The following is a 288,358-nucleotide window of genomic DNA, read 5'->3' on the forward strand; positions in this document are numbered from 1 at the left end:
GGGACCTGACTTAAATTTCAGCAGGTCTAATATTCTTACCTCCGTTTTTTAGCAATGTTTTAATGTTGAAAACATTTCTTAGCACACAAAGTAGAGGGGGGGGGGGGGCAGAGTACGAAAAAAGTAAAATTAAGCAATTTCCTCAATCGTGCCGAAAGTTGAAGGGCTAAAAGGCCCGGAAAAGTTTCAAATTGTGCATCTCTATCAAACTTAAAAAAAAAGGAAAAATCGAAAAAATCACTCCCGGCCTAAATTCAATTCCGGAAATACATCAAAAAATCGCTTGTTTCTTTACTCGTTTTCTTTTTTATTCAAATCCTAGCCAAATCACCTTATTTACATAATTCTTTCTGTAATGTGTTCATTTTTTCAATGCCCTCAGGCGTTTTTTGAGTTTTTGAAAAATGTCCACACTGAAAGTAGTTATAAGGGCTTAAGTGAAACTCTGCATTGACTCACATTAGCGCTGGTAGTGGTGCTTAAGTGAAACAATGCAATGACTCACATTAGCGCTCTTAGTGGTCCTTAAGTGAAACAATGCAATGACTCATATTAGCGCTCGTAGTGGTGCTTAAGTGAAACAATGCAATGACTCATATTAGCGCTCGTAGTGGTGCTTAAGTGAAACAATGCAATGACTCATATTAGCGCTCGTAGTGGTGCTTAAGTGAAACAATGCAATGACTCATATTAGCACTCGTAGTGGTGCTTAAGTGAAACAATGCAATGACTCACATTAGCGCTTGTAGTGGTGCTTAAGTGAAACAATGCAATGACTCACATTAGCGCTTGTAGTGGTGCTTAAGTGAAACAATGCAATGACTCATATTAGCGCTGGTATTGGTGCTTAAGTGAAACAATGCAATGACTCGTATTAGCGCTCGTAGTGGTGCTTAAGTGAAACAATGCAATGACTTATATTAGCGCTCGTAATGGTGCTTAAGTGAAACAATGCAATGACTCATATTAGCACTCGTAGTGGTGCTTAAGTGAAACAATGCAATGACTCATATTAGCACTCGTAGTGGTGCTTAAGTGAAACAATGCAATGACTCGTATTAGCGCTCGTAGTGGTGCTTAAGTGAAACAATGCAATGACTCGTATTAGCGCTCGTAGTGGTGCTTAAGTGAAACAATGCAATGACTCGTATTAGCACTCGTAGTGGTGCTTAAGTGAAACAATGCAATGACTCATATTAGCACTCGTAGTGGTGCTTAAGTGAAACAATGCAATGACTCACATTAGCGCTTGTAGTGGTGCTTAAGTGAAACAATGCAATGACTCATATTAGCGCTGGTATTGGTGCTTAAGTGAAACAATGCAATGACTCGTATTAGCGCTCGTAGTGGTGCTTAAGTGAAACAATGCAATGACTTATATTAGCGCTCGTAATGGTGCTTAAGTGAAACAATGCAATGACTCATATTAGCACTCGTAGTGGTGCTTAAGTGAAACAATGCAATGACTCATATTAGCACTCGTAGTGGTGCTTAAGTGAAACAATGCAATGACTCACATTAGCGCTTGTAGTGGTGCTTAAGTGAAACAATGCAATGACTCATATTAGCGCTCGTAGTGGTGCTTAAGTGAAACAATGCAATGACTCATATTAGCGCTGGTATTGGTGCTTAAGTGAAACAATGCAATGACTCATATTAGCGCTCGTAGTGGTGCTTAAGTGAAACGATGCAATGACTCATATTAGCGCTGGTATTGGTGCTTAAGTGAAACAATGCAATGACTCATATTAGCGCTGGTATTGGTGCTTAAGTGAAACAATGCAATGACTCATATTAGCGCTGGTATTGGTGCTTAAGTGAAACAATGCAATGACTCATATTAGCGCTGGTATTGGTGCTTAAGTGAAACAATGCAATGACTCATATTAGCGCTGGTATTGGTGCTTAAGTGAAACAATGCAATGACTCATGTTAGCGCTCGTATTGGTGCTTAAGTGAAACAATGCAATGACTCATATTAGTGCCCTTAGTGTTATAAAAAGGCAAACTGCTAATCTAATAGATCGGATAACGATGATTAAGGAATGTAATATTTAGGAATGAATAAATAATATATTATCAGACATTATTTTATTTACCTAAAATTCGTAGCTCATAACCCTAGCATGTTTTCAACACTTAGTTACTGCCTGAAGGGCTAGAACTGTGAATTATTCTTCTATATATGAGGCTATTTCTTAACTTTGGATAGAGAAATCGGTGAAGCATCTTGCAACATATCAGCTCTGCTTTACGCAGTACGACACCACTAGCAATTGTTATGGGGAAATGCAACAATAATGAAGAAACATTTGATAATATGTTTTGTTACAATAAAATTTAAAGAAAAATCACTGCATCACATCAGACACTGCCAAGATTTTATGGTAAATACAGTCATATGACTTCACTTTCGTGAATGTCATGGTGCGATTTGGAGAATGCTCTGTTTGGTCCTCATTTGTTTACATCCGAGGTTGCAATTTGTCCTGTTTTATTCCAAGTGTACTTCTCAAATGCCATTTCTGATGTGCTTTTGTCTCTTTCGAACCCAAACACTTTCAGACACGGTAAGATGGGTAGCAAAAGGACAAAATAGCGTATACATCTCATTTTCTACCAAAGTTGGAAATAGTTCGTTCTCGAACTAGTATCCTCGGTTACTTCACTCCTAACCGGGTAAAAACCAAGTAAGACATTTTTTACAGTTTTTTTTAATTTTTGCAGTAACCTACTAAGGTTAATGCTCTCTATCCTTTGACACTAACAAGATACGTCATTTCATCAAAATACTGAAGAAATAACCAAATTGTACTTTCAGATTATTCAAGAATAGAAAACAGTCCCCGGTAGGAACCAGATAAGCTGAGTCATCTTGTTAATATTCTGAATATTTCTAATAAAAGTGGCTTCAACCAGATAAGTCAGTTTGTCTTGTGTGCAGTATATTTTCTGTTGTTACTGTGAATGTGGTCATTATCATCTTGTAAATAAATTATTGGTAGTGAATTTACACAGCTGCCTTTGATAAAGAGAACTGTTAAATCTTACTCGCTAACAATACACAAATGTGACTTACACCACTTTGGTTTTGACTGGTCCACATGAGAAAATAATGCCTGGTGAATATAGAACAAGTCACTTTCGTTCACGATCCGAAGCAGATACTTCATTCATATTTTCAAGTAAACAAAATCAAACCAAAACCATTATTTAAAATGCTGTTTCTTTTAACGCAGAATGGTTTGACAATATTTGGTGAATCGGTGATTTCGTATTGTTTAAAAATAAAAAAAGTCTTCCTCTGAGAACTTTAATTTTTTGACTTATCTTGTTATTCCCAGGGATGCGTGATTTAGCAGGTTTAATCAAATATTCAAACATTTTTTCCTGTAGTAAAGACAATCGGATCTCTTGTCATTTTCAATGACAGAAAGTATGGCAATGCACGTAAAGTTTACAGTTGTATACAGCGCTGTAGCCCCAAAATTATCATAGGGTATACTCTAAGACAGGGCATGACAAATCCCGGACTGAAGAGCACCCTGACGTTTGAAATTAGTGGGTTAAGCTAGTTATAAATAGAGACGAGAATTATAGGCACTAAAACGGTTAAAATAGGCAGGCATACAGGCTCTTAAATTAGCCAAAATAGGCACTAACGTGTAAAATAGGCAAAAAATAGGCATGAAAAATTACTTATAAGTTAATAACACACTCAATTACTATAAAAGGAATTTACAAGCGACATTTTTTCTGGTAACAGTCTTGTTCTCCTTCCATGCATAATGTTTTTGTACTGAGAGAAAGATCTCTCAACATCACTTGAAGTGATTGAACAAAACTTCAATGAAGTCACTTCAGCTGGTTTTATTTCGCTGACAGCGGCTGCCTTCCCAAAGGTTCGGTCAAAACTTGCCTGACTTCTTCCACAATCCTAAATGACTCCACCAGGGGCATGCCACTCTTCTCCAACTTGGTGATTGCTCCCGGCAGCTTGTTGAAATTTGAAAATGCTCCGGTTTATGCAGGGGGAAATTAGCTCCCAACATTGCAGTGCATAGGTCTGAAGAAAATGGTTGTCGGTCGCTGCCCAAAGTGGACTGGTAGAAAGGTTGCGTTGATACAGATTTCTGTACTCGTATCAGATGCATCGCAGTATTCCAAAGTTGATCTTTGTGGTATTTTTCTCACATTTGATCTGAAAAATAATAAAATAGACATAAATTACATTGTCCCTATATCTTGAATTTCTACAGTTGGGCTAATTGGCACTAATGCTTAGTATATATCATGCATTTGTTTCACAAAAAAAAGACTATTAGGCATGATGTTTCTACAAGAACAAAACTTTAAAGTAGGAACAAGGGAATTAGTAATTTACATGGAAACATGTCCTCCATGATTTTTTTTTTTTTTTTGCTAGTTGCTTTACATCGCACCGACACAGATAGGTCTTATGGCGACGATGGGACAGGGAAGGGCTAGGAGTGGAAAGGAAGTGGCCGTGGCCTTAATTAAGGTACAGCCCCTCCCTGGTGTGAAAGTGGGAAACCACGGAAAACCATCTTCAGGGCTGCCGACAGTGGGGTTCGAACCTACTATCTCCCGAATACTGGATACTGGCCGCACTTAAACGACTGCAGCTATCGAGCTCGGTTCAATTCATTCTGTGACAAGAGACCACCGGCGTTCTAACTCCTCGTTCAGTAATTTAATGATTTGTTATTTTTAATTTGGCATTATCGTGTCAAGTTCACCGGGTGAAAAATATAATTAAAAAAGACGCGAAACGATATCGGAGTAGTGTAGAAGAGAGATCCGTCCTTTATTGCTTGCCAAGGACCCACCAAGCTGGACCTTGCAGTACTCTTACTTATATAGAAGAATGAAAACGGAGGCTATTTTTGCTATTTGTTTTACGTCGCACCGACACAGATATGTCTTATGGCGACGATGGGACCGGAAAGGCCTAGGAATGGGATGGAAGCGTCCGTTGCCTTAGTTAAGGTACAGCCCCAGCATTTGCCTAGTGTGAAAATGGGAAACCACAGAAAACCACGGAAAACGGAGGCACTATAAATCTCAGATTTGTGAACATTTTATTTGTTTCTATTCGCCGGCTTTGGTCAGCCGGATCAGCTGTCATGAACTTCTGTTGCCTGCAATAGATCCTGCATCATGTGTGCCCACAAGGCCGCCACCCTCGTTGAAAATTAAAAACTGCGTAATTTGAAATTGTCGTGACATGCGCGCATAAGTTTATTTTTGTCACAATTTAACAAGACTCTAGAGGGGATGCTAAAGGCTTGTTAACCTGGGAGCTTACGCCCCTCAGACTCTCTTCTTCCCCATCCCCCCCGCCCCGCTTCCCAAAGCACAACGGTTACTAACCGGACCTCACCAATCCAGACCCATTGTCTTTTCGCTGGCCTGGTCTTGTAAAGATAGTCTTGGCAACCTTGTAAAACACACTGTGGAATCGTCCTAGCCGGACTTCATTGAATCTGCAACCTGTGTTTCGCGAAGGCTTAACGGAAGTGTAATAGAATTCATGATTTTTAAAGGGAGTTTTAAAAATTGCATTTCAGATGTAAATCTCCATTTTCGTAGAAAATGAATCACAGTTAAATATACCGATTTAATTTTTCATCCATTCTGTGACAAGAGACCACCGGCGTTCTAACTCCTCGTTCAGTAATTTAATGATTATTTACATTTTAGCAATATAAATATTATTTAAAGTTCACGAGTAATACAGAATTTCAACAAAACAACTTGCCACACTACATAAATTAATAGGCCTATATATGCTACAATGAAATGCGATCTTAGTTCTCAATCTCAAAAAAGATAAAAGGAACAAGCGAACTTACCTCCTTACAGCAAGCTTGACGGACTACCCTTCCATCCGTAGTGAAATTGGGATCTCCTGTGATCCACTGCCTCAGCCAGTATGACTTCAACGATTTTTCTTTGGGCATTGCCGCAAACACACTTCTACTTCTTCCACTTCACCATAAATCACAACACGTTCTGAACATAAAGCGTATGCGTACAACAGTTCATATCGAAACGGAGGTACAGGGCGTGTGGGTTGTGCGACATATTTCGACGTTGACTGGTTCTCTCATATGTCTTAGGAGGTTGGAAGGGTTGAATGCTTCGAGGTGAAATCGTTCCTTGTTTCTCCTGATGGAAATTTCCCTAGAACTATTTCTAGTGACTTCTGATAATTTCCATTTTTGTTTGGGATAAACAGATTATTGAGACAAGAGAAGATAATTCTGTGGAGCACATTAGCTACTCGTACAATATAATGCACTGGAAGAAAATCGGCTTTTAAAAAAAAGTCAAAAGGCATCAAATAAGCAATTATACTCCAAATAGGCACAAACACCTGAAATAGGCATTTATAGGCACAATAAAACCAATGAAATGTAGCTAAAAATACCCTAAAACGGATTTATATCTCACAAGCCTACGTTTCTGAACACATGAATAAAATAGGCAAATAGGCAAATTCCCGTCTCTAGTTATAAAACAAACATCCCTCAATTTGGCATATAGAAGACATTTTATGATGGAAAAGAAGAAACCCACACTTGAATGCACTAGTTTGAAAATCTTCATTTGCTTATGCAGTAGTTCTCTACTGGACCTACTTCCAGTTATTTACTTAAAAAACAATCCAAGGTACCTCCTTTCGTTTGCAGTCACACTAATCACTGGAACAAACTCTTCAATTGGTGTATGTTGAAGTACGGTCGTTTTGCAGCCACGTCATTATATATTTCTCAGGCTTAAATCGGTCAACTGGTGAGGCATTTGAATGGATGAACATAAGACTGGAGAAGTAAGCAACAAACAGTGGTGACCTTAAATAAGTGATGGCTGATAATGTTATTCATTAAGTTGAACGTTCAATGTTCACGATTACGAGCGTAGCTGGAGAGTTAAAAATCAGTGACAGAATAGCGAAATTATAAAGAAAAGAAGCCAATGTAGAAGGTACACGCAAGAAATCAGACGGCATACCCTCATGAGCGGAGTTAACCAGACCAGAGTTAACTACGTACATCCACGTATGCCTTGGACTACAGCCCTCTACTACTTTCTGAACAAAGAGAGATTTAAAAGTATGTGGCTATAACTTGAGTATGGGTGGCTATATTTCTGGAAAATAGATCTCAGGGAATTACAGTAGGCGAAGCTTTATCTGACCCTGTAATAATTAAGAGGGGAATTCCTCAAATCAGTATAATTGGACCTATATGTTTTCTTATATACAGTATGTAAATTATATGAGTAAAGAAGTGGAATCAGAGATAACGCTTTTTTGCGGATGATGTTATTTTGTAACAAATAAGACTAACAAATAAGTTACAAGATTGTGAGCAACTGCAAAATGACTTCGAAAATGTTGTGAGATGGACAGTAGGCTATGGTATGATGATAAACGGGGTTAAAAGTCAGGTTGTGAGTTTCACAAATAGGAAAAGTCCTCCCAATTTTAATTACTATGTTGATGATGTAAAAGTTTCTTATGAGAATGATTGTAAGTACCTAGGTGTTAATATGAGGAAAGATCTTCATTGGAGTAATCACATAAATGGGATTGTAAATAAAGGGTACAGATCTCTGCAGATGACTGTGAGCGTGTTTAGGTGTTGTAGTAAGGATGTGAAGGGGAGGGCATATAAGTTTCTGGTAAGACCCGAACTAGAGTATGGTTCCAGTGTATGGGACCCTCACCAGGATTACTTAATTCGAGAACTGGAAATATCCAAAGAAAAGCAGCTCGATTTGTTCTGAGTGATTTCCGACAAAAGTATAGCGTTACAAAAAATGTTGCAAAGTTTGGGCTGGGAAGACTTGGGAGAAAGGAAACGAGCTGCTCGACCAAGCGGTATGTTCCGAGCTGTCTGTGGAGAGATGGCGTGGAATGACATTAATAGACGAATAACTTTGAGTGGTGTTTTTAAAAGTAGGAAAGATCACAATATGAAGATAAAGTTGGAATTCAAGAGGACAAATTGGGGCTAATATTCGTTTACAGGAAGGGGAGTTAGGGACTGGAATAACTTACCAAGGGAGATGTTCAATAAACTTCCAATTTCTTTGCAAACATTTAAGAAAAGACTAGGAAAACAACAGATAGGGAATATACCACCTGGGCGACTTCCCTAAATGCAGATCAGTAGTGACTGATTGATAGTGGTGGGTTTTTATTAGCGTGCGGCCTCTAAATAGACCTGGTTCAGGTCTTTAGAGTTGACATCATATAGACGTTCTGCGCATCTATGAGGATGGAGGCCTACTTATGATGAATTCTAATTATGAAGACGCACACATACCCAGCCCCCGAGCCATCGAAATTTACCAATGAAGGTTAAAATCCCAGACTCGTCCGGGAATTCAACCCGGGGCCCCCTGGGACAAAGGCCAGCACGCTAACCATTTAGACATGGAGCCGGACATAGTAGTGGTGATAACCGTTTTAAGAGGAACTAGGCATTCAACTAGGCAACCATCCTCTAGTAACGCTAGTAAGAGGAAAGAATGGTAGAGGTCCGACTCATTGATGAATGGCAAAGAACAAAAGGGAAAGCTCACGAAGAGCGTGTGATTGGAAGACTCCTTAAGCCTCGCATACCTAATCCCATCGGGGTGGGAAGAAAACAAGAACTGACCAAAGGAAACCGAATAGGAAGGGTGAAATTGATGAGCCTAGCACAAGTAAGTAGAAACCGTACCGAGCTCAGCTAAAAGCCTCGTGGTCGCCAACCCACGCTCCCAAATTCAGAGCTCTCGGGGCCCCATTTTAGTCTCCTCTTGCGACAGGTACGGGATACTGTCAATGTATTCTTCCACCCACAGCCTACTGAGTCTTGTAATTCTTGCAATTTTAATCCGATATTCACCATATTTTCTGAGTTCATTTATGTTACCTAAATTAAGATTATCCTAAAACTTGGATAAGTTCGGTAACCTAGTTTCAGATTTATAAGATGATAGGCCTATATGAAAATCATTTCAATAATTTCAAAACATCCCGGGCGTGCCACTTTTTGAGTTTTACTTTGAAACATTTTTTGGTAATCCTTAGGGGTATGTGAATAATTATTGATATTATTATTTTAAAAATTACATTACTGATGTTATTGAAGTATTTTTCTCACTTTTTGCACTCATTTTTAGAAATTTCCTAATTTTGATATTTAACTCAAGATAGGCCTATCTCTGCCAGATATAATTATTTTTCAAAATGGATAAGAACTTTTATGCATCTCCCATAACAGTATAGACATGCCAACTTTGAAGACAATCGGACAAACACTGTTGCATTAACGTCATTTTGAATGCTGAAAAATGCTTTGAGACAAAGCGAATTTTGCATCAGGAACTCTCTGAACCACATACTGCACATCTCCTTCCTTGGCCTTTTCTCTCTCCTCAACCACAGTTGTTAACGTTTTACTTTTATTATTAAGCCTTTATAGATTAAAATACGCACCTCTGGTCAGTAATGATCGATCACTGAATGTGAAAGTTTCGAATAATAATCACTAAAAGTTGTTTATATATTCCATTATGGTAAGCCCAATCACTTGCGAGTGTTAAGGTATTAGCTACAATTAGGAATTATTGGAAAATAGTCTTCTTCTTCTGCTTCATAACCCGCTATCTCCCGACACCCTTCCTCCACCTTGTTATTGTGAGACTTTTGATGAGATCTGGATCGTCGTTATAAGACCTATATGTGTCGGTGCGACGTAAAGCAATTAGCAAATTTAAAAAAATGATGGTTAAGTTACTGGGAATCGGTCCTCAATAGCAATTTGAATGTTTTCTTAAATTAATCTTTTCTAGTCATTGTTAATAGTAGGTTTGTCCGAAGACCTAGACGAAGCTTCTTTACATGGTATTGGTGTGATATAGGCTAGCCCATAGACCAGCCCTACTAGCCCCAATTTTTTTTGATCTGCTGCATGACTACAATTTCAGAAACATTAGTCATTACTGCTTAACTCTATTTAGTTAATAATGTTTACTAAATTTATGCTACCGTATCATGTATGTGACGTCACCTTCAAAAGAGCACTTACTTCAACAGATACAAAACATCTGAAAAATATTCAGTATGGTGAAACAATAGAAATCACATTTTATGTTACACTGCGTCAGAGCTAGTTTTGCCACTAGCTACCAACGGCTCCTCTGTATCTTGTTTATTCCAGAGTAACAATGTCACGTTATTCCCACAAAACTACAACACCCATCAAAACGATAGCGTCCCCTAGCCCATATTTAGACCCTAGCCGGTATTTGGACCTCTCCTTCTACCAATCCAACATTGTCTTGGAAGAAATAAAATGACAAATTTATTTTGCAACAATAAATTTAATGAAAATATGAAAATCCACAGCCTGTTTACAGTTCCAACTGGGCCAGGAATGGAATGAAGCCCCATCTAGCGGTGAGGATAGGAATTGTGCCAGCTGCTGAAACCTGTCGCACTTCTCTGGGGCAATGATTAATGACTGACAGATGAAATGATATTGGAGAGTGTTTCTGGAATGAAAGATGACGGGGAAAAACCGAAGAAAAACCTGTCCCGCATCCGCTTTCTCCAGCACAAATCTCACATGGAGTGGCCGGGATTTAAACCAGCGCTGCCGTCTGAGCCACGGAGGCTCTAATAAAGTGATTAACAATAACAATAATAATAATAATAATAATAATAATAATAATAATAATAATAATAATAATAATAATAATAATAATAATAATAATAATAATAATAATAATAATAATAATTTCCAAAACACAGAAACAGTTACAGAATAAACAGGGACATAATTGCCCATACTACATGGCCCTAATAGTGAAAAGAAAAGGGTTGCACATAACCGGCCATAAACAAAAGGCAAGGAGGCGAAACACCAGTACTCCTTATAGACAAGACTAGAAACCTAAGTGAGCTTACGGCCCAAAGATACAGAGACTAATCCCGTACTAAAAGGGGGTGGCTAAAGAAGGAATATTTGAAGCCAAGACAAGATTTACAAAATTTTGAGGTTGAAAACTTTAGTCACCCAGTGCAGGGATGAATGGGAATTGACAGAGGGTCACCACTCTTCGTTCCCTTACATTACATATTTCCCAGTAGGGTATAGAAACAGGGTCCTCAGACTTCGCCAAGAATCCTACATTTAAACCATCAGTTTACAGAATTATATTAAAAGAAAACGGCTGAAACCTTTCCCTCAAACTACCTGCAGGCTCTATTACATGTTTAGGTCAATTGTGCCATTACCTTTTTATCGTTGGATGTTCTTCAAGCGGGCCGCACCCCTACTTCCTTGGCCTCCGTCAAGTCACACGACCAAGCACTGGAGCAATTCAGACCAGACGGCTCTAAAGTGCCCTCTTTTTATAGTTCCGTAAGGGGAAGCTTCCAGAACACTTGGCTGATAGGCTAAATTCCTGTACACACCCCCAGTTTTGACTGGCCAGAGAACATATTATCCAGCATCTGATCGATAAATTACAATAGAGGAAGAACCAGCTGAAGTTCGACAACTTCAGTGCATTAAAAAAGCAATCCTCAGAAAAAGGTTTACCAACTCCCAAAATAAATATTACTCTATCAAGTAGTTAGATTTTAGACCGGGAGAGTGAGCTAACAAATCGATGGTAGAGCCATCTAACTGTAGAAGACGTAATTCTTTGGGATTTTACAAGTTCAAGTCCGTTGCCATAGATGGCCGTAGAGAAGGCGCGCAGTTTAAATTGACGGGGAAGTTGTACCTTTGGTACAACAATAACAATAATAATAATAATAATAATAATAATAACTCTGCTCTACCGCATGCATGCCACCTACGAGTGATATTCAGGCTTCCCAATTTATTGTATACGGTATCTTAAAAATGTTGGTGGCATTGATTACGAAGGCAAACTTTGCTTTCACAGTAACGCGAATCGTCTTAATTAGTATTAGAGAAAAACAAAATGATATCGTGTGGTAGCAATTATTTGATAAGATAACATGAATCTTATCTCTTGCGTCCTTGTAACATTCTGAGTTTTTATTTTCTATAACAACGTGCGTATTTCGTTAAATATTCCATTAATTTTAGAGTTTGTTCATATCTGCAAATTTCAGTCCTAATTCTTTTCTTGGCTGAAACTTGGACTTTTGTAAAAGAATTTCAAAGGAAATAGCGCTAAACAAACGAAAACACGCGGAAACAGGTACACCACCGCGTTGAATTTCATCGCATTTTCCATAAACTTATTGTCAATGCAATGAAAATGTTCCTACAACTCCGGCATAACAATGACATAGTTAAAATCCGTTGAAAGTACGCAAGTAAATATTTATCATCCAAACTGCAAAACTGCAGCCTACGTACCTGGATGGTTATCTGACAGTCGTAGTACTCCATGCCATTTCGACAAACAACCATTGCTTGAAATAAAGGTGATGTTTGAAGGCATTTACATCGGAAGCACTTATGCTCCGCCGTAGGCAGGATTACAGCTAATAATAATACACTCATCCCAGGGAATACAAGATAAGCCAAAAAAGTATTCAGGGAAAGAAATTTGTTGTTTTTAAATAATACACAAATGCTGTCAAACCATTCTGCGTTATACGGTATGAAATAGTTTTCATAAATAAAGGTTTTGGTTTGATTTTGCTTAGTTCAAACTATTCTTCTTCTTCTTCTTCTTCTTCTTAATCAGCTTATGCTAAAGGGTTGGTTTTCCCTCGGACACAGCGAGGGATCCCACCTCTACCGCCTCAAGGGCAATATCTTGGAGCGTGAGACTTCTGTCGGGGATACAACTGGCGAAGAGAACCAGTACGTCGCCCAGGTGACCTCACCTTTATGCTGAACAGGAGCCTTGTGGGCGATGGAAAGATTGGAAGGGACAGGCAAAGAACACGGGAAGAAGCGGTCGCGGCCCTAAGTTAGATACTATCCCGGCAATTGCGTGGAGGAGAAGTGGGAAACAACGCAAAACCACTTCGAGGATGACTCGGGTGGGAATCGAACCCACCTCTGTTCAGTTGACTTCCCGAGGCTGAGTGGAACCCATTCGTGGCCTCGTACCACTTTTCAAATTTCGTGGCATAGTCGGAAATCGAACCCGGGCCTCCAGGCGTGGCAGCTAATCCCACTAACCATTACACCATAGAGGCGGGTAATTCAAAATATTAATATAATAATTTCTTAATATTCAGAATATTAACCGCCCTTGTAAGGCATACCCTCCGACGAGGGTGGGCGGCATCTGCCATGTATAGGAACTGCTTGATTTTGTAGTGGAGGAAAGTGCTGTACGTTGTGTGCGAGTTGCAGGGGAAATAACCATTTAATGTTTAATTCTCCAACACGGCCGAGAATCGAACCCGAGGTCCTCTGAACCGAAGGTGACTACGGTGCCCATTCAGCCAGGAAGCCGGACAAAATATTAATGACGTGTCTGCTTTGGATCTTGACCATGCATCACTTTCTGATGTGGACCAGTAAAAACCTAAGTGGCGTAACTCACATTTGTACACTGACTGACAGAGCAAATGCAACACCAAGAGGGAGTGGTCAGAACTTTATGCCAATTGCAGGGTAGACTGACGTCACTGAGGTATGCTCATGATGTGAAATGCGCCGCTGTGCTGCGCACGTAGCGAACGATAAATGGGACACGGCGTTGGCGAATGGCCCACTTCGTACCGTGATTTCTCAGCCGACAGTCATTGTAGAACGTGTTGTCGTGTGCCACAGGACACGTGTATAGCTAAGAATGCCAGGCCGCCGTCAACGGAGGCATTTCCAGCAGACAGACGACTTTACGAGGGGTATGGTGATCGGGCTGAGAAGGGCACGTTGGTCGCTTCGTCAAATCGCAGCCGATACCCATAGGGATGTGTCCACGGTGCAGCGCCTGTGGCGAAGATGGTTGGCGCAGGGACATGTGGCACGTGCGAGGGGTCCAGGCGCAGCCCGAGAGACGTCAGCACGCGAGGATCGGCGCATCCGCCGCCAAGCGGTGGCAGCCCCGCACGCCACGTCAACCGCCATTCTTCAGCATGTGCAAGACACCCTGGCTATTCCAATATCGACCAGAACAATTTCCCGTCGATTGGTTGAAGGAGGCCTGCACTCCCGGCGTCCGCTCAGAAGACTACCATTGACTCCACAGCATAGACGTGCACGCCTGGCATGGTGCCGGGCTAGAGCGACTTGGATGAGGGAATGGTGGAACGTCGTGTTCTCCGATGAGTCACGCTTCTGTTCTGTCAGTGATAGTCACCGCAGACGAGTGTGGCGTCGGCGTGGAGGAAGGTCAAATCCGGCAGTAACTGTGGAGCGCCCTACCGCTAGACAACGCGGCATCATGGTTTGGGGCGCTATTGCGTATGATTCCACGTCACCTCTAGTGCGTATTCAAGGCACGTTAAATGCCCACCGCTACGTGCAGCATGTGCTGCGGCCGGTGGCACTCCCGTACCTTCAGGGGCTGCCCAATGCTCTGTTTCAGCAGGATAATGCCCGCCCACACACTGCTCGCATCTCCCAACAGGCTCTACGAGGTGTACAGATGCTTCCGTGGCCAGCGTACTCTCCGGATCTCTCACCAATCGAACACGTGTGGGATCTCATTGGACGCCGTTTGCAAACTCTGCCCCAGCCTCGTACGGACGACCAACTGTGGCAAATGGTTGACAGAGAATGGAGAACCATCCCTCAGGACACCATCCGCACTCTTATTGACTCTGTACCTCGACGTGTTTCTGCGTGCATCGCCGCTCGCGGTGGTCCTACATCCTACTGAGTCGATGCCGTGCGCATTGTGTAACCTGCATATCGGTTTGAAATAAACATCAATTATTCGTCCGTGCCGTCTCTGTTTTTTCCCCAACTTTCATCCCTTTTGAACCACTCCTTCTTGGTGTTGCATTTGCTCTGTCAGTCAGTGTATATTGCTAGCAGTAAGATTTGACTGTTCTCTTCAACAAAGACAGCTGTGTAAATCCATTACCAATAATTCATTTACAAGATGATCCATGTCCACAATACCAACAGAAAATACACTACACACAAGACAAACTGACTTATCTTGTTAGTATCAAATGATAGATAGCACTGACCTTAGTAGGTTACTGCAAAAGAAAATTAAAAACTGGAAAAAAATGTATCTGGTTTTCCCCGGGATGAGTATAATAATAATAATAATAATAATAATAATAATAATAATAATAATAATAATAATAATAATAATAATAATAATAATAATATCCGCCTCTGTGGTGTAGTGGTTAGTGTGATTAGCTGCCACCCGCGGAGGCCCGAGTTCGATTCCCGACTCTGGCATGAAATTTGAAAAGTGGTACGAGGGCTGGAACGGGGTCCACTCAGCATCGGGAGGTCAACTGAGTAGAGTGGGGGGGGGGGTTCGTTTCCCTCCTCAGCCATCTTCAAAGTGGTTTTCCGTAATTTACCACTTTTCCAAGCAAATGGCGAAATGGTACCTAACTTAAGGCCACGGCCACTTCCTTCCTCCTTCCTTGTCCATCCCTTACGATGTAACACATCTCCCAACAAGGCCCTAGTTCAGCATAGCAGGTGAGGCCGCCTCGGCGAGGTACTGGTTCTTCTCCCCAGTTTTATCATCCTGACCCAAAATCTCAAGCTCCAAGACACTGCCCTTGATGCGTTAGAGGTGGGATCCCTCGCTGAGTCCGAGGGGAAGAAACAACCCTGGAGGGTAAATGGAGTACGAAAGTAAGAAAGAAAGAAAGAAAGAAAGACAATAATAAACATCATCATCATCATCATCATCCTATCCGGCCCCTTGGGTAAATGGTCAACTTACTCGCCTTCGGTTCAGAGGGCTGCGGATTCGGTTCCCGACCTCAACGAGGATTTTAATCGCGGATTGTTAATTAATGTGGCTCGGGAACTGGGTGTTTGTGTTCGCCTTAATATATTTCTAATAATAATGTTATTGGTTTTACGTACCACAGACTACGTTTACGGTTTTCGAAGACGTACGGGTGCTTGAATTTAGTCCCGCTGGAATTCATTTATGACACGAGGCTGACGTAGTTCAGCACCTTCAAATGCCACCGAAGTGAGCCAGGATCGAACCTGCCAAGTTGGCGTGAGAAGGCCAGCGCCTCAACCGTCTGAGCCACTCAGCGTAGCTAACAGAGGTCGGGAAAAATAAAAGCGGCCCGGAAAATATTTATAAGACTGACGCGGAACTGATCCTTGTTACTGAATAGGAGAAACGCCCATCACAGGAAATGCTGGAAATCGCGATTTCGATGCACCAATCGGTTGCTGTAATATGTCTGCGCGTGCTCATCTCCCGAGTACGTCGCTGTGTCATTACGTGTGAGTGAGTGAGTGAGTGAGTGAGTGAGTGAGTGAGAGAAGTAGACGTGGTTAGTGACCAGTTGGATGCAACACAAAATGGTGCTCACGATGAAGCGGCGAGTGTTCATTGTCGAATGTCAAGCACAATTCGTGGAAAAACTGTACGACCGGGCGAGTTGGCCATGCGGTTAGGGTGCGCAGCTGTGAGCTTGCATCCGGGAGATAGTGGGTTCGAACCCCACTGTCGGCAGCCCTCGGAAAGGTTTTTCGTGGTTTCCCATTTTCACACGAGGCAAATGCTGGGGCTGTACCTTAATTAAGGCAACGACCGCTTCCTTCCCACTCCTAAGCCTTTCCTATCCATTCGTCGCCATAAGACCTATCTGTGTCAGTGCGACGTAAAGCAAATAGAAGAAAACCTATACGGAACTGTTTGCACTGTGTCACCTTACAAGCAGTGCGGTGATGAATCACCCACCACCACATCTGTTGCAGCGAGTGGGATCCGAACAAGCTGCAGCAGAATGGTTTAGCTTCAGGCAATTAAAGTTTAGTGTCACTAAACTCTCTATCATTGACAAGTTTACGCTACGTAAACAATACTGTACATATATAAGCTTGTCTTTAAGTGATTTGATAGAATCTGAGGATGTTCTTGTAGAACGAAACATGTCATTCTTTGTATGTTAGTGTGTATTTTACAGGTATGTTTATAGTGTTATAATTTACATTGTATTTGCTGTGTGTTTGACAGACTGAAAAGCCTTTGTTACATTTAACTAGGTCAACACTGGAAAACATGGCTTCATTCTTAACAAACTAACAAATCAAAAAGTGACAACCCTAGCACCGCATATTTTTCTAAGGCCAGTATTTTCGTACACCTTTGCTATGTATAGAGTACATAGTACACCCTTACTAACGAGGGAACTGGCCGTACTTGTTAACGCGCTACGTCTATGGATAGAGCTCCGCTCGATAGCTGCAGTCGCTTAAGTGCGGCCAGTATCCAGTAATCGGGAGATAGTGGGTTCGAGCCCCACTGTCGGCAGCCCTGAAGATGGTTTTCCGTGGTTTCCCATTTTCACACCAGGCAAATGCCGGGGCTGTACCTTAATTAAGGCCACGGCCGCTTCCTTCCAATTCCTAGGTCTTTCCTATCCCATCGTCGCCACAAGACATATCTGCGTCGGTGCGACATAAAACAAATAGCAAATAGATAGAGCTCCGCACGGATGCGGATATCCGCGAAGTTAGTGTCTTGGCGCATGCAAACTGCATGACAGTGCGGATAATTTTGCTGATAATTTCCAAATAATTATTTTTATTGATTTTTCACTCAGGTATACGCTAGAAATTTCGACAAATGAGTCTTTCATACATTTCATGCAGTTATTTTTGCTTGTGGTGATATGGGAAAACAGTGATATATAAAGAGTATTGAGTGCATAAAGCCGTAAATCTGACCTAGGGGAATGCCGGGAGGTATCGGACAGTTTAACTTTTCTGCCATAATTTCTTAATGGAATAGGAAAAATTCATATAATGCATTTTATAAGCATCTATATTCTTATATCAACGTACTCACTAGAATATATTTAATCATAATTAAAAACACGGACAATATTAACAAATGAAGGAGGTCATTACACTTTCGTAGGTTTGAAAAATGGAGGGTGGTATCGGACGGTCAATCTTTTTTAACAAAAAGATATTTTTTTCACATTCAAAATACAAACAAATTAACGTTTAGCCATTCTGCAAATATCACACTCATTAGCGTTGAAGATTGTTGATGGACTAAACAAATATTTAGTCATAAGATCATTTAATTTATCAAAAATATGTCCACATGCTCCTTGTTGAAGCCTACTGCTCGCTACAAGCTGATAGACTCGGCCGTCCTCAAACGGAGGTCTTAATGCCTCTTCATAAAATCATAAAAAGGGTCTTTCCTGCCACCATTTTAGTTTTATTAAACCTATGTTCAGCTCCCAATTCCTCAGCAATTTGATACACAAGTTTTAAAAATTCTAATTTGATGAGTGGCATGAGCTGACTGTTGGGGCCTTGATATGCATATACAGGTCATTCTCTTCTTCATCTGAGAATGTTCTATGGTAGGTCTCACTGTTCGCCGTACACGCTCTTATTGGAATCTCTTTACCAGCTTCAAGAGCTTTAATTCTATCATCTAACGTGCTTTTGTGGAACAGAGGAACATTGACTGTCCTCTCAAATAGTCATTCTATTGTCCCTGACACTATTCACGGCTAATATTATATTGCTTTCTTCCCATTATCCTCGTATCTTCTGCATGCTTACCTAAAACAAAGGATAGTACTATCAATAACCCGGACGGAACCGCAAACTATGTGTCCGATACCGCACGCCAGTTTCGTGTCCGATACCGCCCGAATGACTCCCTTAAGAAACAACTGGCCCCTGTCAGAAATTAGCGGAAGAACGGAACAAAGGTTCCAAAAGAGAACCGCTTAATACGTCGGTTGTTGTCGCAAGAGGAAATCCCTCGTAAACGTGTGACTGTAGCGGTTGTTGCCTGGTATCAAGCCTATCGTATTATGCTAACAGATCTATCCGTTTCAATACCTTGGGTGAATATAGTCAAATATATATTTTTTTTTTGCTATTGGCTTTACGTCGCACCGACACAAATAGGTCTTATGGCGACGATGGGAAAGGAAAGGGCTAGGACTGGGAAGGAAGCGGCCGTGGCCTTAATTAAGGTACAGCCCCAGCATTTGCCTGGTGTGAAAATGGAAAACCACGGAAAACCTTTTTCAGGGCTGCCGACAGTGGGGTTCGAACCACCTATCTCCCGAATACTGGATACTGGCCGCACTTAAGCGACTGCAGCTATCGAGCTCGGTAATATATAGTAATATATAGTAATATATAGTCAAATAGTTGCAATATTCGCGGATATTCATTCACGGATGTGGATGGAGTAAGTACGGATGCGGATGCGGATAATATGTTGTATATCCACGCAGGGCTGTAGCCATGGCGCCAGGCTCTGAATTCGGGAGACGGGTGGGTTCGAACCCAACCGTCGGTTGATCTGACTGATTTTTTGTGGTTTCCCATTTCCTGGTCATCCATATGTACACCTATCTCCGGTGGTATGTGCGGTACCGATGCCGGTTCGCCCATTGGCGCTCTTCTGCCGGTCTCCTTGTGCGTGTTTTCTGTGTGAGGTTGGATAATAGTTTAAGGTAGAATTTTGTTGTGTTTTACAGTTTACGTGTTGTCGTGTGCCAGGGAACTCGCTATTCGGTTGTGATGTGGCTGACACAGTAAGATTAGTGTTACGGTGTGGTAGTGTACCGGATGGTGACCCATCCAGGTACTGACCACGCCTGATGTTGCTTTAGGAGATGCAACGGCAGCACCCTATCAATTTGCGCGAATCATTAATTACGAGTTATTGCGGGTGTAATTTGAAAGCAGGGTATTTATTGGCAGTTCTTGAGGCGCTCCGCCTCGGCTGTACTCGACCTTCGAGACCTTCGGTGGCTTTGGCTGTTTGAGGAAGTGAGAACATAAGGGTTATTTTTTGGTGTGGATAGTCTTGCTTTGTTGGCGGAGGGAGGTGTCTAATTAGGCTTGTCGGTTGGGGTATTGGTTTGATAGGGATGGTGGTGGCCTCCGTTGGGTCAAGAGTAGGTTAAGAAATAGTGCGTGGAGGAGGTTGGTTGTATCTTGACGGGGGTGGGGGAGGAGGTGGTAAGGTTCCTGGGTTCGAAGGTGGAGTGACTGGGAGGCTTAACTGAGGGGGGAGTTGTCTACTAGTGCGTTTGAGATGGTTTAGTGTGTCTTAATTACCTTTTTAATGAATGGACAGCCAGGAACTGAAGCAGCATGGCTGCCTTGGCAGTTAGCGCACTTCGCCTGGTCCCGAGGCACCTTACAAGCAGTGCGGTGGTGAATCACGCACCACCACATCTGTTGCAGCGGGTGGGATCCGAACAAGCTGCAGCAGAATGGTTTAGCTTCAGGCAATTAAAGCACTGCGTCACTAGGGATGGGCGTGGGTAGTCTCTATATTAGTTTCATGTGTTGGCTGTTTCTGGGACTTCGGAGCAGATGTTTCACGCCTGTTCCTAGTCTGTGTAGCTGTGTTATGTGTTTCCGGATTTGAGACCGTTACAGTCCCTGTCCCGGGTTCGGTTTGTGTTTTTGGGTGGGGATGGGGGCAGCGGGGGGGGGGGGGTAGGGTGTTGGCTGATGTGTGGGTGGTTGGGGAGTGGTCTGTTTCTGTGTAGGAGTCTGTGGTGGGTAGTAGGGTTTCTATGGCTTGATCATGGGTTTGCTTTTGTTTTGATGTGGTTGTTTGAGTATATTTTGTGAATTTAAGTGGCGGGTCATTGGTTTGAGTTCCTGTGTGTTGATTTTGTGTTTGGTTTGTGTGCATGTGTCTATGGTAGTTGTTTGTGTGGGTGAATCATGACTTACTAGGTACGGGATGTTGTGTCTTGCTAGGGATGCTGTGATGTCTTCTGGGTCTGTGCCTTCTTCTGGGAATAGGGAAGTGTAGTCACTGGGTAGTTCATGTATATAGTTGATTGAGTAGATAATGCACGCAGGGAATAAATGAGCAACTTACGGTGGTCGTGTAATTCGAGCTTGTAATCAACTATGGGGGCATCGTCATCTCAACAATGTGGATTATAATGCGGGTTGTTTTAAAACCGCAGGCATCTGCTGGTGTGGGTTTGACTCGGAGTCGTTGGTGGTAGGATGATTGCGGGTCTTGGTAGGTAAGATGCATAGTGGGAGAGTGTAGTTGAGAGTTGGACTGTAGTGAGTAGATATTTGCCGATGTCCTGGCTACTCAGTACACCAGGGTGGACCAGGCTACTGGTGGGGTAACTGGTTGAAAACGAGGGGGATCTGGAGTGCTTGGAAGCACTGGAACGGTCAAACTCGACAGAGGACCTGCTTCGATTTGGTGCTACTCAGTGGGAACAGTCGTATCATATATAGTTTCCGAATTTCGCCGTGACAAGATACGAACTTGTTACGGCACTGAAAGCTGGCAAATTTGCTTTCTTGGCGTGGCGTGGCGTGGCGTGGACCTGCCCGGTAATTAGATGACAGGTCTGGGGCGGGCTGTGCTCGTGATTGTAGACTAATTGGTGCACCTGTGCGCTCCGGGTGACTGGGTGACTGGGTTCGGTACTAAGGTTGTACCGAAGGTCTGGTAATTGACGGTGACTAGTCTAGCGTTCTGGTTGCAAGTATCTTGGCTGGCGTACATGGTTCTCTGTAATCTGTTCTAATCGAGTGCCGGGCTGAAAATGCAGTTTTCTATTTCCACTTCCAGTGACTCCTCTTATTTTCAACCGATTTCTTCCTCCTTCTTACACAAATTCATTCACCATCATTCATTTTATTTTCATTAGCTCCTCAACAGAGTTGGAAGTCAGAAAGGGCATCCGGCCATAAAACATGTCATGTTATTTCATCTCCCTTTATCCGCGACCCCGTATCAAGAACCGGAACTAAGGGATAGACATACATACATACATACATACATACATACATATATACATACATACATACATACATACATACATACATACATACATACATACATACATACATACATACATACATACTTAAATACATACAAGCACTCTTACTGCCTGTGTTCGAATTTAACTCAACCAGCTCCCAAGCGTGATGCGGTCGTAGCTTTCGTTTAAGAGAGTAAACAAAAGAGGAAATATTAATATCATAATCAAGTATATTTAACTGTCATTGGTCGTCCTGATTATTATTGCCTAGTCTAACATTTGTTATCACAGAAATAATCGTCGTGCCAAGATTCCTTTTTGTTTTTTGTTTTTCAATTTGCTTTATGTCGCTCCGACACAGACAGGTCTTATGGCTATGATGGGATAAGGAAGGGCTAGGAGTGGGAAGGAAGCGACCGTAGCCTTAATTAAGGTGCAGCTCCAGCATTTGCCCCACCATTTGCCTGGTGTGAAACTGGGAAACCACGGAAAACCAATTCTGGGCTGCCGACGGTGGAGTTCGAATCCACTATCTCCCGAAAGCAAGCTGACAGCTACGTGACCCAAATCGCGCGGCCATTTCCTCAGTGTGTGAGGTTCCAAGCTTTAATTTCATCTATTTTCAAAACTACATATTAGAATGTTTTATTAAGGTTCGTTAGGCTAAAATGGTGTACGGTACATTAAGTTACGACCACCCTGTACAATGAGGCAAAAGAAAGGCGCAGCGTTATCTTGTAACTGTAACATCGAGGAAGCAAATAGCTTCTTTCAGGTGCATTAGGTAAAAGTAGGTGTTTCATCACTTCTTCGCGTTTCAGTGAATTCCCTATAGTTATCGTGACAATGACAATCCTACCATACTTGGTAGTCATTCGTAAACCTCGTCCTGATCCATTGAAAAAGACAGCTAATGACCGAAACTAATTGACATCTCTCGGTTCAGAGATACGCGATTAACGGCGGTAAATTTCTCTACTGCCAGTTAAAAGTTACATCACACTTTCACTGGACAGTAAAACGGCCGAGTGAATAGGGCGGTGAACCTTTGTCTTCCAGTTCAGTTACATAAGCACTGTTCAGCTTCAATGTGCCGATCTGGTGCTCTTGAAAAGTCTGTAAAAGTAATACCAATCCAAAGGTAAGCAACACGGTTTGTTCTGAGTGATTTCCGATGAAAGAGCAGCTTTACGAAAATGTTACAAACTTTGGGTTGGGAAGACTTGGGAGTAAGGAGACAAGCTGCTTGACTAATCGTTATGTTGTGAGCTGTAAGCGGAGAAATGACGTGGAATGACATTTAGTTGAATAAGCTTGAGTGGAGCTTCTGAAGATAGGAAAGATCATCATATGAAGATAAAGTTGCCATTCAAGAGGTGAAATTAGGAAATGGAATAATTTATCGAGGGAAATGTTTAATTTAAAAACTTTTTGAAATCACTGAAGAGAAGACTACGTAAACATTTGATAGGGAATCTGCCACTAGGTATAATAATAATAATAATAATAATAATAATAATAATAATAATAATAATAATAATAATAATAATAATAATAATAATAATAATTGTTACGGGGTTATCCGTGGAGCAGAAAGAGGTTAAAGAAGGTGCCGGGGTGAATAGGTCTATCTACAATATCAAAATTAATTTAAAACTTGAATTGAAGATTATATTTCTTTTAGAACTTCAAACTTAACCATTTTTCACTAGGTGAACATAACAACATATTAGGTACAAAAGCAATCTTGAAGCAAGGCTAGGAAAATTCAAAAATAGTGAACTTTACAGATTCTGGGCTTCAGGCCCGTAGTTTTGCAATTCCAGATATACCGGATCTAGTTTACAGAACTTCAATTAAAAATAAGGAAACCTTTAGTCAAGGACAGAAATCCCCTCATTCAAGAGCACTTGCTCCCAAAATACAATATCTAGCCTTCCAGAGACACACGTTACTTTTACAAACTTTGGAAAAAGAGCCAACAGGCTCTCAGTTTCTTACAGCCCACTCAAGGCAACATCAAAATTTACAATTTTGGCCTCTCAAGGCACTACTTACAAATTGAAAATAATTTTGTACAGGGGTATCCAGTACCCAACCTACAGGGCCTTTGCGAAAAAGAACAGATTAAGTAAACGGCCCGAAACACAAACTGAATGGAGGCGTACAATGCACTCCCAGATAATGAAAATTAAAACCTACAGGGCTCTAGGCCAATGAAACAGGGGCTAATCCCAAGCTACTTGAGGTGGCTCGCATGGAAATAACGGTAATACATTACAGGAAAAAAGGTTGCTAAATCGCAGACACCTCAAACCAAGATGAAGGGGAGATCGAGAGGGTAACTAACTCTCTATCCTCAATTTACAATTAAAGATTTTATGAAAGTTTTACATTAGCCAAAAGAAAAGTTACATTTTAGAAAAGTGGGTTACATAACAAAGATTCGGACCTTCCCTCGGAATAATTTGCGGAGGTAGCAAGAAAGAATGACGTTATGTGGCCATTACCTTATAGATGTACTGCTGCCGACGAAAGAGGCCGCCCGCCTCCTGCTTAAACACACACACTTAGAAAGACGACGATCAATTGGCAAGGAAACGTGAAAAGCCGAAGTTTATAAACCCTCAGGGAAGGTTCGGGATCATTCAAGACTAATCAGGACACACCCTCTTAATTTTTATTGGTTAACACAAAGTGAACAAGAAATGCGGGATTGGTTGAAAATTAATTACAAAAATTACTTATTGGCTAGATTCAAAACTGGAGGAAAGAAAAAGAAGTATTGCCGACCAAAAATAAATGAACATAGATCAGTTATGGAAAACCTAGGAATACAAAACTTCTTTAAATTATAAGTTCTTTCACTTTGCACCAGAGTTCATGATCATAATTTTTAGTGGTGTCATCTGTAGAAAAATGTCCAAACTTCTTGATGTATAGTAAAACAAAACAAGGAGAAACTTCACAATAACAAAATTACTTAATATTTCAGTGGTGACATCTTCTGATTAAAGTTCCATCTTGTTGTGTTATCAGTTTCACTGTTTGACCAATAGAGAAGTTCATCTAGGCGCTAATTTTGAATGCGCGGCGTTGAGGTGTACCTCCCGGTACAATAATAATAATAATAATAATAATAATAATAATAATAATAATAATAATAATAATAATAATAATGATAATAATAATTTTATTGGCGACTCATACAACACGCTCTTGTAGACAATGTTTACGTCCTCTCATCGGGTACAGACCAACACCTCCACAAAGGAGTAATATGCAAATCCGCCGTCCTAACGAAGCACAAGCAGAAACACCGCCGAGAAAGGAATATGAGTTGGTGCAGGTAAAAACTCCAGACCTGGAATATGCCAATTTTCCGGAGCAAGTTGCCATCAAATCAAGTAGAAAGCAATACGCAGTGGTAAGCACAGGTCCAAGAGTTGAAGAATTGCAAGCGGCAAAGAAGAAAGCTTGGCTCTTTATGGGGCGTTTGAGCCCGCACACAACCTCCGATGTCATAAAGAAATACCTAGAAAACAGAGGAATCAAAGACGACGTTACGTGTGAAGAAATAATAACCAATTACGACACGAAAGCTTTCAAAGTGGGGATTCCATTTGATCTAATGAACAGGGTATATGAAGAGGAATTCTGGCCGAAAGGGATTACTATCAAACGTTTTCAATTTCGATCCTTTCGCCCCATACGAGACAATGGACGCTCCTTCGAATAATTCGGAAAAGAAAATAGTTGAAAGAAGGAACCAAAACTTAAAAGACGCTTCAAGAAGTCTAAGAATCATGATGTGGAATATAGAAGGGCTAAAAGGTGCAATGAATATGAGCCCGGAAAACTTTATATTAGGGTACGATATAGCAATTTTATTGGAAACATTCGTCACTGACGACTGGCAACACCCAGACTCCTATGGTTTTCATCTTACAGCTAGACAGGGAGAAAAAGGAAGACCTTCTGGGGGGATAACTATCCTCATAAAACCACACCTAACCCCAATATTATCAAAAAGGCAACAGAACCATACCCTACTACTGAGAATAGGCGGCCTCGTAATTATAGCCGCTTACTTCCAACCGAACATAACAGCAATCGACATAATGGACGAGCTAGGCCAAATGATCACTCAGAGCAAGCAAGATAAACCAATAATTATAGCAGGTGACCTTAACTGCAGACTGGACATTCCGAATTACAAAGCAAAGCTAGTCCTCGAGAAACTGGAAGAAGAAGGCTTCATCCTGCTAAACAACCCCACTATCCCTACATACATCTCACATAATGGAAAGAGCACAATAGATATTGCACTTACGAAAGGACCAATAACAGGCATCATGACTACAATATGGACAACAAACCAAGCCATGATTAGGAAACACCAATTGAAATACGTATCCAAGGGGAGTGGGAAAAACTACAGAAAAAGACAATTCACCCCCTTTCAAGGAAAATAGATGTTGAGAAAGTTAAAGATATGCTAGATTCAACTACACATCTAGACACATTAATAGATAATTCAAGATTGGATGATGCAACAGGAATAATAGAAGAAATCCTACAAAAGGCCGCCATTCCGCGGGCCACAAGAAGAAGAAAGATATGGTTTGATAGTGAGTGCTATAGGCTGAGGAGGGAGACCCTAGATAAATTGCAACAGTTAAGGCAGAACATGAATAATCAAAGTCTAATATACATATACAATGAGAAGAGGAAATTCTACAAACGAACACTGAAAGAAAAGAAACGCGCCTACTTAGAATCGGAGAGCAAGAAGCTAGCAGAGGAAGCCAAGAAAAATCCGTTCATAGCCCTACACCCAAAGAAACAACAACAGACGCACTACATAGACATGGAAATCTGGGAATCACACTTTAGTAAGATTCTCAACATCGAAGGTCCAGCGCACCCCAGAAATGATCTACATACCACTACTCCACATACACAATTAGACTGGGTGCCCCTGACCATAGAGGAAACTAGAACCGCTATAGACAGCACCAAAAACATGAAAGCCGCAGGTCCGGACGGGATCTATAATGAATATGTAAAAGACACTGCACACCTGCTAGCCCCTATATGGACAAAATTATATAACAAATGTATAGAAACTGCTTCCATTCCCGACCAGTGGAGAAAGTCAATTGTAAAAGTTCTATATAAAGGCAAAGGAGACCCAAGAGATCCCAATAAGTACAGAGGCATAGCACTGGAAAACTGCCCCTTCAAAATATTCACCAAAATTATAACAGGAAAAATAAATGAGGAAATAAATGAGCATCTGCCAGAGAACCAATTTGGTTTTAGGAAGGGACGATCTACCCTAAACGCTATTGAACTCCTGCTAAACCAAATCTGGGATGCCTTAGAAGACAACGGAAAATATTACACCATCTTCATAGATTTTACTAAAGCTTTTGACCTGATAAACAGGAAGCTAGTGATAGACAAGCTTAAGGAGATGCTAGGCACGAACAACATAATGGACCTATCTCATCACATCAATACTGCAATGGAACGAAGTACGAGTTTCGGATAACCTCACTCTATCAGATCCAATAGCTCAATCAAACGGGGTCCTACAGGGTGACCCACTGAGTCCTTTGCTGTTTATAGTTGCAACCGCAGATATCCTAAGAATTACCCAAAAGGAGGGAGTATTTTCTTGCGCGTATGCCGATGATATTGTAATTGGCTCAAGAGACATAACAAAATTACAGGAAACTGTAAATGACGTCCAAAACTGGTGCTCCGAAAACAAGCTGTTCATAAACATCTCAAAAACAGACACCATGGTGCTCAGGAAAGGAGGGAGAGTACCCGCCTCAGCAGAGACCTTCATTCGGAATAAAAAATTAAAGATAGTATCAGACTTCAAATATTTAGGAATCACCCTGCAATCGAGCGCATATCGTTTCACAAAACATGTCACAGAAAAGGCAACTTAAGCAATGATGGCAATGCATGAAATAAAAGACATTAGATCACTTAGTCTAGAGACAGCAATGTTGCTATTCAGAGTAAAAATTCTTCCAATAATGACTTATGGCATTGAAATTATCTGGACACATTTAACAACGAGGAACTTATCAACCTTGGAAAAGGTGAAAGCGAACTATATAAAGAAGGTGATAGGTGTATCAAAAACGACACGATCTAGACTTGTATATCTCCTCGCAAGGGAATCATTTCTCATAGAAGATCCCAGGACAAGTATGCCACTACCGAACACCGGTGCATCAAAGAAACTGCTAGCAAATCTGACGGAGAAGAGAGAAGAAGTCCAACCAGACTTCTATGGCACAGGGGCAATGATAGATCGCTCGTGGACAAAAGCTAATTTTGAATTAAGACATGCCATTACAAGATTAGCAGTTCACGGTTTTCATCACCTACTCCGCAAATCAAAACACTTCCATGACCCAAGTAGAGACTGTGAGTGCAAACTATGTGGAAAAACGTGTGAACAGTACCACATTGAATTCTGTACAAGAAGAACAATGTCTATAAGTGATTATGCAAATATGTAATCCATCAATGTAACCTATATTCTCTGGTATGGCTATTTGGCTGCATTAAATATATTAATTAATTAAATATATAGGTTATGCCCACTCGACACTCGAATAATTAAACAATTGTAAGGAGGAAGATAGAAGGAGCAAGAAGAAACAATGGGGAAAGAAGAAGCCATACAAAAGATGAAGAGCGGTAAAGCAGCAGGAGTGGATGAGGTAACTATGGAAATGCTAAAAGCAGCAGGACCAATAGGGCTACAGTGGCTGTATAGATTATTTAGAATAATCTTGAGGAAGAATGAGATCCCAGAAGAGTGGGGAAAGGATTTAATTATCGCGATATTTTAAAATGCTGATAAAAAGGAATGTAATAACTACAGAGGGATCGCCCTTATTGCCCACGTGTATGTATGTTGGGTATTCAGCCCGAAGCCTGGTTTGATCCTCTACAGCTCCGTCAACAGCTGTCATAAATAGCCTAGGTGTCACTGAAGAGGGGTACTAGGGAAATGAGGAGTGAAGTAGTTTCCCGTTGCTTTCCTCACCAAGCCAGCCGTTGCTATTACATATCAGTCTGCCAAGCTCAATGAAATGCATGCACCAACCGACCCTATGAGCGATATTTTCACACCATTCATAACAGGGACTGGCTGCATAAGCAATGGTATTACTATAATAGCATCACTCATACAACAGTCACTTTCATATTGTCAAAGCCAAGGATGAGACTGAGACAGGTCAATAAAAGTAACAAATTTGATATAGCCCATGCCAGAAGACATAGTGCACTGTAAACACTACATCTCGCCAGCAAACTGTAGCTAAGATATTTGAGAGAGTCTTGGAAGGAAGCCTGAGGAGGAAGCTAGAAGGAGAAATGGGAAAAGAACAGTATGGTTTTAGGAAAGACAGATCAGCGTTTGACCTGATCTTTACATTAAGACATATGATGGAGAAAAGATGGGAGTTTGGACAAGACATAGTGATGACATTTATTGACATTGAGAAGGCTTATGACTGTGTGCCCAGACAGTTGGTAGAGGACACATTAAGGAAAAAACAAGTTAACAGAGTGGAAGTGCAAATGATAAAAGCTATGTACAAAAATTGTGTTAGTAGTGTGAAGACTGGTATAGGAAAAACAAAATGGTTCAAAACTGAAACTGGTCTCCGACAGGGAAGTGTACTATCCCCCATACTATTCATTATAGTCATGGATGAAATTCATAAGAACATTAAACAGAGTTTGGGAAGACAGGCAACAAAAGCCATGTTGTTTGCAGATGGTATAGTGATATGGGGTGATGATGAAACGGAAGTGTAAAAAACAAGTAGATGTGTGGAATCAAGAGATAGAAAAATTTGGGATGAAATTAAGCACAGAGAAAAGTAAAACAATAGTGATGGCAAGGGGAAGGAACGAAGGAAGGAAGGAAGGAAGGAAGGAAGGAAGGAAGGAAGGAAGGAAGGAAGAAAAAAGATAAAACTGAATGGTAAAATTCTGGAAGTGGTTAAAAGTTTCAAGTACTTGGGAAGTGTGATCACAGAAGATGGAAAGATTACCGAGGAAATTGGAAAATGAATACAACAAGCAAACAGCTTCTACCAGAGTATAAGGGGTATTTTGTGGAACCAAGATGTCCCAAAAAAATGTAAGAAAGTATTATATTCAACCTGTTATGAACCCATACTAACCCTATGCAGCTGGATCGTGGACTACAACAAAACGAGAGGAGATTAGAATACAGGCAGCGGAGATGAAATTCCTAAGAGGTATCGAGGGCAAGACCAGAAAGGATAGAATTAGAAATGAAGAAATAAGGAAAAGGACAGGAATCTTCAAACTTCAAGGCAGGATAGAAACAACAAAGCTAAAGTGGTATGGTCATATGATAAGAATGGGAGAAGAGAGAGTGCCAAAGAAAGCTTTTTCAGAGAAGTTAACAGGAAAGAGACCACGAGGAAGACCCCGAAAGAGGTGGACAGATTCAATGTGGCAGTGCATAGAGAAGAGGGGAGGAAAACCAGAAGATGTACTTAAAAAAAGGAGAAGAGTGATGGAGAGACAGGCAGCGATAGAGGCCCTTGATTCACAGCCCGACCCGGGAAGCTGGAAATAGGAAATGAAGATGATGATGATGATGTCCCACGAACTACTTTTACGGATTTCGGAGACGTCGAGGTGCCAGAATTTAGTCCCGCAGGAGTTCTTTTACATCCCAGTAAATCGACCGACAGGAGACTGACGTATAGGCCTGCGTGTGTCTCTGATAAACTCAGACCGAGCGCACGGTGTTTGTACTTTGTGCTACAGCAGCTGCCACAGGCCGCCCTGCTTTAATCGTGTATACAATCTTATATGAAAACTAACATTATAAAAGATGTTGGAAGTGGCATTCTTCATAATGAGGGACTTCATAAACACCGTTAGGATTATCTGCGCACATGACTGTTCACACGACCATTAAGATGAAACCAGGCCTCATCCGAACAGAACACAAGCTGTGGGTCGAATAAACGATCATTCAATGATCTCACTCTTGTGGCTGGATCAGCAGGTTTTAAACAATGGGCCCATGTAAACGTGAACGGTTTGATGTGTAACAGCTTTGTAGCTCTGTGTGCAGAAGAAACCGAAACTCCGACTTGTTGTGCTAATTTGTGAGTGATTTATTCGGTGACCGTTCGAGATACACACCAATGTCATCTAGCTTTTCCTCAGTTAAAACTGTTCGTGTGCGCGCATTTTTTGTTTTAATTTTTATTGAGCACTGAGCTAGTAGTTTCAAATGTATTTACAATTACGTGAATCTTTTTTTTTTTTTTGCTAGGGGCTTTACGTCGCACCGACACAGATAGGTCTTATGGCGACGATGGGATAGGAAAGACCTAGGAGTTGGAAGGAAGTGGCTGTGGCCTTAATTAAGGTACAGCCCCAGCATTTGCCTGGTGTGAAAATGGGAAACCACGGAAAACCATTTTCAGGGCTGCCGATAGTGGGATTCGAACCTACTATCTCCCGGATGCAAGCTCACAACCGCGCGCCTCTACGCGCACGGCCAACTCGCCCGGTAATTACGTGAATCTGTGCTCGTCGAGGTGACACTTCATCAGGAAATTGCCCGACTCGTTGGCTGAATGATCAGCGTACTGACCTTCGGTTCAGAGGGTCCCGAGGTCGATTCCCGGCCGGGTCGCGGAATTTAACCTTCATTGGTTAACTCCAACGGCCCGGGGGCTGGGTGTTTGTGCTATCCCCAACATCCCTGCAACTCACACACCACACATAAAACTATCCTCCACCACAATAACACGCAGTTACCTACACATGGCAGATGCCGCTCACCCTCATCGGAGGGTCTGCCTTACAAGGGCTGCACTCGGCTAGATATAGCCACATGAAATGAATTAGCAGAAATTGCTGAACAAATGAATCGCGTACCCATCGATCGGACTCGTACTTAAAATAACTTTTACATACGAAAATACGGTGTTGCAATGATAACTGTCTCACCATGTTAACAGCTGAGATTCAGACTGGCGACTGATGCACGCTCCTTGCAAGGTCAAGAAACATGCGCGCGCCTCCCGTACAGCAGCTTAGGTCTCGGAGAGTAGAAACGCCACTGGACGGTCTGGGTTTATAAGAGACCCTATATGAACACCTTCAAATACTACCCAACTGATAGATAGATAGATAGATAGATAGATAGATAGATAGATAGATAGATAGATAGATAGATAGCCTGACTGAGTGGCTGAGGTTGAGGCGCTGTCCTTCTGACAACAACCTGGCAGGTTCGATCCTGGCTCAGTCCGGTGGCATTTGAAGGTGCTCAAATACGTCAGCCTCGTGTCGATAGATATCAATCAATCAATCAATCAATCAATCAATCAATCAATCAATCAATCAATCAATCAATCAATCAATCAATCAATCAATCAATCAATCAATCAATCAATCAATCAATCAATCAATACTGATCTGCATTTAGGGCAGTCGCCCAGGTGGCAGATTCCCTATCTGTTGCTTTCCTAGCCTTTTCCGAAATGATTTCAAAGAAATTGGAAATTTATTGAACATCTCCCTTGGTAAGTTATTCCAATCCCTAACTCCCCTTCCTATAAATGAATATTTGCCCCAGTTTGTCCTCTTGAATTTCAACTTTATCTTCATATTGTGATCTTTCCTACTTACTAGCATGAAAAGGAACTCCTGCGGGACTAAATTCCGGCACCTTGGCGTCTCCGAAAACCGTAAAAGTAGTTAGTGAAACGTAAAGCCGATAACATTATTATTATTGTACCGGGCGGTACACCTCCACGCCGCGAATTCTAATATTGCGCCAGTTGAAACTTCTTTACAGGAGAAACCCTGAACTTTAACAAACTGTATTAAATCAAAGGTTTCTTGGAAGATGTCGCTACTGTAAATTTTGAAGTGTTCTGAACTATGTCTATTTCGATTTATGTTTGCTTGCTCTGTAGCAAGAAGTGTGGACATTCTCTTCTAGATGTCACTACTTAAAAACTATAACCGTGCACCCTGGTGCGAAGTGAACGAACTGTTTTTGAAGAAATGTTGTATCTATAAGTTTGTTCTTTGTTAAATTTCTTTCTTTCATTTTTGGGTTGGCAATATTGATCTCTGTTTCCGCCAGTTTTAAATTTAGCCAATCCTAAATTTTCTAAATTAATTTTCCACCAATCCTAGATTTCTTCTTCAGTTTTGACTTGTAATCTTTAGCCGACCAATAAAAGTTTGTGGGCGGGTTGTTATCATTCATGAAAGGTCTCGAATGTTCCACGAGGGTATATAAACTGCTGATTTTCTGGTCTCGGGGCCACTTCAGTAACATCTTTCTCTGTGTGTGAATATATAGCAGGGGGCGGGAAGCGCCTCTTTCTCCAAGCAGCAGTTCATCTACTAGGTAATGGCCTGTTAACATCTTCATTTCTTGCTAGCTCAGCAGTTTAACTCTCGGGGAGGGTTCGAAACCTTTAGTATGTAACCTACCCTTTTAAAATGTAAATTCTTTTCTGTCTATCTACAAATTACAAATCTGTAAAGCGGCGATAGAGTGTGCTTCACCCTCTCGAACTCCCCTTCATTTTGAATTTGAGGTGACTATGTTTTCGTAACCGTTTTTCTCTTCCTTCTTAAAGTCTGTATCATCGACCTAGCGCCACATAGGTTTTAGACAAAAACTTTGTGTAGGAGTGCAAGTTATCGCCTCCATTCAATCTTGTATTATGGGCCAATAATTTAACCCGATGTTTTGTTTTCCTCATGTAAAGGCCCCGTAGGTGGGGTATCAAATACCCCTATGGGCGCCCGCGAAGGGGGGGGGCAAGGGGGCACTCGCCCCCCCTGGAATTCTAAAGATGTTGATGTTCAATTGTTGAATATCATACCAGATTATTTCATAAACTAAAATTACTGACAGTCATCTAGCATATGTTATAACTGGAAGTTTCTGTAAACAATTAATGTTGCTGACGTTATATTGGTTTTTGTATTCAAGAACATCTTTTATGTGCCCCCCCCCCCTGGAAAAGATCCTGCGGGCGCCCATGAATACCCCTGTTTCTTAGTGTGCCTTGAGGGCAGTCTGAAATGAAGGTTGTAGCCTTTGATAGGCTGGTAATATTGAGAGCGGTTCTGCTCTTTTCTTTAACATTGTAATTAGGAGCAAGTGCTCCTTGTACTTAGGGGTTTTCTGCCCTGTAGCTTTTGTGATTGTGAGCTGAGAGCTCAAGAGTTAATGAATTCGGGCCGTAGCCCAATACATGTAAAAATCACTTAACTGGTTTTGGTACAGCGGCTGTATACCTGATTGTCTTTGTTATTTCCCCTAGTGGGAACTGGTCAAATATTCTCTAAATTGTGTACCTGATTTAACTTGTTGTTATTTGGTGTATACTCAAAATTCTATGCTACCATTGTTAAGTTTTGAAAATATAACCTTGTTAAAATTTTAATTCATCTTTCGTGCTTCTGTAGTTGAGACCTTTTCCAACCCGCACCTTCTTTCACCTCTGCTATTCCACAGTACCCTCGGAACAATTATTATGATTGATTGATTGATTGATTGATTGATTGATTGATTGATTGATTGATTGATTGATTGATTGATTGATTGATTGATTGATTGATTGATTGATTCTCGCTTCTAAAGAACTAACTCAACTGCATTCAGCTAAAATCTCCGGAATGTCTCAGCATTTTATTTGGGAGTTACTTGCTTGGTCGGGAGAAACAGAATGGAATAGAGTGGAAAAGGGAGAGAGAGCCACTGCTATTATCTCCAATAGGAGCCATTCGGCAACATGCATTACTAGGTACCCGAGTTCGATCCTCGAACGGGTCAGGGATTTTAACTCCGTAACTTACAGTCAATTCCTCTGGCTTGGAGACTGGGTATTTGTCTTCATCTTAATACACCTACATACAACATACACTCCACCGACCACAATATAAACACACAATAGTGAAGACATCCCACCATATAGGTTTGAGGTCAGGGAGGGCATCTGGCCGTAAAATTGGGGCAAATCCAAATAAATTGCCAACCCCAATAAAAAGAGAAAAAGAACAGGAAGAAAAGATTCCTATCTAAAGAGACATACATACATACATACATACATACATACATACATACATACATACATACATACATACATACATACATACATACATACATAGGCCTACGTACGAACATACATCTCCATTATACACTCTTACACCTTTCAGCGTTCAGTCTGCAAGACTTTGCGAACTAAGTCCTCCACAATCCTCTATTTCAGGGGTTCCCAAATATTTAGACGGGCGTACCACTAAACCAACATGCATACCTTCGCCGCACCACCAAGTAGTATTACGGCGTTTTCAATCCTAAAAAGAAATTCTCATTATTTTATCGCCTGTCTGGGTCCATGGCTAAATGTTCAGCGTGCTAGCCTTTGGTCCAGAGGGTCACGAGTTCAATTCCCGGCCAGGACGGGGATTTTAACTGTCATTGGTTAATTCCGATGGCTTGGTAACTGAGTGTGTGTGCCGTCTTCATCATTAGAATTCCTCATAGACGCGCAGGTCGCCTATACGACGTCAACTTCAAAGATCTGCACCAGGCCTCTTCGGAGGCCACACGCCATTATTATTATATTTTTATTATTATTATTACTAATATTATTATTACCTAATACCGGTATATTAGTAACTAGTGATTATGCAATAAATTACTAAAATGGTAATTAGATTATATTTTAGTGGCATTAAAGTAATAAATAACATTCTGATAATGAATTAATAATGTGTACACACAATTATTTCGGGAAAAGTTACAACTTGCAGAGATGAATTATTCCTAAATGGGAAAGGTTCTTTTTTATTATTATTCCAGGAGTACAATAAGTTAAACACACTAACTTGACTTGTTAATGTGAGGGGAGGGTCTGCCTAACCAACCACAGCTTTCTTATGTCCGGTTCAATGTGTGCTACTTTAAAGCGTAAGTTTGAATCAATACTTAACTTATTCTTGTATTTGTTTTTATGTCCGCTGGTACAAACAGGTGGAGACTATGGAAGGAGGATACTCGGAATGAGGAGATAAAAGCTGGGTTGGGATTGAACTCGACGGATGAAGGTGTACACATAAACCAGCTTCGGCGGTGGGGCTATGTGTGGCGAATAGAGTAGGAGTTACCTAGGAGAATAATGACCTCGATCATGGAGGATAAGGAAAGTAGGGCGAAACGAAGCAGATGATGGTTAGACTTAGTTCTTATGATTTAAAGAAAGATATGTGGATCCAAGTCAGGCCACAGAGCTAGTTACAAATAGAGTAGGGGTTCCCAAACTGTGGTAGGCGTACCAATACTGGCACGCAAGTTTTCGGTGGTACGCACGACTGGTAGAACTAAATGTATAATCCACCGTATTTACAAATCCGTATTTCTGTATTTTTCTTTCTTACTTCAAAATTGACAACCACTTTCTTCTTCTTCTTCTTCTTCTTCTTCTTCTTCTTCTTGTCCCCTTTCCTGAAGACAGGAACTACATACATATGTAGTGGGAAACCATGGAAAACCACTTCGAGGATGGCTGGGGTGGGAATCGAACCCACCCTCTGCTCAGTTGGCCTCCTGAGGCTGAATGGAACATTCAATAACGTTTTAAGTCAATATATAGCATTTTGAAGAATTTTTACATCGATTTAAAATGTTTTCCTTATTGTCAGACTGATAAAAGTCAACAAGTGACAACATTAAAATATTATACATTTTTATTATATATGGTCAAATTTGCTAAATTTCGCGGTGAAATGTTTTAAGTCACAGGGGTCCCGGGTTCGATTCCCAGCAGGTTCGGGAATTTTAACTATAATTGGTTAGTTACGCTAACATGGGGGCTGTGTGTATGTGCCGTCCTTAACATAATTTCATCCACATCACGACGCACAGGTCGTCAAACAAAGACCTGCACCGCTTCAGTGGCTCTCTGCAAGAAAAATACCAAAACAGAAAACCATCACGAAATATATTTTTCTTAATCAACTAGTGAATGAATTTGGAAAAGACGTGTTCACAACAGATGAGCGTTTTTATTTTGTCAGTGACGCAATGAGTGCGGAAAGGAGGTTTGTTGATGCTTGATGATGATGCTTGTTGTTTAAGGGGCCTAACATCTAAGGTCATCGGCCCCAAGGAGGTTTGTTGTATAACAGCATAATACACGAGAAAAACATCTAAAAGCTACAACGAGGGTGAAGAACAACAAATGTTCCCAAATGTTCCAGCAAATCATTATGCCCGTATCAAATATAATTCCAAGTAAACTAGGGGATAATTATTTCTGTAAAAGCAAGACCTGAGAGCAGGGATATATTACTGTAATTGTAAAACGTCCGGCTCCATGGTTAAATGGTTAGCGTGCTGCCGTTTGGCCACGGGGGTACCGGGTTCGATTCCCGGCAGGATCCGGAATTTGAACCTTATTTGGTTAGTTCCGCTAGCACGGGAGCTGGATGTATGTGTCGTCTTTAACATCATTTCATCCACATCGCTAAGCGCAGGTCGTCAAAAAAAGACCTGCACCTGGCGAGCAGAACTTGTCCTCGGACACTCCCGACACTAAAGTCCCCACGCCTTTTCATTACTTGTAAAAACATTCTTACACGGTCACCGGTTTGTGAAACGAACTTTTTAAACACTTATTTTATAGCATTTTCCACATTTTTAAGGCCATTTTACTGATCACTTTTCAGTGACTTTTAGGTCATCAACTTCCGCCCCCTATTCATCACTAGGGAGGGTGTTTCTGTGAATAGACATATCTTCGGTTTACCCTCCTTTCTCATGACTGTTGAGGGGCGGATGCTGCCTAAACCAGCCGTGTGAAAGTGGAGGGGAATGGAGGGGAATGCATCCTCGTCTGGCTCGCCCGTGGTTGTATATTGGGTCTGTCCGTATCCAGGAAGCAGCAGCCCAAAGTAAGTGGAACAATGGCTCTCACCAATGAATGTAGCCTACGGTAGGCTTCTTTAGCAAGAGCTAAGAAAACTGACACGGCCAATGGCAGGTTGTTACTAGGGACATCGTTGTCCACAGACTAGTATACTTAGTGCGTCTGTGTGTGGTATCACTGGCGTAGTCCGGCTCCATGGCTAAATGGTTAGCGTGCTGGCCTTTGATCACAGGGATTCCGAGTTCGATTCCCGGCAGGGCCGGGAATTTTAACCATAACTGGTTAATTCCGCTGGTGCGGGAGCTGGGTATATGTGTTGTCTTAATCATCATTTCACCCTCATCACGAAGCGCAGGTCGCCTACGGAGTCAACTCAAAAGACCTGCAACTGGTGAGCCGAACTTGTCTTCGGACACTCCCGGCACTAAAAGCCATACGCCATTTCATTTCATCACTGGCGTAGCCAGGGAGGGGAGGGGGGTGCAGGGGGCCCGCCCCATCAAAGAAAATGTTTCCTGAAACTAGAGCGAGGATCAGTCGTTGTTTTACGTACGGTACGAACAACTTGAAAACTTACGCCGAAATGTTAAATTAACGTAGCGACAAAGAATGTACTAACAAGGCTCAGTAGGGCCATACCGGTGGCGTGCGATGGTTTAGAATAGTAGGTATGCTGCCTAAAGTAGAACGTACTAATTACCGGACATAGGAAGTAAAATTTAACGTACATCATTATATAAAAGAATGTAACCAAGCTGTAACCATATACACTTAAGTGTAATCTTATTAAAATTGAAGGACTTCTAATCAGAGCGTACGTTATCATGTCAGATCCTTGGCTTTTCACGAAACACAAAATACCTGGTGACATCACATCTGTAGATTTAAAATTTGATATAATTTTTAAAGCTGCAATTAACTTATTGAGATGCATAGAAATCGTTTATTTATTCCCAATGACAGTGCATAATCCGTTAAAAAAAAAGGAAGACAAGCGTGTCATTGTTGCGTCTTTTGTCTGAAAATTGTTATTTTGTTCAGTTTCCTACATCAAAGTGCATAGATTCGTAGAAATCGCGTATATTTCATGAATTAGCCGTCACTATTCTGTTAAAAAAACTCCTTTATCTCTTATGTATGTATCAGAAAACTCTCTGTCCTGTTACATTGTTCACTCTTCAGCCTGGCAGCCGACTTGAAATACCTCTGACAGTGCCCCAGGGGCTCTGAACTTTGGAGCATGGGTTGCAACCATGGGGCCCTTAGCTGAGTCCTGGCATTGCTTCCACTTACTTATGCCAGGCTCCTCACTTTCATCTATCCTATCCGACCTCTCTTAGTCAACTCTTTTTTCTTTTCCGACACCGACGCTATTAGGTTTGCGAGGGCTAGGGAGTCTTTCACGCCCTTCATGGCCCTTGTCTTCCTTTGGCCGATACCTTCATTTTTCGAAGTGTCGGGCCCCTTCCATTTTCCCCTCTGATTAGTGTTATATAGAGGATGGTTGCCTAGTTGTACTTCCTCTTAAAACAATAATCGCCACCACCACCACCTCTGACACTGATGCAACAGCATCATGCATATTACATTGTATACATAGGCCTATCACAAAATTCATAATAACTTACTTGCTACGTTTTTGTCAAAAGTTCTTCTATTGTCCACTGTATGCTCCGCTACTAAAAAAAACTATGCATTAAGTTCCTCCACAAGATTTTTGGTTGCTTTGAGTCTACTCGAAGGCCAAATCTAGTCGTCTCTCTTGTTTTGTGAATGTTGTGATGAGATTATCATAAAATGTGTCTGTGCTCTTCAGTTGGTGCAGAACTTCCTTTTCTATGGACAGAAATGCCAAGCCTAAAAGTCGCTCTTGACTCTGCGGTGACCTCTGACAAGTCTTAATCCTCCTGAGAGCTGAAAACGATCTTTCAACGGACGCTGTTGTGCTTGGAACAGTTACTATAAGTACGCCCAATTTATACACTTCAGGAAGGGCTGTATCTAATTGTTTGCTTTTCAAGGAACACACTAACTGATGAGGTGTTGACCATAAAATTCGTCAAACGAATACAGGACGGTAAGTTCATTCTTCAATCGGATAAAATCAAACAATTCTTTATAGGGCAGTTTAAGATTTTCAAAAGCAGAACTAGGAAAAGTAGCTTGTACGCTTCATACTTCAGAGGATCCAACAAGGAAAAAAACTGTACTTGGTTTAATGACCCAAATCGTTCGTCTAATTGTATACTAATGTTGCCAAAAATAGAGTGATAAAGTCATTTCCTTGAAATTATTGGATCTTCTTCCCGACATTGTCGTTTAGTTGGTAGAGTCTTAGACACCATGATAGACCAAAGTCTCGGCCCAAATTACGTCGCACATATTTCTGAGGTTTAGTATCTCTCTTTTGATTTCCTGAACTTTCTGGGAGCAATATAGGACGTTCAAATGCTTCGATTGCAGGATATCGAAAAGGATATCAGTGAAGGTAAAAATGTTGCTAAAAATCAGCAACAAAAAGGAATTTTCAATGCTAGTAGCAAATTTTATGAAACCTTGTGCCGCTACTACTATTTCACTGTCCCAAAAGAATTCAAGGAATGAAGTGCGATGTTCCTTCACTGTGTGAACAAGACGAAATGAAAAATACCACCGTGTTTGGAGCATTTCTAGGCATTCTCTTTGCTGTTAATTCTTTCAGTTCGTGAGATCGTTTAGAGGACTTGCGAAAAAATTATCCTAATCCCGTTAAGGTCTGAAAAATATTCTACATTGCTCGATACAGGAAATTGACTGAGACAAAATCAGATTAAGTTTGTGACTAAAGCAATGGATAAATAAGGCCTTCAGAAAAAGTTCTTGTACTTTGGTTCTTAATCCACTTGTGTGGCCGGTCATCACACCTGCTCCGTCGAACGTTTGTGCAACCTACCTGTAGTTTCAGTCTAACTCAGTAACAATGTTTTTCACATGTTCAAGCAAACTACTGGTTGTTCCATCTGCGCTGACATCAGTGAAGGAAAGGAATCTTTCGTGAACTTTACCACTTTCAGAATCAACGTATCTCAGAGTAGTTATAGTTGAGACACATTCATAATGTCTGAAGTAGAGGTCTGCATTATCTCTGATTTTTACCGGCGAGTACCGCTCGCCTCTCTGACTCTCGGGATTATGCGGCCGAGCGTCCTGTGCAGCCGGTTGCAGGCTACCGATAATCAGCGACTGGCCGAGCGCGCCAAACGCTCGGTCGGTCGCCAGTAACCGGCGGGCTCAGTGCTAGCCAGCCAGCGAGCTGCGCTTCGCCGGACTCGAGATCATAGGCCACTACTTTACATTAATCCTCACCTATTTATTTTACAAATGTCTTTCGTACTATCAGTTCTATAACCTAAATTGTATATGTTACATTTGAAATGTGTTAATATGTTGCAGACTATTGGATTTTCGTCTTTGAGGTGATAATGTATCTAATAATTGTAACGTTATGAACCGTAATGTCTTCATATAGTATTTTATTCCGTTCGCTAGATAAACGGGGACACAGTAATAGTGGGCTATGTGTAGCCTATCTCCAGACTCGGCCACATATACATTGTACTAGTATCAAATGCAGGATTGTTTTTAAACAAATACTCATCAATTTTCTTTTTACAAGCGTTCATTTATAAACAAATTATGACCTGTAAATAAAGTTATATGTGAATCATAAATATACAATTCGTTTTTCGTCATTGGTGCTGCCTGATGCACAGGATTCATTTGTGTTCCTGGAGCTACTACTACAGCTGGCGGTTTGCACTTCTTCCTGTGAAGTAAATGAAAGTAGAATCATACATTCATAGCGTTTGAAGAATGTTTTCTTTCTTGTGATTACGTGGTATGTTCAGAATACTTACGAAATTGTGATGGATCAATAAGAGATCATCTACCTTGTCTGATTCCAAGCACGATCATTTGCTGGACAGCAGGTGACCGGCCTGGCTAAAATTTCTCTCGCTGGCAGCACTAGTGGCAGGAGTGCAGAGAACTTTTCTGACTACTACTGACAGCCTTGGAAATAACTCTACATGCGTTTTCCACCACTTCAAAATGTGGCATTCGGCACAGCTACAGTCGGATTTGGAGAGCGAAAGGTACCTGTCGAGATCATTAGTAGTATTTTTGTGCCCATCTTCGTCGTCCTCATCCGAACTCCAGTCCACCTTGGACTTTTTCATGGGAAGAACTAGGTCACTGTTTGCTTGAATGGGCTCTAAAAATGAACAAAACATCCGTAATGCATTCATGTCACCTTTAAATATGTATAAAAGTTAGGATACTGGTTACTAAAAGCTATATTTCCAGTGAATTCCTTTATATATCGCAAAAATTACATCAAAACGCATTGTGGAATATTTAGTTTGCGAAACACTTCCCAAATATTGTACATTTTAGACGGCATAATTGCTGATCTAACGAAAGTTGGAAGATTAGACAAACAAACATTCGTTTTGTTGTCATTAATGATTTTCTGGGCCGTACTTAAAGACATGATACTGTACAGGCTTTTGGGCTTATGCCTTATTTTCTTGACACGGCATAAGCCCAAAAGCCTATACAGAAACATTCGTTTACTATCTTCTTTCAGTGATTCGACCTTACCATTTACAGGCACATTTACGAGCACAATCGTCGAACTTCAGCATACGCGACGTGCTTTTCTTCTGCTGTGACTTTCTTCAAATGACGTCGTGATGGCCATAGAACCGTGGCTTTGTAACGGATAGCCTCTGCTGAAATATGCTGCTCTCGTTTTTATTTTCGTCATGCACTGAAAATGATAAACAATATACACATAATTAAATTCCGATAATTCAGCAGGTTTATAAACGATCGTAACTTATAAAAATATTTCTTACTTCGCTGTCACTCTCTTCTGGTTCACAATGATGTAACAGACGCGTGTACCAAGGCAGCACACGTTCCAGCCTTGTTACACTTTCCAAATCCAAACTCGCTTCTTTAAAAGGGGTTAGAAAAGCGATAACTTCTAGTATGCACACTTCATGGAAAGTTTCTAAGAGTTTCGATTGCCCGCGGGATTCTAATAGATCTCGAATATCGTCAATTAAACTTATGATGTAATTGAGCATTAACAGTATACTGTTCCACCGCGTTACAGCTTCTTGCTTCACAGAGTGCTGCAGACGCCCCGAGTGACCCGATCTCTTCAAATAGCCTACTATAGCTCTTGCTGATAGCAGACACGACAGGATTTCAGGAGCTTCATCTTCTAAAAACGTCTCTTAACATGTGTGACGAAGCGCAGTCATCAGGCAGTGATCAAAGCAAGGCAAACGGTCGTAAGATTCAAGTGTCTTCTTCATATTAGCTCCTTGGTCGGTGACAAAGTAGCATTTTGTAAGATCATTCTTGTTAAATGCTAACTCAAGCAACCGCTCTTCGATTTCGTGCCGAATGTTCTCTCCTGTCTTAGGTATGTCCGGAAACTCAGTTGTTAGCAAAACAAGCGTTTCTACCTGCCACTCATCGTTAACATAATGCGATGTCAGAGTCGAAAAAGTTCTCTTCTTGTAGTTATCAGACTACAGATCAGCGTCTAAAGCATACATTTTGTTCTTTGTGGCACATATTAGCTTCGGCACCATTGTCGCCCGTATTTTTTCGGCCTTTTTTTAATATGCCGTGATACAGTGGTAGGGTGCGTAAGAACATCTTCTATTATTGACTTTGCCATAAGTGGCGCCAACATTGATGAGCTCCTGCGAATAATTCTTGAAGCCAATCTTACTACAAGTATTTAACGGTAGCAAATCTATTCCACTCATATCGACCAACTTATCAACACCAACTTTCTTTATGCTGCTTGGTACTGCACGTGTTCGGTGGAATTCTGATCCTCAGTTATTTTTTCAGCGCCAAATCATACCTGTTTTGCTTGGCTGGTAAGAAAGTACAGTATCACATGTGGCACACTGCACGAACCCAGAAGAAGCCTTCGTTTCTTGAATGCAGCGTTTACGACTTATACTTGGTTGATCCATAACGCTGTCTACACTGCTCAAAGCCCAGTCACCAACTGGTTTTACACGCGATGTCTAATGCATTCCGCACTGTAGAGCGCGCGGCGGTTTTACTGTCACCGACAGGGATTATGATTACGCTCGAGCGCCCGGCAGTGCTCGAGCGTTCCACTGATCACCGAGAGGTGAAGGACGGCCGGCCACATGGTGTAGTAGACGGCCACAGCCTTATCGCAGCGTGGGCTTTTCCCAGCCGTCGAGCAGCGGCACGAAGTGGGCAATGCTCGAGCGGTTGTTTTCCTCCAAATGCAGAGCTCTAGTCTGAAGTATCTTAAAAAAGAAGGCCAACAAAATTAGCGTGTTTTGTTTCCGACTTCACTTTTTCCAAAACTACATTACTGACAGCCCTTATTAAGTCATTTTGTATCTGGTTTGAAGTTCCGCGAAACACAGTTGATGTTTCTAGGTGTGTACATAACCTCGCATCGTAAGTGGAGAGTAAGTTCAATGCACCCAAATAAGCAACCCTCTTCAAAGAATCTTCACTCTCAGAATGTCCATGGAGTGGTAATTCGTGCGTAGCTAACACACAACATTAATAAATCGCTTGATCCCCTCTATGTTTTTTCGAACGGTCTAATTATATTGAACAGTGCTTGCACGCAATCGAGTATCAAGCTCAATATCAGTTCTAGATTTTCCAAACATTCTCAGCCGTAACAGGGCAGAAATGTGTGACTGCGATTTCTCATGCTTTTCAATGGGATTGCGCAAGTTACTCAGATTATCATAACCAGTCTCAGACCAAACAGTTAGGTCTTCTTGCAAAGAGTAAACATGGCCACCAAAACAGTTTATTAAATTTGGAACTTCCAGCAATCCATTCTGTTTTACTGTACTGTGAAGTTTGGAAATGACGAACGTACTCTTGATTTTTGTTTTTATGTTGGGCATCTCTGGAGAAGGTTTTCCAGACTGAACAATTTCTAGTTTCTCACATAAGCTCCAAAAACGAAACGGTTTGTCCAACAGTTGTTCAATCACACAAATTGAGTCAGCCATCGTAAATATCACGATAGGTGAAACTAAGAAGGAATTATATTTCACTAAATACTTCTACATAAATACACAATTAGGCACTCACGACACAGACACACATGGTCCACTACAATGCTGGTACCGGTATCTACTAGGAGGCATGTTTTTCTCACACTGTTGCATTTAAAAAACTAATTTTCAATTCTAAAATGAACTAGATACTCGTATTCTTAAAACGTTCTTCACTGCTATCAATTGTCACTCGCAAGAGCTGTTTCAGCAATAAACCAAATCACAGTAAATAAACGTATCATAAGCTGCTTCACACCGCTACACCATGCGATCAAGCAGGGCAGCGTTGAGTTGTAGGCTTACTGGCGCGGTTACTACGCATGCGTCAACTTGAACTCAACGCTGGGCGAGCCAAGCGGTAGGTATGTCGCGTACCCTCGTTACTGCAGAAATTCGCACTGCAGAATTCAAATGTTACATACTGCAGAAAACCATACTGCAAGCAAATGCTGTTATTAAAAAAAATTGTATTGCCAACTGACAAGATAACATGAATTGTTGCACTTACAGTTGAATTAGTGCTTACTTTGTTTCTCAAGTCCAACGGGTAAGCCCGGCTTAGCCTGCATACCCACAATGCACGCTACTGGGCCATACATAATTCTCTATATTTGTACTGCTTGAATGAAAGGAAAACACTTAGGATTGTGATGCGTGGGGATATTTCCCTGTAGAGGCCTCAGGATTGGGAATATAACCGTGTGTTGACGAATGTCAAGAGATGAGGAAAAGAGCAATTAGCAAGGGATTACTCAATACGGGGCCGGAACGTGACCACCGAGATAACGGGGGCCACGGCCAGAAACAGCTGCAAGCTTATAACATCGTGTCAGCTTTGGCACATCGGTTCCAGGAAACAACAATATCCTAGGGATCCTGGGGTTGTACCGTGGTTGAGAGAGGTGCTGTGTTTATGTTGCAGCGTCGGAAGACTGTGACAGGATTGTGAGCTGCACTTTAGTTAATCATTTTGTGTCATATAAGTAACATTTTTTGTCATAAAGAAGCCAAAACTATGTGCATCATCGGTAAGTTATGAAAACCATTTTTTATTCAAACAGTAGCAAGACAGATCGCGGATGTGTGCCTAAGTTCTATAGGTAGGCCTATGTATATTGTCAAACGCCCGGGGACTGATTGGATTCTCAAATAAATGAGAAGTCACGTTCTATTGATTCTGATTCTACTTAAAACACTAGATCCCGTCCCTTACCTTTCTTTAGCACTTTTGAGCCATAACCGCATCATTTAAGGTGGTGTATTTTGAGTATCCAACCATTCTTCGGGCTTACCTTGTACCTTAAATGGTGAGTGGATGCAGTGGCGTACCCACAAAATAATTTCAGTGGGTCCAAGCCAGTAGCGTGGATACAACTTTTCCTTGGAAGGGGTTGATGAAATATTTTTTTTTTATTTTTTTATTTAGTATTTGCTTTACATCGCACCGCAGGTCTTACGGCGACTATGGTAAAGGAATCGAACTCGGGCCTCCGAGGATGGCAACTAATAACACGAAAAACTACACCACAGAGGCGGACATTTATTTATTTATTTATTTATTTATTTATTTATTTATTTATTTATTTATTTATTTATTTATTTATTTATTTATTTATTTATTTATTTATTTATTTTCAGGGCTGCTGTCGTACCAATATCGTGCTTTATGTACACCTACCCAAACCACATGGCACTACAGCCCTTGAAGGGCCTTGGCCTACCAAGCGACCGTTGCTCAGCCCGAAGGCCTGCAGATTACGAGGTGTCGTGTGGTCAGCACCATGAATCCTCTCGGCCGTTATTCTTGGCTTCCTAGACCGGGGCCGCTATCTCACCGTCAGATAGCTCCTCAATTCTAATCACGCAGGCTGAGTGGACCTCGAACCAGCCCTCAGGTACAGGTAAATATCCCTGACCTGGCCGGGAATCGAACCCGGGGCCTCCGGGTAAGAGGCAGACACGCTACCCCTACACCACAGGGCCGGCTCCATGTACACCTACAACCTATTTTTTATATTTTTTTATATACATCGAGTTGAGCCTCTATGGACTGCGTGGTAACAACCAACTTCATTTCAGTGTCTAGGTCTTGTTCTTGTTCCGGCTTTGACTTCCTGCCAGTATCTTCTGAGCCCAGCGACGAGTACCTGTTTATGCTCTTCAGACAAAGGTCCTTTCCGTCTTCTGGAAGTTGATGCCATTTGGAAACCTTGATAGTTGTTCACCAATCTTCTGAATGCGTTCCTGTCATGAATTTCTTGGTCTGAAATACCAATCTGCCTCAGATCTTTTTCACATTCCTGGAACCATCTCGGCCTTGTTGCCTTAGATCGAATAAAATTCCATATTCTTTTTGTTAGTCGATCATCAGTCATCCTCAAGAGATGACCGTAAAATAATAGCCGTCTCTTCTTAATTGACGCTGTGAGAGGTTCTGTCTTGTACAAATCCTCATTTGGTCTCATTCGCCACTTTCCATCAACCCACCTATTGCCTAGGATTTTTCTTGGTATCCTGCGCTCTCTTTTTTCCAGCCGGTCAGCTTGACTTTTACTACTTAAGGTCAAAGTTTCAGACGCATATAATCCCTCAGGTTTTACAACTGTGTTATAGTGTCAGAACTTGGCCCCTATACTCATAGACTTTTTATTATAGATATTCTTTGTCATTTGGTATGTCTGGTCTAACTTCCTCATCGTGACATTAATTGCTTCCTCTTCTAATCCATTCTGCTGGATGACTTCACCAAGATATCTGAAATTCTTGACTCGGCCGATTTTTCCAAGATTAGTGATCATCCATTCAGGTCCATCACAGATGTTTGTCATATATTTTGTCTTCGGAATAGAAATCTGGAGTCCTGCCTTTTCAGCAACTTCTGACAGCCTATTGATCTTGTTGACTACTGAATCTATGTTGTTAGCAAAAATGGCCAGATCATCCGCAAAGGCCAGGCAGTCAACGTACACCCCTTTGAGCTTAGGACCAAGTCTGAGCTGATCTTCCTTTGTTTCTTCTTGGTCTAACAACTTCCTCCACTCTCGAATGACTTTTTTCCAAAACACAGTTGAAGAGGAGCGGGGATAGTCCATCTCCCTGTCTGACACCCGTTCTGACTGTAAACAGTTCTGAGATCTCACCCATAAATTTTACTTTCGACACTGTGTTGGTTAGAGTTTGTTTGATAAAATTTCTTGACGTATCGTCCACTCCAAACTCTTCCAAAATTAATTAATGACACGCGGTCAGTGGAGTCATATGCTTTCTGAAAGTCAACAAACACAACCACGTAGCTGTGTCCTCCTGTCTTCTTGTACCTGATGATGCTCTTCAGGTTAAATATCTGTTCTGTACACGTACGGCTTTTCCTGAAGCCAGCCTGATTGCGCTCTTAGGAGCGGTAGATTCCCTCAACGAGGTACTACCTGGGGTAGTGTCCTTTTTGTGACGACATTCCATGATGCTTTGTTGTTCAAACCAGTATGGGTCGGAAAACACCTTCCCGGTAGTAGAACCGAGGTTGTAAGCCCTGGAGCTGAACAATAGGCCGCTCCTCTGGAGTCAGACGCCTTTCGCAGCCTCTTCACTGAAGAACAGACGCTGCTAAATGAAGATAGTTCATCCGCTTTATCCGCCGTTGGGACTTGGTTGTCGTCTTCCGCCTTCCAAACCGTTGACTATCTTCACTATAACCCTGGTAGGGACCCACACAAGGTACTACCAGTCGGGTTTTTTAAAGAGGTGTTACTCCTCTATCACTCCCCACTTTGTTCTGGCTTGTGACAGACAGAGCCTGGCTTCCCACACATTGGGCCCAGGATGGCAGGGTTCCTAAAAAAAAAAATTGATTACGCATGTTTTCGAAGGGCTATTTGCACTTAAAGAATTCAATGTTAACAGAAACACTAAAAGAAAATGTTGCTATTTTTAGCCCTTCGCTTTCAGTCAACTCGCTTCTTTCCGGATAATTTTCCGCCCTTTTCCTTCAGTTCCGCTTTCAAATCCGCAATCATCATTGTACCTATATTATTTCCCATCTCTTTCAATACATCAGCAAAATACAGTAATTTCATTTTTATGTTTTTAAAGTAAGAGCTTCGTTTCGATTATCATCAACTTAGAAATATTCCATATAAGTCTCATGTAAAACAATCGAGAAGCGGAAAGCGCACATCGTGTATTACCATTACGCTGCCTAGCGGACAAGTTTTGCGTGATACATCCCTGGGATCATGTTATTATTCTTTCAACAAAAATTATTTTCGCGTTACTTACGATAAATTTCACACCTTCATTTTCCTGCTTGAACTGAAGGAAACAAAAGACAGCACGAAGAAGCGGAATGCCACAGAAGAGAGTCGCGTCTACAGCTAAATAGTCGCCGTAGTTACGTATCTGTATTTCTCTAATAATAATGGTATTTATTAATTTACCGCTAATTTTACTGTTGATTTGTGTGAAAGGAATTATTATCCTCCATTTAGGACAAAATTTACAATGAAATTTCATGGATACGTTTCGTTTACGTAACCCAACTTATGTACCAAGGCCCTCTTCTCTGGCATTCCGAGAAAGATGATATCACAATGTTGTTGTAGAATGGATCGAGATAAAGACCTTTGTTACAATTCGTAAGTAGAGGAATTGTCAGGGGGTTACATGTAGCTAGACTTTTTTTCCTTCTTTTCTTTTTACAAGCGAATGGACCACTAAGGATCACGCTACACCTTCATTTCTTTCTCTTTGTGGGGAGTTTTCTCTGTGTCCAATACTCCTTCATGCGTTCGCTGGCCTGCTCTATCCAGGCTCTTCCGATCTTCTTATTTCTTTCTGCCGCTTGAATCCCTTCCAAATTCTTCACTGTGTCCCTAAACGTATTCCCTTCTAACAGCAGGACCTCCGAGATGCTTCACTTACCATATCCTTCTTCGTTTCCTTAATCCTTGCTGCAGTGGCCTTTTTTCTCCAGAAGTAATCAAATATCTGTTTTGTAAGTATGTTTGCGTTCATTCTGTACAGATGTCCGAGGAATGCCAGTCTCTTTTCCTTCATGGTGTCTGAGATTCTTTCCACCTTCTGGTAAACTTCTTTGTTGCTCCAAAGATTCCATTCGCTTTCAGTTTGGACAGCTCCCATAATTTTTTCTGAGGATTGTCCTTTCCAGGACCTCTAGCTTCTCCAGCTTGTAGTTCATGGACAGGCATTCAGTGGCATACGTGCATTCTATTTTGACCACCATGTTGTAATGTTTTAATTTGGAATTCCAGGATAAGCACTTTTTATTTTAGATGTTTTCTGTCAACCCGTATGCTCTACCCATTTTTGAGATGCGATCTTCCACTGCAGCTTTTTCTAGTCCATTCTCCTGTATGGTCTCACCAAGGTACTTGAACTTCTTGACCCTTTCTATCCGTCCTATCTCTGTTTCCAGGATTTTATTATTATTATTATTATTATTATTATTATTATTATTATTATTATTATTATTATTACGATGAGTCTAGCAGACCCGTCTCTCGTAACACGAGCAATGAACTCTCTCAGAAAGAGCTGCGCTAAGTTACAAAAATTACAACAATGACATTGTGTACCAAAATCTCGTATTTTAATTCGACAAATTGAGACCATACTAAACAATTTTTATTCGACACCCAACCTTCGTCATACAATTGGTCGACAACAATTGGTTGATTTAAATTTCTTACAGGCAATAAGAAATCTGTCACGTCCAGTGTTATTGATACAATACTAAATAATTTTTATTAAATATCTAACCTTCGTCATACATTCGTTCAACAACAATGGGTTGATTTAAATTTCTAAAGGTAATAAGAAATCTGTGCATTAACAACCAGTCAGTTTTCAACGAACTCTCTATGCAGTTAGTCAATGTCAGCCATATCCCATGCGATATGACACCTGGTGGGAAAATAGGAAACCAAGGAAAACCATCCTCAGGGCTGCCGACAGTGGGATGGAAGCTCACAGCTGCGCGCCTCTAACCGCACGGCCATCTCGCCCGGTTTTCTAACTTCTAAACTGTTCAAAATAATGTGTGTATTGTTCGAGTGTTATAATCAAATTAACTGTGCTACTGATAAGTTTTATACTATTTCTTTGAGGGGCTTTATTTTGTTATCTGCAGGCGGGTCCTTATCATATTCGTTGCGCCTCTGCTCGAAGCTGCGAGATCGAATCGCAACCCAATTAATTGGAATGCAAAAATCGAGAGAAGGAGCGGATTTTACTCGCAATTTAAGGAACATCGTTTCGAGGCGAAATTCTAGCATTCACCTGTTTATTAAGACTGAAAACAATCGAAAGGACGAAAAACACAGATTGGCCTTTTGCCCAATTTATTGGTGTCATCACTGGATGTGTATTTGGCATAGTTTTACAGCAGGATGCCCTTCCTGACGCCAACTTTACGCGGAGGGATATATTACTATTGCGTGTTCCTGTGCTGGTTGGTAGTGTGGGTTATTGTACACTGACTTAGCAAATGTCATGGGATAGTCACCTAATAGCGTGTGGGGCCTCCTCTAGCCTGCGAACTGCAGTGAGACGCCGTGGAAGTGAGTCGACAAGTCCCTGGTAGTTCTCCGGACGCAGCTGACACCAAATTGTTTGCAGAGCGGCCGCCAATGCTGGTCTGTTCGTGGGTGCAGGATCCATGGCACGGAGCCTGCGTTCCAGGAGATCCCAGATATGCTCGATAGGGTTCATATCGGGGCTGCTGGGTGGCCATGGCAGTCGTTGGACCTCCGCTGCATGTTCCTGGAACCATTCCCGGGCGACGTGGGAGCGATGTGGCGGCGCGTTATCATCTTGAAACACCGCAGAACCGTCTGGGCGCTGGAAGGCCAAAAATGGGTGGAGATGGTCTGCGAGCAGCTCAACATACCGCGTACCATTCAAAGTCTCTTCCAGAACAACTAGGGGGCCTATTTCATACCAGGAAAATGCACCCCAGACCATAACAGAGACACCAGCGCCCTGGAACACACCTTCGAGGCAGGCGGGATCCATCGCTGCATGTGGTCTGCGCCATACGGTGCCTCCCATCGGCATGGTGCAGTTGAAATCGTGATTCGTCCGACCATATCACGTTACGCCATTGTTCCAGTGTCCATCCCTGGTGACTGGTGACTGGCGACAAATGCGCGTCGTTGTGGCCGATTACGCTGGGTTAACAGTGGCACCCGTGTGCGGCGCCGGCTCCCATACCCCATAGAACCCATGTTCCTACTGATTGTCCACTGGGAGACGTGTCTAGCACGGCCTGTGTTGAACTGAGCAGTGATTTATTGCACGGTTGCCCGTCTGTCACTATTGACAATCCGTCTCAGATGTCGCCGGTCACAGTCATCGAGGGTGGCTGGACGGCCGGTCGTTCGTCTGCTGTGGACGGTGACACCATTCAACCATTCACGACACACCCTGGACACGGTTGGTCGTGTGAAGTAAAATTCCCGCACCATTTCCGAAATCGCACTTCCCATCCGTCGAGCACCGACAAGCATACCCCGTTCGAACGGTGTCAGCTCACGACGACGTTCCATGTTACACCTGTCACATGCACAGCCACTGCTCACAAGGTCTCCTATACAACTGCCGCTGGCACAGGGGGCGTGTGGTGCGCAGACAACACACATGCGGATCAGTGCTCCGCTTTCCCATGACATTTGCTAAGTCAGTGTATGTAGATAAAGAGAAGTATATTAAGACAAACACGAAAACCCAAGAGGAATTAACCACACGTAGTTAAAATCCTCGGCGCTTCTCGGAATCGAACCCGGGGCCCTAATGAACCAAGGCCAATATGCTGACTATTCGGCTAAGGACCCAGGACTGGGCTGAGTGGCTCAGACGGTTGAGGCGCTGCTGGCCTTCTGACCCCAGCTTGGCAAGAGGAAATTCATGCATAATGTATATTTTGAATATTTAGGATTTAATAGCAAATATTCGGACGTTTACTATATATATAAAATAACATGTCCTGGCTGACTGACTGACTGACTGACTACTGGACATAAAGCAATTAAATTTTGGGGATACATTTATATTAGTTCGTTGGTGCTCACTAAGGGAGGATTCTAGGATATTACGTCGCTAAGAGGTGAAAAGGGGGGTGATAATTTTAAATGAGCGTATCCATATCTCAAAAACTTAAACGTTTGCAGTCGTAAAAATTGGTACATAGAATCTCCTTTAAAAATAAAGAAACACATATTTTTTATTTTCGGAAAATCCCCTTAAGGGGGCGAAAAAGGTGAAAAATAGGTTTAATACCTTTTACGAAGATACTTAAATCTCAAAAACTGAAGATGTTACAGACACGAAAATTATTAGTATTTGGAATCTCCTTTAAAAATATAGAAACGTGTACTTTTTGGAAAATCCAACTAAAGCGGGGGGGGGGGAGTACAGGAGTGACAAATGAGGTGAATTTTTAAAAAGGCGAGATCTACATTATATCTCAGAAACGTAAATTGTTACAGGCGCGACGATAGTTGTTTGGAATCTCCTGTGAAAGTAAAGAAACAGATCATTTATTTTCGGAAAATCCACTTAAGGGGAACTGGAAAAGGGGTGAATTTTTAAAATGAGTATATCTAAAGAACATCTCATAAACTTAACATGTTACAGACGTGAAAATTGGTATTTTTAATCTTTTAAAAATGAAGGAGCATATTTTTTTTTCGGAAGAACTACTTAACAGGGGTAAAAAGGACTCGAAAGTGGGACCTTTTTATTAGGATAGTTATATCTCAAAAACTGAAGATATTACAGAGGAGAAAATTGGTATTTGGAGTCTGCTTTGAAAATAAAGAAATATGTATTTCTTTGTTTTCGGAAAATCCACTTAAGGGGGCGAGGGAAAAATTGAAAATGTAGTTGAATTCTTTGTATGAGGACACTTATATATCAAAAATCGAAGATGATACAGACATGAAAGTTGGTATTTGGAATCTCCATAAAAATAAAGAAACATTTTTCTTTTGTTTTTGGAAAATCCGATTAATGAAGGGCGAACAGGAGTGAGAAAGGGAGTAATTTTTTAAAAGACTATATCTATAGTATATCTTAGAAAAGTAAATTGTTACGCACAAGAAAAATGATATTTGGAATCTCCTGTAATAGTAAAGAAACATAGATCATTTATTTTCGGAAAATCCACTTAAGGGGAGCTGGAAAAGTGGGTGAATTTTAAAAATGAGAATATCTACAGAACATCTCATAAACTCAAAATGTTACAGACTTGAAAATTGGTACTTTTAATCTTTTAAAAATACAGAAAAATGTACTTTTTTGTTTTCGGAAAACTACTTAATGGGGGGTAAAAAGGACTGAATAGTGTGTTGATTTTTTTATTAGGATAGTGTTATCTCAAAACTGAAAATGTCACACAGGTATTCGGAAAATCCACTTAAAGGGGCGAAAGAATTGAAAAATTAGTTTAATCTTTGTATGAGGATACTTATATCCCCAAAACTAAAAATATTGCAGGCGTGAAAATTGGTATTTGGAATCTCCATTCAAAATAAAGAAATATGTATTTTTGGTTTTCGAAAAATTGACTTAAGGAGGGGGGTTGAACATAAGTAAAGAAGGAGTTTAATTCTGTATATGAGGATACTTACATCTCAGAAACTGAAGATGTTACAGTCGTGAAAGTTGGTATTTTTAATCTTCTTTAAAAATAAAGAAACGCGTAAGTTATTTATTGTTTTCGGAAAGTCCACTTAAGGGGGGTAAAGGCGTGGAAATACGTGAAGAAAAAGTCGAATTATTTTTATGAGGATACATATATCTCAAAAACTGAAGATGTTACGGACGTGAAAAGTGGTATTTGGAGTATCCTTTAAAAACGAAGAAACACGTATTTTTTGTTTTCCGGAAATCCATTTTAGCGGGTAAAAAGAATTGAAAGAGCGGGTGAATTTTCAAATGAGTAGGGCCTACCGGTATATCTACAGTAGCCTATATTTCAAAAACTGAACAGGTTAAAAACGTGAAACATGGTATTTGGAAAGTCCTTTAAAAATACAGAAAAATGTACAGTATTTTTTGTTTTCGGAAAAGGCATATAAAGGGGGTGATAATAAGTGAAAAAAGAGTTGAATTGTTTTTATGAGGATACTTACATCTCAAAACTGAAGACCTTACAGACGTGAAAACTGGTATTTGTAATCTCCTTTAGAAAATTTTAAAAACATGTATATTTTTTGTTTTCGTAACATCCACTTTGGTGGGGTTGGGGGTGAGGGAGGACTGATAAAGGGGTTCGATTACTTTTATGGGGATACTTATATCTCAAAAACTGAAGATGTTACATACGTGAAAATAGGACTCTTGAATCTCTTTGAAAAATAAAGCAACATTTTTTTTTTTTTTTGACTTGAGAGACGATTGTTTTTCACATGTACATTTCTATGTCGCATGGTCAACTTAGCCTCAAAAGGCAATACCACAAACGTGGTTTACAAAGTGTTTCTTGGGTACATGGAACTTAATTTTTCGATGACATTTTACACTTTAGGGATTTTCAGATAATGTCTTTGTACAGTACTGAGGAACGATTACTTTTTACAAACTACAAAATCCACTTGAGCAAAGCCACGGGTAACTGCTAGTATTGCATATTATGACTTTTCTTCTGACTTTGGCACACATCTAATGTTAACTTGCATGAGAGCGCCTTTTATGAAAGTCGGTTTGAAGAATTTGGGACCGTTTTTCCACGTTACCTGCCTTACATTGACAGACGGAGAGAAGGAGAATGTATTCCTGGCATCCTACTGACAATCAAAGTTAAAATACGGCAGAAGTCCTATAATCCAATTACCCAAGCACTTCTTATCTGTTGCTTGTGTAAACATTGACGTAGCCTAAGCCAGAAGGTCCCGCGTCGATCGCTGTAATTCTTCGAAATAGGTTTCCAAGTATAAATTGCTATAAACTGAACCGTAAATTGTGCATTACTAAACGACGACTCACTTTTTCGTCTATGTTAGAAGAACAAAACAAAACTTGTATAACACTTCTGTGACGCGGTACTGAGATAGAGGCTTACAAACCTTGGTTTTGCACGGAATCCTCCTCCGTTGTTATAATGGAATTTCCTACTCGGAACTCTCACTCGTCACACATCTTTGTTATTGCAGCAGACAATTGTTAGCATTTATTGAAGACGTTGTAATTTGTATGCAATCAACGCACGGGGAAGTAGCTGCGGCAGCTAGAGATAAGCTGAACAAAGTGATCCGTTCAAATCCTGATTTTGAATTCGTCAAAACCGGGCGAGTTGGCCGTGCGTGTAGAGGCGCGCGGCTGTGAGCTTGCATCCGGGAGATCGTGGGTTCGAGCCCCACTGTCGGCAGCCCTGAAGATGGTTTTCCGTGGTTTCCCATTTTCACACCAGGTAAATGCTGGGGCTGTACCTTAATTAAGGCCACGGCCGCTTCCTTCCAACTCCTAGGCCTTTCCCATCCCATCGTCGCCATAAAACCTATCTGTGTCGGTGCGACGTAAAGCAAATAGCAGAATTCGTCAAACTTTTAAAAGACATATTGTGGTGCAAAAGACGCATAATTTGACCTCACTCTGTTCCAAATGACTTCATTTAAGTATGCTGTCACTTTTTGTGAAGTAGAAATATCATTTTCTGTACTTAGGAATGTGCTGACGGATAAACGGATGAGCTTAAATCAAGAAAATTTGGAGAAATTAGTTATTGTACAGTGTTTCAAAAAGAACTGAAAATGTAACTATGTTGAACTGCATTTTGATAGTGCATATTTTGCAGTTTCCCGGTCTAGGAAGCCATGAATAACGGCCAAAGAAATTCGTCGCGCTGACCAGACGACACCTCATAATTTGCAGACCGTCGGGCTGAGCAGCGGTCGCGTGGTAGGCCATGGCCCTTAGGAGCTTTTGCGCCATGGGGTTTGGTTTTGTATTTTTAAGTTTATCGTGCACGTTTTGCCATATGGTAGTACATTTTAAGATTTTACAGTGCATGGAAATACGGGCTCTACTTATTAGTATCATGGGCGGCTCGTGAGGTGGTGCTGGTGTGCCATGGCACGACCAGTGTAATAAATAAAGAACATGAGATGCTTTCCCCGCAAAGAACAGCTTATATGAAATTTAAATTTCAAGAAAATGAATGCATATCTTATTCTGCTTTCATTTGAACGAGCGCGCAAACCGACATGCGCTCGGGCGGGGCTAGTCAGAGTGCGAGAGCCAGATCTCATGGGCAGCACTTCCGGTCATAAGACACTGTACGAGAGACCGTTTGAATTGGGTTTGTATGTGTTGTTAAGGGCTGAGGGAGTGCCAGTGGCTGTGTGACGCAACGCTTCAATTTCATCCACTACAGTGCAGCATGTAACAACGCAAGCACAAGTCAAAATTGCTTTATATTACAACCACTAGGATACAGCATATGGCAGACAATAATGTAGACAATATCCAGTGTTACCAATATAGTGATTTTGTCACTGTTTATGACGACTATTATATCTTTTAACGACAAGATATTCTTCGTTCTCTAGTGTTAAAATAGACACCTAGCGACCTTTTATAAACCCGTATTAGCAGCAAATAAATCTTTCTCTACTTGTAATGTAACAATCTAGGATTTTTCAAACGAATTTTGCCCTGTTTCATCAATTACCTTTACTTACCAGAACGCAAGCACAAAATATCAGGATTGCTAACTTCTCTGGTGTTTATTTGGTGAGTTTATGAAGAGCATCGTTAAATTGTTTTTGTGTTTAATCATATAGGGTGCAGCGGATATCCCTTCCAAATGTGTATAGGTGTGCGCAAAGTAGACTTGAAGTTAAAGGTAAGGCATTTGTAAATTTCAGTTTCGTGGCAACTGTATTGTGACTAAGTGTTTGTGCGCGCGCATATATTGGCAATAGCTATGGTTTTTTAATTCCTGTGTGAGGCAAGCACTTGTTACATTTATTACCGTTCTTATTAGTTCGTTTCAACGTGTCGAAGGAGGTTTTAGAACAAATGCTTTTGGTGGGTAGACTCTGCATATGTTTTCTTCATATTATTTTGAGAGGTTGTTAAATTGTTCAATAATTTTCATAGGACTGGGATTTTAAGAAAAATGCATATGGATTGAAATAAATAGATATATTAGTTTCTCACTTTATAAACTCGTTTCAGTTGATATTCCATCAAAAGAACAGTATTGTAGGCTACAACAGCAGAGTTAAATAATGTGATTTCATGCAATGTATTGCACCCGACAGGGGCGTGATCCAAGGACCTTTGGTTAATACTAGTCTTTGAAATTACAGACGCAATGATCTTTGAGGGAATAAAACCGAAACTAATTAATATCCATATAATTAAGACAGGCAAAAAGAGTGTTTTAAATTTATTCTACAGGATTTCATTATTTGCGATCTATTGCGCAATACTTTCCTTTGTGTAGCGGGAACCCGCAGCAGAAGTCAAGCCCATCTAGACTAGGGTGGGGTTGCAATCGGTGGTTCACCATGACGTAACTCAAGAGAAGACATCCCTTCCTCGCGACTAAGAGAATGAGGGGAAGCAAACGTTTTTGAAACGGAATATGGGAGCTATCTTTAATTCAGACTAGCCAACTTAATTATCTACGATGTAAAAATTAATGAAATCCGAATTCTGGAGTCGTCTTCCGATTTAAAAGAGATGACTATAATTGGGACACTTATTTAGAGTGCCTAATGTCCTCTTACTTGGATAACTTTCGGGTGGAGAAAGAAGACTGTGTTATTTCTGCGTGGAAAAGTACCAAGGGCCATCTGGTTACTGTCATCACGCCTCCTTGAAGCGGGAGTTCACCCTAGTGTGGAAGGGGAAGCAGGAAAGATTTTAATTAATTACAGGAGATCCTACGAAGAATAATCGTACGGAGATGTCTCAATCACATCAGGTGGATACTGGTCACCTGATGGTCGTACTATTTGACCTCTAGTGGGCGTGGATAGGCTATATGAAGATTTGGAGTGGGAGAAATTGCCTCCTTGTAAAAAGCACTGCCAAGGGCGAGGCGGGTCATTCGGGACTCTCGGCTTACCAAGGGCGGAACTATGTTTAGCTAAGCTCCCATTAATCCTTTGTTTAAGTGACTTTAAACTTAAATTTCAAGTGAAATAGTGTAATTCATGTAAGTATTGCATAGATTTGATATACATGACGCCAGTGATTAAACTTTTTTTTAACTGTCACGTATCGCGAACACTCGGTGCGAATCGTATTATTATTATTATTACTACAGCACGACTGTGTCGGGTAGTAACAAAGGTAGAGTGGCTGAGAGGTACACGGAATCCGATACTGAACCGCGGACTACGAAGTAATATCCGAAATCGTGGCCGGACGTTCATGCTGAACGCAATTAATCAGATTTTGAAAGTAAATAGTGACGTGTTGTGTGCTCAGGATTACTGTCAGCGGCTTCATCGACTAGGAACTATGGACTTCCAGTTTGAAGGAGGAATGGAACTACCAATGATCGCCTTGGTGCCAATGGGTCAGGAGTAAAACCTGAAATGGATCTCCCGAGCTGACCAAGGTATCGTCAAGTGATGGAGATGAGTATTTTTTCATATTTATATGGCATGATTAGAGGGGACGGGAATTATTTATCATAAGCTGATGCTATCATGTTAGGGATATAACTTTATTTAAATGTAGAAGTGCCAAAATGGGGCACGTAGTTTCTATTTCTTATTTTATTTAATTAATAACAGGTCTGAGTGATTTAATTGTAAATAAGGGAAACCATAGTCTAACAGGTTTGCATGCGGTAGAAGATTTACTTATTTACTTTATTTTCGGAGACTTGTGGTCAGTTAATGCGTCAGGAGACCAGTATTTTAGTAAATTCAGGGTAATTCAAGCTAGGTTGTAGTTGATCCAGTATTGATAAATGCATGACTGGTAAGTAATATAAGTATGCTACGTGAGGTCCCAGAGTCACGAGAGATGTATACGGAACTGATACCCCATGCCTCCTTTGAAATATTTAGCTAGGGATTGTTACAATTTAAGCTGGATTATTTGATCAGGTTTATCATCATTTTAATTACAATTTGACTATGAGTTAATTACCGTGTGAATATTTAATTGAGTTAATTACCATATGAATATTTAATTGAGTTAATTAACGTGTGAATATTTGATTGAGCTAATTACCGTGTGAATATTTAATTGATTATTGTATTACCGTGTGACGATTTAATTAGAAATTAATTATGTGTTAATCATAAATTAATTACGGTTTAATTATGAATTAATTGCCGTTGGGTTATTTAATTACATCATAATTACGAGGAAGTTCCCGTGTGATGATTCAGTATGATCTAATTACTAGGTAAATCACGTAGGAAGACAATGTAAAGATGAAATCAACAATAATAATAATAATAATAATAATAATAATAATAACAATCGTGATGATGGTAATCATGCAAATATTGGTATTATAAAAACCGGTGTCGTGTTGTAAGATAGGCGTGATATTCGAAGTCATGGTTTGGCCATGAGAAATATATGTTGAATCGAGGTGATTTATTGGCAGCCGATGCGATTTGATTAATGACGGATAGACCTCAGTTTATTGTGAACGTACCTCGGGACGAGGTGGTTTTGTTTAAAGAAATGGCTTGTTATGCCTGTGGAGGGCAAGGCTATTGACCGCCCGTGGTAGGGGGTGGAAGCTCTTGACCTGGCAACCAGACGTGTTTTTTTGTGTGTGTCCCGCCTCTATAGGAGGGGCTATTAGCTAAGAAGGCCTGTATGAATCAGCTAATAATGGGAAATATTCAACACGCCAGAATGAATTATTCGCTGATAAATGACACGGTGATTGGTACTAGTATTTGTTAGATTACTATTGTTACTCATTTGAGTATAATTTAGCTAGGGATTTCAATGCCATATTTTCATCCCAGGGGTCGTCAGTTCAGTTCCCTACGCAGACATTAGTATTCCACAATGCTAAAATGAAGAATGGGGTGCCTCACGTGTTTATTGTATATAATGTGTGATCTTTATGTTGTTTTATGTGACATGTTATGACTATAATTAGCGTCGGCGATGGTTTTACTCCATCGACGCGGCGAATTGTATTCCAGTGAGGGTCGGTTCAAACCTGGGTGGTTGTTCTACATTTGTATAATTTCTTTCGTGGTATTTCGTTGGGAAATAATTGTGTGCTTTTAGAATAGGGATCGCTCAGACTTGTTGCATGAATATTAATTTCATTTGTTAATAATGTGATATAGCCTCAGTGTTTATAGTAAATGTTTCCGTTCACGTCACATCATAGCAAATCGCTTTGCGATAAACAATACTCGGATCTATCACACACGACTACAAATCAATAAATAATCCACAACAATTGTTAATAATTAATGTAATTCATTTGTGAATATATATGTGTCATTTCCATCATCATCATGGTTTAATAAACCGGTTGTATTAATTTAAACTTTAATTTGAATGTGTTCTCTTTGTAGTTAAGTATGCCCCGTTCCTCCTACCCTGTATGCCATTAAGGTAATGTTAGATAAGCGCCTATTTTATTATATTTTCCACCCGTTAACGCCCTGTAGATATCTTGCCGGAGCCCTTTTGGGTAGGGGGCGGGTAGAGTATGCCATAGTTAAATATGCGCTGTCTGTACTTTGAAAGATTTGTTTACACATTTTGAATTAGCTGGCACCATCAATAAACCAATCACCAGTTACCACTGATTAGTATGGTGTGGTGTTAGAAGTGTATGTATTAAACTATGTAGTGTATATAATCCATGCATAATCTATATACACTGACTGACAGAGCAAATGCAACACCAAGAAGGAGTAGTCAGAACTTTATGCCAATTGCAGGGTAGACTGACGTCACTGAGGTATGCTCATGATGTGAAATGCGCCGCTGTGCTGCGCACGTAGCGAACGATAAATAGGACACGGCGTTGGCGAATGGCCCACTTCGTACCGTGATTTCTCAGCCGACAGTCATTGTAGAACGTGTTGTCGTGTGCCACAGGACACGTGTATAGCTAAGAATGCCAGGCCGCCGTCAACGGAGGCATTTCCAGCAGACAGACGACTTTACGAGGGGTATGGTGATCGGGCTGAGAAGGGCACGTTGGTCGCTTCGTCAAATCGCAGCCGATACCCATAGGGATGTGTCCACGGTGCAGCGCCTGTGGCGAAGATGGTTGGCGCAGGGACATGTGGCACGTGCGAGGGGTCCAGGCGCAGCCCGAGTGACGTCAGCACGCGAGGATCGGCGCATCCGCCGCCAAGCGGTGGCAGCCCCGCACGCCACGTCAACCGCCATTCTTCAGCATGTGCAAGACACCCTGGCTGTTCCAATATCGACCAGAACAATTTCCCGTCGATTGGTTGAAGGAGACCTGCACTCCCGGCGTCCGCTCAGAAGACTACCATTGACTCCACAGCATAGACGTGCACGCCTGGCATGGTGCCGGGCTAGAGCGACTTGGATGAGGGAATGGCGGAACGTCGTGTTCTCCGATGAGTCACGCTTCTGTTCTGTCAGTGATAGTCACCGCAGACGAGTGTGGCGTCGGCGTGGAGAAAGGTCAAATCCGGCAGTAACTGTGGAGCGCCCTACCGCTAGACAACGCGGCATCATGGTTTGGGGCGCTATTGCGTATGATTCCACGTCACCTCTAGTGCGTATTCAAGGCACGTTAAATGCCCACCGCTACGTGCAGCATGTGCTGCGGCCGGTGGCACTCCCGTACCTTCAGGGGCTGCCCAATGCTCTGTTTCAGCAGGATAATGCCCGCCCACACACTGCTCGCATTTCCCAACAGGCTCTACGAGGTGTACAGATGCTTCCGTGGCCAGCGTACTCTCCGGATCTCTCACCAATCGAACACGTGTGGGATCTCATTGGACGCCGTTTGCAAACTCTGCCCCAGCCTCGTACGGACGACCAACTGTGGCAAATGGTTGACAGAGAATGGAGAACCATCCCTCAGGACACCATCCACACTCTTATTGACTCTGTACCTCGACGTGTTTCTCCGTGCATCGCCGCTCGCGGTGGTCCTACATCCTACTGAGTCGATGCCGTGCGCACTGTGTAACCTGCATATCGGTTTGAAATAAACATCAATTATTCGCCCGTGCCGTCTCTGTTTTTTCCCCAACTTTCATCCCTTTCGAACCACTCCTTCTTGGTGTTGTATTTGCTCTGTCAGTCAGTGTATATAAAATAACATGTCTTGACTGACTGACTCATCATCGCCGAGCCAAAACTACTGGACATAATGTAATGAAATTTAGGGGATACATTTATATTCACTAAGGGAGGGTTTTTGGATATTCCGTCGCTAAGGAGGTGAAAAGGGGGATTAATTTTTTAAATAAGTATATCTGCACCTCAAAAACTTAAAAGTTTACAGACGTAAAAAGTGGTATTTGCAATCTCCTTTAAAAATAAAGGAACACGCATTTTTTTCGTTTTCGGAAAATCCTCATTATGGGGGTGAAAAAAGTGAAAAGGGGTTTGAATACCTTTGATGAAGATACTAATATCTCAAAAACGGAAGATGTTACAGACATGAAAATTGGTATTTGGAATCTCCATTAAAAATAAAGGAACACATATTTTTTGTATTTGGAAAATCCAGTTAATGGGGGGTGAACAGGAGTAACAAAGTGGGTGAATGTTTAGAAGGACTATATCTACAATATATCTCAGAAATGTAACATATTACAGACGTAAAAACTGGTATTTGGAATCTTCTGTAAAAGTAAACGTATAGATAATTTTTTCGGAAAATCCACTTAAGGGAAACTAAAAAGGGGGATGAATTTTTAGAATGAGCATATCTACTTAACATGTTACAGAAGTGAAAATTTGTATTTTTAATCTCTTTTAAAAATAAAGTAACACGTATTTTTGTTTCCGGAAAAAACACTTAAGGGGGAGGGTTAAAATGACTGAATGAGGGGTTGAATATTTTTATTTGGATACTGGTATCTCCAAAACTGAAAATATTACAGACGTGAACGTTGGTATTTGGAATCTCCTTTAAAAATTAAGAAACGCGTATTTTTTCGGAAAATTCGCGTAAGGGAGTTTTAAAACGGACTGAAAAGTGAGTAGAATTCTTTTAAAAAGGATATTTCTATCTCAAAAACTGAATATGTTCCAGACATGAAAATTTGTACTTGGAATCTTCTTTAAAAATAAAGAAACACGTATTCTTTTATTTTCGGAAAATCCACTTAAGGGGGTGGGGAGGGTGAAAAGAACTGAAGAAAATGTTGAATTATTTTTATACGGATACTTATATATCAAATACTGAAGATGTTGCAGACGTGAAAATTGATATTTGGATCTCCTGTAAAGTATCGGAACACGCATAATTTATTTTCTAAAATTCTACTTAAGGGGAAGTGTTAAAGGGGGTTCTTTTCTTTTCGGAAAATCCACTTAAGGGGAGGGTGAAAAGAACTGAAGAAAGTATTGAATTATTTTTATACGGATACTTATATATCAAATACTGACGATGTTACAGACGTGAAAATTGATATTTGGATCCCCTGTAAGAGTAAAGGCCGGTCTAGAAAGCCAAGAATAACGGCCGAGAGGATTCGTCGTACTGACCACAAGACACCTCATAATCTGCAGGCCTTCGGGCTGAGCAGCGGTCGCTTGGTAGGCCGAGGCCCTTCAAGGGCTGTAGTGCCATGGGTTTGGTTTGGTTTGGTAAGAGTAAAGGAACACGCATAATTTGTTTTCTGAGATTCCACTTGAGGGGAAGTGTTATAGGGGGTTAATTTTTAAAATGAGCATGTCTACATTTCAGACTCCAACTTTCGTGAGACTTCAATCACTACTGATCTGCATTTAGAGCAGTCGTCCACGTGGCAGATTTCCTATCTGTTGTTTTCCTAGCCTTTTCTTAAATGATTGCAAAGAAATTGGGAATTTCTTGAACATCTCTCTTGATAAGTTATTCCAAACCCTAACTCCCCTTCCTATAAACGAATATTTGCCCCAATTTGTCCTCTTGAATTCCAACTTTTTCTTCATATTGTGAGCTTTTCTACCTTCAATGACGCCACTCAAACTTATTCGTCTACTGATGTCATTCCACGCCATCTCTCCACTGACAGTTCGGAACATACCACTTAGTCGAGCAGCTCGTTTCCTTTCTCCCAAGTCTTCCCAGCCCAAACTTTGCAACATTTTTGTAACGCTACTTTTTTGTCGGAAATCACCCAGAACAAATCGAGCTGATTTTCTTTGGATTTTTTCGTTCTTGAATCAAGTAATCCTGGTGAGGGTCCCATACACTGAAACCATACTCTAGTTGGGGTCTTACCAGAGACTTATATGCCCTTTTCTTTACATCCTTACTACAACCCCTAAATACCCTCATAACAATGTGCAGAGATCTGTAGCCTTTATTTACAATCATATTTAAGTGATTGCCCCAATGATGATCTTTCCTTATATTAACACCTAGGTACTTACAATGATCTCCAAAGGGAACCCTCACCCCCCCCCTCATCAACGCAGTGATTAACCCTCTGTTAGGCGCGCGTGCTACAGGCGTAGACCAGCCATTTTGTTTTCGCCCCGACTCCTATGCTTGCTGGCCGTAGAGTGGGAGACTATCAGTACCTTTCTTCGTTAAGCTGTTCTCGGGATTTAGTGTGCTCTTGCACTGCTTACTGAAGTTGTCTGTCGAAAATCTCGCTTCAAAGTCGCTTGGGCTACATTTGTAGCCCGCGCGCCTATCCGTGTTATGGCGAACAGTGATCGCGTTCAAGTGACTTCTACTGGTTTTAGTGATGAGTTTCGTATTGTGAAATGGTTGGATGAGGACTGTGAACTAGAATCGGAGGTGGATGGTGATAGCGATGAAGGGGACGAGGATCACGTGACAGATGAGATCCATAGGGCCTAACTTTGACGACGAAGCAAATGTGATGGAAGATTCTGACGATATGATTTCCGAAGAAGAGGAACACGTGCGAGGCAACATGTTTTACTGTGGAAAAGACAATTTTCGATGGAGAAAGGATATTGCGACTCCCAATGTTCATACTCGAGCACACAATATTGTTATGCACATTCCAAGGCCGAAGGGGAGGTTTCTTTTTTTTGCTGGTTGCTTTACGTCGCACCGACACGGATAGGTCTTATGACGACGATGGGACAGGAGAGGGCTAGGAGTGGGAAGCGTCCGTGGCCTTAAATAAAGTGCAGCCCCAGCATTTGCCTGGTGTGAAAATGGGAAACCACGGAAAACCATCTTCAGAACTGACGACATTGGGGTTCGAACCCCACTATCTCCCGAATACTGGATACTGGCCGCAATTAAGCGACTGTAGCTATCAAGCTCGGTCCGAAGGGGAGTGGAGTGCTAGGAATGCCCAGTCAGAGCTTCAATATTTTGAACTCTTTTTCGATGATGATATTGTGGAAACCATTACTACCTATACAAACATTTATACTGAGGAGGTGAAAAAGAAATTTGTGCGTGAGAGACGCAAGACTTGCCGACGAGACTGAAATTCGTGCCTTCATTGGAATTTTATTGCTCACTGGTTGTGTGGGAGTAAACCGAAGAAATAGCAATCAAGTATGGGACAATTCCTGTGGATCTGGAGTGGAATCATGTTATCCTGCTATGAGGGAACAAAGATTCCATTCTCTCTTGCGTTGCCTTAGGTTCGACAATATACGTGATCGCGCACTGCGCCGAGAATTGGACCGATTTGCACTGATCCGAGAAATATTTGATATGTTCGTACAACATTTTCAAATGTCCATTCAAAGTGTACATGCCCAGCAAACCAGCTAAATATGGAGTAAAAGTTTACGCTTTGGTTTGTGCAAAGAGTATTTACACTGTGAATTTAGAGGTTTACATTGGAACACAGCCTGATGGGAGTCCCTTCCAAATGTCGAACTCTGTTGCTGACGTCGTTCTAAGGATGGTCCAGCCCATTCAAGTTACGAATTGAAATGTGACAGAGGACAACTGGTTCACTTCCATTCTTCTGACAGAAAAGTTGTTCACTGAGAAGCTCACATATCTTGGGACCATTCGCAATGACAAACGAGAGATTCCAAAATAGTTTCAGCCGAATACTAATCGTAAAGAACATTCATTCCTGTTTGGGTTTCATAAAGACATGACCCTTGTGTCTTACTGTCCCAAAAAGGAGGCAAGGTTGGTGCTGTCGTCAATGCACCATGACAAAGAGATTGACATTGAAACAGGTGATTTAGATAAACCTGCCATGGTTAGATGTTATAATCACACTAAGGTTGGAGTGGACGTTTTAGACCAAATGAGTGCCAAGTATGACGTTGCCCGCTGCACCAAACGGTGGCCGATGGTGGTGTTTTTTTGATCTTGTGAACATTAGTGGCATCAATGCTTCAAGAGTGCACACTGCAAATCATAACTACCAGCCTACACCAAGACGAAAGTTTCTGGAGACCGTTGCATGGGAATTTATGAAGCCCCAGATCGCCAGACGTGCTGTTCTGCCAATGATTCTGGCTCCCATGAGACGACGAACTAAGAGTCTTTTAGGAATTACAGACGAACCACCTGCACTTCAGATCCGAGACTTCAAAGTTGGCCGGTGCTTCCTTTGTGGACGTGGGAAAGACAAGTCAACACGAAAATGTGTGCGCTGTAGCAGAAAGGTGCGCCCTCAACATTTAGCGCTCATGTGTCGGGAGTGCATCGATTGAAAATGAACACCTACTGTGCAGAGTTGATGGCAGTGCATCTTGCTTAATTTTCCGGACAAGAGGCGCATAAAAAGAATCATTACCCATGAGGAACCTGCACTAAATTTTAGTTTCAGTTTTATAGTAAAATTCAATTTGGTGTTAAAAATGAACTAAATTCTCCAGAAATATGAAACAGTTAACTATTTCCTTTATTTCAACAATGCAAGTACCATAACAATGCTGTTTTATTGTTTAGAATGTTGAGCGGACTAATTTCGTCATACGAAAATTTTGGCGAACTGGCCATGCGGTTATGGGCGCGCAGCTATGAGCTCGCATCCGGGAGATAGTGGGTTCGAATACCACTGTCGGCAGCCCTGAAGATCGAATCCAATTTTGACGTGATTGAAATTTAATCCAAGTTTAAGGCTCCGGGTTTCATCGTTATGAATGCATCTTTCATCAAACTCATATATTTTGTAGATACATTTATTAAAATTAATATTGATGAAGATTTTAGGTTTTACCAACCACCCATCACCACACAGACAACAATAATACAGGAAACTGCCTTTTTTTGCTATTTGCTTTACGTCGCATCGACACAGGCGTCTTATGGCGAGGATGGGACAGGAAAGGCCCAGGATTGGGAAGGGAGCAGCCATGGCCTTAATTAAGGTACAGCCCCAGCATTTGCCTGGTGTGAAAATGGGAAACCATGGAAAACCATCTTCAGAGTTGCCAACAGTAGGGTTCCAACCCACTATCTCCCAGATGCAAGCTCACAGCTGCATGCCCCCAACCACAGCCAACTTGCCCGGTATCTGAATTACTTATGTGATTCCTGTTTGTATGACAGAGTTATACCAAATGAATGGAGAGTTAGAAGATTTAAATGAGTGTGCTCAAAATATCACCATGGGATGAGCACAAAGAGCGAGAGGAGTTCTCCTTCATTTTCCCTCCTCCTCTTCCTTCTTTTTATAATAATTATCATTTCAAAATTGTTACTGTTATTAAAAGTAAGATACATTGCAGCAGTAGTAGTGATAGCAATTATTGCATGTGCTTCCCTCTTTAAGTATTCCTCATCCTGGTAGGTAATTTTTTTCTTTAACCTACAGTTGTAACACAATTCCAAAAACTTTCTTCAATGTGAGAAGTTCCTGGCATTCAACATTAAATTGTAAATAATAGTATGGTTATTTAGATTTTATTACTATTGCAATTTATTGTATTTTAATTTCTTTGTATTGTACTTAGGAAGCAAAATATCCATTCACTTTATACTGTGTAGTACAATAAGTGTAATCATTTTTTCAATTTTTATTTTATGTTTGTTATTCATGTTCTCAATGGTTAAATCAATGGTGTTCGAGTAAAGGGAGTTAAGTCATAAAAATAAGTTTTGAGGAAAATGAAAATCAAATTTCACCCTCTTACTGTAAATCAGAGAATGCATTTGCAAACGTATAAAACATATTAAATGCTAACAATGTTAATGTTTTTCACACACTGGATGTTTATGCGACGAATTAGTAGAGTTTGGACAATATTAAACTCAAAATAAACAGAAGGTACTGACTTAACCCCTTTTACCCGAGTAGCAGTAAAGACATATACCCTTTTGCACCTTCAAAATTCTATTTAAATATTGCAATACACTAACAAGTAAAGTGCATAAAAACAAAAAAGTTGATAGAAAATACCTTCATTGATGCCAGGAAATGAATTTCCAAGTTATCAAAGGAAATTAACTTTTTCTCATTTCATAAGAATGCTGAATGCTAGAGATATAAACAATATACTTTAAAAAAATAGTAATGAGACTATCACAAACAATGCCTTTCTTACATTTTAGTATCTTCATAACCACAAGTTTTGTATATCTTGTCTATCTATTAGTAAAGCTCATCATCACCCTCCTCATCACTGTCGGCGACAGTATCAGGAAGAATATCAGGAGTTATGTTTGTCCCTTATAGTCCCTTATAGAAGTTGTGAAATACTTCAGGTATTAGAGGGAACAGAGAAAGAAGATCTTGTTTCTTCAGCACCGAAGTCCGAAGTGGTCCATTGTAAGACTGCTGAGGTAATAGTCGATTATTACCTTGACCTCGTCTAGATAAAGAAATTTTCTTGAAGTTTGCAGATACATCTAACGTGTCTTTGTAGAGAAGTACCGTTGACTTTTTCTCATATCTAAGCCACTTTACATCCTTCCAATAAAACCTTTCCCCGTCATCATTGTTTTTCTTCATTTGCAACACATTTATGTACAAATCAGAGTACTCTAAGAAGTGTTCCTTACTCATAGGGTATACTTTGAAAGAAGGAGTCTTTCCACAGGAGCGAACAAGCTGCACCCAAGCATGTGGATGATAAACTGGAATTGACGCTTTATTCTTCTTCCTCTCAATAAGGGCATGGTCATCATCACATTCTGAGTGTGTGTGACCAGGGATCAAGAACTTGAGGTCTATTATGTCTATAGTGGAATCATTTCTTAATGTAAACATGCACATTGCCACCATATTTTTATTTTTGTTTTGTCCTCCACATGTGTGAGTACATTATTACTCTTTTCACATGAGAAGGGACACCTGTGAGATGTCTAGCCACACAAGATGCAATCTGATTGGAGCCTCTTCCACCATCTGCTTCACTCCACATGTAACAGTGCGCCTCAGCTGTGCAGTCATGTACAGTGAGGTTGAAAGGCCATAGCAATCTCTTATAAAATGCAACAGAACTCTCGATGTTGGAGGTCGGAAAGCACTGCTGCATATCAAAAGCCAAGACAATAGTGCTATCTGAATGGAATAGTTGCTTATCATTGGATTTTGCTAAATATGCCTCATCAGCTAACCTATGGTGAATAGCAAGAGATTTCTGCAAAGTTAATTTCTGATCTTCTTCTGCCAAACTTATCTTCAATGCGTACTTGTCACAGGTGTGACAGGTATCCTTCGTCGGTGATTTTATGGACAGATTCTGTTCATGAAACAATCGCTCATAAACAGTTCGACTAACAAGCCTATTGCCATCACAAGCTCTTCTATATTCATCATACAGTTTACTTAAAGCATAATGAGCTGGAAGATACTTGCTTTCTCAATCACTTCATCATTTAATTTGTTTGTAGAAATGTGGCGTCCCCTACAGTCAACAGGTGTTATTCCAGTGAGTGATTTCTGGGACTTCTTAATGACATTTGCTATAAACTTATTTGTTACATCAAATGTGTAAAGAAAGCATTTTTTGCATATTACTTGTAGTTCTCCATTAATTCTCAGATGGTATGTGTGCGTTACAGATCTGCTTTTTAGTTTCTCATCAGGACATGGTACTTTTCTTCTCTCACTTTGTTTTTCATTGGTTGTTATTACGCCGGAAATATATGAAACTCTTTTAGAGTAGTCTCCAATACCCCAGTATTCTTTAAAAATTACTCTTCTATCTTCTTCCAGAAATCTATGTTTACGCTTCAACCTACAGTCTGGCAAAGATTTAGCCTTCCTTCCCAAAACAGCTTTCCCGGTTTCAGTCGTATATTCTAGACCTCTGTTTCTTTTCTTCTTACGATCTCTATGAATTTTTCGGGTATGCCCTTTAATTTGTTTCCTTATCTTGACTTTCCCAACTTTTCCCACATTTTCAGAAGCGAAGTAAATATTATTATTATTATTTTTATTCACTACCTCCGTTTGATTTCCAAATTCATGCACCTCGTCTAAATCACCCCCCCCCCCCCTAGTTTTGAACACTGGATCTTCTTCGTAAAATCCCAATGGCTGTAATGTAGTTAAGTTTCTTTGGTGAATGAATATCTGATAGAACAGGTGAACAGCTGCCTTCTCCATCCGACGAATAAAGGGGGTCATCATCAGAATCTAGCAGGTCCATCAGCTGAGGATCAATAACTGGTGCAGGGCTGGAATCTGAAGAGATTAAAGTAATTGAACAAATAACTGAGAAATAGCCATGTAAAGATTCTTGCAAACCAGTTGTTTTACTCACAGTAATATCCAAGTTCCTTACCTCCTGAATCATCGCTGAGATTCTTCTGGCAAATAGCCATTGTTGCCTTTGTTTGCGAACTAAGCATGATGATACGTAATGACTTGGAGATAGGAATAGGACACACTTCACAAAATTAATTCATATAACATCCTTCTAATCACAGTGGCTACAACAAAATCCATCACTCAGGCATTTATGTACCAATAATGCATTCATAACAAACAGCCTATTGTACACAGCGGATAACATTATTGTTGTCAAATTGCTTTTTCATCATCTTAATGAACATCAATTTCCTGGTTTTCTGTTCAAAACTCCTGGCCGTTTCACTATTGCTACCAAAAAATTAATAATAATAACAACATAATGGTCCCCTTGTTTGGACAGTACACTGGGCAAAAAAGTTTAAGTCAAGTTATATGTGATTCGTAAAAGGAGATAAGTGACTTAATCCCTTCTGCTCACCGAAAGCATAGCGTGCAAAGAGGAATAAGTTGACAATTTCCCCTGTTACCCAAACATGAATTGATCTTTTTGGTTTCAACCCCTATTACACATTTACGTAGTGGTCCTAAAATTGAAGATACGACTTAGCTCCTTTTACCCAGTGTAGAATTTATCTTCCATTTTATTCTGAGCAACAATCACTCCATTTTCACAAAAAAGACTTAACCCCCTTTACCCGAACACCATCAAAATGTAAGACAGGGACATGTGTCCCTAACTTCGCCAGCTGAAGTGAATCATCATCATCATTTCCTTCCAGCAAGCCGGGTAGGAACCAAAAAAAAAAAAAAAAGAATCATATATCTACCTGTATATATTTTTATCCAGTTTGGTGTTGAAACCCTTTCAGACATAAATATGAATGTAAATGAAATGGCGTATGGCTTTTAGTGCAGGGAGTGTCCGAGGACAAGTTCGGCTCGCCAGATGCAGGTCTTTTGATTTGACGCCGTAGGCGACCTGCGTGTCTTGATGAGGATTAAATGATGATGAAGACAACACATAGACCCAGCCTCCGTGCCAGTGAAATTAATCAATTGTGGTTAAAATTCCCAACCCTGCCGGGAATTGAACCCGGGCCCCTACGACCAAAGGCCAGCATGCTAACCATTTAGCCATGGAGCCGGACAATATCATTGTGAAATTCAGGGATATAAGGTTAATACAAAACGGCAACAAATAAGGCAGAATTATTACAATGCTATGTACTTTAAATAATTTTAATAAAAACCATGGTTTTATACATTTTTATATACATAGTGACAAATAATGCTACACAGGTAATTCAACCTTTTTTTTTTTTTTTTTTTTTTCTTCACACACAGCCCTAAAAGGTTTTATCATCCCTGAACTGGAGAAATATGCTATTGTACTTCTGTATTAGTATGTAGAACTTCACTGACTTCCATTTGAAACACTTGCTACATCACGGTATTTCCCTTCTTCAGTTGACACACACAGAATAAGTCCCTAAATATTCAGCTACAACTGAATCATATTCTGTTTAATGCCTTTACAAGAGATATAAGAATTCCACCAAATACAGTCAATTATCACTGGCCTCAATCTTCAAACAAGGTTACATATGCACTAGCCATTCTTAATTCATTTGAAGGATTGAAAACAAAACAAGTTCTCACAAAACCTTTAATGAACCATTGCACACAAAGACTATACATCGCAAAAATGTACACTTCACCATTACACTGCCACTTTTAACATTGGTACAAATACCTGTCAGATTAAAAACTTCAACATATCCACACATTTGTTCAAAATGACAGCAATAACAATATCACAAATGTACACATCAAATAATGCTCACAATGCAGAATTTAAAATTAAATCTCAAAACTCATAATATTCCATCACATTAGATCAGATATTCACACAAAAGAATCTACCAAGAGCAACATCATCACAACATAAAATGCTTCTTCAGCATACAATTTCCTTTCCAACACAGCAGTCTTGAGACATTTTTGGAATCATAAGAAAAGCGTTCAAAAATTATATACTAGCTCTATCAGTTATGACTAATCTAACTGACAAACTCGTACAAATAAGGACTGGGCCGACGACCTTAGATGTTAGACCCCTTTAAACAACAAGCATCATCATCAAATAAGGACTGAAATATATCCAAACTCACTTAAAAAAATATACTGTAGGTAGTGATAATTATATAGTACAAAATATTGGGTATTATCAGTTCCACTCACAAAACACAATGCATACGGAAAGCAATACACATTTCCTGAAGAAATCTGAGGGTGGTGAGTGAGAGGGTGGAAGAAAAATGACGATAACTTACAGATTTAAAATACTGAGTACTACCGAAGTTGCCACTGGATGCACTGTTTAGGACGAAATCCTTACACAGCAATGTAATGTGAGGCGGGATTAAGTGAAATACGCCTGGATCCCATCGCTCACTCCAATGCACATGCATCAATGAACTATCACATGGGAGGGTAGAGGTGGCAACATTACATCACCACTCTCAAGCAGGAACGGGCAGTTAGTGTGCACCGTTAAGCTGTGGTGAACAGAGAGAGTAAAAAGAGCAATGATTCAAACCATGTCAAAACTTATCAAGCCATCAGGAGGAAATGCCCGCTATGATATCGCCTGACTTCACTATTCTTTCATGACAAAGCAGTAGACATGCAAGGATGGTGCCAGAGGTGCTAATGAAGAAATGCTGAGTAGTAATTGGTCACCCACCCTATGGCCCTAGCCTATGAAGGAATGCTGAGAGGTAATTGGCCACCCACCCTACGGCCCTAACCTATGAAGGAATGCTGAGAGGTAATTGGCCACCCACCCTACGGCCCTAACCTATTAGAAATGTCAAGGGGTAATTCGCCACCCACCCTATGGCTCTAACCTATGAGAAATGCAGAGAGGTAATTGGCCACCCACCCTATAGCCCTAACCTATCACTTTGCAGCTTCCATTTGATTTGATCCCTACAGGAATTTCTGAAAGCAAACGCTTCCAAAAGTGATTATGGCTTCAGACTCCAGAACTGGAACAGCTCAAACTCCAACCACCGGCATCCTTTTCGGACAGTATCCAAAGCTTGCTCAAGCAAGGAAAAGTGTGTCAATTAACAGTGTCCCCTTTTCTTCTAAGATACATTTGTATCCCTCAAACATTCCTCTCCCACTTTGGTTCGAATTGGCAGCCAGTATGCACAGCTTGGCTGTGCGAAGAGAGAGAGTAAACACAGCAGCAACTCCAACAACGTCAAAACTTGTATCAAGCCATCTGGAGGAAGTGCCCAGCTATGTTATCGCCTAGCTTCACTATTCTTTCATGACAAAGCAGTAGACATGCAAGGATGGTGACAGATGTGTTGGTGAAGAAATGCTGATAGGTAAATGGTCACCCACCCTATGGCCCTAACCTATGAGAAATGCTGAGAGGTAATTGGCCACCCACCCTATAGCACTAACCAATCACTTTCTAGCCTCCATTTGATTTGATCCATACAGGAATTTCTGCAATCAAACGCTTCCAAAAGTGATTTTGACTTCAGACTCCAAAACTGGAAATGTTCAAACTCCAACCACCGGCATCCATTCCGGACGGTATCCAAAGCTTGCTGAAGCAAGGAAAAATTTGTCAATTTACAGTGTCCCCTTTTCTTCTAAGATACATTTGTATCCCTCAAACATTCCTCTCCCACTTTGGTTCGAATTGGCAGCCAGTATGCACAGCTTGGCTGTGCGAAGAGAGAGAGTAAACACAGCAGCAACTCCAACAACGTCAAAACTTGTATCAAGCCATCTGGAGGAAGTGCCCAGCTATGTTATCGCCTAGCTTCACTATTCTTTCATGACAAAGCAGTAGACATGCAAGGATGGTGACAGAGGTGTTGGTGAAGAAATGCTGAGGGGTAATTGGTCACCCACCCTATGGCCCTAACCTATGAAAAATGCTGAGAGGTAACTGGCCACCCACCCTATTGCCCTAACCTATCACTTTGGAGCTTCCATTTGACTAGGTCCCTACAGGAATTTCTGAAAGCAACAACTTCCAACAGTGATTAGGACTTCAGACTCGAGAACTGGAAATGTTCAAGCTCCAAACACCAGCACACTTTTCGGACGGTATCCGATGCTTGCTGAAGCAAGGAAGTGTGTGTCAATCTACAGGGTGGCCTTATCTTCTAAGATGCATTTGCATCCCTCAAACATTACTCTCCCTCATTTCTTTGTAATGTCATTGCATTGGTTCGTATCGGCAGCTAATTGCACCGTTAGGTTGTGTGAAGAGAGAGAGTAAACAGAGCAACAATTACAAACACCGTCAAAACATGCATCAAGCCATCAGGAGGAAGTGCCCGGCTATGTTATCGCCTGGCTTCACTAATCTTTCATGACAAAGCAGTAGACGTGCAAGGATGGTGACAGAGGTTGATGAAAAAATGCTGAGAGGTAATTGATCACCCACCCTAAAGCCCTTAACTTATGAAGGAATGCCAAGAGTTAATTGGCCACCCATCCGACGGCACGAACCTATCATTTTGCAGCTTCCATTTGATTTGATCTCTACAGAAAGTTCTGAAAGCTAAGGCTTCCAACAGTGGTTATGAACTTCAGACTCCAGAAATGGAAATATTCGAGCTCCAACCACCAGCACCCTTTTCGGACGGTATCCGATGCTTGCTACAGGGTAGCTTTATCTTCTAAGATGCATTTGTATCCCTAAAACATTCCTCTCCCTCTTTTCTTTGTTATGTCATTGCATTGGTTCGGTTTGGCAGCTAGCGTGCACCGCTTGGTTGTGAGGCGAGAGAGGGTAAACATAGCAACAATTCCAACCCCGTCAAAACTTTTATCAAGCCATCAGGAGGAAGTGCCCGGCTATGTTATCACCTAGCTTCACTATTCTTTCATGACAAAGCAGTAGACATGCAAGGATGGTGACAGAGGTGTTGGAGAAGAAATGCTGAGAGGTAATTCGTCACCCACCCTACGGCACTAACCTATGTAAAATGCTGAGAGGTAATTGGCCACCCACCCTATAGTCCTAACCTATCACTTTGCAGCTTCCATTTGATTTGGTCCATACAGGAATTTCTGAAAGCAAACGCTTCCAACAGTGATAATGACTTCAGACTCCAGAAATGGAAATGTTCAAGCTCCAACCACTGCCATCCTTTTTGGATGGTATCCGATGCTTGCTGAAGCAAGGTAGAGTGGCTTTATCTTCTAAGATGCATTTGTATCCCTCAAACATTCTTCTCCCTCATTTCTTTGTAATGTCATTGCATTGGTTTGAATTGGCAGCTAATGTGCACCGTTTGGTTGTGTGAAGGGAGAGAGTAAACACAGCAACAATTCCAACCCCTTCAAAACTTGTATCAAGCCACGGAGGACGTGCCCGGCTATGTTATCGCCCTGGCTTCACTATTCTTTCATGACAAAGCAGTAGACATGCAAGGATGGTGACAAGAGGTGTTGGTGAAGAAATGCTGAGAGGTAATTGGTCACCCACCCTATGGCACTAACCTATGTAAAATGCCAGGTAATTGGCCACCCACCCTATAGTCCTAACCTATCACTTTGCAACTTCCATTTGGGTTGGTCCCTCCAGGAATTTCTGAAAGCAAACGCTTCCAACAGTAATAATGACTTCAGACTCCAGAAATAACTCCAACCACCGGCATCCTTTTTCGACGGTATCTAAAGCTTGCTGGAGCAAGGAAAAATTTGTCAATTTAGTGTCCCTTTTTCTTCTAAGATGCATTTGTATCCCTCATTCCTCATTTGGTTCGAATTGGAAGCTAGTGTGCACAGCTTGGTTGTGTGAAGAGAGAGAGTAAACACAGCAACAATTCCAACCCCGTCAAAACTTGTATCAAGCCTTCAGGAGGAAGTGCCTGGCTATGTTACTGCCTAGCTTCACTATTCTTTCATGACAAAGCAGTAGACATGCAAGGATGGTGATGATGTTTTGGTGAAGAAATGCTGATAGGTAAATGGTCACACACCCTATAGCCCTAACCTATGACTTTGTATCTTCCATTTGATTTGAGCCTTACAGGAATTTCTGAAAGCAAACGCTTCCAACGGTGATTATGAACTTTGGTCTCCAGAACTTAAAATGTTCCAGCTCCAACCACCGGCACCCTTTTCGGACGGTATCCGATGCTTGCTGAAGCAAGGAAGAGTGTGTCAATTTAAAGGGTGGTTTTTTCTTCTAAGATGCATTTGTATCCCTCAAACATTCCTTTCCCTCTTTTCTTTGTAATGTCATGGCTTTGATTCGAATTAGCAGCTAGTGAGCACCACTTGGTTGTGAGAAGAGAGTAAACAGAGCAACAGTTCCAAACGCGTCAAAAATTGTATCAAGCCTTCAGGAAGAAGTGCCCGGCTATGTTATCGCCTGGCTTCACAATTCTTTCATGACAAAGCAGTAGACATGCAAGGATGGTGACAGACGTATTGGTGAAGAAATGCTGAGGGGTAATTGGTCACCCACTCTACAGCCCTATTCTATGAAGAAATGCTGAGAGGTTATTGGCCACCCACCCTATAGCCCTAACCTATCACTTTGCAGCTTCCATTTGATTTAGTCGCTACAGGAATTTCTGAAAGCAAACGCTTCCAGCAGTGATTATGGCTTCAGACTCATGAAATGGAAATGTTCAAGCTCCAACTACCTCCATCCTTTTCGGACAGTATCCGATGCTTGCTGAAGCAAGATAGAGTGGCTTGATCTTCTAAGATGCATTTGTATCCCTCAAACATTCCTCTCCCTCATTTGTTTGTAATGTCTCTTCATTGGTTTTTTTTTGTTTTTTTGGAGTTGAGCCTCTATGGACTGTGTGTTAACAACCAATCTCATTTTCAGTGTGTGTGTATGTCTTTTTCATCTGCCAACTTTAACATCCTTCCAGTATCTCGAGTCCGTCGTCGTGGGCTTTCTTTAGCTCCTGTAGTAAAGGACCTCCTCGTGTTCTGGGTGACGTCTCCACCATAAAAATGGGATAGTTTTTCACCATCCTTCTGTAACCAACCCTGTGACTGATTTTATCTTGCATAATGTCCACCTCCCTCAGATCTTTCTCACACTGTTGAAATTTCTCTACTTGCATGCCTTTGTTTTTAGAAAATTCCAGATTTTCTTTTTGCCGGTCATTATTCATACAGAAGATGTGCCCATAAACAGCATATCTGTTTCTAATCATTGTTGTTACCGGTTCCATCTTGCTGTATACTTCTTTATTGAATTTGGTTTGTATTATTATATGCCCAAGCAGGTTTCAGTGTTTTTTTTTTTGTTTTTTTGCAATCTGCTTTACATTGCGCAGAAGCAGATAGGTTTTATGGTGATGACAGGATGAGGAAGGGCTAGGAGTGGAAAGGAAGTGATTGCGCCCTTAGAGTTGTCTCAACATTTGTGTGTACGATAATGGGAAACCATGGAAAACTATCTTCAGGGTTGCTGACAGGGCTGCTAAACGCAGACTCATAGCTACATGACCCTATCCGTGTGGCCACTTGCTTGATAAGTTTCAGTTCAATATGTCTCATAGAACTGCAAGTTGTTCTCCGTCCCATCCAAGAATCAAAATGCAATCAATATACAGCTATAATCTCCTTTGATCCCAAATGGAAACAAGTATGATATCAGCAATCAGCATACACACCATTACAATATCATAAAATGTGCCTGGATCAATTTTGTAAGGGAAACTGAGATGGTAGGGAAGAGAACATCACATCAAAAATGAAGGCAACGCTGAAGAAATATTACAAAATTTATCTTTATTTTCCACTGCGTAACAAAAACCCAGATTAAGAACGTATTCCTTCCGTTAATTTTTTCTTATGATATTACGTATGTACTGAAGGATTAAAAATCCTAGCCTTCACATTATAATCATTTTAGGACTGATGAAAACACCGTATGTTTTCCTGCAGCATGAATCATGTGTACCATTTAACTTCCACATTTGCCAACAATATGGCATCCCTGTCCAACTTTGTGGACTTGTTCAGTGACAGCCAAGGCCGAGCGAGTATTTTATCTACTACTGAAGTTGCTTTCAACTGATATTCATACTAAACCAACTGGCACAGCACTTTGTTCAAGAGACTTGAGATTCTATTGATGGTAGAACTAAAATCCTTCTTGCAAACTAAATGAGTGAGAAATAAGTCTATACGATGACAATATTTGTAATAAGAAACATGAAACCATGTTCTGGCATTCATGAAGTTTGTTAGTACATTGAAAAGAAAGTTATTACAATCAATTTAATATTTACACTCTTCTTCTTGTACTGTTTCAACATATAAATGTTTCCTTTACAGATTGCCTGCCTTCTTTCCTTTACATGAATTTGATCACTTTGATTCCACAAATACTGAGGGAAGAACTTTCAAAATTATCTTAATTTAAAGAGTATATCATAATGCTCAAAGCATAATGATGTTTGGAAAAAATCCTATATTTAGAATTAGGATCACTTGAGATCAGATGCAGCTCCACGACTTATTATTTGCAAATTGTTGGGTATAAAAATAAGATAAATTTCTTTCTTCCCCGATAAAACTGTAACATCTCATGTTATGCAGAATACCCTATGAATTCTACATTCACTGTTTCTTCAGAAAAGGTTTATTTTCCTACCTACCTACCAACCAACCAACCAACCAACCAACCAACCAACCAACTCTTATCACCCACAGTACAGAACACAATGAAGTTAGAACTTGATCATAAAATGGTTGTCACTTACATTCATACTCCAACTCCTCCTCAAGAATACCATGAGATTTTAAGCAGCCAACTTACAACAAATGTGATATAGTTCTGCTTTCTGTTCACCCTCATTTGTTTCTTGGCCAATCAAAGCAAATTATACTATATTTTCTCAACATATAAGTAGTGTGGATAATCAACAGAGCAGAAATGCTACTACTCCTAGTAATTTTGTAAAATTCATCTAAATTTCGCTCTAAGTAGAAAGGAAATCTGAGAAGAAATGCAAGTCAAATACTGTTGTAATGATTACTTTTATAAAACAATTGAATAAAATCTGAGGCAGTAATCTCAAGAGCAATACTGCAACAAAGAGAATTATTAATAATCACAAAAGTAAGAGACAACAGAATCTTAAAACTGATATCAAACACTTAACATATAAATAAAAGATGTAAGTATATGAAGAGTGATTTCACATAAAATACAATTCCTTTCAGCAAGTGTACATTAATAGAAAATAGAGCCAAAACCTATAAACTGTAGTAGGAGGGGAGTAGTGTTACTAGTATCCATTTTACACATAAGAATCAGGACAAACATGCGTTCGTATTCCGATAGCATAGGCTTCCAAAAAAATTATGGAGAATATTGGGTCGAAGCATAAGTTTGTGCAGTATTCTTTTGGGTTGACAAAAATGTGGCGTGAAGGGATTGCTTATCGTTATTCCGTTGTTTTAACTGAGTTTGGAGTTTGTGTGTTGTGAAACACAAGTTTTCTTGATTGTGAATGTATTATTTGTTTACATTTCAGACAAACAGATATGGAATGTCAAGATGAGTAAAGTGAGCATTTCCGATACATTTTACTCTGAATTTAACCTAGAATCCAGTGCAGCAGAACTGCGAGAACAATTTGTGAAGTGTACGGGAATGAAGCAATTGCTGAAAGAACAGGACAAAAACGGTTTTCCCGCTTTCGAGCAAGACAGTTTGACTTTGACGATCCACGTTCTGGAAGACCTTCAGATTTTGACGAAAATTGCTTAAATGAGTTGCTTCATGAGAATCCTTATCAAACAACGCAGGAAATGGCACACAAGTTTGTGAATGTGATCAGTCAACTATTGTACGCCATTTGCATTTGATGGATAGGTACAGAAATTGAAGACAAAGACAACAACCAGTCTTACTGCTCCATGATAACGCTCGTCCGCACACAGCGCAATTGACCACAGGTGTGATTGCTGAACTTGGCTGGGAACCTCTTCCCCATCCTCTGTGTTTCGCCTGACTTTGCCCTCTCAGATTTCCATCTTTAACGCTCTCTTTCTAACCACATTCAGGGGCAAGTGTTTCCTGACGAAGCTTCTCTTGACCAATGGCTAACAGATTTCTTCCAGTCAAAACCAAAACAGTTCTACAGGCGAGGCATTCAACTGCTACCTGAACGTTGGCATAAGGTCATAGAGAGTCGAGGTGAATACATCACTGAGTGATTGTGAGTTACAGCGTGTGACAGTGACAGTAAAATAAAATACAAAATATAAAAACCGCACAAACTTATGCATCGACCCAATACAATTTGAAATACAAAAAATGGGAAGATATTAAAGAACTAAAGGAAAATTACCGGTAATGGACAAGTAAATGTCGATTTCTTTTGTAAAGAAACACAGAATTTTTAAAAAGATCCTTGGCTAACTACCTCATTGGATGTCAGTCATTGAATGGTAACTTACAACAGCACAAGAAAACTAAAGATTTTACAATGTGGAAGCTAATATCAGACACTCCTAGTCCACCCACATCAATACAGAAATATTCAAGTAGGAGTATAATATGGGTAAAAAACAAACACTCTCTCTTTCTTTCTCTCTCTATGTATATATATATACATATATGAAGACACTAAATTCAGTTCTTCAAAATGTGACTTCCAATAAAACATTCATGAGTGTACGGGGGGGGGAACAAAAAATTATCTTGGAATGTGGAAGTTGAAATCTGACAGTAGCAGTATCAAATTAACACGTGGAAGTTAAAATCTGATAGTAGCAAATTGTCATCATCCTTTGGTGAGACAATCAAAAAATTAAAGATTTATTCTGAATGGACAACTTTGAATTCAATAATATATTAATGTAAAATCTATCAAACTGGAAGAATGAATTAGAATTATTTGGGTACAGAATGTTGACACGTATCAAAAAGCAATCCATTTCAATGAAAGAATAAGGAATCATAGGGGGGGGAAGAAAACTTCCACACAATATTAGTCATCTCAGATTTTTAGAAAAGTATTTCTTAAGAGTTGACTTGATCATCAGGAACTAAAACTTCTATGGAGTTGCAATGTTCTCATTACAGTTAATTTCTAAAATACTGTAATTTTAAGTAATAAAATGTTAATATAAATTATGAAATAGATCTGCTCTAACTTATATGTAATATTTCAAGAATCAATTCTTTACCATCTATTTCAAGTCTCACATGGCAATTTTCAAAAGTGATATTACATCTGAAACAATTTCAATTTAATTTATCTTTCAAGTGAAGTAAGGAACACTGCATAACAAGGCTTTCAAACTCAATCAGAATGGAAATATTAAAATAACTTTGACAATATATATGAAAATGCTTTCAAACAAAATACTGTTATATCTAGACCAGGTCAAAGACAGCAATAACATTTTGACCAGCTTTCCTTTACTTTTGCATATCTTGCATAAAATGAAATCTATTCAGCTTACAACATTGGTAATTAACCATAATTTATACAATGCTAAAAATTTATTAGGAAAATTATTGCCAAGCAAATAGATTTAGTCACCTCATAAAATAAGTCACAAAATTATATTTAAAATACCAGGACTTCTACAACAGTCTGCAATAGATATAAGGCCAATTCATTTGATGTATAGGGCTCATACAATAAATTTTAGGGAGTTAACCCTCCATAAGTGACAATTCAAATTACTTAGTGTTTTTCCATCATTCAACAGCACCACTCGCAAACAGATACAACGTAAATAATCTTGCATTGAATAATGCTGATATATAAAGTCTTTCAATGAACACAGTGAACTCCAATGTCAACAAAATTGGGGAACGAAGAAAGAAATATGACAAGTGAAATAAATACTGAATTAAACACGAAAAAAATCTTATTTGTAAAAAGACATTCTCGGTTCCACAAACTTAACAGTAAGTAGAACACGCCGATCCAGCAAGTGGCTGAACAACACGCTACGTTTAGGAACTGAAGCATCCTTCATTCTTCTCTAACTGCTCCAGGCACCAACGAAACATTTTCAGACTACAATGAAATGAAAATACATTCCCTAAATAGCAAGATAGAAAGAAAAACTACATCAGGAATTCATATTAAATATTTAATGCACTCTCATGGGATATGACAATATTTCAATGCATTTATTAAAAAGACCATGCAAAGCAAAAAATGGATCTTTATATGTATGAACAGAGAAGAGCGGCCTCACATTTGTGACTAGAAAATGGTGAGGCACACAAAGCTCACTACTGGATTTATTACTGGTATCCTCATAAATTAAGGGATCTTCCCTCCATTCCAATCTCTGTCCCATCCCTCATGGAACTCACACACACATTCACACAACCATTGATATATTAACTTTACAATTCACAAATTTATGCTATTTTAAGGAATGCAAAAATGCTTTTATCAAAACAAATCATACTTCCAGTTACCTACATTTCAAGATTAATGTCACTTAGAACTAATCACCTTTCCGGTATCTTCGTGCCCTTGGTACTTAGGCTTCCCATGAGTAAATGGCAGGTAGCGGTACTTAATCATATGCTGGAACACAAATTACAACAGCATAATCAGAATACAGTATCATTTTTGAACAAACCTGGCAAGAGGGGCAGAAGTCAAAGAAATCCAATTAACATTCCTGACTACCATGTGACATGAAAACCAAATTAACAGGCCAAGTAGAACATATTCCTGCTGATCATTGGTGCTGGGAAGTTCATGATACTGCATATTTTGTTTTCATTCACAATCATAGATGAAACTGGTGATAATTGCAGGTGTAATAGACCAGACATCCATGACCTCAGCCCTTTAGATGAAACAAATGGAGAGTATTTCATGGCATAATATTAAATCTGATCAAAAAAATGTGTTGCATAACATGCAAATTTTGCATAATTTTGGATTCCTAGCGCTCTCTCTCTCTCTCTCTCTCTCTCTATATATATATATATATATATATATATATATATATATTGAACCATTCTGTTCATTGGAACAATTGTATTAATTTGAGTATTGGATATTGGAATCACACAAGACCACCCACGAAGCCGATGTCTTACAGTATATGTCATAAAGGGGTCCAGAAGAAGCGTTCTTATGTGAAGTGAGCGCGAGTGTCATTATGAGAAATCTCCAGAACTCATTAAAAGGAGTTATGTCCCAAGCCAAGCCTCTTGATGAAGATTGGGGACGCTTTCCAGTTCCCGGCTAAACTTATTATAGGAGGGAAGAATGAAATAAATTAATATCTTTGGTTACGGAAGAGTTGCATTGGATTTGAGACAAGAATTGCAACCTGTATTATTTCTGCTTTATTTTGATAGGCATTAGGGCTGCATTCAATAATGCATTCGCTAATTTGAGCTCATGATATAATTAATGCGGGAAATTTTCCCGGGCGTGCTAAGATTGCACGCAGTCAAGCGGCGTGATGACGCTACCCGGAATTATAAATTAAGGCCGCCAGGGCATATCAGAGTCATTCTTGGACCGAAAGACTGCGAGAACGAATCGTCGTACTGCGTGTTGGTACTGAGAACAACGCTTTGTCTTCGAGCTACGCCGACTACCCGTACTGCTATTTCTGCAAGGAATTACCCCAGCATCAAGTCAGAACGAGTGTTTGACAGCATCATTGCAAAGAAGCCACAACCAGGAGCTGAAGCCAACACAACAACGGGCATCGATCCAGGAACGTTGGGAGCACCTGACCAGCACAACCTCGAAGGGGACACCTTCCGACTACAGAGGGAGCTGTACGAAGACGCCACACAAGCAAGAATGTCTCCAAGTGGTCAACACTATCTGATGCCAGCTCTGCAGTCTATCAGAATGTGGTAGATCCAGTGGTCCACAGGGATGGCCGCTCCGCTATGTCCCCGATAAATTAAGGTCAGAGCTTTCCAATTCTGTTTCAAGGATGTCATTTAAATTTAGATAGGAATATGGGGGCCGTCAGTCAACATATTTGTGGTAGTAGGAAAATTTCCCTTGTAATTTAGAGCTAGGCCTCAAACTCGAACCCCGTACTTTAAGGTAGATGTTATTTGTAGAGTCCTTGTTAGCGAAGTTATTGTTCATTTTGATTGCGTTATTTTAACGTACGTGTTTTTGTAAGGGTCTGATCGATCTCATTTAGGCATGGAGGTTAGTCTACAGATAGGTACTTTGATTTGATCGCATTTAGGCATTTGTTTCTGCAGACGTAGAAGTGTATCGTTATGACCAAGTCGTGACCAGTAATTCACCCAGATTCACTGATAGAGCGAGCGAGTCCAAATATTTAAGAGATTTGAGCCCATGAGAGGCAGAAGTAAAATTTGCAGTTGGCATGAGAGAGCCCAACCATTGAAAGATTATTGAATTTATTTTGGAAATGCCTAGTATGGCCATGTGACGATCGCTTAATGATTAGTGTTTTGTAGCACCAGGATTTAGCCCGTGAGAGGCATAAGTAAGATGAGCGAGATTGCTGGAAGTATTGAGACGAGGGCAGATAGCCCAGGTATATTTAAATGAGGGCTTTAGCAGCTGACTACGTGAAGTGTTCTTTTGAAAGGCAAGACTTTAGCCTGTCACCCCATTTGAGCTCATAAATTAGGGGACTGCCGCAAGTGGAATGGTGAGGGTGGAGGTCATTGAGCTTGACGTCACAGGCTTGTGGGTTGGTCGTCTGCAGTATGTCAAGAATGCCGAGAGGGGAAGAAACGACCTTCATGTTTTGAAAGCAGAGAGAGATTTGTTTTATGTCCTATTTGTTTTACGTAATATTTTAACACTGGCCCGTTTTATCCTGACACCCATGTATGTGTTGATTGGGTCCTTTTATATTGTGTGCATAGGTATCTTGGACGCCTTACTTGTCATGGGACTAGGGTTCGTGACCGAGTCAGGTCATTGTAAATTTTGTGGTGATTTTTGTTTGCACCGGGGTTCGACGGCGCGAGGCATTGTAAATTTTTATGGGAATCATTGTTTTGTGTAATTAAGCAGATATCCATCTTTCTAAACTTCGTTACTTACACTATTGTAACATGCTTGTTGCAGCTCACGTGTTTTCGTGAAGGCAGTAAACTGGTAGTCATCGGCTCAGCGTCATTTTACCATCTCATATTGAAATGCTCTTTCATTTGTAAATAATTCAATTTTTTGTAATAAATCCCTATTTGTTAAACTTTGAATGCAGCGGTGTTTTCTGTTAGATATTTAATTTTTAATTTAGCCGAATTCTTACCTGAGTAGGCACATGTCCTAGTGTATTATCTTTATGTTGCCCCGTTATACCCATGTTATCCCTGAGAAGAGCGCTCTCCTGGCTGATTGAAGAGGACTGTGTTCAGGTAAGACTATGTGCACCAGCTCACGTCTGTGAGAGTTTGTTCACTACTGTACTCTGGGTTCGAGACCGGCCTTCGCCTGGACGGAACTTTAAAGTGCAGTAGGGCACAATATATATATTATACCCGTAACACGGTTCTCAATCAAAGTCCCCGATGTATGCGGAGTTATGCTACCCGCCGAACACGCTTCCCCTGTGAACATGTCAGCTGCGAGCAGCGGGGAAGTGAGACGTCACAACTAGGTAACTTGGCCAAGGTTGTATTACGTCAGACGGAATGTTCCATTCTTTTCCATCGCTAATTTCTTTGAAATGGATTAATGATATGAAGATATGAACCACATCACCGTATAGCCTAATTTTTTATAGTCCTAATTCCCAAGTTTCAAGGAGATCAGTTAAAAACTATTGAAGATATCAGTAATTATAATTCCCAGGGGATACTGAATAAACAGGCAGGCATTTCGCTTGTCAAGCCAGTCTATCTTGTGCCACAGTCGAGGCCGGTCGGTCATCTGTTGGTCATTCTACTGCCGTGATGTTGGTTGCCAGTTCGACTCTCCGATGAAAGTTTAAGTTCGCGTACTATTGGACTCTAATTCTGCAATGCATCTACAAGACTTGAAGTATTACAGCATCGTTTGCATGTGGTAATAGAAGTTGTGTATGAGTTGAGTCGTGAACAGTTAAGGTGTTTAACTCTTTACAGGAACAGTGTGATTGGAAATAGTATGATACTACGCTACCAAGTACTTAAATGTAATTTGATGTTTGAATTACAAGAGATGATAGGATTTGAATGACAGTGTTTAAACTTCACAAAGTGATTTAACATTGAATGCTAAAAGTGATAAAACCTTGTCGTTAGTGGAACTTCAAAACTGTACATAATTTTGTATTTAACCCTAACAAGTGATAAACCTGTGCTAATAGCGAGACGTAATTCAGTATTTCAAACTGTACTGGTGATTGAATTTTGTAACAGTGTTACTCTACCAAGGTGTTAGAACATTTCGACAAACTATACGTTTATGTTACAAGCTACTGACACAAGTAGTTGAATTTAACAGTGCTATTGAACTTAAGATTTATTTTCCAAGTGACCGTATTCACGATAGAACATAGCCTTACAACTGTGGTTAAATAAACTGATACAGTTAACATTTCTTGTGTTGAACCCAGGACGGTTCTTGAAAGGACAGTGTTTTCTTTATTTAATCATGAACGGGACTAAATTCATCCCAGAACAAATTCTTTGGTTTCATTTATTTCTAGAATTAATTCGAACTTGAACTGTATAAAGTTTGGAAGTGGAATATTTTATTTTCTACGTTACTATTCAGCCGAAGTTCTCATATTTAACTTTGATAAAATGACATTTATTTTGCGTGGCTGATACAGCACAGATTTAATTCTGAGTTCAATTCAAGCCATCAGCAATAACTGTGTTCATTAGTGAAACCATCACTGTGAAGACAATTGAGTGCAGACCATTACTAACTATTATCTCATTTGTGCAGACCAGTTACTTAGGATCTATTTCATGCCCAGTGCCATGTTACAACCATGACTACGAATGCTCCTAGACCATTCAGACCTCCGATATATTCAAGACCTTCCAGATATTCAAGATCGGCTCGGAAGATGGTGGCACCCTAAGCAGACATTGTGACCCGCAATGTATCAGGGCCAATTCCGCCCCAAGGAGAAGTACTCATTATAACTGCTGTGCTGAGGTGATGTTGAAATCTGACTTTATTTTATGAAAAAACTTTTTTTTAAACAATTAATGTTCCATTATACTTATCTGACTTCCCTCTCCTCTCTAACAATTCAGATAGTGACCGGTCACCCCTGGGCCGAGTCTTGTGTTCAGCTAGCCATCAAAACAAACTTTTACAGTTACAATATATATATTTCTTCAACTTATTTACCTAAAAGAGCACTAAGACCTGTTTTCGTGCAATAACTTGAAAATAATTACCTGACATTGCTTTAGGTAGGAAGTTGAAAGTCTCAAATACACCACTTCCTTCCTACGTTTTGTTTCCTTGGTATGAGTCACAACCTTGTACTGTGTCACCCATTCCAAAGGAAATGGAAGAGACAAGTCTCTTTTAATACTTGGATGTTGAAAGGAATGTAAGACAGAAAAGCATAAAATTCAAAGGAAGCTTGCTAATGCGTGAAAGAAGTTGGTAAACGAGTCTTTTCCAAAGACTGAGGTAGTATTCTGCACGTAGATGCACGTTAATTTGCAAGTATATTTTCTTTTTATTCATCATCATCATCATTTCCCTTTATCCAGCTGTAGCCGGGTAGGGGCAAATATGGTTCCTCTCCACTTTCTTCGGTCTTTCCACCACTCCTCCTCCAACACTGTGTCCCAGTCCAGGTTTCTTTCTATAGTGCTACGTTGGATGGTATCCTTCCATCTCAATCGTGGTCGTCCACGGCCTCTCCTTCCTTGGATTTGCATTTCCATCACCTTTTTTGGCATTCTTTCGTCGCTCATTCGCTTTATGTGCCCAAACCATCTTAGTCGGCTCTTCTCTATTCTATCATTCATTTTTTCCACTCCAATTTCTTCCCAGATTTTCTCATTCCTTATTTTGTCTCTTCTACTCTTCTGTATCATACTCCTCAAGAATTTCATTTCGGCTGCCTGTATTCGACTCTCATCCTTCTTTGTCATTGTCCAAGTTTCTGCTCCGTAAGTTGTTATGGGTACGTAATACATCTTGTACATAGTATCCTTTGCTTCCATTGGCACATCTTTGTCCCATAACATATTTCTTACACTATGATAGAAACAACTTCCAGCTTGAATCCTTTTAATAATCTCAGCATCCAGTCGAGCATTCTCCATTAATTCACTCCCCAGGTATTTAAACGTTTCCACTACTTCCAGGGGCTTGTCTGCAAGTCCAATCTGACCTTTCCCTTCTTTCTCCCCTCTAATCATAACAAGAGTTTTACTCTTTTCTACACTTATTTTCAATCCACATTCTTCAATCTTCCCATTCATCACATTCAACTGTTCTTGAACCTTCCTGTCTTCTGCCCAAATCACAATATCATCTGCAAATAACATCATGTTCATTTCTCTTCCTCCATATGCTGCTTTTGCTGTTCTCATGATGTCATCCATTACTATTGTAAACAGGATTGGTGATAGAACACTTCCCTGTCTCAGCCCACTAGTTATTTTGAACCAACTTGTCCTGCCAACTTGTGTTTGCACGCAACTACAACATTCCTTATACAATGCCATGATCATTTTTATTAATCCCTGTCCAATTCCTTTTTGCACCAGACTGTCCCAAACTTTCGTCCTAGGGACACTGTCATATGCCTTTTCAATATCAATGAATGTCATCACCATATCATTCCCGTACTCCCAATGCTTTTCCATTAGTTGTCTCATAATGAAAATGGGCTCTATTGTTGACCTTCCACTTCTGAAACCAAACTGATTTTTCTGTATCTGCTTCTCAACCCTCAACCTTATTCTACTTTCCAGTATCCTTTCCATTATCTTAGCAACATGGGATATTAGAGTAATTCCCCTGTAGTTCTTCAAAACTTTCTTATCACCTTTCTTGAAAATTGGGATGATTATTCCTTTTTGCCAATCCTCAGGGACCTCCTTATTCTCCCAGACATTCCTGAGAACCCAATATGTCCACTGCAGGCCTACAGCTCCAGCTGCCTTTATCATCTCCACTGAAATTTCATCTATTCCAGCAGTTTTTCCATTCTTCATCTTTCTTACTGCCATTTCAATTTCAATCAGTGTAATTTCTTTATCCATTTCTTCGTCAACTAATTGCCTTTCCTGGTCGTCCATTGAATGACTGTCATCCGTTCTTATGTTCAGCAGCTTCTGAAAATACTCTCTCCATCTACTTCTTATTTCTTCTGGCTTTGTTAAAATTATGCCACCTTCATCCTTCACAAATATGCTGTTTACCTGATCTCTCTTTATTTCTTAAGATACCATAGAGTAATTTCTTGCTGCCCTGCGTATCATCTCTCAATGTCTGTGTGAATAAGGCCCAGCTTTTCCTCTTTTCTTCCTCCACTACTTTCTTGGCCAAATTCTTTGCCTCCACATATTTTCTTCTACTTTCTTCAGTCTTAGATGTTTTCCATGCTTTCCATGCCATTTTCTTTTCCTTCACTTTAATCTTTACCCTATCATTCCACCAGTGTGTTTCTTTGTCTTTCACATTTCCTGATGTTCTACCACACACCTTTTCTGCACATCCAACCAGTGCTTCCTTAAATCTTTTCCATTCCTCTTCAACATTCCCCACCTCTGTCCTGGGTACCAAGGGTATTATTTCCCTTTGAAATTCTCCTTTTCTCCTTCAACTTCCATACTTTAATTCTTTTCTCTCTTCTTAATTGGGGTTTTTCAGTCTTTCCAACTTTCAATTTTCCTATCACAACTCTATGATCTCCACCAAAGGCTTCTTCAGGCATGGCTGTTACATCTACAAGGTTCTTCCGGTGTTCTTTCTCTATGATTATATAATCAATCATGGTCTTTGTCCGTCTGTCTCCCCAGCCATACCTTGTAATCTTCTGACTGTTCTTCTTCCTAAACCAGGTGTTTCCAACAATCATTTGATTCCTCATGCAAAAATCCACCAACAACTCGCCTTCTGGATTTACATTTCCATATCCAAAGGGCCCTACAACATCTTCCTTTCCTTGTCTTTCCATTCCAACTTGTGCATTTAGATCTCCCATCAATAGTACTTCCTTATCTTCTATCTGTCTCTCCACTTCCTCTAAGAAGTCCTCTAGATGTTCATCTATGCAACCAGTTTGTGGGGCATACAACTGAAATAGATCTTTCACGCCATTTTCAAACAGGAGTCTCATCATCATCATCCTATCACTGACGTACTTTGTATATTCCAGATATTCTTGGATTTCTCTTCCAAGTATGATGGCCACTCCATTTTTTGCTTCAGGTCCTCCGCTGTAATACAGCCTGTATCCTTCTCTCAGAGGCATCTCCCCTGTACCCCTCTTCTTGGTCTCGCACACTCCAAGTATGGCTATATCTTTTTCTATCATGAAGTCAACCAGTTCTTCTGTCTTTCCCGTCAGTGTCAGTACATTAACTGTTGCAATTTTGATGTAGTTTGATGCTGGTTGCCCATTTTTCACAGTTTCCCCAGCACCTGAAGAGCTGCGCGTCGCTTTTAGCAGGGGACGCCCTAACCTTTTCCGAGGCACCATATCTGCTTTGTCCATATAGGCTATTGTTACGATGGGCTCGCCACACCCAAAGGCATTTTATACCTACTGCCAGGTTCAAAATTAGGCCGCCCCTAACATGGAGACAGACGCCTTTCGTAGCCGCTCCTCTGGAGTACAGACGCTACGGGTATGCCCCTTCCGCCATCTCCGCTGTACCGAAGTCCTCCTTCTCCGCCATAGATGCCATTGAGGTCTTCACTCGTAACCCTGAGCTGGGACCCATACCAGATGTTACACACCGGGTCAGTGTGCTCTGGGACTCACATAGGCAGGGGCGCCACTCCCTGGGTAGTTTCTGTCTCTGCTAAATATTAACCACGTTATTTACAATCACTTTCTTCCTGAAGCTTTAATATTTGCCCAGTACAGCTGTCCTGCTTGATATCGATGCTGTTGCTTCCTTTCTTCATTCCACATCTTGATTGCTTTAAGCATAAAGTTTTCTTGGAAATTCTGGTGTGCTGTAAGTTTCAGCTTGAGGTCAAGCTCCCGAATATTGTCATGTGTAATACCTACTTCTTGGAAGTCTATCTCGATGAACCAGGCCCTCTTGATTTTCTTTTCCAGAACGTAGGTAAAAATTATGTGTCAATCTCACTGGGCTCATTCGCCCCATATGATCATAAAATGCAATCCTCGCCTGAATCACACCATCACACCAGTTTTTTTCCATGTATGGGTAAGTATAATTATTATCTTCAAATAGTTTGCACGAAAACATAATGTGGTGGTACATTAAACTGTAAAAATGAAATGGCGAATGGCTTTTAGTGCCGGGAGTGTCCGAGGACATGTTCGGCTCGCCAGGCGCAGGTCTTTTGATTTGACACCCGTAAGCGACCTGCGCGCCGTGATGAGGATGAAATGATGATGAAGACAGCACATACACCCAGCCCCCGTGCCACAGAAATTAACCAATGATGGTTAAAATTCCCGATCCTGCTGGGAATCGAACCCGGGACCCTCTGAACCGAAGGCCAGTACACTGACCATTCAGCCAACGAGGCAGACCATTAACCTGTAAAGATGGGAGAGAGAGAAAGCCTCTTTCCATGTTTCCAGAATCTACAATATTCCTCTTTATAATTATGTACATTTTAGCAATAGATGAACCAAACCCCATGGCGTAACAGCCCCGAGGGGCCTCGGGCTACCATGCGACCGCTGCTCAGCCCGAAGGCCTGCAGATTACGAGGTGTCATGGTCAGCACAACAAATCCTCATGGTCATTATTCTTGGCGTTTAGCAATAGATGAACTGCCCCAAAATAAAATACAACTCATTTCAAAGATATTACCATTATATATAATAGCAGTCAAACAAATCACCACTCCAAGCAGGGAAGGAAAGATCCGTACGACCTTAAATTCTCTTTATGCCATTCAAGGCGCAGCCACTGTCAATCAGCAGAACGTAGAGGAGGCACTGAGCTTTGTTTGTCTTTCCAAATGTGTATAACTAATCAGACAACTCAAGATGATGAATGTTTGGATATGGAAAGAAAGACTCCACAGAGGGCTGGATTGGACAAGGAATGGACAAGGCCTGAATGTTTTTATGAAAATATGTTCAGAATGCAATCAGGAAATACACACAAGTAGACACCTGAGATCAAAGGAAAGATTCAACAAGCTTCTACACTGAAATCAATAAATCTGACAGAAAGTTGAAAAGGACCCTTTCCAGTCTGCCCTACAACTTTTTATTTGATAGAGAATATTCAGTCATGATGATTAACATGACTATTAAAAGATGACAGCATGATGAAAAGTTTACTCATCACAAAGACAACAGCAAACTGCACGTTTAAATAAGATATCCAAAGGAGATCAGATTTTGCAAATGGTCACAAAGGAAAGTGACAATGGGCCATGATCGGATTTATCAAGTTGAAGGTTTCCTTAGTGTCTTTCCGGGAGCCTAGCTCCCAACACCACCGCAACATGGAACAGTCAGCATTGGGTCACATATACAAGAGGTCACATCTACATGACGGAATCGACATTTAATATATGTGCGACAGCCATCCAACTAAAACAACAATCCTAGGTACACAGGAAAAATTGTAAAACATAATAGCGATCATGACACCCTGTGGAAATTATTTTCCTGATACATTGCTGACTCGGTATGGTATTGTGAATTAATGATGATGATGCTTGTTGTTTAAAGGAGCCTAACATCGAAGGTCATCGGCCCCATTGTGAATTAATAACATTATGAGTGCTGAAGTGTAAAACCATGTTCTGTAAGATGTTACAATACTATACACCAGGGAAGAGCTGCTGTTCATTAGGAAATTTACGCATGAAGACCTGAAACCTACAACAAAAGTTATAAAGAAGAATTCCGGGAAGGTAAAAATTCCTGATTTGGGTGGACATTGTTGAATTTAAATCCAAAAGAAGACCCTTAAAATGGAATTGGTGAAAGAACTGATAAATAATAATAATAATAATAATAATAATAATAATAATAATAATAATAATAATAATACAGTATAGTCTCGATTATTCGACTTAAACGGGACCTGGAGTACGTCGGATCACCGAAAATGTCGGATAATACGGAATAACTTTGAAAAAGAACTAAAACAAACAGGAAGGCTATACTGTATTATGTATTATGTTTTACGGGACTCTATTTATTGACTTATTAATTCAATTGTACAGTAGATGGAGTACTCTTTTCTTACTACGCCTGTAGCCAGGTGCAGATGTCTTGGCTTGGGCTGCAAGAGTTTTGATATCATCTTGAAATTCAGCCCAGTTTCATCACAATTAAAAATCTGATCACCGGATAATCCTCCAGCAAGACTTATTTCTTGAAATTGTCTTTTAAATTTCACAACCTCATCGGATTTAGCTGACAGTTTTTCTCTACAGATATTAAGCTGCCCAATGCCGTACCGTTTTTTCCACCGATCAAGCCACCCAGCACTGGCAGTAAAATTAGGGTCCCTTTATTAAACTCCTTCTAGATATACACCGCCATTTCTTGCAGAATGGGGCCAGATATTGACAAGCCCTTTTCCTGGTTTTTAGTGAACCAAAGAAATAGTGCTTCACTTACTTTTTCGTACTCACATTTTTCATTGTTTTTTCTAATTTTCAGTGCATGACTTGTTGCTTTGGTAGAGCACCACTTTTCAATTTATTCCTCGTATGTTTCCAGTCTCCCACTGTAACACGTCCAATAGCATAATCTGAAGTCATTTTTTGGAGAGTTTCCCCTTTGTCCAGTCTCTTTAACCCACTCTACTTGTCTTCCACAGAAACAATCACTCGCCATACTCACAGAGGATATGAAAACTATAACATCCGCACCCAACCAATACTACATTGAACAATCCTACCGCATGACTGCCAGTGCTTGTCCCACAGTCGCACCCTCCACACCCCGTGTCCCAGAATTGCATCCACCTAAAGTTAAAATTAAGACTACCAGTGTCGGATAACACGGAGTGTCGGATAAGCGAAGGTCGGTTGAGCGAGACTCTACTGTAATAATAATAATATTTGCTTTATGCCCCACTAACTGCTTTCCTACGGTTTTCGGAGACGCAGAGGTGCCGGAATTTTGTCCTGCAGGAGTTCTTTTACCTGCCAGTAAATCTACTGACATGAGGCTGACGTATTTGAGCAGCTTCAAATATCACCGGAATGAGCCAGGATCGAACCTGCCAAGTTGGGATCAGAAGGCCAGCGCCTCAACTGTCAGAGCCACTCAGCCCGGCAAACTGATTATTCAAATAACCCATAATGTAAGAGATATTTTCCAAATGTAAAATAATACAATTATAGGTGGAGGTATTCCCCAACTGTAGAACTGCAGGAAGAGATTCCTACGACTTGGAACGAGTGTATATGTGCTGTATAGTAATACAATGCGTATACCACGCTTATTAGTAAGAAAAATAGACAACGCTTATACAGGGTTTATCCACTGTATAACTATACAAGTGTTAAACAACTGTATAAAGACTTTTTATTAGTAAGACGGTGAATGGATGCCTGATGGTGATCACGCATTAACACCAACCGGATGGGCACGCACTCCCAACAAAAGCTTTAAGAAATGTGGAATTTCAAATTAAGTGGATGGTAGTGAGGACGACTATTTGTATTTTTTTTTTTTTTTTTGCTAGTGGCTTTACGTCGCACCGACACAGATAGGTCTTATGGCGACGATGGGATAGGAAAGGCCTAGGAGTTGGAAGGAAGCGGCCGGATTAGATCTCAAGATGGCATTATTTCTCTTCAATACTAAGATGACGCCCATAATCACATACGGGATTCAATTAATATGGAATAATCTAACAACTGCAGACCTAGCAGTCATCGAAAGAGTGAACGCAAGCTTCCTCAAACGCACTCTGTGTGTGTCAAAATTCACACAAACGAGGCTGGTATATGAACTGGCAAAGGAGTCTTTCTATATAGAGGATATCAAATCCAAACTATAGGACTTCCATACATGATTGCATCAGAGAAACATATAAAAGAGAGATATGAAAAGAGATCAAGTATTTGGGAAGATTTTTACAGCACTGAAGCCATGACGAACAGAGCTTGGACGATGGCAAACTATGAGCTCAGGCATATGGTAACCCATTACGCAGTCAATGGCCTCCATCATAAAATATGCGTGATCAAGTCATTCCATACGCCAGGTGATAAGTGTAAATGTGAACTTTGCAACAAAACATGTACAAGATACCATCTACTCAGTTGTGCAAAAAGAGTGAAATCTCTCATAGAGTACAGCAAGGAGAACTAACTATTTAAAAACGCACAAATGTGCGCATTTGTTATATTATTATAAATTAAGGTACAGCCCCAGCAGGTGCCTGGTGCGAAAATGGGAAACACAGAAAACCATCTTCAGGGCTGCCGACAGTGGGATTCGAACCCACTATCTCCCGGATGCAAGCTCACAGCCGCGCGCCTCTAACCGCACGGCCAACTAGCCTGGACGACTATTTGTAGAAAGATGCCAGCGACGCGAGTTCCTATGGTGAAACTTCAGATGACGATGGTGAATTGTGAAGGATATGAGTATTGGACCAATTTTATTTATGATTTTTGTGATGATTTTATTAATTGTAAGCCGTTTGAATTTATATTTGTGGTATATCTGACGAAAATTAAATAGGTATGCAAGTTATTTGATTTTTTTTTTTTTCCCCGTATTTTGCCGAGGGTGCGGGTCTTATTCGGTGGCGGATGGTATTCGGGATTATATGGTACACCCTCTTGTTATACGCAAGTTCGCAAAGCCCCACTATTTCAAGGGTGTGAAGAATTCTGTGAAACTATAGATATTCGAAAAATGCTTGGATGACAGGGAATTTGTTCTGTGAATGGTTGCTCTGTTTGGAAAGAAAGATGACATGTAAAGACTGCAATATTCTTATTCTGAATTGATGCGCTGCTCACAACCACGATGGACTGGAACTTAAAAATATCCATCTCCTGTACTTGCCGGCAAACACTACCTGCCACATGCAAACACTAGATCAAGGGATCATTTAATGCATGAAACTTGCATATAGGAAGCAGCTCATTCATTTTTTAGTAAGAAGTATCAAGAAATGTGTCCTACTCTTGTATCAGGAAGTGGAATGTCATGTATGCTATAGGGACTGTAGCTGTGGCTTGGGACACTGTAACACCATCTGTTATAAAGAACTGCTTCCGGAAGTGCAGGTTCTTTGTAAATAATACAGAAGAAACGACCGTGACCGATGCCTTTAACAGGGACTGGACTGATTTATAACAGAATTTGGAGTTGGAAGAAACTTTCAAAGACTTTGTGAACACAGAGAATCAAGTACCAGTAACAGATGGTATCTCTTGTGATGCAACTAACCCATGTGAGCTAACAGAAGTGGAATCGCAAGCAGACAAAACATTGGAAACGGAGTCTCTTCCCACGCGCCCGCCAGCTAAAGACGCAATGACAGCCTCATCGATTCTGGACAACGTATCTCTACCAGCAATACCCCTGAAAATGTTGTGAATGCAATGGATGTACTGGAAGATTTTATTTTGAAAACCTACAGAAATGCACTTAAGCAGCATGTTTGCCTAACGAGGTAAGATGTTGAAATACGTTTTTGTTGGAACTTAATTTCTATGTTGGCTACCATATTAGAATAATTTTATATTGGCCACCCAGTCATACATATTTTTTGTGTTTTCATTTGTTTTCATGTGTTTCGAACATCGAGGTATCGATGGTTTCAAACAAAGTCAAAATAATAGAATATCGTGTGTGCACTGTATCAGGATATAAATATGATTTCACCCTGGATTATAATCAACTTACAAAATTATGCGAGCACTTCATACCATAGATAACTGCAGGATTTATTTTTCTTCGTAAATATCACATTTAAAGCACCACAGACCGGAAATGATTTGGTGGCGCACTTAAACCAATTTCTGGCCTGTCAACCGTGCATAACTCGTCAATTTCAAATGTTTTGCTGCGTCCACATTTTAATACTGCATTCTTTTTGTGACTGTAGACACTGCCTGTGAATTGTTTCCAATTGTCTACTGGAATTTGCTAAATTCGCATATCCTTTCTGCCTATAGCAGCTGATTGACAATAGTTTTGTTGCTTCAGTTTATTGTTTCGTATTTACAAAAAACTAATCAAAATAATGGACAGGTGTGTTCTAAACATTCAGGAAGAGTGGGCCAGTCTATTTAGGTACATAAACTTAAAGACTAATGAACCCTGGACTTCTTTATTATTATGTAAGTTTCTGTACCCTTTACCCATCTTTGTAGCTTCCTCTTATTCTTGTTGTATTCTACACTGAAAAAAATGGGATTTATTATCATTCTTACAATTTCTGCTCTATTCATCTTGAGGATCGGAGGTACCCGGGTTCGAGTCGCGAATACAACACTAACTTACATATTTTTAATATTTCCTTTTGTTATGCAGAAACTTGTTTAATTCAGAAATACGTAATTTGAAGTCCGATTTTTTTTGGTCCCAATCACTTTCAATTATTGAGGTTTTACTGTAAAGGGTCTGTTATTGGAAATTATAAATTTCTTGGTTGCCAGTGTTTCGCCCCAGTGTGCCAAACTGGGCTCATCAGTCGGTAACTAGCAAACTTACCAAGACACATGGCTAGTGCATATAGTTGAGGCCACTGCATTGGCTACTTGGTGCCACAGGCAGTGCCAATGCACTAGAGAGACTTTATCTCTTTTACAAAAACTGATACCTGCTAGACCATCAGATAAGAGATTCACAAGGAAACCGAAATATTTGTCCTAAATGAGATTTGTAATTCCAATTTAAATGGTGTGTTATTGGAAATAATAAATTTTCCAGCTATAACATACCTGTAAAATATACACTGTATTAAACAAAGAATTTTTTTTACATGTTATAGTATTATATATTATATTGAAACTGTGTGTTTGACGATTGGAAAGCTTTTAGTTACATTTAACTAAGTCAACACTAGAAATATGGCCTCCTTCGTAACACACCACGATAAGTAGACGACAGGGTGTGAATTCCAACATGAATAATCTCTAACCAAAGACTATTTTATAAACTAGGTCTGCTTGTGAAATACATGCAGCAAAGACTGCCAATAAGGTGCTGAGAGCTTGCTGAGTCATGGGAATGCAGCGTGGTTTCAGAAGACCCTTGAATATTTGTCAACACACTTCTAATGACTGAGTGTGCAATGAATGGTTTGGAGCTTTCAGCATGGCAGGCAAGTCATAAAACTCGAGCACTCTGGAGCATTAAGATCGGTAAACCAAATTCTTATTAAATCCTGAATACATCATGTTAAACAGAATTTTTCAAGACAGTCAGTACTTAATTTTTTAGTAATCTATAAAAAAAAGTGTAATATTATAGTAACAAAAATATTATTTATTTTCAAATTTGGTTTTCATCATATTTCAGCACTTCTTATGGATAACTGGATGCATATCTTACAATGCTGCATAAACTTCTCAACACCACTGACCATGCTGCTCTGCAGATGTTCTTTATCTGCAAGTGAGAATCTAGAAAAACAGCAAAGTGCTCCTAATTGCACCCAGTGAAAAAGTATCAGCTACAACAATCAACAGGACTATGTTCCACGACTTTCTTTTCATATGTCCTCTAGGAGCAAAGATTTATAGCACTTCATAAAATAACTGGACTGAAATTTTAAATTAATGTTGAATCATAGCGACTTACTTTGATCTGCCGTTTCATTGTGATGCAGAACAGAGTGATGAAATACATGACCAATATGGGCCAGAACACTGGAATGTTGAAGCAATCAAAAAATGTGCACCCCACAGCAATCACAGTTGACTTGGTCACCGAATACCAGAACTTGAATTCCGGCAGACGACGAATGAACGGTCGGAATTCCTCATTTGCTCTAGTTGGTAGCTCAGGGCCTTCATCTGTAAAATTTAAGCAAATGGTAATGCTGCATAATGATGATTTCCTATTTTAAAGAAAACATTTGTAAGATAAGCTAGAAACTGGAAACTAATAATTACCAGCAGATTCACAAATTTAAAGACCAATTTAAGCATTTTCAGAGAATAAAGACAATTAATATAGGGTAGAAAGCAACTGTTGTACAGAACATGACTTAATAGACATTGACAAGATTGAAATGTCGCACATTATGCCCCTCTAGCTCATAACATTAAGCAGGAATTTAGATCAGTTTATCAAATGTTGGCAGTGATGTACCTCGTTAGTGACTTGGAATGTGAGGTGGATGACACTACAAATGCATAGGTGTAAAGTATCTGAATAAATGCTTATCAGGTCCTTTTTGTGTACCTCCATGCATCAAACAGTAAATCACCACCACCATCTTCTTCTTCTTCTTCTTCTTCGTCTACCGCTTTACCCCACACCTGCGGGGTCGCGGGTGCGAACTGTGTCGCACATGTAGGTTTGGCCCAGTCTTACGGCTGGATGCCCTTCCCATTGCCAACCCATTATGGAGGGATATAATCACTATTGTATGTACCTGTGGTAGTTGATAGTGTGGTGTGTTGTCTGAATATGAAGAGGGAAGTATTGGAATAAACGCAAACACCCAGCCCCTGAGCCGGAAGTATCAGATGCGATTAAAATCCCCAAACTAACCAGGAATCGAACGCGGGACTCTCCGAACCAAAAGCCTCAATGTTGACCATTCAGCCAAGGAGTCTGACGCATTGAACCATAAATAAGTACTTAAATGTTACATCAATTGCAGAATGCCTGACAATGCTAGCATGAACAAAATGCCGGTAGGCCGGGACTTTGAGAGGCGAGAACAGAACAGTGATGTATGTCGATATTCTCGGCATGATCCCTCCGTGGGTCTAAGAGAGAGATGAAAATATGGCACAGTCCACAGTAGGGAAATATCTGGACACAATTATTAATTTACGGCAAAGATGCCAGAGTGCTAGTGAAGCTGCTAAGCTGTACACTGAATGATTTCCACAAACAAGGGTTCCATACTGGCATACGATTACGGCAGCTGTACTGAGAACAGCAAACACGGGAAACGCGAATGTGGTAGACCTGCTGTTGTGGAAAAAAGCATAAACAATCGAGTTAATACGTTAATAAAATTTTTATCCTTTGTCCCACATAGAAACAAGTGACAACAATATTTAGCTTATTTTATTCTACGTTTAGTTACGTGGAGTAGAAATTCTTATCTTACCCAGCTAAAATTTTAACGCAGGTTGAACAAAAAAAAAAAAAAAAGAAGTGCTGGTATTTTTTCCAATTCCAATGGAGCGCTCAATTTGAAAATTCATAACTTTAAAAGTATTGTTCTGATAGTTACCAAATGTTAATATGGCTTAAAGTAACTTATTGTTAATCTGTATACCAAGTTTTTATTTCATCTCATGTATGTATGTATGTACAGTCTTCAGCCCTAAGGACGGTTGGATCCTCAACAGCTCTGCCATCAGCTGTCATAGATGGCCTAGGCATCATTGAAGAGGCGTACTAAGGAAATGCGGAGTGAGGTTTCCCGTTGCTTTCCTCACTGAACCAGAGGTTGCCATTAAATATCAGTCTGCCAAGCCCACTGAAATGCATGCACCAACCGACCCTATGAGCAACATTTTCACACCATTCATAGCAGGGACTGGCTGCACAAGGAATGGTATTACTAGCATCGCTCATACCTCAATCACTTTCATATTGTCAAAGCCAAGGATAAGACAGAGATAGATCAATGAGAGTAACAAAATTGCTCTAGCCCATACCAGAAGTATAGTGCACTGTGAACACTAGGTCCTGCCAGCAAGGGCAGATTATTTGTGAAAAAAGGTTGTTGTCAATTCTGTGAAAAATGTTCTCATTACTAGGTGATCACATGATGATATAGATGTTGATTCCCATAGGGAACCTGAAATATTTGTCCCAAATGAGTAAAGTCATAATACCATAGCCGTAAAAAATTTTGCTTGTTATGAAGCTCATGAGAATGTCAGGCTAAAATTAAAACTGCCTTTCGCCTGCATGCAATTGTTTATTTTTTATTGATTTATATTTAAGTGAGTGGTTTTGAGAGAAGAAAGCAGCGTATCCTCCCAGCGCTGTTGCCCAGTAGGCCTAATTTCCATGCCAAGTGAACTCTCACTGTTCTGTATCAGCTTTGAGTCATGTACGGCTACTTCACAATGAATGTGTAGTGTTGTGGGGTGAGAATGTGGATTAAGGGAATAACATGCTAGACGAAAAAGTGGTATTTCCCCCCATCACTCGGAACTTTAAATACAAAACGTTTCAGAATTTCAACACATCCCACCATGACTGATGATATCTTGAAGAGAGGATGCACTTCGAATAAGCTCCATCACCTAGCCCCGAGTGAAGATAAATTTCAATGACCTGGCCAATAATCGAATCCAGGACCCTTGTATCCAAAAACCAACATGCTCACCGTTCAGCTACAGAGTCTGAGAAAGAGTAAAGAATTCTTTTGGCACACACTGTAGGAGCTTAAAGTTTTCCTGCCAGGAAAAGCCAAAGATAAAGGATAAACACGCAACCTTTACATTACTTTCAGAACTGAGCAGTGAAGATTCTCACAGTATCTTTCATTTTGCCTGCGATTCTCGTTCACACAGAAGTGAGATATTTTGAAGAAACAATGACTTCTTCTCTACTTCTAAGGAAAGTAAGTTTCCAAATAATTCTGTTAAGTGCACTGATGAATTAATCACTAACGAAACGAAGAGGTCCTTCTCATAAGACGGAACTTACGGAGAAATACGAGATATACTATGTAATTCTATCGTTGATATATTGAACGCTGGTCCAAGAAAGGTCTTAAACAACTGACATCCACTTATTGTACAGCAAGGAACGCCCAACTGATGTTCAACCCGGCAATGTCGCTAGGGTTTCCCGGCCCAATTGCATTGTTCTTGCCGCTCAGTAAGCTGCTTTCTTCTCACACAACCACTCAAACATATATATCAAAATAAAATCAACAATTGTATGCAGGCAAAAAGCAGTTTTTATTTTAGCCTGTCATACTCATGAGCTTCATAACAAGCCAAATTTTTTTACGGCTTTGATCACCCAGTAATGAGAAAATGTTGTTTCACAAAATTGACAACTTTTTTTCACAAATATCAAATGAAATAAAAACTTGGTATACAGATTAACAGTAAGTTACTTTAAGCCATACTAAAGTTTGGTAATGGTCAGATCAAAACTTTTAATGTTATGAATTTTCGAAATGAGCGCTCCATTGGAATGGAAAAAATACTGGCACTTCTTTTGTTCAACCTAAATTAAAATTTTAACTGGGTACGATAAAAATTTCTACTCCACATAATTAAATGTAGAATAAACTAAATTTTGGTGTGTCTTGTTTCTGTGTGCGACAAAGGATAAACTTTTTATTAACGATTTAACACTGGTGTCTATACTTCTTTCCACGACAGTAGATGTGCATATTAGAACTTGTTGAGGAAGATCCCAGCAGAAGTACTCCTCAAATTGAAGCAATGGTAGAAGTGTTCCACTGGACCACCCTAAAAACACTCGTACCATCTGCAGCATGTTCAGCATCAGTTGGAGAGATATTATGCACCATGTATGGCGATTTAAGAAAGGGTTCTTCATTATCCCACAGACTTTGTGTATCATGGTTTGTCCAAGGAGTGGCATCTTCAATTTACATAACATGCACAAGTTGTCAGCCAGCCCAGCGGTGTAGAGGTAGTGGGTCTGCCTCTTACCTGGAGGCCCCAGATTCGATTCCCAGCCAGGTCAGGGATTTTTACCTGGATCTCAGGACTGGTTTGATGTCCACTCAGCTTACACGATTACAACTGAGGGGCTATCTGTCGGTGACATGGCGGCCCAGAAAGTCAAGGATAATAGCTGAGAGGATTCGTTGTGCTGACCACACAACACCTCACAATCTCCAGGCCTTTGGGTTAAGCTGATTGTTGCGCCATAGGGTTTGGTACAGATGGTCAGAGAACAATCTCCATGTTGTGCGATGTTCCCGTCACAAGATAAGGTTTTCAATTGAATGGATGCACACAAAAAATGGGCTAACCATCGTTTTCTTACCTGAGAGAAAAAGAGACTTCTCACTGATGGAAAAAATACATTTTTGGAGGAGAAAATGAACATCTTTTTTGGCTTTCATCTGAAAGAAGTAGCTTCATATTTAACATTGGCATACAACTTTAACTGTTTTATTGATAATCACAACAGGGGTGGGCCAAATTATGTTCAGATGCAGCCATTTAATCATAAGCCATCGCATTGAAGAAAGGTTCCTCAAATGATAGCCGTCTGTCATCTTGGGGTACGAACCGGAGGACTTGAAATAAGGTACCTTCCTGGAATTTGTCTGGAGGGAATGCGGAAAAACTTGGGGTAAAACCACACTCAGGATAGCTGCTGTCAGCACTGTGATTTGAACCTCGGATTTCCGAATGTCACAGTTCTTAAGTCCACTCAATGAGCGTGAGTAATAACGCTCAGCTTTGGATGTGAATGGAACACAATATACTGGGCCACAACGTGAAAAATAAAACTGTTTATTACCATCTTTCAGCGACAGTATTAACTTTTGCAATATTTACAGTTGTCCAACCAAGCTTTTCTTTTCCCTCGGTTCACCTCTGTAAGTAATGTAAGAATCACCACTAACCCTTTTCCTTTTCTGCTTTTCCCTTTCCCAGTTTCAGAGATCCTTTTTAAGTTTTTTGTAACTTCTAGTGGTAGAACTCTGATTATGGTCACATAAATTATCAACTTCAAAAGCAGAAGCCATCTTTACCTGGTTTGTAAGCAGACAATATGGCCAATAAGAAACAATAAATGTCCATATAACACTTCATAATTTACATTAATTTATTGCACTGAATACTCTTCTCAGGCAATGCATTATTAAAATGAAAATAGTATCTGCATTTCTTATTCCATTTTGGATTAATATCATACCAAAACGGACATGTATCATGGACTATCAAATTCCATAGTGTTTGCTAACCTGCCAACACTGTGTCGCCATCATACGTGAGAACTTTTAGTAACAATCAGTTAGCCCAATTTTGCAATTCTGTCAAGATGATTTAGATATCCCAAGAACTTCACAGCCTTGTATTTAAAAAAAATAGGTAATTCTCTGATGGAAGCCCCTTCAGTAAATGTAGTTATATCATTAACAGTAGGTGGCAGCATCTAACTCCATTTTCACAAATTTGATGGTCAGCCTGTTTTGGCGTGTATCCATTTATCTCCTGCCAGATGTAAGAGGCAACTGAACGGAGGGCTCCTAGAACTCTTAGCTTGGGAGCATGGGTAGATGATCACAGGGCCCTGGCAGAGCCTGGCAACATTTCCACTTGTCCTAGTCTCCCCACTTTCATCTTCCATACCCAACCTTCTCTGGTCAACTCCGGTTCTCTTTTCAGCCCCTAATGCTATTAGGTTTGCGAAGATAAGAAAGTCTTTAAATTTCACATTAATTGTGGCCCTTCCCATTCTGCTGCTAATACCTTCATTCATCTAAGTGCCGGATCTCTTCCATTTTTCCTACGATTACTGTATAATCCCGAATACCACTCGTACTTTTTTCGAAAATATTGCATCTAAAAATTGTGTGCAGATCTTATTCAAACCTTTCATTTCATGGCGTGATACTTCACGCGTCTTAGGGAATAAGATTTTTAGTGTATTTTAGTTTTAAGGGTTGGCACTGGATTCAACAACATCTTCAGACAGTGTTTGTTTGAAAATAACAAGTGGACATGTGTACCGTATTGCTCTCTCTTTTGTATTTCATGTGATAATGGAGATTTGTTCTATAATATAAATGTGTGTAAAACTTTCCTAAAAGTCGGTTCCTAAAAGCTCAGTAAAATTTCTTCTAAGTACTTAACAACCTTGAAATCAAACATCGGCACACTCGTGGTTGATGAAGATGATAAAGATGTTGATTCCCGTAGGGAATCTGAAATATTTGTTCCGAATGAGTAAATTTATACTACCAATGTATTTGGTCCATTATTGGACATTTATATTTTCCAGCCAACTCATTCCTGTTTGCCAGAGTTTTGCCCTAGTGTGCTAAGTTGGGTATGCACTAGCCAAGCGTCTTGGTAGGTGTGCTATTTACCAACTGATGAGCCCAACTTAGCACACTAGTGCGAAACGCTGGCAACCAGGAATGAGTTCGCTGGAAAATTTATAATGTCCAATAACAGACCAACTATATTGGTATTACACTCGTGGTTGCCGTGACTTAGCAAACAAGCTTCTCAGCGCACGCCCCCCCCCCCTCCCCCAAACACATTTTCACTTTTCTTTTATTGTAAGCGCTCAGCGGCAGGCAGTCTACAGTCTCACGTTCTTAGAGTGCCACTTGTAAACATGAATTCAAGAAAGCGTTTGCGGTCTTTTACTGTAAGTAAAAAAACTGAAAGTTAAAAACGAACCTGAAATTATCGGAAATCGTGCTGCCGGTAGAAAATGCGATATAGATAAATCTTGTATTCGAGAGTGAAGAACGAAGAAAGATTTTCTTTTAAACAGTAGAGGTGATTGTAGAGCTTTCCGCAGGCAGAATGCACAGCTTCCTGAAATTGAAAGGATTCTGTACAAATAAGTAACAGAAAGACGGGAATTGGGATACAGTGTGTGTACCAAAATGTGTGAATTAAAAGCATTAGAAAATGCAAAAGAACTTTCTATGCCAGTTTACAGCAAGACGAGGGAGAATCGGAATTTTCCGTAAGAGGAATGGACTAAGCATTAGAAGGCCTACCATAATTTCACAGCATGTTCCTACAGCCTACGAAGAAAGACCGTTTTCCTTCTAGCGCCATATAATTTGGTTATGAAAGAAACATTCGTATCTGCTTCCCCAAACTGGAAATGAAGATTAGATGCCTGTCTATTTTGAAATGCCATTGGAGAGTACTGTGAGTGTTAAGGAGTCAAAAAGTGTTACCATCAGAACAGGTGGTAATGAAAAACAGAGGTGTACCGTAATGTTATGTATACTTGCTGATGGAACTAAACTTCCACCGTACGTTGTCTTGAAGAGGAAGACGCTTCCGAAGGAAAATCTACCTGCTGGTGTTATCGTCAGAACTCAGTATTCCGGATGGATGGACAGTCTATTAGTGGAAGACTAGGTGAAATATGTTTGGCAACGTCGCTGTGGTGCATTGCTTAGACAGGAAATATTGCAGCCACACAACAGAAGCTGTGAAGATGCAAACCAAGGACGCAAAAACTGCTCTAGCAATCAATCCGGGCAGATTGACATTATCTTACAGCCATTGAATGTCTGTGTAAACCATCCATTCAAAGCAGCCTTGAAACAGCTGTATACCGAGACGGTGGTGGCTGACAATCATGCACTGACGCCAACTGGTCGTATTAAGTGGCCGGAAATTCAACTGCTTTGTTCATGAGTAAAGACGGCATGGATCGTATCCTTGGTGACCTCGTCTGGTAAAGTTTCCAGAAGTGCAGTATTTCTAATGCTATGGATGGCAGCAAAGACGATGACGTTGCCTGGGAAAGTGATGGTCAAAGTGACAGTGAAAGTTCCAAAGTTAGTATTTCTGATCATAAAGTGTTGACTATCGTTCTGTGATAAGTTTTTCTGTATGTGTTTTAAATAATTTATTGGGTATTATTTCAAGGACACTTAAAAACTGCCTGAAACTATTTCAAATTCATGAAACATACGTAGTGAAATGACATTCTTGTTCTGTAGCAAATATTGTAAATAAATTTGAGAGAAACTCTTTTCTTAAATTCTGTCCTTTAAAATATTGGGTGCGGTTCTTATTCAGGGGTTATAGAATAGAATTATGAGAGGATAGTTGCCCAGTTGTACTTCCTCTTAGAACAACAGTCACCACTACCCTGCACATTACGAACGCATAGCACTGCCTCCTGGATGACACCTATCCGTATGCAGGTCCCATCGGCCGGCTGGCAAGAAGCCCTAAAACTAAATAAACCCTTTAGATTTCTTCTTTTGGTGGCACGTGAAATCTGAAGTGTATCATAGGGAAATGGAAACCCTGCAAGATCTATGGGAACGTGTTTGCAGCTGCTCATGATATTGGTCAAACACAGGAGGTACTGAGCTGGGTCAAAGATAATTTTCTCCAAAGGTGCCGAGCATGTATTACTGCTAACTAACCAAGGATATTTTGAACAACTGCTGTAACAATGCTCAGTATTTGCCACGAATTATTTGTTTGAGTTGTCTACATTAAGAATTGTCTTCTGGTGAATAACCCTTGCGAGCATCTAGCAGCTTCCTATTCCAATCTTGTGCTGCTGCTATACCGCCTCTTGCCGCTTCACTACTAAGACAACCACATCTAACGTGATGTCATATACAGAAAGCTTCCATCCAGCCATCCATTGCTAATCTGGAAATTGATGTGAAGATATCGAGTATTTTTCATAGTTTTAGTTTAAAGTATAGGTCCTGCAAATGAAATGTTAGCAGCACAGTGTTTTAGTAAGAACTCCTGGAATTGCTTACCGACTGACTTTAATTCTTCCTAAATTTTCTCTGTACTGTATACTGTATGATCAAACAAAAGACTCTGCAAACCTTCTTCTAATGTCTTCTTACAGCACAGCAATAACTGAAGCTGATTATAATCTTGGAATATCTTGGATCCCCACACCATTTTCAGTTCAAGAACATTTTGAGTGTCAACCTGTTCAATGGCACACAGTTATTTGAAGAGATGATGTAAATCCTGTAGCAGATATGAACAGGGAATCTCCTTATTGACCACACTAATTTCACTCCCACACTAATTTCACTCAATGGCATAAAGTTGCCATATTTCAATCAAAGGCATTTTTGTTGACAATTGGGCTTCAGTGGGAATTTATGATAGAATGAGTTCTTGGTTCAGGGTACTTACAGGGGTTACACAAGGCTGTAATCTTTCACCTTTGCTGTTCGTAGTTTACATGGATTATCTGCTGAAAGGTATAAAATGGCAGGGAGGGATTCAGTTAGGTGGAAATGTAGTAAGCAGTTTGGCCTATGCTGACGACTTGGTCTTAATGGCAGATTGTGCCGAAAGCCTGCAGTCTAATATCTTGGAACTTGAAAATAAGTGCAATGAGTATGGTATGAAAATTAGCCTCTCAAAGACTAAATTGATGTCAGTAGGTAAGAAATTCAATAGAACTGAATGTCAGATTGGTGATACAAAGCTAGAACAGGTCGATAATTTCAAGTATTTAGGTTGTGTGTTCTTCCAGGATGGTAATATAGTAAGTGAGATTGAATCAAGGTGTAGTAAAGCTAATGCAGTGAGCTCACAGTTGCGATCAGCAGTATTCTGTAAGAAGGAAGTCAGCTCCCCGACGAAACTATCTTTACATCGGTCTGTTTTCAGACTAACTTTGCTTTACGGGAGCGAAAGCTGGGTGGACTCAGGATATGTTATTCATAAGTTAGAAGTAACAGACATGAAAGTAGCAAGAATGATTGCTGGTACAAACAGGTGGGAACAATGGCAGGAGGGTACTCGGAATGAGGAGATAAAGGCTAATTTAGGAATTAACTCGATGGATGAAGCTGTACGCATAAACCGGCTTCGGTGGTGGGGTCGTGTGAGGCGAATGGAGGAGGATAGGTTACCTAGGAGAATAATGGACTCTACTATGGAGGGTAAGCGACGTAGAGGGAGACCAAGACGATGATGGTTAGACTCGGTTTCTAACGATTTAAAGATAAGAGGTATAGAACTAAACGAGGCCACAACACTAGTTGCAAATCGAGGATTGTGGCAACATTTAGTAAATTCTCAGAGGCTTGCAGACTGAACGCTGAAAGGCATAACAGTCTATAATGATAATGTATGTGTGTATGTATTAAAAGAGATGAAATTAGAGAAAGTTGCAAGCTGTTTCAAATCCAACCTTGGTACATTATGTCAATTTTTTGCACATTGCTATAATAATAATAATAATAATAATAATAATAATAATAATAATAATAATAATAATAATAATAATAATCGGGCAAGTTGGCCGTGCAGTTAGGAGTGCGCAGCTGTAAGCTAGCATCCGGGAGATAGTGGGTTCGAACCCCACTGTTGGCAGCCCTGAAGATTGTCTTCCATGGTTTCCCATTTTCACACCAAGCAAATGCTGGGGATGCTCCTTAATTAAGGCCACGGCCGCTTCCTTCCCATTCCTAGGCCTTTCCTGTCCCATCGTCACCATAAAACCTGTCTGTGTTGGTGCAACGTAAAACAAATAGCAAACAATAACAATAGAGTGGGGTTTGAGCTGCACAGTAAATGCTCGAGAAAATGGATGAATCAAATATACGTGGAAAAAAATATACCCACTTTGAACTAAAATGAATCAGGGTGCACAAGTTATGTGACGGCGAGAGTTATGCGAGTGAATACAGTACTAGGGTAGATTATTAACAATGTACAGGGTGGGCGAGGAGTCTCTGCACCCCTGTAACCGTTTAGTATAAACTGTTAATTATGCTACGTTATTTATGCAGGTTGGGAGCTATATTACTTCTTATTAATTGTTGGAATCAAGTCCTGGAATACATATTGTCACAGTCAAGTGTTAGTGTGAAGCCATGGCAAATGTGAGCGGTAAATGTTACACTACTGAGGAGCAGTTAGTGGCAAGTGTGTGGGTACACAAACGACAACACACAGGGCAAACAATAAGACAGATTATGAGAGCATTCCAGGAAAGATTTAATAAGGCTCCGCCACAAAAAGCAACACTTATCTATTGGGACAGATGTGCTTTTGCCTCAGGCAGTGTTAAGGACAGGCCGTGGAGTGGAAGCAAGAAGATACAAGAAGAAACCCATGCTGGAGTCTGTGCTTCGACTGAACAATCTCCTATGAAGATAACTCAGTATACCACGGACAACGATGCGAGATTACATTAAAAAGATGTAAAATTCAGACCTTTTCGACCAACATTCGTGAAGGAGTTATTGGATAGAGACCGGAATGGGTGCGTTTTAGCATGCCGTGCTCTGTTAACTAAATTCCCAAATGCAGTGAGCCGTGCCAAATTTATGTTTTCAGATGAATGTGCTATTTATTGCAGCTCACATGCTAGTAATGTTGTCGTGTAGGCCAAAGAGAATCCTCATTACAGGGTTGAGTTGGAAAGGCAGCGATGACATCACAACATCTGCTTGGAGCGTACTTTTTTGAAGGGACTGTGAATGGCACAAATTATTTACATGTTATGAACACGATTAAAACCCCAGCTTGTGGAAAGGGGCCTGACAGAACGCATATGGTTGCAGCAAGACAGAGCACCAGTTCACTATGCTCTTGTAGTGCGCGAGTTCCTAAACAGACATTTCCCAGGACGGGGGATAGGTCGTGGTTCAGTAGCAACACCAGCTCTCTTTAAATAGCCACCAACAAGTCCTGACCTCACCAAACTTGACAACTCGTTATGGGGAGTCATTAAGGCACATGTATCTGCATGTCATTATACTACAAACAAAGAATGGCAGAATGCTGTTGAGGAGGCATTTTGCACTATAACACTGGACATGTTCTGAAATATGTCAAGAACACGGGGGAGTATAGAACTGTGTTTACAGCATGATGGGGACCATAGATATTTTGGACACCTAATATGTAAATAATATATACTAAATAACATTTGATACTAAACAGCTACAGGGGTATGGGGACTTCTCACCCACCCTGCACGATCCTTTGACATGTACAGCCTATCAATGGCCTTGGTCTTCAAGAAGACTACTACTGCCCAACCAGACAGCCAACAGAAATTGCAGATCCACATTGTCAGGGAGACAATATCCTCAGTCACATTGCTTGGCTTTCATATCCAGGCATACCCTTAATTATATCAGACAGCTCCTCAGTTGGTCTCAACACTGGACTAAATAGCTCAGAACCGAGCAAGTGGCTACGTGGTTTGGGTCACGTAGCTGTCAGCTTGCATTCAGGAGATAGAGGGTTCGAACCGCACTGTCGGTAGACCTGAAGATGGTTTTCTGTGGTTTCCCATCATGACATCAGCCCGAATTTGTACATTAATTAAGGCCACGGTTGCTTCCTTCCCGCTCCTCGCCCTTTATTACCCACTCGCCGCCATAAGACCGATTTGTGTCTGTGTTAATTTAAGCAAATGGTAAGAAATAGCTCAGATGTCCACTAAATTTCACGGACCTGGTGGAAATCAAAATCGGGGCCTTCAGGTAAGAAATAGGCATGCTACCTCCACCACCACGGGGTGACTACAATGAAGAAAATATGCACTGTCCACAAAAGATGGAAAGCATAAGGAGTAGAAGGAGATAGTATTATCACTCCCTCTCTGAACAGTGGTGGTTAGAACGTGAGACACGAGTGAGTGCTGCAAGCAATGCTGGAAATGACCACACACGTGTTTGTATCTCTCAGCAGAAGAGAGAGTACACAAGATGTAACATTAAAAATTACGTAATTACTATTGGTTCCACCTTTTCAATACAAAATGTTCTGTAATGTGAGTTACAAGTTGTTTATACATGGTAGTAGTTTTGACTTCAGATCTGAGTCATCATCAGCCAATGGCATAAATTATACAAGGCATTATAAAGTCCAAAAACAATGTACAAGCACATAACATAAAACATGCACAGATTAAACTGATCAATTAAAAAGATTAAAATTGTCTGTAAGGAACGTTCACAGTAATGTTAAAACTTGGCCGTGCGTATAATACATTAAAATGGGAAAGCCATTCAAGTGTTTTTGGGTAATTATTCTCGATGATAAAAAGAGAATTGAATTCAATTAACGTTATGTTAATAATATGTGGAATGCAATTGCGTACAGAATATGAATAAAGTTAATATTCAATGATGTCGTTGAAGCTGGTGTTGAAGTGCTTCTTGCGGTGGCGAAGGTTGCATATGAAGGTCAAACTGGTTCTAAGCCATAGGTGGTAAAGAGTTCACAGTTCAATGTGGAACCAGTTGACCTGAAAAAATAATGAAAGCCGAATTAGTTCAAGGACTTCTAAAGACAAGGGACCAAACGAAAGGCATAAGTAGTATATGACTCACCTAGTGCAGCGAAATGAAGAGCTTAACAGGCAATGAGTGACTGACGTGGAGAGGTGTGCGAGTGACGATAAGAAGGGAGACGGGAAAGGAGGAAAAGAGCGGGGACAGGAAGGGGGAGGGGAAGGAAGGGCAAAATTAAGGCGGGGCTGAGGGGTGAGGGAATAGGGGTAATTGCTGCAGAAAGGCATTATGAATGGAATGAAAGATAGAGCTTTGATTTAATGACTTAACATTTTTTTAAATGTTAATAAGGTCAAATAAACTAATGGGTTTCTATGAAATATCATTTTCACATATAGTTTGAGTTGAGGTACTGATCCAATTGTATGAAATAATTTCCGTTATGTTGAGGAGAGGTCCTTCGTTTATTATCTCAAGGATTTCCATGTCCTGTTCTATGTTAGTGAAACTGTGTTTGTGTAATCATACATGTTGTCCAACCGCTGAGAATTCGTTGTATTTTAAAGCATTTACATGTTCTAAATATCTAATGTTGAAACTTCGCCTGGCCTGTCCCACATACGAAGAATTGCAACTATTACATTGGAATCTATAAACTCCTGATTTTGAGACACTATTAGGTTTATTCACTGATGTGGAGTTGTGTAGGATTTCAGCATTCTTATTGTTGGTTTTAAAAGCTAATTTTATGCTGCGTTTCTTGAAAATATCGGTGACTTTATAAACGCCTTTCTTAGATAAAAGTAGAAAATGAGGTGGTGTTGGGTTTTTCTTTCTTTAGTGTGGTCATAAGATGATGCTTTTCTTCTTCTTCTTTTATGACTGCATAGGATCACTTTAGTCAGTCCATCGTTCAGGTCTCTTTGAAGGGATTGTTCAAGCTTTGCGGTCCTCCTAGTACTTCTTCAGACGCTCCGATCTTCGTGCCCTTTCCTCAGTTGAAAATATGCATGTTGTTTGTTTGTTTCGTGTAAGGTTAAAGCGGAGGTTTGTATTCTTGAGTTTTGTATTCAATTTTATGTTATTTGTGGTGTCTTCTGTTGTAAGGCCTATTTCCTTCAGATCGTCTCTTACTTCACTGATCTATTTACACCCTGTTGTGGTATTTTTTGAGACGAGATTGTGTTGTACTAGTTATTTCAGATGTCTCAAATCCTGCATCCTCATGGTGTGTCCAAAGAATCGCAGTTTCCTCTTACGCATAGTATCTGTAATGGGTTCTAGCTCTTTGTACATGACTTTGTTAGGTATTACCTGCCACTGTCCATCTTTCTGGTATTTTTTGTTGATGCAGGTTCTTCCAATCCTCCTTTCAAGTCTGTCAGATTTTGTTTGCTTATTCAGGTGAAAGTGTTTCTGCTGCATATGCAGCTTCCGGTTTTGTAACTGTGTTGAGTGTTTTATTTTTGCATTATTGATAGACAAATCTTTTTGTAGATATCCCATGTTAAATTTTTGTGTTTTCAGGTAATCTATTTGTTGAAATGAAATGGTGTATGGCTTTTAGTGCCGGGAGTGCCCGGGACCCCTGTGGCCAAAGGCCAGCATGCTAACCATTTACCCATGGAGCCAGACATCTAATTGTTCTTGTCTGGATTGAGATTTTTTTCATTTAGGTTATGTGTTATTACTTCTCCAAGATACTTAAACTGAGTTACTATTTTGATTTTATTATGATTTATGGTAACTTCTTTTAGTTGTGTTGGTTATTGGGGCATAATTTCTGTTTTTCCAAATGATATTTTGAGGCCAATTTTATTTGCAATGTTTTCAAGGTCTGATATTTGGGTTTTTGCTTCTTTTATGTCCACTGCTAGTAATGCTAAATCGTCGGCAAAACGCAGGCAATTTGTTTTGATTTTTCAGCCAATCTTTATTTTTGGGGGACATTTTCTAAACTATTCCCTCATTACCATTTCCAGAGCACAATTAAATAATAGTGGTGAGAATCCATCTCCCTGCTGTAGTCCAGTTTTCATTTTAAATGACACTGATGTTTCACCCCTAAACTTCACTTTTGATTTGGTGTTAGTGAGTGTCAATTTTGCCGTGTTTATTAATTTTGGAGTGTAGTCCAAGTTGTCTTAAAATTTTAAACCGAGATTCTCTATGGTTGCAATCGTAAGCTTTCTTGAAATCTACAAATGTTATCACCATACCTCTGTTTCTTCTCCTCTTATAGTCCATTATCAACTTAAGACTCAAGATCTGATCAGGACAGCTCCTCCAGGGTCTGAAACCTCCTTAATATTCTCCTATTTCTTTCTCAAGTTGTAAACTTATCCTATTAAGGATGATTTTTGAAAGTATTTTGCATGTTATTTCTAGGAGTGAGATTCCCCTGTAGTTATTAGGGTTGGTTTTGTCTCCTTTTTGTGCAGTGGGTGAATGAGGATTGTTGTCCACTGTTCTGGCAGTTCTTTAATCCAGACAGAGACAAGTTCTCCTGGCGCTTTGTAGTTTTGTAATTTATTCAGTGCTTGACTTTTTTATTGTGGAGAGATTGATGTTCCCTGGTGGTGTTTTTAATGGGGGTGTTGGTGTCCAAATGAAGGAGTTCTGTAGGTTCCTCACAATTTAGAGTCTTGTTGAAATATTTAGCCAGAATTTCTGCACATTGTCTTTATTGTTATGAGCCAGCTTACCATTTTCATCCTTCATCAATAGGGTCAGGGGTTCATATTTCAGGAGCTGTTTTCTGAAGGTTTTGTAGTGGTCCCTCCATTGAGTTTTATTGAATTCTTCAATTAATTGCAGTGTGTCCTTATGATGCTGTCCTTTTAGTCTTTTAAGACTTGGGTAGTTTCTTTTCTCTGTTTTACTAGATTTTGATAGGATATTTCTGATTTTTGGGACTGATGTAATAGCCATGCCTGATGGCTTTTCTCCACTGTTTCATCACATTCACTGTTCCACTACTGGTGTTTATGTGGTAAAATTGGAGCCACGTATTCTGCAATTTCTTTAAGGTTGTGTACTAAGTCTTCAAATTTATCTGTGATTTTTATTTTTTCAGTTGCTTTTTGGTAATTTTCATTGTTCATTACCTGGTTAGGAACTATTTTTCTTTTAGTTTTAGGGGCTTGCTTTTGTTGTCTCCTCTGGGGAGTGAGTTTAATTTTAATTTTAACTACATAGTGATCTGAACCCGTGTCTATTCCTCAGAGGAATTTGACATTATAGATCTCTTTGTGGTGGTATTTGTCCATGCAGATATGATCCAGTTGCCATTGTCCTTTAGTGTAGTCAGTGTGTTTCCATGTTTTGAGTTTTTGAGGTTTTCTCTTAAAACATGTAGATTTTGAGATTAAGTTCTGGTTTCTACACAAGTAACCTAGCCCCTCTCCATTTTTGTTTTCTTGTGTGCTGGCCATTTTGTAATAATTGTATTTGTTGCTTGTACTTGTTAATTATTTTTTCTATGAAAAAATTACTGTAACCATTGAATTTAGCGATTGTGCAAATGAAGTTCTCTTCATTTTTTAGGTGTTTCCAAGATATAGGTACCTCAAAGGCTCGATAAGCCAGGCTATTGTAAGTTGCACGTTAATGAGCCTGCGGATGTAAGGAGTTGTGGCAGATAGTAGAAGCTGTTTACGTGGGTTTTCTGAAGATCTTATAGGATAAGGGGTTGGGTGTTTGAAAATCGTCAAATCTAAAAAAATACTGTTTTATCATTTTCGGATTCAAGCGTAAACTTGATGTTGTTAGACCGAGAAGAGTGGAAGCAGCATCTGTGGTTTTTTCGTCCATAATTACTAAAGTATCGTCCACATCTCACCCAAAACAGGATACTGGCAAAATTTTTATTGACAATTTTAGTGTGTTCTAAAAAATCCAGATAAATCTCCGCCAAGATGCCCGAGGCCGGCGAGCCCATTGCCAAACTGCCTTGCTGATACAGGGTGGTGTCGAAAGTAAAAAAAATTATTGTTTACAACCAATTTTAAAATAGATAAGAAGTCCTGGATTTCTAGTTTGCTTAAATGACTGTGTTTACCCAAATTATTTTTGATGATAGGGAATAATTTTGAAGTCTGAATGCTGGGATACATATTCACAATAGCAAACAAGTGAAGAGAATGATTGGGTTGGATGTCTAAACTTTTCAGTTTATCTATTAGTTCTGTAGTGTTCCTAATAGATTTATTAGATAAAAATCAGTAATTTTTCTAAAGAAACTTCTGGATGAATTGGAATGTTTTGTATAGCGGACTAGGTCTACAATTGATGAACAGGCGAATGGGGACGCCGGTCTTATGAATCTTGGGGAGTGCTTTTGCGGTGGGCAGACCTGTGTTCATTGTTTATTAACTGTTTTTTCATGATCTGTGAAAAGGTAGGAAGTATTCTTAAAGGTCTGTTTGAGTAATCATTGAATTTTTTGAGTGGGGTCTTTTTTTACTATGGAGAAAGCACTCTCTGTAAAGAATTCCTTTGTTTTTCTAATATACTCAATTTTGTCCATTACGACAGTTAAATTACCCTTGTCTGCTTCAGTGATGATGAGATCATAGTCGTTTATCTTCTTTTTGAGTGCAACCTATACGTTTTTGTTCAGCAATTGAGTCCTTGCTATTACTATAGTTAAAGTGGACGTTTTTATTTTTAGGAGTAAGAATATTGTTGTTTCCTTTTTATATCAATTCTTAGCTCATCTTTTTTTTCTAACGGCACTTTGTTGATGGCTAGCTCGGATTCTATTACTAAGGTGGTGGCTATGTTAAATGTAATGAGATTAAGGCCAATTATGCTTGGGGCCATTAGCTAAAATCGAGTTTTCATCCTCATTTCAAGATGCCTTAGATAAATGAATAACTGGTGGATGGAATTGTTAAATTATGTTTGCGGTTATTTTGGTTTCTCTGACATGACTCTTGCAGTGTCAAATTATTTTTTAGTGTGTTCAATTTCTTCTCTAAGATTAGTTGTTTCCTCGATAACTTGTCAAACAATCTATTGTTTACTTGGGTTTGAAAAAGATTCCATTGGGTGCCCGAGAGTAAATTAGCTGTTACAAGGTGAGTTTCATATAGCCTGTGATTTAAAAAAGATTTTTTCTTATATAAAAATCTAATCTCATTTCTTAACCAAATTTTGTTAGTCTTACATTGGGTTTTAAAAGTTTGAAACGAAAAGCGATGTTTTTTGATGCTACCTTTGAGAAAATTGCGTGTTAGGTTATGAGCAATAGACTGTTTAAGGAAATCAATATCCTTGCCCAAATTGGCAATCCTAATTCTCAAGCCTAAGTAACAGGTAGGCTTTACGTTTTTGCCTGGTAGGCTGCATCATTATGGGATATAAATTTCATATTGATTGGTCCGTATTGAACTGAGATTACATTAAAAATGAATTATATTCTATTGGTACCACCTTTTCAATACAAAATGTTCTGTAATGTGAGTTACATACTTAGGCTTAAGAATCAAGATCGCCAAAATGGGCAAGGATATTGATTTCCTTAAACAGTGTATTGCTCATAACCAGTGCCCAGATTATACGTAATATAAAAATGAGAAATGTGCACATAAATATGTAGCTAAAATTGACAAAATATGTAGTTAAATATGTAATAAATAAAAAATATGTAACTTCATATCTAAGCTTTATTTGATGTATCCTTGTACACAGAAAGGGAAACAAGACCGAAAGGAGTTAAAAGTACCGATGTTATTCAAACTTGAAATTTCATTTGGAGACACAATAACTAAATAGTTTTCAACATTTTCTGTGCTCATTGAATGCCTTCTGTCTGTTAGAATGTTCTTATGTACAGAAAGAGACCTTTTAACTTGGCATGAAGTAACTGGCGCGTATTTCAAATTGCCCGGCAAAGAAATATTTAATTGTACACTTGGTCAAGCAAGGAAGGTCCTTATTAAGAGAGAAGAAATTTGATCTCGTCAAAAACAAATATGCGCATTAGAAATATGTTCCTGAAGACTTTTGTGTGGACTGTAGCCCTTTATGGTAGTGAATGAAATAACTGAAGAAGAAGGAAAGAAAGAAAGAAAGAAAGAAAGAAAGAAAGAAAGAAAGAAAGAAAGAAAGAAAGAAAAGAGACACTTTAGACATATGGCATTAAACCGAGGACTGGTGAAGGGATCACAAAAGAAGAGTCACTAAATCTGAGAGGAGGACAATGTGACAAAGTTTGTGCAAGGGAAGACTGATAGACACAGCTCGCGACACCCAAGACTTGCAGCATCAACATAGCTAAGGGATGCAATTCTTGGACAGAATACCTCAATTTAAATTATTAAATTATTTTTTTGATGTTAGAGACGTACAGGCTTTTTAAACTTTCAAGTGTTTAATTAAAAACTTGAAAAAATGTAAGATTAGTGAAAAAAATTGTTTTCTTTCAAATGCGCTATATCCCTCAAAACATTTAAAATATGTTTATCAAAATATTTACTATGTATCGAAATATGTAAAAATATGTAACTTTAAACTCCTGGAATAATGGTCCTTTTAGTGTGATTTGCGGACATTAAAGTTTTTCTTGTCGCTACGTATATGGGAACAGAATATGTAATCGCATATAATCCAGGCTCTACTCATAACCTAACACCCAATTTTCTCAAGGGTAGCATCAAAAAACATTGCTTTTTGTTTCTAACTTTTAAAATCCAATGTAAGACTAACGAAATTTAGTTTTAAAAAATGAGATTAGATTTTTATATAAGAAAAAATTTTTTTTAAATCACAGGCCATATGAAACTCACCCTGTAACAGCTAATTTACTCTCAGGCGTCAAATGGAATCTTTTTCAAACCCAAGTAAACAAAAGATTGTTTGAAGCGTTATCGAGGAAACAACTAATCTTAGAGAAGAAATTGAACACACTAACAAATAATTCGACACTCTGAAAGATTCAGGTCAAAGAAACCAAAATAACCGCAAACATAATTTAACAATTCCATCCACCAGTTATTTGCCAGCCCCGTGGTGTAGGGGTAGCGTGCCTGCCTCTTACCCAGAGGCCCTGGGTTCAATTCCCAGCCAGGTCAGGGATTTTTACCTGGACCTGAGAGCTGGTTCGAGGTCCACTCAGCCTATGTGATTAGAATTGAGGAGCTACCTGACGGTGAGATAGCGGCCCTGGTCTAGAAAGCCAAGATTAACAGCCGAGAGGATTTGTCGTGCTGACCACACGACACCTTATAATCTGCAGGCCTTCGGGCTGAATAGCGGTCGGTTGGTAGGCCAAGGCCCTTCAAGGGCTGTAGTGCTATGGAGAGGGGGGGGGGGGGAATTTATTATTTTATCTAAGGCATCTTTAAATGATGAAAACTGTATTTTAGATAACGGCCCCAAGCATAATCCGAGCTAGCCATTAACAAAGTGCCATTAGAAAAACAAAATGAGCTAAGAAGTGATATAAAAAAGAAACTGGAACATCCCCTTTAACTACAGTAATAATAGCAAGGACCCAATTGCCGAACAAAAATGTATAGGTTGCACTCAAAAAGAAGATAAACGACAATGACCTCATCGTCACTAAAGCAAACAAGGATAATATAATTGTCGTAATGGACAAAAGTGAGTATCTTAGAAAAACAAAGGAGTTCATTACAGATAGTACTTTCTCCATAGTAAAAAAAAAGACCCCACTCAAAAAATTCAACGATTACTCAAACAGACCTTTAAGAATACTTCCTACCTTTACACAGATAATGAAATATCAAAGTTAATAAACATGAACCCAGACCTGCCCACCGCAAAAGCACTCCCCAAGATTCACGCCCGATCATCAATTATAGACCTATTCCTTTATACAAAACATCCCAATTCATCAAGTTCTAAAGAAAAATTACTGATTCTCATCTAACATAACTATTAGAAACACTACAGAACTAATAGATAAACTAAAAACTTTCGACATCCAACCCAATCATTCTCTTCACTGTTTGATATTGTGAATATGTATCCCAACATACAGACTTCAAAATTATTCCCTATCATCGAAAATAATTTAAGTAAACACAGTCATTTAAACAAACTAGAAATCCCGGACTTCCTATCTATTTTAAAATTAGTTGTAAACAATTTTTTTTTTTTACTTTCGACAACACCACCTATCAGCAAGACTGTTTGGCAATGGGCTCGCCGGCCTCGGGCATCTTGGCGGAGATTTATCTGGATTTTTTAGAACACACTAAAATTAACAATAAAATTTTTGTCAATATCCTGTTTTGGGCGAGATATGTGGACGATACTTTAGTAATTATGGACGAAAAAACCACAGATGCTGCTTCCACTCTTCTCGGTCTAACATCATTAAGTTTACACTTCAATCCGAAAATGATAAAACAATTTTTTTTAGATTTGATCATTTTCAGACACCCAACCTCTTTATCCTATAAGATCTTCAGAAAACCCATGCAAACAGCTTCTACTATCCACCACAACTCTTTACATCCGCAGGCTCATAAACGTGCAACTTACAATAGCCTGGTTTATCGAGCCTTTAACGTATCTATGTCTAGGAAAGACCTAAAAAATTAAGTGAACATTATTTGCACAATCGCTAAATTCAACGGTTATAGTAATTTTTCATACAAAAAATAATTAACAAATACAAGCATCGTCCAATAACCACACCAAAGAAAGAAAAACCCAATGCCTCCTCATTTTCTACTTTTACCTTTAATAAATAAGTTTATAAAGTAACCAATTTTTCAAGAAACAGAACTTAAAAACAGCTTTTAAAACCAACAATAAAGCAGGGAGCACACTGCTTCCGTTCCGTTCAGTTCAGTTGACCTTGGAGATTTGCTTCACATGTAAACAAATGTCCAGCCGCCTACTGCTTCAGTTCCGCACGCTTCAGCATTTCTCCCCCACCATCCGCTCAGTCGAGCTTGCCCTCACAAGCAAAGTTGACGGAAGACGGAAGGTAGACCAACGTGCGAGCGTCTAGTGAAGTATGTTATTTGAGTAAAATGAGTGCGATCAACGAAGAACTGCTGATTGAAGTCGTAAAAAGACATCCTATTCTTTACGACCAGAGTGACAACAGCTATCATGATATGGCAAAAACAAGGAATGCATGGGAGATGATCAGCCAGGTTGTAAATTTTCCAGGTATGTTTGTTATTTCCTTTGATAACAAGATATTTCTAGGGGTGTACGCTATTGTGCTAAACAATAATAGTAGTAATACTACGACAGACAAAAGCTTTTATTAACTTATGTTTTACTGTGAAGATAATTTATATACATATTAACACAAAACAAATATAAATTTCAGTTCCATTACACACTGGAAAATCACACAAATTTAGCCATCGTGTGTGTGATTATTTCTCATTTAACACTGAAACAATATCAGTTGACACCACGATTGAATGCTCTGTCTTGCCATGGTACTCTTCCTTGAGGAGAAATAAAGTAATCTGCAATTTTTTCCCTAATTTCAAATGCTCCCCTCACGTTATTACCACCAATCCTTGATAAATTTTCAATTGCTAAAGGCACTTCGTTGTTCTCCAGTTCACCTAACTGCCAGGAACAAGAATCATTCCTGAGGTAGTTATGCAAGACAGTTGTGGCCATAACAATTATTTCGAGATGCTCAGGGGAAATGTTGAATTTTTCAAATAAATTCTGAATTTCTTCGTAAGTATTCCAAATGCATTTTCGCTCACCCGCCTAGCGCGACTGTGCCTGTAGTTGTAAACTTGCTTTCTTTCATCATTTGCCAGCTGAGTACCAGGAAATGGTCGCATAACATTTTGTAACAATGGAAAAGCTTTATCACCAACAATAACATGGGGCAACAGAGCATTCATTCCTGGCAATGGTTTCTCCCCTGGTAAATCTATAGTTTCGTTTATCAGTCTTCTTCCTAAGTTGGAAGCCCGAAAAATGCCACCGTCACTGTTTCTCCCATAGGCTCCTACATCAACTGTAATGAACCTATATTCTGCATCCACTAAAGCTAGTAACACAATGCTAAATTGCTTTTTGTAATTAAAAAATAAGGAGCATGTGTTCGGCGGCTTCTCAAATACTACATGCTTGCCGTCGATCGCACCAATGCAATTTGGATATTGCCATAAAGATGCATACCCTTCCTCAATATTTTGCCAGTGTTCTTGTGTTGCTACTGGCATGAAGTCCTCTGTTAAGGTATCCCAGATAACTCTGCAGATCTCATACACGATTTTCCGAACTGTTGACTCGCCCAGTCTATAGCTGAATGAAATACTGGCAAAGGAATCTCCGTAACCAAGAAACCTGTAATTAAGATATAAACGTGTGCCCTTAAGCTCAAAGGTTCGAACTCAATGTAGGCCTATTGCTAACAATCCGACACTTACAATATATACTTTTCTTTTTTATTTCAGCTGTCGAGTGCAAGAAAAAATGGAATTCTTTGCGAGACAACTATAGAAAACATGAAAAAGCAGAAGACAACAAGTGGCCAGGCTGCAACAAGTATGAAACTGTGGAAGCATCAAGAATCTATGAGTTTTCTCATCCCCTTTTTCTCTGAGAGACCTCAGCAATCGAACATGCCGGCTGAAACCCAGGAAACAGAGGAAGAAGAGGAATCGGTAGGCGCTGAAGCATCACAGATAGTTTCAAGTGAATCGACGAAAAGTGACAGTGAGGCAGCAACTCCGTCCACGGCTTCTGTGCTTAGAAAGAGGTCGAATACCTCTGTAGCTGATGTGCTTGACAATTTTTTAAATGTAAAATATTCAAAATTAGACAGAAAGCCCGCAGATTCCTTAAAAAAGTATTTTGAAGCCGTGGAAGAAACTATTAGATCGTTCAATCCTCTATTACAGATTGAATTTAAATCTAGAGTTAATGCTCTTCTAACAGAATTTGAGCTTAAAAATTTGACTGCTCCCACAGACGACACACTGGTTTGAATTATCATTGATCTTTGTTATTATTATTATTATTATTATTACTATTATTATTATTATTATTATTATTCTATTCTTCTTACATGTAATCTTAAATAAAATGTGAAAGGAAATCATTACTTACTTCATTGTTACTGCTAGTCGTTCACCAGGTGATATTGGTTTTCTGAAATTTGATTCCATTTTTTGGAGGGGTAGCACACTTAACAACTCAAAAAACTTCAGGCTTGACATTCTGAAATATTTAAAGAATTTGTCCTCATCACGTAGCAAGTCTGGGAAGAGAAGGTTATATTCACCACACTGTTCCCTTTTCAAATTTATTTCATGTATCCAAAATCTTCTTTCTTTTCTCTTTTCTTCTTCGCAGGCTAATGCAATAGCTATAATTTCTCCGTCTTCGGACGAAGAGCTCGACATTGCTGCACACGCTGTTACAAGCCGGGTTCACTGACTGGATAGAGACGGAAGCTATGTGCGGCAGACGGACTGATACGAACGGATACGAGGGAAACCGAACTGAACAGAACCGAGCGGAGCGGATGCAGTGTGCTCCCTGCTTAAGAATGCTGAAATCCTACACAACTCCACATCAGTGAACAAACCTTAATAGTTTCTCAAAATTAGAGTTTATAGATTCAAATGTAATAGTTTAATTATTTGCATGTGGGGCAGACCGGGCAAAGTTTCAACATTAGTTATTTAGAACATGTAAATGCTTCAAAATACAACAAATTCTCAGCGGCTGGACAATGTATGTATGATTAGAAACAGAGTTTCATTAGCATAGAACAGGACATGGAAATCCTTGAGATAATAAAGGAACTCTCCTCAACATAATGGAAAATTGTTTCATACATTAGGATCAGTACTTCAACTCAAACTATAATCCCAATAATATTTCAGAGAAACCCAATACAGTAGAACACCACTTAACCGAACCTCGCTTAACCGAAATGCTCTGGCAAAATTGTATTTTAATATTTTGTTTTTACCCTCTCGTTCTTGGTTGTCGATATTAGCAAATCTCTTGCTATATGAGCTGAGAGCTACTAGGCAAACCCAATTTTTATATTATGACTTATGCCAAAATGCATGTGTAGCATAAAACAAAACAATCTTACCCTCTAGTTCCTCCCATGATACACTGTTTCTTGAACAAGCAAAAATTATTATTATTATTATTATTATTATTAATATTATTATTATTACTGTATTATTACTGTATTATGTTGACTGTGGTTAACGTTGCTTCAGTTGAGGGAGTTTCACCTTGTTTATTTCTCGGACTATACTGCAGCTTCTGTTAGGAAACCAGGGAAGTCCAGTGACCCTTCTGCATTCATATTTTCCTTTCACCCAATGTCGTTCCACTGGCCTCGCAGTTCTATACTGCAGTTCCAATGCTTTTCTTACCCTACTGCAACATGAACTACGTGCTCATTAACGGTACTGTATCTTATCATATTCTTATCCTACCAACGCTGTCCCAGGCACCTGGACTGGGTTCTTTTGAAATACAGTAGCAAGGTACAGTATAGAGTAATCAGTTGTGTTAAAAGTACAGTGACAAGTGCATGCTTACTGAATGATGTCAACTAAATCAAAACGCAATGTTGTAAGCACCAGAAAAGAAATTCGAAGCAGTGACACAGGTGGAAAATGGTGCAATATTGCGAAATGTTGCTGCAAATTATAGAGTTGGTGTGGAGTGGCAGATTGTATATTAACATTTTAATGTTAATATACAGTATGCACCTTTGCTTAACAGAGTTCATGCATTTTTATTTCGACATTTAAATTCCGAAAATATTTACCTTGTGTCATCCAAAAAAATGCATCAACCGAAGTGGCTTGGCCCCCTTAATTTCTGATAAATGGGTATCTACTCTAGTTTATTTGACCTTCTCAACATTTTAAAGAACATTAAGTCAATAAATCAAAGTTTGATCTTTCATTCCATTCATAGTAGCTTTCCGCAGCAATTACCCCTATTTCCTCACCCCTCAGCCCCGCCTTAAGTTTGCACCTCCTCCCCCTTCCTGCCCCCGCTCTTTTGCTCCTTACCCTGCCTCCCTTTCTATCCTCACTCACACTTCTCTCCACATCAGTCATTCATTGCCTATTAAGATCTTCATTTTGCTGCACAAGGCGAGTCATATACTACTTATGCCTTTTGTTCGGCCCTTTGTCTTTAGAAGTCCTTGAACTAATTTGGCTCTCATTATTTTTCAGGTAAACTGGTTCCACACTGAACTGAGAACTCTTACACCTATGACTTAGAACCGGTTTGACCTTCATATGCAACCTTCACCACTGCAAGAAGCACTTCAACACCAGCTTCAATCATTTAATTTAAACTTTATTCATATTCTGTACGCAATTGCATTCTACATATATTTTTTACCATAACGTTAATTGAATTCAATTCTCTTTATCATCAAGAATAATTACCTAAAAACACTTTAATAGCTTCCCCATTTTAATGTATTATACGCACGGCCAAGTTTTAACATTACTGTGACCATTCCTCACAATGTTAATCTTTTTAATCCACGCATGTTTTATGTTATGTGCTTGTACATTGTTTTTGGACTTTTTAATGCCTTGTATAATTTGTGCCATTGGCTGATGATGACTCAGATCTGAAGTCAAAACTACTACCATGTATAAACAACTTGTAACTCACATTACAGAACATTTTGTATTGAAAAGGTGGAACCAATAGAATATAATTAATTTTTAAAGTAATCTCAGTTCAATACGGACCAATCAATATGAAATTTATATCCCATAACACAAGATGGTGGCGTGAAGCATGTTCAACCATGTTTCTATACATGTCGAAAGATGAACACACTACCAGACTGCGTCTGGCGCATGATACCAAGCAGTGGGAGTGTTATAAGGCATCAAGGATTATTAATTTCAAGCTGTTGGTCCGTATTGAACTGAGATTACATATAAATTATAAACAGAAAAGTTTTCCACCTATTCAATACATACAGTAGTTATATTTACATTGCGTGTATTTACATTACATGGGACTAGTTTCAACCCTACTCGGTGTCATAATCAGCCATATTTAAACAACACACAATATTTGACGAAATTCTAAAACATGTTTCTAAGCAGTAAGATCATTATGAATACATAATTAACACTATGATGTGTGGTTGAATTTGGCGAAGTGCTATGGTGATCAAAATGTTGCAAATGAAAGTGAAATATTACGAGTGACATAGGTGAGCAATATATAATACAAGTACACCAAACACTTGAGTAAAATTTGACTCAATTTTACTCAAGCTGATCCACAATATAGAGCATCTCATTTGTACTTTTATACCCAGACTTTTAAACGTGTTTGGTGTACTTGTAATATATATTTCTCGCCTATTTAATTCGTAATATTTCACTTTCATTTGCAACATTTTGAGCACCATAGCACTTCGCCTAATTCAACCACACATCGTAGTGTTAATTATATATTCATAATGTTCTTACTGCTTAGAAACATGTTTTAGGATTTTGTTAAATATTGTGTATTGTTTACATACGGCTGATGATGACCCCGAGTAGGGTTGAAACTAGTCCCATGTAATGTAAATACACACACTGTAAATATAACTATGTATTGAATAGGTGGAATACTTTTCTGTTTATAATTTATGTGTTATAAGGCAGACATCACATAGTTACACTAGAGAGCCAGTGTTATTTTCTCTGCTCAGGACGGCTGTCTTGTCATGTGACAGAGCAGCAGACAGGCAGGTTGCATACCATGGCGGTACCACACTTGCCGCTTGGAAATGTTACCATATGAACAAGAGCGATAATAATAATAATAATAATAATGAAAAAATCCACTGCTTGTTTCCAGTCATTTGACCGGGTCAGGAATGGAATGAATGAAGCCCCCATCTAGCGGCGAGGATAGGAATTGTGCCGGCGCCGAAGATGTCTCACTCCTCTGGGGCAATGATTAATGAATGATAGATGAAATGAAATATGACAGGGAAAACCAGAGTACCCAGAGAAAAATTTGTCCTGCCTCTGCTTTGTTCAGCACAAATCTCACATGGAGTGACCGGGATTTGAACCACGGAACCCAGCTTTGAGATGCCGGCACGCTGCCGCCTAAGCCACGGAGGCTCAGCAATAATAATAATAATAATAATAATAATAATAATAATAATAATAATAATAATAATTTGGAGCATGGATGATACAAGAGAAACAGAACACAGATTACAGAGTACAACAGGGAAAGAAAACTATTCATTGACAAAGGAAATATACAGCAGTGTGCAATATGTTCTGAATAAATAAATTTTCACGATTAAGTAATTAAGCTTTGGGACATGTACACTTACTGAAAGAAAATACAATTTAGGTGATTTGTGCACATTCCCATTAACATATATTTCAATATTTGTATGGATTTTTTATTACAAATTTAAGACATGAACTGAACCGTATCACAAGTGTACTGTTCCTTCACAGGACCTTTGGGCTCGTTTAAATAGTATTGTATCAATGTTTGTTACTATAGTTTGCATACTGGCAAGTGGCAAAGCACATTTCAAGTTTTCATCGGTAAGCCTATTTCTGGCAAAGCACATTTCAAGTTTCCATCGAAGAGCCTATTTCTGTGTTTAAATTTACAAATCTTCATTAATGAAAACACCTGTTTACATAAATAATTTGATCCAAATATACTTAAAATATGTGCATTAAATTTGTGCAATCTAAGAAACCTCTCCGTCTCAACTGTGGGAGCAAGTCATTCCAGAGCTGGACTCCATATATGTATATTTTTTTTGCTAGTTGCTTTACGTCGCACTGACACAGATAGGTCTTATGGCGGCAATTGGACAGGGAAGGGCTAGGAGTGGGAAGGAAGCGGCCGTGGCCTTAATTAAGGTACAGCCCCAGCATTTGCCTGGTGTGAAAATGGGAAACCACGGAAAACCATTTTCAGGGCTGCCGACAGTGGGGTTCGAACCTACTATCTCCCGAATACTGGATACTGGCCGCACTTAAGCGACTGCAGCTATCGAGCTCGCTGGACTCCATAGTCAAATGAAATGTCGTATGGCTTTTAGTGCCGGGATATCCCAGGACGGGTTCGGCTCGCCAAGTGCAGGTCTTTCTATTTGACGCCCGTAGGTGACCTGCGCGTCGTGATGAGGATGAAATGATGATGAAGACGACACATACACCCAGGCCCCGTGCCATTGGAATTAACCACTTAAGGTTAAAATCCCCAACCCGGCCGGGAATCGAACCCGGGACCCTCTGAACCGAAGGCCAGTACGCTGACCGTTCAGCAAACGAGTACCTATTTAATGATGAAATATCTCAGTTACTTCTGGTCCTACTGATAAAGGCTACATAACAAAAGTTGAAGAAAATAAAATTTCCAATCTTTTCCGTAGTATAAATTGATTCTATGACAAAAAATAACAGAAATGATTACAACTTTATTATTTTTATTACCTGCATCCTACCACTGTTATGTTAATGTCACAGAAGAATCCACTGTAAGACACACAGGAGGAATAGTAAATTTTGATCTTTCACGCTCCATTAATTTTTATCACAGTGGAAAGGTTTCAAATTAAATTTTCTGAATTTAGAATAATTCTTAAAAACATCTCATTTTTTCCATCTTTATGTGGAGGTACCAAAACAAATAAAATGCCAATGACATCGTAATTTGGGGAAAGGAGCAGAGAGAAATCAAATAACAATTTAATTCAGTAACAGAGAAAACTGAACAGAATACAATGAGAAAAAATTACGGCAATGCTACGTTGCTCTCCTCTTCATACACTGCCTTGTCACTGCTTTTAACCAATTGTATGTTCCCCTTCATATTTCAGTCTTTCTATACATATATTGACACAAAATAAAATTCCAACACCAAGGAGTTGTGCTAGCTGAACAAAATTTACGAGGCATATTTGCACATCTGAGAGATGACAGCTATTCAAGTTTGTGTGTTAGTCAACGAAGAGTTCCATAGTCAGAGAACACGGGTAATACAAGTGGGCCACGTAGCACTAAAAATCAGACTGTGCAAATTCAATAATATGCTTATGTATATCAGCCCATGTTGAAACATAACAACTAAGCCAACAGTTTACAGATACTAGTTGAACCACATCAAGGGACAAAAATAAACATTGAAACAAAAAGACCTCCAACTCAAGACTGTTTTAACGACCACCATCTCACCGTTTTTAATTTTTATCATGCTTTTTTAACTAACACTTCATTTTGTGTGTCCGATGTTTTTAATTCATTATATATATGTCTTACTAGAGCCTCCGTGGCTTAGGCGGCATCGCGCCGGCCTCGCACCGCTGGGTTACATGGTTCAAATCCTGGTCACTCCATGTGAGATTTGTGCTGGACAAAGCGGAGGCTGGACAGGTTTATCTACAGGTACTCCGGTTTTCCCTGTCATCTTTCATTCCAGCAACACTCTCCAATATCATTTCATGTCATCTGTCAGTCACTATTACTCAATCATTGCCCCAGAGTAGTGCGACAGGCCTCGGCAGCCAACACAATTCCTATCCTCGCCGCAAGATGAGGGCTTCGTTCACTCCATGCCTGACCCGGTTACTGACTGGAAAATTTGTAGGTTTTCATTTTCATATATGTCTTACTAAGAATGACCCAATGCCGAGTCGAAACATGTCTATGTCTGTGTAAAGTTTAGTCTTAATTGGACGTAAAATATTATAGTACTGACTAGGAGGATATCAAAATAATTTTGTACAATTTTGCAAGAAGTTGGAAAATGAACATAAAATTCAGTCAAACAGTTTGTGTTTGCAAACTTATCTTTCATTTGATTATCACACAGTACATCAATCAGCTCTAGCCACAGTTCTGGTCTAACCGTTTGCACATCCACCGAGAAGGGCATAGTGAGCACCAGCAAATCCTTTTCTGTTGCCTGAATATCTTGAAACCTACTCTCAAATTAGTCATAGTGACATTAAAACCTCTTTATATTATAGTATTTTACTGGAATAGTAGACATAACTCTGCAGTTAAGGTGGGAAAATGTGTTGTGTCTTTATTCACAAACTGAATTTCTCACAGCAGTAATTTTTGCTTAAAAGCTTTAACACAGTCAAAGTGGTGAATAATTGTAAGACATCTACCTTGTAGGGAAGAATTAAGATCATTAAAGTGGTCGGTGAGATCTACTAGCAATGCCAAATCTCGTATACATTTTCCACTGTTCAGTTCTTCTAGTGGTTCATTGTGCATTTCCATGAAGAGAGCTATTTCTTTCCTCATAGTATAGAAGGGGTGTAAAACTTTTCCTCTAGTTAACCACCACACGTTCATATAATACAGAATATCACCATACCTGCTTTCAATGTCACAAAGAAACTCTTGAAATTCTCTGTGGTTCAGTCCCCTTGATCTGATAAAGTTAGGTGTTTTAGTAACGAACCCATTACAGTTCCAAGCTGGATTTGCTTCACAAGTACATTTTCTTTGTGTATAATGCAGTGCACAGGCAGATTTTGTTGAATGTTCATTTATTTTGTTTTGGAGATGTCCTACCATTCCTGTATTCTTCACACACATTGCAACTGCCCCATCTGTTGTTATGGACACCTGTTTTTCCCATGGAAGGCTGAAACTCTCCACTGTCACTTCTAGACTTGCAAAAATATCAAACCTGGTTGTGGTATGTTTCATTGGTAGAAACTGGATTTGTATGCAAATACATAATTTTGTTTGCTGATATGTAGAACTCCAAAACCGACAAGGAAGTGTGTTTGAAGGTGAAATTGAACAAATTACTAAGTTTAATAGTGGATATATTTGCATATATATATGAGATTAGTGCATACATTTCAAATTTTGGATTTATTGTGAATGTTTGCAACTTTTATTATGCATATTTTAATGTGTTTTACAGGCAGTCTTAATCAAAATGTAAAGTAATTAATGCTGTGAACTTTTTCAAAGCAAACTGGCACTTATCAAGACACACTTCCAAATCATACTAGAATCAATCAAGAAGTAGAAACACATGGATTGCATCTTGGCGATTCATTGGACACTATGGAGAAAAACACGCATGAAATGGAAGGTATCCCAGGAAACCACGGACTCAGTCTGCAAACAAAATATCATTGATGTCCTTAAACGAAATCCTTAAACATCATGAGATAGCTATAAATACCGTATTTCCTCCCATGTAACTCGCACTTTTTTGACCAAAAATAAGTGTGAACATTTTTGGCGCGTGATATATATGCGGGGATGTGTCTGCAAAAGATCATCTTCATGAAAAAACGTAAAATTTGCATCAGGCTATTGAAAAAAGACAACTGGCATACTTACCTTATTCACTGTCTTCAATCTCCGAGCTATTCTCGCATGCATCAATCTGGTCACCATCCCATACTGCATCATCCTGACTTCCGTCCAACGCATTTGCGATGCCCGCCTTAAAGAAACTCTTCACAATAATGCCTGTCGAAAAGATAACCTATGCCCACATAACCCAAACACACGAGTTCACAAATGACGGCCTCTTTATTTTGCCTCCTGGCGTCAGCTCGTGCTCCCTTCCTGCCATCCATTCGACGTACAATTTACGTATGTTGTCCTTGAAGGGCTTGTTGACGGAAATATCTAAGGGCTGTAGACAATGTGCAAGTCCACCAAGAATTAAAAGATGTTTTCATTTCCTGAAGACGTTTCTTCGTGTCATCCACCAAGTGTCCGTGGAAACTGTCCCACACTAGCACTGCTGGGCGTCGTAACAGTGCCTCTGGCCATGCTTCCCACACTGTACGGACCCAGTCCCGGACAAGAGCTGTATCCATCCATCCTTTCTCTTGAACCCATACATGAATGGCTTTGGGAAACTTCACTTCAGGCACTGTTTTTTGTTTGAAAGTAACGTACGGTGGCAAAATTCTTCAGTCTGCAGTTATTGCTAGCATAACAGTGCAACGCTGTTTTTCACACCCAGTTGCTATGGAATAGGAGCGGGCATATCGGATATATTCTGAGTCATGGCCCTCCTTGTGCTCAGCCGGCTAGGACTATACAATTTACCGGTGGTCCATAACCCATTAGAGGAGAGATCCTCACCTGAATTATGTGCAAGTAGGGTAGCATCCTGCTTCATGAATTTACCGAGCTCAGAACATTAGCCAGCCTCGGACCTATGGGAGTAACCGAGTCCCACTCCCATTTGACAGGCGAGGGACTCCTTGGAAACAACTTGGAGAACGAAATGGAATTCGATGGGGAGCTATCAATATTAATGGAGCTTATGGAAGAAAGAAAGTAGAACTGGCTGAGTCAGCAAAGAGGATGCATCTGGATGTGCTAGGAGTAAGTGATATTCGGGTAAGGGGAGATAACGAGGAAGAGATAGGAGTTTATAAAGTGTACCTGACGGGTGTTAGAAAGGGAAGGGCAGAGTCTAGGGTAGGGCTGTTTATCAGGAATACCATTGCACGCAACATCGTTTCTGTTAGGCACGTAAATGAGCGAATGATTTGGGTAGATTCGTCAGTTGGAGGAATTAGGACTAGAATTGTCTCTGTGTATTCACCATGAGAGGGTGCAGGTGAGGATGAAGTTGACAAGTTTTATGAAGGATAGAGTGACAACGTGGGCAGGGTCAACAGCAAGGATAGAATAGTGCTAATGGGCGGTTTCAATGCAAGAGTTGGGAATAGAACTGAAGGATACGAAAGGGTGATTGGTAAATGTGGAGAAGATATGGAAGCTAATGGGAATGGGAAGCGTTTGCTGGACTTCTGTGCTAGTATGGATTTAGCAGTTACGAATACATTCTTCAAGCATAATGCTATTCACCGCTACACATGGGAGGCTAGAGGTACCAGGAAATCATCCTGATGGTGTTGTGAACAGCCAAGCTCATGCGGAGGAGGAAAATGATGTTTGTGAAATTACGCTTGAGGAAGTGGAAAGGATGGTAAATAAACTCCATTGTCATAAAGCAGCAGGAACAGATGATATTAGACCTGAAATGGTGAAGTATAGTGGGAAGGCAGGGATGAAATGGCTTCATACAGTAGTAAGATTAGCATAGAGTGTTGGTAAGGTACCTTCAGATTGGACAAAAGCAGTAATTGCACCTATCTATAAGCAAGGGAACAGGAAGGATTGCAACAACTATCGAGGTATCTCGTTGATTAGTATACCAGGCAAAGTATTCACTGGCATCTTGGAAGGGAGGGTGCGATCAGTCGTTGAGAAGAAGTTGGATGAAAACCAGTGTGGTTTCAGACCACAGAGAGGCGGTCAGGATCAGATTTTCAGTATGTGTCAGGTAATTGAAAAATGCTACGAGACGTATAGGCAGTTGTATTTATGTTTTGTAGATCTAGAAATAGCACATGACAGGGTACCGAGGGAAATGATGTTCATCATACTCGGGGACTATGGTATTAAGGGTAGATTATTAAAATCAATCAAAGGCATTTATGTTGACAATTGGGCTTCAGTGAGAACTGATGGTAGAATGAGTTCTTGGTTCAGGGTACTTACAGGGGTTACACAAGGCTGCAATCTTTCACCTTTGCTGTTCGTAGTTTACATGGATCATCTGCTGAAAGATATAAAATGGCAGGGAGGGATTCAGTTAGGTGGAAATGCAGTAAGCAGTCTGGCCTATGCTGACGACTTGGTCTTAATGGCAGATTGTGCCGAAAGCCTGCAGTCTAATATCTTGGAACTTGAAAATAGGTGCAATGAGTATGGTATGAAAATGAGCCTTTCGAAAACTAAATTGATGTCAGTAGGTAAGAAATTCAATAGAATTGAATGTCAGATTGGTGATACAAAGCTAGAACAGGTCGATAATTTCAAGTATTTAGGTTGTGTGTTCTCCCAGGAAGGTAATATAGTGAGATTGAATCAAGGTGTCGTAAAGCTAATGCAGTAAGCTCGCAGTTGTGATCAACAGTATTCTGTAAGAAGAAAGTCAGCTCCTAGACGAAACTATCTTTAAATAATAATAATAATAATAATAATAATAATGTTATTCGTTTTACGTCCCACTAACTACTCTTTTACGGTTTTTGGAGACACCGAGGTGCCGGAATTTAGTCCCGCAGGAGTTCTTTTACATGCCAGTAAATCTACCGACACGAGGCTGACGTATTTGAGCACCTTCAAATACCACCGGACTGAGCCAGGATCGAACCTGCCAAGTTGGGGTCAGAAGGCCAGCGCCTTAACCGTCTGAGCCACTCAGCCCGGCAAACTATCTTTACATCGGCCTGTTTTCAGACCAACTCTGCTTTACGGGAGTGAAAGCAGGGTGGACTCAGGATATCTTATTCATAAGTTAGAAGTAACAGACATGAAAGTAGCAAGAATGATTGCTGGTACAAACAGGTGGGAACAATGGCAGGAGGGCACTTGGAATGAGGAGATAAGGGCTAATTTAGGATTGAATTTGATGGATGAAGCTATACGCATAAACCGGCTTCGGTGGTGGGGTCATCTGAGGCGAATGGAGGAGGATAGGTTACCTAGAAAGCTGCCTCTGTGGAGCCGTGGTAGAGTGTCGGCCTCCGGATCCCAAGATAGCGGGTTCAAACCCGGCAGAGGTAGTCGGATTTTTGAAGGGCGGAAAAAAGTCCATTCGACACTCCATGTCGTACGATGTCGGCATGTAAAAGATCTCTGGTGATACATTTGGTATTTACCCGACAAAATTAATTAAATCTCAGCCATAGACGCCCAAGAGAGATCCGGTTTACTCTAGGTCCGCTAGATGGCAGACAGAGTAAACCGGAACGTCGAAATTGACGAGCAGACAGCCAGATGGCGTCAAATCGAAATGTCTGCAAACGGTAGCTGAGGCCATACGATTATTATTATTATTACCTAGAAGAATAATGGACTTTGTTATGGAGGGTAAGGGAAGTAGAGGTAGATCAAGACGACGATGGTTAGACTCGGTTTCTAACGATTTAAAGATAAGAGGTATAGAACTAAATGAGGCCACAACACTAGCTGCAAATCGAGGATTGTGGCGACGTTTAGTAAATTCGCAGAGGTTTGCAGAATGAACGCTGAAAGGCATAACAGTCTATAATGATAATGTATGTAATGTATTTATGCACTAATAATAATCAACGACTACTGTTCAATTCAGCTATATGAACAGCATTATCATAGTTTCACTACAATAGAGACAATCCAGAGACGCGTGGCTGTGAGCTTGCATCCAGGAGATAGTAGGTTCGAATCCCACTATCGGCAGCCCTGAAAATCGTTTTCCGTGGTTTCTCATTTTCACACCAGGCAAATGCTGGGGCTGTACCTTAATTAAGGCCATGGCCGCTTCCTTCCAACTCCTAGGCCTTTCCTATCCCATCGTCGCCATAAGACCTATCTGTGTCGGTGCGACGTAAAAGCCCCTAGCAAAAAAAAAAAAAAAAAAATATAGAGACAATCTTGAACATCGTACACACACTGAACAAAGGCAAATTAATGAACATCTGGAAATAATTTATAGTAAACCCTCGTTAAGATGTTTCTGCAGGGGACAACAAATAAAACATGTTAAGCGAGAAGAAGTACCACTGAATATACAAATAAAAACTGTCCAACAGGGATATGGAAGCACTAAATACATTTTTTTTTCAGACATGAGGGCATTTTACGTTGTGTATCCACAGGCACAGTGTAAACTATATCTACCATATATACAGATTATTATTAATATTATTATTATTATTAGTGTCAGAAGTACTTACAATGATTGAAGTTAATGTAATACTAATGCATAATATATACATGATACTTTATAACATTGAACTGACAGTTCGTTTACACTTTTGCCGCCCAGAAGTTAGCATCATCAATTCCATTTGGTGTAGCACTAATCAGGTCCTCCAGAGTACACGATGCTGGACACCAACTACACTGGAGCAGGTGGGAGGATTTTGTACATTTTGCTGAGTTATTTTATTGAACTATTAAAATATTCCTCTTCCCAGGAAGGTCTGAAACTTGCTGGCGCTGATGGCCTACACTGTGCTGAACTCTCTTCCGCAACAAATGCAATATCTACCGACTAGGCTTGAACGTAGCGTGGTGTGAGGATGAAAGTGGATTTTCCACTCGTGATTGGATGGCCAGGATCAATCTAGACGTATCATGTGAGAATGAGGGGGGTGAAGCTGATTCCTGCCTGTGGTTCCCCTGCTAAGGTAGTTGGAATTAAATTTCCATTGCTGAACTGAAGCATCACAAGTAACATTCCAATGGGTTATATAACATCTTACAAATATACCAACAAAAGTTAAGTCCCACGGTAACACTCAAGTTCGAGAACATTCCAATGAGAGCACACAAATCGGATATTCAAGATCTCACAACCCCATCAACCAGGAGAATACGCTCATTGGATATTAAAGACTGAAAAATTCAAACTAACTAATGTCATCCAAAAAGATATAAAGCATAATTGTGATAGTACATATATCACACCCTCGCACTGCATTCAGAAGCAAGATATATTATTGTTCTTATTTGTATTATTATCATCATCATCATTATTATTTCATTTGTATATTTATTCTTAATACCGTATTTTAAGCTGGAAGGTCTCCATACATGATATGAGTAATTTTTTTGTAGTAACAGATGGGAAAACAGTGCTATTTTCAACTCTGAAACTTTGTATGCGTCATGTGGAACAATCCAAAGTACATTGACGTTATTGTCTTCGGATCTGGAAGAGGTTCAGGGCAGGGTCTTGATACGACAAGAGGATCTTCCACTCGTGATTGGATGGCCAGGATCAATCTAGACATATCATGTGAGAATAAGGGGAAGATGAGGTCTAAATAGGCATGTGACAAAACAGCGGACACTTGACTTCAAACTTTCGTGGAGCATACTTGACATAAATCTTTGGTAGTGAGAGGAGATGTAACTATGGTGGAATGTGGCCTTATTTTGTGGAATGTGAAGTGTGGTAATAACCTACAACTGTAGAGTGCTTTGGCACTTGGTATTGTATCACTTGTGGCAGCTTGGTATTATATGTTGGTGAAAGCTATGGGGTATTGTATTTCAGACTTTCCAGAATTTATGTTTTGGAACGACAACCATGTGTTGCTCAACTGAATGTACCTTTAAACCAAGTGTTAGAGTCAGTGAACACAGTATTATAAGATACAGTATCTGTGTGATATACCAAGTGCCAATAATAAGAATTGTCGACCGTAGTGCACTGCAGCTCTGATGATGTCGCACAAATAGGTCAACAGTTGTGTATGCCTAACCCGCATACTGCAAGCACACATTAGTCGTGCGGTAAATCTGTTTTGCAGTTAAAAATGTCCGCCTTCGCAGCGTGATGGTTAGCACAATTACCTGCTGTTCTCCGGGGCAAGAGTTTGATTCCCGGTACTGCCAGAGATGTTGGTATGCATGCATTTCACCTCCACTGGGGCTGTGTCTGAAAAGATCTGCAGAACCTTGGGATGAGGACACGGGTTTAGTTAAGAAATATTCACAGATGTTGCTATTAATAAACCAGGGGTGATCATTAATACTGTGATCGTTTAACACGTTGAGCACCAGAGCGGTCCGCCAGGAGCATCGCTGAATTTTCTGTCAGACCACGGTGGTCTCCGAACACCAATAAGTAAGCAATGAACTTATCGTTTCCTAGAGACCAGAGAACTGCTGCTAAATGAACATAACTTAAGCTACAGATCACATTGGTCCCTGCAGAAAGTTCGGTACATCTGGGGTCAGACATTTTAATGATTACAATAGCACTAAACATCTACCATACACAGAGATGCTGCCGAAAACAATGATTACATAAAAGCAAGCGATTGCATATGACATGAATGAATGAACTTTTATCAGCGCAGATGGCTGTCTTGCCAACTGTTGAAGCATGAATAAGCCAAAAATATCTAAATGAAAGCATTTCTCATACATGAAAGGGAAATTTACCCAGACCGCTATGCGGGACCACTAATCCCTGCTGAACATTTTTAAGTCAGGACCACGGTAGTCCCAAGGGACTGATACGAATATTGTCATAAAGAACATATATTTTTCATTCCATTTGAGTGTATTTATATAGGGTCTTCGGCGGAATCAGTAGAAGAAACTAGATCTTCCTCCTCATCCTTTCATTCAGAAGAATCTAGGAAGAAAAAGTGGAATGTGTTAGATATGGATATGCTCTTACATAAAATTTGATTCATATTTTTAGAGTAATAAACAAAATGCTTACCTGGTAACATTTTAACATTTTCTTTGCCATTTCAACTACTGTTTTGGAATGACCTGACATTTTTATGAACACAATAGCACTAAATACCAGCCATACACAGAAACACGGCCCCGAAACGATTACAAGAAAGCATCTTCATTTATTAGTTTCATTTTCCGTATTGATAGTTCTCGTGTATTATAGATATCTATATGTATATCTATAATATACATGAAAGCATGCGATCAATCAATCACTACTGACCTACATTTAGGGCCCAGTTGGCAGATTCCCTATCTGCTGTTTTCCCAGCCTTTTCTTAAATGATTCCAAAGAAATCTTAAATTTATTGAACATCTCCCTTGTAAGTTATTCCAATCCCTAGCTCCCCTTCCTATAAATAACAAAACGATTGCATATGGCATAAAAGAAAAATTATCTTATATCAGCACAGGTGCTGCATTACCAATTCTGGAAGCACGAATGGCCCGATAATATCTTATTGAAAGTATTTCCTATAAACATGAGGGAAATCTGCCTGGACCGCTACACAGGATCGCTCATCCCAGTGGAATATTTTACAACAGGACCATGGCAGTCCCTGGGGACTGCTACAAATATTGTCCGAAGAAACATTTTTCCTGAAATTTATGCATACCGGTATTCATATTTTAGCCAAAAGTTTTCTACATTTGAGAAGAGATTAATACAAAAAACTGCACAGTACAACAGGACGATTTAAAAAAATTGCCTGGTGCTCAACGTGTTAAGTTAGGCCAATACAGGTTAGTCAGTCACTTTAAGTTATGATAAAAGCATTCCAATCATAACTATTGCTTTACTTGTTAACGTACCTACCAATCATAGATTTACTATGCTATAAAAACATGGAGACAACAAAGGTACAAAATTAAACATTGTGATAAATGTGGTCTATCTCAATTACAGCTGTTTAGGTAACTCCTGATGTGATACATGTAGACAACTAGCATGAAATACACTTAAAAATAAAGGTCTGGCATTCAGTAGCCACAATTATCCGAAGAATGCTTCCAGTTACTGTATTCCATTTGGAAGTACAACTCCTATTTGCTCAGACTATACCAAGCGATCAGCTGGTTGGTTGGCATGCTTTCTACAGCACGGATTTTATCACTGATTAGATTCTCACTGTTTGGCCTCTAATCAGGAATGAAGCTATTGTAAAAAGTTTCAAGGAAACCAAGAACTCGAATGCTCACAATGGCAGTGAAGATGGCATCATTTGGGATGTTAACAGCACTTGGTAGCAGGGAAGTTGGTGGCACAAATGGCAATAATTCAAATGAAAGCAGTGATTAGGTTTACTGCATGATAGGCCTACTGCTCGAGTGACAGAGACAAATGACTAGCAGTAAGTTTTTTTGTTCTTTTGTATTAATACTGCATAATATGATAAATAAAACTGTATGGCCCAGTTTCTTCAACAAATGTTAAGCATTAACACTGCTGTTAAGGAAACTTAACACATAATTAAACAAAATGGTCATCTCATCAAGAATTTTTTTTTTTTTGCTAGTGGTTTTACATCACACCGACATGGATAGGTCTTATGGCGACGATGGGATAGGAAAGGCCTAGGAGTTGGAAGGAAGCGGCCGTGGCCTTAATTAAGGTACAGCCCCAGCATTTGACTGGTGTGAAAATGGGAAACCACGGAAAACCATCTTCAGGGCTGCCGACAGTGGGGTTCAAACCCACAATCTCCCGGATGCAAGCTCACAGCCGTGCGCCTCTAACCGCACGGCCAACTCGCCCAGTCAGGAATTGTTTAACTGCTGCTAAAATTTCAAAATTGAGGCATGTAGAAGACGTACGTTTGTAGCTTCACTGCTGTATGGAGACTATTTATAAACTGAAGAATGCAAAGGACAGCCCATACTAAGAAAAAAAAAAAACACTTTTTAGAGTTGTCAGAAGAATTATATCTACAAAGATATCTAAGTACCAAAGCCATAACGAACAAGGTACCAGAAGAAATTGAAAATAGGTTAGAGTTTCGAACAGATTGAAACTTATCAGTGTCTTCAATGCAACAGTTGGTTATAGTTTTTACAAGGAGAGGTCAAACACTGCGTCCAATCTATTTCAACGAGCTGATTAATGTACCTGTAGGGGAACACTCAACAGTAACTCGTGTACAAGGGTTTAGGTCAATATGCTTATGTTTTCGAAAAAACTGAGGACAAATGTCATGAGGCAGGATCAGTTTCGGACCAACTGGAGGTGATAGAACAATAAAAGGGAAACACATTTTACTTAAACATGTCAGGTCCACAATGTAATAATTTCCGAAAAATTGATGAATCCACAGATTCCAATGGAACGTGTATCTACTTGAAGTGTTGCAATGCAGTCAAGCGGAGCAGTGGCTGAGTGTTCACCGTACTTGTCTATAAACCGCGACGACGCGAGTTCGAGTCCCGCTGTAGCTATATTTCTTTATACAAATTAAATTATTATTTGAGGGAACATGAAGGTAAAAATGTGAATAAAAACATTAGGCAAAATGCAGTGAACTTTATTTTCTATCTCGAATATACATACACAGTGAAACTCTGTTCAGAAGTTCCCGCATAAGAAGTTTTCCCGCCTAAGAAGTGTGATATTCTTGGTCCCTTGATCGGTTGCATTAAGATATATGTATATTTTTCCCGTTTAAAGTATTCTGTTGTAAACATAATTCTCGGTTAAACAGTTCAAATTTTAGAGCCCCTTGAGATAGAAAACGTCCGCTCAAAGCAGCTCATGGTTAGAGCCCTCCCGTCTCCGCGCAAGTTGAACCCTGTGTTAGACCATTTGCGTCTGTCATGGAGCCTCTCTGGGCTTGCCAAGGCCATATGACGTCTCGCTATGACAACACGAACACCAGACGCTCACTCTCACCTTGTGAAATCAAATCAAACCCATCAGTCGAAATTTCCACTCCACCATTCACATCAAACGGAATAGAACCGAATTGAATTCTACGCGGGAAACACAAAGCACACAATGGATGGTTTGATAAAACTTTAATGCAGTAAGTTATGTGCCGCAACAGGGTGAAGTCATTAATCGAGGTGGCCTCAACATTAGTTAAAAACCAAAAAATGTATTTGTCCACAACACAGCAGCTTCTTATGCATACCGTAGTGTTTGTTAGGAACACACATACGACAACCATAAGAAATGCCACTTATAAAAGTGGTCATGGTAAATACTGTACATTCCAAGCCATGTCAATTATCATACTGACATACCGTACTGTATATGGACTCCAACATGATAATATGGTTCTGAAATAAGGTCAACAACAAATGTGAAATAAACTAAGTACCTTATACGCCTAATATACCACAAAATTGAATATTCTAACCTGTTTGATTTTTCATTCCCTTGCTTATTTCCTTCCAGGCATTCTCTCTTACGTTGCTGTTGCAATAATACTTATGGGTCTTGTCATAGAGGAAATTACGTTTTGGAACTAAACTGATAAGATTTACCATGTCCATTATTAGTTAGGTGAATAAACTATTATGAAACAAAGGAACTTCCGAACTCTATGCAGGAAAAAGCCGACTTGCCAGCTGATACATATTATGCCGCCAAACAGCCAGCTGAAAGATCCCGATCGTCTACGAAGTTGAACGAATGTTGATAACCAGCTGGGTGTTGGTGGGAGGGGGCCTGACACACGTACACAGAGGCATTGTGATACCACATTGTACCATTACGTTACATTAGCAGCCGTCAATGTAATGGATACAGTGGATAAAGATGGCGGACAATAACTTCAGGTGCAAGTACACAGAGTAGTGATCCAATAAATAGATATCGCCCGGCCGCAAGGGAAAAGAATTTCAAGAGTTAAATAATGTCGGACGGAAAAATTTGAAAGAGAACGATTCTTGACTACTTTGTGAAGATAAAGCTACAAGTTGAAGGGAAGTTGCACGGCTTAATGAAAGATTATAGAAAAGGATCACCTCAACGTCAAATACGAAAATATTAGTATATTACCAGAATAGAAGACTATATCTGCAAGAACACAATACGGAAAAAGAGTAGATTTGAAAGAAATAGTCGTTATTGTGAGGCCAGAATTCAGAAACGGAAAGGAAGCTTCAGTTAAATTACACGTTGCCGAAATTAATACCATAGCGGCATAATTTGTTGTTTCCAGGGGGGAGACAATATCTGTTTAAGCAAAAGAAAGAGCAAGGAATAGGCCAAATTAGAGAAATCTATATATTTAAAGAAAAGAATATTTTCGTCTAACTCGAATTTCCAAGAACAAATATTGTGAATTGGATTGCCTATTATTCACCAGTATACTATGTACTCTACTATGGATTTGTTCTTTTATGATTGCATGATGACTGGTGACAAGATGGACTCAGCTTAAACAGAAGGAATGTTTTGCTCAAGACTGATTAGCTCAAGCCAAGACCCAAGATGAAGCCGCAGATGACGTAGTCTTCGGATCGCAGTGGTTGCCTACTCCGAGATGCCGTAGTCCAGCAGAGATCCAGCGGCAAAATCCCGTTACGAGATAAGTATTATGAGTTGCATCATAATAAATTTCAAATCAATTGATGAAAAATATTTATAGGTGTACAGGAGTGCTAGATATAAGAGATCAAGTGCCAATGAAAGGATATATGAATATAAATGCCAATTATTAGCTGATGAAATGTGCTATTTTATGCTATATAACTGCAGTGCTTATGTGATAATTTTAAGGTTATTGGAAGCTAGATCTGATTGAGTATTTGTGCATGTTTTGTGCCAATTAATACGTATAGACCGTGAAGCGTTTAACCAGTTATGGATGTAGAAATATAAGCGAGATATAAGACGTAACCTAGAACTTCAGGTCAATATGTATACCAATCATGGCCAGTATGATAATAATATGGTAAAGAAGTGTTTGGAATATTACGAAGTTGCAGTATATAAGAGAATAATCAGGATAGTGAATATTGCGTCCGTAACACAGAGGTTATTTTAGTGGAATTGAGTGATGATATATTTTCAATATGGAGGAATATATATATACAGAGGAAATGAAGTGTTAATGTGGCATATTATAAGTAGAATGAGGAGATATGTTTCTGTTCGTTATTTAAGAATGGGATAGATAATTGAAATGCGAATTCCTGTGTTACATATTATGTTTAGATTTGGGTTAGCACTGCAAGTAATGAATATAGGCCATGTTGAGTTGAATGCATGTCTCGAGCCATGCTGTTTGTGTTTCGTTGTAACTTTCGGAGGATGATATGGAGAGGTTACGTGTTTGTTATGCATTACGATATATATATTTTTGGGAATAGAATGAAATCTCGCACATTTACGTATTTGAAGTTCAGCACGTAAGCGCTTACACGGAGTACGGTTTGCTTTATCGAAACTATGGCACAGCGAAGAAATATTTGGGAGTATGTAAATATTTTAGCACATGACTAGGGCTGTATGGCACGATTTTCGCAGATTAGAATGAAGGACCGACAAATCTATGGCACTCCGTACTAGATTTATTTTGGTTTGTGTTGTACAGATGGTGATGTACTGATTTAATTTATTCATTTGGGTTATGATAGGAATATTGGTAACTGTATGGGTGTTTTGAACCCATAATTAAACATGCTAATGCTTATCTCGTAACGTGGTGAGTCACAAACAAGAATCCAAACTTGTGTTTAAATAAATTTGTGGTCAAATAGACCGAAATCCAAAATGAAACTTAACTTATGCCCCAAAGAAAATCCCAAACAACATTAAATGAAAGATATTCCACTCCTCCTTGATTTAATAAAGTTCTGATCCCTATTTTCCCCTTTATATGAATTTAAATATGGAAGATATGGTATATTATGATATTGAATGAATATGTAAGCAAATATATTGAAGATTTAACTTCTTTCAAATATGTTTATCCTGGAAACCAAGCATTTTGAGAATGATACTTATAATACTATGATTTTCCTTTCCTTATTGCCAATGAATATATATTATTCAATTTTATTATACATTAGCATGCTAATAAATTAGATATAGATTTGATTTTGCATTTCTATTCTTTAAGTAAGGTGTAGTAGGTAGTAATAGGATAGTTTTACGGAATTATTGAGTTAGCTTACGCTGAGTATTAGGTAAGGATCGGATAATTTCTTTTAACATAAGGATATGGTGTGATTATTTCAACGGATGGCGACTCTTCAACGGAATCCGCGGTTTATTTAATGCATATAGGAACAACGAAGCGAATTTTTACCCTGGGAAATGATTATATGCCATATGTTGGAACTTATTTTCATAAATATTATTCCAGTTTGGAATCTGTGTATGACTTGCGACCCGATGTTTAGAATTTAGTGGCCGGAACAATATTTAAGTATGTGAATACTCAGATAATACTCCAATAACATGAGACAGAGATGCCGATAAAGGTGGCAAATCAAAAGTATGGCATAACGTGTTGGCATAAAATTGAAAGTTATTTTTATTTTTACCTTTATACGAGCTAAACATTGTATTATCGTGTCACTAGTAATTATTACATCGCGTTATTAGAACTTAGCACAAGGATGAGGAGACACGAAATAAAATTCTTGCAGGAAAAGGAACTCTTTACATTTAGATGTGCTAGTGTTGCTACTGCGCCTTTATCACTCGCATGCAATACCCAAATACTTTCCCATGCACTCATTTCTGCAACTTCGAACCTGCATTTCTTTTCTGCATTACCTATAGCATGAAGAGGATTAAAGCAGGAAGATAAACTCCATACCAGCTTGTTCATGCGGTACTTGTGAAACAGCCAGAAACTACGCCCATCGCTGTGACAACCAGCAGGAATGCAGGGGCGATATAGGCCTATGAATAGGTTCTAAGGGTCTCTAAGAATAAGTTGCCAGATTTCCCATTTGCTGCAGTTAACTTGAAGCAGGTGTCGGAGGTGTGAGAAAGATAGAAAGCACATGCTAATAAACTGTAGTACACGTCTTGCCTTTTCGTCTTGTAAGCCTAAGCTATGGATTGCCAAGCGTAGTGTAGCATCGTTAATTAGTTATTTGTACTTGTAATATCAACGTACAAACGTTTTAAGTGAAAATGAGCGGAACTCAGAGGAAAGTCATCAAGCAGAAGGCACTAATAATTTAAGACAAAGTGGAGATAAGGAAAGTGGAGTCATCTACACTTTCCCGTATTGCTTTGGCGAAGGAGCTGGGGATGCTGCAGTCTACTTTGAATGGCATTATAGCGAAGAAAGAAGAGATCTTGGGTTCCGCAGGGAATGTATGTATTTATGTATGTATGTATGTACAGTCCGTCAGTGATGCCGCTGGTGGGATCCTAAACAGCTCTGCCATCAGCTGTCATAGATGGCCTAGGCATCACTGAAGAGGCGTACTAGGGAAATGACGAGTGAGGTAGTGAGGGAATACTTCAGCAAATTGCAAGAAAGCTAAATCTGGAAAGTACAATGAAGTAGAACAAGCACTGCTAATATGGTTTAAACAGCAGCGAAGTTTAAACATATATGTGAGCGGGACTATTGTGAAGGAGAAAGCCGAAGAAATTGCAAGCAAATTAAAGGTACCTTTTACCGCGTCGAATGGGTGGCTGAACCGCTTTAAAAATCGAGCCGGTATCGTTTACAAAACAACTTGTGGCAAAGCAGAGAGTGTAAGTGCAGAGGTAAGGGGAGCGTGGAAGGAAACAGCTCTGCCTGCTAAAATAAGCAGTTACAAACCTTGCAAAATTTTTAATCCCAATGAATTTGAACTTTTTTGCCAGCTTATCCCGGATAAATCTCTAGTTTTGAAGGGAGAATCTGATGATGATGCTTGTTGTTTAAAGGGGCCTAACATCTAGGTCATCGGCCCCTAATGGTACGAGATGAGACGAAAGGTAATGAAAAATTAAAAGCCCAAAAACAACCACTGACCACAATTCAAAACGTGAGGACGAAGAATGAATGGATGGGTATGAATTTAAAACGATCAGTGTAACTGACCCACAGTGCCTCACATGCACAGATGGAGCCTGTAATAATAGCAAATTGCTTCAAGAAAACAGGCTTCGGTGGTGGTACCAACAGCATTGTTATGGAAGTTGATGAAGAGCCAGGGTGCTGGAAAACTATACAGGAGAAGATGAAGATTACCAGTAGTTGCGATGACTTTATTGCCATTGATGATATGGTAATCACTTGCGAGGAGCAGACCATCGATGAGATCTGCAAGGAAATTCAGGCACAGGAGATGAGATAGAACAATAGTATTACTGACCAAGGGACTGCTTCTATAGCACAATACTGAATCGATGATACTTGTAGTCGAAAGGGGTCCAAAATCCAAGTCAGCGGCCCCTCACAACGGTACTTATCACTAGGAAAGTAGAACCATGGCATTTGTCGTGTTGCGGTACTAATCAAAGAGTAGCGTAGACTCGCAGTATTCCACACATTATGGTACTGCTCACAGGTAATGAAATTCACACATGTATTACCTACGCTGTTTCGCACATTGCGGCGCCATTTACAGGCAACGCAAACCTATGGTGTTCATCACATAAGGGTTCTAACCACAGGGACTTGTACTATCCCGTGGTTTTTGCTCATAGGCAAGCCAGAACCACGGGTTCCCACATCCCATGGTGTCGCTCATATAGTGTTACTAATCACAGGTACTGTAAAAGCCGTCGCCCTCTTGTTTGCTACTAATCGCAAACCTATTTGGTACCCAACATAGTGGTACTACGTGCAAGTAAAAGCGACCCATGGTGTTCCCCGCGTGGTAGTACTAATTACAAGTAGTTTCATGGTTCTAATTTGACCATCCTTGGTCGCCCCTTTTAGTCGCCTCTTACGATAGGTAGAGGATACGTGGGTTAATTCTTCGCCTGTGTCCCCCACCCACAGCGGGTTGTGTGTTTGGTCCGCGAGAAGTATTTTATATCCCTCAAGTCTGCCAGCAAGCCGGTTAGGACCCCCCTATCCGCCACTTGCGACGCGCCACGTGGCAGTATCACCTCTCCCCCTGCTACGCCAGCGTAGTAGGTTTGTGGAAGGGAGATTCTTGCCACGGAAAATTAAGTAAATTGCGAGTTACAGTACTAGTTGGTACTAATATGGAAGCAACTTAAGAACTACCTCTACTGATGATAGGGAGGTCTAGGAACCCACGTTGTTTCAAAAATGTCAGGTCTTCAGCATGCTACTACACCAGCAAGAAGTCAGCTTGGATGACAAGTTCCCTATTTGAAGAGTATATGCAGGCATTAGATGCCAAAATGGGGAGCCAGAACAGGAAGATTGTGGTGTTTATTGAGCACTGCCCTGCTCATCCCAATTCCATTTAAGGAACATCAAGGCAGAATTTTTTCCACCGAATACTGCATCAGTACTACAGCCCATGGACCAAGGAATCATTAAGGTATTGAAGCAGAGGTACCGAAAATCAGTTGTGCACCATATGCTGCTACGCATGGAAGCAGGCAAACCAATCTACAAACCATCTCTATTGGACACAATGTATTTCATTGCCTCATCATGGGATTCAGTGGAGCCTGTAATAATAGCAAATTGCTTCAAGAAAACAGGCTTCGGTGGTGGTACCAACAGCATTGTTATGGAAGTTGGTAATGAAGAGCCAGGGTGCTGGAAAACTATACAGGAGAAGATGGAGATTACCAGTAGTTGCGACGACTTTACTGCCATTGATGATATGGTAATCACTTGCGAGGAGCAGACCATCGATGAGATCTGCAAGGAAATTCAGGCACAGGAGATGAGATTGAAGAAGAAGAATAATAAGGTGAGGTTGAGAAAGAGAATCCCCCAAGACCATTTTGCAGTGAGGCAAGCATCTGCCTTGAAAAACTGAGGCGATGTATGGAAGGTTCAGTCAGTGTGCCTCAGAACACATGGAAGACAATGTGGGAAATGGAGAGGTTTATACTTTTTTTTTTTTTTAAGCAGTAAAAATCTAAAAGTCAACCCTGGACATGGAAGTTGGTGATGAAGAGCCAGGTCTCCAAGTAGGAGACCAGACTTTTGTGTTTGGAAAAGTATTCAATGTCTAATGCAGTATGGAATTTACATAATGTACGGTTACCATCTACCGTTTTAATGTTCTTAGTATTTCTTATCTCTTATGCAAGGTTTTATATAATATGTTCCCTTCTCTTATCAAGTATTTTTGTAATACAGTATGTTCAATTATTTTATTTATCTCTAAAAATACATGCCATGATAATCTAATATTATTGTGGCTTTCTTTTAGCAGCTCTTATATATCAGCCTATTTCGGTATTGTTCACAAACAAGGAAATATATTGGCTGTATGTTTCACATGTATTTCAAAGTACAGAATAAGTTTTCGGGCATTACTCCTTTTAAGAAGTTTCCCGCTTAAGAAGTGTTCTTCTTCTTCTTTTTTTGTGGTCCCTTGAAAAACATCTTTAACTGAGAGAGAGAGAGAGAGAGAGAGAGAGAGAGAGAGAGAGAGGGGGCCCAGCAGTAACTGTGAGAAAGTTTAGGCCTATATTAATTACAGGTAGAAAATTAAGTGTATTTCAATTTGCGTAATATTTTTGTTGACACTTTTATCTTCACGTTCACTGAAATATTAATTTATTTTGTACAAAAATTACAGCTGCGACGAGACTCGAACTCACATCTACGAAGTTCACAGACAAGTACAGTGACTACTAGGCCACCATGTGATGTAGATGTTGATTCCCATAGGGAACCCAAAATATTTGTCCTGAATGAGTAAATTTATAATACCAATATAATGGTCCGTTATTGGATATTACAAATTTTCCAGCTAACTCATTCTTGGTTGCCTGCGTTTCGCCCTCATGTGCTAAGTTAGGCTCGTCAGTTGGGACTTGGCACACCACCCAAGACGCAAGGCTAGTGCATACCGTGGAGGCCACTGCATAGACTATTTGAAGCCACCAGCAGTGCCAATGCACTATGAGAGCTATGTCTCATTTCCAAAAATAGATGCCTGCCTGGCAAGAATGAGTTAGCTGGAAAATTTGTAATGTCCAATAACGGACCATTATATTGGTATTATAAATTTACTCATTCAGGACAAATATTTTGGGTTCCCTATGGGAATCAACATCTACATCATTTGATGGCCAGGCAGGCATCTATTTTCGGAAATGAGACATAGCTCTCATAGTGCATTGGCACTGCTGGTGGCTTCAATTAGCCTATGCAGTGGCCTCCACGGTATGCACTAGCCTTGCGTCTTGGGTGGTGTGCTAAGTCCCAACTGACGAGCCTAACTTAGCACACGAGGGCGAAACGCAGGCAACCAAGAATGAGTTAGCTGGAAAATTTGTAATGTCCAATAACGGACCATTATATTGGTACTAGGCCACCACTCGGTTTGACTGTGATGTAAATCCAAGTATACATGCGTTGCATTGGAATCGGGGATTCAGCAATTGTTCAAACATTATTCGGTTGTGGACCTGACATATTTAAGTAAAATTTGTTTGCCTTTTAGTGTTCTATCACCTCCGCTTTGTCCAAAGCGGATCCTGTGTCATGACGTTTGACCTCATTTTTTTCGAAAACGAAAGCGTATGGACCTGAACCCTTATAGACGAGTTACTGTTGAGTGTCCTCCCAAAGGTACATTGAAGTTCGTTCAAATCGGTTGACCGCAGGGTCTGGTCTCTCCTTGTTGGATATTATGCTTGAGACACTTTTCATGTAACTGTAGGCGACTATGTTCATGAGTGCAAGACATGAGTGTGTAAAATTCTGCAAAGAATTCCTGCTGCCATTGCAGCATTAACAAGGCATTACATTCTTTTACCCGCAGTAAAAGAATGCCCGAAAATCATTAAAAACATATCAATTATCACACTTACCTGGTGATGTAAGAGCCTTAGATTGCACTCATAAGAATAATATTGAATGTTGTGATATAGCAGTCCATTCTTTCATTTTTCAAGCACACTCGCATACTTTCAAATAACATTTGTCCTGCATTCATCATAACGCTTTTGTTGCCTCTTACTACATATATTTATGTCTTAGCAATCTCCGCTAACCATAACCTATAATAATGTTAACCATGTGTGACAAAATACTATTCCAACATCCCGCTAGGAGCACTTTATGTAAAGAAAAAAAGTCGCTCACTGCGAAGCGTGTTCAGAAATCTCATGGAAATGTGTTAACTTGTCTTTAACAATTGTTTCATAACAAATGCTGGAAATGTGTTCATGAAACAGGGCACTTTTAACTGGTGTTAAATTAATAAGAGTTGTTAGTTAACATTTGTTAAGTAAAATTTAACACAGAGTTGGAAAAACCGGGCCTATGTCCAATCTTACACTGTTTCTCTATGTGCTTGGGTACGAAGCGAGACACACGTTTATAGAGATTTTTTACGCCAAAATGCTCTTCCTGATACAAACCTTTTCACGGTAGTTAAGATGAAATGGATGACATGATATAATCATAGATAAAACCAACTGATTATACTTACAGTACATGTAGGCCTAAAAGTCACGTGTTCATCATTTGTTGTTATCTTTATATTTATAAATTTTGAAATACTCCCTGTCCACAAACGAAGCCAGTAAGGCTCAGAATACAATGATTAATTTTTTGAACAACAGTGTAGGATACACATATGTACAATTTATTGTTCTTTAGAGCTAGAAGTCGTGTGTTCAATGGATTCAATTGGAGGGTATCACATAATGGACAATCCTCAACTTCAACCTGAAGGATGGAAGAGGACATGGCAGAAACACTACTGTATGAAAGTCATCTGAGATTTTACAATTTTTTAATTATTATGGATTATGTCCGACTCCAGGACTAAATGGTTAAGAGTGATGGCCTTTGGTCCACGGGATCCTGGGGTCAATTCCCAGCCGGGTCGGGGATTTTAACCTTCAATGGCTAATTCCAATTGGCTGGGTGTGTGTGTGTGGTCTTCGTCATTAGAATTAATCACAGGTACAGACCCCTCCTCACAAGTGCATAGGTCGCCTAAACAGCGTCAACTCGAAAGATCTACACAAGGCCACTTCGGAGGCTACACGCCATTATACATATATAATAGCTTATACAATCCATAGCCTATATATGTGCTAGTTCCTTTATAATGATTTCTAGAACAATTTTTTGGGGGAAAGGTGGGGGGATAAAACGACTCGCTTGGGATGTACCATTTTCCGCTCAAAATATTATGGTCACCCAATTCATAACCCTCTCCCCTCCCCTAAAAGAAAGAAACTGCACAATGCACAGAAAAGAGAAACAAAAATGACTAACTGGTTAGTCAATCCTGAAATATGAGGACTGTACTGGACACCAAAACAAGGATAGTAGTTTAAACAACCCCCTCTAAAGGAACAATACTTTCAATGATGGTTCAATCTCTTGCATTAAACAGATGTTTTAATAATTGTATTTACTCAATAACAGTGACACAACTAAGAATCAAAAAATATATGTGCATACCTTCATAATCATGAGCTGGATCTATTTTAGGTGAAAGAAATGCTATGAAGAGGTTCAGATGGTAAATTGCCAGTGCATACGTCACAATGTACCAGCCCTATAACATATGAAAACGAGAAATAAAGGTCAACACTTCACAGGTTCTAAGCACATTTTCAGAACAGAATGTAATAAAGGTTCATATGCTTTTGTTATATGTATATCACACTGACCTCCAGCTCAAACAATTATGTAGTCAATTAAGTGCCATAATCAGACCAGGACTATATATCTTGCTACGACATACCTGGTGAGTCGTATTGCCTGTAGCCAGATTAAGCATAATTAAGTGCAACAATTGCAATTTTTAAATACCATAGTAATAGTAGAAATGTTCACTGGATTATTTTTATTAATAATGCTATAGGTCACATAAATAACGATCTTGCGACAGATGAAAAATTGTGTATCGTGTAAGAGTGTCTAATGAATGAGTGTGTATGATAAGACTGTACTTTGAAGATGATTCGGAATATGGTCAAAGAAAGATGAACTACCATTTTGTGTGTGTGTCCAAGCACTTTAAGCCATGGATATTTTCAGAATAAACTCTTGATTTGTTACTTATAATCAACAGATAGAAATAATTCCTATCCAATTTTTCATTCAAGAAGTGGACATCAACGACTTACACTATGAAACTGCTGGATGTCTTCAGAAGGTTCATCTACGTCAAAAATATAAAGCTAGGTGCTTGAGGGTTTGTGTTATTGTTCATTGAATAAGAAAATGGCCCTTTAAATTTAACAGTAGTCCACTCTCTTGACATCCACACAGGCATCTCAGATTCAAGGTGTGCTAGAGTCACATTGTTATTTATACTTTTCTACTCCCTTTGTTCTTTTTCCTTTTATCTGTTTTTGTCATTGTCCATCCAGACTATGAAATCAGCAGATTAAATATAAGCTGTTATCATAAAGCTGCTAAGGGATTGACAAATCTTTGCCTTTTCTATTATTTTCATAACCACTGCTGCAGTTGTGATAAGAGATAGAGAGGGAATAAAACTGCCTAGGTTTAAAGATATTTTAAAAAATTAATCATATAATGAATTGTTTTGTGAAAGTTTGATTTAAGCCTATAATGTTAATTGTACAAGTCTATCATACATTTTCTTGGCAATTTCATAAATCACCTTCATTTGCCCTAGAATAAATCAATGCGGTTGAACACTGTAAGAAGTAGCATATCTGTGTATGATCTTCAGACAAATACATAATGAATTAAGCATTTATTGGAATATAAACACACGTTTTGTAATTACAGTAGTGGAATATTATATAACGTAGATTGTAACAAAAATGAGTAGTCCTACACATCAATGAAAACTAGCAGTTTATTTTATTTCTTCAAATTAATTAAATAATAAAAAGGGAGAAGAAAAGAAAAAGTAAAGATGAGGTGCTGGCACTCCTCGACTGAAAGACACCCACATGGAAGTTAGGGATATTGACCACAAGAACTGCAATAAAACAGATACTCTCACACAAATTGCCAACACGCATGCTGGCTGTTAAATTTCAATGGTAATTTTCCCATTAAATAAAGGACAATGGCACAAATCCTCAGACACATACCTGTTTGTTTTTAACAGAGATCAACCTCCCAAAGTTTAACCGAAAGTGGTGACCCCACAGCTGTGGCCTCCTCTTGTGAACAGCCACTCTGTATCTAAACACACCACTAGTACATTGCATTACAAAGGAATACTGGGAGAATTCCATCAAAATATACGAAAGATAAGTCTGAATACGACTAATTTTATATGCTATTTCTAGACACTGCTGCACGAGTGTTCCCATATAGGTACTTGCTTACACCTTCATAGCACACATCATAGAACCAAATCTTTATGTCAATTTCTACTTAACACATGGGTGACGGGCCCCGAGAAATCTCGTAGTACGCTCGCCTGCGGTAGGTGACTGGCCCCGAGAATTCTCGGTTTTATTCAGGACATTGTTTTCGGTCTTCCTGTGACATCTCTTGACCATATATTGAACTATTTCGGACTTGCACATTGAGTAGAATAAATCATAGATGTATATCTGCCACTTTTCTTTTATTCACGGCCTATTTTATTCTTTAATTTAGTTTCGAAACATCGACCTTCTTTCTGCCGGTTCAGTCAATGACAAGATGGAGCGCCTGCGGAATACGGTGTTAGCTGACAACGATATTTTAGAAGAATTATATGCCGATGATCGTTCAAATAGATATAGTGATAATGAATTAGTGGAAACTGAATGTGAGAGTGATAGTAGAAGTGATATTCAAGCCTCTACACGCCATAATTTACCTAGTGTGCTTATTTATTCAAGTGAATCAGACGACAACGACGTAAACATTAATGATGTGTTAGGAATTGACGCTGAAGATGGTTTTGTAAAGGCAGATCCACCAACTTTAAAGATAAAATTTTGACTGGTTTAATATTTAATGTACATTTTTATAATCAAGTGCACCCTAGTATGCTTAGTAGAAAAATGTCCGGTCCACAGGGTATGTGACAAGCTCAAGCATCCGGTCAGCAATGTGTTAAGACATAGAGATATGATACATATGAGAAGTCTTCTGTTGAACAATTAATTTCAGAACACTATTTCAATGCACTACATTGTGTATGTTGGGTATTCAGCCCGAAGGCTGGTTTGATCCTCCACAGCTCCGCCAACAGCTGTCATAAACAGCCTAGGTGTCACTGAAGAGGCATAATAGGGAAATGAGGAGTGAGGTAGTTTCCCGTTGCTTTCCTCACCAAGCCAGAAGTTGCTATTACATATCAGTCTGCCAAGCCCACTGAAATGCATGCACCAACTGACCCTATGAGCGATGTTTTCACACCATTCATAACGGGGACTGGCTGCATAAGGAATGGTATTACTAGCATCGCTCATACCTCCGTCACTTTCATATTGTCAAAGCCAAGGATGAGACTGAGACAGGGCAATGAAAGTAACAAATTTATTCTAGCCCATACCAGAAGACATAGTGGACTGTAAACACTACATCTCGCCAGCAAAGTGCATTACATTTGTCAATTTGCAGAACAATCTTCCAGGACTTATTTTATTATAACTACAATTTTAATTAAACAAAGAAACAAAATTACCTGTGCAAAGAGTTTCTTAAATATGCATACCTGAAGCAGAAACACTCGTCCTAAGAATACTAAAGCTAGCAGTGCTGCAAACAACCAGCGGCTTGATGCATATGGCGTAACATCATCTAATGCTTTCTGATAGATCTGGAATACAAAATATTATAAAATTAGTACATGGCATATACCAGGAAAATTTCTTTACCTTGAATATATGGAAAGAGTTTTGTACGTTTTCAGTGAAAACTTACAGTTTGTGATACATCTTCTTACCTGTAAAACACTCAATATTATCTTCAGAGATAGTATTAGATTAAAAATGTTTTAAAATAGCCCTAACATTTTATACTTTGAGAATGTTAATAAAAAAGACAGTTCTTTGGAAGATATACTACAGTATAACCCAGCAAGTGGAAACTAACGGGACTGAAGTCTGTCTGGATTGGCAAAAATTTGGATTAAAGTTTCAAGCAGTAATGACAGAATAAATCGTCATAGCCACATAGTTTCCTAAGTGGCCATGACGGAATATTCCGTCATCACATTGTGAATGTCGTTCGACGATGGGTATGACTACTTATTCCGTCGTAGGATCCGAGATCGCTTTCCTTGTGCGTGTATGTTAGTTTCAAGCTTTGCCTACAGCAGCAACCGCCTAAAACCACGTGACTGGGCGAAATGCTTTCGTTCCGCATCCAGCTGGCAGCCAGACAGTATCAGCCGCCAGGCTGCCAAGAGTGGTAGACAATGCATTAAGGCAGGTGCAAGCGGAGCTCAGAAACGTCTGCGAGAAGAAGAACTGTTTGATTTATTACACTGTGACAATTCGGAGAGTGATGTGTCATCTGATAGTGAGACTAATATTGAAATGTCAGGAGATAGCGAGTGCAATGTTGAAAGTAACTCAAGTGAACGTGGCGGTAGCACTAACGGTGATATTCGGCTCGGTGTATGGACAAAGGTAGGATCTAACGGCCGAAATTTACATTTACGGTGCAACCTGGACTAAATGTACAAATTGAAGACGTAAATAATCCGCTAGAATATTTTAAATTGTTTTTCAAATTTGAATTAGCAGAACTAATAAGTAGGGAAACCAACCGGTATGCTCAACAGTTTTTAGAAATCACACCGACCTTGAAACTATATTCAAGAGTGAATCAGTGGACTGACACAAATAAAGATGAAATTATGACTTTACTTGCATTCTTTCTCCTGCAAGGCATTCATCAGTTACCTCACAACAAGAGCTACTTTTCCCGTAGAGAGATATTACAGGCTCCAATACTTTTGGAGCTATTGTCTGAAAGAAGATTTCATCTCCTTCTCAAATTCTTACAAATTTGTCGGCAACGAAGCATACGATGAAGCCACATGTCGTCCGAAGAAACTCTTCAAATCGAGACCTATTCTGGACCACTTGAATAGCAACACTCGAAAGCGATGTGACGGTAGATGTGTCTCTTATGTTGTGGAAGGGACGTTTGTCATGTCGTACCGTCTAAGCACTGAAGATTCGGTATCAAATCATTTGAACTGTGTGAATCTAAGTCTGATTTTGTGTGGAATTTCTTGGTGTATATAGGAAAAGACACCTAGTTTGATGACTCTAAAAAATGAACCATATGGATCGAAAGTTGTTTCCTGTTGCTTTCCTCAGCGAGCCAGATGCCTTGGCCTTCATACTATGATAATTTCTGACAACTTGATACACATTATGTGCTTTTTGAACACTGTGTTAGTAGCTACTCAAAAGAAATGTACCGCTTGAAAGGTTAACCGAGTTAATTTATAATCGGTATAATTAGGCCTATATCTGAAGTCTAAGGTGTAGCAGATTGAGCAGCCTCGCTACTTGGAATTACTCATTCGGACACAGCAAAAGCACTGGAGACATCCCTGCCCTAAGTAGAGCAACAGCCCAACACTTCAGCAGTGGACATAACGTTTATGCATCATCCTCAAGATTTTTGTCTTTGCATCAGCAGAAAGTGACTGATATTTTGTGTATTAATAAGTGATATAGGATGCTGTATTGTTTAACGTTTTGTTGAGCGTCAAATCTGCTAACATATACCTAAATAATTATGTATTCTGTTATTTCTGCAGTCTACCTGATGTTCTAATGTATAATACAAAGCCATTTTAGTCTGAAATTTCTTTGATAACTTCCCATTCACAATTTTTTTTAAGTTTGGATAATCCTAGTTTTCGGACTAGAGGGATTCAGATCAGTGGGACTCCGCTGTAATTTAAACATGGAGAAGTACTGTCACATTTACAATTCACAACAGCAATGGAAAAGATCATCATAGCAGCAAAAGGAGCACATGGAGGAGGTGACGAAAGACTGCATTCTACGGACATTTTGAGCTTCGAGGAGTATTTGAACACTTCCACCACAGGTCTTCACTATACAGTTCTGTGTGAAAGTCTAAAGATTTGAGAACAGAGAGAGTGCTAGATCTATCCCTGGAGATACTACTGATTGTTTTACGGGTAAAAAGATTTATCAGATTCAGCTTTTCCTATGACATAAAATATATAAGAACTGAAATATTAAATGTCTCAAAAAGAATATGAATATTCTTATGTGGAATTTTTTAATGAGTCATTTTCTATAAATCTTGCCTAAAATAAATTACACTTTCCTACATGCACAAATAGTACACTGAACTTCAATTTTTTTTTTTCCAACCACCTTACCTATTCACAATACCATCTTAATTTCACAACATAGGATTGATAGTCTTTTTCCAGCCAGCGGTTCAACATCTAAGTAACCCAGATAGGTGTTCAGCAACAATGGTATAAGAAAGGGCTAGGAACAGGAAGGAAGAGCTGCAGCTTTAATTAAGGTACAGCCTCACTCTTTGCCTGAAATGAACATGAAAAACCATCGAATACCATCCCATCTTCAGGGCTACGAATGGTGGAGGTTGGAACTCTCCATTTCCCGAATACAAGCTTACAGCTACAAAGCCCGTACCATGTAGCCAACTCTCTTGGTCATGGAATTGCTCTCTGCCATGTTTAATTAAGTACTCATGATTTAGTTCATAATTATGCCAGTTATTAAATGATAACTGACGCTTTCATTTGCTCTGCATGACTTTTGTGGAAGTGAGTAATTGATTGATTGCCAAGGATTTAAGTATTAGTGTCTAGAGTGAACCAGTATCGCAACTTAGAACACACCTTAGAGCAGGCACAAGCAGTGAAATCATGTAAAACTTGATATACTAATGATAAATATACCTATTTAATGAAATGAAATGTCGTATGGCTTTTAGTGCCGGGATATCCCAGGACGGGTTCAGCTCGCCAAGTGCAGGTCTTTCTATTTGACGCCCGTAGGTGACCTGCACGTCGTGATGAGGATGAAATGATGATGAAGACGACACATACACCCAGGCCCCGTGCCATTGGAATTAACCACTTAAGGTTAAAATCCCCGACCCGGCCGGGAATCGAACCCGGGACCCTCTGAACCGAAGGCCAGTACGCTGACCGTTCAGCCAAAGAGTACCTATTTAATGATGAAATATCTCAGTTACTTCTGGTCCTACTGATAAAGGCTACATAACAAAAGTTGAAGAAAATAAAATTTCCAATCTTTTCCGTAGTATAAATTGATTCTATGACAAAAAATAACAGAAATGATTACAACTTTATTATTTTTATTACCTGCACCTACCACTTATGTTAATTTCACAGAAGAATCCACTGTATCACACACAGGAGGAATAGTAAATTTTGATCTTTCACGCTCCATTAATTTTTATCACAGTGGAAAGGTTTCAAATTAAATTTTCTGAATTTAGAATAATTCTTAAAAACATCTCATTTTTTCCATCATTATGTGGAGGTACCAAAACAAATAATATGCCAATGACATCATAATTTGGGGAAAGGAGCAGAGAGAAATCAAAGAACAATTTAATTCAGTAACAGAGAAAACTGAACAGAATACAATGAGAAAAAATTACGGCAATGCCACGTTGCTCTCCTCTTCATACACCGCCTTGTCACTGCTTTTAACCAACTGTATGTTCCCCTTCATAGGAGTTGTGCTAGCTGAACGAAATTTACGAGGCATATTTGCACATCTGAGAGATGACAGCTATTCAGGTTTGTGTGTTAGTCAACGAAGAGTGGCGATAGGACAGGTGAATGCAAGGAGCCGATCTGTCTCCGGCATAAACAAACCGGACATTCACCAGAGTTATGGTCTGGAGAATAATTTCCTTTGACAGCAGGAGCACTCTCGTTATCCCAAGAAACCTGACAGCGCATTTATATGACAGACTGGTGATTGAACCAGTTGTGCTGCCATTCATCTGCAGTATCGAAGGGGGTGTTTTCCAACAGGATAACACTCGTCCTCACACTGCTGTTGTCACTCATCATCCTCCACAGATTGTCGACCCTGTTGTCACCCAACATCACCTACAGATTGTCGACCAGTTACTTAGTCTGTGAGATCACCAAACCTTATGCCCATTCAGCATGTATGGGATACTATGAGATGACAAAATCCAACGTCACCCAATACCAGCATTAACTGTTGTTGATTTGACTGACCAAGTACAATAGGCGTGGAACTCCATCCCATAAAATGACATACGGCACCTGTACAACACAATGCACGCACGTTTACAAGCTTGCATACCAAAATGTGGTGACTACAGCGGTTATTAACGAACCACAATGTCCCATGTCTTCTCTTGCATACCTGAACCTGTGATCTGGAAATTTTAATCATATAAATAAGGTAAAATAAGATAAATAAGATCAAACTGAATACAAAACTCAAAAATACAAACCTCTGCTTTACCCTTACACAAAACAAACCAACATCATGCATATTTTCAACTGAGGAAAGGGCACGAAGATCGGAGCGCCTGAAGAAGTACTGGGAGGACAGCAAAGCCTGAACAATCTCTTCAAAGAGACCTGAACGATGGACTGACTAAAGTGATCCTATGCGGTCATAAAAGAAGACGATGAGGAAGAAGAAGAAATAAGCTACCTAACCAACTGCTTATCCTAAATTGCATTCCTCCTCTTGGTGTTGGGATTTCATTTTTCATCACTGTATATTACTACATTCATCACACTATTTTCTCTCTTCATCTATATAAATAAGAGTTTAGTCGACTTGTTCTATTTTGATAAGAATTTTAATAAATTTATATTTGTGTCGCTCATGTCTAGAATAAGAAAAAATGTAATTTTTAAATTTTAATAATGAATGTGCATCACATGAAAATGGCCTAAGAGAATTTAATGAAAATTGGTATTAAAGGTCAGAGCAGAATGTACTGCAATCTAGACTAAAAAAGTTGTTATTAAAGATGGGTGAAAAAATAGTCCAAGAGAAGGTTTAAAAATTAATTCTAAAAGAAACCAGTTACTACTGTTCTTACTGATAAATGCTACGTAACACTACTTCATACCTGCCAATTTTACAAAACCAAAATCAAGAGATTTTGATACGAAAATCAGGAAAAATCAGGAGATACAATTGGTCAAAACTGCTTATTCCACATGACTTGGGCAATACATACATTATCCTAGCAAGCTCCATGCATCATTTCGTCAAGTCCACTTTTAAATTAACACATTTCCAGGGAAACTGAGAGGAATCTAAATTCACAAATACTTTCCTCATATGTTTTTGTACTCAGTGAGACCTAAATATATAACACTGGAAAATTTATAAGAACATGTATGGTATGGTAGGCATACCTTCCTTCCATCTTACTGATTTACTGAGGTTTCTCAATCAGTAGATAATTGATGTTGATTAATAGTAGCAGCAATGGCAGATTTTGCCTGTCTCAGAAAACCTTTGTCAAAGGTTTGTTGAAAGCAGTTGCCCCGTAGCCTTGATTTTACTTTCAACAACCTCTCCAAGTTTTCATCACCAATAGATGACCTGAACAGTGTTCGTGTTTTAATAGTCACCTGACTAAATATCCTCTCACATTCAGCGCTACTGTGAGGGATCATTAAAATACCAAGAATAACACAAACTAATCTATCATATTTTAGGCTCCCATCACCACTTCTTAATTTTCCCACCATCGACCACTGCACATCCAATTCTTTCTTCCATTAAAATCTCATCTGGTATATCATCTATCTGAAATGCACAGAACTGGGACTGTAATTCATCCATAGTTTCATGCTCTTCACCTGCATCTGCATTCAGTAACAATGAAAACTTAGCCACAAAATACATTACAGAAGGAAATGAAAACTCTGATGCAGATGTAATTCATGCAACTGTTACGTTCTTCAATGGAAACTTGTGGACAATGTAGTTGCATACAAAAGTGAAGTACTTTCGAACTGATGGGGAAAATTCCTCCTTAACATGCTTCAGATGCTCTACGAATTGGGAAATGCAACTACCAATGACCAAGTCACACATCATTTTTTTTGTTTCCCCTGCTGTGGTAATCAACTTCCAAAAGAGAGGATGTTTCAACTACAGAAGGTTGTACAAATTTTTTATCAAATTATTTAATGTGTCCAGCAGCAGATCTTGCAGTGAATGGACGTGAGGTACACTTGACTGCAATATTACATTTGGTTTATCAAATGTACAGTGAGTCACCTTAATATTCGGACACCATATGACATGTGACAATCTGAACATTACATTTGTATTTTTTTGATACATACAGAAAAGAATGTTTGACATTACAAAACCCCAATGTTTCCAATATGATTACATAATAATACAAGTGTCTCAGAACACAAATGACATGTACATTAAAAAGAAGTCATCACTTTATCACATAACAAAACCACTTTAATATTCGGACACAAGGATCATCATGACCAAAACCGTAGCGTAACATGGAATTCAAATCAATGTAGTACTTGGGTGGCATTGCCACGGGTTTCAGTCGTCGTGGCATAGAACAAACTAACTTTTCCGTGTCCTTGGGCTAATACTAGCCCATTCTTGTATCGGTTTTCATTGCAGTTCCTTCTTTGACATAATTCTGGAATTCTTCACTCTCTTGTCAAGTTCACTCCATAAATTCTCAATGGGATTGAGATCTGGGATCTGGAGTGGAGTTTCAAGCACCTTTAGGCAGTTGAACAACAGCCACATTCGGACATTCCATGCTTTATGCTTGGGATCATTATCTTGATAGAAATGTCCCCTATCCCCAGCTTTGTTTCACTTTGGTGTAAATTCTGCTTCAGGATGGCTAGATACTGTTTACGGTCCATTGTATGTTCACTAAACGACATTTCACCTACTCCAGAAGACAAAAAGCACGCCCATACCATTGCATTGCCGCCTCCATGTTTGACAGTTGGTTGCAAATATTTCGGTTTTAATTCGTCATGTGGTTTGCACCAAGCCATTCTCCTCCCATCCGATCCATAAATATTAAATTTGCTCTCATCAAAAAATAACACAAGTTCCACCATTCTGTGTCCTTGTGTACATATTGCAAGGCAAACTTCAGACTTTTCCTTCGGTTCACTTCACTGATAAATGGCTTTTTCCTTGAGACCCTTCCGTTAAATCTGGCCTTTGGAAGATTCCTGCGCACCGTTTCAGGGTGCACTGATTTACCAGCCTCCTCTTCTAATTCCTGTGCAAGTCGTGGCACATTCAGTTTAAGATCGTTCCCTATTTTTCTTAAAAGAAGTCTCTCTCCACGATCAGTTAGCTTTTTCAGTTGACCCGTTTTGCGGAATAGACGCAATCCTGTCCTCTTCTTTAAATCGCCGTACAATGTCAATGGCAGTACTCATACACAACATTTGTGCAAGATCTCTGCAACTACGCCCCTTTGCATCGTGGAAAATAACCAGTTCGCGCGGTTCAAACGTGATTCTGCAGTGAAGTTCACGGAAACATATCCTACTTTTCACGTTTCTCCCTTACCACAATTGGGTAAGGTAGTCACGTGCAAATGGAGTAACGACAACGTGTCCGAATAATAAAGTGATGTGTAGTATCTCATGATTTCCCTTTCACTATAAGAACACTTCACCAATTCGCCTGACATTTAATTTTGTTGTGATACGTGGGGTATATACTCATGAATTGTTGGACGTGTGTTTCTTGTATATACATTTGTTTGCGAACGCATTATGTGAGGAAACATTCCATTATCTGTGTTGTCCAAAAATTTAGATGACCATCTGTAGATATAACATTGAGACAGACTGCACTTAACAAAGGAATCCTGTTTAGCTGTTTTGGGTGAAAAAGAACATGGAACTGGTGATTCATTGGTTCTCTTCCTTGAAAGGGCAGCACTCTCTACTGATGTTTATTTTATCATTGGAATATGGTAAGTTTCGAGGCTTCCAAACTGACTGGTCTTACCAGACTTCACTTCATAACTGAGCAGGCTGGACAAAGGCTACCACTGTTCCAACAACCTGGACTACATTTGCCCACAGAAAGCCACCAAGTGCACACGTTTTGAAATATTTTCTTGTCTCGACATTGTACTGTTCCTGAAATTGTTTTTCTCTTTCCTTTTTGCAGAAAATAGTATGTTTCCACCAAATAATCATCGGTATTGAATGGCAAGCATGATGCTCCCTTTTCTGCAACCAGCAGGGACAACCAACAATAAAGAGATCAGACATATCATGTTTCAGCACACCAGCAACTCCATTTTTCATGCCAACCATTACTGGTGCATTATAACAACATAAGGCTAAACAGTTAAGTGGAATATTGCACTCTTTCAGGGTGTTAAGAAGAAGGGCACCTATGTTCACACCAGTTGAGTCCTCTTTCAAGTTAGGGACAGACAATAAGCAGCTTTCAATTTTCTGTCTCTTTTGATTATATACGGTAACAATTATGGGATAAAGGTTACAATCTCCTTTCTTACTTCCGTTAGTTGAAACGGAAAATGACCATTTCTTCAAAGTTTCTACTATTTCTTCTTTCTTTTCCATTTCTCCAATAATTGCAGCAGTTTTTGTTCTTGCCCGGCCATATTTCTTTGCAATATCACTGTCCAGGAACATTTTACAGAAAAGGTGACTTGCATGATCTGCACAATTAAGCAGCAAATTATACTCCAAAATAAACTATGTAAACAAGCTTTCGGCATTTATCACCCCATCACCTTCACTTTTAACGCCAAAATGTAGTTTTTCATTACTGTCTATACACTTGAAGTTTTCTCGGTGCTTCTTTGTTTCCACGTGTTTTGAAACATCACTTTTACTGCCACGTGATACAAAAATATCACAACAACAAACAGTAATAAAATACAAAAGATGCACCTTTCCTGGATTCAATAATGCATGGAAACTATTCCGAAAACTGTTTCAGGAAAACAGAATTGTATTTCTTGGCCATAGTGAACAATCAAACACCAAGCAAATACACTACAATATGACAGAAAATTTGCATTATAATCTATAAACAGCCGCTTAACACGGAAACAAACCACCTTCAGGGATTCCGGAAAGCAAATAACATTCAGCCCACTATAAAAACTTCAATAAATACTGGATATGCTTCACTGGGCGACTTGGCCGTGCGGTTAGGGGCGCGCAGCTGTGAGCTTGCATCTGGGAGATAGAGGGTTCGAATTCCACTGTCAGCAGCCCTGAAGACAGTCTTCTGTAGTTTCCCATTTTTCACACCAGGCATATGCTGGGGCCATACCTTAATTAAGGCCACGACCACTTCATTCCCATTCCTAGGCCTCTCCTATTGCATCGCCGCCATAGAACCTATCTGTGTCGGTGCAACGTAAAGCAAATAATAATAATAATAATAATAATAATAATAATAATAATAATAATGGATATGCTTCACTCAAACACACACACACACACACCAAACCAAAGAGGACACCACTGAACGCAAATATGAAACAGAACACTCAACAACAGAAGCATCCGAACCAGTGTTAGCCAAAAGTCACCATATTCTAAATTAAAAGTTGCTAAATCAAATTAACCACCATAATCCAGTTGCACAAAATTTGTATGATAATTAGGCTTAATCATTTAAGAAATTAAATTCACATACCTAGTCAGAAAAATAATTCTTAATTTTCCAGCTCCTCCACAGCAGACAACGAAGGTTGTAAGTAGTCAATGAAATAGGCCTATCCCAATCTTACACATAACATTTCTGAAAGTTCATACTAATAGCACGTTTTTTCCTAAAACCCTTAGTGTATTCCTGCAATGTAGAATCGCTGAAACAGTTGAATATTTATACAGACTCCTTAGATTTTTTTTTTTTTTTTTTTTTTTTACAATCTGGTTTACCTCGCACCGACACAAATAGGTCTTATGGTGATGATGTGATAGGAAAGGGCAGGGAGTGGGACGGAAGTAACCGTAACTTTAATCACGACAGAGCGCCAGCATTTGTCTAGTGTGAAAATGGGAAACCATGGAAAACCATCTTCAGGGTAGCCGCCAGTGGGGTTCAAACCCACTATCTCCCAAATGCAAGCTGACAGCAGCACGCCCCTAACCGCACGGCACGAACTCACTCTGTCCAATTCCTTAGCTTTGAACATATGACGGCTTCCTCATAATCACACACTAAATTCAATAACAATTGTAATAACAATTAAGAACACTGCCACAACTACAAAAAATACAGGAGTACTATGGTACATTACAATATTATAACACTTACTGTCTCAAAACGAGACTTGCTATACGAGGCTACAAGGGTAAAAATTACACATCTCTATTCCCTCACAGGAAGTATGTGAGTGAGATGATCAGTCTCTGATAAGCCTTCCGAAAATAGTATGAACTCAAGCTCCACACGTGTGAATAAAGTCATGGACTTAGATGCCATACTTAGCAAATGCATAGATTAATACACTGGCAGAAAGAAAATATCCAAACACCAAGCAGGGGTTGTGCTAGATTAACGAATGTTGGTAGGCGTGTTTACACATCTAAAAGATGACCTTGATTCAAATTTCCCGCAAATCGCACTAGCGTGGCGCTAGTAGCGGCCCCGTGATGTTACACATCCGGTTTGCTTTAAATATGTGCTGTACTGTGCGAGAGCGTAAGTTACCTGAGAGATTGGACGAAGTGACTGTGAATGGGTCAAAAATGCCCTTAAGATGACGAAGAAGCCAGTATCAACAGCTCACTGCGCATGAACGAGGCCGTATAATAGGGCTACGTGAAGGTGGTTTTTTCTTCCGCGCTATTGCAGAGCAACTTGGCAGGAATGTCTCCCCTTGCAAATGCGTGCTGTCCCTGTGGCACCACCAAGAGAGAGGACCGCCGTCTTCGGTGGCGCAGCGGACTGCGTCTGCAACAGCAATTCGAGTGGCAGTTGGCACCACAGTGATGCAATGAACTGTTCAAAATCAGTTACTTGAAGGACAGCTTCGAGCCAGATGCCCTGTGGCATGCATTCCACTTACCTCAAACCACTGCCGTCTGTGACTTTATTGGTATCAAGTGAGAACTCAATGGGGGATGGAGTGGAGGCCCATTGTGTTTTCCGATGAAAGCTGGTTCTGCCTTGGTGCCAGTAATGGCCGTGTGTTGGTTATAAGGAAGACAGGTGAGTGCCTGCATTCCACCTATCTGAGGCGTCGACACACTGGGCCTACTCCAGGAGTTCTGGTCAGGGGAGCTATTTCCTATGACTCTCGTGGTTATTCCACGCACCCTGACTGCAGATGTGTACATCCATCTGGTGAAATGAAACGGCGTATGGCTTTTAGTGCCGGGAGTGTCCGAGGACATGTTCGGCTCACCAGGTGCAGGTCTTTTGATTTGACTCCCGTAGGCGACATGCACATCATAATGAGGATGAAATGATGATGAGGACGACATATACACCCAGTCCCCGTGCCAGCAAAATTAACCAATGATGGTTAAATATCACGACCCTGCCGGGAATCGAACCCGGGAACCCCGTGACCAAAGGCCAGCATGCTAGCCATTTAGCCATGGACTGTCCATCTGGTGATTCGACCTGGTGTGCTGCCATTCATGAATAGCAATCCCGGGGATGTTTTCCAACAGGATATTGCATGCTCACATGCCGGTGAAGTATCCCAACGTGCTCTCCAGAGTGTCGACATGTTGCCTTGGCCTGCTCGATCCCCCGATCTGTCCCCATTAGAGCATGTATGGGACATCATTGGGCGACAACTCCAGCGCCATCCACAACCGGCATTGACCGACCCAGTGCAAAAGGCATGTAACTCCATCCCCCCACCTGACATCCGGCACCTGTACAACGCAATGCATGCATGCATGTTTGCATGCCTGCATTCAACAGTCAGGCAATTGCACTGGCTATTAATGAACCAGCATGGCACATTTGTGATGGCATTTTTTGTGCAGATATTAATCTGTAGTCTTGTACCTTTAATCAAATATGTTACATCGACAAATATATTGCCAAAACTTCCGTATTCTACATTCCTTATTTCATGGTGTTTGTAAAAAATTTTCCCGCCAGGGTATATTGGATCACACGCCCAAGCGATTATCCGAAGTGCAAACTATATGTGAGTGTGTGAGTCATCAGTCCATAGACTGGATTGATGCAGCTCTCTGTAAATCAAATAAATTAAAATTTGCCAGAATTGTCTCCAAAAGGCTCCTAAAATCTTGAGAAAAGTCACTAGTCGCTATCTTTGAAATTCTGTCTCTAAATTACTACAAAAAAGGCTCCAAATCTAGCGACCTTTCTCTAGAATTGATGAGACTGATGTGAACGAACACAAACATAGCACGCGAGAATGAGAGACTGACAATCGATATACAGGTTTTGATAAACTTCGCACAACCACATGCATTTCTCGCATTAATAAATGTCATAATACCAATATAAATGGTCCGTTATTGGACATTATAAACTTTCCAGCTAACTCATTCTTGGTTGCCAGCGTTTCGCCCTCGTGTGCTAGGGTGGGCTCATCAGTTGGTACCCAGCACACCTACCGATACGCTGGCTAGTGCATACCTTGGAGGCCACTGCGTAGGATAACTTGAGCCACCGGCAGTGCCAATGCACTAAGAGACTTTGTCTCATTATCAAAAATTGATGCCTGCTTGGCCATCAGATGACATAGATGTTGATTCCCACAGAGAATCTCAAATATTTGTCCTGAATGAGTAAATTTATAATACCAATATAAATGGTCCGTTATTGGACATTATAAACTTTCCAGCTAACTCATTCTTGGTTGCCAGCGTTTCGCCCTCGTGTGCTAGGGTGGGCTCATCAGTTGGTACCTAGCACACCTACCAATACGCTGGCTAGTGCATACCGTGGAGGCCACTGCGTAGGCTAACTCATTCAGGACAAATATTTCAGATTCTCTGTGGGAATCAACATCTATGTCATCTGATGGCCAAGCAGGCATCAATTTTTGATAATGAGACAAAGTCTCTTAGTGCATTGGCACTGCCGGTGGCTCAAGTTAGCCTACGCAGTGGCCTCCACGGTATGCACTAGCCAGCGTATTGGTAGGTGTGCTAAGTACCAACTGATGAGCCCACCCTAGCACACGAGGGCGAAATGCTGGCAACCAAGAATGAGTTAGCTGGAATGTTTATAATGTCCAATAACGGGCCATTTATATTGGTATTATAAATTTACTCATTCAGGACAAATATTTCAGATTCTCTGTGGGAATCAACATCTATGTCAATTAATAAATGTCGATACTTCATTTGAAACCAGCAAATGAGCGAAAAACTTCCAGCCACTGGCGTACAAAGTTGAAATGGTGGGATTTTTAAACAAATGTTTCAAGTTCACCAAAACATAACCTACATTCAGGAAATATGGCATAATCGGGAGGCAGGAAAAACTGTTGAAAATCAGGAGACTCCCGCCTTAATCGGGAAAGTTGGAAGGTATGCGGAAGTTGAATATAAAATTTCCAATCCATTTCATAGTACAATTTGATTCTACGATGTAAAATAACAGAAATCTTAACAATTTTATTATTTCTTATTTCCTGCATCCTACTGTTGTTTATTTTATTCTTACTGAAGAATCCTTTGTAACGCAGAGAGAGGGAATATTAAAATTTTATCTTCCATTCCTTATGCATTGAATGTATGTATTTGAATGTATTTTCCGACCAAAAGCACGATCTAGGGGAGTTACCTCGCCAAGAGGAACAGCCAGTGTGAATATGGTCAGGGAGGAGCTGGGGAGTTGGTAACTTTCATTTTTCTTATCTTGCCATTCCTCCGTATCACACATACTCTGATAACTATTGGTACTTGACATACTGGTTGCTATTATGGGGACTAAACAGGAAATATCTAATTTCTCTGTTAACATTAGTTGCATCAAAAAAATGTAAAAAACTAACGGAGTGCAAAATACAATATTCAACCTTTACATTCCACGTATTTTAGTAATATGATGAATGATAACCAAGATATTTGCGATTATTACATTTCTCATTAAGTTGTGTCTCCAGGAATATCACTCCTACTGGTACCTAAATAGTGCAAAAAAACTGAACATACAACAGCCAATCTCTTATTTTTGATGCTTTTTTACCACAAGAGCTATAATAATAGTGAAATTTGCTAATTTAGACTCTTGTGTTAAGTCCATCAATGGCAAGCATCAATGACGTGGAAATGTTCCAGTTGCCATGGTGACAAACTGATTGGCGATTGTGGTGGTTTTAGTCATAATTGTATTCATAAGATGAAAAACTGTGTGGCCATTAGCCCGTACTGATCAGGAAGATAATAAAGATGGCTATCGAACTGAGAAACAAAATATGAAGGAACTATCACTCAAAAATGAGGGGGAAAGTAATCACATGGTAGCCTATGCCACAAATGCCATAATATCGTCAAGCCAGAAGAAAGAATGTGATGGCCTGCAATGTCTGAAGCCCCTGAAACCTACCAATAATGTTACAATGACTGACTAACATTAGGTGAGGAGTGCTCTGTCTCTTCTGCTTCCACCCATCTCCATCAGGAGGCATTACTGCAGTTACGAACATATAAACCGGTAATAATGAGATCACAACAGCTAGTTATGCAAGTTCAGAACAACGACCTAATCATCTATGAAGCTGAGTGTGTTTTCACACCTATTCCAGAAATGTTAAGTTCTCAAAACTATGAGTACTACCACCTGACCTTTCTCTCAATTTTTTGGAGTTAGCACTCAATACAGAATTATCCCAGTTTTGCAACCGATTCCCTTCCAGACAACAATCCTAACTGGAGAGGTGCAGTCATTATTATGTGTCTCTTAGGTGGTTGGTAGTGTGTTGTGCATAATGCAAATGAAGAGAAGTGCATTAAGACTAACACCCAGTCCCCAAACTAGAGTACTAACACAAGTAAAATCCTCTGCACAGCCAGGAATCGAACCCAGGGACCTATGAACAGAAGGCTAGTATTCTGACCATTCAGCCAAGCAGCTGAATGGTCAGGTTCTCAAAACTGCTTGCAGTAAATTATTCCCAAAGAGTACACAATTATTCATTCAACTATATCAAAATTCATACTTCCTTCTATTTCTTTGTTATCAATTTAATGTCACACTGACAGGTGTTTGGCAACAGTGGAAGATGAAGGGATGGGGACCGGGAAGGTAGTGATTGTTGCCTTAAGGTATTGACACAGACAGGTCTTATGGCAACTATGGGATAGGAAAGGGTTAGGAGTGGGAAAGAAGTGACAGTGACCTTAATTAAGGTACACGCCCAGCATTTACCTGATGCGGAAATGGGAAACCAAAGAAAACCACATTCAGGGCTGCTGGCAGTGGAGTCTGAACCCACTATCTCCTGAATGCAAGCTCACAGCTGCGTGTCCCTAACTTCATGACCAACTCGCTCGATGCCTTAATGTATAGCCGCTGTATATGTCTGAGGTGAAAATGGAAAATCAAGGTCCCCCATCTCTTGTCAAGTGAAAGGCAGAGTGCAAGGCAAATAATTACACTAAGACTGTGAAATAACCAGCACATAAGGGAGCTGTGGAAGAGATTGGACGAACCTTCCTAAACGGCCAACCAAGATTTTGCAAAATGGATATATTTTAGTTATCAAAGAACCTTAAAGCCCTTCCTGAGATGTTGAGGGCTAATTGTAATTCATAAACTGCATTACAAAAGATTAAATTAGCAGTAACTCACATTATTTCCAGAGAACAAGAATTTGTTTTAATTTCACAATTTTCCAACTTCCAACATTTCAAAATTCATTCCTAATATTATAGTGTATTTAGAAAGTTGGAGCTCTATCACCACAGAACAATCAATTGAAACAGCTTGCCTAATGTGCTATGTTAATGAGCAGGACTAAACATTCCGTTCAATGCAATTCCTTAATGCGGTAGCAAAGTTTGCTACAAAAGCATCAGTGTTGAGCGTTGACTCACAACCAAGAAACAACCCTCAAACATCACATATGCCATGCAGAAATGGGGAAGTTAAAAAAATGCTAGCATGCAGTCACCAATCCCAGTAGTGTATATTCACAGTACTGTAGAATCTACTGTTCACACTGCACGTGGAAATAGGAGGTGCAGCATAATATTGACATTTACTGAAAATAACAAAGCTTCCAGTGCCATTAAAATTCAGTCCTGTGTAAACTATCATATACTGTCAATGAAAATTAGAAAATACAGGGCAACTTTGTATGAAGCAAAAGTGGAATCTACAATTTAATAATTAATTTAACACTTAATAAAACCAACGGAAACTTTTAAGACTGTACTCCAAGTCATGTTTGTTTCTAATACTGTATTAAAATTGCAACTATTAACTCCTGGTTGTTAATCAGAACCACAGGCCATGGCTCATCATTTGTACAAATGGCACAGCAATATTGTTACACGTTAGCCACTTACTGTAATCTGGGACAAAAAAGCTATGAGCATTTGCTTTTACTTGTTCCCTGGCTACAGTACCTGCCAATATAGCTTGTCTTCTTACAACTGAGATCATAAAAACCATGGAGCTGTCATTCAGTCGTTGGCCTACCAGCCAGACAATAGAAGGGAGATAACCTCACCCCACATAACACTGCTCAACTGTTACCAGCCGTAATATAACAGTATCGTCTTAGTACTCTTGTGCTGACTGCTTAATACTGCAATGATCTGGTGCCCACTTGTCATTTTACCAGATGTGCACACAGTATTATCTTATGTCCACATTTATATGACTTATGCAATCTAGTGGCTTAAAGAACATTTTGGATGCATTCCTCCTCCTATTCTCAATTTCAATTCAATATTGTACTATTAGTCACTGCGTATGTTCTGACTAAGCCCTTTGAGAAGACATGTGCAAATTTGTCCACAATTTCTCTGAGCAGTTCATTTACCACTGATCTGAATTTAAGGCTGTTGCCCACGTGGCAGATTCCCCATCAATTGTTTACCTAGCCTTTTCTAAAATAATTCCAAAGAACTCTGAATTTTATTGAACATCTCCCATAGTAAATTATTTCAATTCCTAATTCCTCTACCTATGAACATTTAGTTGCCTCAATTAGACCTCTTGATTTCCAACTATATCTTCATATTATAACCTTTCCTACTTTTAACAACTCTACTCAAGCTTAACCGTCTACTGATGTCATTTCACATCCTCTCACCACTGACAAAACATTCCGCTTAGTCAGGAAGCTCGTCTATTTAGTCCAAAACGTCCCATCCCAAAACTAACATTTTCATAATGCTACTATTTTCAACTTGCCCAGAATAAACCGTGCTGCTTTCCTTTGGATCTTCTCTAATTTCCGAATCAAGTAATCCTGGAGAGGGTCCCATACACTGGAACCATACTCTAATTGGGGTCTTACAAGTGACTTGCATGTTTTCTCCTTTACATCGTTACTACAACCCCTAAATACCCTCAAACATAGGAAGAAATCTGTAACCAGCGAGCGGCTGCACGGTTTGGGTCACGTAGCTGTCAGCTTGCATACAGGAGATAGTGAGTTTGAATCCTACTGCCGGCAGCCCTGAAGATAGTATTCCATGGTTTCCGATTTTCACAGCAGGCTCTACCTTCATTTAGACCACAGCTGCTTCCTTCCCACTGCTAGCCCTTTCCTCTCCCATCATCATAGCGAGACCAATCTGCGATGGTGTGCGACATAAATAAAGTTGTTATAGTAAATACCAAAAAAAAGTAATCTTTAACTCTTACACAATGCAACAATGAAAAAACATTTTTTGCAAATGTAGCTGTTCTTCATGAATTCGAAAATGATACTCAAAACATCTTATCACCCAGAGTTTCGACACCAATTGTATACTTCGCAAATAATGATATCACGTATACAGTAGAAGTAGTACATGTATATGGTACACAAATAGTGCAGAAGTAGAATACAAGTTTAAAACAACATATTGAAATATACACCTAGTGAACAGATGCATACAGAGAATGTGGTACGAAACATGCACTATCATTCACTCTGTGCTTTCTTAGTTGTCATGGAGTGGCCCCTGCCTTTACCCTTATGGGGAATTTCCGTGTGCTTACGTTGAAGCATCCAGCAGTAGTTGCCCATCATCCGAACATCCCAAGTTCCCTGGTAGTCCATGTTCCATGTCCTTGATATCCTAATGGAATCTTTCACCCTGTTCCTCACTTACAGCACCCGGGTTTGAAGGAAAAAGTCAAGGTGCCAATTTCAAACTGTAACTTCACACTCATAGAACATTCCAGCATTTTGAATTTTGTCAGCATGTTCTCAAGTATGTCGATATACTCTGGGTTATGATTGTTTCCAATGAAGTTTTGAACCACACACTTAAAAGGCAGTCCAGGCTTCTCACTCGATGGCATTCACTGAATGAAGGAAATCATCTAGCATTCCGAATATCGATATCAGTGAACACACCCTCTTTCAACTTAGTGTCTGACGGGTTGGGGAACTTTTAACATAGATATTTGAAACAGTTGCCACACTTAGGTAATGCCTCGACAAACTGCTTCATTATGCCCAGTTTTATGTGCGGAGGTGGCAAGAGTATTCTGTCTCTTTCCATTAGAGGGTCAAACTTGATAGTTTTGTCCCCTAGAACCAATTCTAACCTTCAAGGCCACTGCTTTTGCTCCCAATGTTTGTCACGAGCCCGACTGTACCATTCACAGATGAAACAGGGGAACTTGGTATATCCTAATTGTTGTCCTAGAAGCATACCAACCATTTCAAATCACCACACACCATCCAACTGTAATCCTCATAATGAATGGTAGTAAGAAGTACCTGAATGTTGTCATATGTTTCCTTCAGCTTTCTTTTACACGAGTCAATAAACAGTCTACAGTCACTTGGCACATAGTTTAGTTTAGTTTAGTAATGTTTTATTTTACCTGGCAAGATTAAGGCCTTCAGGCCTTCTCTTCCATCTAACCAGGAACTGAAATATACATATATTGCATTGTATTACAATAACTAAATCTAATACAAATTAAATTAATAATAATACAAGAATGGTGAGATTACATTAAGATGAAATGAATTAAGATTAAATTAATAAATTAAGATTAAGTTAAGATTAAATTAAGATTAAATAAATCAGATATAAAAAGGGATAAATTCTTAAAACTAATATCCTACATGTAAAAAAAAAAAAAAAAAAAAAGGCAGTACATAACATTTGATTTTAAAGACAAATCGGATAAAAATTTTAGACTCTCTACCAGGACATCCATAACAATAGAATGGTTGTAAGTAGCAGCATCAATTTTACAGATGATCCTTACTGGTGCATAAAATGTCTCCAAAGTGCTTCCTTGAAAGTGTGAATAGCGCTTAACCCCCTGATATTTTCGGGAAGGAGGTTCCACTCACGGCAGGCAATTACTGTGAATGATTTATCATAGATGGCAGTTCTGTGGGTAGGTAAAGCAAGGATGGAATTATTAGTGGATCTGGTGTTAAGACTGTGATAAGAGGATAAGTATTTGAAATATGAAGTAAGGTATAATGGTTGTGAAGAATGAAGGATTTTATGGAGATGGCATAGGGAATGCACAGTGCGACGGATCTCTAGTCGGGGCCAAGATAGATGGTTATATGAAGGAGTTACGTGGTCATAGTACCGTAGGTTACAGACGTATCTCACACAAGCATTTTGACCACGTTGTAATCTGCTCAATAACTTGCCTCGAGCGTCTCTATAAATTGCGTCACAATAGTCGAAATGAGGGAAAACCAGACTTTCTACCAACATTTTTTTGAGTTTTTCAGGAAATAAGTATTTATACCCGCGCAGCGTGTGCAATGCAGAGAATATTTTCTGGGCGATGTTCGTGATATGCGTTTTCCATGACATGTCATCATCGAAAGTAATGCCTAGGACTTTTACTGATGACGTGAATGGTATGTTAGTATTACACAACCTTATAGATGGAATCTCTGGTCGATTGACCTTCGTGAGTAGTTTTGGGTATCCAAGGATGATGGCTTGCGTTTTAGCTGGGTTTAACCTAAGCCCACATCTCAAAGACCAAGAAGAAAATGATGTTAGATCCTGATTTATTTTGTCTATGGCCGAAAGTATTAGATTTGGAGATGTATGGAGGTACATTTGTACATCATCAGCATAAATATGGTATTTGCAATGCGTTAGGTTTTGGGAGACATCATTAATGTAAATAGAAAAAAGAAGGGGTCCTAACACTGACCCTTGGGGCACACCACACTGCACAGACCGCCAAGTTGATTTGTTTATTCTATCTGTAACACACTGCCGACGGCCATGCAGGTAGGAATGCAACCAAAGGAGGGCGCTGTCCGAGAAATGGAGGGAATACAATTTCGAGAGCAAAATGTCAATGTCAACAGAGTCAAAAGCTTTGCTCAAATCTAGGAGTATTAAAACTGTCACTTCCTTGTTGTCCATAGCTTCTCGGATGTCTTCTGTGACCTTCAGTAGTGCCGTTGTAGTACTGTGTGCTTGACGAAAACCAGATTGTAGTGGGTCAAATAAGTTGTAAGTCGTCATGTAGTCTGTTATTTGTCTATGAGCGATGAACTCTAGCGCTTTGGATAAAGCAGAAAGTATGCAGATGGCTCTGTAGTCAGATGGTTCAGAAGGGGAAGCTACTTTTTTTAGAGGACGTATAATGCCCGCTTTCCATATTTCGGGAAATGTGCTGTCTACAAGGGAAGAGTTAAATATGTTAATTAGTGCAGGTAATATCACATCCAAAATAATTTTTATCATCTCTATTCCTATCCTGTCATTTCCTTTTGCCGTTGATGTTATCCGATTTATAGCAAACCTGACTTGTGAGTGGGTTGCTGGACGGAAGTAGAAGTTTTCTCTATCTGTTCGCGTCTTTGCATAATTCCCGTCTAGAACTTCCTGTTTCAGCGCTGCATTTAATGTGCAGTTAGATGAAAAATGATCGTTCAGTTTTTCCAAGGGTATATTTATTTCGTCATCGTCTCGTCCTTTGGTAATTCCAAAGCTCTTTATGGATTTCCACAACACAGCTGTTGAAACATTTGGTTGAATTAAACTGTGGGCGTGTCGTAGTTTCGCATTTCTAATCTGTTGGGTCGTAGCGTTTCTCAGTCTCTTATAGTTCAGTAGATTGTCAGGAGTGCAATGTTTCTTAACTCGTCTATAAGTAGCATCGCGTTCAGCCATTAGTGCTCTGATCTCATCTGAGAGCCAGGGAGCTGGCTTCCGCGTAACTCGAGCCTTCTTTTCAGGGGCGTGTCTATCATACAGTTCAGTCATATGTTGATTGAAGAGAGTCACTTTGTCATTTATGTTTTTAAGTTTAAATATGTCATGCCATGGCACTGCAACTGCGTCTTGTAAAAGTTTAATCTTATCAATTCTTCGTAGATCTCTATATGAAATTATTTTCGATTTGAACTTGGGACTTTTGATAGAATAGGCCATAAATATAGCATCATGTCGCGATATACCCGGGACACTAATTTGACCGTGATGAAGAACTAATTCAGGTTGGTTAGTGGCAATGAGATCAATTAAGGTGTGTGATGTGTCTGTGTGATGTGTAGCGCTGAGAGGGAGAAACGTTAAATTGCAAGCTTTAAATGAAGTTAAAAGTTGGGTTGTCTGAGGAGAGTTAGGTTCAAGAAGGTTTATGTTAAAGTCGCCCATTATAATTATATTTGAGTAATCAGTTACTAAATCTTGTATTTGAGTCTCTAGATCGCATAAAAAACCCGCTTTCGGTGGCTTATATACTACACCCAGAAGACATTTAACTTCACTCACAGTTATTTCCAGGAACATGAACTCAGGTTTTCGCTCGTACGGACCTGGAGACCTACAGATTATTTTAGGGCGTAAGCTGGTCATAACATACGCAGCGGTACCCCCGGAGGGCTTATTTAATCTGTCGGATCTAAGAAATGTATAACCCGCCAGCTGCAGTCTTTCTATTGCGTGATGTGGTTTTAACCAAGATTCAGAGATTAATATTGCGTGGAAACTGGGAGGCATAAATAGGGCTTTTATTTCGTCCATTCGCGCCTCCGCAAGGAGGCTTTGAGCGTTTATATGGCAAATCTTTAAAGCATTACTGTACGGAGAAAGCTGGTGGTTAATGATGTCCCTTGTCGACTGGGAATGGCAAGAAAGCTCAGATGACAATAGGTGTATGTTGCCTGCACAGCTGGTTCCAGCGCCATTGGGGGAGGGTGGAGTAAGTGAAAGGTTTTGAGGAATGTTTGCAAGGAAGAGGGGAGCCTGTTCGTTTGTCTCAAGTTCGTTATCAGGGGGACTGTAAATTACGTTGTTCTCCGTTATGTTGGAGATGATTATGACAATAATGGGAATGAAATGGAAATAACAATTTACAGCGATCAATACGATAATAGCAATGTGTCAATAATGTAAGTGGAAATAAACACGACAAAAATAAGGCACTGAACCCAGTCTACCGCTACTAACACCAGTCTACCACTACGGCAAGCAAAAGTAAGCTATATTACTAATTACGTTCTAATAGAGAGTTAAAGTTAAAAATTACGGTATGCTACAAGGTTAACTCTAAAATTAAACTACAATAGAAAGTAACAAAATGTTGTGATCATTTCTCCCGCATATCACTTTAGTTCATTTAACTGTTCCATAGTGCACACTTTAAACTTATTTGATCCTATTTTTATATTGATTACTCCGTCAATGCTCCATACCTGGCGTACACCGAACCTCGAAATTGCCTCCTTGAGGACTGCGAGTCTTGTTGCAGTCAGATCCTCTCTTATTGTGACCGCCATTCCCTTAAGGCCTCTTTTCTTGTGGAAGATTTCACTCCGCTTACGGTAGGAAACGAATTTCACTATGAGAGGTCGTGGCTTCGCACCCAGTCGTCTTCCAATGCGATGGCTCCTGTCAATGTCCCGAAGGTCAAGGTCGACACCAAGATCTCTTGCGATGCTTATTGCGATGACATCGGGATCTTCTCCTTCCTTTTCCGGAATGCCGAAAATACGGATACTTTGCCGGCGCTGGTATTGCTCCAGTTCATCTTGCTTGTTTTTAAAGTCGCTTTTGATTTTTACAAGTTCCTTGTCCTTAGCCTGAAGCTGATCTTGTAATAGTTTGACACTTTCCTTGTATTCCGCTCTTAGTTCCTGGAGCTGCAACATTAGGGGCTGTAACTGTTCGGCTACGGCTACGGCTACGGCCTGCTTAACGAGTTCTTGTATGCTGGCGCCATGCGGCGGGCTGGCTTGGGGAAGCTTCTTAGGAGCCATTATGACAACTTAGTAGTAGAACACTGATAGTTTACTGTATTTAGCTGCACACGTTGAACTTCAGCACGAATGTAATAACGTCTTTATCACTTCAAGCACGTTGAACTTCAGCACGAATGTAATTCTTTATCACTTCAAGCACTATATCACCTGCAATTTACAATTTTTGCGAGAGAAAGTTTGCGCGCGACTAGCAGCTAGCGGCCATTGATAAAGGATTTTGAACAGACCCATCAAACCTTGTACATCACTGCAGTACACTAACAAGTCATTTTGAGCAAAATATTGTGTGAATATCAAGTCACTTTTTCTGTAAAATTTAACAGACTTACCAGCTGCTAACAAATGTCTTTCATGCAGTCTTGACCCTAAGAGCTCTGCTTTATCCTTTGTCAGTCACAGGTCATGGACTAAACCATTTAGATCTGGCTGAGTGAACAGGAGAGGGCTCTCATCTGTGCCTACTTCAAACTCAGTATCATCTGTCTCCTGCACGGTACCTGTGTCATCAATGTCGACTGCATCTAATGTCGGCAGAGATTGTGGTATAGGTATATCTGGGCCATGTGGAACAGGACGAATTGCTGAGCTAATGTTGTTCGGATACTCAATACTCTTTTTGTTTTTCTTTTTGAAACCCGTAACCTTACAAGAGCAGAATTAGTAGTCGTCTGTATGATTTTGTTGGTCCCGCCAGACCATAGGGATAGCAAATCGTAATGACTTCTTCCTTTCTGATGCCCACAGTCATAAATCTTCTACACACACACACACACACACCCTGCGCGCGCGTGCGCGCGAGACCTTTCTCACGTAGCCAGTAATGTTTCTTCGGTCTTTTCTCACCACAGGTTCACCACTAATGTAACAGAAACTGTTAGGATAGTTTACACAGCCTTGGGTAGACATTGTACACAAACACATACTTCCTTGCACAAACACATCACAGTGACAGACAGGTGCCGCCATTTGCAATGTGACAGTTTGCTGTGTGTTGCTAGGGGAGTTGAACCTATCTGTGTCGGTGCCACGTAAAGCAACTAGCAAAAAAATATGGGGGGGAGAGAGTTTAACAGCTGAAAGCGATGTGCCACTTCTGAGCTTCATATGGTGTTTTGGTGTATACTACTATTATTTCAAAATATGCGAATGTGCAAAAACTGTGGGTGATATGACTTGAGTATCATTTTTAAATTCATGAGGTCGAAATACATAAAGAATGCCTACATTTTCGAAAAAAGGTTTTGTGACCTTGGAAGTTGTTGCACTGTTGTTATTTACAACCTATTTTAATGTAATTACCCCAATGAAGAGTGTGGGCAAAATAAAAATGACCCGGAAAATATTTAGAATAGGACCAACGCGGGACTGACCCATGTTAATGAACATCACAGAAGATGCTGAAAATTGATGTCGTTTCAGCACTGTGCCAATTTATCAAACTGTGAGACACATGTAACAGCTCTGCCTACAGGATGGCAGCAATAGCGTTTTCAATGTTCTGCTGTAGCTCTTCCAGTGTACGAGGATTGCTGAAGTACACCTAATCCTTCAATTTGCCCCGCAGGTAAAAATCACAGGGAGAGATCAGGCAACTGAGGTAGCCAGTTGATTGCACTCCCTCTGTTGACTGTCCTCTCCCCTACAAACATCTCGTGCACTCATGACAAGGTTGTCAAGGCGGTGTGTGCTGTTGCTCCATCCTGCTTGAAAATATCCACACTGTCGTTCATCTTCTGTGAGATGATCCACATATGGATTAAACAGTGTCTGGACATACCGGTTAGCATTAAAAGTTTGGTGAAAGAATCGTGTTACGATGCAGACAGCAGACATTGCGAACCACACACCAATCTTGAGATTATGCAACGGCTTTTCGATATACTGATGGGGATTTTCTGATGCATAATGCCGCGTGTTCTGCAAGTTCACATATCCTGCCAGGCTGAACCAGGCTTCATCTGAAGAAATGACAAACTAAGGATCCAAAAGTCCTGACTCCGTTTCTCTCAAGCCACCAGCAAAACTCATCATGCCAAGGTTCATCAGGATGCTTTAATGCATGCACAAAAGTGAATTTGTAAGGATAGTAATGCAGGTCATTTTTGATAATGTTTTGACACGACCTCTTAATTCTCATTTGCACAGGCAAATGGTGTTGACATTCAGTCTGACTTTGTTCCAGGCTTCCCTTCATTCGAGCAATGTTTGCTGGTTGTCAAGCTCTTTTTGGATAGTTACAGCTTTTATTCGCTACAGAGCCCATTTTGTGCCATTTTGCCACTCAATTCTGCATTACAGGCTTTGCTGGAGGTTTTGCCAAAGTACCTCCAGTCAAACTCCTGCACAAACAGTTCCACACAGGTTTTCCACAAAACGTGCTCTGCACAACACTCGACAATTAACTGGCACAGTTTTCAAAAAAGACACTATGATAGGCGCAGTTTTATCGTGAGTACTATTTTGTGTTGCATTCAACTGATCACTAAACATGTCTGCTCCTCTCACTCACTCGTAATGACACAGTGACTTACTCGGGACAGAGCATGCGGGAAATGTGCACGCGCAAACATGTGACAGCAACCGATTGGTGCACCGAAATCACGGATTCCAGCATTATCCGTGGTGGGCAGTTCTCCTGTTCATTAACAAGGGACAATTCCATGTCAGTCTTATAAATATATTCTGGGCCAGTTTTATTTTGCCCACCTGGTATTAACATCTAGGTACTTAACCCTCTACTGCATACTGTTGCCATTAGGCAACAAATAACTTTTCACCTGTGTAAATGGATACATATTATAGACAGAGGTAGTTTTACGGCACACCTTCAACTGTACAGTCAATTAAACAGATATCCCAGTGATGCCTTGTTTTTTTTTTACATAACATAAGACAAAACAGCCCTACAACCAAAGGTACTCCTTCCACCCCGGCAACATCCACGCGAACCAACCACCGTTTATTTTACGTGGGCCCTCCCCATCATATTACCACAGGCTTCAGGAGTACCTCTGGCTCAACCTCAAAGACATTACTGCCCTACGGTCGTGCAAGTATACTTGCGCCCTGCAATACGTACCCATGGCCAGTAGGCAGTAATGTTTGGTCTTTGAATGTTAAAAGCTTAGCGTAAAATCGTGGAAAATCGTATATATTCCAATATGGCAATCCACATCACATACGAGTGTTAAGCTGTTAGGCCCAGTTAAGAATTGCTGGTATATCTAAACCATTGAGCGTATGTTGAGCATTAAAGCTTGAAATTTTCTTCACCAAACGAAAACTAATTCATGCAGTAGAGGGTTAAAAGCAGTCCCCATGAGGTACATTCACTCCAACACAGTAACTAGAACTACGGACACTTTTACTAGGGGTGAAACTTACAAGTTGACATTTCACCCCATTTATCAGCATACCACTGCCTGCTGTACATCGCACAACTTTGTTAAGGTATTTTTTGTAGTTGTCACAATCCTGTAACTCATTTATTATTCTATACAGTATATAGTCATCTGTAGAAAGCCATATTTGTGATTCCAGTTCTTTACTCATGTCATCTATAAAATAAAACACACGTCCAATAACACTACATTGTGGGAACACAGTCATTAAAGGATCAGATAATGCTTCACCTACTCTCATTCTCCGAGTTCTATTTTCTAGAAACTTTGTATGTACGAAGGTTGGAACTTAAATAGTGGCAACTATTTATTTACAACAGATACAAAAGAGTTACATGTTAGCAACCTTTACTGTCCTTCAATGTAGTCACCAGCATTGTGTATAACCCGTTGCCAGCAATGTGGAATCGTAGTATATCTTTAGCAGAGCCTGTTCTGTTGATGGTGCAAATGGAGCGGTCTACTGCCTACTACAACAGTTCTGAAGCAAATGTTCACGAATCGTCCGGTTTCGATCACTGTCCAGTAACGCGGCAAGAGTATGCACTTCTTCACTCGTACGACGACCTGCCCGATGAATGTCCGCCACAGTTTGCTGAACATCATTGAAGGTTTTTACCCAACGTGCCACTGTTCTGTAAAGCAATGCAGATTCCCCGTAAGCCTCTTGAAGACCTTAATGACACTGTCGTGCTGTATGACCTCTGGCACATTCAATCTCGATCCAACTCAGTTGTTCCTGTTTTTAAAACATAGTGACAACATTACGTTAGACCGCTAGCTCACACGTAACTGTGTTTCTCTTGCTTGTGCGCACGCAGGTGATGTGGGAAGGTCGAGTCCATTTGCTCTGAGGTAAGGTAGGTATGTAACCAACGTGTGCTATCAGCAACAATATTAGATTCCGTTGCATAGCGTCTCCACAGCAGTGTTGCCACTATTTTAAGTTCCAACCCTCGTATATACAGGGTGTTTCTATATTCCCATTAGACTTCGAGGGCTTGCAGTGGGGACCAAGACAGTTAAGTTTAGCATAGGAACTTGTGTCTGGAAACGTACCGTCTTCCCGCTACCCGCAAAAAACCACCGCAGCACAGATTCAAATCTCCCGCATTTTCAGCGCCACTGACTAGAGTATATACGTCATTGAATGACCAATGTGATGCCCCATACCCCTACAGATTTGTTGACATTCCATACCATTCAGTTGAGTGTGTGATCCGCACGGAGATGTGTTGTACCTGCTGTTATACTTGTGATTTTCGTTCATACTACAGTACTGTCCCTGTCAAATTTGGCGATCTCGAGAATATTTCCAACAAATTAATATTAAAAGTTTTATTGTCTGCCAGGAGCTGTAATTTGTCATTTGGGAAGTAGTCAGTGAGCTCCAAACCAGTTTTTTTCTTCATTCAGAGGGGCGATGTATTGATCCAGCTTCGACAAGGCCAAGGTAAATCACGTGAAGAGCCCATGTGCTGTCCTGCCACGCGCGAACGACTGACAGCCAGCTTCTCGAACAGTCTGAGCCAATTACAAGAGATCCGATAACCAATTATCGTCTTCGTAGAGTACACGCCTCCCAAGCCAAGGATATAAAAAGCCTTGTTCCGAGTAAATCACTCTCTTGGATGTTCGATTCTCTGCTGGATAACTCTCTGGTGTGCGATTCTACTCTACGACGCTACGTTACTCGACCACGTGGGAAAATAACTTTGCAGTATGAGCAGACGCCCGTTCTGCCACAATTTAGTGGAATAGTTAACTCCTATGGAGTAAAATTCAACTTAAAAACCAAGTTAAGTGTGACTATCCAGAAGAATATTCAGTAATTCTGCGTGTGTTTGTGCCTATATTAACATTTACTGTCTCAGTTACAGCTTTCACGCCTGGAACGCAACAGAAGTCAACCTGAAGATCGCAGCACATCAAGATGGATAATTCTTCAAGAATCTACACCTCAACTTCATTGTGGGATGTCTACTGCCGTGTCTCCATGGATTTCTAAAATGTGAGGCGTATCTGGTCAGGAGGAGGTGACTGACCGGGGAAATGCTGGAATGATTGACTACTACCTGGGATCGAACCTCATCTAAAACTTGAGTACCATTTAACAATTTTATTTCTGTCTCATCTTTGTAAAACTAGAGGTCTTTCTTCTTTAAATCGTAGATCTATTAGTTTTGTTGTAGTTAGAAACGTTTCATTTTTCCATTTCTTGAGGTGTCGTGGTGGTTGAGTCATGTGTGTGAATGAAATTTGGAACCTATTAGATTAGATGTGTAGTCTGTCTTTGAATGATTTCCCTTGCATATGAGTTAGGTATCTAAAAATCACTGACCACGCAATAAACCTTATTTCTTTGTAATATTGAAATTAATCAGACTTGAATTTACGTGTACAACTTGTGAGATAGGGTCGAACCTAGTGTCTCTTTAAGATCACTTGTATATTTTAGGATCGAGTCATCTAATTTTTTGATATTTCATGAGAATTGATAGATGTAATAATCACTTGAGTAATAATAAAATTAACGAAAGATCGGGTAAAAAGAGAATTAAACGCTCGTGAGCCATAACTTATCTTAGATTCCTCATATATGCGAGATTTAATGTGCTCTGTCATGAAGTGTCTGGAATATGGCAAATCCTGCAGGATACTTATTATGTAATTGGCAATTGAAGAATTTATTTGTGATAACTGACTTGTTCTTGTGTCATTGGGAGCACAAGGGAACTTATTGTAAGTAGAGCACGTGTTGCATGTATTTCACGGATAGGGAATAATAATGCGATTGAGGCTCACGAACGCGATAGTTGCGATTTGTAACCCATGTGATAGCAGTGATTATGGATTTTATTGGAATCTTCAATTATATTTCCAAAATTTAGATGAATCTCCATCGTTGTGAGAAGAATATTTCAACCCAAGTGATATCCCTAATTTCGATCACTAGTCACTATTGATGATAGAATAATTTCCGTACACGAATTTATCTTCTACTGAATGTTGACGTGGCCATGCTTAAAATTAAAGAATAAACTTATAAGGGCACGATTCGATGTAAATAATGTATATAAAAGTACGTGTTTCCCTGTATGAATGTGGTGCGTGTGTGTAAATACGAGCATTTTCCATGTATCTTGATTGTTCCATTTGATTTTATCTGGTCGTGTACTTGTGGCGACACAGATTACGTTCATCGTTGTGTGCCACCTTGAGAAGTTATTTTTGCGCTCTTAAGGGAAAATTTAATAAGTTTAAATCGAGGAAGACTAGAAGAGGATTTTATTTTGTTGATTAGTATGATTTAAAAGGAAAGATCGTCTCGTTATTTTCACAAAGGCAAACGATTTGTAAAGTAAATTATTATTTAATTAGCTCACACGTGGATAACAAAATTCTCCAAGACATTTATATTTAAAATTTCAAAACTTTTTAAAATTAATTTGAAATGTGAATTCCATGCAGATGTCAGAATTAAATGTTCACAAACGGCATAATTATCTTGAATTCTAATGATAATGAGTCACAATAATTAACTGAAGAATAATTATTTAAAATATAAATTATAATTGCCATGCGGATAATGTAGTGAGATACATTAATTAGAATCATGATCGTGTGATGGTAAAGAACATGTTACTCAAACAAGGCTAGAGATTATTAATAATAATAATAATAATAATAATAATAAAAATAATAATAATAACAATAACAACAATTAAGAAAATTTGAAATTAACTTTGACTTTTATTAAAGCTTATGCTAGTGTAATTGACAAATGTTATATATTTTAAATGTTGAAATTTATCAGAATTCAGCTGAAACCACGTGCTGAGACTACTCTCAATTCATAAAACCTCTAGCAACTTTTATTGTGGAACCATAAGCGAGACAGCTGTCTAATTATTTTGTAAAAACCCTTTTGTTAAAGTTTTGAATTCTTTCAAACAAGTATTTAATTTTAAAAGGCAGTAGAGGCCTAATTTTTCTTTGATTTTCATTCCAGAATCATAAGGCTGGATGTCGAGAAATACATGTGATTCTCAAACACTGCGGAAGAAAAGAATATTATGAAAGTTCATTGTAAAACAAAACCATCAAGGATATATTTTTTTTTTGTGATATGCTTATGTCAATAAATGTCAGAGTATTGTTTTAAAATTTATTTTCTTCGCCTGGTCATCAACCCCTTTTTCCCTTAAATGCCTCTAGAAAACGATAGCCATGAACGAACGGTCCACCTTGGGATCTCTCGCTCACTGGCTGGGTTTAGCTAGGCAATATTGGGGGCAGTACAGCAGTAATTCTTTATTACGTATACAGCAGTAAGCTGTATGTACAGTAGTTCATCTGAACCAAAGATTTGGGCAATAGTGGATAGGTCGTAGTGGCCCGATTGCTTGGCCTGCACGTTCAACCGAGTTCACACCTCTAGACTACTATCTGTGGGGTCGTATGAAAACTTGATTTACGAGACCCCTGTGGAATCTGAGGAAGATCTACTGGCACGGGTTATGGCTGCGGCGGATGTTGGAGGACCAGGTACTGATGATCGTGTGTACGAGAACAAGATACGTAGGTACCGTCCGTGTCTGTGTTTATGTCGGTGGTAGTCACATCGAGCCCCGCCTGTAGTTGGACCCAGACGACACGCAGCAGAAGTCAGACAGAGCACCAAAAATGTAGGAGCTGTGAAAGTGTGCTGTGGTGGCTTTTTGCGGGTAGCGGGAAAACAGTACGTTTCTGGACACAAGTTTCTATGATAAACTTAACTGTCTTGGTCCCCACTGCAAGCCCTCAAAGTCTGTGAACGAGGTCTTTGTTGCATGTTTTATGCCGTCTGTCCAGCGTATAGGTGCTCGCCCACGCTCCCTCTTTCCAGGCACGTTTCCCCAAGATTATGTGCTTTTCAAGGCTTTCTTCCCCACGACGCATAATATGACCAAAGAAATGGAGAATCCTCTGTAGACATTTTGCTGATAAACTGGTACTGATATTCAGCTCCTTGAGGATGGATACATTGGTATGAAATGCTGTCCAAGGAATGCAAAGCATTCTTCTCCAGCACCACATCTCAAATGAGTTGATCTTATTCAAATCCGAAGCTCATAAAGTCCATGTTTCAGTACCATAGAGGAAGATAGAGAATACCAGTGTCTGTACTAATATCACCTTTAGCTTTACAGAAATGGAGCGATCCTTCTAAATATGAGATAACTGAGACATGATATTCTTGGCCATGGCAATCCTTCTCCTGATCTCTATTTCACAGCTGTTGTTGCTAGTTATAATGGCTCCCAGGTACAACATTTCTGAAACCATTTCCATTTCGATGAAGGCACTGAGTTCGTTCAGCTTGCCAGGCCTATCAACTACCATAATTTTTGTCTTTTGCATGTTGATCTGCAAACCCAACCTGATGCTCTCAGTTCTGACACGGTCTAAAATCTCTGTCATTTCTGCCTCATCCATGGCAATCAATAAAGTGTCATCTGCATGTCGGAGATTTGATATCTTTCTGCCACCAATAGGAAATCCACCAGTCCATCCAGCCAATGCAGTTCTCATGATGTACTCACCATAAATATTAAAAAGCTGGGGTGACAATACACAGGCTTGGCGAACACCTCTTTGTGTCTTGAAGATTTCAGACATCTTGCCATTTATCCTGACAACTGCTGTGTTAGACTCATATAGATTCTTTATCAATCAGATAAGATGTTTTGGAACTCCCATTTCCAATAACACTTGCCAAAGTTCCTCCCATTGAACACATTCAAAGGCTTTTCTATAGTCTAGAAAGCAAATGATCATACAATTTAAAAGTAATAACTTTGTCATCCTTACTTGACTTCCAGCTGCCTATACTCTTATCACTGCTCCTTGGTAATACAGACATCCTTGACTTCCAGCTGTCTGTACTCTAATCACTGCTCCTTAGTAATACAGACATTTCAACTTTATTGAAGTAGATTATGACCAGTCGTACTTTTTTTTCAACTAATGTCAATTATAAGAAGTCTTTCAGCAACATTCCTTCACATTTTCATACTGATTTATATCATTTAGACCTGTGGGTCTTATGGTTATCAGTCCCCTGCATTTCCTATATGTGAAATTTGTCTATTAACCTCTATTGAATATCTTGTAGAAAATGTAACTGCATTTATTATTTGAAGCTTGAAATAAATACTGTAAATGGAATAGGCCTAAAAATATGTCATCCCAGTATTTGCAAAGGGGATGTGAAGGACAATAGCACTCAAGAATTATACAAAGTTCCTGGAACAAACCCCTCAACCATTGCTCCACAGTCCCCTGACAGTGCACATAATGTCAAAACACAACTAAGAATGCAGATGTTTGTAATATTTAATATTATTTTCAAAAGTGAAGTTATGATGGCAATAATAACATTAAATGCCTATTTAACTATTGATGGTTTTAGGTTTCCCATTAACGTAATGAATATGGGTAGAATTTTTGGGTAGTAAAAACAATATGATTTTAATGGGCTTACGATTTAATAATACTAACTGAAGCATCTCAAACATGATGGTCAATGGGGGTAAATATTTACTGAAGGATTTGCTTATATACAATTATCTGCTTACTTCTAAAACCTCGTAAGTCCGACTTTGCTCATATTTTAATATTTTATGGTACCGGACAATATAAAGCTAGTTATTTTAAATGTATAAAATCTTGTACATCGATTTCCATTATTTTCAATGTTATTTAAGAAAAATGAAATATTGCTAGTTCCAGGTTAGACATACAAGCTTTTGTGTAATCACTATGCTAATTATGATCTCGTAAATCTGACAAAGTTTCCGGAATGGAGACAAAGGGTTTCATTCTTAAAAATGCATGCAACTGTATTACAAACCATTATTCTCATCATTATTCCGTATTGAAAATAGCTGATCATAAAGTTTACACAAGGAGTAATTTTAATACCACTTATTTAACACAATTTATTCCACTGTTGTGTGGTAAAATACACATAGAAACTACCAGAATTTTAAAGGTACATGTTTCGCCCACTATTTATTGGGCATCATCAGCCTCGTTCAATCTTAAAACACACACTGGTCTGAGGAATCCTAACAAATTACATAAAATGTATTGATGAACACTTAATGGTGTTGATACTGTGGTTGCATAATGATTACAGCACAAAAAATATTGAATAAAATAAGTACATATACTAAAATCATTTTGAAAAATTAAAACATTCGTCTAGAAGTAATTGTGTCACATTGCATTAAAAAAATAATCCATGTCTGACAATGAAACGGATTTTTTTGATAAAAAGCTTGAACAATATATTTCACGCCTGCGGAACAGATTATCAAAATCAAGGCTTCACAGGATAAGAATAGTACAATTAAAAGATACAGTATTTGATGAAGTTGAAGTCTAATTTTCAAAATTAGGATGAAAATACGTAGTCGAATTGGAGGCGGTATAGATTAAGCTACTTGCTTTACGTCGCACTGACACAGATAGGTCTTATGGCGACAATGGGACAGGAAAGGCCATTAAGGTAGGTCAAATGACAATTTTGTGTAACCAGAAAATGCCTCATGCAGACGTGGATATCTGTAGTAAACAATGTTGTCATTTCATTCTCAAGATGTAACGTATGTCCTAATGTATCTACAGCATTAGTCTGAAGTTCCTATTAGAAGATCCCTTGAATCTATTTTCTAAGAAGCCTCGAAAGTTGGATTTTAGATATTAAACTGTACATACCACGACAAGCACCTTCCTTGTGTTCTATCATCATTTTCTAACTATAACCCGCCACCCTCTTTTATTGGATAATTTTAGCAGCGTTTTCGACATATTCCTCAATGTTTTTTAGCGCTTCTTGACATACTACGATTTTTAGCCAACATTCCAAGATGTCTTAATCTATAACTCCTCCAATTCGACTATGTATTTTCATCCTAATTTTAAATATTAGTCTTCAACTTCATTAAATACTGTATCTTTTTTTTTTTTTGCTATTGGCTTTACGTCGCACCGACACAGATATGTCTTATGGCGACGATGGGACAGGAAAGGGCTAGGACTGGGAAGGAAGCGGCCGTGGCCTTAATTAAGGTGCAGCCGCAGAATTTGCCTGGTGAGAAAATGGGAAACCACGGAAAACCATATTCAGGGTTGTCGACAGTGGGATTCGAACCTACTATCTCCCGAATACTGGATACTGGCCGCACTTAAGCGACTGCAGCTATCGAGCTCGGTACTGTATCTTTTAATTGTACTATTCTTATCCTGTGAAGTCTTGATTTTGATAATCGTTCCCCAGGCGTGAAATATATTGTTCAAGCTTTTTATCAAAAAGATCCATTTCAGTGTCAGACGTGGATTTTTTTTTAATGCAATGTGACAATTACTTTTAGATGAACGTTTTAATTTTTCAAAGTGATTTCTTTTTCCTAGGGGCTTTACGTCGCACCGACACAGATAGGTCTTATGGCGACGATGGGATAGGAAAGGCCTAGGAGTTGGAAGGAAGCGGCCGTGGCCTTAATTAAGGTACAGCCCCAGCATTTGCCTGATGTGAAAATGGGAAACCACGGAAAACCATCTTCAGGGCTGCCGATAGTGGGATTTGAACCTACTATCTCCCGGATGCAAGCTCACAGCCGCGCGCAAAGTGATTTTAGTATATGTACTTATTTTATTCAATATTTTATGTGCTGTAATCATTATGCAACCACAGTATCAACACCATTAAGTGTTCATCAATATGTTTTATGTAATTTGTTAAAATTCCTCAGACCAGTGTGTGTTTTAAGATTGAACGAGGCTGGTGATGCCCAATAAATAGTGGGCGAAACATGTACCTTTAAAATTCCGGTAATTTCTATGTGTATTTGACCACACAATAGTGGAATAAATTGTATTGAATAGGTGGTATTAAAATTACTCCTTGTGTAAACTTTGTGCAACTGTATTGTCGGTATGCCATTATAGACCCAAAAATTACGCAAGTTGAAGTTTAACTTGGTTGCTTTTGTTGCAGTAAATCGAATACAAGGAAATTTACATTACTGTCTCTGCAGCCCACCAGAATTCAGCAATAACTATCGTTTACTGGTTCTTGTCAGTTCACGGGAATACTGCTTTTGACTGCCTTGCGTTCCTCTGATCACGTGAAGTTATCTATTGTCTCCTGTGGTAAAGTGGATAGCCATTCATATTCTCTTTAGTTTTTGGAAGAAACTCTTTTGGAAAATCCATCTTACACCTTCCAACTTTCACGCAAATTGAATTACGATTGAGAAGCCTGCAAGGACCATGTACCATGTGTGTCTTTACTAATCATCATCAATGTTCTACTCCAGTCGCACGGGTGTGGTTAACAAGCTTCCTCCACTCCTTTCTGTCCTTACTTTTCCTGCTCCATAACTTCTGCCACATCTATTCCAGCTTCTCTAATGTCCTTCCAAATCTGATACATCCACCTTCTTCTCGGTCTTCCAACTGGTCTCTTTCCCATAACTTCTCTTTCCAATTACCTTCTTGCTACCCGTGTCTTTCCCATTCTTTTTACATGTCCAAACCATCTCAGTCTTGCTTTCTGCATGTTCTGTACCAACTGTTCTATATTTAGCTCTCCTCTGATTTTAATATTTTGGATTTTATCTCTTCTTGTCTTTTTAACCAATGTTCTTAAAAATTTCATTTCTACTGCTTGGATCTTACTATCTTGTCTCTTATTAGTTACCAGCGTTTCTAGTTCATATGTATGAAATAATGTTTATATAATGATAATTTCATTCTCTTGGGTACTTTGTCATCCCATAAAACTCTCTGACTTGATGATAAAATGTTGTACCTTTACTTAGTCCTTTATTAATTTCAGGGTTGATTTCACTACTTCCATTAATAATGCTACCCAGGTATCGTCCCTGCTCTGGCAAACTAACGAATCTGAAAATTGTCAAAAGGTTAGGGGAGCTGAAAGAAGTTGTGATTACTCATGTCAAATCAATTTTTATATTTAATTATTGGTTTTATGTGTTAGGCATACAGAATGAGCTGCAGATGGGAGACTTTGTCAGAGTGTAGACAATATATAAATAACAAAATCTAGACCAGAACTTCAGAACTACAGATTCCTTAGGTTGTCAGTTTCGCTAGTTTGTCAGAGCAGGGACGATATCTAAACTGTTCTACATTCTCTAACCATTCTCCGTCCATGTTCACTTGGCTTCTCTTTTTCTCTTTTCCACAGTGCATGACTACAGTTTTCTTCTTACTTTTTTTTTTTTGCTAGCTTTTTCACGTCGCACCGACACAGATAGGTCTTACAGCGACGATGGGACAGGAAAGGGCCAGGAGTGGGAAGGTAGCGGCCGTGGCCTTAATTGAGGTACAGCCCCAGCACTTGCCTGGTGTGAAAATGGGAAACCACGGAAAACCATTTTCAGGGCTGCCGACAGTGCGGTTCGAACCTACTATCTCCCGAATACTGGATACTGTTTCTTTTTACTAATTACCATTCCAAACTCTTTCAGATTTTAATTCCAAATGTCCACTTTCCTTTGTACTTCCTTTTCTCCCTTTTCCCAAATCACCACATCATCTGCAAATACCAAAGCATTCACTTCATCACTACTGATTCTCTGTTGTACACGTTTCATGATTTCATCTATCAATATAATGAACAATAATGGCGACAGTGCACTTCCTTGCTTGAGAACTTTTTTTCGTATAAATTATTTCAGTCACCACTCCCCACTTGTACACTGCTTTTTACTTTAATAATACAACATTTTTATCTTGTTAATTAACGATTTTGGTACATTCCATTTCTGTAGGCATACCCATATGCGTTTTCACTTGATTGTATCATAAGCTTTTTCCAAATCCAAAAATACAAAGATGATTTCCTTGTTCCTTTCCAGACGTTTTTCTATTATCGTTCGCACTGTAATTATCAAGCCTCTTGTTGATCTATTCAGTCTAAAGCCACATTGTTCTTCCTGCTAGGGGCTTTACGTCGCACCGACACAGCATTGTTCTTCCTCTAACTTTCTATCTTATTCTCATCCCTCTGATACGTTTTTTGCTTTCCCTTATCCATTTCTTTCTTCACCTTCTTTTATTTTGTCTGTCCACCACCGTGACTCCTTTCCCTTAACCTTTGCTTTTGTTTTCCCGCATACCGCAATTGCTGCTTCCACAAGTGTCTGTCTTAAATTGTCCCACTCTTCTTCTCCACTTTGTATTTCCGTGTTAGGCAACTTCATTTGTATCCAATCTTGGAATGCCATTCTTTTATCCTCCTCCTCCAATTCCCAAATCCTGATCTTTGGTATCTTCAGTACAATTTTAAGGATTTTTATTTGTTTTAATTCCACAATTAATAATCTATGATCACGTTCCATACTTTCACTGGGGATTATCTTCGTATTCATGACTTATCTTCCCCATTCTCGGTCTGTTATAATAAAATCGATGGGTGTTCCATACAGCCCATCCCAACTATATTGGCTGATCTTATGGCTATTCTTCATAAACCATGTGTTCTTTATTATCAGGTTATTTCTGATACAAAAGTCCAATAGTTTCTCTCCATCTTCATTTCTATCGCCATACCCATGTAGGCCCAGAACATTCTCATATCCCATTCTATCAGTTCCCACACGGGCATTCAGATTACCCTTTATCATGATACCATCTCCAACAACATGCGTTTCCAGTTCATTGAGGAAATCATCCTTTTCTTCCACACAACATCCTGTCTGAGGAGCATACAACTGTACTATCTTCAGTAGTTCCTTGTTTACATGTGTGTGCATTATTATAATTCTTTCATTTACAGACTCAACTGCAGCTGTTGGTTCAACATTCTGATACACTATAAATCCCACTCCATTTCTTTTTACTGTTACCCACCCAATACAAGGTGTACCCTTTTCTTAGTTTCTTCATTCCTTTCCCTTTTACTTCACTTAATTCCAGGATGTTGAGTTTTAGTCCCTCCATTAGGTCAGTCAATTCATTTTCCTTCGCATTCATTGTTAAAATATTTACTGTTCCAAATCAGGGTTTGTTCCCTGATCTAACACTTGCATGAACATCAGCATTACCATCATGCTGTACAACTGTAGCCAGAAAAGTGTCAATTCTATTTCCATTTTTGAACTTCCATCCAAGGCTTGTATTATAGCTGAAAGCAAGTACAAATTTACTCATCTGCTGACCTGCTAAGCCTAACGCACCTGAGGATTTTCTTTCGGGGTTTACTCCCTTAGCCTTCGAAGATCCCTCTTCTCCACAAGGCAGTGATTTCCTCTTCTAATTTTCCCCAGAGAGGATGGGTTGCCTCATCCACCATCTTCGCCATTCTGAAGGTCGTCTCCTCTGCCTAAGATGCTGTTAAGGTTTTCACCCGTAACCCTGGGCATGGGTTCCATGTTATACCCTGTGATACCGGGTCCCTGCCTGAACTTAGCTTTCCTTCACACCGGACTAATGATGTGGAGGATAAGAACCGCCGCAACGTGGATGCGCCAGACAAGAATTACTCAAGTGAAGGATAGGGAAGGTAACCCTATCTCCCTTGAGCTAGGTTAATGGTTGTGTGTCTTTACTAAGTTGTAAAATATGGCATTGCAAGGATATGGTATTTCTGCAGAAACGGTCTTATCAATGTCAGAGATTTCTTATGATTTACAGCCACCTCGAACACACATCAATTGGTGCATATGAGGTAAACCTCGCACCTGGAATTTGACTGTGTACAAGAAAGTTTGTACCAAACCAAAAATTTGCTTCTAATTAAATATGTGGGTTCTCTTACTTTTGCATGAAAATGTGAACAATGATATCAGGTCTATTGTTTTCAATTTCATAGGAGTACAGGCCAGTAGTAATTTAGGACCAAGATGGGTTGCAAGTGAAAGTAATGAAGAGGTCTGGCTTACCAAATTTTCACAGGATTGCAATTGCAACCTGATCATTTTGCAACATGATTCAGGGACTGCCAATGAAAGTGGAAGGCAAAACAATCTTTCATTTTCTGCTCTAATGTGTAAAGCATCAGCTAGACCAATTTAGGTACACAGTTGACACCAAAGTTAGTTTGTTGACTGTGAATGAATTTCAGTCTATCTCATTCCATTCTACAATACATTCATTATCATTACAGAATGTTATGCCTTTCAGCGTTCAGTCTGCAAGCCTCTGTGAATTTACTAAATACTGCCACAATCCTCTATTTGCAACTAGTGCTGTGGCCTCATTTAGTTCTATACCTCTTATCTTTAAATCGTTAGAAACTGAGTCTAACCATTGTTGTCTAGGTATCCCTCTACTTCTCTTACCCTCCATAACAGAATCAATTATTCTCCTAGGTAACAAATCCTCCTCCATTTGCCTCACATGACCCCACAACCGAAGCGGGTTTATACGTACAGCTTCATCCATCGAGTTCATTCCTAAATTAGCCTTTTTCTCCTCATTCCGAGTACCCTCCTGCCATTGTTCCCACCTGTTTGTACCAGCAAACATTCTCGCTACTTTCATGTCTGTTACTTCTAACTTATGAATAAGATATACCGAGTCCACCCAGCTTTCGCTCCCATAAAGCAAAGTTGGTCTGAAAACAGACCGATGTAAAGATAGTTTCGTCTGGGAGCTGACTTCCTTCTTACAGAATAATGTTGATCGCAACTGTGAGCTCACTGCATTAGCTTTACTACACCTTGATTCAATTTCATTTACTATATTACCAACCTGGGAGAACACACGACCTAAACACTTGAAATTATCAACCTGTTCTAGCTTTATTATCACCAATCGACACTCAATTCTGTTGAATTTCTTACCTACTGACATCAATTTAGTCTTCGAAGGGTTAATTTTCATACCATACACATTGCACCTATTTTCAAGTTCCAAGATATTTGACTGCAGACTTTCAGCACAATCTGCCATTAAGACCAAGTCGTCAGCATAGGCCAAACTGCTTACTACATTTCCACCTAAGTGATTCCCTCCCTGCCATTTTATACCTTTCAGCAGATGATCCATGTAAACTACGAACAGCAAAGGTGAAAGATTACAGCCTTGTCTAACCCCTGCAAGTACCTTGAACCAAGAACTCATTCTACAATCAATTCTCACTGAAGCCCAATTGTCAACATAAATGCCTTTGATTTACTTTAATAATCTACCCTTAATTCCATAGTTCCCCAGTATGGCGAACATCTTTCCCTCGGTACCCTGTCAAATGCTTCTCTAGATCTACGACACAAATATAATTGCCTATTCCTCTCATAGCATATTTCAATTACCTGGTGCATACTGAAAATCAGATCATGACAGCCCCTCTGTGGCCTGAAACCACACTGGTTTTCATCCAACTTCCTCTCAACTACTGACCGCACCCTCCCTTCCAAGATGCCGGGGAATACTTTGCCTGGTATACTAATCATTGAGATACCTCGATAATTGTTGCAATCCTTCCTGTTCCCTTGCTTATAGATAGGTGCAATTACTGCTTTTGTCCAATCCAAAGGTTCCTTACCAACACTCCATGCTAATCTTACTACTGTATGAAGCCTTTTCATCCCTGCCTTTGCACTATACTTCACCATTTCAGGTCTAATTTCATCTATTCCTGCTGCTTTATGATAATGGGAGTTTATTTACCATCCTTTCCACTTCATCAAGCGTAATTTCACCAACATCATTTTCCTCTTCATCCAGGAAGATTTGCTTTTACGTTGAGAAGATGTTCAAAATATTCCCTCCACCTCTCCAGTGATTCCCTGGGATCTATTATGAGTTCATCTGAATTACACAAAACACTGTTCATTTCCTTCTTCCCTCCCTTCCTAAGATTCTTTATTACTGTCCAGAAAGTTTTCCCTGCTGCCTGACCTAGCCTTTCCAGGTTATTACAAAATCTTCCCACGACTTCTTTTTGGACTCAACAACTATTTGTTTCGCTCCGTTTCTTTCATCTTCGAACAAATCCCCGTCTACCTCGGCCCTTGTTTGGAACCATTTCTGATAAGCCTTCTTTTTACATTTACAAGCTGTTCTCACTTCATCATTCCACCAAGATGTTCGCCTTTTCCCATCTTTACAAAAAGTGGTTCCTAGGCATTCCCTTGCTGTTTCTACTACAGCATCCCTGTATGCCACCCACTTCTTTCCATATCCTGAACCTGCTTACTGTCTACTGTTCGAAACTTCTCACTAACCATATCCATGTACTTCTGTCTAATTTCCTTGTCCTGGAGATTTTCTATCCTTATTTGTTTGCAGACAGATTTCACTTTCTCTACCCTAGGCCTAGAGATACTTAGTTCTTTACAGATCTGATAGTAGTCCCTATCATAAAAAAATCCCTGGAAAACACGTACATTCCTAACATATTTCCTGAATTTGAAGTCAGTTAAGATATACTCTACTATGGATCTGGTACCAATAGCCTCCCATAAGTAGCAGTGAATAGCCTTATGTTTGAAGAATGTATTCATAACTGCTAAGCCCATACCAGCACAGAAGTCCAGCAAACGCTTCCCATTCCCTTCCATATCTTCCCCACATTTACCAATCGCCCTTTCATACCTTCAGTTCTATTTAAATTCTCGCATTGAAATCGCACATTAGCACTATTCTATCCTTGCTGTTGATCCTGACCACGATGTCACTCAATGCTTCATAAAACTCATCAACTTCATCCTCATCTGCACCCTCACAGGGTGAATACACTGAGACAATTCTCGTCCTAATTCCTCCAATTGCCAAATGTACCCACATCATTCACTCATTTACGTGCCTAACAGAAAATATGTTGCGTGCAATGGTATTCCTGATAAGCAGCCCTACCCCATACTTTGCCCTTCCCTTTCTAACACCCGTCAAGTACATTTTATAATCTCCTATCTCTTCCTTGTTATCTCCCCTTACCCGAATAACTTACTCCTAGCACATCCAGATGCATCCTTTTTGCTGACTCAGCCAGTTCTACTTTCTTTCTTCCATAAGCCACATTAATATTGATACCACCCCATCGAATTCCATTGCGTTCATCAAGTTGTTTCCAAGGAGGGCCTCGCCTGTCAAATGTGAGTGGGACTCCGCTACTCCCGTAAGTCCAAGGCTTGCTAAAAATGCTCCGAGCTTGGTAAATTCATGAAGCAGGATGCTACCCTACTTAAACCTAGTCCAAATGACGATCTCTCCTCTAACGGGGTATGGACCACCGGTGGATAGTATAGTCCTAGCCGCCTGAGCACAAGGAGGGCCACGACTCAGAGTACGTCCGAGATGCCCACCCCCATTCCATAGCAACTGGTATCCCGACTCTAAGACCACTTACTAGGCCACTCAGCTGTTGCCCATGGTTCACGAACTAGGACGTGACTACAGTAACCTACACCATGAACCATTCTATAATAATGGTCAACTATTCATTGTTGAGAAAGTTTGAGAGCTTAAGTAAAGGACTGAAATATGACGAGGAAATTTTTTAATCCACAGTCTATACAAAATATATTTGCGCAATGTTGTATTCTGCCTTATATTCTTCTAATAATTCCTTACTGTTGGCAGTCATAGGATATAAACTTCATGGTTCTGATCCGCATTGAATTGTAATTACAATAAAATTATTATATTAATGTCGTAATGGTCCAATTTTCAATACTATAATATGCAGTATCCTAAATTACATTAATTAGGGACTAGTTTCAGCCGGGATTGGCCATCTTCAGCCTTAACGTGAAACATCTAATAACTAAAGAAATGTACATGCACACAACTGATATTAAACGAATGAAACAAATATATACAAATTGACATTAAAACTGGGATGAAATTATGAGTAAATTTGAAAATAACTAGGTTCTAAATTCTTGCATCTAGAGTGTGCTCATCATCGAGACTCTTTCATGTAATAATATTCACAGAACTGTTAGTTCTAATTCTGCTAATCATTACTAATCTTATTGTTAACGGGAACTGGTAAATGTTGATTCCGTAATTCATCACCAGATCTATTTGAGTGGTGTTAGCCGTAAGCAAGCCATTGGACACTGCTGTAAATAAACACCAGCTGACAGAGAACTGCTAGATGTTGTCTCAACATCAATCAAAGTAATAAAATAAGATGCTCTCGTTGTGCTTGTTAAATCATGGTGAAATGTTGTTTGGACATTCTCAGGACGGCACATGAAGATGTGGTTGAAACAGATACATTGTGTCTGGTACAAAATTTGCAATTCATTGCGGTGCTCATTTGAAGTTAACCTGAATAAATTAGATAAAATGAAATTAATGAATTGAATGAGAGAGTGTGTTAGATGCCATAGGTTATATGAGACTTACTACTCAACACAGCACGTGGTGTGTGGCCTATTGTTGTATGTGCTTCAGACTAACTGTTGTGAGATTCAAATGAAAAGGAAGGGGCAGGCAAGGGAGAGGTGTGGGGCAAGGCGTGAGGTCATGGAGGAGAGGGGAGGGTAAGGTCATGACTGAGAGGGCAGTGGAGAAGGGGATGGAAGGAAGGGGAAGGGGGAATTAGGCGGAGCTGAAGGATATGGGAAAAATGATGGCTGCTGAGGAAAGGTGCTGTGAATATTATGAAAAACTGAATTATGACTTGTTGGTTTGATGTTTCTGAAAATGGGAATTAGAAGGTCAAAAAGGATATTTGGCTTTCCTGAAATTTCATTAAGATTATGATTTGGATTGAAATATTGATCTAAATGTATGAAGCAGCTTTCGGTAATGTTAAGGAGGGGTCCCTCGATGATTTTGAGAATTTCCATATCTTGTTTTATGTCTGTGAATTTGTGATTGCAGTCATGCACATGCTGTAATGTATTGTATTTCAGGGCACTGACATGTTCCGAGTACCTCATATTAAAATTTCTCCCAGTCTGTCCGACGTAAGAAGAATTACAACTGTTGCAAATGATCCTGTATACTCCTGATTTTGAATAACTATTGAACTTGTTTATGAATGCGGCATTATGAAAGATTTGTGCGTTCCTATTGTTTTGAAAACTACTTTTACATCATGCTTTTCAAGATGTTGGTGACCTGGTAGATTTGTTCGTTGAAGGTAAAGAGGAGTTGTTTTTCTTTTTTTTTTTTCGAGGTGGTAGAAGGGCAGTATTTATATTTATTGATTATTTTTTCTATAAAGAAACTGTTGTATCTATTGGATATAGCTATATTACGAATAGTGTTCAACACATTTTTGAGGTCTCTTTTAGACATTGTTCCAATATCTAAATCAGAAGTTCTCAAACTTTTTTCGTTCGCGGCACACCCCAACGTGCAAGTAACTATGCCTGCTTTAGAGGAATTCCGAACTCTACAGAGCAGTCCCGAAAGAATGAGAACCCTCATGGAGTGTACACGAACCATTGGAACGTTAGAGAAATATGTCGATCACTCCCGAACCCTAAAGGAGCATATATAAACCAATCAACGTTCACCTGCAGTTAGTTCAGTACTTCAGTTGGAAACGGGGAGATGTTTAAATGTGTTACACAACTTAGTGCAATTGTTTGTTGAATAAGTCGCAATATTTTGTGTTATTATAAAACTGAAGTAAATATACTGATATTGTGTTGTAATATGGAGAAGTTTTTAATTAAATGTCAACGATTAAATAGCAGTAAAGGACATCAGAGTGAAAATAGAACAAGAGAATCACACGGATCAAGAGTCAATAAGAAGCTACTTCCGTAGCAGAGCAGTTCATTGTCCGGTGTTGTGCGCAGGTCTCAAGATTCTTATTTAAGTTCGGATTTACATTTAATGAATCTGGAAATCGTGAATTTCCTGAGCGTGTTGTATGTGGGGAAGAATTAAGCAATGAATGTATGATTCCAAGCAAACCAAAGAGATGCTTGAAAACAAAACACATTCACTTGGAAAATAAAGATAAAGCTTATTTCAGTAGTTTACACTCTTCTAAAATTAAAGAAGGCAATGCAATGAATAAAATAATTACAACTTCAGAGAAAGCACTAGTAGCTAGCTATAAATTAGCAGAAATAATTGCCAGTAATATACAGTCACATACGGCAGTAGAAACTTTGATTTTACCTGCTTGTAAAGAAATAGATAAATCCATGTTAGGAGAGGCTGCCAAGAGGGAGATATCCAAATTACCTTTGTCAAACGATAAAACTGCCGATGTCAACTGATATTAAAAACAACTAGCGGAAATATTACATGATTGTAAAAAATGCACACTTCAATTCTGCGAATCAACAGACATTACAAATATCAATTAATGAGCTACATAAGATTTTTAAACGAAGAGTCACTTACTGTACAGTTCCTACCCTGCAAAGAATTACCTGTGACGTCAGCAGGATCACACATTTTTAAATCTACGACAGCGACATTGGAAGAAAATAGACTGAGCTGAAACAATTGAATTGCCGTGTGTACTGATGGAGCCCCAGCAATAACTGGTCGAATGAGAGGTTCTACTTCAAGGTTGCAGCAAGAATTTCTGCAAATTGGATCTACACACTGTTTTTACACTGGGAAGCTTCGGTGTCAAAAACCATTCCTTCAGATCTACAGAAGGTAATGAGCCCATTTGTTGAAATGATTAATTGCATTAAAAGTAGAGCTCTAAAATGTAGATTTCTCAAAATCATGTGTCAGGAAGCAGGAGCTGTTCATGAAACTCTGGTCCTTCACACCGAAATTTGCTGGTTGTTCAAAGGAAGTGTACTTTCCCGACTTTATGAACCTCGAAATGAGTTATTACAAATACTGGCCACAGAAAAACTTGAGTTTGCTGACCTCATTAGCGAAGAAATTTGGTGTTCGAAAATTGCATACCTAGCTGATATTCTTGAACATTTAAAAAATGTCAATGCCAGTATACAGGGAAGGAACGAGAATATTCTTAAATCAACTGACAAGCTGAATGGGCTCTTAAGAAAAATTCAACTGTGGAAATCTAAACTTGAAAAAACTGATTATGAAATGTTTCCTCTGATAGCTGATATCGACATCTGTTCCAGTCTGATTTTAAAACATCTTTCTGTTTTGCAGAATAAACAGCAAGAATATTTTCCTTCCCTCAACGTGAACGAATGCGAATAGGTTCACAATCCCTTTGCTGTTACTGCTGAGGACACAAAACATCTACGATTAGACGAGGTAGAAGAATTGGCTGAACTTCAAGCCGATCGAACTTTGAAGCAGAAATTTAGGTAAGAAACACCATTTTAGTGAAAAGAGAGTTCTCAGTGTTATCAAAGCATGCCATATCTAATACTAATAGTTTTCAACAACATATCTGTGTGAACAAGTATTTTCGGCACTGAACTGCATGAAAGGTAAGAAACACGAGCAACTTCTTTCTGTAGACCAACAATTACGTGTGTGTTTCTCGGCAATTTCTCTTCGCATCGAACAGTTGTGCAAAAGTAAACAACCCACATTTCCCACTAAACTGCAACAGTAGTGTAATATTATTGACAGAGCATCTTTTTTTGAGTTCTTACTGCACGTAGGCTTAGGCCGTTCTGTAATTTTAATAAATAGTATTACTAAAACATTGAATACACAAGCAATTTTTTTCGCGGCACAGTCCAACAATTTCACGGCACACCCTTTGAGAACCCCTGGTCTAAATGTCTAAAAGAGACCTCAAAAATGAATTGAACACTATTTGTAATAGCTAAATCCAATGGATACAAGAGTTTCTTAATAGAAAAAATAATCAATAAATATAAATAGCGCCCTTCTACCACCCTGAAAAAAAAAAAAAATTAGAAAAACAACTTTCCTCTTTCCATCTTTACGCTCAACGAACAAATCAATCAAGTCACCAACATTGAAAAAGCACGATGTAAAAGTAGTTTTCAATACAATAGGAACACACAAATCTTACAAAATGCCACATCCATTGTAACTGTTCCCTCTCGTCATAACACTTGAGGAGATGAAAGTTATTATCTTAGGACACATGAATATTAAATAAACTATTTGTGGCTTGCCCGCAAATTGCCACGCAAATAGAAACAATTAACATTCCATGGTTTCCCATTTCTCTATGTAATGTTTGGGCGCCATGGTTACAGTTTTAAATAAAACTGTAAACCAAAATTTATATTTACTAGCATAGAGACTTATACTTAAATCACAGGGGTAGGATTTTAAATAATTAACCATTAAGTATCGCTTAAGAAAGAAAATTAACGCAATATAAAATACAAATGAATTTATTATACAAAAAAATGAGATGAATCGGAAAAGTTTCCTTAAAGCGTGGAGGAATTGATAATTTACTGAATTTACTATTGCTTGCTTTATCTAATTGAAGCTCACCAATTGCAGCTTCCGTTGAAGTCATCTGGTTTCCGTGGTTACTCGTTCTCTTCTTCTCGATGTAGACTTTGCTCCATGGACATCCTTCCTTCCTTCTCTGATATGGTACGGGCTATCTGGACTAGCACTCCCTACATGCCTAGTCTTTAAATTAGACATTGGCCCTATACTTGTAAAGACTGATCAGCGTTGATCGTAAGAGGAGAAAATTCAGAGATATGAATTTTTCCATATTAGTAGAAATCTCAATCCAACTGAGCTATACTATTTATACGGTACATACTTGTACCAAAATTCCATGGACTTGAACTAAACATAGTTCTTCGTCCAGAATATTTACTGAAAATAATACAAGTCGTAAGCTTGTTTCGTTTCACATAGATCCGATAACATAACCGAAGCGACAACACATTGTACAAAAGTAACTATGTCGCGGAGCGACCACACACTGTTTCAAAAATCAAATCACGTCGTACAAAGTAGATGTTCACAGTCGAAGTAGTAGTGATGGAGTACACGTAGTTAGGTTGTAAGGTCGTAAGGTTGGAAGGTCCCGTTCTCGTGTTGAGAATCAGTATATATCCGGGCTCACCCCCACTCTTGGTAACAGTTCAATCTCAAAACTCATATACAACGAAGTATCTGATTCGATAGATCGAAGCATCAACTCCCCTTCTCTTATTCCTCGACAAGTCCAGAAGGCGCGGCGATGATATAGCTGACCAGCTTGCAAGCCTCGTGCACGGGTCGCTGTTTACTAGCCTTGGTCATAAGATAAACCCATGACGCACGCAAAATCCCAAGCTTCAAGAATAACCCTCCGTATACACAAACATGAGATGAAATGAAAACAACTATGTCTCAACATATTGACCGTATTTACAACATAATGAATTCTTATCCTACATAATATAATAATTTAAATAATAAAACGATGTTATCATATATACAATATGATTCCAAAAAGCCTTGATTACAAATGATTGACGTTGAATAAATATGTTATTACAAATAATTGCCGATGGCGGGTAAACTTGATATCAAATGATATCGCGTAAAATGATATTATATTAAATTAGTAGGGCTGGAGAAGCCTGGACGGTTACACCATAAACAAGTTCAATAGTTATTCAAAATCAGGAGTATACAGGATCATTTGCAACAGTTGTAATTCTTCTTACGTCGGACAGGCCGGGATAAATTTTAATATAAGGTACTCGGGACATGTCAGTGCCCTGAAATACAATAAATTACAGCATATGCATGACTATAAACACAAATTCACAGGCATAAAACAAGATATGGAAATTCTCAAAATCATCAACACACATCCTTAACATTACTGAAAGCTGTTTCATACATTTAGATCAATGTTTCAACCGAAATCATAATCTGAATGAAATTTCAGAAAAGCCAAATATCCTTTTTGACCTTCTAATTCCCATTTTCAGAAACATCAAACCAACAAGTCATAATTCAGTTTTTCATAATACTCACAGCACCTTTCCTCAGCAGCCATTCTTTTTCCCCCACATCCTTCAGCCCTGCCTTAATTCCCCACTTTCCAATTCCTGTCACCCCATTTTCTGCTGCCCTCTCTTCAGAACCTTCCCCTCCCCTCTCCTCCATGACCTCACGCCTTGCCCCACACCTCTCCCTTGCCTGCCCCTTCCTTTTCATTTGAATCTCACAACAGTTAGTCTGAAGCATATACAACAATAGGGCACACACCACATGCTGTATTGAGAAGTAAGTCTCATATAACCTATGGCATCTAACACACTCTCTCATTCAATTCATTAATTTAATGTTATCTAATTTATTCAGGTTAACTTCATGGGCACCGCAATGAATTGCAAATTTTATACCAGACACAATGTATTTGTTTTAACCACATCTTCATGTGCCGTCCTGACAATGTCCAACAACATTCACCATGATTTAACAAGCACCACGAGAGCATCTCATTTTATTACTTTGATTGATGTTGAAACAACATCTAGCAGTTCTCCGTCAGCTGGTGGTTATTTACAGAGGCATCCAATGACTTGCATACGGCTAGCACCACTCAAACAGATCTGGTGATGAACTATGGAATCAACATGTACCAGTTCCCGTTTATAATAAAATTAGTAATGATTAGCAGAATTAGAACTAACAGTTCTGTAAATATTAATACATGAAAGAGTCTCGATGATGAGCACACTCAAGATGCAAGAATTTAGAACCTAGTTATTTTCAAATTTACTCATAATTTCATCCCAGTTGTAATGTCAATTTGTATATATTTGTTTTATGTCAATTGTGTGCATGTACATTTCTTTAGTTATTGGATGTTTTACATTAAGGCTGAAGATGGCCAGCCCCGGCCGAAACTAGTCCCTAATTAATGTAATTTATAATATTGTATATTATAGTACTGAAAGGTGGACCATTACAACATCAATTTAATAATTATATTGTACTGTTGGCAGTGAAATGTGACACCCTGTTTCTCCTCAAAGCCAGATTAAAACGTAAGTTAAGGTTTCAAAATGTGTACTGAAAACAATTTCTTTTAAAAAACACCAGTGTGTGATGGTGTGAAGCAGGAGCACTGTCAGTTGTTTCAGACACAGCAGCAATCTCTGAGAAGATTGGGTTATTGTAATGTCTAGGATCTGCTTGAAGTTCATGGTAGTAGTGCATGACCAAATCTAATAAAAAACCAAACCCCATGGCACTACAACACTTGAAGGGGCTTGGCTTAACAAGCGACCGCTGCTCAGCCCGAAGGCCCCTACATGGCGATGCCGGCGACCAAATCTAATGGCTGGTATTTTTTTCCGAAAGCAAATTCATTTTCTTTGCATATTTTTGTAGGTATTATCTTCTTGAATGTAGGAGTTACAATGTTGCAAAATGTTCTTATGGCAACGATGGGATAGGAAAAAACTAGAAGTAGGAAGGAAGTGGCCATAGCCTTAATTAAGTACAGCCCCAGCATTTGTCTGGTGTGAAAATGGGAAACCACAGAAAACCATCTACAGCCCTGTCGACAGTGGTATTTAAATGAGAGTCCATTGGGTTTAGTGATTTAGCAAAATATATTAATGTTTTTGTGAACAGAACATGAATTATGCAAAAATATTACTTATGCCCACTATCTCCCGAGTGCCAAAATGTTGTTTAACCCTTAACTGCTTGAATTATTTTTTTCTCGACTTCGGTTACACAGAAAATTTTCATAACAAAAAGCTCAAAGAGGCATAAGAAAGACATGAAAATTGAACCACAGTGCAAACACTGGCACAGGAATTGGACGTTGTGGGTGCCCAAATGTGAGCATAAGTAATATTTTTGCATAATTCATGTTCTGTTCACAATAAATATATATATATATATTCCTAAATCACTTAACCCAATGGACTCTCATTTAAATACCCCTGCATGTCTAACTCAGATTTAAAACCCAGTGGAGAGCTGTGTATGCAGCACAAGGGAAAATAGATTGTAAAAAGAGAACTATACAAGATATTAACCTGCAATTTTGTCAGTACATGAAAGAATACATGTAGTCACATAAAATGGTGTTTTTGTGTGATATATTTTAAAGCAATCAGGGAGATGTACTGGAATTTCTCACTTTTGCGCTGCCACATTTTCTCACTTCTTTTCCTCTGTTTTGAACACACAACACATCGCTTACAGGGGTTGTTCTTTTTTCCAGTACTGGGAATCTGCATGGGAAATTAGCTCTGTTTCTAGCTTTTAACCTAAGAGGTGTTGCCTAAGTGGAGGTCGTCCCCTGAGAACTGTCATCGGAAATGGCTCTGCCTCCTTTAGTTCAGTTATGTGGAGTTTTCCTGTCTAAGGAAAATAAAATTTAAACCACACTTGAACTTATGAAAGTGCTTCTCAAAAGACAGAAAATATTTCTACTTATCCCATGCAAACTGTGATGTAACTAACTTTGACAATGATTTGCAAATGAAGTTTATATCTAGACCACTCTATTAGAATCTTATACAACTAATACCCAGATGAACAAACAGCAAGAACGGACATACACAATGAGATCATACAATTTGAAAATTTTACCCTGGCATGGGGGTAAAAGAATTATCTTGGTGTGGAAATCTAACATCACACCTCGCCTATCAGATGTTCAAAACCTGTTAACATTTTTTGGCTTGATACAACTCTTATAATTTTTTTTTATGTTCATCTGTAAGATGACTTCTTAATTTGAATATTTCACTTCAACAGGGAGAAAGACTGTTCGCAAACATATGTCCCAGTGAACACAAAGTAATTTAAAGTGAACTACATCCCACCTAATGCATCGTGTCTGAGCAATACAACCGAGCAGAACTCTAAATCAATATAATTTTTATTATCGATGAACATAAGAATTCCACTGACAGCGGCATCACATTAGCTAAATCTAAGAACAGTTGTACACTGTTCAATAAATAAATTTTACAAGCTGTCAGAATGAGAGCGCATGTGCTATGACTCGCTATAAATGGATAACACATACAGTGCGTTAGTAACCTGCACTGGATATGGTACAATTAAAATAACCATTCAAAGACAGTATATGTTCTACTTCCCAACAAGACCTACAACACAAATACTGCCTTGGATTACTCTATTGTAAACAAATTTTAAATTATTTTTTTAAATCTAATCCTATTGTAAATCCTTTCTCTACAAGCAATTAGTTTCAAAAGTGAAAAGTTTTAATAAAGTATTCCAAACCAAACCCCATGATACTACAAGCATCGAAGGGCCTTGGGCTACCAAGAAATCGCTCCTCAGCCACAAGGCTTGCAGATTATGAGGTGTCATGTGGTTGGCACAATAAATCCTCTCAGCCGTTGTTCTTGGCTTTCTAGACCGTGGCTGCTATCTCACCGTCAGGCAGCTCCTCAATTGTAATCGCATAGGCCGAGTGGACCTCGAACCAGCTCTCAAAGCCCGGTAAAAATCCCCGACGTGGCCGGGAATGGAACCCAGGACCTTGAGGTAAGAGGCAGACACGCTACCCCTACACCATGAAGCCGGCATAAAGCATCCGAGTTCTTTATTTTAAAAAGCAATTAATATTTAACATGACAGTCTAGTCTTTTACATTTATACTGTGTGAATCAAAGCAAACAGCAGGAAACTGAATGATTCTCAATGAATCCACATTGCTTCCTCAGAAGTAAACTGAATTCTGAATGCCTAAAATTCTGGAATGTGAAAGCATAAACCAAAATATAATATTTATTTTCAATTGAGGATATTACAGCAGTTACTCTCCAAGGTGGAAGAGGTTTAATATCTGGAGCTCTTTGAATCATGCAATAGGGAACATAAACCAAATATTTTACAATGTGACTGACCATTTGTCAAACTGATAAGAATGCTACGACATTGTGTAATTTAACCAAGTACCGTACCGTGGACCTCGTCGGTACTGATCACATGGACTATAGGAGGGATTCTGCAGCTCAAACAATGGGTAACCATTTCACAGATGTCCATCTCCTTGGCCGAGTGGTCACTGCCTTGGCCTTCGGTCCCTGAGTACGATTCCTGGCCAGGTTGAAGGATGTTAATCTTGTGTGGGTTGCAAGAAAGTATTTATTGGTCTGTTAGATGCTAAATATTCAATAAGCTCTAAGTACAGTTTCAAGAAGCATCAATGGTGCTAATGGTTCATTAAAGCACCCAATAAGTTGTAGTTGTGATTGCCCTCCTATAAATATTTATTGCTTCAACAACAATTTTTTAAAGCTGAGAATGTAAATGAATGCCATCTCCATGAGATTCAAGTACGTAAACTTTTTTGCAGTGTACTTGAGTACAGGGTGGTTGAAACAACGTGAACTGGGTATGTAAACGTTAAGTAAGGGTTATACTGATATATACATACTTTTTTTTTTAAATCATTTGATACCACGGGCTCTTTTCATTTTATCAGCTGCTGAAGTTAGCCAATCACATTGCTTGGTGTTGGAATTCAAATGGGCTTTGCGAGGCAGAGTTGCTAAATTAGCATGTAGCTTAACACCAGTCAAAGGAAAGACTTCGCCAGGATGGATTTGAACACGGACCTCCAAGCTGACAGGATCACACCATAGCAAATACGCTACGGGACACAGGCTGAAACCCATGGTGTGTTTGTATTTGATGATTTCTCGGCATGGCTCTCCAGCCGGTTTTAAGCCATGCGAAGATTTAGCAACTCCACCTCACAAGGACAATTTGAATTCCCACGCGTAGCGATCTGATTGCCAGACTTCAGCAACTGATGAAATGACAACGGCACAAGACATTGAATTTTTATCTTCAAATTATTTATCAGCATGACAAAGCCTCTAACGCTCACATACACTATTCACATCATTTCTGACTATCCTGTATAAGGCATTTTATTAATGACCGGTTTCATCAATGTGGGTTAAACCTTAACCGTGAGTTATACAGTTTTGGCTCTGCACTTCACTGTTCATTCTGTTTCATCAAGGAGGTTTAATTTTAACTATAGGTTAAGAAGTTAACCCCTTCTTTCACCTGGGTTAAACTGTTAACTCGAGGTTAAAAGCAAAATGGCCACCGTAATTCACGCGTCTGATGCAGAGCTGCTTTATCTAGATTTGTTAAATGGTGTTTCTGACAGAAATAGACCTATAATAAGAAGGAACGACTTTGAAAATCTATCTGAGGAACAATTTCCGAAGAGGTATAGACTGCCAAACCATTTGGTGACTAATTCAATAAGTAATGTTTTTTCCTAAAGCAGAAATATTCGTGCCCCTATTTCTCTTCTGAACTTCCTCCATTTTGCGATCACTGCAATCAGTTCTATCACGATCACGAAATAATATCTACCACAGAACTACCACAGCTTGCAAAAATCTTGCACCACTTATCAGAACACAGGAAATGCTGAGGTGAAGTGTAAGTCGACAGGTAATGAAACCATATAGCCCACACAGCTCTTCTCATCTTCTCCAAGTCATCTGCATTATTTCTAATGGCACTGCCATAATAAACTTGCAGGCAATCAATTCTCTTCTTGGTCAGCCTATTTTTTCCTCCAAGTGACTTACCATCTTCCACCAACTTGCCTTTATTTTCTGTGACAAGTCTCCTCAAGAAAAACGAAGAAAATGAAATAACACACAAGAAATAAACAAAAGAACCAAGCAAGAAGTGTGTTCACAATCTCTGATTTTTAGTCACTGCCTCCTTGATCGGTACGGCAAGCTGTTTCCGGCCAGGGTTAATATGGTGTTAGTTAACCCTCTGCCAAAATAGCTTGGTGAAATGCATGACTCGTAAGAATGAGTTAAAATATTAACCCTAAGTTAACAAACCCAGGGTTAGAGTATATTTAACCCACGTTGATGAAACCGGGCCTAAGTTATTTTCTGTACATCGTAGTCATTGGGTATTTCTACACTACAGACTCTACTTCGTCTGGTGAAGAGGTTATGCTGAACGTTCTACAAACACTTCCAAGGACAAGATATTTTAGAAACAGGTCTAATCCTATGGAAGATTATGACGATGTGATTTTGAGTGCTGTTTAAAGATGTGGAAGGAAACCATAATGGATCTGTTGCATGTAATAATTGGTTCTGAAATCAAAAACCAAACAATGTGAAGCATGGCAGCATCTACAACGAATCAAATGCCACATACTTGTTCACAAATCTGTAGAAATTCAGTAACTGCAGATTAAATTTTATAGCATTATAATGGATTTCAAATAGAACAAATCTTATATGGAATACCTTGTACAGGAGATGTGTGCTCACTGCGACAGCCAGGAGACCCACCCACCAGTCTCCAGAAGTACGTTTACTTTTATAACCTAATTAATTTTGCACGCGCCATTCTCCATGGCTCAACCACGCAGTACGATTTCCATTGACTGAGATATAATCGGATATGTCATTCCCAGCAATTAAGCCCAATGTATTCCGTAACCAATCCGCACACAATAAAAAATACAACCAAATGCAATCTGCAAAGAAACAATGTACAAAACAGAACAGAATAATTTTCTAATGAACTTACTTTAAAGTAATGGAGGATACAGCACATTCGCAGTCTTGAAAAATCCTCGTGTCTGTGGGGAAGGATGTCTTGAACAAATTATTCCTTTGTCATTAGCTGCATGTAACCAACGGCTATGTCACTGTCACCTTTTCACTACTGTCCAATACAGAATGCGTTGCTATCGCCCTACAGAGTGCTACAGGCCTAACAGCCACTTTGCGGACCTAACTTGCGGGCATCACCTTTGGTTGGTCACATTCCAATGATTTTGTCATTAGCCGGACCTAACCAATCGAGGCCAATACCTTTGTCACTAGGCAGCATGCTAAATGAATTCACCTTCTTGTCACTATCCAACATAGAATGTGCTGCTATCGCCCTATGGAGTGCTAGAAGTCTAACAATCGCTTTGTGGCCCAAACCTGAGGGCTTATGCCCCAGGACACCTGCTACAACCCCCCCCCCCCCCCGTATCACTAATTCGTAACTTCAAAAGTTGGCAGCCTTCTGCACCGTACAATCGCATTTCCCGTGAGAAGCCCGCAAGAAAGACACAAACGACAGCGCAGATATGCCTAGATTTCTGCGCTGAGAAAAATGTGCAGATACAGAATTTATGCCCACAAATCTACAGCATGTTAAATAATTAAGAGTGTGACAATTAGTATTTGCAGGCTTCAAAGCCAAGTTATAACCATGCCAGAAGAACACCTTTTCCAAACAGTAATATAAGAATTTTTCAAACATAACTTTCCAAATATAATTGGGGCTTTGGTCTGCTACCACATGCAAATCCAAAATCCTGGCAAAAATGAAGCAGAAATGCTCATAATGAAGTGTTGCATTTTATTATAGCGAAACCAGTGCAATGAATACCGAAAACGGATGCTTTCAAGGTTAATTTATCCATACACTTTATTGCGCCTTCTATATTCTATGAAAAAAAAAAAGCAAGCTTTGATGGGATATAGTGGGCAGTAATCATTTACCAATTTCCAAGATTCATTGCTAAAAGCTCGTTTAACTAGTGGAACATTAGATGTGTTATGGTGTGTCCACACCAAGATGTTTTCTTTAACTGTGTTAATAAACATGGTTAACCAACAATGTTCATGAACATTTTGTCTGTTAATATACAAAATAGTGTTCGTAAACTTTCCGTGCATGTTGATGAACAAAATAGCTAAACTTTTGTGAATGAAACTTTTAATAATAATAATAATAATAATAATAATAATAATAATAATAATAATAATGTTACTGGCTATACGTCCCATTAACTACTTTACAGTTTTCGGAGACGCCGAGGTGCCGGAATTTAGTCCCTCAGGAGTTCTTTTACGTGCCAGTAAATCTACAGTCATGGGGCTGACATATATGAGCACCTTCAAATACCACCAAACTGAGCTAGGATCAAACCTGCCAAGTTGGAGTCAGAAGGCCAGCGCCTCAACCATCCGAGGCACTCAGCCTGGCAAATGAAACAACTTTTTGTGTTTTCATTAACTTTTCTGTTCGTACATGTGCAAGAATGCAATTAGACCACACAAATTCATAGCACAAGATATGATGCTTTCTTATTTCTTCTAAAAATTTATTATCACACCGCAAGCAAAAGTTCTAATATACAGTACTTTTAATTCTGTATGATATTCTTCTAGCTATGTTCCAACGTAGTTTCATTCCTAGCTTCACTCCTTACTGAATAACCTAATCTTCCATAATCACTTGTATATCATAAAAATAATACTATCCTAACTATGTTAAATGAAGATTTTCTTTATTTCGTACCTTTACCAATTCCTTGAGATGATTGTATAAAGCTTCAAACACCTAAGACACAATAACTGAAATTGCTTGCTTTGATACTCTGGACTAACATAAGTGATATGTACAAGTCACCAGTTGCTAGGAATCTTAAAATTATACACAGCCTATCATTAGTAGAGCCGGCTTTCCAATAATCCGTATCATTTCTTGCAATTATTACTCTCGACAAGAAGTGAAAGTCATGTGGGGGCATTCTCAGGAAAATGTTGAAAGCCTGTTGCATCATGAATTAAAAGTTCTGACCTAAGTGTTCTCTCCGAACTTAATTCCAAACGCTTTTCCAATATTTTCCTTTGCCACACTTTGCATGCATTTTCTTCTTCCTGACCCTATGCATCGTAACTTCACAAACACCTTTTTTGGTGTGGACATAATGCTGAAGTTTGTTAACAAAAGTTTATTAAAACATTGTTTATTAACTTTGTTAACAACTCTCGAAGTCCAATAAAATAAAAATCCAGTAAGTAATGGAGGAATAATTATTTAAAGGTAGGGTGTTCTTGCAACCCAACCTTAAACGGATAATTCTCTTAGATTACGTACTGGGTATTTGGTATGTACCCAATATTTCTGCAACTCATACACCACGTTAACACAGTATTTCCCATACGTAACAGATGGCGCACATGCTCATCAGAAGGTCTACCTTACACGGGCTGCACTGGGTTAGCAGTACCCACACGAATTCGGTGTCTGCCACAGACATGGCTTCCAGGAAGCAGACATGAAATCAACACACATACATTTTTTTCAGGGCAAACCTGTGCGAACAGATCTGCAGATCAAGATCTGATGACATCATACACATTTTTCTCTGTTGAGTAGTTTAATTACTTTAACATGTTTATAATAAGACCTATAGGGAGTCTATTGTACCGGAAGGGACCAAGTAGACAGCAACAAGACACAACATTTCTCGGGAAGAAGTTAATAGCAGATAATACAAGGAAGGCTTGCTTAGTTCCAGTAATTGAATTCCTTATTTATTTGCAATAGAAAGTATGAAATCCTGCCAATTTGAAATCAATTACATGTACAGAGCACTTGTAAAATGCCTAGCCATGCTGAGAATTTGCTCCTAAAACATAACCAAAGCCAATTTTGATGTCAAGTACATGTAGGAAAGAAGAAACCTGTACCGGCAACTTACTTATGGGCGATGAAAATCAATTACATTTGAGCATAAGGATTCGACTACAGGGTCACCAAATGCAGCTAGGGCAATGTTATAATAAGGTAAACAGGGCTTCTAACACCGGCGCATTAACCTACACAGCACAAACACTGTTAAGGAGCAAATTCTATCTTCAACAGCAAACAAAACGTTGAATCAGACTTGCAAGCAAGGGAGGTCTAGGTAACAGCGATAAGACCATTGGCTGGTTACGTCCCAGACTTGAACAACCAAAGAGTAGGGGTTACGGGTGTAAGGTTAGCTGCTGTGAAGTGGCCTACAATATCCCCTGGACAAGACAATTGGTCTGCTTTGGTTGGGACCAGCAAGTGACAAGAACACTGGTCCAGCAGGTGACAAGAACACTGGAATGCAAGCTCTATCAGAGACAATAGAAAACTTTCCTTCATCACAGCCAGCCAATAGCAAAACAGAAAATGGTTGGCTTTTGCACCATTACACTGTATTTTTCAATATAAGCAAGCATACTTCTACAGGCAGGTTGATGGGCCCTAGCAAGCATTAAGAATGGATCTCTCCACAATGCTACTTTCAGGTATCGCTTCACATCATTTTAATATGTTTTTACAGTTTCCTAAACACGTGAACCCGCAATTGCATTACGCCCAGTTTCTTCAACGAATGTTAAGGATTAGCACTGTTGTTGGGGAGACTTAAGACATAATTTAATAAAATGGCCATCTCATCAAGAATTCTTAACTCCAACGAATTGTTAATACTTGTGTTAAATTAACATGGCAACAGCCCTGTGTTTAACCTCCTATCGGCTGTTAAAATTTCAAAATCGAAACATGTAGAAGAAGTGTTTGAAGTATTAGGCTACTGCAGCATGAAGACTATTTATAAACCAAAGGCAAAGGAGAACGCATACTAAGAAAACAGACTTTTTAGAGTTGTCAGAAGAAAATTTTCTTTCAGGATACTTCATTACCAAAGCCATAATGAACAAGGCACTAGAAGAAATTGAAAATAGGTTAGAGTTTCCCACAGATTGAAACAAATACACTATAGTGTTGAAACTTATCAGTGTCTCCAGTGCAGCAGTTGCTTATAGTTCTTAGGTATTATGATTCAGACTCTTTTCATGTAGACGACTATGTTCAGGAGTGCAAGACAAGAGAGTGCAGAATTCAGAATTAACGAGGCATTACATTATTTTCCCCACAATAAGAGGGTGCCTGAAAATCATTCAAGTAATACCAATTATCACATTTTCCGAGTGATGTAGGAACCTTATATTGCAATCATATAAGAATATATTGAATGTTGCGATAGAACAGCATATTCTTCCATTTTTCAAGCACACTTGCATACTTTTAAATGAAATCAATAATTAAATTTGTCCCGCATTCATCATAAGAACGCTTTTGTTGCCTCTTACTGCACATGTTTAAGTCTTAGCAGTCTCCACTAACCATAACCTATAATAATGTCAACCATGTGTGACAAAATACTATTCCAACATACCGCTAGGAGCGCTTTGTGCAAAGAAACAAAAGATTCTTACTGCCAAACGCGTTCAGAAATGTCACGCTCGCGGCCTCCTCGGGAAGGATGTTGTCAAGTTAGTTTGTCTTTATTGTTTAGTAACATGTGTTGGAAAAGTGTTCCTGAAACAGGGTGCTTGTAACCAAAGTGTTAAATTAATAACAATTGTTAGTTAACATTTGTTCAGTAAAAGTTAGTTAACATTTGTTCAGTAAAATTTAACCAGTAAAATTTAACGCAGAGTTGGAGAGACAGAGCCTGAAATGCTACTCCCTTGTGATTACTGTTTGAAACTGAAGAGCACTACGTAAAAGCACACAACTCTCAATTTCTCTTTTCACCCAATGACATTAATCATTACTTCAGCCTGGTCGACAAGACTTTCACACACGCGTAACGACTGTCGTTTGTTTACACGCTCGCGGCCTCCTCGGGAAGGATGTTGTCAAGCGATGCTCAGAGCTGCCAACCTCTGAACTTAGGAACTAAGTGAGTGGTGCTCATTTTTGTTACATGATTGGCGAGTTGTTCTTGCCGTTCAGACGTTAGGAGAGGACCTGGACAAGACCTGTGATATAGGGATAAGCAAAGGTTAGAAGCCGTGAAGCAGCCCTAGGCATCTACTTTCCTGTGGAAACACGAATGTTCTATTTTTTTGCGCTTTTATTGTGCTGGGGTTGGTAACGCATTATGATTAACATTATCGATGGGAACGACATCACTTGCTACATTACATTGGCCAATAGGAATGCAAGTAGCTACTTCAGAAATGAAAATGGCGTGAAATACTCTTCATTAGGTTATAAAACCAAATGTGTTTCTTGGGTTGGGATGGTGGTGGGTTCCTGGACATCGCAATGAACAGATCTCTCCTCTGAGACGCTCTCGAAGTAAGATTTCATTAATTTCCACGTACTTATAATAGAAATATGATGTCGACTGGGCTGAATTAATACGCACACTCCTTGGTTGAACAGTCAGAGAACCCAGGTTTGATTCCCGGCTGGGCTGATGATTTTAAATGCATATGATTAATTCTTCTGGCACGGGGAATGGTTGTTCGAGTGTTAAAACTTTTACTAACTAGTTTGCAAAAACAGAAGTTAAGAATCTAACACAGCGTGGCTCTCACTACGTCCCACCACATTACACAAGGCTGCCGATATAGGATATTAGGTCAAGCTAGTGACAACACCATTGTCTAGAGACGTGAACATGACAGAATGAGATACATCTCGCTAGTGACAAATCCGGACTGGTTAGATCTGGCTAGTAAAAGACCACTGATGAGGATTGCACTATTTCCACCTTCCTAAAAAATGCAAATGAGGTAGTGAAGTGTAACCGTGTGTTAAATTCTTTACTGTAATCCCACTTCAATAAGGAACTCAATGAAATTCATAACTATAAGTAACTGTGTATGTTTGTCTTAAACTTCTCTTCATCCACACACACACACACACACACACACACACACATACCTCAAACCACCACAGAATCACGTAGATAGGCTTAGCATCAGGAACGGCATCCAGCTGTATAACTAGGTCAATTCCATATCAAGTGCCAAACCCACGGTCGGGAAGAAGACACGAAAATTTACAAAAGGGGCGTAGCACTGTATAGGATCTCCAAAAGGGTTCTCAGCCCATAAAGAAACACATACTTAATATAAGTCTATACAGCCAATAAAAGTACAATGTAAAAATCTCATCCATTTAAACTCCGTAATTTCTAGTAAGAATCACGTGAATGGAGTGTATCATACAGACGGTACACATTCAGTACGTGCAGCATAAGTTTCATTCATAAGGGATTTTTCTTTTTACAATCTGCTTTACGACACACCAACACAGATAGGTCTTATGGCGCCTATGGGATAGGAAGGGCTTAGGAGTGGGGAGGAATCAGCCGTGGTCTTAAGATACAGCCCCAGCATTTGCCTGGTGTGAAAATGGGAAACCACGGAAAACCATCTTCGGGGCTGCCGACAGTGGGGCTCGAACCCACTATCTCCCCGATGCAAGCTCACAGCTGCGCATCCCTAACCGCTCGGCCAACTTGCCCAGTCATAACGGATTTGAAATGTTACAGATCTTGGGTAGAATACCTTGTAGACGAGAGATGTGTTCACTGCAACAGCCAGGAACCCACCCACCATCCCCAAGAAACACATTTACTTTTCTAACCTAAAATAATTTATCACACGCCATTATTTATTGCTCAAGCGCGCTATAGCATTTCAACCAGCTGAGATACAATCGGATATAACGTCATTCCTAGCAATCAAGTGAATTGCATTCCGTTACCAACATGCGCAAAATAAAATCACAACTAAATGCAATCTGTAACAAAACAATGCACAATACAGACCAACAGCTTTGTCACTTGCAGGCATGATAAATTACTTCAGCTTTGTGACTGTGCTGCTCTCACCGTACAGAATGCTAGAGGCCTAAAGCTGCTTCACGGCCCTATCCTGGGGGCTTCCCAGGCCCACTTTGCCTGATCCCAATCCAATGGTTTTGTTAATAACCTAACCTAGCCAATTCTGAACAATGTTTTTTTCACTAGCCACACCTAACCAATCCAAACCAATGGTTTTGTCACTAGCCAGATCTAATCAATCCAAACCAATGGTTTTGTCACTAGCCAGACCTAACCAATCCAGAACAATAATTTTGTCACTAACTGGACCTAACCAACCCAGACCAATTGCTTTGTCACTAGCTGGCATGATAAATCACTTCAACTTTTTGAATGCACTGCTATAACCGTACAGAATGCTAGAGGACTAACAGCCGCTTCGCGGCCCCTAATGCTTTCCTCAATCACAGTCCGAACCAATCCACTAGTTCATAAGTTGAAAACTAGCACCGCAGCACCTAACAATGTACGAATAGTTCTTAAGGTCAAGAGTTGGCAGCCCTATGCACCGCACGATGACGGCCATTGCGAGAAGTCGGCAAGAAAAACACATGACAGTGTAGGCCTAAACGTGCCTAGAAGTTTGCAATGAAAAATTGCTGCAGTAACAAAACTTTTGCCATACAGACAAATATTCTTTTCTTTTCATCGCACCGACACAGGTAGGTCTTATAGTGACGATGGGATAGGAAAGGCATGGGAAGAAAGCGGCCATGGCCTTAATTAAGATACAGCCGCAGCATTTGCCTGGTGTGAAAATTGGAAACAACAAAAAACCATCTTCAGGGCTGCCGACAGTGGGGTTTGAACCCACAATCTCCCGGATGCAAGCTCACAGCTGCACACCCCTAACCACACGGCCAACTCGCTCAGTGACAAGTACTCTAAAGCGCTGACACAGTCAGCATTACAGTCTAAGTTACATATCTGGGACTATGATGACTGCTCCTTGGTAGATTTGGTACAATTACTGCAAATGAGTGTAGGCTTGCAAATATGTATGGTACTCTTGCTTCTTTTTAAAAATATATTCTCTCTGAGCATACACTGCTCATCAAATTTCAACACACAGAATACAAGAAGCCATGGGATCCAAATGTATCAAATTAAGCCAGCATATTGTGAAGATATGCATTTATACATTTTCATCAGTGTGCAACTTCAAAAATGTTGAGGTATAGAAATACAACATCTCTCATCACTTTCTCATCAGCTGAAACCATACCTCATATTTCTGAAAATCTCCACTCCATCCTCATAAAGGAATGTAGACATTTTTACACCAGATCTCTGCACATGGTTATGAGGGTGTTTAGGGGTTGTAGTAAGGATGTAAAGGAGAGGGCATATAAGTCGCTGGTAAGACCCCAACTAGAGTATGGTTCCAGTGTATGGGACCCTCACCAGGATTACCTGATTCAAGAACTGGAAAAAATCCAAAGAAAAGCAGCTCGATTTGTTCTGGGTGATTTCCGACAAAAGAGTAGCGTTACAAAAATTTTGCAAAGTTTGGGTTGGGAAGAATTGAGAGAAAGAAGAAGAGCTGCTCGACTAAGTGGTATGTTCCGAGCTGTCAGCAGAGAGATGGCGTGGAATGACATTAGTAGACGAATAAGTTTGAGTGGCGTTTATAAAAGTAGGAAAGATCACAATATGAAGATAAAGTTGGAATTCAAGAGGACAAACTGGGGCAAATATTCATTTATAGGAAGGGGAGTTAGGGATTGGAATAACTTACCAAGGGAGACGTTCAATAAATTTCCAATTTCTTTGAAATCACTTAGGAAAAGGCTAGGAAAGCAACAGATAGGGAATCTGCCACCTGGGCAACTGCCCTAAATGCAGATCAGCATTCTTTCAGTCCATTGGAATAAGGAAAGAAAAATCACACCAGTTTGATTGGAGTCAGCATTACCGGTAACTGCACTCATAAAACAGTCCGGACCATCCTCATAAAGGCATGTAGACATTTTTACACCAACGCTAATTCAAACTTACTTGAATATATAAAGGACGCGGACGCACTACGATAATACACCCACGCCATGCCCGAGTAGAGCAGTAGGGGCATCGCGTTACGTTAACGTTCCTTCGACTACAATTATACCCATAACACAATAGTCTCCTTACTACAACGGATACACGCTGACTTGTAGTGCAACAAAAACAAAAAGCATTAAAACAAGTATTGCGAATAATCCAACCTACAACCATAATAAAACAACCATCCTAAAACATCACCTGCTCAAGAATACACATTAAGAGTGCAACTAGCCTGTCTTCATGACCCAGTTTGCTCAACTATACTCACTTGTTGAATTCTTTTCCAAAACTGCACCACAACGTTGCCACGGGAGCTGGTTACTGCATCATCACCTTCCATCATGTTGAAATCCACACATCTAACACTCCAGATAGCAACACACACTTATCTTCTCACACGCCTGGAAAGTGCAAATGTTCATGAATTCAACGTATAAATGTTAAGATCAAGGTGCATTAATTCACAAAAACTGTTAAACCATGACAAATACGAAGAAACTCTTCGCATATTCGTATTCTAGCGGAAAAGACATACTCTATAATGAAATATAAGAATACATTTCAGAAATAGCCTAACACGTATTTCCAACATCAAAATACCACTGCCACGCAGTGTGTAGCTCAAATACCTTCCTAACCACAAATCAAATCACCAGTTGTTGGTTTAATAAAGTTTCAATTGACAGTTCCAACGTTAAAAAACATCTCCACGTAGATCAAAGGTCCGGTTACGTCAAAGAAATCCCAGACATGTGTATGTGTGCGTGCGTGTGAACGTGCGAAATTGTCAAGGAAACCAAGTATCAATTCATGGAGTAAAAAAAAGGAAAACTGTTAAAAATCCAGAGAGTAAGATAACATATATTCAACATGTAAGTTATGAGTAAAAGACCGTATTGCAGATAATACAGTAATAGACTTTGCCCATTCATGACATTTTGATTATTGGCATGGGTATCTCACCAACATTGTATTTTGTGAACAGAATGGAAACGATATTGGCAAAAGTCCGCAATCAGCTGTTTTGAAATCAGTAACGGCTACTATCAACACCTCCTAGATAATAAGGCCTAAAGGCCGGTCTCCACTGATTAACATTTAACAACAACATGTTAAATGTTAAAAGTGTTAAATGTTAACTGGTGACACTATCAGCATGTTAAATGTTAAATGTCAAAAACTGTTTCATTTAACATTGTGTCCACACTTAATAAACATGTTAAACTTGACATTCTTTGTTTATATACAGGTAGTTCATCATACAATTTATGGTAATACATTTAGATGGTGTCTAGTATTTTTAAATAAGGACAATGGACTCAGATGAAGAGGAATTGGCCTTTGTTATTGCCACTGTTGCTTCTTGTTTTGATTTAGAAATTCAGTTTTATTAGGCACATTTCCTCCCCTCACTCTGCTCATAGCTTCGAAAGCAAACCACTTTGAAGTACAGGGTATAAACTTCGTCCGCTCCCGACTACCGACTTTTCTGAACTTTCTGCAATTCTCGGCTGTACTGGGAGCAGAGGGACGCTAGTTTTTTTTTTTTTTTTTTTCGATTTTCTCGCGGGAACAATTATAGATATTTTCGAGTTCCTGGAAACTGTCGGCTTTCTTCGCTTTATATCTGTATTCCTCTGATGAGACATCCCACAAATAAGGCCTTTCTATTATATCATTAATTAGGTCCAGAGTAATCTCCTTGCTCTACCCCATTTCTGACATTTTAGTATAGTGCAGAGAGAACGACACACGTGCGTGTACTGTATTTGTAGCTTATAACAAAGAGAAGGAGTATTGCGGAGTGTTGTAATTATAATCCTACTTCATGAGGAGCACGTCGTTTGCATCGTTTAGGTTATGCGTTGGCATGGAAACATCATGGAAGTTGCCGAAGCTGTGCCGACAACGCACGAACAACGAATTGACTTGACATGTTTTCCACTTGGAGCGGAAAACACGCCAACATGTTAAAAGTGTTAACTCAACATTCTGAGTTAACATGCAAAGTCAATTGGAAGACACAATCACAATATACATGTCAACTGTAACATGTTAAATTTAACATGTTGGTGTTAAATGTTAAACAGTGGAGACCGGCCTTTACAACAGAGTGGTGACGTCAAGCTCAGGAGGCGATGGCAATGCAGAGAAACGCGGAACATGGTTAAACACAGACATGATTTTAATATATTTTGCCAATGGAATAATTTATTTACTAACAAATAGCGTTTAAATTTTAAAGGATATTGAATTATACTGTCGTTATTACCGTATTTTAATGACTCTGCCATTAAAGATAAGCAGCAAACAATAGTAAAACACGACAGCATTTTGCAATGTTAACTTACTAAGGCCGAATTGCTAACAGCACAACAGGATGTTACAAATATATTTCAATTTAAACAGGCATTACATGATCTTAAAAGAAAACTAGAACGTATAACATTAGCATAGGCCTAACAACTAAGCTGATGTAGCAACACTGGCAGTATTTGCACATGAGCCTACAATGTTTCCTCCCTTGAAGTTCATGTATGGTTTAATGAGAATTTTACCTACCATCGAAGTCACCAATTTGTCATTCTTTTCAAAACCTTGAAATTTATGTTTCATGTATTGTATTGTTTTTTTTTTTTTGCTATGGGCTTTACGTCGCGCCGACACAGATAGGTCTTATGGCGACGATGGGATAGGAAAGGCCTAGGAGTTGGAAGGAAGCGGCCGTGGCCTTATTTAAGGGACAGCCCCAGCATTTACCTGGTGTGAAAATGGGAAACCACGGAAAACCATTTTCAGGGCTGCCGATAGTGGGATTCGAACCTACTATCTCCCGGATGCAAGCTCACAGCCGCGCGCCTCTACGCGCACGGCTAACTCGCCCGGTGTATTGTATTGTATTGTATTGTATTGTATTGTATTGTATTGTATTGTATTGTATTGTATTTATTCATGAATATATCAGGCGTTCAGTCCCAAACACATGTTCACAATAAAAAACAACCTTCAAAATCAGGAAAAAGGAACAAAGAAAAACAACAACACGAGACTCTTAGGGCATGCCATGAGGTCCATCAGATACTCCGAAAACGTGACACTCCCTAGGGAGGATTACCACAGCAGTCATCCTCAGTCCCTACATGCCACGTCCATCGACCCCGCTGGATAATAAAATAAATAAAAAAAACTACTGCTGTCCACCCATATCATCATCCCTGGTGAGAAAAAGACCGCCCTCCCATGATGACACCACCGGCCCTATCCTTGGGGCACGTAAAACGCCCCAACCATCCCTAGCAGATGACAGTGCAGCTTTCTCACCATTCCATTAGCGGTCGACCTCGTGAGGCAGTAACCGCTCTCCTACTGTACCCCGCCTCTCTCCTCCTCAGTCCGCATATATATCTCTTTTATTTCTAAGGGGTAGGCCCGTTCTACCCCTCCTCTTCCGGGAATGTCCTGCACTCTCTTACCAACTACTCCCTAATATCCCTCACTTCACATAAATCGTGAGAAAACTCCACCTGTCAAAATTTAAAAGTATAATAGTAAGAAATAAGAAGAAGAAGAAGAAGAAGAAGAAGAAGAAACTGGAGCTCTATATACTAATTGGCTACCTGAATAAATACTCATTAACTACCCTAACATACTAGATATATCCGATAAAAGATCATTTTTGCTGCAGGAGTCACCGACTCCTCGTTTCAGCACACTCATCACGTGTCCTTATGCACTCAGCAACTTGTGTCACATTCATTGTTCCCTGACCTACTCCCGTACAATTCCAAAAGAACGATAGTCAGCAATTATATTTCATCCTGCCATATCACAAACAATAAGTCCAATACCGTTGCAAAATAAAACATCATTTACCCAACTCCACCAACTCACCAACTCAACTATGTACCCAACACCAGTACTCCACTAACCATCAAATTTATCATACAATCTCCATTCAGTGCATATAATCGAATTATTAAACAAGCTTCCCATAAATACACATCCTCATTCCAAACACATACCCCCATATCCACCCTATTACTCTCCCTCTTTCATCTTGCTCTCAAATGACTTTTTTACCGCACATAGATACCTGTTCAACTCGCCTCCGTCATCCCACTGCTTGATAATCCAACTTAAAATAGACTGCTCATCCCCTTTTCCCAATAATTTCCGATGTTCGGCACTCAATAATCTATTTCTTATCTTAATTGTTTCTCCACAGTCACCTAATAAGTGAAAATCATCATTCACTGCCCCACATAGTACACAAACAGTCCTATCACTCCCTTTTAACCAACCCTTGTTCTTATGCAGTCCTATCAGCCACCACACCAACCCACCCCTATTTAACCTGTCAACGTATCTAATATTTATCCCCGATACTTCCTCTCAATTAATAAAAATATTTAGCGAACTTCTTAGTCTACTTTCCCCAGTAATTTCTGCCTATGAATGTCTCTAATCCTCCTCGAAAGTACCCACAGCCCTCTGGCTTCTGTCTTCGTCCAGCCCTCCCCACACATGTGACCTAATCCTATCATCTCCAAATATATTCTAATTTTGACTAGCCAGCAACCCTTATACATACTCTTCAGTTGTTGTTCGTACGCTGCTTGTAGCACTCTCCCGCCATCTTTTCTCTTCAAAATAATCGAATATTTCACTATTCGTTTCACACACTCAAATTCAAATTCTTCCCCACATAGTAATTCCACACCTGCATTAGCTGTGCACTGCGGAAGCCGCATCACCGTCTTACCGAAATTACTAATAATTCGTCTTAATTCTATTCTTTTCTCATCCACCCCCAAATTTTAGCCACATACATTACCCCACCAAAAACCACCGATCTTAAGGCTAACCTCAAAGTTTTATAACTGATAACCGGAAATTTAGCCAGCAAGTTTTTGACTGAGGCAAGGGCGGCCGTCCCATTTTTTTCTTGCACGCCTTATCTGATCATCCCAAATCCCATTTCCGTAAATAATGACTCCTAAATATTCCATCTTACGTACTTGTTCCAACCTTTCTCCCTGTACGACCCATTTCCCCTCCTCCTTCGTTCCGTTGTGTACCTGGGCTACTAGCACTTTCGATTTATTCCCCTTAATTTTCAAGACCCATTTCTTTGCGAAATCCGACACTGTATTTAAGCTCCTCTGCATCCCTGTTGAAGTTAGAGTCATCAATAGCACATCGTCGGCAAAAAGCAAACCCGGTATCTCCATCCCATTAATCACCGGTACGACCCAATTGTCAACACCGTGTCCATCCAAGATATCGTTAATAAATAAAATAAACAATATTGGGGATAATTTACACCCTTGCTTTAAACCCACCCTGGAATCTAGTGGTCTGCTCAACCTATCGTCACCCAATTTTACACAACACCTAACCACTTCATATAACGCCTCCACTGCCCTTAGCATCTTCTCCGACACCCCCAACCGACCCAATTTCTCTGATAGAGCCTCTCTTTTGACCTTATTGAACGCCTTTTCAAAGTCGATTGTCGCTACATACACCTTACCTCTTGACGAGTTCATATACTTCTCCAAAACCGTCTTTACTATCATTACACTGTCCACTGCTCTTTTCCTTTTTCCAAATCCCCCTTGGAAGTCTGACAAAATTTCGTTTCTTTCAGCCCATTCGTTTAACCTGTTCGCTAATACCCCTGTATAAATTTTACTTAAGGGATCTAACAGAGAAATTCCCCTATCATCATCATCATCATCATCATCTATTTACCCTCCAGGTTCGGTTTTTCCCTCGGACACGGCGAGGGATCCCACCTCTACCGCCTCAAGGGCAGTGTCCTGGAGCTTCAGACTCTTGGTCTGGGGATACAACTGGGGAGAATGACCAGTACCTCGCCCAGGCGGCCTCACCTGCTAAGATGAACAGTGGCCTTGTGGAGGGATGGGAAGATTGGAAGGGAGAGGCAAGAAGGAGAGAAGGAAGCAGCCGTGGCCTTAAGTTAGGTACCATCCCGGCATTCGCCTGGCGGAGAAGTGGGAAACCACGGAAAACTACTTCCAGGATGGCTGAGGTGGGAATCGGACCCACCTCTACTCAGTTGACCTCACGAGGCTGAGTGGACCCCGTTCCAGCACTCGTACCACTTTTCAAATTTCGTGGCAGAGCCGGGAATCGAACCCGGACCTCCGGGGGTGGCAGCTAATCACACTAACCACTACACCACAGAGGCGGACGGAATTCCCCTATAAATATTCATAATGTCTTTGCTACCCTCCCCTTCTATATTGGGCATACAATTCCGGTTTCCCACTCCCTAGGGTACTTTTCCCCATCAAAAATCTTACTGGATAGTTTAACTATGCCCTCTATCATTGTCCCATTTTTGCTAATTACTTTACAAAACTTATTATTGATACCATTGCAACCCCCCGCCGCCCTGCCCATAATTCTTCATATCACTCCCAAAGTTTCTTCTCTTCTGATTTCCTTGTCTAGTTCGTAAATTTCCACTCTTCTGTTCCACAAATTACTTTGCCCCTCGTCGCACTCCACCATACCTCGCCCTTCCCCCGAGTAATTCCCTAAAGTAGCTAAACCACTGTACATCCACAATACTCGATTTCTCAAGACTCCTATCACTCTTAATTATTATATTTAACCTTCCCCAAACTTTCTCAGTGTTGTTCAACTTGCATTCCTTATTTATGGCTTCCGTCTGTTCCTCTAACCACTTAATTTCTTAATTAACAAACAACCTCTGTTAGCTCCCACCTTTTTCCTATACTCCCCTAATGCTCCCAGCACACTCTTTCGCATACTTTCACAATCTATATTAAACCATTCTTCTCCCTCTTTCTTTTTTCTTCTTCCACCATTATCTACCTGAGCTATCATATTTACTGGATGTATCAGCAATTCCAAGGCTTTATCGATATTATTTTCATCTAACGCCCTTTCCCATCCATATTTTAGTATGTATTTCTTCCTTTGCTACCCTGTCCCAATCCCTTTTCACATTCTCTGTCCATTTGTACTTATTATACACTCTCCGTAGTTCGTCCTTCATCTTAACCTCTTTTCATATACGTCTCTCCTCCCCCTGTTTAATAGAACCCACACTGGGAAATGGTGTGATTCAAACCAGTCTCCTACTTCCATCCTTATAATATCTTCCAACACTCCCTCCGAACTTAAAACTATATCTATCACACTACCCCCTGCTCGAAAAAAGGGTCAATTTCGAAACAGACTTTCAACGTATTAGGTCGTGTTACGTACATGTAGTAACATCTCTTCAACACGTACTACATGTACGTAACACGACATAATACGTTGAAAGTCTGTTTCGATTATAATGCGGTCGTGAAAATTCAATATTCATTGACATGCCCCACAACGGGCGACTTAAACGCACTCTACAGTTTGCTAGCAGCAGTGCCAGACATGCAGCTCAGATCCTTTCAAACAGAGCAAAGATGGCCTAGGCCACCATAGCTCAATTGGTAAAGCAAACGACGCGAAATCGGGAGGTTGGGGGTTCGGATCCCACTGGTGTCCGGCTGGCCATTTTTGTTCTGTACTTAACATCCCTTCAACACGTACTACATGTACGTAACACGACCTAATACGTTGAAAGTCTATTTCGATTACAATGCGGTCGTGAAAATTCAATATTCATAGCTCAATTTCTCCATTATGTCACCCTCCTTCCATCCATTCAGAACATATAAATTCCCAACTGTGCAGAACTCTAAGAGCTTCTCCCCATAACTGTTTATATTTTCATCCTCACTTCTTCTACTTCTCAACGTGCAACTTCCGTCTTCCCTACTATATATTGGGCTCTGTTCCCCTATTATCGCGTTCCAATCTCCAAATAGCAGCATGTCCTCTTCTACTGAAAAACTTCTCCCTTATCATACTAATCTCCAACAATAATTCTTCAAAAAGATGCTTATTTGTGTATACGGAACTACTAGGATGTAAATATACGAACGCTAGCATTATTATTCTCTTCATCTTTCCTTCTACTCATCCCATATTTAACCTCATCCATATAGCTTCCTGCGTATCTGTCTCAATATCTTCTACTAGTTCACTAATCTCTTCTTTAATTCATACCACCATTCTTCCTGGGGCGCGTCCCTTATTCACCTCCTTTCTTATTTATTTTTAATCACAAACCCGTTCCATGAAATCTCTTTCCCTTCACCCAACCATGTCTCCAACAGTGCCACAACATCGAAACTTTCTACTACTTCCCTAACATTATTATTTCCTATTTTGTTTCTTATCCCCTCTATATTCACAGATCCTATTTTCCAATATAGTTATAACTTATCCCCCTCCCTTCTAAATTGCCTCCCTTATTCTTACTCCATGTAGCTCTCACCCCCACATTCCCTGTTCCGATACCTCCTTTTGCCGGGCTGAGTGGCTCAGACGGTTGAGGCCCTGGCTTTCCGACCCAACTTGGCAAGTTCGATCCTGGCTCAGTCCGGTAGTATTTGAAGGTGCTCAAATACGTCAGCCTCGTGTCGGTAGATTTACTGCCACGTAAAAGAACTCCTGCTGGACTAAATTCCGGCACCTCGGCGTCTCCTAAAACCGTAAAAGAGTAGTTAGTGGGATGTAAAGCAAATAAAACTATTATTATGATACCTCCTTTACTTAACATTCTTTGCCGTTCCATGCCCTCCGTATCGTCTACCCCTTTGCACACTTTACCTCACAAGTCTTTTAGGCTCCTACTTCTTCCTCTGTTCATAACATTTTACCTTTTTGCCGATCACTCTTCTCATTTTCTTTCTTGCTCTCAAAAACCACTACACACTGCACTCGTCGGTTCTTGCGGCTCACCCTCGCTCGCCCCTTCACTACTCTGCTCTTCTGTATCCACATTGCATTGTCCACTTCCATGTGGGTTGATCTCCACTCCTTTCTCCACTTCACCCCTTGTTGTTTCTGCTTCCTGCCTTCCATCTTGCACTGCCATCACTCCCCTCCCAGAACTGACGTGTTCGTCCATCTCTTTCACCTTCGCCACTGGGAGCTTCCTAACCCATCTTGCATTCGTCACCACTAGTCTCTGACCCCTTATGCGGGCTTTTAACCCTTGCTGCCTCGCTTTCCAAAGATGCCCATTCGGAATCTTCACGTTTTCCACACCTTCTTTTCCCATTTCCCTCCTCACCCATACTTTCTGCTCCTGCAAGTTACTGCCATTTCTTAGCACAATTTCTGCCATTAGGGTAGAGAAAACTTGCACCCTAATTGGTTTCCGTCCTTTCGCTTTGCCCACTCTCTCCACATCTCTATGTCCACTTCACTGAAATTTATCATCCTATCCCGTATGACCTCTACCACCTTATAGATTAAATCAATCTTCCCCTTTTCTCACCTTCTTCCACACCATATATAAATATGGCTTTCTTCATTCTCTCCTGCATGTACCCCTCTGCTTCCTTCTTCATCATCAACTCCTCCTCTTCTAGTTGTTTCATCTTCCCTCTTAATGACTCTATTTCTTTCTCATTGTTGCACACTTTATTGTTCGATTCCTCAATCTTAGGTTCTAACCATTTCTTCACGTTCCCTATCTCCTTTCCCTGCTCTTCCATCATTTCCTTTAATTCTTGCACCTTATCCCAGTGACAATGTTCTTGTATCACTTCCTTCACTACCACCTTAAGTGCTGCCAAATATTCCATGCTGAAAGTGCCACTGGTATTTGGACCTGGGTTTAATTCCAACTCCCCCAATGACCAGAAGCACTGCTAACACTGCTGCTACCAGCACCGCTTCTCCCATTTCACCTCCCCTTTTCTTATTGCCAGTCCATTTTTGGCTTCCTTCCTCTGCTTCAGCTGCCATCTCCCAATCGCGGCCCGGTACTGCTCAGTACCAACCATGTTCCCGGCACGCACTGTACAACGCAACCTCGCTCCTCGCTCGCTCAAGCCAGACTCTTATGTTTTATTTATTCCACAAAGTTTCTGTCCTAATATTGGACTACCATTCAGACCGGTGCCTACTCTTTTAAAAATATTGACATGTGGCAACATTAAATTGCTACTGTGTCTCATAAACTAAGAACTAAGAAATGCTTTAACTGTGACTATTAAATTAACTGTGGACACATCATCCTCGGTGTTCAATTCATCAAGTAGAACTGTAATTAACTTATTTCTTGACTCTTTATACATATTGTTACACTCATTCCTTGTACATGGTAATGCAGCTATGATGTTTTGTAACTAAAGAAAAAACCGCATTTTTATTAGTAATTTAGTCCACAGTTACATTAGAAATATGTTATACTTTAATAAAACCCGTTTAGAATAGAGTCCATGTCCTAATAGATGATTACATATGCTATGATCACATATACTTTGCAATGCTGAGCGCACCTTATTTTTATTAATTAATTATTAATATGCTATGCAGTATGATTGCCTTGATGTATCGACGTACAGAAAAATGACTTACGTTCCCTTCATCACAGTACAACAAGCATCATGTAACAAAATGTTTATTGTACTTTTCCGCTGTGTAAGATTGTGGATTGAAATGCTGTGTATGAGATATGAACCATCTTCAATGGCTCTGTTTATTGCTCCTCTTTATATTCTACTTTTTTCCTGGTTCTTCTCTTCACCTGCCAGAATGCGACCATATATATGATGGGCAGTTGGGATAGATATAAGGCACTGCATTCTCTGACAGTCATGGTCTTGGAAGAGGAATAGTTTTAAAAAATTTCCTGAGGATGAGTACCAGTTACTTCCCATAAAATATCACTGACTTTGTTAAAGAGCTCTGAGAAGAGCTGTTTCCACATGGTGTCTTTGACATCATTTGATAGCCAGGAGATCCTAGGATAGACTGGCTGCCTATTGCTGTTGTTCGCTTAGCACCACCCGGGGGACACGTGCAGGGCAATGAGGAGGTAAATCCTGCTAAGAAATGTACGCCCAGAGGTTATCGGAAGGAATATGTTCCTGGCTGGAATGCCCAGAATGAGGAATTATTTAAGAATTTCCAACAAAACAGAGATGCAGAAACTGCTAACAAACTTCTGGCTAGCTTGGATGATCGCTGAAGACAAAAGTGGGTTGAAACTGTCGAAAGCTTAGATTTTACTCATTCTATCAGAAAGGCCTGGGGCCTTCCTAGAAGGCTAGGAGAAGGTGCATCAGTAGTGAAGGGTCAACCACAGGTGACACCTGACCAAATAGCTTCCCATATTGTAATAACTTCCCGAGCTCCAGCTGATAAGAAGCAAACAAAGTATGTTAGATGCCAGCTTCGTGCTCTGAAATCATCAGTACCTCGCATTTCTAGCTATTCATGACCCTTTACAGCCCTTGATGTTCAAGAGGCTCCCAAAGAACTAAAACCTGGTAAGGCACCTGGATTCGATGGACTTCATCCAGAATTCCTCATACATATGGGAGACAATGCAAAGAGATGGTTGGCACAGTTCTACACGGATATTCTTCAGACTGGACAAATCCCATCTGACTTCAAGAAAGCTAAAATTATTTCCATATTGAAGCCTGGAAAACCTGAAAACAGGCCTGAACGTTACAGACCAATAGCCCTCCTTAGCTGTTGCTACAAACTCTTTGAAAGGCTTATCTACAACAGAATTGGATCAACCATTTTAGAACTCATTCCTGTGGATCAGGCAGGCTTCAGACCTAACCGAAACTGCTGTGATCAAGTACTCTCATTAACATCTTACATTGAGGCCGGATACCAGCAAAAGCTTAAAACATCTACTGTCTTTGTGGATCTCACTGCTGCCTTTGATACCGTTTGGAAGGAAGGATTGATTTATAAATTACTCAGAGCTATACCCTGCAGAACGATTGCACAGCTTATCAATAACATGATCAGCGACAGGAAATTCCAGGTCTGGTTAGGTGAAAAGAAACGCTCAGTGAGAAAACTGCATAATGGTTTACCCCAAGGATCAGTCTTATCGCCACTACTGTTTAATCTGTACATCTCTGATCTTCCAGAAACAATATCCAGGAAGTTCTGCTATGCTGATGAATTGACCCTGGCCACACAACACAAGATCTTTGAGAAAACTGAAGACATTTTGACTCAGGACTTATCCACATTGGCAGAATATTTCAGGAAATGGAGTCTCAGACCCAGTACAGCCAAAACGGAGGTTTCTTGCTTCTATTTGAGTAACCGGCTCGCTAACTTAAAACTAAATATTAGCTTCTCCAATCGGGTACTTAATCACAATAGGTATCCAAAATATCTCGGTGTTACCTTGGACCGGACATTGTCATTCAAACAACATCTTTTGAACTTGTCGAAGAAATTGAAAACCCGAAACAATATTATTCAGAAGCTAACTGGTACGACTTGGGGATCTACTGCAAACATCCTACGCTCTTCAGCCTTAGCACTGGTTTTCTCTGCTGCTGACTACTGTGCTCCAGTGTGGATTAATAGTCCGTATACAAAGTATATTGACCCACAGTTGAATACCAGCATGCGTCTTATATCTGGCACCATCAGATCAACTCCAGTTCACTGGCTCCCTCTGTTGTCAGGAATAATGCCACCTGACTTACGAAGATCCAGGGCTCTTGTTCGGGAGTACAACAAGATCTGCAAGAATCCTCTGATACCTGTTATAAATGACATACCATCTCTTAGTCTCAAAAGACTGAAATCACGACATCCACCCCTTTGTGATGTTGCTCTGAAGACGTCCACCAACTTCAATGGTTTGGAGGAGTGGAAAGGCCGCTGGAATAACTCTCCGGACGTGCCCCTGCATACCATCTTCAGAGGGGAAAATATTGCAAATGGATCCCAACTACCACGTGCAACTTGGTCCAGACTAAACAGGATCAGGACAGGTCATGGAAGGTGCAGGGATTCTCTCTACAAGTGGAACTTTGTACCATCTCCAGAATGTGATTATGGAGCCCCTCGCCAGACTATTCCCCACATTGTAAGCGAGTGTCAACTGCGGGCTTATCCAGGTAGTTTGGAAGACTTCCTATCTCCAACAGCGGAAGCACTACAGTGGATTGAAAAGTTGGACATTCAGATATAACACTAATGCCTGAAGTGAATCAATGTTTTTGTTATTTTGTATATATTGTATATAATTTCCTTGCCATACGCTAATAATAATAATAATCACTGACTTTGAAATGTCTGTGACACACCTGTAAAATAATGAATCACCGTGAGCGAAATTCGTGCATTTACAGATTGAAACGGCCTACATCAGCAGCTCTTGTAGGTGGTAAGTTTTAATTCATATAAGGTAAGGAGTAGATAGAATTTAAGGGTTCTAGACCACAAGGAGTCTAGACCAGTAAGGAGTCTAGACCAGCCGCTGCCTCTGCTCACTTGCCAAGGCGCGTACGGAATATTAACTACACATATCCCGGAGGCCTTTATGTAAGAGGTAATTATTTCTTGAAAGGTGTAGGCAAGGTGCTGCGACTGGATTTGCTTTAAAAGGTCACTTGCTGGAGTGGCTTTCACTGGCTAAAGGGGTCAACCACATGTGGAATGAGAACAACACACTCAGAGGTCTTTATGTAAGAGGTAATTAATTTCTTGAAAGGTTACTGTTGTGGGCGAGGAACAGTGACTATGTGGCAACTGGATTTGCTTTAAAAGCTCACTTGCTGGTGAAAGCTGAACAGGATGTCAGTTTATGTAAAAAATGTACCCTCGCTCTTCCCTTACTGGGGGGGGGGGGGTTAGGGGAAAACACTAAGGAGTGGTATAGTGAAGCTGTAACTAGGCAAGATCCGCTTTCTAGCTTGTTGAAGGTTATGTCCATTACGAAAGGTGAACAGGAAGTTTATGGTAGGTAGTAATTTCGAGTGAAGGTGAACCAGTGACAAGTCCAGCCTACTGGTGAGGAGTGAAGGTGGTGGCAGGGACTATTTAAGGAGCAGAGCACAACATGAAAATTATCATTTAGTTGGAAGAGAACTTCCCTACTACTACTACTACTACTACTACTACTACTACTACTACTACTACTACTACTTTTCTTTCCTCTTCAGTAAGTGTAAGTTTATTTAGTTTGTTAATTTTAAAAGATATAGCAGCTTCAACAGAATGGATATGCTAATGAAAGTAAACAAAATTGCAAAGGCACCACAATTTCATTATAGTAAACTAAGCGAGTTGCAAATTAACCATCCATTTAAGGTTAAAGCGCTGAGAGCGGTGGAAACACATTTCGGAAGGAAAATAATCGTTGATTTAGAAGGGGAAGATGAGGAGACTGTGAGTGTTTTCCTGCCGGCGCAATTCGAAAAACTTTCAGCGGAAGAAATAGAAACAAATTCATTAAAAAACAAAATGAAAATGATGTACAAAGGCATGGAGAGGGGCTACCATCAAGTGTGCTTCCTACAGTAGAATGGCCAACAGTTACGACACTTATTTTAACTAAGTAAGTATGCAGATAGTATTTTTGCTCTTATATGTAACTTTTTCCACCATATTTGTATAATTGATTTGTTAATTGAAAACAGTATGTGCTGCTTCTTTTCAGTTCCGTGGTGTTGTTATGATGAAGTGGAAGAAAGTTGAGATTAAACCAGAAACTGAACATCAAGCATATCCAAGCATACAGAGTCGTCGTCTGCAAGCACATCGAGAGGAGGATGTGGTCGCTACTTCACAGCCTGTTGAAGAAGAAGCGAGACAACTGAGCGCACAACAACAACAAGAAGTGAGTGCTAATTGTATTGAACTATGGAACAGAGGGTGTGCACTTTTTAATTATACAGTATATGTGACGAACCTGAGTAAAGCATATGAAAGCCAGCAGGAGGTGACAGCTGCTGTAGTGCGATTTCTTTTGAGTGAATTTTCAAGCAATGAACATTTCTAATATTTGTTGGGTATAATACATTCGAAGAAATTTACAAGATTGAATTTTCCTTTTCTTCACAAGAATCGAATAAATTTTCCTATTACCGGAATACATTGTTAGGGAAGCTTCAGGACGAGTTTCCAAGCGAAGCTGTTCACTGTTCACTCGATGTAGCAGGGAGAGAGCTAGCTCGTTGGTTATACTGTGTGATGACGGATTGTACATTCTTGATAAGTCGTTGCTACAGCAACTGCTGGACTTGTCTTGAGAACGCAGGAAAATTTAGCACCAAAACGTAATTTTTTTAGTCATGGATTTTCCTTCGAGCAAACGTAGAAAATTAGACATTAATTTACAGACAGATGAAGATGAGGGAAGAATGCAAGCTCATTTTTATAGAGCGTTTGAACGTATTCGTGAGTTTATGAGGGAGGTAAATGGATCAATATTAATTTCATATCGGTTCGTACCTAGCGAGGAGCGAGAAGAAGAAGAAGCAGCTCAGTTCGAGCTGATTGAAAATCTTAACGAGCTAGAGGAAATGCGTAATCGGATGTTAGAAATTTATTTTTACGCTCGCACTGTTAATGCGCTAACTTTTCAGATAGAAGATTTGTTTGCTTTCCAGTGTAAACAAATCGAGGAAGCTTTTCGGCGCAGAGTGTACACACTAGCGGTGGTAAATGATAACAATGATTTCTTACTTCCCGAAGAGTTCCTAGATAAATCTTACGTGTGGTTTAATAAATATGTGAAGAAAGCACTTAACACACAAGCATTAAAAGAAAATACCGTTCTCTGCACACAACATGTTCTTCACGATAAAATCGATAACAAATATTTTCATTCAAGGAATACTGAAATTACCGGAGGTACTAATTTAAGTTAATGGTACAACGAGCATGTAACTAAACCGATTCTGACAAAATTATCAGAGTTCGAGGCTCGTGATTCGGGTTGGTCTCTCTTACGAATTCGCGAATTGCGGATAAACATTAATAAAAATGTAGGTTTTAACGTGGGCAAGTCGCCAACTAGTCTAACGTTGCCTACAGCAGTTGGAAACAAGGAAGCAGTTATTAATCTGCAGAACACACGGGATGCTTGCTTTGCGTGGAGTGTAGTTGCTGGCTTAGTTCCAGCTAAACATCATGTAGATCGCATTTCTTCTTATCCACATTATAATTTAATTCTAAATTTAAAAGACATACCAATCCCGATGGAAATGAGATACATGAGAAAATTTGAAGAACAAAACGAAATCTCAGTGAATGTATTCGGAGCGCAGTATGACGAGAACAACTGGGTGTGCATAGGACAGAAAGATGACAAAACAAAGTTTACTCTTGTACCTTTGTACATTCCACAGAAAACGTGCGAAAAGAAAGTTGATCTTCTAATGTTTCAGATTGGCGACAGTGAGAAGTATCACTTCTGTTTAATTAAAAGTCGTTCACGTCTTGTGCGCTCATCTCTTACGAAGAACCGGAGTAGAATTTATATTTGCAGACGGTGTTTGTCTTACTTCCACAATGAGGAAATATCAGCTTTGCACATTAATGACTGTATACAATTTCCGGTGGGCAAATGTATAATGGCTTCGGATAGGGAACGGTTAGTGTACTTTGCAGAGTATAAGGTTAAAGAGAACGTGCCTTTTGTTGTGTATGCTGACACAGAATGCATACTGAAACCTGTGTCTACTTGTTTTCCAAATGATAACACGTCGCATTCAACTCCAATTCACGAACATGTGCCATACAGCGTAGCATATTATTTACACTGTAGTTTTGACAGAGATTTGTGCTCTTTCAAACTCTATCGAGGTAGTGATTGTGTTAAATGGTTCGTAGATGAGATGTGTAACTTAGTGGACACGCTTGCGCCCTATTATTTTGAAACGAAACCGATGTTACCATTGACTGTTGAGCAAGAAAGTAAATTTCTCTCGTCTACAATATGTCATATATGTGAGAAGAACATCGCAGATAATGAAATAAAAGTTCGCGATCATTGTTATTTAACGGGTGTCTACAGGGGATCAGCACATCAATCGTGTAACTTACAGTATCGTAAAATTTCTATCTTGCCGATAGCATTCCATAATTTGACAGCCTATGATGGTCATTTTATAATTAGATAACTGCATAGGAAGGGAGGGGATGTTGTGACAAATCTCAGCACGAACATTAAACTATTAGCAGTGAACATGGAGCGATACAAAGGATTTTCAAACTTCATACATTATAACCAAAGACAATGTGTTGAACTAAGATTTATTGACACTTACAACTTCATTCCTTTTCCGCTGGACAAAATGGCACTATTACTTGGTGACGAGTCAAAGCTTGTAACGAGACGGTATTTCACCGATGATTTACAATTTAAACTCGCTTCTCGGAAAGGGATATTTCCATACGAATATATCACTAGTATGGAGGTGTTAGACGACACTAGTTTACCGCCAAGGAGTTCATTCTTTAGCTCTTTAAAGTATGAAATTGTTTCGGAAGAAAACTACGCGTTTGCTCACCTTATTTGGAATAAGTTTAACTGTAAATCGTTGGGTGAATATTCTGATCTTTACTTGAAAATCGATACTTTTCTCTTGGCCGATGTATTTGAAAACTTTAGATTGAGTGGATAAGAGACATATGGTATTGATGCCGCTCATTTCTACACGGTGCCGTCTATGGCATGGAGTGCTATGAGAAAAATAACAGCTGTCCAGCTAGAATTACTTCAAGATGTCGACATGCTGCAGTTTTTCGAACGCTCCATACGCGGTGGTAATGTGCAATGCGTTACGCGGCATGCAGTAGCAAATAACAAGTACATGTTAACATATGATGAGTTCAAACCGGAATCATACATAATGTACTTTGACGTGAACAATTTGTATGGATTCGCTATGCAACAGTTTCTTCCTACGGGCGGCTTTCAATGGGTAGAGAACGTCGAGAATTTAGACATTATGAATGTAGGAGATGAAACAGATGTTGGGTTTTCTGGTGGAGGTTGATTTAATCTACCCCCAGAATTTCATGTTAAACATGCCGATTATCCATTGTGCCCTGAAAAATCTACAAAACTAATGTTCACTCTTTACAACAAGGAACGGTATGTTCTTCATTATAGACTGTTAAACAGTGTGTAGAATTAGGTATGATAGTAGCTCGCATTTACAGAGCGATTCAGTTTAATCAGAGCGCATGGTTAAAATGCTACATTGATTTTAACACAGAGAAACGAAAGTTAGCAAAAAATGAGTTCGAGAAAAGTTTCTATAAATTAATGAATAACGCAATTTTTGGTCGTTCATTAATGGACGTAAGGAAGCTGCGCGACGTCAGATGGGTCACACAGTGGGAGGGTTGTCCTGGTGCACGTACGTTGATCTCAAGAGCAAACTTCAAACGTCGTATTATAATAGACGATCAGTGTATGATTATCGAAATGAAGAAACTTCAAACTCTTCACAATCATCCGGTTTACCTCGGTGCTACAATTTTAGATTTGTCAAAAATGAAAATGAACGATTTTCACTACAACGTTATTTTGAGAAACACTGATTCAAACTCACAACTACTATACACTGACACCGATAGTTTGATATACAATTTTTCATTTGATATATACGAGTTTGTGAAGGAAAATTCAGTTTTGCTTGACACAGGAAATTATGATGAAAATAATCCTTTCCAAATTGAAAGAAAAAATTCAGGCGAAATAGGTTTAATGAAGGATGAAAACGGTGGAAGTATTGTTGAAGAATGTGTAGGTTTGCGACCAAAGATGTATGCTATTAAGTTATGTGAAAAAGAGAAACCAACATGTAAAGCTAAGGGTGTCAAAAATGTTGTTGATCACCTTACAATTGATCAGTATGGACGTTGTCTGTATGAAGGTGAGCGAGTGACTAAACTACAAGTGTGCATCACTTCTACTTCTCATTCTGTGTTCACGGTTCGTCAATACAAACTAGCACTCACAGCTAATGATGACAAAAGGTACATCACAGATAACAAAATTAATACATTACCATTTGGACATTACAGTCTTCCAGAGAAAAGAAGTATAACTAATGTATAGCTACCTTGCATATTAAGTTTGCATTTTGTGAGCACCTCCTCTACTTCCTCATCAGTTTACCCTTCCGTATGTAAAAAATAATGTAATTTACTCTGTAGGTGATTAATAAGTAATAGGAGGAGAAGCTCTTGTTTCTTCAGTGTTTACTTTAATCATTCTATTTTAAAAACTCTTCTGTATTTGATTAAGAAAAAATGTGATCTTATAGAATTTCAAACTAGATAAACATTTCACTCACTGTTTCTTTTATTCAATGTATTGTACTACTTTCTCTTTTAAAGTGCACTGTATACTAATTTTATTTTATAAACCTTTGTTTCTTCTCTATTTCATTAAGAAAGAAAAAAGCGATCTTATAGAATTTCAAACTGTTCACATTGCACTCGGCCAAGAGTAAAGTATCGATTTTCAAGTAAAGATCAGAATATTCACCCAACGATTTACAGTTAAACTTATTCCAAATAAGGTGAGCAAACGCGTAGTTTTCTTCCGAAACAGTTTCATCCTTTAAAGAGCTAAAGAATGAACTCCTTGGCGGTAAACTAGTGTCGTCTAACACCTCCATACTAGTGATATATTCGTATGGAAATATCCTTTTCCTAGAAGCGAGTTTAAATTGTAAATCATCGGTGAAATACCGTCTCGTTACAAGCTTTGACTCGTCACTAAGTAATAGTGCCATTTTGTCCAGCGAAAAAGGAATGAAATTGTAAGTGTCTATTGCACCCACACACCCGCAGCACACACTGCCGCATACACACACTCACTCATGCCTTACACACACTCTGCTACCGTAGACACGCACACGCACATACGCACACACGCACGCATACACACACCAACAGGTCTGTGAATACTTACCAACTTACCTAATGAGACGAGGCTGTGGACGGGTTGGAACAGACTAAAACAGTCTGGAGCTGGACTCGAACCAAATTGAACTAAAGGGAGGAGCGGGAGACGGAAAGAGCCCAGAACCCTTCCCGATAAATGAACGAACGGGGTCAAAATACACGGGGGTTTATTAATGAAAATAAAGCAAGATAAGGCAATAAAAAAATATTCAAGTTTGAAACATTACTCACGGAGATATGCGTAGAAACTTATCGTGTAGGTTATTCATCCAATCATATCAAGAGGCAGATTGAAAACATATCAAACATGGCCCACAAGCTTCTTTCAATCACAAACTTGTAACATACGATTTATTTCCTCCACATAACTTCATACACGCGACGTATGACACATTCGTCCTCGCAATGAACTAATATCAGTGGACATACATCGAAAGAACTTACACGCACATCAAATAAAAACATACACGTTACATATCACACATCTCCAGGTATATGGACCAGCATCCCAGAGAAGAGATCCATCACGCAACAATCCCCCATTTGAAAAAACACAGCATCCCAGCAAGGGAAAAAAATCAAAGAATAAATATGGCTACCATAGTTACGAGGCGAGTAAACAATGCTAACAATGAAAGAAGACTCATTCAAATGAAAGCAACAAACGTAAATATATAATTAGGCCAGCAAATAGCCCGAGGAATGAAAATAAGAAAATGTAAATAAAACTTTTTAAAAAAATAACACTGTAATAAAAGGAGAATGCTGTTAATCGGGCAGGCATACAGCACAACCACACGTACACACACACCATAGAGACCCAAAAGAAATGTATACAGTTAGAATAATCAGTTTTGTCCAGACACATAACGAACACAGAGGGATCCGCATAGCAAGACAAGTGCTTTCATGGACTCATGAGCTCAATACAAGACGCGTAATATAACAAAGGATTGCCGCATCAAGGCAAGGCATATCCCCACATAATTCACAGTAGCTTCATCGTAACCATCACGCTCGCAACGTATTCATATCGCCTCACCACGGACGAACATGAATACCAGTCATAGCGTCAAAACACAACGTCACGCATCAAGAGCTCGGCCATGAGAGAATCGACGAATAAAAAAAATGGCAATAGGTCTCGAACTTCAGATCACATACACGCCAAACAAACACACCACTGACTAAAACCATCCTCCATCCTTACAGGTTTAAGTCACACAAAAAACAGAACACACAAGATCAGAGAAAACTAGCAATAAGGCAAAATGCAGCATTAACGGTAAAATGTACATAACTAATACGCCCACGCAACCATAGCAAGCCAAAAAAAAGTTACCTTGATAGTCGGGCGTTGCTCAGAGCATTAGGTAGTCACAAAATAGCGACAGAGATAAAGAGTCGGGCATTCAAGTAGGTAAATCCACTGCATGAAAAATAAACGGCACAGGTCAAAGATCTCGTATCTCAAAATGTACATTGTTGTATCGACCGCCATGTCGGCTACAACCGTCCTGCGAACTTGTTTCAAAGAAGGCGGACACAAGACTGACTGAAGAGACTTCGGCTGATGGCCGGAAGCGCACTCTGTCAAGGAGAAAACGAGTCATACGTCACGTCTAGGGATAAATCGACCGAAAAGTCGATTGCAGTCAAAGAATGTATTACATACAGAGGAGTGCGCCACCAAGGGAAACTTGGTGCGGCACATCTTCCCCACACCCTCTCGAAAATGTGTCCTTACTTGGTGATCAGGCAAGAAGGGCTCATTTTACCACGGGTGAAACTTAACACTAAGTGTGTACACACTCTACAACTAAGCGTATCAATTTAACAATAACTTCAGGCATTAAAAATGGACAACAGAATATGAAAACATCTATACACACGTCAAAATTACACCTTATTTTGAAGATATACAATATAATAAACGTCCTTTCGTTATCAAACACAGATTCATTAAAAACTAAACAGGCATCAGTGTCCTTTCACCGAGCGGTAATTGACTCCAAGGAGAGTTATGGCAAGTCAGGCAAATATATGTATCTGTCGATTAATAATCAAGTGAATTACACAAGTTCAGACCACAGTACTTCAACACACTCCGACCTCTTCTCAGTCACTGAGGGTGGATTGCGAAGGAATTTGGTCGAGCTATCAATACGTTTCTTTTCCTTACGATACAAGTGTTTCTCACAGGGCAATCATTACCTGAAACACAAAATAATATAAGCATACGTGCTTGCAACAAGTCAAAGTTAACTCCATATTATCAAGTCCAATACATCTTAAGGGTGCTAAATAAATCAATGCTACGAACTTCTGGAGTAATACTTTTTTAACATGGAAACGTGCGCCTTTGATTGCACACGGCCGGAGAGATCCTCCACTTTTACCGTAACAGGTCCCAGAAACTCAGTGATCCTTCTGGGCTCAGACCACTTTCGACACAACTTTTTACTAATGTGACCCATGGTAGAACTGACAGGGAACCTCTTTACCAGGACCAGATCTCCGTCGCGGAAAGGCACAGGCATTCTTCCCTTGTTATACCTCTGGGCCACCCTGTCTCTGGCTTTAATCAGTTGCTCAGAGGCTATCTTCCATTTCTCCAGGACATCCAGACGTCGGGAGGGTTCGGAGAGATACTCCACATTCCATTTCAAAGAGAGTGGATCATTGGGGACCCTGCCCAAAAATAATTCGGCAGGAGTGAACCGGCTGGACTCGTGCATGGCAGTGTTGAAACCTAGGCTGAAAAAGAGAGATAGCAATCCCAAAGGGATTGGGTGTTATAATGGAAGGCAGACAAACAGATTTTTAGATTTCGATGATATCTTTCAACAAGGTTCGGTTGAGGGTGATGAGGGCTTAGACGGATATGTTTTATACCCCAGGTGAAGCATAAATTACGGACCTTAGCGCCCGTAAAGATCGAAGAATTGTCAGAGACAAGCGTCCTAGGTGGACCAAAAACTCCGAAGGCGTGTTTAGTTAATAAATTCACCGTGACGTTAGAATTAATTTTACGAACAGGGAACAGCCAAATGAATTTAGAAAAACCGTCGATAACAGATAAGATACCCACGTTGCCAGATTCAGATCGAGTTAGGGGTCCAAAGAAATCAATGAATAGTTTCTCACCAGGAGAATTGGCAACGTCGGCGGAATGAAAACCGATCTGAGTATTCTGAGCAGGCTTACATTTTTGGCAAACATCACAGGTTTTGACATACTCGAAGACTTCCCTTTTTAAGTTCGGCCAGTAATAATTCCGGGAAATTTTTTGAAAGGTTTTTAACTGACCGAGATGAGCGCCTAAATGAGAATCGTGATAATAATTTAAGATCATGGGTCTCAGATTCTGGGGGACGAAAATTTTAGAAGTACGGTTGTGAAGACTTTTGTAACACAAAAGGCCCGTTTTTATTTCAAAGGATTCCCAACCTTGTTCCTTCTTCGAAAGTCTATCGGCTAGACGGATACATTCATCGTCTTTCTTCTGGAATTCAGACAATTCGGTAAAACTAAAGGGGTAGTTTCGAAGGATGCAGACCGGGAGATGATTATCGGGCCTGCACCCGATCTCGTAATCAGTTGTCTCGCCACCTTCAAACATGCGCGACAAACAATCGGCAACAATGTTATCTTTACCTCTTACATGAACAACAGTGAAATTATAAGACGACAGTCGGAGAATCCAACGAGCAGTCCTCCCTAACATTTTGACATTGGCAGCCATCCAAGATAGTGCTTGGTTATCAGTATGAATCCAGAAATGTCGGTGTTCGAGGTACGAGTGAAATTTCTCGACACCAAGGACAACAGCCAGACATTCTTTCTCGTACGTGGAGTACCTGGTTTCAGAATCGAGCAATTTCTTACTGAAATAAGCAATGGGGGAAAGATGATCGTTCTCCAGTCTTTGGTTCAATACAGCAGAGACAGCAATATCACTAGCGTCACACTGAAGGACAAATTCCCAGTTAAAGTCAGGGTTGTGCAATACGGGAGCTTGACAGAGGGCATCTTTAAGTTGGCAAAAAGCTTGCTCTTGAGCATCGCTCCAGAAGAAACGAACATTTTTCTTTTTCAGCGAGTTCAGGGGGCTGAGATTTCAGAAATGTTGGGGATGAATCTAGAATAAAATCCAAACATGCCAAGAAATCTACGGACAGCTCGTAGGTTCTTTGGCCTGGGAAATTCACGAATGCATTTCACTCTCTCAGGATTAACAGATATGCCGGAGCCGGAAACGATATGTCCTAAAAACTTTATCCTTCTAGAACACAAAGATGCCTTCTCAGGATTGACAGTGAATCCGTGCCTCTTCAACCTAGTGAAAAATTCGCGAAGATGAGCGACATGTTCCTCAAATGTGACAGAAAAGATCACGACGTCGTCTAAATACGAGAATAAACAAGAGAACTTTAAATCACCGAAGACGGAGTCATGAATGCGACTCAGCGCTTGGCCGCCTACTGAAATACCCATGGGAACTTTATTAAATTGATATAAGCCAAAGGGAGTGGCAAAAGCCGTAAATTCTCGGCAACTAGGGTCGAGAGGAATCTGGAAATAGGCAGAATTGAAATCGAAAACAGAGTAGAACTGGGCCTTCCCGAAGGATTGCAGGGCAGATTCGATGGTCGGGAGAGGGAAACTGTCGAATATAACATTGCGATTCAAAGATCGATAGTCAATCACAAGACGTGGTTGGCCATCCTTTTTGGGAATCAGAAAGGCGGGGCTACTAAAAGAAGACTTTGATGGGCTAATGACGCCTTTCTCCAGCAGTTCATTGATACACTTTCTCATAGCGGCGAGCTTGGGAGGGGAGCAACTGAAAGGTGGGTGTCTGACGGGAGTACGATCTTTCAGTTCGATGCAGTACGAAAATTCTTTGGCACACCCTAATTTGGCATTAAGTACCTCAGGGTAATCTTTTAGAAGGTAATCGAGCACCGAGACTTGGTCATTGGAAAGATCAGATGGATCGATAAGGGGAACGCCGTTCGATACAAGGCATAACGGATTATTACCAGGAGGAACCTCAAAATGGAAGTTTTCATTTGATCGAAAGCGAAAGGCAAATGAACAGCTGATAAAATCGATAGATAACCCGGTGGCTAACATGAAGTCAGATCCAAGGATGAGGGGAACAGTCAAATCGGGAACAACGTTAAAATTCCAGTCCCAGGAAAAATTGTGAATTTTGAAGTGGATACGAACACGTCCGGTGGGACACATACGATGGCCATTGGCAGACACGTAAGTTGCGGAACATTCACTATCTCGAAGATGTTTCAAAGCCATGCCTTCTACCACAGACTGATTTACGAAAGAGCTCGAGGATCCGGTATCCAGAAGGGCATATAGCGAGCGCGAGCCGGAAATAATTTTGGCCCAAGGAGACGCAAAGGGAAGACCACAAACTTTGCGATTAGAAGAGGTTTGGGGCACCAACGACGGGCCAACTCGTGGGTACGGGATCAGTTTCCCTGGTTTCCATTGCATCGAGGACAGATATCACGAAATACGCCAACTAAGCCACACTGACAACATTTTACTGTGGGTCTCGAGTTACACTGCATGAAGACGTGCCCACCTTTCCCACAATTCCAGCATTTAATGGAGTTGGTCGCCCTTTTACGGGGTACGTTTTGTTTTTGAAGAGCACCTGCCATCTTATTTAAAGAGTGAGGAGGTTTAGACCGGTAATCAGAACGATCAGTGCACGACGCAGGGGAGAGCGGTTGGGCAAAGGAGACCGATTTAGACACAGAGCGACAGGCGGTATCAGGGAAAGAACAGGCATCGGGCGGAGGAGGGGGTTGATATAAGTGTTTCAGTTGCAGAGTAGACTCGTATTCGCGCCCTAGATTGATTATATCATGCACACAATTTACTTCAGATCTCTTTATGAAGAGTTTATAGTTAGGAGCCAAATTACGGTAAAATGTATCAAATATTTCAGTCTCATGAATGTCAACATCAAGACGGTTAAACAAGGTAAGAATACCAGTCGCATATTCATCAATAGGTTCGTTAGGACCTTGGGGTCTCCGTAGGATCTCTTGTTTAAGAACAAAATTCATGTCTGATAGACCAAACCTAATTTTAAGTTCTTTTGAGAAATTGGACCAACATTTGACTTTAAATTCATTTAATCGGAACCATTTACTTGCACGCCCCTCTAACATACCCGGGATGGCAGGGACAAATAGGTCTAGGGACATAGAAGTAGACGCAGCGACGTCTTCGACTCTCTCTAAGAATTCGATCACGGAGAAACCTTTTTCTTCGCGGGAAAATTTCAAATTCCATTTTCGAATAACATCAAGCGCAGGATTAAATTGAGATGGCCCACTCGCAATAGGCTGAGGAATGCGATTTACAGTATGAACATCCATGCTAGAGATAAACTCATCAGGGCGATTGTTTACAGCAATACTCGCATTGTTGTGATCAGAGTTTGAATGAACGGAATTACCTTCCATAGACGTGCCTGAATTATTTTGCATATCAACACTGGGGAGATTTTCACACGCATTGTCTTCTATGTTCTCCATTGTTTACAGATAAGATAAATAATGCAAGAGCAACAGTCAACAATGACAAAATCACAACCAATGTTATACACAAGATTTAACGAAAGTATGCTGTGAAATAGCATCAATTAATATATATATTATTCATGGCACAGTATAAACACAAAAAGTAGGACTTAATTTTAAAAGAATCCAGCTCTGCTCCACCGAGAATCAGCCCCTCGGTGAAACTTTCCAGCCATGAACCACGCTCTGCATAGCATCTGCACCCACACTCCCGCAGCACACACTGCCGCATACACACACTCACGCATGCCTTACACACACTCTGCTACCGTAGACACGCACACGCACATACGCACACACATACATACGCACACACGCACGCATACACACACCAACAGGTCCGTGAATACTTACCAACTTACCTAATGAGACGAGGCCGTGGACGGGATGGAACAGACTAAAACAGTCTGGAGCTGGACTCGAACCAAATTAAACTAAAATGAGGAGCGGGAGACGGAAAGAACCCAGAACCCTTCCCGATAAATGAAAGAACGTGGTCAAAATACATGGAGGTTTATTAATGAAAATAAAGCAAGATAAGGCAATAAAAAAATATTCAAGTTTGAAACATTACTCACGGAGATATGCGTAGAAACTTATCGTGTAGGTTATTCATCCAATCATATCAAGAGGCAGATTGAAAACATATCAAACATGGCCCACAAGCTTCTTTCAATCACAAACTTGTAACATACGATTTACTTCCTCCACATAACTTCATACACGCGACGTATGACACATTCGTCCTCGCAATGAACTAATATCAGTGGACATACATCGAAAGAACTTACACGCACATCAAATAAAAACATACACGTTACATCTCACACATCTCCAAGTATATGGACCAGCATCCCAGAGAAGAGATCCATCACGCAACAATCCCCCATTTGAAAAAACACAGCATCCTAGCAAGGAAAAAATCAAAGAATAAATATGGCTACCATAGTTACGAGGCGAGTAAACAATGCTAACAATGAAAGAAGACTCATTCAAATGAAAGCAACAAACGTAAATATATAATTAGGCCAGCAAATAGCCCGAGGAATGAAAATAAGAAAATGTAAATAAAACGTTTTAAAAAAATAACACTGTAATAAAAGGAGAATGCTGTTAATCGGGCAGGCATACAGCACAACCACACGTACACACACACATCATAGAGACCCAAAAGAAATGTATACAGGTAGAATAATCAGTTTTGTCCAGACACATAACGAACACAGAGGGATCCGCATAGCAAGACAAGTGCTTTCATGGACTCATGAGCTCAATACAAGACGCGTAATATAACAAAGGATTGCCGCATCAAGGCAAGGCATATCCCCACATAATTCACAGTAGCTTCATCGTAACCATCACGCTCGCAACGTATTCATATCGCCTCACCACGGACGAACATGAATACCAGTCATAGCGTCAAAACACAACGTCACGCATCAAGAGCTCGGCCATGAGAGAATCGACGAATTAAAAAAAAATGGCAATAGGTCTCGAACTTCAGATCACATACACGCCAAACAAACACACCACTGACTAAAACCATCCTCCATCCTTACAGGTTTAAGTCACACAAAAAACAGAACACACAAGATCAGAGAAAACTAGCAATAAGGCAAAATGCAGCATTAACGGTAAAATGTACATAACTAATACGCCCACGCAACCATAGCCAGTCAAAAAAAGTGACCTTGATAGTCGGGCGTTGCTCAGAGCATTAGGTAGTCACAAAATAGCGACAGAGATAAAGAGTCGGGCATTCAAGTAGGTAAATCCACTGCATGAAAAATAAACGGCACAGGTCAAAGATCTCGTATCTCAAAATGTACATTGTTGTATCGATCGCCATGTCGGCTACAACACTCGACGTTATCCCCTGACTTGACGTACTCGGGCTCCACCTGGATACCACGGCCGAACCCTTACGGAACACGCCGAAGATTTCCGAACGGCGCACTGGCTTTGAGTTGACAGTGCAAAAGAACGAACTGCCGGCGATCTGCTGAACGAACGAACGAACGAACGAACGAACGAACTATAGTAGTGTTTATAAAGGTAGGCTACACTACGAATAGATACGAAGAGAACCGGGCAGTGACGATTTCGTGTTGACAGCAGGAAAGTGTATTTATTGTACGAGTGGTTTGAGAATAAAATTACGTGTGTATATTTTCGAATATCTACGTGTGCATAGTGTTCGTTACTGTACCTGTGGGATTAGTGTATTTCGTTTGGTGTGCCCAGCTATAGTGTGTATTTAGTTACGTGCCGCGTGTTTATTTAGTTTTTCTTCAGTTTAGGTAGGCCTACTTACATAGCGTTATAATGAGCAACGTTGAGCAATACTCGTGTTCTGAATGTGGTAAAAGCTATGAGTATAATAAAAACCTAAGGAAACATGTTTCTAAGACCCATCCAGATAAACTAGATGAAATTGCGCATTGTTTAAAGGGCGGACATCTCTTCCGCACCACTGTAAATTTTGTGATAAGCAGTTCACGCACAGTTATAATTTAAAACGGCACGAGCGTCAGTGCCACACAAACTTAATTGGAGGACCTGAGACAGAGGATAAAAAATTTCCTTCTTTCTCAAGCTTCCTAGAGTGGAAACAGCACATTGAAAGCGAAACATATTCACAGTATGTAAAGAAAAGGGGTTCTTACACTGCAGCAGATAACATGAAGAAACATTACTGTGTGTGTCATCGATCAGGCTTTTTTTGTATCTGAAAGTAAAGGCATCAGGCACTTGAAGCTTCAGGGAAGCAACAAAGTTGATGAGATCTGTCCAGCCAGTATTTGACTAATTGAACATGAAAATGGAATGTGTGAAGTAAACATTAGCCAAGCAGGAAAACATTAGCAACAGATATTGCCAACCAGATTCCCTTTCAAGCTATTCTGGACAAAATTTGCGAATCTGTGACAGACTCAAAGCTTGAAAGAATTCATTTAATCGCAAAACAGGATTTGTATAATATTGAGCGTAGTTTTAACTTGAGCTCTAAATCTGTCAGACATCAGGAGGATGGTACAAGTGTTGAGGCCTGGGTCAGTGAAGTTAACTCAGGTGACAGTCCCTGTGTATTATTCTATAAACCTCAGGGGACCACCAGTGAAAAGCATCCAAACCTCATTAGTGATGACTTTATTTTAATTATTATGAACAGTGCTCAAAGTGAAATATTAAAGAAATATGGTAGTGACTGTATATGCACTGATGGAACGCATGGGCTTAATAGCTATGGGTTTGAGTTAATAACGCTTTTAGTTCTGGATGACTTGAGACAGGGCTTTCCTTGTGCATTTCTGATTTCCAATAGAAGTGACCAGGAAATATTGTCTCTATTTTTCACCTACATTAACAATGAGGTTGGTTGTGTATCCCCAAAGGTCTTCATGTCCAATTTGGCAGAAGCCTTCTACAATGCTTGGAATGCAGTCCTGGGACCTGCAACCATGAGATTATTTTGCTCATGGCATGTTGACAGAGCATGGAGGAAGAATATTCAGACCAAAGTAAATGGGAAGGAAAAACAAGGAAATGTTTATAAAATTCTGAGGACAATAATGCAACAATATTTAGATTTTTGTGAATTAAATAGGGGTGGTCTTGCACACCTAGTAGCTATGTCAGTGAGTGTATAGTATCATGCAACATTTGATTTAAAGCGACTATGAACATTGTGCTTTGAGTGTTTCAGATCAAAAGCAGTTGTTATTTCATTTAGTAATGAGTAGTTTGGAATGTTGTGATATGATGATCATGATGATGATGATGATGCTTGTTTAAAGGGCCCTAACATCTAGGTCATCAGCCCAAAATGTTGTGATATCAGTGTTAGATGAGATATGTGTTTGTGGCCTGTTGTAAAGAAAAGGGTTTAGAATGTTTTGAAATATATAGTCAGTATGTAGGTAAATAATACACAGAATTAATCAATCACTGTTTTCAGGATTCTAATGCAAAAAGTAGCAAGTTATGAGCATCACTGTAAAACTCTTGTTTGTAACATTGATAATTAATCCTATATGGACTACACACACACAAAAAGAAAAGAAAGAAAAAAAGGAACATGTGATGCAGATGGTCCTTTTATTTAATCATGAATAAACACATTTAGGCATATACAAACTACTATTTATTTCTTCCTGAATTGAAATCCTCAGAAGTACTGTTCTGAAGGATCACTAGACATTATGATGGAGGTTGTACATAACTTGGTGGGTACCGTATAATTATTTTTAACTTACTTGCTTTATAGTTGACCTTTCATAGGGCAGAAGGTTGTGAGTTGAAAAAGAGGTAAAGCTTTTTTGTGAGATCTACATAAGATATTACATTTGAAAATTTAATGTGATTGGACCTTTTATAATAGACTCGTGGGCTGTATCACTGTCTGTTTAGAGCAAGAGATTATCTTCAGAGTGCTGTAGTACAGTACTGTACCACCTTCCTCTACCAAAGACTTTCTCATCGAAATCAACTGCAATATATCCTATTATGAATACATAAATAATTTAGAATAGGTATGCTAGTTAAGAAAAATATAAGTGATGTTTACATTTGTTGAAAGAATCATACAAGGAACAGTATCAAAGTCATGATGGAGGAAATTCAGGAGACAGAACACTTTAAGCCACTTAATAAACAACAGCAATCATACTTGGCAGAGGAAGGAAAAACTTATCAGCAGTTCACTGTCGGACCTGTGTCTGGAAGTGGGTGAATAATGTGTACAAAACTCAAGGCTGCCACTCAGTATTGATATACTAATTTTTTTCTAAAATAAAACAAAAAGAAACACATTGCATATCTTCTTCACAAAACAATCTTTACATCACCTCTTACAGCAATCTGTCATTTATCCTTAATTTCTAATTTTTATCAGAATACTACCATAATACAATAAAAAAAGAAGTGCTATAATATGAATATTAGATCAATAACTAAAAAGGTTTGCTATGAACCATTAAATTACTATTTTTTCTGGAAAATGTTTGTTATAAGATAAGACATCCATCTAAGTTCTTCTGCATGCATTCTACTTCTTTATATACAAGCTTTCTCTTGTTTTAAAGTTATCATTCCATGAAATTCATTCCCTGAGTAACCTTTATATTGCCAAGACAATTTATTACACAGCTTTCTTTAACTTCAATTTTACTTGTTCAAAAAGCTTGTCACTAGTTGCCATTTCTTCACGTTTATTCCTTAAGTTTCTTGAAATCTTCAAATTCTTCAGTATTTAAGTTGCATTTCTTATTTACTTTTCCAATTTTGATGTACTTTTCTTCCTCTCCATAAAGTTCATTTTGTGCTCATTCTTTCCTTTCTGTATGAGCAGTGTAGCAAGAGTGAGCAGATCTTGTCATTGTCAGTTGCTTCGTTGTGACCAGATCAGTTGTGGTTTGTTTTACTGCAGTAATGTTTAAAAGCATCCTGAATATTTATTCTTGTATTTAATATTCCTGGTGACATGGGGGATGCTTTGTCATTGGTCAAATCTTGGCTCATCTGAGAGAAAGCTCTCTACATCTGCACTCGTACAGGATAGAGTGAAACATATCTTAATTGTATCTGCTACTTCAGGATATTTCCTTTTCCCACATGGAAGTTTTAGATTGATATGAGTTTTCTGGTTCTTTTAACTTACAGATTTTTAATTTGCCTTAACTTTCTCAAACTTAAATATCTTCCATTCATCTTGAAGGATAATACTATCCATGGAGGAAGACTGTAGGGTTGACTTAATTGGAGACGGCGAACAAATTTGTTATCTTGGAACTACTTTCAGGGATACTCTAGTGTTTGACGAGACTGCTGTAATGAAAAACCTTCACAATAAGCTCCAACTTCTAACATCGTCGCCACTGCTTAAGGAAGACCAAAAACTCATAGTACTGAATTCTTCAATCTGTCCCACCTTGGTGTACCCTTTCCTGACATGCAGTTTCAAGAAAATCGCACAGAAATTCTTATCCGATAGCGATAAAATGATTAAAAGTGCAACAAAGGAGATATTGCAGTTACCGACGGATACTCCAGATGTCATACTGTACACCGAAAAGAAATACAAAGGACTCGCTCTTTCTAAAACCTCGTGGGAAGTTTACCTTCAATGTATTAACGCCTGTAACATCTTGCTTAAGACTAAACACCCACTCAGCGTCACTTCAAGGGATTCTCATGCGGAGAGTCGGGAATGCGTAGAACGCCTAAAACTAACAAACGCTGATATCCAGAAAATAAGCACCAAGAACGGCTTGTACGATACTAAGAAGGTCCGGCAAGAGCTACGAGAACGTGAATTCACCTCCTGGTGTTCACTGCCGCAAAAAGGACTCTGAGTACAACTGTACAAAGAGTACACCAGCAAACTCTTGGGTGCGAGATCATACCGGACTGTCTTGTAACGAGTGGAGAGAGGCTATAAAGATGACTGCTAATGTATCTGCGGTGCGCTCGGTGCCAGGCAGATCCCTGGACAACAACCTCTGTCGGCATTGCCACGGAGAGAAAGAAACTCTTGGTTATGTCCTGGGATTCTGCACACGCGGCACCACCAGATCAGATCTCTCATTGCCGAAGAACTAAGAAAGAAGGGATTCAATGTACATGAAGAGATACACGGACTGGCCATAAACAGTAGTTTGCAGAGAATTGACATCATAGTCTTAAAAACAGCAGCTCTCAAGGATTCATATTAGATCCAACTGTCAGATTCCAGCACCATAGCTGTCAGCCAGAGGAAGTTAATCTTGAAAAGATTATCAAATACAAATACACTATCCCTTACTAAAAATCTAAATACCACCTTCAGGAAATGGAAATAATGGTCGAGTTCGCGGTACCGTACCTCGTCATTTCGTAGCCATATGGAAGCGCTTCCAATGAAGCTCATCCCTGAAATTGCGACCCTCGTCCTCAGACGCTCCATCAAAATCCTGAGACACCACCTCTACAGCTACGGCTCTGGAATGCCACTCTAACTGTTCCTTTATAATTTAGAGTTTTCTTCAATTAATAGATCTGTACAGAAATTTGGTTTGTTTTATCTTGTCCTTAGTGGCAGCCTGTAAATACAGGACATTGTTCCTAAATAAATGGAAATATTATTATTGTGAAGAATATAAGTTGAAATATCAATGGGAAAAACCTTTGCAACTTTCACCATATCTACACAGCAGTGATGTTAATTTTTCTCCTTAGGTTGTAAAAGCAGGTATGTATTAGAAAATATGCAGAAGTAGATTCTCCCCCCCCTCCCCCACAAGATGTTTGCAACTGGTGATTTAGTGTTCCTGTACACTTTTCAGAAGAAAAAATGGCTTCTTTTTCTGTCAAGTCTTTCACAAAGTAGTAAAAAATACTACTTAGCATTAAAGAAGGTTGCATAACTGAAATATCTCCTCCTTAATCCATGCTGTATTCAGTCTCCATAATACATCAGTCTTGCAAACCTACAAATGATATACCGGGTAGTAGCCAAGATTCTTCAGCTCATCATACAGAAACTTGAATAAACATTATCTCTTTTTTGGAAAGTCTCAGAGAATAATCTAAACACCAAGCTTGATACCTGCAGTCGCTTAAGTGCGGCCAGTATTCAGGAGATATTGGGTTCGAACCCCACTGTCGGCAGCCCTGAAGATGGTTTTCTGTGGTTTCCCATTTTCATACCAGGCAAATACTGGGGCTAAGGCCACAGCCGCTTCCTTCCCATTCCTAATCCTTTCCCGTCACCTCATCGCTGTAAGACCTATATGTGTCGGTGCAGCGTAAAGCAACTTGTAAAAAAAACTAAACAAAGCTGCACTACGCATAAAACTCAATTCACCCTTGTATGTTACATTTAAAAAAGAAAGTATCGATTAATTTGTAGTTACGGATCTACAAACTGTACTGGTATGTTTGTGGTAAAACTCTCAAAATATTTCTGAAGAGCGAGACTTAGTTCTCTCTGTTAGAACATGGTAGAAATTATTCAGTTCTCATGATGCTGTATGCATTTTTTATAATTTTTGAGTTAGTAGTCACCAAAGTTCAAAAGCAAAATAATTTTCAGAAACTTTCAGCACTTACACTTCCCATTGAATGTGGCTGTTGACAATTCCAGCGAAAACTTACCTTATTTAAAGTCCACCATTAATGGTACCACATTCAAGTGAAAAATATGTGGCTTAATTAATGGGAAGTTTATGTATGTACAGGAGAGTACAGTCTACACTGGAGGTGTGCTCAATGGGTTTGCTTAAATTATCAGCAGCAGCAAAAACTGTTGTGGCATCTTTAGTGCCTCTTTATTTATTTCACTTTTTTTGTATCTGTCTCTTGGCACAGGCCAGAGCAAAGTGTAGCTTCTACCGAAGTCCCAATCTCATCCATGGCTGTGACAATATGGAAGCTGCTGGGTTATGGGTCGTGCTGAGTAATGACATTTGGAGCACAACTAGTGTTTGGGTGTTATGAGAGGTGTTGCTCATAGGATCAATCGTGCTACAGTAGCACCTTCTGGTCCAGTGAGGAAAGCAATGGCAAACTACCTCACTCCTCGTCTTGCATAGTATGCCTCATTTGGGCTCTGCCATTATTTTTTGCAGTTTCCATATAACTGCATAGCCTTTGGTGGTCCTAATTGAGGATCCAACCAGCCTCTGGGCTGATGACCTAACAGACAGAAACAAACTTTATCCCTCACTCCTGTAAATATCACAGGTAAGGACCTAACATCCTATGCAAGTGAAGCCTGTTGTAACATGAGGGCTTAAAATTTGTGTGATAATAGCAGACAATAACAGAGTGAACCATGTAATGTTTAAGGACTTGTCAATATCTGCAAGTTATGAGTGTCATCTCTCAAACAATTTCAAAACTTTCATTTTTGACAGTGTGTATATTTTAAAAATTATCATAATCAGCTGAGCTTAACCAAACAGACTCTGCAAAAAGCTTTAATATTTCCATCATTTTATTACCATGACAATTAACAGCTGCCAAGTTCTCAGATATCAGAAACGTGTACCCAAAGAAAGTGGCTGTTAGCTGAGAATGGCTCCCAAACTAAACTTCAGAATAGTTTTTCCACATAGGTACTCTTGAACAACTCTTGTGCAGTTAATAACTTCTATAAAACTACATTTCCTGTGATCAAACAAGAGTGTAGAACGGAGTAAAGAATTGCACATTTTCTGCAAACTGTGTCTCGGTAATGGAAAATAATGAATATTTAAAAAAAGTTATTGCATTTCCCTCTGGGAAAATCAAATGGGCATAAACGCCTTTCAATAAAATGTGTGATGCTATGTTGCCTAGCAACCATGCAGGCTGTAATCTGAAATATTGATGGAGAATGGGCCATGACATTAAGATCCATGGTTCGTGCAGCTCTCAAGGTAATGTCACACATTTTGTTACATAACAGTATTACATTACACAAATGTTTGAACAACCCTCAACTGTTAAGTCCAAATGTGTGGTTTATGGTGAGTGTTACTGTAGACATATCCTAGTGTGTGAATCATGGGCAACGGCTGAGTGGCAAAGTTAATCGTCCTCAGAGTTGGGATACCCATTGCTATGGAATTGGGGTGGACATTTTTGACATGTTCCAAGCCAGGACCTTCATGTTGTTCTGGCAGCTAGAACTATACAATCAACCGGTGGTCCCTGCCTCCTATAGGAGAGATTCTCACTGTGAGTATGTGTAAGGCAGCATCCTGCTTCACAGAATGTACCAAGCTCAGAATATTTTAAACACGCCTTTTAAACTTACGTACTTAGTTATGACATTTTACTCTTTTGGAGAGCATAGGGCTTTGACGACGGAGCGCCAAAGTATCCTATTTTGAGCTAGGGTCTTCAGTTCTCCAAAGGTCTTCCCTTCTTGTTTTGCCTCCTCCATCACACTGTCTCTCCATGAATTTCTGGGTCTACCTCTCTTCCGTTATCCTTGGGGGTTCCAAAACAGAGCCTTTCTCTCCACTGCATCCTGCTGCTTCTGCAGTATGTGGCCGAACCATTTCAATTTCCTCCGCTTTGTTTGTATGCCAATGGGCTCTTCTTCTGTTTGTTTCCAGAGATCTTCCTTTGAAATAACTTTTGGCCAAAAATGCATTTAATTCTCCTTTTGCATCTATTTATAAATACCTGTAGTTAATGTGTGATCTCTGAGGTAACTTTCCCGGTTTCTCAACCATGTAACAGTACTGTTTTTACATTTGTTCGAAAAATGCGAAGTTTGGTTTTCATTGAGATTTCTCTGGCCCTCCATATCGGATAGAGTTGTATGAATGCCACATTTGCTTTGTGGATTTTCATTTTGACATCAGCAGCTGCTCCTCCATCCTGCGTAACCATACTGCCAAGATATGTAAACTCTTCGACTTCTTGAATGTCTTCATCACTGACAATGAATTTCTGTTTGCTCTTCACATTGATATTCATTGCTTTTGTTTTCTGGGCATTTACCTTGGAAACGGCAAATAAAATGGAATTCAATGCGGATCCATCACTATCAATGAGGCTTATGCAAGAAAGAAAGTAGAACTGGCAGAGTCAGCAAAGAGCCTGCATCCGGGTGTGCTAGGAGTTAAAGATATTCAGGTAAGTGGAGATAATGAGGAAGAGATAGATTAGAAAATGTCCTTAACAGGTGTTAAAATGGGAAGGACTGTTAATCAGGAGTTCTATTGCACACAACATCATTTTGATTAGGCTCGTAAATGAGGAGATGACTTGGGTAGATTTAGCCGTTGGAGGAATTAGGATGAGAACTGTCTGCGTGAACCGTGGCAGCTAATCACACTAACCACTACACCACTGAGATGGTCGATTCAATACTATACCATACAATAAAACTTTCACCAAAGGAACAATATTACGCATTTAGTACAGTTAAATAAAGTACGGTGTGATTATACAATTAAATCATTTAGTATTTGACTACACACTAAGAAACTAACAGATACTAAAGAGACTGCCAGACTGAAGAATGCACGCGGCAAGCAAGTGAACCATACCTCAGTGCCCATGACCTTGGCAAAAAATGTACCCTTGCTACCCTTCCTCATAGCACATGCAGTGTACACTACTTGCTGTGGCGGTATACAAATCGGTTATGCGGGATGAACAACATTCTGTGTGTATTTCCTCTAATAATTTTGTTAATAATTAAATAAGATGAGGGAAAAGTTAGCCGATAAGACAACAGGGCTTGTACAAATTACTTTGTTTAAAATAATTTCTATAATTCCTAGTTTCAGCTGGCTAAAAATGGAATAAAAATGTAATCTTTTTTCCACAAAGTGAGGGGGCAACTGCTCCCCCCCCCCACTATCGCCGCTACTGCCCTGTATAAAAAGGAAGATGGGAAGAAATGCAGAAATTATAGGGGCATCACTCAACTTTCTCAATCAAACTTTTGGAGATCATTTGAAAATGAATTAGGAATATAGTTGAACCGTTATTGGAGGAGGAGCAATGCGGGTTCAGGAACAACTGAAGCACTACAAACCTGATATTTGCCATCAGAATGATAACAGAGAAGCACTGGGAATAGGCTATGTTAAGAACTTAGTGATGGTTGGTATGGACATCGAGAAGGCCTACGACAGTGTGCCTAGAGAGATAATCTGGGAATACCTAGAAGGTATAGGTCTGCAGACATCCAGATTGATAAAGTAAAGATGCTCTATCTCTGGTAGCCCATATATAAAAATATTTTTCTTTCGGATTTCCTCTTGTCTTTTTTTCTCCTGCCATCTCAACTCTTTTATCTCTTCCTCCATTCTCCTCACCTTATCCCTCAAACTTGATATTTCTTTATTATTTTGGACCGCCCTTTCTGTCACTATTCCTATCTCCTCTTTCACCATTTCTCGTAGATCGCTAGATTGCTCTCGTAATAGCTCTCTCATTTGTTCAGTTTGGGCCTTACTAAATTCCCTTATCTTCTCCATGTCTTCCCAATCAACCACATTCTCATGATCAGGTCCAGGATTCATCTCGACCCCTCCAATAACCAACAACACTGCCATCACTGATGCAGCCATCAAAATTGAAACCAAACTCACCTGCTGTCTGGTTCTACCACTCATATTGCGCCTCGTATTCCTGCCTCTACCATGCCAACGACCTATCGTCGCCCGGTACAATTATATTGAAATCCCCATGTCAGCACTCACACACTCAACAACCTTCCTCTTCGCTTGCACGATTACAACTGAAGATGCTCTATCAAAAGTGCTTAACCTGTGTCCAAATATTGGAACAGCAATTTAAAGAATATGGACTAAAAATCAATAAAAGAAAAGCTCTTTAAATGACTATCAACAGTAAAGGTACATATTCAAACAATTTCCTGGAGGGAAATCTATTGCAGTCTGGTTCTAACTTCAAATAGGCTACCTTGGAAGAATCACTTCAAAAGATAACACATTAAAAGAAATACTTAACAGGACTCAGAAATTTTCTCAATTTCATTTTCAAGTGAGAAACCTCCTCTGGGATGATAAAATACTCCAGAAAGCAAAACTGACCATGTTTCATACCTACTTCATTCCATTTCTCACATATGGACTTGAAACATTTAACCTGCATAACAAGGCAAGTAGTAAATCCAGTCAACAGAAATTAAATTCACCAGAACAATGAACCAAAAGACCAGGAAGGACAGGATTAGAAATGAAGCAAATAGAAAGGAGGCTGGCATCAAAATGCCTGTTACCGAGCTGTTAGGAAGAGTCAGGCTGCAATGGTTTGGACATGTTATGACAATGGACAGAACGAGAACAGCAAGGAATCAATTTGACGGAGAAGTGAAAGGGGGAGGCGAAGGAATTTATGGATAGAGACAGTGGAATTGGAGGTCAGCAAGAGGAATGCCAAGTGGGAAGATATAGAGGAACAGAAACTAAACTTTAACAGGATGAAGTAGTGAGCGCTTGTACTCCACACCTGGGAACCTGGAGCTTGAAGATGATGATGTATGGTTGTAAGACATTTGTAAAATTTACTTTGCACAGGAATCCTCTGGAAGCAATTTTCAGTTATGCAAATGACACCTCGCTTTTCTTTCAAATTTCTGATCATGGTTTAACAGTTGCAGAACTCTTAATTTGAGCCACTAATGACTGACACTTTCAGCAGTACTACTACCGTATGTACCAACAGGGAAGCTGCAAATCAACAATCTTGAGAGCAGATTTAGCTGTTACCTGCAGCTTTCAGGAAGGTAATTATCATATATCAGTCACACAGTTCATGGAGTGTGATAAAAAAGTCATACCATAGTACATCATGCTTGAAAATTTCATGTGATTTGACCTTTCTTTACAACAGAAACAGGAGTGTACCACTGACCCTTTAGGATGAGAGATTATCTTTAGTGCTGTCGCCCAGGTGGCAGATTATACTTTCACTAGAAATACTGTTATAAGTCTCAATTAATACAGTATATGGTATTGATAACATTGGCCAAAAGATTAATTAATTATAATACAAGGTAGTGGAACTGAGGCTGTTCTTGTATTTTGGTATTGTTGATCTTGAAGGATAGCCTATATCCATTACGGTAGTGGTTGGCGAATTTGCTTGAATCTTATTATCTCATGCTTGGCAGAAAAAAGGAATACCCTTCAATATCATCTCACTGTCAGTTCTGCCTATGGAATTACATAACCTCTTCTATAACCTAGAGGTACTGAGATTGATGGGATTATATTCAACCTTCTCATTGTCACTTTCTTCTGACTTTCTGATACAGATTCAAGCAAATTCACCAACCACTGATGGATATACCCATCAAGATCAGCAATACTGGAATAAAAGCAGAGCCTTAGTTTCACTACCTTTACTATAATTAATTATCTTTTGGCTAATTTTGTCAATCCCGTAGGTCTATACTGTATTAGTTGAGACTTAAAGTGAAAGTACAATCTGCCACCTAGGCAACAGCACCTAATGCAGATCACTGATTATTAGTGCAATTCTTATTGATTAATCAAATTGTATATCGGTATCTGAGGTAAAGTAGGTAAAATAGGGCATTCATTCCAATATATGAGGTTATAATACTCGATGCAATATTGAGCTGAAATATACAATATAAACGTCAAATATAATATTAAAAAATACACAAATTTTTTTTACACATTTATTTATATAAAGTCTGTACATTTTAAAAGACTGGGCTTGCTTTAAACGGGTTGTAGATCACATGTACCACTCGGATATATAAGAACAGTGACAATCATTGAGCTCCAGAGACCGAAAGCATTATCCAATATCTTCTCACAAGCAACGGGCAGTAGATCACATGTACCACTCGGAGATATAACAACAAACAGTAAAAATCATTGAGCTCCAGAGACGGAAAGCACTATCCAATATCTTCTCACAAGACATTCTCAACACACGAGTCACGTTTATATACACATATGCTAATACTCTGAGCATAAAATAATAGAAACAGTGCTGACAATGTGAAGCAGCAGTAGGTGAAAATAAACATACAGCAATGTTCTTCAGAATAGTTCAGTTCAGATCAGTTAGTTATCTGAACTACTCGATTCATGATGGCGGCGTACGCCATTCGGAAAGCTTCGGCTTGCTCCGTAATGCTTCGGCAAAGCTTCAGAGTGGAGCCGTAGTACGTCCCGTCAGGGGCTAACGTCGAGTGGCTACAACCGTCCTGCGAACTTCTTTCAAAGAAGGCGGACACAAGACTGACTGAAGAGACTTCGGCTGATGGCCGGAAGGGCACTCTGTCAAGGAGAAAACGAGTCATACGTCACGTCTAGGGATAAATCGACCGAAACGTCGATTGCAGTCAAAGCATGTATTACATAGAGAGGAGTGCGCCACCAAGGGAAACTTGGTGCGGCACATTTATAAATCTTAGTTCAACACATTGTCTTTGGTTATAACGTATGAAGTTTGAAAATCATTTGTATCGCTCCATGTTCACTGCTAATAGTTTAATGTTCGTGCTGAGATTTGTCACAACATCCCCTCCCTTCCTATGCAGTTATCTAATTATAAAATGACCATCATAGGCTGTCAAATTATGGAATGCTATCGGCAAGATAGAAATTTTACGATACTGTAAGTTACACGATTGATGCGCTGATCCCCTGTAGACACCCTTTAAATAACAATGATCGCGAACTTTTATTTCATTATCTGCGATTTCCTTCTCACATATGTGACATAATGTGGACGAGAGAAATTTACTTTCTTGCTCAACAGTCAATGGTAACATCGGTTTCGTTTCAAAATAATAGGGCGCAAGCGTGTCCACTATGTTACACATCTCATCTACGAACCATTTAACACAATCACTACCTCGATAGAGTTTGAAAGAACACAAATCTCTGTCAAAACTACAGTGTAAATAATATGCTACGCTGTATGGCACATGTTCGTGAATTGGAGTTGAATGCGACGTGTTATCATTTGGAAAACAAGTAGACACAGGTTTCAGTATGCATTCTGTGTCAGCATACACAATAAAAGGCACTGTCTCTTGAATCTTATACTCTGCAAAGTACACTAGCCGTTCCCTATCCGAAGGCATTATACTTTTGCCCGCCGGAAATCGTATACAGTCATTACTGTACAAAGCTAATTTTTCCTCATTTTGGAAGAAGGACAAACACCGTCTGCAAATTTAAATTCTATTCCGGCTCTTCGTAAGAGATGAGCCCACAAGACGTGAAAGATTCTTAATTAAACAAAAGTGATACTTCTCACTGTCGCCAATCTGAAGCGTTAGAAGATCTACTTTCTTCTCACAGGTTTTATGTGAAATATACAAAGGTACAAGAGTAAGCTCTTTTTTGTCATCTTTCTGTCCTATGCACACCCAGTTGTTCTCGTCATACTGCCCTCCGAATACATTCACTGAGATTTCGTTTTGTTCTTCAAATTTTCTCATGTATCACATTTCCATCGGGATTGGTATGCTTTTAAATTTAGAATTAAATTATAATGTGGATAAGAAGAAATGCGATCTACATGATGTTTAGCTGGAACTAAGCCAGCAACTACACTCCACGCAAAGCAAGCATCCCGTGTGTTCTGCAGATTAATAACTGCTTCCTTGTTTCCAACTGCTGTAGGCAACGTTAGACTAGTTGGCGACTTGCCCACGTTAAAACCTACATTTTTATTAATGTTTATCCGCAATTCGCGAATTCGTAGCAGAGACCAACCCGAATCATAAGCCTCGAACTCTGTTAATTTTTTCAGAATCGGTTTAGTTACATGCTCGTTGTACCATTAACTTAAATTAGTACCTTCGGTAATTTCAGCGTTCCTTGAATGAAAATATTTGTTATCGATTTTATCGTGAAGAACATGTTGTGTGCAAAGAACGGTATTTTCTTTTAATGCTTGTGTGTTAAGTGCTTTCTTCACATATTTATTAAACCACACGTAAGATGTATCTAGGAATTATTCGGGAAGTAAGAAATCATTGTTAACATTTACCATCGCTAGTGTTTACACTCTGCGCCGAAAAGCTTCCTCGATTTGTTTACACTGGAAAGCAGACAAATCTTCTACCTGAAAAGTTAGCCCATTAACAGTGCGAGCGTGAAAATAAATTTCTAACATCCGATTACGCATTTCCTCTAGCTCGTTAAGATTTTCAATCAGCTCGAACTGAGCTGCTTCTTCTTCTTCTTCTTCTTCTCGCTCCTCGCTAGGTTCGAACGGATATGAAATTAGTATTGATCCATTTACCTCCCTCATAAACTCACGAATGCGTTCAAACGCTCTATAAAAATGAGCTTGCATTCTTCCCTCATCTTCATCTGTCTGTAAATTATTGCCTAATTTTCTACGTTTGCTCGAAGGAAAATCCATAACTTAAAAATGTAGCCAAAAAATTACGTTCTGGTGCTAAATTTTCCTGCGTTTTCAAGACAAGTCCAGCAGTTGCTGTAGCAACGACTTATCAAGAATGTACAATCCGTCATCACACAGTATAACCAACGAGCTAGCTCACTCCCTACTACATCTTGTGAACAGTGAACAGCTTCGCTTGGAAACTCGTCCTGAAGCTTCCCTAACAATGTATTCCGGTAATAGGAAATTTTATTCGATTCTTGTGAAGGAAAGGAAAATTCAATCTTGTAAATTTCGTCGAATGTGTTATACCCAACAAATAGTAAAAAATGTTCATTACTTGAAAATTCAGTCAAGAGAAATTGCACTACAGCAGCTGTCACCTCCTGCTGGCTTTCATATGCTTTACTCAGGTTCGTCACATATTCTGTAAAATTAAAATGTGCACACCCTCTGTTCCATAGTTCAATACAATTACCACCCACTTCTTCCCGTTGTTGTGTGCTCAGTTGTCCTGCTTCATCTTCAACAGGCTGTGAAGTGGCGACAAATTCCTCCTCTCGATGCACTTGCAGAGTGGATAGATATATACATTTAGTAACATTACCGTAATTGTATCTTGGACTTATAAGTACCGACGGGCAACTAGGCATACTTGCCTATAGTCCAATTATAACCTAATATCTGATTTGTTAGCTCGTGCTATAAGTTTACAACTTATTTTTTAGAGTTTGCGATGTCTGCTCACAGGCAAATTTATGTAGATGAGAAAGAGATAAAAGAATTACTGGATATTCCATGGAATAATGATGCAGACACAGACACTGAAAGCGATGGTGAAGAATTTGGACCTGGCGTAATGCATTTGGTCGAGTTTTTCGGTAATTTTGGGACATGCTTGATGTGCGGTTTGTCAGTGCATACATCATTTATAATGAACTGTTTGAGAAAATAACATTGTTACAGTTTAGGAGATCGGTAGCTTGCGGAATAATGGAAATGAAGACAGTGCTAACATCCAAGAGACTGTCAAACATTCCAAAGAGGGCAAGTTCACAACAGCAGCCTATTCACAACATACGGCATCGTAAAGCATGTTTTACTGTGGCCAAAGCATTCGTCTTTCAAATCGTGGAGCACATTTGGTCAAATATTGAAGTACATGAGGCAGATGCGAAGTGTGCTCCTGTAAAAAAATTCAATCAAGACCAAATTCTCAGTGTCCTCTCTGTGGCACCTTTCTCTGCTGCAGTGAGAAGAACTGTTTTGCTGAATATCATTGTGTAGATTTATAATTTGGTAATTGTTAATGAGAATGCAAAATAACTGAGTGCTGATTCTGGTCAGAAAATATAGCTCTTATACACTACAAGTCTGATACAATTTTGAGTTTTACCATCTGGTATTTCTTTTTTATTATTTACATTTATTTTTTTATTATACAGCTCACAGTGTAAATACAAATTAATAATACAAATATATTTTGCGTATACCAGATATTGCAAATTTTTAATTTTGTTTGAGGTCACCATTACCTTCAGTTACCTCATTGCTTGACGGTACTTATAAGTACCATCCAAAATTTTTCCAAAATTTGTTGAGGTAAAATTTTTGAAACAACAACTTACTTCTTTTGAGCTCCCTTGATGATAATTTTACAGGAATTAATATAAAATATTGAATATTTGTAGCCTTGGGCAACAAAGGGTTAACCTTAAATGGATGGTTAATTTGCAACTCACTTTGTTTACTATTATGAAATTGAGGTGCCTTTGCAATTTTATTTAATTTCATTAGCATATCCATTCTGTTGAAGCTGCTATGTCTTTTACAATTAACAAAATAAATAATCTTAAACTCACTAACTGAAGAGGAAAGAAAGGTAGTAGTAAAGAAGTTCTCTTCCAACTAGATGATAGTTTTCATGTCGTGCTCTGCTCCTTAAATACTCCCTGCCACCACCTTCACTCCTCACCAGTGGGCTAGACTTGTCGCTGGTTCACCTTCACTCGAAATTACAACCTGCCATAAACATCCTGTTCACCTTTCGTGATAAAGATAACCTTCAACAAGCTGCAAAGCAGATCTTTCCTAGTAACAGCTGCTGTGCACCACTCCTTAGTGTTTTCCCCTCGCCCACAGTAGTGGAGGAGGAGGAGGAGGAGGGAGGGTTCATTTTTACATAAACTAATATCCTGTTCTCCTTTCACTAGCAAGTGACCTTTTAAAGCAAATCCATTTGCCACATAATCACTGTACCTTGCCCACAACAGTAACTTTTCAAGAAATAATTACCTCTTACATAAAGACCTCTGAGTGTGTTGTTCTTATTCCACACGTGGTTGACCCCCTTAACCGGTGAAAGGCACTCCAGCAAGTGACCTTTTAGAGCAAATCCAGTCACAGCACCTAATCACCCAGTAACCTTTCATGAAATAATTACCTCTTACATAAAGACCTCCGGGTAAGTGTAGTTAACATTCCACATGCGCCTTGACAAGTGAGAGGCGCCCGCAGGGTGAGATGCGCCCGCCCATGCGCAGAGGCAGCGCTGGGCCAGACTCCCCGTGGTCTAGAATCCCCATGGTCCAATCTCCCCTTTTCATACCTACTAGTGTTGAAGCTCTGGTCATGGGGGATTCCATCGTTAGACATGTCGGGAAAGTGTGTGGAGGAAAGGGTACCAGGGTAGAGAGTTATCCAGGAATTAGGTCAAGGCAGATGTTGAGGAAAGTAGAAGAGAAGGAGGAGGGAAATGAGAAGATGGTAGAGTTTCACGTTGGTAAAAACAACGTAAGACAAGCAGGCATAAGTACCAACATACTTGGGGATGTGTGAGACCTGGTAAATTCAGCACTGGTGGAGTTTAAGGAAGCGGAGATTGTTATCAGTGGAATACTGTGTAGGAGGGATACTGACTAGAAGGTGATTGAGGATTTAAATGAGACTAAGGAGTGGGTGAGTGGGAAACTGGGAGTGAGATTTCTAGATCCTAATGAGTGGGTAGTAGATAGGGATCTGCGCTCAGATGGCCTTCACTTAAACCGCAGTGGTACATATAAGTTAGGAAATTTATTTAGAATGATTATAGGGAGATGCATTCAGGGAAACAGAGTGCCTAGGGAGCGGTGTTAAGGGAACAGGGAACTGGAGATCAAGTAGGGATGACATAAAATGTTAGTGCTCAACTGTAGAAGTATTGTAAAGAAAGGAATAGAATTAAGTAATTTAATAGATATATACACTGACTGACAGAGTAAATGCAACACCAAGAAGGAGTGGTTCGAAAGGGATGAAAGTTGGGGAAAAAACAGAGACGGCACGGACGAATAATTGATGTTTATTTCAAACCGATATGCAGGTTACACAATGCGCACGGCATCGACTCAGTAGGATGTAGGACCACCGCGAGCGGCGATGCACGCAGAAACACGTCGAGGTACAGAGTCAATAAAAGTGCGGATGGTGTCCTGAGGGATGGTTCTCCATTCTCTGTCAACCATTTGCCACAGTTGGTCGTCCGTACGAGGCTGGGGCAGAGTTTGCAAACGACGTCCAATGAGATCCCACACGTGTTCGATTGGTGAGAGATCCGGAGAGTACGCTGGCCACGGAAGCATCTGTACACCTCGTAGAGCCTGTTGGGAGATGCGAGCAGTGTGTGGGCGGGCATTATCCTGCTGAAACAGAGCATTGGGCAGCCCCTGAAGGTACGGGAGTGCCACCGGCCGCAGCACATGCTGCACATGCTGCACGTAGCGGTGGGCATTTAACGTGCCTTGAATACGCACTAGAGGTGACGTGGAATCATACGCAATAGCGCCCCAAACCATGTTGCCGCGTTGTCTAGCGGTAGGGCGCTCCACAGTTACTGTCGGATTTGACCTTTCTCCACGCCGACGCCACACTCGTCTGCGGTGACTATCACTGACAGAACAGAAGCGTGACTCATCGGAGAACACGACGTTCCGCCATTCCCTCATCCAAGTCGCTCTAGCCCGGCACCATGCCAGGCGTGCACGTCTATGCTGTGGAGTCAATGGTAGTCTTCTGAGCGGGCACCGGGAGTGCAGGCCTCCTTCAACCAATCGACGGGAAATTGTTCTGGTCGATATTGGAACAGCCAGGGTGTCTTGCACATGCTGAAGAATGGCGGTTGACGTGTGACGTGGCGTGCGGGGCTGCCACCGCTTGGCGGCGGATGCGCCGATCCTAGCGTGCTGACGTCACTCGGGCTGCGCCTGGACCCCTCGCACGTGCCACATGTCCCTGCGCCAACCATCTTCGCCACAGGCGCTGCACCGTGGACACATCCCTATGGGTATCGGCTGCGATTTGACGAAGCGACCAACCTGCCCTTCTCAGCCCGATCACCATACCCCTCGTAAAGTCGTCTGTCTGCTGGAAATGCCTCCGTTGACGGCGGCCTGGCATTCTTAGCTATACACGTGTCCTGTGGCACACGACAACACGTTCTACAATGACTGTCGGCTGAGAAATCACGGTACGAAGTGGGCCATTCGCCAACGCCGTGTCCCATTTATCGTTCGCTACGTGCGCAGCACAGCGGCGCATTTCACATCATGAGCATACCTCAGTGACGTCAGTCTACCCTGCAATTCGCATAAAGTTCTGACCACTCCTTCTTGGTGTTGCATTTGCTCTGTCAGTCAGTGTACTTGCCAGCTATTGTAATAGGAGTTGAATCATGGCTGAGAAATGATATAATGGATGCAGAAATGTTCTCACGGAACTGGAGGGTGTATCGCAGAGACCGGATAGAAATGGTCGCAGGGGGAGTATTCATTCTGGTGAAAGAAGAACTTTTAAGCTACGAAAAAGTTAAAAGTTAAAGTTAAATAGGTAAGGCTCATCTCTAAAGATAATGGGCAACTTGATATCTTTGGAGTGTACAGACCAGGAATGTGTAGCACAATGCTGATTCAGAATTATTTGCTAGGATAATCAGCTATGTGGGAAACGATAAGGAAAGGAACGTGATTGTAGCGGGTGATCTCAATTTAACATTAAGAATTTCATTCTACGGGTTCCGTATTGAATCAAGATTCACAATAAACCAAGACAATGAAAAGATCCACCTTTTCAATACTATATATTACGTGAAAATTTCTACATTTCTGTTAAATCATCACGTTTATGAACTTTTGGTACCGGTTTCGACAAAACTATATGTCTTCATCAGCCTAGGACAAATTATAACAAAGATAATAAAATACATTAATCGTGACACTTCCACAATATCATAATAGTAGTAAAACTAAAATAATATTTACATAGTCATTAATATAATAATGGTCGTTTTTATAAGGTGTACACCTTAGTAATTGTAATTAAAAAGAATGGCATAATAAAAGAAAATACGGTTTTTGTACTATGTATTTGTAGTAAATTATAATTATCAACTTTGGATCTGTTATATTTTTATCTGTTGAACAATCTGGTTCATTTCTAAGGAGGGGTTATAGTCATGTTTGACATGCTAAAAGAAGTAAACAAACACTTAGTCATAAGTTGTTCCATATGAGTACATACACAATAGAATGTAAACAACATTCCAATAGGGCTTCAACTTGGACTTAACAGATGAAGAATTATAGTACAATGTCCATGTAACTAAAATAGATGAATTAAGTTTACATATCACTGTAGGTTGATATTGACAAGGAAAGTGTTCATTGGAAAGTTCTTTATATCGGCTTGTCCCCGTATACGTTTGTTTATATCGTATTAAGAAGTGAGTTGAACACTGTAAAATAACCGAGGTTCTTGTTGAAATTATGCTTGAAAGAAGGATCTTCTGAAGCAAGTTGTAAGTACAGAGGTCGATCGAGAAAGATCCTGAATCAAGACGGAACCTATAAGAAGGATAAGACGCGAGTTAGAATTACGTAAAAACCGGAAAAATATTATTGAAAGAATAGAAGACTCACCTCAGGTGCCAAGTTGATAGCAGATGTATCGGGGAGGAGCTGACAGGCTGAATGTCAAGGGACGGACCCTCGGAGAGAGCAGGGAGGGGTGGAGTTGCTAAGTAGGAGAAAAGGGAAGCGCGGTAGAGGCGGGGCTATAATCGGGTGGACGCGGGTGGCGGTAGGGGTAATATGTAAGCGCGTTATGTATTATTTTGAAGATTGATCGACTTTTTGGTATTTTAAGATTATTCAATATTTTAATTGGGGTATCAAACAATATTGTACTTTTTTCGGAAAGGTCATTGAGATTAAAATTTGGATTAGAATACTGACCAACTAAAATGTAAAATTGTTCAGTTAAATCGAGTACGGGGCCTTTATTTATTATTTCAGTGATGTATATGTCGTGGTCTAAGCCATAAAATTTGTGTTTATAGACGGAAGCTATAAGAAGGATATGATGCGAGTTAGAATTACGTAAAAACCGGAAAAAATATTAATAAAAGAATAGAAGACTCGCCTCAGGTGCCAAGTTGATAGCAGATGTATCGGGGAGGAACTGGCAGACTGAATGTCAAGGGACGGACCCTCGGAGAGAACATGGAGGGGAGGAGTTGCTAAGTAGGAGGAAAGGGAAGCGCGGTAGAGGCGGGGCTATAATCGGGTAGGCGCGGGTGTCGGCAAAAATTTTTCTGTATATGATTGCGTTTACGTGTTCGGTGTATCTGATTTTGAATGATCTACCGGTCTGTCCAAGATATGTACTGTGACAGTCGTTACAATGAAATCTATATGCACCTGACATTTCAAAAGTGTTGTAAGCGTTAATTGAGTAGTGTAGAATGTCTAGGTTTCTATTATTGGTTCTGAAGGAAATGTTGATATTCTGTTTCTCAATATGTTCGTAATTTTATGATTATTGCAATTGAAGGTAAACGTTGAAAAAGTTTTAGATTTATTAGTTTCTTTAAGTAGGTTAGATTTTGGGCGATGTCTGAACTTACTAATTATACTTTCTATAAAATTCTTATTGTAGCCATTATAAAATGCAATATTGCGTATTGTGTTTAATTCTTTATTAAGGTCTGATTTCGACATAGGAATATTGAATGCTCGGTGTACTAGGATATTGTAGGTGGCTCGTTTATGGTCAAGGGGATGAATGGAGTCCTGTTTTATTGTTGTTGCAGTATGTGTGGGTTTCCTATAAATTTTATATTTAAATGAAGAAGGTAGCCTGGTGATAGTGAAATCTAGAAAATTGATGCATTGTTGACTTCGTGTACTAGGCTATTGTATGTGGCTCGTTTATGGTTAAGGGGATGAATGGAGTCCTGTTTTATTGTTGTTGCAGTATGTGTGGGTTTTCTATAAATTTTATATTTAAATGAAGAAGGCAGCCTGTATATAATTTCCATTTATTTTGGAAAGACCTCTTGTATTTACAGGCTGCCGCTAAGAACAAGGTAAAACATATCAATTTTATGTACATATGTATTAATAAAAGAACATTCAAAATTAGCTGTAGAGGTGGTGCCTCATGATCTTGATGGAGGCTCGGAGGACGAAGGTCGCGATTTCCGGGATGAGCTTCATTGGGAGTTGGAAGCGCTTCCATGTGGCGACGAAGTGACGAGGTATGGTACCGCGAGCTCCGACCATTATCCCTATTATTTCAATTTCCTGAAGGTGGTATTTAGATTTGTAGTAAGGGATAGTTGGTTTGTATTTGTTAATCTTTTCTAGATTAACCTCCTCTGGCTGAACGCTATGGTGCTCGAACCTGACCGTCGGATCTAATATGAATCCTTGAGAGCTGTTTTCTTCAAAGAATGATGTCAATTCTTTGCGAACTACCATTTACGGCCAGTCCGTGTATCTCCTCATGTACACTGAATCCCTTCTTTCTCAGTTCTGCGGCAATGAGGGATCTGATCTGGAGGTGCCGCGTGTTTCTAAGGAGCTCCCCGCGTGTGCAGAATCCCAGGACATGACCAAGAGTTTCTTTCTCTCCGTGGCAATGCCGACAGAGGTTGTTGTCCAGGAATCTGCCTGGCACTGAGCGCACCGCAGAAACATTAGCAGTCATCTTTATAGCCTCTCTCCACTCATTACAAGACAGTCCGGTATGATCTCGCACCCAAGAGTTTGCTGGTGTATACTCTTTGTAAAGTTGTACTCCGAGTCCCTTTTGCGGTAGTGAACACCAGGAGGTTAATTCACGTTCTCGTAGCTCTTGACGGATCTTCTTAGTATCGTACAGGCCGTTCTTGGCGGTTATTGTCTGGGTATCAGCGTTTGTTAGTTTTAGGCGTTCTATACATTCCCGACTCTCCGCTTGACAAACCCTCGAAGCGACACCAAGTGGATGTTTAGTCTTCAGCAAAATATTGCAGGCAGTAATGCATTGTAGGTAAATGACGAAGGTAGCCTGGTGATAATGAAATCTAGGAAATTGATGGCATTGTTGAATTCGGATTCTAGCGTAAATGTAATGTCTGGGCCGATAGTGTTTAGATGTTTTAAAGTAGTAGCTGCGTCTGTTGTGCGTTGGTCCAAAATAATGAATGCATCATCCACATATCTGGACCAGAAATGTATGTTGTCAAATGTTACATTATTGTCTATTTTTGTGTGTTCTAAAAAGTCCAAGTATATTTCTGCTAAGATGCCGGACGCTGGTGAACCCATGGCTAGTCCGTCTTGTTTGTATACTATTTTGTCAAATGTGAAATAGTTATTATTGATTAAGAGCTTCAAAATAGATATAAAATTATATATTTCAAGTTGACTATGTTGACTATGGGTGTGTAAATTTTGAGGGATAATATGTAAAAGTTTTTCTGGTTTATTACTTGTGTACATATTAGTGATATCAAACGAGTGTACAGAGTGATATGTTTGAAGTTTAAAGTTATCCATCTGTTTAATAAGTTGTAATGTACTCTTTATGGATTTTCTGACTGAAAAGTGTAGTATTTTTTAAGGAATTGTTGAATGAATTGTGCAACTCTATACAAAGGACTTGGTCTATAGTTTATAATAGGGCGTATCGGGACATTAGTTTTGTGAATTTTAGATTTTGCTTTGACGGTGGGTAGTCCTGGGTTCATATTAATAAGTTTACTTTTTCACTGTCAGTTAGGAGAAAGGATGTACTTTTAAGTGTCTGCTTAAGCTGCTGTTGAATAGTTTGGGCTGGATCTTTATTGATTATTGTAAAGGTGCTCTCTGTGAAGAATGTTTTTGTTTTAGATACGTATTCTGTTTGATCCATTATTATAGTGGTATTTCCTATATCTGGCTTCGTAACGATGGTGTGGGAATTTTTTATTTTATTCTTAAGTTGAATTATCTTTTCTCTATCTTCGAGATGTTATTTGGTTATGTTCAGCATAGGTGATATGAATATTTTCTTTAATTGTTTACTAGCTTCGTGTCTGAGCTCATCCTGTATGTCATAAGACATTTTTGATCTCTGCTTCTGTTTCCATTACGAGGTTTTTTGCGACGTTTGATGGGTTATAGTTAGGCCATTCATGCTTAAGTCCCTTTGACAAAATAGCGATCTCTTTGTCATCAAACGTTGCGTTAGATAGGTTGATGAATTGGGGAGGAAATTGGGTTAGGTGGTGACTAGCAGTGTTCGGGTTGATCGAGTCATTGGGTGGTTTATTGGTTGTGAGAGATTTGTTAAGAAGGGTTTGGAACTTGTTATTTGAGGTAGACTGCTTTCGAGCAAGCAAAGTGGATAGTTTACTGTAGACATTCTCTTGGAAAATATTCCATTGTGAGTTTGATAACAACGTAGCAACTTCGAGGTGATTTTCATATAGTCGATTGTTTAAGAGTGATTTTTTCTTATGTAGAAATGTCAGTTCATTCTTAAGCCATAATTTGTTAGTTTTATGGTAGACTTTATATTGATGTGGTAAAACGTGTCTTTCTTTTTTAAATTTGCTGTCAGATTGTGAGCAATGCACTTCTTAATAAAGTCTATGTCTTTGATTAATTTTCCTATTTTAATTCCTAGACTCATATAATAATGAGCTTTGCTCTTTGCATGGTAGGCTATATTATTTAAAGATAAGAATTTCATTCTTCGGGTTCCGTATTGAATCAAGATTCACAATACACAAAGACAATTTTAAGACTCACCTTTTCAATACTATATATTACGTGAAAATTCCTACATTTCTGTTAAATCATCACGTTTATGATCTTTTGGTTCCGGTTTCGACAAAACTATATGTCACCATCAGCCTAGGACAAATTACGCAAAGACAATAAAATACATTAATCGTGACTCTTCTAATAATATCATAATAGTAGTAAAACTAAAATAATATTTACATATATAAGCTGGTAGTCACTAATATCAAAATGGTCGTTTTATAAGGTGTGCACCTTAGTAATTATAATTAAAAAGAATGACATGTTAAAGAAAATTCGGTTTTTGTACTATATATGTGTAGTAAAATATAATTATCAACTTTTGATCTGTTGTGTTTTTATCTGTTGAAGAGTCTGGTTCATTTCTAAGGAGGCGTTATAGCCATGTTTGATGTGCTAAAAGAAGTAAACAAACACTTAGTCATAAGTTGTTCCATATGAGTACATACACAATAGAATGTAAACAACATTCCAATAGGGCTTCAACTTGGACTTAACAGATGAAGAATTATAGTACAATGTCCATGTAACTAAAATAGATGAATTAAGTTTACATATCACTGTAGGTTGATATTGACAAGCAAAGTGTTCATTGGAAAGTTCTTTATATAGGCTTGTCCCCGTATACGTTTGTTTATATCGTATTAAGAGGTGAGTTGAACACTGTAAAATAACCGAGGTTCCTGTTGAAATGATGCTTGAAAGAAGGATCTTCTGAAGCAAGTTGTAAGTACAGAGGTTGACCTAGAAAGATCCTGAATCAAGACGGAACCTATAAAAAGGATAACACGCGAGTAAGAATTGAGTAAATTCACTGGAGGAGCACAGGCGTTAGCCCGAAAGAGGCAGCGAAGGTGAGACCTGAAGGGCTCAACCCCTCGATTCCCATTCATTACATACAAATTATTACAAACAATGTGTGAGACAGGGTGAACCTGTTACATCTTGCAAAACAATAAACACCCTTGAACAAAAAATGTATAGAGCAAGAGCAGAGCTACTCTTTACAAAGATACATACAAAAAATTTAACATACAAATAAATTACATGTCATCAGGAAGTCCTGTGAGTGACCTATTCAATACTGGAAGTGTTGTCTGGAGCAGGAGCCGGCGAGGAGAGGTTCGCCGCTGTCCCGCGGCCAGTCGCAGCCTCACATTTTGGATGCTGTTGACTTGCTCCCCGCCCCGCGACGTCCGCGTCCCCTTCCTGGCCGAATGGAGCTGGCCCCGCGGTCGACCGCGGGCTAGCGGAGAGTTGGAGTGTAGGAGAATCCCTCCGGATGAACGGCGACTTGATCTCCTGATGCCCGATCCACCTGTACCGCCACGTCCAACCCTTGGGCTAGGGCTAGATATAACTGGTTGGCCCTGTTGAAGAAATACTTTAATCGCGCTAGGTCCAGATGGGGCCAAGCGGATGGAGCCCAGAGGGTGGTTGCTGCGTCGTGGTGATCGCGTCCCGTAGGGATAAGGGCGAGCTGTTCCCGCAATGCGAGGGCGATCTGGTAGACCATGTCTTCAGTTGGCGTTGGAAGGCCCTTGTCGTAAGTAGCAGGCTGAAGCTTTCTCCAGGGGATGACTTCGTCCTGCGGTGGTTGGTCCTGCTCGTCTGTACCACCGTCGTAGGTTGGTTGATCCTCGTCTAAAAGAGAGTCCATTCTGGCTTCAATGTCTTTGAGTTTGTCCGCCAACGCTTGAATGGCCGTGGTTAGGACATCTATATTGCCCTGAGACATGTCTTGATCTGATATCACTTGACTTAAGATTTCAGTAATGGTGTCGACACGTGACCGACTCTGTGTTGCACGTGCTTGATGAGTCACTGGACTAACGTTTGGAGACTTATTCAATTGTTTCCGACGTGGAGTCAATTGTCTTGTCTGCCGGTATGCCTTATCCAACCTGGTTTGAGGCTTGTTGAATAATCTTAAAATACCCCAAAATCGATCAATCTTCAAAATAATACATAACGCGCTTACATATTACCCCTACCGCCACCCGCGCCCACCCGATTATAGCCCCGCCCCTACCGCGCTTCCCCTTCCTCCTACTTAGCAACCCCACCCCACCTTACTCTCTCCGAGGGTCCGTCCCTTCACATTCAGTCTGTCAGTTCCTCCCCGATACATCTGCTATCAACTTGGCTCCTGAGGTGAGTCTTCTATTCTTTTAATAATATTTTTTCCGGTTTTTACGTAATTCTAACTCGCGTCTTATCCTTCTTATAGATTCCGTCTTGATTCAGGATCTTTCTAGATCGACCTCTGTACTTACAGCTTGCTTCATAAGATCCTTCTTTCAAGCATAATTTCAACAAGAACCTCGGTTATTTTACAGTGTTCTACTCACTTCTTAATACGATATAAACAAATGTATACGGGGACAAGCCGATATAAAGAGCTTTCCAATGGACACTTTGCTTGTCAATATCAACCTACAGTGATATGTAAACTTAATTCATCTATTTTAGTTACATGGACATTATGCTCAAACCCTCCAGCTACTTTTCGCTCAAGACAATGAGAATTCTACAATGGAATGCTAGGGTTCCATGAAATAAATGTGAATTGAGAATCTTCCTAAAATAAACGTCACCGTACATAATCGTACTGCAAGAAACTTGGCTTGCACCCGACAATAGGTTCTTTTTTCGCTGTAGCTACTGCAGTAACTGCGCCTCTGTTTGCATTACTACTGTCTTGTCTCATTCCTGCTACTAGTATTTATGTGGGTACTTCTTCTGTCAACCAGTCCAAACATCACACGTTAAGGGTTTAGGTTATAACGTCGATATTAATAACAAACTCTTCAGGTATTTTCACATATTCCTTGATCACACCTTGATTGTAATCCCTCCCATTGGTGTTCTCCAATCCCCAAAATGAACTCTTTAATGTCGTTGATACATGTCATACCTTTCTACCCAATTGTTGATCCGGTACTGTTCGTCTGGTAATAAGACGCCAAGATGGATCACTTCGGCGTGAAGATTAGAACCTTGTGTCCATGTGCTTTTTTCCTATGTTAATTTATCCTGAAGACTATGTGTTGCTTCTCACTATTATTAAAGGTTATTGGGTTATAGTAAGTTCCGCATTGTAGCACCAATCCTACATACTAATGAGGTATCCCTTATACATCCTTTAGCCAGACGTTCACATGTTTTGTCACATACGGAAATTTATCGTACTGTGCTTTTTCTTCTTCTTCTTCTTCTACTTCTTGATATTGACTGGGCTTTATCTTATTTTGCCCATCAAGTTAGCTTGGATAATTGGATAGTCTGGAGATATATGACTTATAAGTACTGTAAGCCAGCAGTTCACGAAGGCTAGTATGCACATTATGAGTTCACCATAAAAGGAATCACTTCTTCTTCTTCTTCTTCTAGACAGTTCACACAAATTTGTGGAGAGCACGTTCCCGTAAAGTTGTAATACAGTAATGTTAGTGTGGGCAATCTGATGCTCTGCTCGATATACGAGACAATAAGGATAAATACTCAATAAGACAATGACCAGTTACGACCTATATCCACCAGAGATAGACCATATTGGGAGTTCCATTTGCAAATTCGGGATGGGAATTAGAAATGGATATAACAAGTACAGGAGGAAGGAAACGAGTAAGATAGATGCAATAGGGAAGATATCAAAACATGGAGGGGGATAAAGTGTTACCAACAAAAGGAGATTTACGGAGCGACAACGAAGCAATGAAACAACGACCTATGCATGAGCGGCATCTGCAAAACAAGTGAATGAAGATCGAGAACCTAATCATGGGGAATATTGAACGAAATGGCGAAGTGTCCTGCCGACAAAGGGATCTGTGTAAAAACGCTATGACGGAAAGCAAACTATTTTTTCGGCATATTGGTAGTAGGTATCTAACTAAATGATAAGCTGAGCTTGGTCAGGAAAGCGATTAATTTCATTGATGATGGACGTAGAAGGTTGATGTAGGTAGCAAGCATGATAGGCTGGGTGGAAACGGAATACGTAACTGCAGTAACTTTTGCAAAAAAGATTGCGTGGGACGTCAAAACATTTACAGTGAAAAAATATGATTTGCATCACTGGCTACCTCACTACATAGACACGTAGCAGAAGTTTGGCGATGAAATCTGTGTTTATATTGTGGTGTAAGTGCGTGATTAAATCGTAATCGGATAATATTTGTTATATGGCGACGTAAATAATGCCCTGTTAAATACCAAGGTTTAGTGCCGACATAGGATTGAAGTTCATAATAATATCGGCCCTTACATTTGGAAGTAGCGTGCCAATGATCGTTGCACTGCATATTGCTGTCGTGTTTAATTAAGGTTAGTAAATCTCTAAACGGGTGGGCTATGTCAATTACTACATCTGTATTGAAGGCCGCCTCTTTTGCCAATTGATCTACCGTAGTTTTACTGAAGATACCTTTATGTCCAGGAATCCAAACTATGTAATATATTGCTCAGCCTTTTCCAGGTCATAAATTCTTTTTTTAACATCGCAAACATACCAATTGGGAGATGTTTTAAAAGAGGTTAACGATTGGAGGGTGATCATCGAGTCTGTATAAATGGTACACTTTTTGTGATGGGAAACCTTAAGAAATGAGAGAGCCTGCCGAATAGCAAAAATTTCTGCTGTAAAAATAGACAGTGTCGATGGTAAGGACACTTTATGTGAGATTGCAGGTTGGGGTGTGTAAATGGCAGATCCCACTCCTGTCCTATTTTTAGATCAGTCAGTATAAATATCAAGTCCAATATCCAAATTGGATGATCGAAGGCGTTTAATAGTTGCCAAGGCAGTTTGATTTGTAGTTAAACCAGTAGTGAATGAATTTATAAAGGCGATGATGATTTGTGGTTTGTAATATGATATATCAAGTGTAAAAGCTAAATGGGGCAGGGTGGTATTTTTAATCAGCGAATTTCTATTGGGAAAAATTTGCTTATATGCCATAACCAAGACGGGCTGCGACATAGTTCGCTTGATATGTCGTTGGAGAAATTCATATAAGAGCTGGATTTTGGGGTTGATCACATTTTGTGCCATGGACATTTTCTTTGGTAGATATTTTTTGCTAGTAGTAATGTTCGTATATGCAATGGTTGCTCTCCAGCTTCTACTAGTAACGCATTAGTTGGAGTTAGTTTAGTGCGCCCAGGCAAGGGCGGAGGGCACTATATTGGATGAAATCTAAGGTTCGTAACTGAGTCACAGAAGAACTTTCAAAAAGATGAGCACCGTAATCCAATCGCGATCGGACCGTAACTTTATAGAATGATAAAGCAACAAGTGGGTCTGCTCCCCATAGTCACCTAACGACGGATTTAAGGATATTGACATAATTATTTGAGTTGTTGTTTTAGCTTCTGAAAATGGGATTTCCAAGATAATTTATGATCAATAAGTACGGGTATGTCTAAATAACGATGAAAGTTGCGAATAGGAATTGCAATGGAATCCATCATAATATGAGAGGTATCATACTGTCCGTGATGTGTAAAGATCAGGGCTGAACATTTATCGGGGTAAAGTTGAAAACCATTATTAAAAAAACAAGTATTAGCCTTTCGTAGGGGTCATTAAATTGTGCCTACATGTATCTATGTTTTCATGACTGGTGTAAATAAGTATATCATCTGCAAAGGTGATGATTTTAGCTGTCCAGGTAACCAAATGTTCCAAGTCCTCGAAGTATAATGAAAAAAGTAGACCACTCAATATATCCCCCTGAAGAAGTCCTTGCGAAGTAGACCTAGTTTGCATGGTGTGCTGGGAGCCTTGCCAAATAATCGGTGATAAGTTAATAAAGTGCGCACTAGAGTGAGGAAGTTATGGGGTAGTTGTTTAGAATGGAGTTTCCGTAAAAGGAGATCAATCAGGGCATTATCTAATGCTCCTTGAACGTCTAAAAACATTGCTATCAAGGTATGCTTTCTAATTTTTGCGAGCAGAATATTCGTAATAAAAATAATATGGGCATCCTGTGTACTTCGGCCTGGAATGAAGGCATATTGATATTTAGGTAAAAGATTATAATAATACAAGCACCATAATAGATGATTTTATAGTATTTTCAAAAAGACATTTCGCAGACAAGATCCCCCGATAATTGCGTGGAGTCGTGGGTGAATGTTTGTTTTTTTGGATGGGGAGTAAGAAAAATAATTCCATTCCGGAGGTGTCAGAGTTGTAAGCAAAATATGATTAAAGAATTCGACAAGAATTTGTTTGGCTGGTGCGGGCAAGGCATGTATCATGGAGTAAGTGGTGTAATCGGGACAAGGGGACGTAGATTTTTCTTGTTAATACAAAATTCCAGTTCCCGTAAATGCATTAATGTGCCAAAATGGGAACTATACGTGTGGGGGATTAATGGAGAGACAGGAAGAACTGTATCTGGCGTTTGTCTGGTTATAAAATTCCTGGAGCGTTTCTTGATCTATAATAGCCGCTCCATTGTTATGATGAACATGAGTCAATGATCTTATGGCCTTCCATATGCCCTTGGAATTTGTAGTCACTGTTAAACTGGAAATGAAGTATTTCCATGCTTCTCTTCGTTTATTATAAAAAAATTGCCTCATGTTGCAGTATGCTTTTAAGAGTGAAATAATTTTGTGGTGTTAAGGCACGACGATAGACCTTACAAAGACGCTTTCTCATCATAAGCAACTGGTGGCATTGATTATCCCACCAATCGTTGCCTAGATGTACTTCCTCTTAAAACAAGAATCACCACCACCAGTCAATCACCAATGTATTTTTGCGGCGGTATGAACAAATTTAGGTATAGTCACTAATAAAGGATGATACGTATCTATATATTGTTTTATGAGGGTCATTAATTGGAGATATGTTAGTGGGGCAACCCCATGATGTTGCATGTGGGTCAAAATATAATTATGAAAGGTATCGGGACTAAAATTTTAAGTGTACAATGTTAGGATTCGTACGTTTGATACACCTGAATACGGTTTGGTTTACTGACTCCGACTGTGAGAAAGATGGCAAATTAGAGGCAAGCAAAATGGCTATACCATCATAGACATTGCCATCGAGTCTTTCAATCTTATAGCGATTTATATCAGAATGAGACGTATGGTGAAACCATGTTTCTTGAAGGATGATGATATGTGGCAGATATTCTTGTATTAATAAGAGTAATTCATATTTTTGTTGAGGATACTCCTACTATTCCACTGTGGGATTTTTATCATATAATTTCAGGAAAATGTTTACATTATCCCTTAACGTACGGGCCCTAGAATTCGTAATAGTTGTAAGGCAGTATTAGTAATTTTTGTTTGAAGTTGGTTCTTTTGTACCAAAAATGAGGATGATTGCACACTAGTGGGCCATGAAATGAAATGTCTTATGGTTTTAGTGCCGTGATGTGTCCGAGGACTTCGGCTCGCCAGGTGCAGGTCTTTTGATTTGACTCCCGTAGGCTACCTGCGCGTCGTGATGAAGATGAAATGATGATGAAGACGAAACATACACCCAGTCTCCATGCAAGGGTAATTAACCAATTATGGTTAAAATTCCCGACCATGCTGGGAATCGAAAACGGGACCCCTGTGACCAAAGGCCAGCACGCTAACCATTTAGCCATGGAGCAGGACACTAGTGGGCGATGGAAGAGGTTGAGAGGAAGAAGAACCTCACCAGGTGGTCTGGGATTCAATTCTTTTACAGATGACGCAAGGATAGTAGCAGTGGGTGTATGTACTGTATAACCACGAAGGATGTTGACGTGTCCCTCTCTATCATAACCTGGTAAGGGTGCGGGTCGTGGTTCCCGAAAGTTAACCGAAGTAAACTTCCTTTTTCTAGGGGTTTCAGGCGATGACTGTGGGTCAAGTACTGAAAGGGGTTGGAAGTGTTGTGGGTGGAGTTGGGTGTTATATGGAGGAGGGTTTAACTTCTCATTGGCCTCTTTAAAGGAAATGTTATCCGTACACATGAGTTTCTTGACATTCACTAGATATTCGTGCATACAACAAACGGTAGAGCCCACATTATGTTTACCATGACAGTGAAGACATAGAAGTAAGTCTTGTTGACACCCTTTAGTGAGGTGCTGCAATGAATAACGCCCACAGCGAGGGATTCGTGATCTGCAATGCACAGATAAATGTCCATAACGTTGGCAAGTTTTACATATGATCGTATTAAAAATTTAGGGCTGGACGTCCAATACGACACTGAAAAGTGAAATCTGATAGGGCAATTTTTGGGAGCGAAAAGTCACTTTCACGGAACCCGTAGGCAAATATTCTATACCATTTTCAGTAACAACCTGTCGATTTAAACGTTGCACACTTTTAACGGGAAAGTATGTTGTTAACTTTAGAGGAGTCAGAGTCACAACCCCAGGAGGTTATGTGAGAATTTAGGTCGGCTGCTATGATTAAGAATGGGTACTCTGCAAATTGGTGAAGAAGTGTAGTCCACTGCAGTCTGGTTAGGTAAAGGTCAGGTGGACAATATATATTAACTGAACACATATTTAAAAAGCTGACAGCGAGGACATACAAACTGGGGATACTATGATGAACTGAAACTAGCTGATATGACAAATTAGAGGCAAGCAAAATGGTCAAGGATTTGTCGACTCCTCTTATTAATCCAACTCTCAAGACATTTGACGTTTGAATGAAGTCTTTTAGACGATTGGTCCGTAATATGGGGTGAGTTAGGAACTCATTTGCCTGAAAAGCATATTTAAAGGCGACCTGGACTCTATTCCGTCCTTTCCGTACAATATATATATTGCCGGGAATTTTGACGTCGTAAAAAATTTTCCTAAGGCCATAGGATGCAGGCTGGCGACGTGTTTGTTAGCCGCGGATTCTACATTTACCAAGTAAGGACCAAAATGCGTGCGGGGATAGAATTCTGGTTCTACCTCTAGAGGAGTTTAACGATATCCCCACTTTCGGAATACATCTTCTGTCACACAAAATCTACTGTAATGAAAGAAAAGTACACAAGTATGCGGCTAAACTCCACCACACACACACATACACACACACATGAGAGAGAGAGAGAGAGACTCTCTCTTCCAAAGTACTCGAAGAACTGGTCACGAACTGTGCTTCTATACACCATCGAGTATTATGGTAAATAGTGTTGTGAAGTGTTTAATACTTATACGTACTGGAACTGGGTGAAAACTGTAGATACCATTCAAATTTCAAGAAGGCAGTTCGCGCTGGTTACCGGTGGTGAGTAGACGTGTGTTTCTAGGCGCTAGCGTTTTACTGTGCGTGGGATGAAAGTCGTTTTCGGATTTGGTGTTGTGTTTAATTCTTTCTCTCGCTTAATTGGGAGTGGTGAGAGAGTTTTGTAATTGTTATATGTGTTGACTTCCTACCCCACTCCTGGCCTCATGGCGGAGTCAAGTGGGGGAAATTGACAGTCGAGAAATACCTATTGTGCTTAATGGTAAAACCCTACCGAAACCTAATTCTTCTCTCCCTACTAATACCGGTTCCTCTGTTCTAAAATCTGAAGTGCAGACATACGATGCCGGTCATACTGGTCCATACATATAGTTTTTGTGGAAGCGGTTGACGACAGCAGAAAATTGGGTAGTATACATCCAATGGCTCTTGGAAAAAAATTTATGACCTGAAATTTGAGGGTGTTTCCTTAATCTCTCGTAGAGGTAGACACCGAATGCAAATTGAATTTCAGACCCGAACCCAGGCCAATCAGTTCCTGACAAATCCTATTTTAAAGGAAATGCATCTAAAAGCTTTAATTCCCTATGCGTCTCTCTATAAGGTTGGAGTGATCCTAGGGGTAGACAGGGATCTGACCGAAGATGAAATCGGCAATTTCGCTGACACGTCCGTACCTATAGTCGGAGCTCAGCGGATGAACAGAAGCTCCATGCAGGACGGAAAGGTCACATATATTCCCACAGGCACCATTAAGTTAACCTTTCGTAGCCAGACGCTACCTTCCTTCATTTCGACTTATAGGGTTCGAACCTCTGTTGAACCTTCTGTGTTTCAACCTACTATTTGTCGTAAATGTCAACGCTATGGACATACAAGCAAAAAATGCAGAGCTCAAAACCCTAGATGTGCCAATTGCGCCCTCAATCACAAAACACAAGAATGTAGGGATTCTCGTAGACAATGTATAAACTGTTCTGGGGAACATTCAGTGGGATCCCTTCACTGCCCCGAACACAAACGCTAACAAGAAATGAAGAGAAAGTAGGCTATGGAAGTACCTACTTTAAACTCTGAGTCTTTTTTCACACCTGTAGAAAATCGATTCGGCCCACTCTTGTCCCTCCAAGAATTTCCTCCTCTCCAGCGAACTACTCCAGTTCTTCAACCACCGCCGTCCCGAAAACGAAAAATCACGGCGGTTGTTTAGTCGCCTCCGCCGCGACATGATCGTACACCCGGTTACGATGTACAGGGCCATCGTGCTATTCTACAAATGCCTTCCTCTTCCACGAGTGCAGTACCTCACATTTCTTCTGTCTCTGGGAAGAGCATAAAGGTTCCTCCCAGGCGGGTTGATTCTAATGATCCTTCGTCTCAAGTACGAGTCTGGGACTCGACCCCGATAACTGCAACAATTACAGCTATTACGGATAAAATATCTGCTTATGCTAGGGCTGCTGAAAACGATTCTAAATGGTCAAAAATTCTCCTAACCATGCAGGAAGAAGTACTGGCACTGCTCAATTTCATTAGCACTCTCTGTATCCCCTCATGATAATTCTACAGTGGAACGCACGTCGTGTCGTACATAAGAGGCACGAACTATTTTTACTGATTGATTCATATCGCCCTCATATAATTTTGATTAGTGAAACTTGGTTGGCTCCAGCAAAACAATTTCACATACCAAACTATACTTGTATTCGCCATGACAACTATGGTTACGATGGGGCTTGTACTTTGGTACCTCACAAACTACAATTCTCTTCGACACCTTTGCATTTTAGAATAACGGGTACACGGGTGGTCGTCATAGTGGTTGATAACATACATTTTATTTCTATCTATTGTCCACCTAAAATCAAAGGCACATATTCGAACTGGGCGAAGATTTTCTCTCAACTTCCGCACCCCTTTATCCTCGGGGGCGATCTTAACGGGCACCAACAGAGCTGGGGATGCGAGGTTTCGTGTGCTAAAGGGAATAAAATAGCTCAAATCGCGGCCTTATATCATACACGCATTTTGAATGTCTGCTCACCTACTCGAGTGACGTCTCGTCTTGTGAATAAGAGTGCGGTCGATTTAACCATATGTACTAGCGATCTGGCACACAGAATCGAATGGGAGGTAGTCAAGGACACTCATTCGAGTGATCATCTCCCCATCTTTATTGGGTTTGCTGACAGTCAACCAGCCGCTCTCCCCCGCTTAAAGTGAGTAGGCACATGTTCCCATTCAATACACTTCAGTTTCAACAGTTCTTTTCTCAAAAGTTATCTGGATTTGACGGTCAACAGATGCCCTATAATACATACACTTCAATTCTCACTGAGTATTTACATGCATACCATCCGAAACAGCCAAATTTCCGACCCAAAACTATTCATTATGTTCGCTGGTTGGATACTGAGTGTGCGGCTTTAATAGCAGAACGGAAGGCAGCACTTCGCTCCTTTCTCCGTTTTGCAACGTTCCAATCATACTTACACAATAAAGTACTGGTTGCCCGAACTAAAAAGGCATTTAACGACAAACGCCGCCTGGCTTGGGAAACCTTCATTTCCTCTCTAAATAGATAGTCATCGTCCAAACATATTTGGCGAGCAGTTGCCGGCCTATCCAACCGTCTCCATTTACGGTACACTTCAACATGGAGGCTCTTTTACGCACCTTTCAACAACTTACTCCGGATTTTGTAGCCCCACATTATAGTTTCTCTCGTCCTCCTAGCTCCAATAAATTTTCTTCGCTCATTAGCCCAGTTGAGATCAAAGAATTAAATCTGGCCATCGGTATATCCCATACTTCGACCCCTAGACGGGATGATCAATCAATCACAACTGATCTGCATTTAGGGCAATCGCCCAGGTGGTATCTCGTATTCAGTACTAAAGCAACTCCCCCCTTGGCTCGCCAGAAATTACTGCAGATATTCCATCGTTGCCTCGAGGCGGCTCAAGTCCCTTCCACCTGGAACGATTTGTATTTGATCCCCCTGCTGAAACCAGGGAAAAACCCTGTACTTCCCGATAGCTATAGGGGCATTTACCTGGGACAATGCCTTCGAAACATTTTCCAAAAAATTCTTCTTGAACGACTAAAATGGTCTCTAGACTTCTATAATTTGCCGCCCAAATATCAATTTGCCTTCCTACCCTGTCGCTCTGCGCTGCCGGAAAGAAACCTTACTGACTATCTGTTTTGATTTACGTGAAGCTTATGATAATGTTGACCTCCAAGTGCTGTTCCAAAAATTGCTCCATTTTAACTTCCCGCCACTTTTCGTTAATCTTC

The 288,358-nt window shown here is 39.8% G+C and overlaps 1 protein-coding gene across 1 annotated transcript; it reads right to left on the reverse strand.

The window, feature by feature from the left end:
• Positions 1 to 73,506: 73,506 nt before the first annotated feature.
• On the reverse strand, positions 73,507 to 223,231 carry LOC136864772 (protein RER1). The gene is made up of 7 exons (XM_067142143.2): positions 223,098 to 223,231; positions 222,737 to 222,869; positions 156,992 to 157,096; positions 153,811 to 153,907; positions 100,754 to 100,968; positions 84,367 to 84,441; positions 73,507 to 83,916 (listed from the first exon to the last, which is right to left on the reverse strand). Exons 2-7 carry the CDS (start codon positions 222,809 to 222,811, stop codon positions 83,872 to 83,874), a joined length of 612 nt encoding a protein of 203 aa, XP_066998244.1. The 5' UTR covers positions 222,812 to 222,869; positions 223,098 to 223,231; the 3' UTR covers positions 73,507 to 83,871.
• Between the last annotated feature and the right edge of the window lie 65,127 nt (positions 223,232 to 288,358).

The sequence above is a fragment of the Anabrus simplex genome, chromosome 2 (assembly GCF_040414725.1).
Source record: "Anabrus simplex isolate iqAnaSimp1 chromosome 2, ASM4041472v1, whole genome shotgun sequence".
NCBI classification, from domain to species: Eukaryota; Metazoa; Arthropoda; class Insecta; order Orthoptera; family Tettigoniidae; genus Anabrus; species Anabrus simplex.

Excerpts from the sequence above, each read along its gene's own strand:
- LOC136864772 (XM_067142143.2), bottom strand. The coding sequence starts at position 222,811 with ATGATGGAAGGTGATGATGCAGTAACCAGCTCCCGTGGCAACGTTGTG. Across the intron at positions 84,442-100,753 it reads CAATGAAACGGCAGATCAAA|CATATGATTAAGTACCGCTA; the intron begins GTAAGTCGCTAT and ends TTTGTGTTCCAG. Across the intron at positions 83,917-84,366 it reads GGCACGAAGATACCGGAAAG|TCTGAAAATGTTTCGTTGGT; the intron begins GTGATTAGTTCT and ends ATTTCATTGTAG.